This window comes from Bidens hawaiensis, unplaced genomic scaffold (assembly GCF_021521415.1).
Source record: "Bidens hawaiensis isolate Kalapana, Puna unplaced genomic scaffold, B.hawaiensis_p1.1 tig00002273_1, whole genome shotgun sequence".
Classification (NCBI taxonomy): domain Eukaryota; kingdom Viridiplantae; phylum Streptophyta; class Magnoliopsida; order Asterales; family Asteraceae; genus Bidens; species Bidens hawaiensis.
Window position 1 is genome coordinate 2,747,296 of NW_027491121.1, and position 288,358 is coordinate 3,035,653.

General features: G+C 37.6%; 3 protein-coding genes and 1 pseudogene across 6 annotated transcripts; 3 read left to right on the forward strand and 1 right to left on the reverse strand.

The window, feature by feature from the left end:
* The first annotated feature begins 548 nt into the window (after positions 1–548).
* On the forward strand, positions 549–1,460 carry LOC143614565 (protein LURP-one-related 15-like). Its single transcript, XM_077087966.1, has 3 exons — positions 549–789; positions 884–1,105; positions 1,201–1,460. The coding sequence occupies exons 1-3, from the start codon at positions 556–558 to the stop codon at positions 1,399–1,401; spliced, it is 657 nt and encodes a 218-aa protein (XP_076944081.1). The 5' UTR covers positions 549–555; the 3' UTR covers positions 1,402–1,460.
* An 11,375-nt stretch (positions 1,461–12,835) lies between these two features.
* Positions 12,836–13,924, forward strand: LOC143613702 (protein LURP-one-related 15 pseudogene; annotated as a pseudogene). Its single transcript, XR_013150168.1, has 3 exons — positions 12,836–13,128; positions 13,232–13,459; positions 13,718–13,924. The product of XR_013150168.1 is annotated as a protein LURP-one-related 15 pseudogene (transcript).
* Positions 13,925–17,175: 3,251 nt separating this feature from the next.
* On the forward strand, positions 17,176–214,377 carry LOC143614040 (protein LURP-one-related 15-like). 3 transcript variants are annotated; one of them, XM_077087594.1, is made up of 3 exons: positions 17,176–17,416; positions 17,511–17,732; positions 17,828–18,084. In XM_077087594.1, the coding sequence occupies exons 1-3, from the start codon at positions 17,183–17,185 to the stop codon at positions 18,026–18,028; spliced, it is 657 nt and encodes a 218-aa protein (XP_076943709.1). In that variant the 5' UTR covers positions 17,176–17,182; the 3' UTR covers positions 18,029–18,084. The 3 variants fall into 3 exon arrangements, 1 of the variants encoding a protein (XP_076943709.1); XR_013150231.1 differs by lacking the exons at positions 17,511–17,732; positions 17,828–18,084 and adding an exon at positions 214,294–214,377 and having other exon boundaries at positions 17,291–17,416; XR_013150230.1 differs by lacking the exons at positions 17,176–17,416; positions 17,511–17,732; positions 17,828–18,084 and adding exons at positions 213,954–214,209; positions 214,294–214,377.
* Positions 214,378–230,640: 16,263 nt separating this feature from the next.
* Positions 230,641–233,731, reverse strand: LOC143614572 (hydroxymethylglutaryl-CoA lyase, mitochondrial-like). Its single transcript, XM_077087973.1, has 9 exons — positions 233,577–233,731; positions 233,088–233,261; positions 232,819–232,981; positions 232,512–232,691; positions 232,285–232,365; positions 232,029–232,192; positions 231,816–231,952; positions 231,120–231,235; positions 230,641–231,034 (listed from the first exon to the last, which is right to left on the reverse strand). Exons 2-9 carry the CDS (start codon positions 233,252–233,254, stop codon positions 230,810–230,812), a joined length of 1,233 nt encoding a protein of 410 aa, XP_076944088.1. The 5' UTR covers positions 233,255–233,261; positions 233,577–233,731; the 3' UTR covers positions 230,641–230,809.
* Positions 233,732–288,358: the final 54,627 nt, after the last annotated feature.

The following is a 288,358-nucleotide window of genomic DNA, read 5'->3' on the forward strand; positions in this document are numbered from 1 at the left end:
CATCAATTATACTCTTCTCCCGCTAACGCCCACCAATTCAAGAGCATCTTGCTCCTTTAGTGCCCAATTCCCTCCTCCACACCTCGTGTAATGGTGTTTAACACCGGTTTTGGTGATGAGGAAATGTGTTAATTAACGTCCATGACATATTATCTTATGGGAATTGTTTGTTACAAGGGCATTCATATTTAATTTAATGACATCCAAATATGAGAATCCATTTATCAGCTTACTACTAGGCCCAGCACATGATCTATTGGGAATTGTTTATTACAAGAGCATTCATATTTAATTTGATGAGAGAATGTCAAAATTTGAGAATCCATTTATCAATTTACTACTAGGCCCACCAAAAACATATACATGAATACAGCTAAAGATCTTGCGTCAAGTTGAAGATAAGAATTGGCGACCACTCAATATCTAAATGTGAACGTTGCTTCCTCAAACCCGACTCTACTCTTGGTCCAAGTCAACTAGCTAATTGGTCAACGAAACTCTCATATTCATATGCCCTTATAGAACTACAGTCTTAACTATTGTTAGTTTGTGATAATGGCACAACCTAGTGATGCCCCTGTTTTCCCTCCATTTCCCGTTGTCGGTCCTCAGTTCATTGTACCAAAACCACTTGAAATCATAGTCCATAAATATCCTGGCAGAAACCTTGTGATTACTGACATTAATCATACAATCTTGCTAAAAGTAAAACCACATGACTCAGCACTCCATTATCAGCTCTTGCTACTTGATGCTAACGACACACCCACTGCGATGCTCCGGCAAAAGGTAACTTTAAGTTTCTACTTCTTGAATATACCCAAGACGTTTTTCTGTGGTTTGCTTTTTAGTGTTGCTGCTAATATATAGTATTAATTTCCAGGCATTGAGTATGCATGGTACATGGAATGTATTTAAGGGTGAAAGTAAAAATGATTCTGACATGATATTTACAACAAAATCTGAACACCTGATTCAGTTTAAGCTCAATGTTAGTGTGACGTTGGCAAATAACACTAGCTCATGTTATATGAGGATCAAAGGGAACTGGGCCAAGGGAAACATCACTATTTATATGGGAGATTCTTCAACCGCAATAGCCCAGGCAGTTTTCGTACATTTAATATTGTTTGTTAGTAATTTTGGCAACATTAATGTATATATTTCGCTTATTAATGTGACTATTTAATGATCTTGTAGATGCAAAAACCGGAAAATGTGAAGTACGTTAAGGACAAGTTCACAGTGACAATTCAAGCTAAAATGGACTATGCAGGTGTGGTTGCACTTTTTGCGATTTTTGATGCTATGGTACATCCTATGGAGGTTAAAAAAGGTTCTGGTACTGCAGCTGGGGCTGCAATTGACGTTCTTAATGTTGTTGGTTCACTCGGGATTTAGTTCCATTTTAATTTTCAATCATAGGCTCATGTATGTGTTGTTGTCAACTATTTTGTTGTCTCGCAGTTAATAAATTATGCTGTCCAAAGAAATCACTCGTTTGTATTCTATTGAACTTAATACCGCCACTAGCCTTGTTTACATATAGTTAATTACAGAGAACATATACGCTGATCATGATGAACGTATAAGTTGGGGTATAAGTGTGATCAGCGTATCTAGAGGTGGCAAATGGGTTGGGTTGGGTCGAACGAGTCATGGGTTGAAATGAGTCATGGGTCAAAACGAGTATGGGTCAAAATGAGTTTGGGTCAAAACGGGTCAATTAAAAAAAGGGTTGTTTTGGTTTGGGTCGAAATAGGTTAATGTCGATCCAGGTTTTTTTTTTTTTTTTTTTTTTTTTTTTTTTTTTTTTTGTGAACGAGAATAATGGCGGAAACATTTTTGTTTTTTAGATTTTTCGTTTTTTATTTATATTTTAAGTTATGATTTTTTTTATTATTTTTTTCTAATTTTTTTGAGGGGTTTTCTATTAAGATCAAAAACCCTAAAAAAATATTCTAAAATAATAATAAAAAAATTATAACTCAAAATATAAATCATAAACAAAAAAAATAAAAACACTAAAATATTTCCTACATTGTCCTCGTTTCATAAAAAAAAACTCACTTATAATCGAACCGAAACCAAAAGAATCGACGAAAATGAAACAAAAAGCCAAAACTAGACCACATCAATCGAAAAAATCAATCAAAACGAAACTAAAAGAATTCAAACCGTACAAAAACAAAACTGAAAAAACGAACAAAAACAAGTCCGAATACGACCAGAAAGAAACAAAATAAATGAAAACCCAACACATCATGGGTGAAAACTTGTGTTGGATGGAAACCTGAACCGAACCCGTTCCAATCTGAAACCCGTTTCGTGCCGAAACCTGTCTTGTACGAAAACTTGTTCCGATCCAAAACCTGTCACATTTCCTTAGGACACTAACCCACATCGACCCATTTCTTTGAACTTGTCGACCCATTTTGACCCGAAAATAAAAGGATAGAATTTCAAATGACTCATTTTGACCCATTTAGTTAAAAACTTTTACCCAAACCAACTCATTTAACTTTTAAAACAACTCAAATTGACTCATTTGAAAGGGTTTGGGTCAAGATTTCCACCCCTACATATAACATATACCTGTCGGAAAAACGAAGATCACCGGAAAATATTGTTGCAGTGGCTGCCAGAGAAAACTAATCTGATCGGAATCCACGATTCCGATGGTGAAAGATGATGAAAACGAAATCTGAACTGACAGAAACCCGCGAAGATTGTATAAATGATGACGTACATATACGCTCGCCGGCTTCCGGAAAAACGTAATCACCGGATAAGATTGTTAGAATCGCCGGAATTGCTGTTATGGCAGGAATCAACTAAGGTTCACTCAAGAAAGCTAGATCACCTCTCGGTCTCACTAACAAACCCTAACCTACACTTAGTTGATTTTAAGAACTAACCGGGTAACGAATTGTTAAAGTGCTCTAATGTCGACTCTCCTCTCGGTCTCACCGACACACTACCCTAATGGAGACGAATACTACGCAACCAAGGATAGAGGAACAATTTAGTTTAACTTAAACTAGGTCAACTAGTCGCTCACAAACCCAAACCCGACAAGAACCGAACCCGCTCTCGCGTGATCCTAATCCTAAAAAGTAAAAGATATGAGACGACCCTACTTCCTATCACCTCTCGGTCTCTAAGAATGTGTCTACCCGCTGATTTTAACTAATTAATATACCCAACTAAACCCTATGGTTGTACACCCTGCAAACAATCTCTAAACACAAAGTAAAGAGTTCAAACAAGCTAAAATTAACCAAAACCGATTCAATCAATCAAAGCAAGAGGTAATTGAGTATAATTAATCAAAACACAGCCACTAAACACAACCTAATTCAATATTAAACCAAACTTTACATTAACAATTCAAGTCATGATCATCAACAATCCAATCTACTTACTAAAACCTAGCAATAATCATCTACCCTAGGTAGAACTAACTAGTTTAGCCTGACATGATTTTTGGACAACAGCTATACATCAATGTAAACATCAAATAACTCAACCAACACATAATTAAACTCATTCAAGAATCAATCTCAATCAAGCACAAGTCAATCTTCAAGTTACTTGCAAAACAATTCAAAGTAAAAGATCAATTCAACTAGCTAAGTATCTTGAACAAGAGCATAAAGTTTATGGATGAATACTTTAGATATATGGCTGAGTTTATTGATGTTGATGACCCGTAGCTGCTGTACCAAGTCTCCCTTAACTTAATCCTTCTTTTCCTTGCTGCCAACTAGCTTAAAAAAATTATTTGACTTCTTGGTTGCTGCCTGCCTGTTCCGATCGATGCTTAGGGAGGATGTTAGATTTGGAATTTAATTTGTGTTGTTGCTGGTCGTGGGATTAATTGCCAGCCACACAAACAACAAATGAACCCTTGTCTCCTCACAACAAAATTAAAAGCTGGCCACACAAACAATAACCTAAATTTCTTTCTTTCTTTCTTTCTTGCTGTGACTTCCGATCGGCAGATTAGAGGGTGTTAGGTTTTTATTTTTTTTTATCATATATTATATACTAATAATACATGAAAGGTTTGGTTCTTGTGGGCTTGGGTCGAGCCTTGACTTGTAGTATTCAATCTTGAACAAATAAGCCCCTAAAGTCTTCAAACTTAACTCTTTTTTCCATTAAAGCTCAAAACCTACAAGTAATCAATCATCTTTGTAAAATCAAGCATAAACAAGCCATTAATCTTAATAATTAAACTAATAAAGTACTCAAAACATGATACAATGATAAGGAAAGTAAGTGTGTTTTACAACACATCAATTAGCATAAATAGCTAGTAACAACTTTGCAAAATAGAGCAAAATTAATAAGTTAATCGTCAAAAGTAATAATAACTAATTAAATAAATAGATAGAGGGAATTTTGAATAGAAATACTTAGGATGACAATAAAATTCACGAATAAGTATTCACATAGACATGTTCACATAACAAACAAATCACATGACTTACGAATATCATAATAGTTGAGAGTTGAAACCAAGATTATAAAATCGATGAGATGATGTAAGAGTATCGTGAGATTGTGGTGAGTTTGGAGGGTTTGGGTAGCCATGTATTAAAATATTGAAATAAAATTTATACATGAGACTCCTATTAGATAACTATGTACACATGTTCATAGTCCCAATTTCCAGAACATTTGTAGGAAATCGGTCATAGGCAGTTTATGATACAAATACGGTACTATTAGATAACTATGCACATCACCATGCACATAGTCCCGGTAAATAACCGGTCATAGACCACTTAAATCATGATAATAAATTGTGTAACAATATATAGTGCAATAAACAACAAAATAGGAATAAATGAGGGATTGAATACCATTATAAATAACCATAATTCTTATTCATAACAAAACTGGGTATTTAAGGAAGTCAATACATTAGATTTTAAATGAAAAGAACTAAATGAAAGAAACGTCTTTCGCGTAGCATGTCTTCATAAAGGGTTAGGCTTAGACTTGGGAACCGTTGATGTAACACACTTTTCCTGGAGCACCTTGAGTGGCTTGGTTAACTTGAGGTTGGTTGATTGGGATTTGGTTGACTTGAATTGATTGAATGGGTTGGTCTTGAATTGCTTGGATGGGTTGAGCTTGGATTGGTTGAAGTTTTTTACTAGGGCTTGGTAAGCTTGATATTGAGTGGTTTGAGTTAGGTAGGATTGAATTTGGTTCATGTGTGCGAGTCTTGGGCATGCGTTGCGAATATGGCTAGGGTCTCCACAATTGTAACAAGCTCTAATAGTTGAGGGTGCTTGAGTAAACGGTTGATCATAAGGTAAAGTTTGGGGTTGGGTAAGAGGCGAGGTAAATGGTTTCATCATGAGTTGGTTGCGTTCAAGACATGTGGTAAAGAGGTGACCAAATCGATTGCAGTGGGTGCATTGTCGACACTTGAGGTTAGGCGAATGGTGAAAGTTACACGTATCACATAATGAGTGGGGTCCTGTGTAGGGCTTCTTGGTGGGTTGGGTTTGCGATTGGGCCAAGACATAGTTTTAGGAATTGGACTTTCTTTTATTTTTGCGGTAGTGGGGAGTGTTTTTGTTGTTGTGCTTGAAAGATTCGGGCTTAGAAGACTCGGGTTTGGGATATTCGGGCTTAGGTTATTTAGTGGGCTCGGATGCAGGCTTATCATTGGGCTTCTTGGAATTTTTCCGCGTCAAGGTCCTGGCCTTAACGTGGTTTTCGGTGAGGGTATTGGCTAAGGTGATGGCATCATGGAGGGATTGAGGGTCACGACTTAGGACGGAATCTTGGATTTGCATAGGCAAACCTGAGATGTACTTGTCGATTGAACGTTCAAGGGGAGTGACCATGTGAAGGATGAGAAGGCTCAGTTCATGGAACCGATCGTTGTAGATGGCGTCATTTCCACTTTCTTGTTTCAAATTCCAAAACTCCTCTTCCAACTTCCGAAGCTCATGTTTCGGGCAAAACTTCTTGAGCATGAGTTTCTTGAGGTTATCCCATGGCAAGGCCATGGCAACCTCAGCGCCAAGCGTGCGCTTCTCACCGTTCCACCGATTGATGGCATTCTTCTTGAGCATGCTCGAGGCGTAAGTGGTTTTCTTGTCCTCAGGACATTCACAATGGAGGAATATGCTCTCCATTTCTTCGAACCATTGGAGGAGAATGGTAGCACCATCGATACTGAAGTATTCGGGCGGGTTAAGTGTACGAGGTTAAGTGTCAGAGAATGTTTCTGACATTCTCTGACCTAACCCTAATTCGTTAGCGGAGAAATGATGAACTAGCAGTAATTCGTTGGGGGGGAATAACGAACTAGCAGTAATTCGTCATGCCCATTCGTTAAGGGAAATAACGAATTAGCAGCAGTTTGTTAAGACCAATTTGTTATGAAGGCCAGTTCATTATAAAGACCAATTCGCTATATGGATCAATTCGCTATAAAGGCCAATTCGTTAAGAGATAACGAAGGAGCCACCTTCGTTAACGAACTGGATAACGAACTAAAGTTTGAAAGAATGAAAGAAAAGGTCACTGGACTTAGGATGAAATTGAATAATTACAAAGAAGCCCTCGAACTATATGAATTAGCAAATAAAATAATAAATTAGAATTCTAATGAAAAATGTGTTAAGACTGTTAATGGGAATAAAATTTTTCCAAGCTGACCTGGCAGCTCGACCCCAGCCAGGGGCTGCCGCCCCTAGACCCCGCTGCCAGGGGCGCTGCCCCTCGGACCCCGTTCGTTAGGGGTGAGCACGGTTCGGTTCGGTTATTGGGTAAAACCCAAACCTAAACCTAAGCTATCGGTTATTTTAGAATACCAACCAATCAGTTTTCGGTTATTCGATTATTTGGTTATTCGGTTTTAGGTTATTTTCGGTTTCGGTTTAGGTTATTTTTGGTTTTTTTATTGTGAGTAGACATTACAAAAAAAAAAAAGAATTCAAAAAAAAAATAGAGTACCTCATACGTATTGAATTCAAAATACAAAAATAGGCACGTGTTATGTGGAACCAAACAAATACAAAGTTGTTTGAGTAGTAGAGTTTAAAATTCAACAACGTTCTTAATAAAAAAAACTAAAGGTTTCCCGAATCTTCATTCATTGTCTTATTTATCTTCAAAGTTTAGACTCAATCTTGACCATCTTCATCACCGTCAATGGTAGATTCTTTTATTGTTATGTTTCTGGTCATAACATCTTAAAAAAAACACGTAGAAAACATAGGTTCGATTAATCAGTTCGGTTCGATTTTTTCGGTTTTTTTAAAATGGATAACCTAACCTAAACCCAAAAAGCGGTTTTTCGAAAACTAAAAATTTAACCGCCGGTTAATGCTTCGGTTCGGTTTTTTTCGATTCGGTTTTTTCGGTTATACGGTTTCGGTTCGGTTAATTCGATTTTATGCTCACCCCTACCGTTCGTTGAGGGTTATAATTAAACTAGAAACACGATATGGGTAGTGATAGCTAATTGATACGTGTAATTGTAATACAGTTAGTCGCGTATAACTAAAGAAAGGAATAACCATTAACGGTGAACGTAACCGAGTTCATGTGAGTTTCTAGCCCCACTTCCTTTTTATGTTTTCGGGGATGTGTGCATACTCAATGTGAAACGTTAATACGCTTACCTTAATTGGTAAGCGTATGCTATAATGATTGATGTGATAGTATGTATGAATGTTATGAATGAATGCTTGTGGGTGCGTGAACGATCTTCGGATATTGCACGCATCGACAGGAAAGGTGATATGTAGTATGCCTAGTATGAAATATGTATGTATGAAAGCACGTAATAAAATGAGTATGTACGAAATGACGATTATATAAAGAAAGGTATGTATGGTTATATGACAAACGAAAGGTATGGTTAGAAAGAAAACCGACCCTAATAATATTGGCGAATGTAGGGAACCAACTCTAATAATGTGATGTAGGGAACCGACCCTAATAATATCGGAAAATGTAGGGAACCGACCCTAATAATATCGGCGAATGTAGGGAACCGACCCTAATAATATCGACGAATGTAGGGAACCGACCCTAATAATATCGGCGAATGTAGGGACCAACCCTAATAATATCGACGAATGTAGGGAACGACCCTACTAATATTGGCGAATTTATAGGACGGAATGCTCTTTAAAACGTATGTGTATGAATGAAAGTATGTATGTAAGTAAGAATGAAAGAATGAAAGTACGTGTGTATGTAAGTATATAAGTAAATATGAAGGTATGTACCTTCGGGTGCATATGTAAGTATGTGAATGTATTGTATGTCGTCTGATTAACTAGAACTCACTTAGCATAGCTGACTTTTAGTATGCACACTGGTTAATTGACTGAGACAGCTGGCTTGAGGGAGACACATGGCAGGATCCGAAGAGGCTGACATCTGAAGATTTGTCATTATGTTTTGATATTATCATTTATGTTATGTTTTAAAAGACATGCTACGAATGTTTGTAATGAATGGCTGACTATTATTATTATTCCGCGAAAGTTTTAATTAACTCTGATTTGTAGAACTGCGTTTATGAGTAAATTCAACGTCCAATGTGAGACACCGGTAACGGGGCCTTACACAAGAAAGCAAACTTGATGTGGAAATAATCTACCATTGTGGTGTCAAGTCCATGAACTAAAGTCAATGGCTACAAATATGCTGCAAACTTGCACAGTGGTCCCTCCCCTCTTATACACACATACTATATATATATATATATATATATATATACATATTTAATATTTTAAATAAGGTTTGTGGATGTTTGTTGTTGTGTAAGAAAGTTAAGGCTTTTAAAATAAGTTTGGAATCTGATGTGACGATAATATGTCGGTTTGTATGAATTTGTTGTTGTGGATACTCTAATATCATATTTTTCTCCCAAAACATTTGTGAACACTTTCTTTTTTTCAGAAAAAAATGGAATTTTAATACTCACACCGTGGCTTATTGGCCAGTAATAACTAATACTTACAATTGAACCAATAATAATACTAACTTTAATTCATTTCAGTAACTAATACTTACAATTGGACCAATAATAATACTAACTTTAATTCATTTCAGTTGCCAGGGGCAATACCGTTAGCATAATTATCATATAGATGTTACACCAAAATTACATTTAATTAATTATACTCATTTTCGCTATTACGTTTCTTCATTTCCTTCATAATAATTATTATGAAAAAAATCGAATGAAATGCCAAACCTAAACCCAGCCAACTAAAAATGAATCTTCCTACCATATGGACTGTTTTTCCTGGGTCCGACGACTTGAATATTTCACTTAATGACAGAGGCATCACTTTCCTTACATGCAATAATTAGCGCTCACGAAATACATATACAATACGATATAGCTCATTATATATCTAGTACATATATCAAGTTGAAGATAACAATTGGCGTACGTACATGTGGATGTAATTTCTTCGCACATGCACCTGAGTCTACTCTAAGTCCAAGTCAACTAATTCGTCAACGAAGTTATCATGTTATAAGCCTTCCCACACCTCATGCTCGATCCCATCCCATAGAAACTACAAGAATATTCATTCTTGGTGTACATAATTCATAATAAGTTAGTTTGTGACGATGGCTGCATTCCCTCCATTTTCTTTGGTTGGTCTTGAGTTCATTGTACCAAAACAACCACTTGAAATTATAGTGCTTAAGTATCCTGGCAGAAACTTTGTGATCACTGACACTAATCATACAATCTTGCTAAAAGAAAAACCACATGACACAACATTCCATTGTCAGCTCATTCTAGGGGCGGCAGCCCCTAGCGGGGTCCAAGGGGCAGAGCCCCTGGCTGGGGTTAAGCTGCCAGGTCAGCTTGGAAAATTTTTATTTTCAATAAGGTGTTGTTTGTTTTTGAAGACAAAAATTATCTGCAATCTGATTTCATCTGATTTAATGTCTGCAACTGAAGATGTGGTCTGAAGGTCTGCAATCTGAAAATATAATACTGTTTGTTTTATAAACTGGATATCGTCTGCATAAGCTGAAAATTAGTTAACTATCATATATATTAAAGTAGATAAAAGTCATTTAACGTTTGTAGACTGCTAAAATAATTGGTAGTGGTGTATGAACTATAGAAGTGAGTGGTGGTAGACGATTGTGGTAGGCGGTGAACGGTGAATGGTGGTGATGGACGGTTGTGGTGGTGGGTGGTGGACCGTGATGGTGGCCGACAATGGGTGGTGGACTATGGTGGTGGTGGTGAACGGTGGTTGTGGCGGACGGTGGGTGATGGCGGTGTCGGTTGGTGGCGGATGGTGGTGGTTGTGGCCGACGGGGGTGGTGGATGGTGGTGGTAGTGGACGGTGGTTGTGGCCGACGGGGGTGGTGGTGATGATGGACGGTGGTGGTGGTGATGGACGGTGGTGGTGGGTGGTTGACGGTGGTGGCGGAGAACGGTGGATGGTGGTGGTGGTGGACGGTGGTGGCGGCGGACGGTGGATGGTGGTGGCGGTGGAGGATGGTGGGTGGTGGTGGTGTTGGACATTGGGTGTTGGTACTTGGTATGATGTTAAGAATTGTGAAGATGTGTGAAGATGGTGAAAAAAGCTTATTTTTTAAGACCATAAAAGCAATTTTCATATTTAAAAAAAAAAAAAACAAAACAAACAAACAGTCTTCAAGAGCTTATGTCTGCGCGCCCGCAGACATTGGCTTCTTGCAGACCTTATAAGCAAAAACAAACACAACCTAACTGTCTTAACGAATTATCCATTAGGATTTTAAGTTATTATTTTATTCACATACTCATTCGTTAGCCCGATTCGTGGTCTAGTACTGGATTACCTTTACTTAGCATTTTAAGCGAACTTATCATTAAGCGAACTTAACATTAAGCGAACTTATCAATGGCGAACTTGAATGTAGCGAAGTTATCCACAGGCAAACTTGCTGTAGCGAACTTGTTTGGCGAACTTTGTGTTCAGCGAACTTGCCTAGCAGCGAACTTATACACGATGCGAACTTATCAGGCGAAGTTATCATTAACAGCTACGTGTTTGATTTTTAACCTAAAACATTTCTGTTTCAACATGTATACCCCAGGTATGTTGTTAACCGGTCCCATAATCATTCCTATAGTCATTTTTGGATAAGACTCGGCCCGAAAACGTATAAAGTTTGGACCTTTAAGCTCAAAACGTTCAATACTAGATCTAAGGTTTTGTTTGAACGAACCGTACATGTTTATGGGTTTATTAGGTTCGCTCTAACATCAAGTTCGTTACTTTACGTTTCGTTTAGACCCGATTTACTCCCGTTCTAAGTTTCAAGACTAAATGTCTATAAAAACTTAAACTTTAAAGGTAAAAAGGCTTACCTTTATGTGTCCTTCAGCCTTGTTTAGCTTGTTTTTGGACTCTAAATCTTGTATGGCTCGTATAGCAAAGATCTACCAACACCAAAGTTCGCTCGATCTTGTTTCTCCTCTTTCTCGCTCGCGGCCTGATGTGGTGTAGGTGTATGTGTGTGTTTTTGAGTGTGTAAAGATTATGGAAATATGGAAATGAGGATTAGGGTTTTAGGATGGTTTAAGGGTGTATTTATATCCCTTAAAGTCCATGAACCTAAGGCCCATTACCCTTTAATTTATCTTAATTAATTAAAGTCCATGACATTTTCTTTATTTAATATCAACTCAATACTAACACACGATGATTGAACATGACTTCTTTATTCAACATTAAAATATTTAGGATGTTACATCTGTGGGGGAATAATTCCGGTGTAGAGTGAAGAGCTATGTGAAGAAGATGGGTTGATAAGGATATTCTGGTAAATAAGCTTTATTCGTACTAAAAAGCCTATTATTGTAATTTTCTTGTCAAATAAATATTGATAATTTAGATTAGTGCTTTCTTGTCAACTTTATGTATACAATAAAAAATATCCACGTGTTTTAATTTATTTACTATTTTACTTTATTTGTTTTTTTTTACTTTACATTAGTAAAAAAAGTATTGTTATTTTGCTACATTGTTATTTTTTGCATTTTTAAAAGCCTTGTAATTATATTGTACGTGATCTTAAACAAAATATATGCTAAGACCCTTCGCTCAAAAGTTTCTATTTTCATCATTAATTATGTATTTTTAATGATGTTTCTGACGTACTTTTGGTAATTATACAAAATTTAATTTGATTATATATTTTTTGTATGATCTGACCGAACCCAATTGAAAAAGTTTTTTAGTATGACTCGACCAAACAAACCCTAAAAATTTGCGCTTCCATTGAAAAATTTTGAATCTGCCACTATCTAAACTATCACTATTAAGTAACAATGGGAGTCATAACGTGCTCATGTCCTAAAACCACAAAAAAGACGTAAATAGAAATTCTCTCTGTTAATAATAACTTTCATGACAGTTTCTCCCAAATTTGGGTGTTTATCAACTAAACCTATGTATCACTTTCTTTCCTTTTTTTTTCCTCCCATATATGCATGTTAAAAATGAACAAACCGGAGGTGGAATCCCTAATCTATTTACCCATGCAACTAAAACCCAAAAACCGATTAGGTATTGGATTAATTCCAAAACGAATCTTCCTACTGGCTAGGCTAGCTGTGCCAAAGGTCGACTATTCTTAATTCCTGGGTCCGGCGGATTAAATACATTTCAAATGCAATACCTTTCCTTACATGCAAGTAGGACGCCAACAGTATCAATTAAGTTGAAGATAACAATTGACGTACGTACATGTGGATGTAATTTCTTCGCACCTGAGTTGCTTAGTCCAAGTCAACTAATTCGTCAACGAAGTTATCATGTTATAAGCCTTCCCACACCTCATGCTCGATCCATCAATCCCATAGAACTACATTAATATTAATATTAGTTTGTGATGATGTCTTTCGCTCCATTATCTATGGTTGGTCCTGAGTTCATTGTACCAAAACAACCACTTGAAATTATAGTCCTTAAGTATCCTGGCAGAAACCTTGTGATCACTGACACTAATCATACAATCTTGCTAAAAGTAAAACCACATGACACAACATTCCATCATCAGCTCGAGCTACTTGACGCTGATGGCAACCCCATTGCGATGCTCCGGGAAAAGGTAACTTTACGATTCTACCTCTTGAATCCTAGTTGTATATATGTTTCTGTGGTTTGTTTTTTAGTCTTGCTGCTAATTATATATAGTATTAATTAATTTCCAGAAATTGAGTATGCATAGTACATGGAATGTATTTAAGGGTGAAAGTAAAAAGGATTCAGACATGATTTTTAGCACAAAATCTGAACACCTGATACAGTTTAAGCTCAATGTTAGCGTGACGTTGGCAAACACAAGAAGCAATGGTTCATGTGATATGAGGATCAAAGGGAAGTGGGCCAAAGGAAGCATCACTATTTATATGGGAGATTCTTCAACTGCAATAGCCCAGGTAGTTTTTCGTACTTCTAACATTGTTTGATAGTAACTTTGGCAACATCTATGTATATATTTGCTAATCAGTGTGACCATTTATTGCATTGCTAACTTTGGCAACTTTGGCAAAATCTTTGGCAAAGTTTGGCAAAATCTTTGCTAACTTTGGCAAAATCTTACCCTCCTCAGACCCTACCATAGCATTGCTATTGGTGGGATATACTGAGTACGATGATGATGATGATGATGATGTGACCATTTATTTATCTTGTAGATGCATAAACCGCAAAAAGTGAAGTCCGTTAAGGACAAGTTCACAGTGACAATTCAACCGAACATGGACTATGCAGGTGTGGTTGCACTTTTTGCGATTGTTGATGCTATGGAACATCCTGATGAGGCTAAAAATAATTCCGCTTTGGAAGCAGCAGGAGCTACGGCTAAAGTTCTTAATGCCATTGGTTCACTCGGGATTGCATAATTAGTTCCATTTAATTAGTTTCAATCATAAGTTCGTGCATGTGTTTTAGTCAACTATATTCTGTTATCTCACAGCTAAATATTCATGTTGTTGATCCCATGAAATCGATCATTTGTAAAAAGTTAAGAAACTTGCTATAATTACTACACAACTGGCCGGAAACTCACACAAATGAGAATTTTGGACTTAATTTGAGATTGTTTTACAACCGTAATCGCAAAGTCGAAACATTAGCAACAGTCACCAATCCGGTTGTAGGACAGGCACAAGGTTGCAATTGATGAAATTTGGGTGCAAAATTTAAAAGAAAGAATATATTAGCCACCGTTACCTTTGGTTAGTGGCTAAACGGTCACATACAATAAAAGATAAATAGTCAAAGTCTACAAGAGTTATTGGACTCCCATGGGCCATGGCTGAGTTTGTAAAAATCTCCAACTAGACTCCAAAAATCTCGAAGAATCTCTTATATGATGATGGTCTTACTTAGCCATCTTCTTCTATAACTATATAATCAAGAGGACTGTTTTTTTAGAGAGAGAGAGAAAGCAAATAATATATTCTACCATTTTTTAATAACTTTTAGAAACGTATTGCAGATTTTTACAACTTAATTTGTTTTTTCTATTTTTAGTCTTTTTCTTTAAATTTTCATCTTTTTTTTGGGTTAAGTCTCTTTCATTATATAGAAACTAGATATTACATCAACATAGCAGGTAGGCGGGCAACAAGCTGCGCCGCCCCCCCTTTTGAATTGCAAACCCTAACCTGCTAAAGACATACCCCCGCCCCTTTGGAGTCGACACATTACTATGCACAATCCGTTGGACCCTGGCTCTTTGGAGTCGACACATTGCTAAGGCCCTTTGGAGTCGACCCTGGCCCTGCTAAAGACACATTGCTAAAGACATTGGAGTCGACACATTGCTAAAGACATACCCCTGCCCCTTTGAAGTCGACACATTACATCAACTTTTTCTTCATTTTTTAAATAATCTTTTGCAATTTTTCACAAATAAATTTTTTTCCCCACAAAATTTTCAAGTTTTTTGCAACTTTTAAACCTTTTTTTCAAATTTAATAATTATTTTTAATGTCAGAATATTAAAAAAAATCAATAAAAAGCCAAATGGGATGTATAACCTGTTATTCATGTAAAATATATAGGATTATAACATTAAATAAGGGGAAGTTTCATGTACATTTTATTCTTAACATGAGAACGTAGAAAATAATACCAATTTATAAAAAAATGAGAACGTAACAAACAATACCAACTACAATACCAATCTATATAAACAATGATTTATAATAACAAAGAAAAGAATCTAAAAACTACAACAAAAGAATCAAAATAAAGAACAAAATAATAACAACAAATACCAACAAATACTTGTAATAGCAAAAGAAAACATTTAATAATAACAACAAATTATAAATTAACAAATACATATAACGTCTCATAATCGAAAATTAGCAAATACGAAAAAAAACTAACAACAAACACCTATAAAAATAAACCTAATAATAACAGCAAATTGGTTCTCACCGTTTACATGTTAAGAGTAAAATGTATTTGATCATGTTTCCATTAAATAAAACTTTTTGTCCTGATTATATAATAACTTTTTTTTTAAAAGTAACCTATAATTATAACAATTCTAAAACTTAATTATACAAAGTTATCCTACCGGCCATGCTATAATTATAACAATTCTAAAACTTAATTATACAAAGTTATCCTACCGGCCATGCTTTCAATTCACTACCCACTTCTTCAATCATTTTAAAAACAATATTTTAAGACAAATAATTTTTTTTTATATTCTAATACAAAATACTATTATTCTTTATTTTCATAGAAGTATTACTATTTCAAAATTATTTTTCTCTTTAGTACGATTTAAGAATTTATACTACGAATAAAATTGAACATATCCGATGACTTGAACAAATTTGAACAACCCTCTATTGTTTTTATTTACTTCGAGAGATGGAGTCGGTGCTGATTATATGATTTTAGTGTTGCGGGATCAAGGAAAACACTTTAAACTATGATTAGGTCGATCACGGGGTCTAATTGTTATTTTAATTATTGTACCTGTAATTTTATATTGCTTATTGAAATTTAATTTTAAAAAACGCTTTAAGAGGTAGAAGGAGCCATATATTATATGAGTAGTCAATAATAGCGATAGCCCGATTGTTAAAACAACCTAACGGGGTTAATAACAAAATAACTATATAAAAGGCCCAAAAATGGCTTGTTTATTTTATATATAATATTCTATTTTTATAGTATTCAATTCGTTCGGGGCATCTAAATGACTAATATGATTAGGGTAGTTAAAATGTTATTTTAGTTAATTACATTCCAAACGATGTGATGTTTTAACAATTAATTATCACACTGGTTTAACATGTATAAATATCTTGCATTTTTATCTTTATTGTTTCATAAGTAAATCTGTATAATTGCAATGAATTATATTTATAAACAACACTGTGATTGTGTATACGACCGCGTGTAGTGAAGGGGTTAAGTATAAAAAAGTATAATCACGTTAGTGCTACGTAAGCGGAGGATATTCACTAACTAAAATATCAAATGTATGTAATGGTTTAAATAAGTTATTTAATCTCTTTTTTTTTTAAATTAAAATATGAATAATTGAGTGTGATTTGTTAAAAAAAAGTTATGCTCATCAATTATACTCTTCTCCCGCTAACGCCCACCAATTCAAGAGCATCTTGCTCCTTTAGTGCCCAATTCCCTCCTCCACACCTCGTGTAATGGTGTTTAACACCGGTTTTGGTGATGAGGAAATGTGTTAATTAACGTCCATGACATATTATCTTATGGGAATTGTTTGTTACAAGGGCATTCATATTTAATTTAATGACATCCAAATATGAGAATCCATTTATCAGCTTACTACTAGGCCCAGCACATGATCTATTGGGAATTGTTTATTACAAGAGCATTCATATTTAATTTGATGAGAGAATGTCAAAATTTGAGAATCCATTTATCAATTTACTACTAGGCCCACCAAAAACATATACATGAATACAGCTAAAGATCTTGCGTCAAGTTGAAGATAAGAATTGGCGACCACTCAATATCTAAATGTGAACGTTGCTTCCTCAAACCCGACTCTACTCTTGGTCCAAGTCAACTAGCTAATTGGTCAACGAAACTCTCATATTCATATGCCCTTATAGAACTACAGTCTTAACTATTGTTAGTTTGTGATAATGGCACAACCTAGTGATGCCCCTGTTTTCCCTCCATTTCCCGTTGTCGGTCCTCAGTTCATTGTACCAAAACCACTTGAAATCATAGTCCATAAATATCCTGGCAGAAACCTTGTGATTACTGACATTAATCATACAATCTTGCTAAAAGTAAAACCACATGACTCAGCACTCCATTATCAGCTCTTGCTACTTGATGCTAACGACACACCCACTGCGATGCTCCGGCAAAAGGTAACTTTAAGTTTCTACTTCTTGAATATACCCAAGACGTTTTTCTGTGGTTTGCTTTTTAGTGTTGCTGCTAATATATAGTATTAATTTCCAGGCATTGAGTATGCATGGTACATGGAATGTATTTAAGGGTGAAAGTAAAAATGATTCTGACATGATATTTACAACAAAATCTGAACACCTGATTCAGTTTAAGCTCAATGTTAGTGTGACGTTGGCAAATAACACTAGCTCATGTTATATGAGGATCAAAGGGAACTGGGCCAAGGGAAACATCACTATTTATATGGGAGATTCTTCAACCGCAATAGCCCAGGCAGTTTTCGTACATTTAATATTGTTTGTTAGTAATTTTGGCAACATTAATGTATATATTTCGCTTATTAATGTGACTATTTAATGATCTTGTAGATGCAAAAACCGGAAAATGTGAAGTACGTTAAGGACAAGTTCACAGTGACAATTCAAGCTAACATGGACTATGCAGGTGTGGTTGCACTTTTTGCGATTTTTGATGCTATGGTACATCCTATGGAGGTTAAAAAAGGTTCTGGTACTGCAGCTGGGGCTGCAATTGACGTTCTTAATGTTGTTGGTTCACTCGGGATTTAGTTCCATTTTAATTTTCAATCATAGGCTCATGTATGTGTTGTTGTCAACTATTTTGTTGTCTCGCAGTTAATAAATTATGCTGTCCAAAGAAATCACTCGTTTGTATTCTATTGAACTTAATACCGCCACTAGCCTTGTTTACATATAGTTAATTACAGAGAACATATACGCTGATCATGATGAACGTATAAGTTGGGGTATAAGTGTGATCAGCGTATCTAGAGGTGGCAAATGGGTTGGGTTGGGTCGAACGAGTCATGGGTTGAAATGAGTCATGGGTCAAAACGAGTATGGGTCAAAATGAGTTTGGGTCAAAACGGGTCAATTAAAAAAAGGGTTGTTTTGGTTTGGGTCGAAATAGGTTAATGTCGATCCAGGTTTTTTTTTTTTTTTTTTTTTTTTTTTTTTTTTTTGTGAACGAGAATAATGGCGGAAACATTTTTGTTTTTTAGATTTTTCGTTTTTTATTTATATTTTAAGTTATGATTTTTTTATTATTTTTTTCTAATTTTTTTGAGGGGTTTTCTATTAAGATCAAAAACCCTAAAAAAATATTCAAAAATAATAATAAAAAAATTATAACTCAAAATATAAATCATAAACAAAAAAAATAAAAACACTAAAATATTTCCTACATTGTCCTCGTTTCATAAAAAAAAACTCACTTATAATCGAACCGAAACCAAAAGAATCGACGAAAATGAAACAAAAAGCCAAAACTAGACCACATCAATCGAAAAAATCAATCAAAACGAAAATAAAAGAATTCAAACCGTACAAAAACAAAACTGAAAAAACGAACAAAAACAAGTCCGAATACGACCAGAAAGAAACAAAATAAATGAAAACCCAACACATCATGGGTGAAAACTTGTGTTGGATGGAAACCTGAACCGAACCCGTTCCAATCTGAAACCCGTTTCGTGCCGAAACCTGTCTTGTACGAAAACTTGTTCCGATCCAAAACCTGTCACATTTCCTTAGGACACTAACCCACATCGACCCATTTCTTTGAACTTGTCGACCCATTTTGACCCGAAAATAAAAGGATAGAATTTCAAATGACTCATTTTGACCCATTTAGTTAAAAACTTTTACCCAAACCAACTCATTTAACTTTTAAAACAACTCAAATTGACTCATTTGAAAGGGTTTGGGTCAAGATTTCCACCCCTACATATAACATATACCTGTCGGAAAAACGAAGATCACCGGAAAATATTGTTGCAGTGGCTGCCAGAGAAAACTAATCTGATCGGAATCCACGATTCCGATGGTGAAAGATGATGAAAACGAAATCTGAACTGACAGAAACCCGCGAAGATTGTATAAATGATGACGTACATATACGCTCGCCGGCTTCCGGAAAAACGTAATCACCGGATAAGATTGTTAGAATCGCCGGAATTGCTGTTATGGCAGGAATCAACTAAGGTTCACTCAAGAAAGCTAGATCACCTCTCGGTCTCACTAACAAACCCTAACCTACACTTAGTTGATTTTAAGAACTAACCGGGTAACGAATTGTTAAAGTGCTCTAATGTCGACTCTCCTCTCGGTCTCACCGACACACTACCCTAATGGAGACGAATACTACGCAACCAAGGATAGAGGAACAATTTAGTTTAACTTAAACTAGGTCAACTAGTCGCTCACAAACCCAAACCCGACAAGAACCGAACCCGCTCTCGCGTGATCCTAATCCTAAAAAGTAAAAGATATGAGACGACCCTACTTCCTATCACCTCTCGGTCTCTAAGAATGTGTCTACCCGCTGATTTTAACTAATTAATATACCCAACTAAACCCTATGGTTGTACACCCTGCAAACAATCTCTAAACACAAAGTAAAGAGTTCAAACAAGCTAAAATTAACCAAAACCGATTCAATCAATCAAAGCAAGAGGTAATTGAGTATAATTAATCAAAACACAGCCACTAAACACAACCTAATTCAATATTAAACCAAACTTTACATTAACAATTCAAGTCATGATCATCAACAATCCAATCTACTTACTAAAACCTAGCAATAATCATCTACCCTAGGTAGAACTAACTAGTTTAGCCTGACATGATTTTTGGACAACAGCTATACATCAATGTAAACATCAAATAACTCAACCAACACATAATTAAACTCATTCAAGAATCAATCTCAATCAAGCACAAGTCAATCTTCAAGTTACTTGCAAAACAATTCAAAGTAAAAGATCAATTCAACTAGCTAAGTATCTTGAACAAGAGCATAAAGTTTATGGATGAATACTTTAGATATATGGCTGAGTTTATTGATGTTGATGACCCGTAGCTGCTGTACCAAGTCTCCCTTAACTTAATCCTTCTTTTCCTTGCTGCCAACTAGCTTAAAAAAATTATTTGACTTCTTGGTTGCTGCCTGCCTGTTCCGATCGATGCTTAGGGAGGATGTTAGATTTGGAATTTAATTTGTGTTGTTGCTGGTCGTGGGATTAATTGCCAGCCACACAAACAACAAATGAACCCTTGTCTCCTCACAACAAAATTAAAAGCTGGCCACACAAACAATAACCTAAATTTCTTTCTTTCTTTCTTTCTTGCTGTGACTTCCGATCGGCAGATTAGAGGGTGTTAGGTTTTTATTTTTTTTTATCATATATTATATACTAATAATACATGAAAGGTTTGGTTCTTGTGGGCTTGGGTCGAGCCTTGACTTGTAGTATTCAATCTTGAACAAATAAGCCCCTAAAGTCTTCAAACTTAACTCTTTTTTCCATTAAAGCTCAAAACCTACAAGTAATCAATCATCTTTGTAAAATCAAGCATAAACAAGCCATTAATCTTAATAATTAAACTAATAAAGTACTCAAAACATGATAAAATGATAAGGAAAGTAAGTGTGTTTTACAACACATCAATTAGCATAAATAGCTAGTAACAACTTTGCAAAATAGAGCAAAATTAATAAGTTAATCGTCAAAAGTAATAATAACTAATTAAATAAATAGATAGAGGGAATTTTGAATAGAAATACTTAGGATGACAATAAAATTCACGAATAAGTATTCACATAGACAGGTTCACATAACAAACAAATCACATGACTTACGAATATCATAATAGTTGAGAGTTGAAACCAAGATTATAAAATCAATGAGATGATGTAAGAGTATCGTGAGATTGTGGTGAGTTTGGAGGGTTTGGGTAGCCATGTATTAAAATATTGAAATAAAATTTATACATGAGACTCCTATTAGATAACTATGTACACATGTTCATAGTCCCAATTTCCAGAACATTTGTAGGAAATCGGTCATAGGCAGTTTATGATACAAATACGGTACTATTAGATAACTATGCACATCACCATGCACATAGTCCCGGTAAATAACCGGTCATAGACCACTTAAATCGTGATAATAAATTGTGTAACAATATATAGTGCAATAAACAACAAAATAGGAATAAATGAGGGATTGAATACCATTATAAATAACCATAATTCTTATTCATAACAAAACTGGGTATTTAAGGAAGTCAATACATTAGATTTTAAATGAAAAGAACTAAATGAAAGAAACGTCTTTCGCGTAGCATGTCTTCATAAAGGGTTAGGCTTAGACTTGGGAACCGTTGATGTAACACACTTTTCCTGGAGCACCTTGAGTGGCTTGGTTAACTTGAGGTTGGTTGATTGGGATTTGGTTGACTTGAATTGATTGAATGGGTTGGTCTTGAATTGCTTGGATGGGTTGAGCTTGGATTGGTTGAAGTTTTTTACTAGGGCTTGGTAAGCTTGATATTGAGTGGTTTGAGTTAGGTAGGATTGAATTTGGTTCATGTGTGCGAGTCTTGGGCATGCGTTGCGAATATGGCTAGGGTCTCCACAATTGTAACAAGCTCTAATAGTTGAGGGTGCTTGAGTAAACGGTTGATCATAAGGTAAAGTTTGGGGTTGGGTAAGAGGCGAGGTAAATGGTTTCATCATGAGTTGGTTGCGTTCAAGACATGTGGTAAAGAGGTGACCAAATCGATTGCAGTGGGTGCATTGTCGACACTTGAGGGTAGGCGAATGGTGAAAGTTACACGTATCACATAATGAGTGGGGTCCTGTGTAGGGCTTCTTGGTGGGTTGGGTTTGCGATTGGGCCAAGACATAGTTTTAGGAATTGGACTTTCTTTTATTTTTGCGGTAGTGGGGAGTGTTTTTGTTGTTGTGCTTGAAAGATTCGGGCTTAGAAGACTCGGGTTTGGGATATTCGGGCTTAGGTTATTTAGTGGGCTCGGATGCAGGCTTATCATTGGGCTTCTTGGAATTTTTCCGCGTCAAGGTCCTGGCCTTAACGTGGTTTTCGGTGAGGGTATTGGCTAAGGTGATGGCATCATGGAGGGATTGAGGGTCACGACTTAGGACGGAATCTTGGATTTGCATAGGCAAACCTGAGATGTACTTGTCGATTGAACGTTCAAGGGGAGTGACCATGTGAAGGATGAGAAGGCTCAGTTCATGGAACCGATCGTTGTAGATGGCGTCATTTCCACTTTCTTGTTTCAAATTCCAAAACTCCTCTTCCAACTTCCGAAGCTCATGTTTCGGGCAAAACTTCTTGAGCATGAGTTTCTTGAGGTTATCCCATGGCAAGGCCATGGCAACCTCAGCGCCAAGCGTGCGCTTCTCACCGTTCCACCGATTGATGGCATTCTTCTTGAGCATGCTCGAGGCGTAAGTGGTTTTCTTGTCCTCAGGACATTCACAATGGAGGAATATGCTCTCCATTTCTTCGAACCATTGGAGGAGAATGGTAGCACCATCGATACTGAAGTATTCGGGCGGGTTAGCACTCTTGAATTGTTTGAGGGGTAAGCAATTGGGTTCGGAGTTGTGGATAATGAAGAAGCATTCACAGTTTGCAGTTGAGAGATAATCGTTGGGAGGCCATGGCAACCTCAGCGCCAAGCGTGCGCTTCTCACCGTTCCACCGATTGATGGCATTCTTCTTGAGCATGCTCGAGGCGTAAGTGGTTTTCTTGTCCTCAGGACATTCACAATGGAGGAATATGCTCTCCATTTCTTCGAACCATTGGAGGAGAATGGTAGCACCATCGATACTGAAGTATTCGGGCGGGTTAGCACTCTTGAATTGTTTGAGGGGTAAGCAATTGGGTTCGGAGTTGTGGATAATGAAGAAGCATTCACAGTTTGCAGTTGAGAGATAATCGTTGGGAGGGCTTCCACGATGCCTTTAGCAATGCAGGACGACATGCTGCGGCCAGAGTTGCCGGTGCGACAGTTACGGTTGATAATGCGGGAAGAAGATATGCTACAATGACGACACGTGAAAAATTTATTATGTTTTTGTAAAAAGAAAAATTGTATAACTATGTGAAATTTCGAGTTTTGTGAAAATTCATGAGAATAAAAAAATGTAACATCACGTAAATTTCGAGTTAAAAATGTCAAGTTTCCAAAGCCAATGGACCAATCTTGCCAAATTCCAAACTCCAAGGTTTAAAAATAAAAATTATGTTTTCTTGTCCTATCGCGATAAGCGACGGGACAAATGACAAACCCATCGCGTACCGCGAAGGGCTTGGTCAAAAGATTCTAGAAAGAGTCAACAACGATATGCGATCGCTGTTGAACCAACGTCATCGCGTATCGCTATGACGTGGTCTGACACATCGTGACACGTGTGCCACGTGGCAGACGGTGGCACAAGGTGTCGCTACGTGTCACCACGTGGCAACGCATCTGCCACGTGTCTCCACGCGGCACAACGCCTGCCACGTGTCGCCACGTGGCAGGTTTACGTGGTGACTCAGGCAGCCTACGTCGCGATACGCGACTGCCTTGCCAAGGAGGCCGTCACGTACCGCGATGGGCTCCAAAATTTGCCTATAAATAGTGGGCTACGGGTTCTTCACAACTCACACCAAAATCATACACATAATCATCTCTCTAAACTCCAAGAAACCAACCCTCGATTCGCCTCGATAAACATGTTCTCGACCCCGGGTTTTCCGTGCCATACCTCGATTGTTGTACTATATCCCGACGATATTCCAAACAAGAAAGTGGTTCCATTCCGAAGTCCTGACGTTCCTTTTTAAGAAGTGTTGGTGCCTCGAAGTACGCGTCAAGATAAATAGAAGCGTTGGTGTCTCGTTTTGCGTGCAAAGAAAAGGGTATATGAGTTGAACAAGGTGATAAGGAACTTGAAGCGACATCGAAGTGCTGCTCAATTGTGTAGGGTTTAATAAGCCAAGGAAAGGTAGGAATAATACCCGAATAAAATAATAATAAAATATTGAAAAGGCTTAAAACCTAGGGTCAAGTAAATACTCGATACCTCGATAAATAAAAGAATAAATAACAAAGAAAAGAAAGAAATATAAATGTATATTTAAATTCATGTGTGGATATATATATATATATATATGAATCTTTGTTATAAATGTTATTTAAGTATAATGAGTATTCTTAAATAATAAAGAAAGAAAGATATACGTTTCTTAAACAAAAAGAAATGTAGGGTTTTATAAATAAGATATCTATAGGTTATCTTATAAAGAAAGATATTTTTAAACTAAAGGTTTAAAATAAAGAAAAGATGTTTTGAACTACAGGTTCATAAAGAAATTAAAATCGAGGTAAAAATTTTACAAAAGAGACTAGAGGTCTTAAGCCGGATTGTATATCCGACTAACAAAAAGTTATACTTGTACTATAGGCCGGTGCGAGATAAGAAAGAAGAGGGAAAGACCCTCGGACAGTGTATTGAAGATGATCCAAAAGAAAAGGCTATACTCATACTATAGGTGCGAGGTAGTAACGGGAAAGACCCTTGGACGGTGTATTGAAGCCGATGCAAATCAAAAAGGCGAATACGCCACAAATTTTACAAACTTGTTTTCAAACGAGTCAACGTGTTATGTGAAAAGATTTACATGAGACTACGTGTCTCTAAAACATTTATAAACAAGGGTAAAAACCAAGCCTTCAGGCTATAGTATACTTTTGTCTGGATCCTTACATATGTGGTAAAAATACGGTGGGAACATCGCACCACGCTTGGTCACGACCTCCAGCCACAATGGGCCGAACCTAAGTACGTTCGAGTGAGACTGACCATGTGTATGTCTATGGTACCTAAGTAATGTCGAACGCTGCGGTGTTTGCTGAGGTGCTATGGGTAGACACTTGAGTTTATAAATTGTATTTTTTTATAGCTTGGTTATTACTAAGCCACAATGGGCCGGACCTAAGTTATGTCTCAAGGGGTAATCAAGTAAAAGAAAGTATTTTTGCGTCATCATATTCACCAGCATTCGTTGCTGACGTATTTTCTAACTTTTTGAAGGTAATCAAGAATAGGGCTTGAAGAACAAAGTGCTTATGAATCTGATGGCTCGGTTATTTTGTTAACTTAAATATTAATGAATGGTGGTTTTGTAAACTTATAAACAAGTAAACTTAAATGAGACTTTTGTCTCATCTTTTATAATGTAAATAGTTACAACTTAAATCCACATGTTTTATAAAGTCTTCGGCTTAAACCCGTAACTCTGATCTATTTAAAAATGTGGTACCAACTATTGGTCGCACTCCTAGGCCTTAGATGGGGGTGTGACAGGTTGGTATCAGAGCCATCGATCTTAGCGAATTGGGTATCAAAAAGATAATACCCAAGCTTCGATTCAAGCATAGGAAAATATTTTACTTGTTTATTTGAATAGGGATAAGATTGGCTGGTAACCCTTTCTTTCTCTCTCCTCAATCTAAACCACCTAATTTAGATGTCTTTCGAGAAATTAATGGAGTATTATGATCATGAAGCAAAAAGAGCAAGAGAATACTACAAATTCCCAAAAGACGTCATGAGTGAAGATTATTATGAGGCTTTCTTCAACCAAGGCCAATACATTGAGCGACCCAAGCCAATATACATCCCTGGAACCGAACATTGTCCAATTAACTTACCTAATAGTCCACCCATACGAAGAAGAGATCTCCCGAGACACTCAAGTTACCACTCATCAACAATACCCATGTACCACCCATCTGAAGTTCCCACCTACCAACCAGTGGAGATCCCACCGTATTACCCATCTGGAGGTTCGACATACCTACCGCCGAATCCTCACCTTTCATACGCCTTCCTCTCTAACCGAACAATCAAAGAGGAACCAAGATCTCCTTCATCCGGCTGGATGCAATGCCACTCAGATCAGCGAAGGTGACGTACCGGAACTTCTACCATGGATGCTGTCGATTCCCACCTCAACAAGGAAGGACCCTCTCGCAAGCCTAAAATGAGGGTGATGATGCCGTACGAGAACTTTCGCATTCCTGCGATGTCAAAAGAGACTGTCCATATAAAAGAAGAGGACACAGAAGAAGATCCAGAGGAGGAATACCCCGATAATCCGAATGAAGTCACAACGCCGGTGGAAGAGCCATTCTCTCACCCAAGTTGTGGTTCATTTGATCCCTACATGCAATTTCTCCAAGAACTTAAAGGCAAAGCATCGTCAAGCTTCCCACCGTACGAAGGAGAAATACCATCAATTGAAGACCAAGCGAATGAGATTCGGGAGCAGAACGGGGCTGCCGAGGCTTTCTTTAACTACCAATCCGATGTGACTGCAACACCATACCCGGATCCGAAGAACCATTTCGATATTGTTATGATGGGGTACCGTGATCCACCACCTCGCTACGGTTATCCCAATGACATCCCTCAGTCACAAGAGGAGCATCTCGATCACGCTCTACATGAGACAGATGATTTGAGGAAAAAGATAGCCGTTTGTGGGAAGAAAACGAAGAAAATAGGTGAGACGCTTCTTCGCAAGTGCAACAAGTTGACAAAGGTTGTGAAGAAATTCATGAAGGATTGAGATGATGGGGATGATGGTGTGTTTTCAAGAAATGAAGTTTATGTGTTAAGATAGTTTGTATGTTTTGTGTAACATATGTTATAACAAAGAAATAAATAAGGATAGGTAAATATATATATATATATCGAATGAATGATATATATAAATGTGTTGTAAAAATAATATATATATATATATATATATCAATTTATGATATATATATATATATATATATATATATATATGTATAATAAATAAAAAAATGTATATTTAAGAAAAGAAATTTGTTAAATTTTAGATATAAAAGACATATTGAAAAGAAAAAGAATAATGTCTGAAAAAAGTAATAACAATGAGAATGCTCGAAAAGAAGCTGAAATAAGAAAAGAAAAGGGGAAAGACCCCGTGAATAAACAAGATGAACCAATTCACAAAAAATATATGAGTCAAATCCAAAGAATGATAAAAGATGCAGTTAGAGAAGTATCTATGGCTAGGTCCCAATCGAAACACTCAAAACATTCTCATTCCGTTGAACTTTCTCGAAAATCCTTTAAGTCCCGACCAAGATCATCCCATATCGAGGAAAGTGTGCATGAGTCAAATGCCGATAGTGGAATCTGTCGAGAATTTAAGAAATTGAAATTGGAGGATGTTTGTTTAAAGACTTCAAATACTATGGACCGAAAGAATTCCATTGTGACAAAGGAGCCATCACAACCGTGAGGTGGCTTGAAGAAATGGAGACAATCGTTATAACGAGCAACTGTTCCAATCAAGAGAAGATTCAATATTCTGCCCTCATGTTCAAAGGGGAAGCGCTCGAGTGGTGGAATACAATGATTATGAGTAAAGGAAGGGAGGTGATGTATAATCTATCTTGGAATTAGTTTAAGGAAATATTAATGGCAAAGTTTTGTCCAATGCACGAGACAGACCAAATCCAAACCAAATTCTAGAATCACAAGGTCATTGGAACATACCTTCGTGAGTACAACACAAAATTTCACGAATACTGTCGATTGGTTCCCCAGCTGGTTATCCCTGAATCCAGCAAAGTGACACGTTATATTTGGGGACTACCACGAGATATTCGTGACATGGTGAGATCTCACTTGCCACAGACTGCCGACTCCGCAATGGAGTTAGCTGGTTATCTAATGGGCGGCATGATCCGTAATAAAGAAGAACACAAGAAGATTGTAACAACTTATCACGAAAAGAAAGGAGGAAATGCTCACTTCAAAGGCAAGGGTATTGATCAACTCAAGTCTAGTCCCAACTTTCCACAATACAAGATTTGTAGAAAATTTCATAGGGGGCGATGCCACTTCACTCCATCTTCTACGGAAAATGTCTGTGAATCGTGTCATAGATCCGACCACGCTACGGTCGATTGCTGGAAGAAGAAGATGACCTGTTACAATTGCAAAGAAATGGGTCATCTAAGCTTTGAATGTCCCAAAAACAAACCCGTGATTGGTGGTACGGGTGGAAGTGGTCAGAAGAACGAACCCAAGAAAAATAACGCAAGAGTCTTCGTGCTCGACACAAAACAAGCCTCTGACATGCTGGAAACCATTACCGGTATGTTCCTAGTCAATGAAGCTTATGCTAGAATTTCGTTTGATTCAGATGCCAATTAAGTTTTATAAATTATGACTTTTGTAATCTATTAAACAAACCTTTAACAAAACTAAATAAAACTCTAAGCGTCGAGACCACTAGTGGCAAAATTGTTAAAATCTCCGAAGCTCTAGAAAACGGAAAAATCTTATTAGCCGATTACGTTTTGCCTATCAAATTGCTACCTATGACTCTTGCGGGTTTTTATATTATATTGGGTATGGATTAGTTATCCAATAAACATGCTCGTATCCTTTGCAATAGCAAGACCGTTGAACTTCGAGCCTCTGATAATTGAACCCTTCGAATTGAAGGGGATAAAGACGCTGGCCAAGTTAGTCTAATCTTCATGATAAAGGCTAACAAATGTTTAAATCAAGGATGCTTAGCATTCGTGGCCTATGTCACCGAAGAATCTAAACCCAAAGAAATAAAAGACGTTCCTGTTTCCAATTTTGCTGATGTCTTTCCCGACGAACTTCCTGGAATCCCTCTCGATTGTGAAGTAAATTTTAATATCTATCTTATTCACGGTACTGCTCCAATCGCCAAAGCTCCGTATCGCTTAGCGTTGACTGAAATGAAGGAACCAAAGAAACAACTCGACGAGCTTCTTGAGAAAGGCTTCATCCGACCGAGTTCGTCACCATGGGGAACACTAATTCTATTCGTTAAAAAGAAGGATGGATCTATGCGTATGTATCGATTATCGTGCGTCAAACAAAATCACAGTCAAGAATCTTTATCCACTCCCTCGAATCAATGATCTTTTGATAAAAATTCAAAGCACAAGTTTCTCTTTTAAAATTGGTCTTCGTTCTGACTTCCATCAATTCAAAGTTCAAACCTAAAATGACTTAAGACGACACGTAATCGCCAAAAGAATTACACCGATGTCCGTCGTAAGCCGTTAGAATTCAATGTTGGTGACAAAGTGTTATTAAAAGTCTCGCCATGGAGAGGCGTTGTTCACTTCGTAAAAGAAATGAAAGCTAAAGTCCTTGATTCGTTGGACCCTTTGAGGTACTCGAACGAATAAGTGTCGTCGCATATCGTCTACGACTACCCGAGGAAATGCAAGGGATACACGATGTATTCCATGTATCAAATATGTGAAAATGTCTAGCCGAGGAATCTCTTTCGATGCCATTAAAAGATGTAGAAATTAACGAGAATTTAAAATTCAATGAAAAACAAATACAAATAGAAAATCCGAAACTAAAGAAACTAAAAGACAAACATTGAAAATTGTGAAAGTTAAATGGGACTCACGAAGAGGACCCGAGTATACATAGAAACTCGAATCGGAAATGAGAAAGAAATACCGTCACCGATTTTGAACAAAGCAATCTCGAGGACGAGATTTATTTCAAGCTGGGGAGGATGTAACATCACGTAAATTTCGAGTTAAAAATGTCAAGTTTCCAAAGTCAAGGGACAAATCTTGCCAAATTCCAAACTCCAAGGTTTAAAAATAAAAATTATGTTTTCTTGTCCTATCGCGATAAGCGACGGGACAAATGACAAACCCATCGCGTACCACAAAGGGCTTGGTCAAAATATTCTAGAAGGAGTCAACAGCGATACGCGATCGCTGTTGAACCAACGTCATCGCATATCGCGATGACGTGGTCTGACACATCGTGACACGTGTGCCACGTGGCAGACGGTGGCACAAGGTGTCATAACGTGGAAACGCATCTGCCACGTGTCGCCACGCGGCACAACGCCTGCCACGTGTCGCCACGTGGCAGGTATACGTGGTGACTCAGGCAGCCTACGTCGCGATACGCGACGGGCTTGCCAAGGAGCCCGTCGCGTACCGCGAAGGGCTCCAAAATTTGCCTATAAATAGTGGGCTACGGGTTCTTCACAACTCACACCAAAATCACACAGATAATCATCTCTCTAACATCTCTCTAAACTCCAAGAAACCAACCCTCGATTCACCTTGATAAACGTGTTCTCGATCCCTCTTTTTCCATGCCATACCTTGATTTCCGTGCCATATCCTGACGATATTCATGATGTGTTGCAAAACACATAACGTTTTATCCCGTTTTTGTGTCGTTTTGTGCGTAAACCGTTAACGAATATAACTTGTGCATGAAATTAAATTTTTGTGTATATGATATGTCCCATGTTGAAGAGAGAGAAAAAACAAGTTTAATGAAGAAAGAATCAACTCAAACGGGATTCGGATGAAGCCGGTATGCGCGTTTGAAGATAAACGAGTCAGAAAACGAAGAAACGAGCACCCAGGACCTGGCCGCGCTATGAGACCAGGTGAGGCATCCATGCCCATGATATGAGACGCCTCACATGTCCCAAAGGCTTCCAAGAATGTTCAGGAATCGATTACCCCATTTATTTTGTCTTCTAGTGGGCATTGTGGGCTTGTTTTAACCTATTTTATATTAGGAAAGAAGTATTTAAACACATATATAAAGGGTTTATACCCTATGAACGATTTGGAACATATTTTCCAGCCACCACACCTGCTCTAGAGGAGAAACCAAGGAGGACAAGCTTACAGTTCTATCTTTTATCCTCCGGTTGTCGGTTTTGCTTGTTTTAACGTTTGTGAGTTCGTTTTTGAGTTTTAGACTTTGAAACAAGTTCCCATCAGTTTTTAATGGATACTTTGAGCTTAATTATGATTATTATCTGCTGTCCAAAAGTTATGAATAGCTAATCTTGTTAGTTCTACCTAGGTTTGATGATTATTGTTCGGTTTTAATGAGTTTATTGGATTGTTTGATCAATATGACTTGAATTGCTATTGAAAGTTTGGTTTAACATTGAATTAGGTTGTGTTTAGTGGCTGTGTTTTGATTAATAATACTCAATTACCTCTTTCTTTGATTGATTGAATCGGTTTTAGTTGATTTTAGCTTGTTTAAACTCTTTACTTTGTGTTTAGAGATTGTTTGCGGGGTGTACAACCATAGGGTTTATTTGGCTATATTAATTAGTTAAAATCAGCAGGTAGGCACCTTCTTAGAGACCGAGAGGTGATAGGAAGTAGGGTCGTCTCATAGCTTTTACCTGTTAAGATTAGGATCGCGCGAGAGCGGGTTCGGTTCTTGTCGGGTTTGGGTTTGTGAGCGACTAGTTGACCTAGTTTAAGTTAAACTAAATTGTTCATCTATCCTTGGTTGCGTAGTATTCGTCTCCATTAGGGTAGTGTGTCGGTGAGACCGAGAGGAGAGTCGGCATTAGATCACTTTAACAATTCGTTACCCGGTTAGTTTTTAACTCAACTAAGTGTAGGTTAAGGTTTGTTAGTGAGACCGAGAGGTGATCTAGCTTTCTTGAGTGAATCTTAGTTGTGTCATCCTTAGGAACCGGTGTCTTGAGATTCTACAATCCATTAGTTTATTAACCTTCAATAGGATTCTTACCTAGGTAGACGTTTTCCCCATTAATAAGTTTTATTCTCACAGTTTCGTCTAGTTTTCTTAAGTTAAGTCTTTTAAGTTAATTAAAGTAAGTTAGGTTAAGTAGTTAATATTTAAAAAATCATTTAAATTATATTATTCTTTGGTGAGTCTTGATTAGGGTTAAGTATTAAGTACGTTTTCTCGTGTCCTTGTGTTCGATACTCGGACTTCCTTAGGTCTATACTATTAGTTATCGGTACACTTGCCGGTTGTGTGTGGATTCGTTAGGATTTTCGTTTATAAATTTAAAGCTTAGTTGTGAGTTATTTAAAAAGGGCATTCATTAAACACACATCAAGTTTTTGGCGCCGTTGCCCGGGACACGGTTTGAGGCGTATTGAGAACGACTCGAGTTAGGACCTACCTTGTTAGATTAGTTATTTTAATTAGTTTAGTTTTTTTTAGTTTAGTGTAGTTTAAGTTTAGTTTTATTTTTTTATTATTGTTATTCTTAATTATTTTATCTATTTTTATCTGGTGCCCGTGATCCATTTCTTTTGAGTGTTCTTTACAGAAAAATGTTCAGATTACAAGTTGGAACGCCATGGTGCAAAATGTGTGGCGGAGATCACTGGGTACATGATGCTTATGAGCGAAGGAGGATAGAAACTGAGGCACGGAAAGCACCATGGGAATCACTTATGGCAAAGCCTCCTCCATACCAATTTGAGAAACTTCTTAGGGTATAAAGACTTATCTGGAAATATATTAGAGCCAACCCAAGAATTGGAATCAATAATGGACGATGTATTGTTCGCCATTAGAAAGGATTTGGAATATATTCCACCTTTGAATCCACCTTTCTTTGAAACCCCGAGTGAGATTGAAGATACCGGAATGGAGGAGCAGAGAGTAGAGGAGTATGTTCCCTATTGGGAGGAAGAATTTAAGGATGAGTTTGGTGAAGAGTTGATGGATTTCACCATGACAGATGAAGGAGAGTTTGACCCGCTTGGCGATTTGAAGTTGCTTGAGGATCTATTGTATAACGAGCTAAGTGCGGGGATCAAGAATGAGCCTTGCGAGGAGAGCCATGAGGTGGTTGGTGAATCAGTCTTTCCACTATTGCACTTTGAATGTGAAAAACCAAAACATGAACCGTACTCGATCTCCATTCGGGACGTTGAGGTTTAAAAAGTTGGCTAAAAGAATAAGGAGGATATCTAGGCTTAGAGATCATGGTGTGTAGAAGAGTTCGTTACTCCCGTTTCACTTTAGGGGATCATTTTTTTGGGAGTCTAAGAGTTGGTGGGCCGAGTTTAATTCATATGGTCGGGCCCATGAGAGTTGTGCAATTGGTTTCTTCCCGACCAATTGTAAAAGGAGAGTGTTGAGGAGCATCGATGGGAAGAGGATAAAGGAGAAGCCTCCTGATTGAGGTTTCGGGAGCGAGTCCGGCTGAAGAGTATTCAATAAACTTAGCGCTTCCCGGGAGGCAACCCGGTAATATCTTTCCTTATTATTTTATTTTCATTTTTATTTTTATTTTGAGTTTTGCTAGGCGTTTCTTCTCTTACTTGCAGGTTATTCTTTGGTTGGTTGATGACGGTTGATGAGCTGGAGTTTTAAACAAGTGTGGGGATGCAATTTTCTTAAGGATTGCCGCTTTCGTTCGTTAGTGATAGCTTGATAGAGAGCACTGGAGTTTTAAGCTTGCGTTCGAATTGGAGGGCGAAGAACATGATTCACCGCACACTTGCATGATTACATATACCAGGGGAGTCTGTTCCACTTTATTTTTCTTTATGTTTAGTTTTGTCTTTTCCTTGTCGCACATTGAGGACAATGTGAAATTTAAGTGTGGGGATGGGAAATTGATGTTACTGGCAAAAATAAAAAATTTTAAAAAAATAAATTAATTGAAAACTTAAAAGAAAAATGTTCCAAAAATTTAATGAATATTTTTGCAAATAATGGAAGATGATAGTAAAATCGGAAAATGGTTTTTCAAATTACTAATAATATGAGATAAATAAAAGACAACACACTTAACTTGGGATGTGTCGGTAGGCTCGGCTTGAAAATGAAAGGGCCAATTTGATAAAATGGTTAAAACGGAAATCTTTTGTGGGTAAAGCGTTTTGTCCGTGGAAGATAAGTAATGAAAGGTCGGGCCGTACTCAAGCCTCAAATTTTGGTATGAAAAATGGAAATATCATGAGTTTTAAAAATTTGAATACGTTATCATATGATGTTTGGGTAGGTTTAACGTTAGAGTATGCCGTGTAGCCTGTGATATAAATCTTAAACTGCTAGTTTAGTGTTTTACAGCTCATTGCGTATGGTTTTATAACCTTAAATCTTGTATTGATGGAATGCTTCGGGTCCGGAGACCATGGGTCTGTATGCAATCTATTCATTTGGGTATTCACAATTCCTAAGTGGGGTTGTGGATATTTAAAATAAAGCCAAAAAGAGCAAACCCTTATAAGTCTTTAAACATGATCACAAAAGTACAAAAGTACAAATACACTACAGACTTGATCATCCACGCTGTTAGCCATGTGGGGTCCCCTTGCTCGCGTCTCATTACCATTAAAAAACGGACCACAAGGGATACGCTACATGTAAGCCATACAGATGAAATTTTGCATACTCACCTATGGTGATGGTTTCGGGGTATTGCTTGATAATAGGGGTATGTCATGTTGTGGGGAACACTAGCTATTAATTAATTGAACCTTAATCGTATCTAATTGCTGCTTGGTAGACTTTGATGCTTAAGCTTAGGTGGATAAACAATACCCTTGATCGTCTTAACTATTCATGAAAAAAATAGAGCAACAAAAGTTTTAATTCTGCTAATTTTGAGGTTTAAGTCAATTTGGGGTGGTCTGGTCTGGTAAAAGCTGATAAAATGCGGGTCTTAATTGTGTATACCACTGAGTAATATAAATTGTTGGATCTTATTTGTCCCGGTAAAGATCAATGCATGAGTTTAAGTGGACAACAATATCGGCAATTGCGGTTTTTGCGTTTCTCTGAACTTTAAAATAATCTATATGTTTTTAAGATCAGTTTTCTGATTATGATTCCATTGCATAAATCTTTTTCAGGGACGAAAAAGGTTCAAGTGTGGGGACATTTGATGTGTTGCAAAACACATAGCGTTTTATCCCGTTTTTGTGTCATTTTGTGCGTAAACTGTTAACGAATATAACTTTTTCTTGCATGAAATTAAATGTTTGTGTATATGATAGGTCCCATGTTTAAGAGAGAGAAAAAACGAGTTTAATGAAGAAAGAATCAGCTCAAACGGGATTCGGATGAAGCCGGTATGCTCGTTTGAAGATAAACGAGTCAGAAAACGAAGAAACGAGCACCCAGGACCTGGCCGCGCTATGAGACTAGGTGAGGCATCCATGCCCATGATATGGGAAGCCTCACATGTCCCAAAGGCTTCCAAGAATGTTCAGGAATCGATTACCCCATTTATTTTGTCTTCTAGTGGGCGTTGTGGACTTGTTTTAACCTATTTTATATTAGGAAAGAGGTATTTAAACACATATATAAAGGGTTTATACCCTATGAACGATTTGGAACATATTTTCCAGCCACCACACCTGCTCTAGAGGAGAAACCAAGGAGGAAAAGCTTACGGTTCTATCTTTTATCCTCCGGTTGTCGGTTTTGCTTGTTTTAACGTTTGTGAGTTCGTTTTTGAGTTTTAGACTTTGAAACAAGTTCCCATCAGTTTTTAATGGATACTTTGAGCTTAATTATGATTATTATGTGCTGCAAAAGTTATGAATAGCTAATCTTGTTAGTTCTACCTAGGTTTGATGATTATTGTTTGGTTTTAATGAGTTTATTGGATTGTTTGATCAATATGACTTGAATTGCTATTGAAAGTTTGGTTTAACATTGAATTAGGTTGTGTTTAATGGCTGTGTTCTGATTAATAATACTCATAGCTTTTACTTGTTAGGATTAGGATCGCGCGAGAGCGGGTTCGGTTCTTATCGGGTTTGGGTTTGTGAGCGACTAGTTGACCTAGTTTATGTTAAACTAAATTGTTCCTCTATCCTTGGTTGCGTAGTATTCGTCTCCATTAGGGTAGTGTGTCGGTGAGAACGAGAGGAGAGTCGACATTAGAGCACTTTAACAATTCGTTACCCGGTTAGGTTTTAAAATCAACTAAGTGTAGGTTAGGGTTTGTTAGTGAGACCGAGAGGTGATCTAGCTTTCTTGAGTGAACCTTAGTTGTGTCATCCTTAGGAACCGGTGTCTTGAGATTCTACAATTCCATTAGCTTATTATACCTTCAATAGGATTCTTACCCAGGTAGACGTTTTCCTCATTACTAAGTTTTATTCTCACAGTTTCGTGTAGTTTTCTTAAGTTAAGTCTTTTAAGTTAATTAAAGTAAGTTAGGTTAAGTAGTTAATAATTAAAAAATCATTTAAATTATATTATTCTTAGGTGAGTCTTGGTTAAGGTTAAGTATTAAGTACGTTGTCTCGTGCCCTTGTGTTCGATACTCGAACTTCCTTAGGTCTATACTATTAGTGATCGGTACACTTGCCGGTTGTGTGTGGATTCGTTAGGATTTTCGTTTATAAATTTAAAGCTTAGTTGTGAGTTATTTAAAAAGGGAATTCATTAAACACACATCAATTCCAAACAAGAAAGTGGTGCCATTCTGACGTCCCGGCGTTCCTTTTTAAGAAGTGTTAGTGCCTCGAAGTACGCGTCAAGATAAAGAGAAGCGTTGGTGTCTCGTTTTGCGTGCAAAGGAAAGGGTATAGGAGTTGAACAAGGTGATAAGGAACTTGAAGCGGCATCGAAGTGCTGCTCAATTGTAGCCAAGGAAAGGTAGGCATAATGCCCGAATAAAATAATAATAAAATATTGAAAAGGCTTAAAACCTAAGGTCGAGTAAATACTCGATACCTCGATAAATAAAAGAATAAATAACAAAGAAAAGAAAGAAATATAAATGTATATTTAAATTCATGTGTGGATATATATATGAATCTTTGTTATAAATGTTATTTAAGTATAATGAGTATTCTTAAATAATAAAGAAAGAAAGATATATGTTTCTTAAAGAAAAAGAAATGTAGGGTTTTATAAATAAGATATCTATAGGTTATCTTATAAAGAAAGAAAATTTTAAACTAAAGGTTTAAAATAAAGAAAAGATGTTTTGAACTAAAGGTTAATAAAGAAATTAAAATCGAGGTAAAGATTTTACAAAAGAGACTAGCGGTCTTAAGCCGGATTGTATATCCGACTAACAAAAAGTTATACTCGTACTATAGGTGCGAGATAAGAAAGAAGAGGGAAAGACCCTTGGACTTTGTATTGAAGCTGATCCAAAAGAAAAGGCTATACTCGTACTATAGGTGCAAGGTAGTAACGGGAAAGACCCTCGGACAGTGTATTGAAGCCGATCCAAATCGAAAAGGTGAATACGCCCCAACTTTTACAAACTTGTTTTCAAACGAGTCAACGTGTTATGTGAATAGATTTACATGAGACTACGTGTCTCTTAAACATTTATAAACAAGGGTAAAAACCAAGCCTTCAGGCTATGGTATACGTTTGTCTGGATCCTTACATATGTGGTAAAAATGCGGTGGGCACATCGCACCACGCTTGGTCACGACCTCCAGCCACGATGGGCTGGACCTAAGTAAGTTTGAGTGAGACTGACCATGTGTATGTCTATGGTACCTAAGTAATGTCGAACGCTGCGGTGTTTGCTGAGGTGCTATGAGTAGAGACTTGAGTTTATAAATTGTATTGTTTTATAGCTTGGTTATTCCTAAGCCACGATGGGCCGGACCTAAGTTATGTCTCGAGGGGTAATCAAGTAAATGAAAGTATTTTTGTGTCATCATATTCACCATCATTCGTTGCTGACGTATTTTCTAACATTTTGCAGGTAATCAAGAATAGGGCTTGAAGAACGAAGTACTTATGAATCCGATGACTCGGATATTTTGTTAACTTAAATATTAATGAATGGTGGTTTTGTAAACTTATAAACAAGTAAACTTAAATGAGACTTTTGTCTCATCTTTTGTAATGTAAATAGTTACAACTTAAATCCACATGTTTTATAAAGTCTTCCACTTAAACCCGTAACTCTGATCTACTTACAAATGTGGTACCAACTGTTGGTCGCACTCCTAGGCCTTAGATGTGGGTGTGATAAAAATAAAATTTTAATAACCTTAACTTAGAGTATTGATGAAATTGATAATTTGAAAAAAAAAAATCATTCTTAAAAGAATAAAAAGAAAATATAAACAAAAATCTCATCGTTGATTTAAGAGTGTGATCGTCACATGACCACGTTTGATACAATGAGGGTAGAAGATTCGGTTTCGTTTGGTGTGATATGCTTTGGCCTAATAAGTTCCACACCCTTAACGAACACTCCAGGAAGGCAACCAGGTCTCGCGGTTGGTTGAGATTTATGCGCATTGCACTTCCTTAGGGTCGCAAGCCTTTGTGTCAAGGGTTCGGTAAACAAGTGTGTCCCTCTTACAGTTACTACATATCCGTCACACGAATCTTCCTCGAGGAGAAGGGAGTGAAAAGGCGGGATTTCTTAAAAAAATTCCCATTTTTAAAAAAAAAAAATCTTCCTAAAGTTTTGAAAACAATTTTGATAATGAGGCATAGCCTCGGATTAAGTGTGTGCTTTTGTGTACAAGAATAATATTAAATCATTAAATAGTATTTAAGCTACTGCAATCAATAATATAATTCAGGGTGTAAACACGTAAAGGCATATCACGTATAGGGACCCTAAGCATGCTACTAGGCCGTTATATCTAACCACCTATCTTATAGCCTTCGGCTCTGATACCAATCTGTCACACCCCGACCAAAGGCAGAACATGCCGGGGCGTAACGTATTGATTGGAGAGTAGCTCAATAGACACTAATTAGAGTGACAATAATTATTTAATTCATTAATATCAAAACAAGTACACAATTATAATAATCAAAACAATTACATCATATTTATTGTTTGGATAAATATCCTAAGGTAAAAACTAATATATTCAATCTTGATCAATGTAAATTACTTGTATCTGTAGCATGTATAAAAATAGATTTTGTCAACTCGAATATTGGTGAGAATACATAAGCTTTATTTGAGTTACATATATAGATAAAAACCACAATTCATATGTTAATGTTGAGCATCATAATTCCTACGAAAATGTAAACAACTAAATAGATGTGGACCCGTTCCTATTGATACGAAATCAGTACTTGGGTAAGTGTATGATCATACTAGATGAGTATAGATGAGGATGAGATACCAACCACCAAACATAAAATAAACAATTAAGCACATAGAACATTGTCATAGAGCATGCAATAATCAAACATAAACATATATTGAATTGTGCTATGAATAGATAAATAAATAAAAATGAGTAATTTAAATAGGGTATACATTCCACCCCCAAAAGTTTAAAAGATGAAAAAGGGGGATATGTAAACTCACCTTAACGAGTGGATTAACGGGAACGAGATGGCGATAAAAGGAAATTTAAGATAAAAGCGGCGAGCTCCTCGGGTTACGTCAACAAAAGTTCCGTAAATTATGATGTATATAGGGTGAACGGCGAATAGGGTTTGCGGTTCAATGTTGGTGACGAATCTGGATCTTAACGACAATGTACGGGTTATTTGACTTAGGGCTTTGTGTCGACTGGTGGTATAGGTGATGTGTGTTAGCTTAATTGAAATATTAGCGAGTTTATATAGTGTTTTAGAGTCAATGGCAGCTGCGGTTCGTTTTACTCGCGATTACAAATCAATTAGTGTGTCTTATATAACTAATTACCATGTATAGGACGTGTCTTAGGTTGTCAACGATTTGATTCAATCAATTTGCCCGAAAATTGAGGAACAAGCAAGGGGGGGTGTCTTAGGCCGTCGGTGGGAAGAGGGAGAAGAAAAGGGAAAATATTTTGAATATTATTTGCACTTTGGTCCCTGCTTAATAGGTGTGGATACAAAAGTGGCAATAAGTTAGTTAGGGGGTATTATAGTATATTGTTTTTAGTTAATATTTATAAATAAACGAAATATATATCCTTAAACGAGGGCGGGAATTTATTTAGTAACGTCCGTTCGAATAATAAATGAGGCAAAAGAAAATAAACGGGTCGGGTTTCGGATTTGAAAAGTAACGAATGTTACAAGTTTGTGGCTAAACGACCACATACAACTAAATCTTTTTTTCTTTTTCATCTGTATAGAGGAATCCAATTAATCCATAAAAATTTTTAGACCTAAAATAAATATAAGGCCCTATTTTGTATATTAGTCTTTCGTATTTGTTTATTCTATTCACGACTTAATTTATTAGCTTGTTGGTTGTCTTTTATGTCTGTTTGGGCTCAAGGCCATGTATGTTGAGCCCAATGGGCCGTGAATAATATATGTGGACATGGCATTGTTTCACCTATATAAGGTGAAGAATGCACATGCCAATCTAACCTTTTAAGAAATACTTAACCTTATCATTTTACCAACTCTCTCCTAGTCTCTTCTTTCTTACCATTTCGGGTAATAACCAACACAAACAAGATCCGAGAACTCGATTGGCTACAAGTGATTTGCGCTAGCTTGTAGTTAGAGATTGATTCAAGAACTTATAGGTGTCTAATCCGTTCATAGAACCTACAATTGGTATCAGAGCTTTCGGCCCTACTAGTTGTAGTTCTTAGGTCACAACCTTGGATTTTGGTTTTGTTTGTGTGTTGAAGACTTGTGTTCAAGTGTTAAAGTGGGTCTACGAGTTCACTTTTGTTATAGTTGTGTTTGCAAGCATGAAATAAGTATTTAAAAGGTCTTCGGGTTTTTAAAGATGTGTGTTCTTGGGTTCTTAATGGTGTTTGGATTCAAGAAGATTATGTGTTTGTGCTATAAAGTTTGTGTTGCAAGATCTATAAAGTGTTCTTCGGGTTTTGTGGCTGATCAATCGAGTTTCCATAAATAGCTAAAAATGTACTTGTTTGAAAAGGCGTGCAAAAAGTGAAAATTGTACTTGCTAATCAAACATTCGAATCGAATCCTCAAACCATTCAAATCGAATTCGCAAACCATTCGAACCGAGCTTAGAAACCAATTGAATCGAAATTCAAAACCAATCGAATCGAGTTTTTATTCGATTCGATTCGATTGCCTTTTCAATTCGATTCGATTCAATTTTCTATTTCAATTCGAAAACGAAAGTGGGTTGGGTATTGGTTTCTCGAAACCGGTTTTCCAAGGCCGACTTGTAGTTCTCTCCCACTTCTAGTTACTACTGGACTTTCCACACAACCTAGCCTAAGGTGAAAGAGTAAAAATAACACTAAGGATTTCTTAAGGAATTTTCCAAAAATAAAAGGCAATCTACTTGATTAAAATATCTAAGAAAAATTATCTTTAAAGTTGAGGCATAGCCTCGGAGTTGTATGTGTGCATGACAATATAATAATAAACAATAATTAAATAATTATCTAAGAAAACTGCAAACAAATAATTTGAACAGATAAGACAAACAGATAAGCACGTATGGGGCTCCTAAGCACGTTATTAAGGCACCACTAACGACCTATCTTAAACCTTTAGCTCTGATACCAATCTGTCACACCCCAACCTAATGTGGAAATGCCGGGCGTGAGTTGGTTGCTAACAGCTCTCAATGTAATATCATGCAATTATAAAAAGGTGGCAATATCTATTTAATTATATTGAAATTCAAACAACCAAGTACATAATCCATAAACAACACAAATTTATATTTCAGATGATCTTAATTAAAATTCTTCTAACTTAAATTATTCACTAAGTCTTCACCAACTTGCATTAAATTCATACGATAACCTGCATATGCATATAAAATAAAAATAATCTTGTCAACATATGGTTGAGTGAGTAAAACACCAGTTAATTTGAGATACAATATAATATATAAAAGCCGACGGTTTGGTTTTATCCTTTTGTAAAACCAAAGTAACGGTTCGGTTTTGGTTTTTAAAGTAATAAAAACCGAACCGATTTGCTGAATTTTTCTTTGCTTGTTATTTATTTTAAGAACTTATAAAGAATTTAATAAATATGTAACTCAAATACTTTTGGTCAAACATTTAATAGTGTATTAGTTAACAATTAACAAAAGTACTTATACCTAAATTCATTAATTTCAGCTTACTTTCTTTTCTACCTAAACTATTCAAGCTCAAACGGGCAAATAGCAAAAACCGAAACCGAACGGTTTCAAAATCTAAAAACAAGTGTTGGTCTTTGGTTTGGTTTTAGCATAATACGGAACCAAACCGCACCATACACACCCATATTTTCTTTGTTTTGGGTAATATATTAGGGTAATATATTAGGGTTCTTGTGATTGAGGATTTAACTTACTAGAGTTGTTGGCAACTGTCTCTATTGCAGATAGTTGGCGGCCAATTTTGAGAAATCTCTGATTTTCTTTGTTTTGTTCTTTTTTTTTTTTTTTACTTTTTTTTGCAATGATCAGAGCTATTTTATGGTTGGAAAACCATTTGAATTAGCATGGGTTAAGGTAATTATGTGTTTGTGTGTAGGCCTGCAAACGGACCGAACGTTCAGTGAACTGTTCGTGAACCGTTCGGCAGGAAGTTCGTTTATGTTCGTTTATTTATTAAACGAATGAACACGAACAAAACATTTGTGTTCGTTTAACTAAACGAACAAACATGAACGCATGTTCCGTTTGTTCATTTATGTTCACGAACGTTCGTTTATTTATGTTTGTTTATGTCTGTTCGTTATGTATTAATAGAAGATAATTAATTATTATCTGGACGAGTCATCTAATTAAATGTCTTATATTTTTTAATTTGTGTTCATTTAAGTGTTTTCATTTATGTTTGTTGTGTTCACTTACATTTGTTCATCTATGTTCATTTATGTTCGTTTATCATTGTTCAGTTATGTTCCCTTAGATTATAAACAAACGAATATAAACGAACACAAATGTTCTTTTTTTTAAATAAACAAAAAGGAACTTAAATATTTGTTCGATTAAGTGTTCGTATTTGTTTGAAGTTAAATGAGCGAACATGAATATGCCCTTGTTTGTGTTTGTTCGATTCTTTTACATGCTTTCATTATTCACATTGATGAATATGTCGGTCTCAATCTCTAGGCTTTGTTGATTTCATTTGTGTTCGTCGTTCATGAACACCTTCATTTCCTAAATGAACGAACACGAACATAAAAATCTCGTTCGATAAGTGTTCGTGAACCGTTCGTTAACACATTATTTCCTTAACGAACGAACACAAACAAGGCCTTGTTCGTGTTCATTTGGTTCGTTTACAGCCCTATTTATGTGCATTTGATGTTTGGATTTTCAACTTTAACGTAATCTAAATTTAATTTATGGGTGGTTTTGCAGTTTGAAACTTAGGTTTTGTGGAAGAAGAATATTTAATCTGCAAATAAGTACGAGGGCAGTATCAAGAATTCTGGTTATCTAGATAACGACAAGGTGACATTAGAACATCATGTTTTCTTATATCTATTGTTTTATGTATGTGCTTGCAAATTCATTGTTGGTTAATTTTAGTTAGTTGATGTTTAATATGAGATATTCCAAAGAAACGAGGGCAAGATTTGGTGGGACATAGTTTAGTGGCCATTAGATAGCATGTAAATATATATATATATATATATATATATATATATATATATATATATATATATATATATATATATATATGCATTAGCTAACTGGATATTTGTTAATTTGTATATATGTAACTATTTACGCTTCTTTTTATTTGCTATAAAGTTTTAGATACCGAGCATTCAATTTATGTTTTTCCTTTTTTGGGAGAAATTCAAGCCAAATATCTTATCCACCTATAAATTTTTTTTTGTCATACCACCTTTGCAACTTTTATCTGTATCTATATATATATTTATATATATGAAGGATTTTAGTTTAAAGTGAAGTCGTATTCACAAACATAAGCTTCTGGTTTTATTTGGCAATTGTGTGTCCTTGGAGATGCTTTAATTAGGAAAGAAGTAATGATAATTCTATCTCCAATGACGTGGTGGATAAGGTATGGATGCTTTCTTATACATGTATTTTTTTTTCAGTTGTTAAATTTGATGGCTTCTCAACATTGCTGCATTTGTTGTTCAATTTTAGTTCCAATTAATTCAAATGGTTTGAGAGAGAACCTAATCGTAGGAAATTGAAACCCATAGTTTCAAAGCAACTCAATTTTTGATTTGTTTCTTTTGAGTTGTTCGTGTTATGCCGGTCCTAGCTCGAATCTAAACTACCCATTGAACCCGTAGTGCTATTTTAAGTTGACTAAGTTGTTTAATGTTTAAATGTAACTATTTGTTTTATATATTCTTGTAAATATTTATTTTGATACTTGTTATTTGTTTTTTGAAATGCATCTTTGGTTATAGTGGTGGATCCAGAAAATTTAGCCAGTGGGTGCAAAAAAAAGTTCAACCTAAAAATCGTCAATTCAAACTAAAACAAGAAAAACCAAAATGGGTCGGGTCAAACCGAAACGGGTTAAGTAAAAAAATTTAACAGACTAGGTATAGAAATGCAAACAATAAATTTCATTAAAGATAAACAAAATACAAATTACAAGATTAAATTGTGGCTTAAAAATTTTAGCTTAAAACTTAAAAAGTTTTGGGGCACTAAAAAAATTATGAGTGAGTCACTAAATTTTTTTTGGAAGAGTCACTTGGGTCTTTGGACCTAATATATTATAAATTTATAAACAAAACTATTGACTTGAATGGGTGCAGACACTTCCCCTGGCCGAACACTGGATCCGCCCCTGTTTGATTATAATTAGTGCAACACAAAGAAATGACCAAAATAATATATATGACCAAAATTGATTTGTTAAATAATATGCAGTTGCAGGATAAATTGACATTCAATTTATGGATGTTGGTTTCTTTTGAAGATTAGAGGGTTCTGCTTAAAAGAATAAAGTAATTGAGGAATATGATATTAACTTTGATATGTAGTTCATTAGAGGCTTTGAACTGGTCATTACATCATGTTAGTTTTTTTTTTTTTACTTTTATGTGAACTTGATGATGTTTATTAACTAAATCAGTTCATCACCACTTCACTTTAAATTTCTTTAGTTTCATGAGAACTTCATGCTTTACATTGACCATTGATCATCGTTTATATTTATTTTTTGTTTTCTTTTTCTTCTAAAGAGAGTTATGAGAGTTGTTCGTTTACGCATGCTCGTATATGTTTGTTCAATAAAGTTATTCTATGTTTGTGAGCTATTCGTTTAGATTTTGAATGAGCCAACATAAACATAAATGAACATGGACATTTTATAAATAAACAAACATGAGCACATATATTTGTTTGATTAAGTGTTTATTCAGTATGTTTAATAAAGGTCTAATTAAAATTGTATCCCAATTTTTAATATGATACCTAAGCTTGTATTGTCGCTGCTACTTGTGTACTTGTGTCTATTTTTCACGCTACGTATACAAAAGAACCAAATTGCCATTGACCGTAAAACAAGTATCGTGTTTTAAATTATTGTTGCCATTAGGGAAGAGCACGGTACCGGTACCGAAAATCCCGATCCCGAATTTGGCTAATTCTTGGTACCGGTACCGAAATATTCGGTTCGGTACCGGGATTATACCGGTACCGAAGGTAAAAAATCGGAAATACCCGTACCAGTACCGTACCGATCCTGAAACTTAAAACTTTGGTACCGATTCGGTACCGACGGTACCAAATCAGTACCGATTTCGGTACTGGTACCAGTCGGTACCGGTAGTGTCGATTTTGCTCATCCCTAGCTGCCACTGCCGCGTCACGCGGGTTTTTATTAGTATATATTAGGTTATCTAACTAAGAAATAAATTAATGTGCACAAATATATGTTTTGTTGACTCTATATTTATTTTCAAATGTCCTATTAAAGTTTGGTAAAATAATGGGTTGTGAAAGAGAGTTAATAAAGCCTTATTACATCCTTAAAATGTTAAATTAGGTCTCTTCTTTCTTTTCTTCTTTAACTGCAACATGAGAATACTTATTTGAGCAGGTTTCCGAAAAATATGGTTGGTTTACTTAGGGCCGGCCCATAGGGGTGGCGGGGTGGTCGACGGCCTCAGGCCCGACACCTCGTTAGGCCCGATTTTTTTTTAATTATATTTATTTTTATTAAAAACAATATGTATATTTAATGTTTAAACTTAATTACATAACAACTAGCTTGGTCAAGTGACAAAGGTGTATTACTTTCAAACAAAATGTTATGGGTTCAAATCTCATTTGAAACATGTTTAATCATATTTTTATATAAAAATTATTTATACAACTCAAATTATAAATAAGTAAACCTATATAAAAATTTAATTGTCTAAACCAACAAAATACTCCTTTTTAATTAAGGTCCAAAAAAAGATTTTGCTTTCGGCCCAAATTTTTTTTTGCTTTCTCGGAGCCGGGCCTGGGTTTACTCTAATCTTTTCATCTCAAGTTCTCTCAGTTAATGGTCGTTCTCAAATCCACAGTGATCGATGTCAAAATTTTATAGGGGTCGGTCGGAATTTTAACATATATACAACTAAAAAAATTTTCTCACACGGTCAGCCCCATTTAGGTAGGTACGCCGCTGGTCCTAGGTGAAGTTACAGTAATATGCCTTTTCGGTACTAGAAACAACTCATTTCTATAGGAAATTTTTATACAAAATTCGTCATTTATTTCCAACAATTTTCAGATGAATTTCCAATAAAAAAAACCTTGATTTTGCTACGGTGTTGCAACAAAAGGGTAACGGTACGACTTTTTGTTAAAAAGTTGTTGCTTCTCCAACAAAATTGCAACGAAAGATACATCAATTTCATATGTGTTTATTATTTTTGTTGGGAAACTTGTGGAAAACAGTTATAAGTTTAATTATTCTTTTTATTATAATATTTTATTTTTGTTAATAGTTGTAGCAATTTGGAATAATAAATCAATTGTTCGTAAATTATAGAAACTTTGCAAACAACATATTTTAGTAACAATTTTGTAGGAAAGTTGTTGGCAACAATTTTTTCAACATTTGTTTTCCCGCATAGCATTACGTTAGAAAATCGTTGAAAAATGTATCTTCTAATAAATTTCAAACAAAACCCATGGTAGGAAAAAACTCATTTTCTAGTTTCTAGTAGTGTGACAAATATTGGTTTTAGGTAAATTAATTCATAGGAAAAGTGAACAAATAGGTATTCATATGCATTACCATCTTGGCAAAGTTATTGCTGCGGCAAAAAATAAATACATTGATTCCGGTTTGTTGTAGGTTGGCAAATTTCATGTTTCCAGGAAAAAACTACCATCGAGTTTAGTTTCCAATTAACCACCCTATAATATTTAAAAATAAAATAAAAAACAACTCAAATGAAACAAAATCGTCTAGGACAACACGGAGAACCCAAAATAATGCAATAACTACAAACAAAAAAAATAATGCTGAAGAAACACTAAGTGAACCCACGGGCAGATTATAGATAATCTGGGGGTTAAGTAATGTTTCCCACGAGGATGAGGTCCAGGAGAGAAGGTTGTTCTTCTGGAGACCTGCAAAACAGACACCGTAAGCTCGTCACTGAGAAGGGGGGGGGGGGTTCCTCCTTGTGACCACCCTCCGGCGTGAGAATCAGACTAGATTGCTCTGAATATAAGTGTATATTAAGAGATTGCTAGATAAGATTGAGATATCAGATGATGTCCTTTCCATTCCAAGGTGTTGGAGTATTTATAGCCGAAAGTAGGTTTCCTAGAAGGTACAGCCGGCTGAATAGTATTCCTGTTCCACCAACAGTGGACTACGCACAGGCCATGCTGGTTGGTGGATAGGCTACGGCCAACAGTAAAGGTCGGCTGTATACTGTTCCTTTACTGCCGGCTACGCACTGTTCCACCAACTGTAGGCTGCGCACGTCCCATCGTTAGGGTTGGTGAGTAGGCAGCGGCTAATAGTGACAAACAGTACTAGAGGGTGCTCTTCCTCGTATTGTTGTCGGTGAGTTGTCACCCTGTGATTGGTTCATGGGCTGCTCTGGTCAAATTGTCTGTTCCGCCCATACCTTAGTAGGTATAGTACGAAAGACCTTCCAGAAGCATACGGACTGGCTCATTTAGGCGGGAGTATTCCCGCCTTGCTCATTCCTTCATGTGACTACTGAAGTGGCTAATGCCTTGTGCGTGTAGCCTTGCTGTTAGTGCGGGTAGCCTTCCCTGATGGCTTGTATCCGCAGCTGCGGGAACAGGCGGGGTACTTCACCATTGGGAGGCTTTCCCTGCGGGTACAGCTGGCGTACTGCGCGTAAGGTTCTTTGAGCATGGTGGGTCCTGCTGGAGCAGTTGGTCATTGCGCAGACGTCCCTGTTCAAGGTGAGTCTTGCGGGTCCAACTGGGCTCTGCTGGGACCTACCTCTTCAAGTCCCCCCAGTCCAATGTTCTTCTCATGAATTATTAATAAGTGAGGTGAACTTTTGGACTTAGCAAGGGGTTTTGAAAAGGGTTTAGTTTTTAGGTTTTCCGTGGTGATTCTTCCCGCGGTTTTCCTGATGTCACGCAGAAATTCCCGACTTTTCTGCTTGATCTTTGGGTGTGAAGCGGGTAGGTTTGTAACCTCCTCGCACGTCAGGAGCGTTGAGTCCCACTTGTGTGGATTCTCCATGGGGTCTTGGTAGTTTTCAACATAGTGATCAATTATGCTAAAACCACCAATTCCATCTTGGAGTTTCAAACAATATAGTTCTCGACGTTCCCGTCGTGCGGGGATGTTATTCCCGTTTCCGCAAGCATGGCCCAGAAGATCCTTCTTGGTTTGAATTCCCTGCAGAGTGCTAAGTATGTGAAGGGTTTTGCCTTGACACTGTACTCGCACTCGTCTTACGGTTACTTTACTTCCAAGGTATTCCTGGCGTCAATTCCCTGCGGGTGCTAAGTATGTGAAGGGTTTTGCCTTGACACTGTACCCGCATCCGTCTGACGGTTACTTGGTTGCCAAGTTATTCTTGGCTTCAATTCCCTGCGGGTGCTAGGTATGTGAAGGGTTTTGCCTTAACACTGTACCCGCATCCGTCTTACGGTTACTTGGTTGCCAAGGTAAGGGGTATTTTCCCGCTTACTTTTGAATCTTTTTGAATTTTGAATTTTGAAATTCGAAGAGTTGGTGAAAGGATAAGAACAGTCCAAACCTCTGAAACGTCGTGCGACGGTTTCTTCTGACTGTGTCAGGACGTGCAGGAAGTTATGGTGACGTGACAGTACATGGTCATTCCAGACGCTTTTTCAGGCGCGTGGGCGCGATTTTTCGGGCGCGTGGCCGCGAAATTAATGGTATGCGTCCTGTCAACAGCTGTTGCCAGCTTGCTTTTTGCCACGTGTCATAGTTTCATTGCACCTTCGTTTTCTCTCTCTTCCGCATTAATTTCATCGCATTAATTGCGATTAGTATATAAAGGGGGAGAGGGTTCTTTGTAATCCACACTTTCACTCTTCTCTTCATCTTCTTTGCGATTTCCGGCGAATACTAACCTTTTCAGGTAAGCATTCTCCCGAAATCGTTTTCTTCTTCTTTTACAAGATGTCTCGTGATCTCGAATCTACGGCTGATGACAAGAGTACTGCTGGCGAGTGCCAGTGTGCTCCGCCTGGCGATCTGTATCGGTACGTCGTCAGGAAGTTCATGCTCGAGTCTCTCGAGCCTGAGTTTCCTGAACCCCATCAGACGGTGTACGATGCCCCCAGAGGCAAGGTCGGGGTTTATGCTGCATTCTTTGTTTATGGGAATCTTAGGTTCCCATTGACAAAGTTTGTTTACCGTGTCCTTGAGAGGCACGGTGTTCATTTGACCGAGTTGCACCCCATGGCGATCGCCAAGATTCGCCACTTCGAGTGGGTGTGCCGGATTTTGGGCATTGAGCCCTATGTTGACCGCCTGATGACCTTCTACACTTGGAGGTGCATCCAGGGGTGGTACATGTGACGTCTGCCCCATCCGACCCGACCCAGGTACCCGTTTCCCTTATCCGATCTCTTTCTTTTATGATTTAATATTTATTTATACTTATATTTTACTTTTAATAATAATAATATATTTTCCTTCCCGCCTCTCTCTCTCTTGTCGTCGTCCCGCCCTTAAGCCTTGAACCCCTGTCCTTTGTTCCTTCCCGCCTAAGGTTGTCTGCGCAGCTCCACGCGCCAGACTCCTTACAAGGAAGCCTGCGTGAAGACCATCTGTTACTGCGATACGCGAGACGAACTGTCCCCGCAGCGCGCTAAGGATTTTAGTTCTTCCCGCAGCGCGCTATGGATACCGTTCTTCCCGCGACGCGCTAAGGAATATAGTTCTCGCGACGCGCTTAGAATTGAAGTTCTTCCCGCGGCGCGCTTAGAAATGTAGTTCTTCCCGAGACGCGCTAAGGTTGGTTCTGTCTGCCTTCGCGCTCGCGCACTCTTGACCTTCTGTGTCTGCCGTCGCGCTCCAGCCTTCTCGCGCTAACCCTTTGAGTCTTTTCTTCTGTTTTGTCCAGCCGTTTGCTTTTGTGATATCTTATCTTTTGAGCCGTTGACCTAATCTGCTTTATGTCTGAAAAGTTACTTTCGGCGCAGCATGCGCACCAACCCCATTGGTTGACAGAAAAAGTGACTGACATTATCTTTTGGAGATCTGCTTTTCCATGCTTTGACCAGTACCTTTATCTGACCCGCCCATGCTTTTACTGTTACCTGTCAGCTTTTCTCTTGTCCCCTGCAGCTGCCATATCTTTCCATATCTTTTGCTTTTGGATTCTTATGCTTTTTGATATCTTTTGCTTGATCCTGTTAAAGATCTTTTCCTCTTTTCTAGGGATTGTGTTCCCTAGGGTTTCTCTATAAATAATAATACAATTTTTCCTAACACATCACACACAAACACTTGATTTAACCTCCTCCTTGCTCTCCCTGCCGCCTTCCTCTCTGCCTCCGTCTTCCTCCCTGTTCTGCCCTGCTTTTCCGGTAATATATATTATGTATAATAATTTACTTACTAATTATGCTAACTTATAATCTAGACTTAAAACAAATCATTAAAACAATAATCTTTAATTATAGGTTAACTTGTGCTTGTTTAAAGTTGGTTCTTGCTTTATCTTTCACCGCACCGTTTATCAAGTGAGTAATCTCGTACCTAATCCCTTTTTATCTTTAATGTTTTGGGATGTTCATGTGTTCATACAAACTTAGAGTCTTAAACTTGTTTATGAACTTTAGTCGCGCAGTATCCCATGTGTTGAGGACGTTTACTTGGCTGTTTATTTGTATGTGTGTATCATTAACCGCTTTGTTCGGCCTATTCCGAAGTTTTCATGGATTCCATTAGATGAACACGGGAGACCTATCGTTTACGGTTTTCTTTGTTTACACTTGCACAGATGTTTTCTTGTTTTTTGTGCTCATTTGGGAGCACGGATTGAACTATGAACTATGATCTATTTAGGCTTGATCACAATCTGATTACACCCTTGTTAAACACCAGACATACACGTGTTGCGCGCAGTGATTATTGTTATCTATTATCTATTAAACATGATTTCTCACCAACACGCAAGTGTTTGACGTTTATTTTAACACATGTTCAGGTTTGCAGTAGCTGTTTTGGAGCTCGAGGACACGTAGGAAGTTTTCTTTATTTTGGACCTAGATTAAAATGTATCAAGACAAGTTATTGCTGTTCGAATATTATGATTTATAATATATTGATTTATGTTGGTTTATTTATATCTTGTGTTTACGTTGCGCGTGCGTGAATGAATGTATTTATTAAATATTGACACCCAATAGTGTCACGAGTAATGGAACAATATGTGGCGCCCCGATGTATAATCCGCCTTTGGTCGGGGTGTTACAGATTGGTATCAGAGCTCGTTGACTTTAGGATAGGTGGTTAGACGTAACGGCCTAGAATACCTAAGAGTCCCTTCTCGCGCATGAGAGAAATCTCATGTTTGTGCGCTTATTGTTAATTACTCGTTATTTATAAATATGCTTGCGCAGACGCAGTATATGATTTTATGTTCTATTTCGCGATATTTCGATTTTTGCTGAATTTCGATTTTTATTGATTTTACTTACATATTCGTTTGTTGGGATTGAAAATCCGAAAAGTCATGGTGATACATGAATAGTTGATTTTCAAATTCCATTTACGATTATGTTCTGAGGTTGGAGACTTGAAAAGTCATGGTGATACATGAATTGTCAACCTCCAATACTCATTTTCTTATATATTTTATATTGAGGATTGAAAAGTCATGGTGATACATGAATCGTCAATCTCCAATACTCGTTTACTAGTCATTTTAAATTGAGAATTCGGAAAGTCATGGTGATACATGAATTGTCGATTCTCGATTCGAATTTGTTATCTGTATTAAGTTTGCATTCAAATTCATGTTTTACTTTAACTATTGATGGTATCTAACCCCGCGAAACCAAGCTTTATAAGATTATACTTTGCGCTAAGATATTAACAAAACTAAAACTTTTATAGAATGCCTCCGCTATCTCGCCGCCATCTGAGGAGAGAAGCCTCGCGCAGGCGATCGCAGCAACGTTCCCAGGTAATGGCCGCCGCAATAGCCCAAGCTTTGAGCCAAAACAATACCAACACCTCCGGTTACAACATCAAATCCTTCAATGCGGGTAAACCTCCGAAATTCACAGGACTTGAAGGAGCCACCGTGATGCTCCAATGACTCGAGAAGATTGAAAACACCTTCCTCCATACCCAATGCCCTCCTGACAGACGAACCCTTTATGCTTCCAGTGTCCTGGAATCTAGAGCGCTTACATGGTGGAATGGAGTAGCTCATGCGCGTGGCGCAGAAGCTGCTACCAGCATGCTCTGGGAGGAATTTAAGGATCTCTTGACGCGAGAATTCTGCCCTCCCAACGAAGTTAAGCGCCTGGAGGAAGAATTTTGGAACTTGAAGCAATACAGTGGTGAAGCGCGCGAGTACGTGACGCGCTTCCATGAACTAAGCCTGCTTGTCCCTCACCTTGTTACCCCTTCCCGCCGAGCCATAGAGAAATTCCTTGGGGGTCTCCCCATGGAAATTCAAGATTCTGTATGGGCCAGAAACCCAGTAACCCTCTCTGACACCATCGAATTGGCCGCTGTGCTCAGCGACAACCATGTCAGAGCAGGAACCCTGTTCCTGCGGGGAACTGAGAAGACCAAACCCACCAAGACTACCCCTGAACCAACAGAAACCAAACCAGAACCCTCAAACCGTAACAACCTCAAGCGCAGGCGCAAAGCCTATGCGCTTACCAACCCACCCATTGTCCAGCAACCCACCTACCAACCTCTAGTACACGCTCCTACCCCACTGTCAGCCTACCCAACTCCCCCTATAGTCCACAACTATGCCTTAACCAATCCAGCACTTCCTGCCCCGCCAACTAAGAAACCTTACACAGGAACCCAACCCTTCTGCCCAACCTGTAGATTTCACCACCCACCTCAAGTCCCCTGTCGACAATGTAACCGATGTGGCCGCGTTGGTCACTCTGCCGAGTTCTGTAGAGTCCCTCTCACCAATCCAATTGCGCCAACACCACCAGTCTACCCGCAGAACCCACAACCAACCTACCAAAACCCACGACCCAGGTCGTGCTTTAACTGCGGTGATCCCAGTCATTTCCGGAACGCGTGCCCAAGGCTACAAGTGCAAATCACACAAGCAAATCCGGTGAACCAAATTTCCAACCAAGCAACGCGTGGACGAGCTTTTAACATAACCGCGCACCAAGCGCTAGCGAATAATGACGTAGTTAATGGTACATTTTTGCTTAACGGATTTTATGCTTCTGTACTTTTTGATACTGGCGCCCATCGAAGTTTTATTTCTCGCGCCTTTGAGCAGAAGCTTGCGCGACCGCGCGATAACTTAAAAGAAGATTTTTCAGTTGAATTGGCTAATGGTGAAACTGTTTTAATTAACTCCGTGATTAAGGATTGCACACTTAACCTTAACGAAAACGATTTTCTAATCGACCTCATCCCCATGCCTCTTGGAAGTTTCGATGTTATCATTGGTATGGACTGGCTTTCGAATAATCGTGCCGAAGTTATTTGCGCCAAGAAGTTGATTCGCATTCCTCGAGAAAATGGTGATCTTCACATCTACGGCGAAAAACCCTCCAGTGGTCTTAAACTTATGTCTTGCGCCGAAGCCCAAAGGCTTATGCGGAAGAAGTGTATTGCATTTTTAGCCCATGTGGTTAAACCTGCTGAAGAAAAGAAGCTTCGCGATATCCCTGTTGTGCGTGATTTCCCTGAAGTTTTTCCTGATGATCTTCCTGGTATTCCTCCCGCTCGTGAAGTCGAGTTTCGTGTTGATCTTGTCCCTGGTGCTTCCCCCGTAGCCAAATCTCCTTATCGTCTTGCACCCGCTGAAATGCAAGAATTGGCAAGTCAACTTCAAGAGTTGACCGCTAAAGGATTCATCCGCCCTAGCTCTTCGCCCTGGGGTGCTCCGGTGTTGTTCGTTAAAAAGAAAGATGGTACGTTTCGCATGTGTATCGATTACCGCGAGTTGAACAAACTCACCATTAAGAACCGGTATCCCTTACCGCGTATTGACGACCTCTTTGATCAACTCCAAGGTGCCTCTTGTTTCTCCAAGATTGATCTCCGCTCTGGCTATCACCAGTTGCGCATCCGCGATGAAGATGTTCCGAAGACTGCTTTTCGAACTCGTTATGGCCACTTTGAATTCTTGGTCATGTCCTTCGGTTTAACCAACGCACCCGCCGTTTTCATGGATCTAATGAATCGGGTGTGTAGGCCTTTCTTGGATAAATTCGTGATTGTGTTTATCGATGATGTTCTGATTTATTCTAAGACCAAGGCCGAGCATGAGCAACATCTTCGATTGGTATTGCAAAAGCTTAGAGCCGAGCAGCTCTTTGCCAAGCTCTCCAAGTGTGAATTCTGGTCTGATGAAGTACAGTTTCTTGGCCATGTTGTGAACAAGATGGGTATTCATGTCGACCCATCCAAAATTGAAGCAATCAAGAACTGGATTACGCCATCCACTCCTACCGAAATCCGTTCCTTTTTGGGCTTAGCTGGTTACTACCGGCGATTTATTTCGAACTTCTCAAAGATCGCATTGCCTCTAACAGCTCTGACGCACAAAGGTAAACCGTATATTTGGGGCTCGAAGCAAGAAGAAGCCTTTCTAACGCTCAAGAGTTTGTTGTGTGAAGCTCCTGTCCTTGCGCTACCTGAGGGTAATGAAGATTTTGTCGTGTATTGCGATGCATCCAACCAAGGTCTCGGTTGTGTTCTTATGCAACGAGGCAAGGTTATCGCTTACGCATCAAGGCAACTCAAGGTTCATGAAAAGAATTATACAACTCACGACCTCGAACTTGGTGCAGTCGTATTTGCCTTGAAGATCTGGAGACACTACCTTTATGGTACTAAGTGTATCCTCTACACTGACCATAAAAGCCTTCAGCATATCTTTGATCAAAAGGAACTTAACATGAGACAACGCCGATGGAACGAACTCATCAGCGATTACGATTGTGAGATCCGGTATCATCCTGGTAAGGCTAATGTGGTAGCCGATGCGCTCAGCCGAAAACCCTGCCAGCTTAACTGTATCTTGCCTCGCACCCAGCTTCACTTTGCGCCGATTCAGAGCAATCTTGAAACACGCATTCGTGACGCGCAGCGCGCATCCATCAGTAATGGTAACCTTCGCGCCGAGTTAGCTTGTGGCGCGGAAGCGCACTTTGTCCCTAATCTGAGTGGGATTCTCTGCTATCTCAATCGCATCTGGATTCCCTTTGATGAGAATCTTTGCGCTGATATCCTGAATGAAGCGCATAAATCTCGGTATTCTATTCATCCCGGCGCTGATAAAATGTACAAGGATTTGCGCATTACTTATTGGTGGCCCGGTATGAAAAAGGATATTGCTGTGTTCATAGCTAAATGCCTGACTTGTTCTAAGGTAAAAGCTGAACATCAACGCCCATCTGGTTTGCTCGAACAACCTGAAATTCCTACGTGGAAATGGGAATGTATAGCGATGGACTTTATTACCAAGTTACCTTTGACAGCAAGCAAACATGATAGCATTTGGGTAATAGTGGATCGTTTGACTAAGTCTGCTCACTTCCTGCCCATTCGTGAAAGCTACCGTGTTGAGCAACTCGTGCAGCTTTATGTCAAGGAAATTGTCTGCCGCCATGGTACTCCTTTGAGCATCATATCCGATCGCGATGGCCGTTTTATATCTCGCTTTTGGAAATCTCACCAATCTGCGCTAGGAACTCGCTTGGACATGAGTACTGCATATCATCCTCAGACTGACGGACAGTCTGAGCGAACTATTCAAACTCTTGAGGATATGCTCCGATCTTGTGTTCTTGATTTTGGAGGTAATTGGGATTCACACCTACCTCTGGTCGAGTTCTCTTATAATAACAGCTATCATTCCAGTATTGGTATGGCCCCATTTGAAGCACTTTACGGTCGTAAGTGCCGCTCCCCGATCTGTTGGAGCGAAGTGGGTGAAGTTCAAATCACAGGACCCGAACTTGTTCAAGAGACAACCGATAAAATCGCCAAGATCCGTGATCATCTGCTGACTGCCAGAAGCCGACAGAAGAGTTACGCAGATCGCAGGCGCAAGCCTCTCGAATTTCAAGTTGGTGATCTTGTTCTCCTCAAAGTGTCGCCTTGGAAAGGTGTTGTCCGCTTTGGGAAGAAAGGTAAGCTTGCTCCTCGTTATGTTGGTCCATTCAAGATTCTCGCGCGTGTGGGAAAAGTTTCCTACAGACTTGACCTGCCGCCCGCGCTCAGTAATGTGCATCCAACGTTCCATGTATCCAATCTCAAGAAGTGTTTAGCTGACGAGAACCTTCACATTCCACTTGATGAAGTTCAAGTTGATGAATCTATGCATTTCGTTGAGAAGCCTGTTGAGATTTTGGATCGCGAGGTTAAGCAAACCAAGCGCAGTCGTATCCCTATTGTTAAAATTCGCTGGGAGTCCAAGCGCGGAGCCGAGTTTACATGGGAAAGGGAAGATCAAATGAAGATCAAGTACCCGCACCTGTTCTCTGCGCAACCTACTTCGAGATAAATTTCGGGACGAAATTTCTTAAAGTAGGGGAGACTGTGACGTCTGCCCCATCCGACCCGACCCAGGTACCCGTTTCCCTTATCCGATCTCTTTCTTTTATGATTTAATATTTATTTATACTTATATTTTACTTTTAATAATAATAATATATTTTCCTTCCCGCCTCTCTCTCTCTTGTCGTCGTCCCGCCCTTAAGCCTTGAACCCCTGTCCTTTGTTCCTTCCCGCCTAAGGTTGTCTGCGCAGCTCCACGCGCCAGACTCCTTACAAGGAAGCCTGCGTGAAGACCATCTGTTACTGCGATACGCGAGACGAACTGTCCCCGCAGCGCGCTATGGATACCGTTCTTCCCGCGACGCGCTAAGGAATATAGTTCTCGCGACGCGCTTAGAATTGAAGTTCTTCCCGCGACGCGCTTAGAAATGTAGTTCTTCCCGCGACGCGCTAAGGTTGGTTCTGTCTGCCTTCGCGCTCGCGCACTCTTGACCTTCTGTGTCTGCCGTCGCGCTCCAGCCTTCTCGCGCTAACCCTTTGAGTCTTTTCTTCTGTTTTGTCCAGCCGTTTGCTTTTGTGATATCTTATCTTTTGAGCCGTTAACCTAATCTGCTTTATGTCTGAAAAGTTACTTTCGGCGCAGCATGCTCACCAACCCCGTTGGTTGACAGAAAAAGTGACTGACATTATCTTTTGGAGATCTGCTTTTCCATGCTTTGACCAGTACCTTTATCTGACCCGCCCATGCTTTTACTGTTACCTGTCAGCTTTTCTCTTGTCCCCTGCAGCTGCCATATCTTTCCATATCTTTTGCTTTTGGATTCTTATGCTTTTTGATATCTTTTGCTTGATCCTGTTAAAGATCTTTTCCTCTTTTCTAGGGATTGTGTTCCCTAGGGTTTCTCTATAAATAATAATACTATTTTTCCTAACACATCACACACAAACACTTGATTTAACCTCCTCCTTGCTCTCTATGCCGCCTTCCTCTCTGCCTCCGTCTTCCTCCTTGTTCTGCCCTGCTTTTCCGGTAATATATATTATGTATAATAATTTACTTACTAATTATGCTAACTTATAATCGAGACTTAAAACAAATCATTAAAACAATAATCTTTAATTATAGGTTAACTTGTGCTTGTTTAAAGTTGGTTCTTGCTTTATCTTTCACCGCACCGTTTATCAAGTGAGTAATCTCGTACCTAATCCCTTTTTATCTTTAATGTTTTGGGATGTTCATGTGTTCATACAAACTTAGAGTCTTAAACTTGTTTATGAACTTTAGTCGCGCAGTATCCCATGTGTTGAGGACGTTTACTTGGCTGTTTATTTGTATGTGTGTATCATTAACCGCTTTGTTCGGCCTATTCCGAAGTTTTCATGGATTCCATTAGATGAACACGGGAGACCTATCGTTTACGGTTTTCTTTGTTTACACTTGCACAGATGTTTTCTTGTTTTTTGTGCTCATTTGGGAGCACGGATTGAACTATGAACTATGATCTATTTAGGCTTGATCACAATCTGATTACACCCTTGTTAAACACCAGACATACACGTGTTGCGCGCAGTGATTATTGTTATCTATTATCTATTAAACATGATTTCTCACCAACACGCAAGTGTTTGACGTTTATTTTAACACATGTTCAGGTTTGCAGTAGCTGTTTTGGAGCTCGAGGACACGTAGGAAGTTTTCTTTATTTTGGACCTAGATTAAAATGTATCAAGACAAGTTATTGCTGTTCGAATATTATGATTTATAATATATTGATTTATGTTGGTTTATTTATATCTTGTGTTTACGTTGCGCGTGCGTGAATGAATGTATTTATTAAATATTGACACCCAATAGTGTCACGAGTAATGGAACAATATGTGGCACCCCGATGTATAATCCGCCTTTGGTCGGGGTGTTACATTACACGTTGATAACCCGGATAAAGGGTTTGAAGATTTGCGCAACCGAGCGCAGTCTTCACGCGTGGAAGCGGGAGTTCTTCTACATCTCCGCTCGCGCCATCCCCCTTGCCATGAAATTCAAGAACGGGCAAGCCCTTCCTAGCCTTCACGCCTCCAACTACGAGGAGGCGGAATGGTTTTCGAAGATTTCTCGGGTCCAATCTCCGGTTTACCGGTTTGCGGAGTCCGGGATGGTGATGCTGGGGATGAGCCGGGTGTGGAAGGAGGCTGATGCGCGCAAGATTCCGATCGTCCTCGAATACGGTTCGAACTCTGTTCCTTACGGTATGCTTTGTTTCCTTTTGTTGATTTTGAATTTCTTCTAACTTCTTTCCTGTTTATTTCAGAGGGGAACGACTTGCAGTCGCTCCTGAACCCGCGGGAGGCTGACGGTCCCACACGGATGGGTACTCGCGCTCTAGATGAGAATGAGTTGCCCATCCTAGAACAAACGGCGGATCGGTTCGTGGAGGTCTATCCGCTAGGCCATGAGATCCTTAGCGCCCGTCGGCCAGGTAAGGCGCTATTCGACCCTCGACCCCTCAATGTTGAAACCTCTGCTGGAATTCCTTTAATCGTATGCTCTGATGAGGAATCCGCAGATGGTCCTCCGTTGGTGCGGAAGAAGAAGGCTGCCGGCGGGAAGGGGAAGGAGAAGGCCTCCACTGCCGATCCAGCGCCTCGGTCTGATTCGGAGACCGAGAGCGAAGAGGTGGCGGGGAATCCCGGTGGTGATAAGACCACCGCTCCGGAGGTTGCGACTGTCACCTCCGGAGAGCCAAAGAAGACGACGGTGACCGGCGCAAAGAGGCCGGCTCCATCGGGTTCGTCCCCGCCTCTCCGTACCTTTAGGCTCAAGAAAACCCGTAAGTACAAACTTCCTGTCTTTTTACTTCATAGCTTAATATCATTAACACTTTTCTTCTTTACGCAGGCGTGGATGTTGACGCATTCCAGGGTGGAGCGCAGAGGAGTACCTCTCCGCCAATGACGGTAGGCTTGGTCAGCCTACCTGAGGCGTCGACCCAGGCGCCTGCGCCTGCTTCCGCTGGTTTAGTTGCTCACTCCTTTGAGCCGACTGTTCCAGCTGAGATGACGTCACCGCCGGCTGTGAGTGCTATTTTTACAGCATCCTTCACCGAGCCGGCGGTTACTATTGCTGCGGCGACCGCGGCGGCTGCTACCATGCCCCCGCCATCGGCAACGACGGCCGATCCATCAGGTACGCGTGGGGCTTCTCGCCAATCTCTGCCACCTTCCCATCTGCCTGACCTCTTGGATGGATTTCCGTTGGGTTCAGGTGATGGGTTCGGCGGCTATCGGCCTGTTATTGACCCTACAGGTGCGTAGGGTTCTTTTGGCCTATTTTATATATATTTTTTCTTTATCATTTTTTCCTAACTGCTTTGTGTTTTTTGCAGTGTCGGATTCCAATGAAGTGTATGTTCCACGATGGAACATTCGCCGAGGAACAACCCTTCGCACCCCTGTGGAGTGCGTGGAGTGGGCTCGTCACGCTGCTCCTAGTGGTGCGTTGGGGGAAGCCATGGCTAGCTACCAGGAGGGTAGGCTAAGCAATGAGCTTCGGGTTCTCCTGGCCCGGATGCAGCCGCGCGTCGAGCTGTTTTGTCGTGAAAACGACAAGTTGAAAGCAGCTCGCGTTAAAGAAGTAGCTCAGGCGCGGGCTGTTCGGGAGGAGAACCAAAAACTTACCGCAGTGGCTGCGGAGAAGGAGAAGGCCTTCAAGGCCCTCGAGGTTGAAGTTCAGGCCCGGCTCGAGGCCCGTTCCAAGGCTGCCCAAGCTGTTAATGAACAGCTTCGGCTGGCTAAGGAAACTGCAAGGAACGCAACCGAGAGGGCCACCAAGGCTGAAGCTGTTGCTGAGCCTCTACGCGTGGAGAATGAGGAGCTTAAAGCCAAATTAGAGGCTCTCCAGCAGGCTCATGATGCCTTGGCGATGGAAGACGCCAAAAAGCTCCAAGAAATCCTGGACCAGAGGGGGGTGCTTGACCATGCTGAGTGTAAGCTGAAGGGCGTCGAAGAGGCTGCGGCTAAAGAAGTGTTGCTTGCCAACCTCAACAAGAGTGAAGCCGATCGCGCCCGTAACGAAGCTCAAGCTGCCCTCCAAGAAGCCCTGGTTGCCAAGGAATGGCTTCTTCGAGAAGCGTTGTCTCAGGTAAGCTTTTCTTGTCTTTACGCTTTTCTTTGTAAATAGAAAAGGTTTTGACACTTGTATATTTTCTTTTGTAGGTTGTGCATCGGGTCTTTGCTGAGACCTCTTATGATGATGCTATGAGCGCAGCCCTCAACGCTTCTCACGAGGATGGGGAAAAGGTCGGCTTCCTGCTTGGTCTAGGGTTCGTTGAGAAAGGCATCCCGCCTTCCAACTTCCCTTTGTACAATGTTGATACTGAAGCTGTTTATGACCAAGCAGTGAACCAGTATGCCGCCTTCCCGCATCCTGTGGTGGAGAAGGTGAACGAAGTCGCTGCTGCTGATGATGGGCTAGCTATTCTTAAAGCCTTCCTTGAACCACCACGCTCTACTGATGGAGCGGGTCCAAGTGGAAGTGGTCCTGAAGCCTGATTCTGAAGATCCCTTTCCACCATTAGCGTAGATTTTTGCTTTTGTATAGCTATCTTTGTAATATTTGAATTTGATGAAATAAAGATTGTGTTTGTTCTTTGCCTTGTCTATTTTACGCATGTTTTGATCTAACTTAGTAATTTCTTTAGTACTTAGATAAGTTAACTTTTTAACGTGGTAAATTATAAGTTTGTTTCGCTTCCTCTTTCATGATTGTGCGGGTATGACCGTCACTTACACTTAGTAGGATGGCTTAACTTTACTTATATCTGACCTGCGTGGAAGTTTTCCTCATCTTTTCCTTTGAAATTTTCTAATTGTTCAGAATAAGTTAACCTTTGAACGTGGTAGATGATAGGTTGAAGTTTTGCTTCCTTGTTCGTGATTGTGCGGGTAAGACCGCCACTTGCACTTACAATGATGGCTAAACTTTGCTTACATCTGACCTGCGTGTAGGTTTTCCTTATTTTTAGCGTTGTGTTTATGCGGGTTTTGCCGCCTTCCACACGTAACGACTTACTTCTTCCCCCATTTATGCGGTGAATACCGGCACCAGTGTGGGAAGTTCATAAGTATAAAGGTAAGGCTATCAACACATTGTGAAAGGAGAATCATTTCCATTAGAAGTGGCTCTAGGCCTTTTCTTTATAAGTTTGGAATTGATCTACATATAACATTTGCGTAATTGAGCTCCATTCCATGTTCTTGGGAAGGGAGTGCCATCGAGCCTTTCGAGCCGGTATGCGCCCTTTCCCAGGACTTCTTTGATAATGTATGGCCCTTCCCAGACCGGGGCCAGCTTTCCTGGGCGTTCTTGGTTCGAAGCCTCGTTGTTACGCAGTATGTAGTCTCCTACATTGAAGTTGCAGAGTTTTACCCGTGTGTTGTAGTACTTTTGCATTTGTCGGTTGTAGTTCTCTTCACGCACTGCGGCTAAGTCTCTGCGTTCCTCGGTTAGCATAAGATCCAACCGTCTTTCCGCATCATTGTCTTCTGGCTGAATCAAGACCCTTGGTGAGGGTAAACCAATTTCGACCGGGACCATGGCTTCCGTGCCATAAGTGAGGCTGAACGGGGTTTCTCTCGTACTGGCCTTCTTCTGCGTTCTGTTTGCCCAAAGGACGTGCGGAAGCTCGTCCACCCAGCCGGATCTGTGTTCCAAGAGTCTTTTCTTGATGCCTTCGACAATGCTCTTATTTGCTCTTTCCACCTCACCATTACCTTGCGGGTGTGCCACTGAGGTAAAGGTGTGGGTGATTTGAAGTTCTTTCAGCCACTGTTGTAGCTTCTTGTCAGCAAAGTTGGTGCCGTTATCGCTCACCAAATTCTGTGGAAGTCCAAAACGACATATAATAAATTCCCAAATAAATTTTTTGATATGTTTTGCGGTTGTTTGGGCTAAGGGTTTTGCTTCTATCCACTTGGTGAAGTAGTCGATGGCTACCACTAGGAACTGAACATTTCCTGCTGCTGTAGGAAATGGGCCTGTCACGTCGATGGCCCACTTCTGAAATGGCCATGAAGAAGTGACTGGAACAAGTTCATTCTTCGGGCGGTGCGTGTTGGGTGCGTAAAGCTGGCAAGACCTGCATTTTCTGATGTATGCCAGTGCATCCGTATGCATCCCCGGCCAAAAGTATCCCGCGTTGTTTAGCTTAGCTACAACAGCGCGGGGACCTGCGTGTACTCCGCAGATGCCTTCGTGTACTTCCCTTAGGAGGTAGTCAGCATCTTGGTTGTCCACGCATCTTAAGAGTGGGCCAAGAAAGTTACGTCTGTAAAGGATGTCATCGATGAGTTGATAATTCAGTGCTTTACAGCGTAGTTTTCTTGCCTGTGTTTTGGATTCTGGTAGTGTACCTGCCGCAAGGTATTTTATTATTGGTGTCATCCACGTTTCCGTGACGGTTTGGATGACACAAATTTCCTTGTGCGGGACCGAAGGTGTCTCGAGGAGTTCAATACGGATATCCTTTCCTAAGTGGGTGAAGGCTAATGATGCAAGCTTGCTTAACGCATACGCAGATTTGTTTTCACTTCGCTTGACGTGTATGACTTTGCAGTCATTGAAATCGCGCATAAGGGATTTTGCTTGTGCGAGGTACAGGGCCATTGTGTCGTTCACGGCCGTGTACGTCCCGTTGATTTGATTGGCTACTAGCATGGAATCCACGTGGGCTTCCAAGTTTTTCACTCCCATCATACGCGCAATTCTCAGCCCAGCCAAGAATGCCTCATACTCGGCTTCGTTATTCGTACTTGGAAAATCCAGTCGAATAGCGTAAGTGTATTCTTGGCCCGCTGGGTTGGTTAGTTTCAGCCCTGCGCCTGAACCCTCGTTATTGGCTGCCCCATCAGTGTAGAGTCGCCAGACATCATTGATGTCTTGTGCTGGAGAGGGTTGAGCCTCTTCCTGGCACTCTTTTTCCCGCAATGCAGGCACTTCTGCAATAAAGTCGGCCAGAACCTAGCCTTTTATGGCTGGTCTTGGCTTATACTTTATCGCGTATTCTCCCAACTCAATTGCCCATTTGGCTAGGCGTCCCGATAACTCGGGTTTGCCTAGAACGTTTGCAAGTTTGAAATTGGAGAGAATGGTGATTGGGTGACCTTGGAAATATCGTCTTAACCTGCGTGAAGCGTGTATAAGTGCTAAGACTAATTTTTCGAGGGTAGAGTACCGGGTTTCTACGTCTGTTAGGATACGGCTGACATAATAGATCGGCATCTAGATGCCTTTTCGCTCTACTAGCAGGACTGCCCCGGTTGCTCTATCTGTTGCGGAAAGGTATAGGATTAACTCCTCTCCCGCTTCTGGTGCTGTGAGTGTTGGGAGTTCGATCAAGCGTGACCGAATCTCCTGAAAAGCTGCTTCCGCTTCTGGTGTCCAGCGGAAGTGCGTTTTCTTTAAACAGTTTCTCAACGTTGACACGAAGGGAAACGACTTATCCGCGTGGTTTGCCAGAAAGCGATTAAGTGCCACTAGTCGTCCATTCAGTGTCTGAGCCTGTTTGATGGTAGTAGGTGATTCCATTTTGATAATGGCTTCGACCTTTTCAGGGTTTGCTCTGAAGCCATCTTTAGTGACGATGACCCCCAAGAACTTCCCTTCTTCCATTCCAAAGGCACATTTGCTCGGGTTGAGCTTCATGTTTATCTTCCTGAGCGTGTTGAAAGTCTCTTCGATGTCTTTCAACATTGCTTCTGGGTCAGGGCTTTTGATGACCAAGTCATCCATGTAGACTTCCAAGTTCCTCCCAATTTGGGCACGAAACTGGTTGTCCATCAGGCGTTGGTATGTGGACCCGGCATTCTTAAGTCCGAATGGCATCATTTGGTAACAAAATGTGCCATCGGGCGTCCGAAAAGCGGTTTTGTCCTGATCATCAACGGCCATGTGTATTTGATGGTACCCCTTATACGCGTCCAGGAAGCATTTAAGGCGGAACGGTGCCAACGAGTCCACCTTAAGATCAATTTCAGGTAACGGATAACAATCTTTGGGGCATGCTTTGTTCAAGTCTTTGAAATCTATGCACATGCGCCATTGTTTGTTATTCTTCGGTACCATAACGGGATTTGCAACCCAAGTTTGATATCTACTAACGCGTACGATGCCTGCGTCAAGGAGTTCCTTGACTTGGGTTCTACACGCGTTAGTTTGTTCTGGCCCCATTACTCTGCGCTTTTGTACGATCGGCGTAACAGCCGGATCGCATTTGAGCTTATGCTCTGCCTTACTTCGGGGTACACCAGTCATGTCAGCTGGTGTCCACGCGAAGATGTCAGCGTTTTTTTGTAATAAGCGCTTGAGTAAGGTGCGTGTAGGATCAACAATTGTTGGGCCAATGGAGACGGCCTGGTCAGGGTACTTGCCGTTGAAGGCCCATCTTTCTGGTTCGGTGATGGTTGGTTTAGCCATCTTTGGTTTGGGTTTGGATGAGACAGATGCGATGCATACCTGGGGAATGCCGGTGATCATCGCTACACCCTCAGCTGTTGGCCATCCCATCATGCCGTGGACTGAGGATACCACGGCGTTGAATCTTGCCATCCCGTCTCTCCCGAAGAGAATGTCGTATGTGTGGTGTGGCTTCCTCATCACGACAAAGTCCACATCTTCTGTGCGGGAGTGTTTCCCATCTGTAAGAGTGACGGGGAAAGATAGGATACCCAGGGGGGTGTTTGTGCTGCCATCAAACCCTTCCATCGAGGCGCAGATCGTTTCCAGGCGTTCCTTGTCTTCGTCATCTAGCTTGTCGAAGAACTGCCTGTACATCACCGTTGACGAGGCGCCGTTGTCAGCGAGAGTGCGAGAAGTGATGTAGTGCCCCAGCTGGCTTTTGATGACGATAGGGCCTTCTTTGCTGGGTCCTCCTGGCACTCGCGGGAAGCGCACCTCAGCTTCCTTCCACGCACATGGTTCTGGCGTTCGCCTTTTTCTTCCTCTGATGTTACCATGAACCATGTTGATGCTGATGTCCACGGGCTTTCGTCCGTTGCCTCGGTACCGGTTCTCGTTCCTTCCTCCCTTCTTGATTGATGCCACCAGGTGTGCCAGTCTTCCATCCTTGACGAATGCTTCAACAATATCCTTCAAGGATGTACACTCTTCTGTACCATGACCTTTTGTCCCGTGGAAGTCACAGGATTTGCTCTGATCCGCATTAGGTCGCTGTCGGATCATTGGAGGTTTTGGCCATGGTAGCTTTTCAGTGGCAAATATCTCCGTGACGCTTTTGGTGAGTGGCGTCCACCGGTGCTTTTGGCTTGAAGGGTGTGTGTGATTTCTTCCGCCAACAAGAGGGTGAGAGCTGGATGAGGTGTCAAAGTTTACCCTTGACTGCCAGATACTTAGCTTCCTCTTTTTGTTCTGCCGGGCGATCCGAACATTGTTCTCTCTTGTCCTCTGCGTGTAGAGGTGTGTACTCTGGGGAAGATCCTTTCCCAGTTGCTTCTCCGTCTCGGCAAAGCGCTTGGCCGCCGTCATGATGGCATCCCATGTTGATGGCAAGTTACGTTCTTCATATGTCAATGTTGGAATTAAATGATCAAATCAAGATAAATCTAATATTTAATTCATTATGAGATGAGTTTGTTCTGAGTTCCGTGGTTGATGTTTTGAGCGATTTAATTTAGGGTTTGAAATAAACTGAAAAAACCACCTGCAACCGAAAAAGCAAACTGAAATGACCAAACCGATTTATAGTTCAAAAGAATATTAATTCCCAAGAATTTATTTGAAGACAATATACTTCTGATTAATTTTCAGCTTTCAAAACTGCTAAACCGTAAAGAAAGTTGAAAAGAAAGCATATGGTCACTATTAAATTAAAATGCCATCGATCTGAAGTTTCTTCCTTATGACATGCGTCTTAAATTACTATCTTTTCATGTGATTAGCCATTTAATTACCCTTAGTTTAAGAATCTTTTGACGTAAATTTGTTAGAAATAGTGAGGATAGATATAAGGGACTTGGTTGCAAATTGATAAAGGTAAGGAGCGTAGAGTCGTAAGCTACCATACGGACTGAAAGGAGCTCGTAAGCCAAGTGATCCCCAACTTACTAGCTAGTGGAGCATAAGACCATAGCTTGTAGGCATTGCCTACGACTGTACGTATGTGTAAGGCCTATTTTGTTATTAGTCTTTTGTATGAACTCGTACTTTAACGTTTATGTTAGCAGGGGCGGACATAGTAACAAGTCGGGGGTGTCCCCCGTCCCTTGTGAAAAATTTTTTTTAGTGTTAATATACCGAAAAATTCCCGACCGACCACTGTAAAATTTTGATCCCGACCCCTGTGAAATTTTGAAGCCGAACCCTATATAATTTCAAGACGACCCCCATGAGATTTTGAGATTAACCGTATTAAAAAATACAATGAAAATTTTATAAATATAATTATATAAACGTTATACAAACAATTTTTCCTATTAATATCAATAAGCCCATTAGTCTAATATCCAATCCAATTTTAAGCCCAAGACCCAACTCAAACCCTACTCAATTTTTAGCCCAATAACCATTCCCATTCTAAACTAATATTTTCTTTTACCACCTAATTAGTTTACCGCCTCTCAGGCTCTCACCATCCGAATATCTAATCGGCCAAACAAGAACAAACATAATCAGTCACACCCTCTTATCGGCCTCTCTCTGCCTCCCTCCCTGGCCCGTTCGTCTTTACTCAACTCACCGCCTCTGACCCTCTGCTTGCGGCTCTGCCTCCTCTGACTCAATTTCCAACATCCATCCTTGTGATAAGGTATAACATAAATACATAATACATTTAATTTATGTCTAATTTAGTTAGGCTTTAAGATTTTTAGGTTAATGATGTTTAGATTATGTTAAAAAAATGGGGGAATTTTGTGATTTTAGGTTAATAGTTTGATTATTTGCTAAGTTTGTTGTATTTCTGATCTTATAGGAAGAAAAAATAATGAATCCGATAATGGAGAGATTTCTTAAACAAAAAGGAAATCAAGGATCGTCTTCTAAGACTCCCGAGTTTGTTGAATTGGATGATCTTCCTTCGGATCCCGCCGATAGAAAACCGATCTCTAGTTATAACGTGAATCAACGAGATGCAATAAGAAGAACATATCTACTAAGAGGACCATGTCAACCAAGCGGTGTGGCATTTCCATATAGAATGATCGGTAATGATTCAAGACGTTTTCCGGTTAGTTGGTATACTAATTTTAAAGGGTGGTTAGAGTATAGTATAAAAAACGATCTTGTTTATTGCTTACATTGCTACTTGTTCAAGGATCAAGTTAAAAATCTCCAAGAAGCTTTCATTAGTGAGGGGTTTAAAGGTTGGACTAGACAAGATAAAGTTCATCGTCATCAAGGGGAGTTTAATAGTTTGCATAATAAAGCCTTTAAAATGGGTGAAGATTTGCTTAACCAAGATCAATCGATACAAACTTTTGTTGATAAAAAGAGTGAGAAGGAAAAGTTGAATTATCGACTTAGATTAGGTGCTTCTTGTAGTCTTTCAAAAAGACTAGTGAAGTTAGGGGCACTATTTCGTGGTCATGATGAATCAAAAGATTCATTAAATAAAGGGCTTTTCTTGAAAATTTTAGAATTAATGGGAGAACTAAACGAAGAGCTTGGCAAGGTTAGTTTAGGTAATGCACCCGGGAATAACCAAATGACAAGTCCAACAATTCAGCAAGATCTTAAACATTGCTTTGCTCATGAGGTATTAAAACAAATTTTTGAAGATCTTGGTGAAGATTATTTCTCTTTATTAGTTGATGAATCATGTGATGTATCCAACAAGGAACAAATGTCCGTGGTTATTCGATACGTGGATAAATATGGGGTGGTTAAGGAAAGGTTTATTGGGCTTGTTCATGTTTTGGAGACGGGCGTTAACTTTAAAATTCGCTATTGATGATTTATTTAGCCGACATGGACTTAGTTTGGGCAAGATTAGAGGCCAAGGTTATGATAGCGCAAGTAATATGTCGGGTGAGTTCAACGGGTTAAGGGATTTAATTTTAAAAGAAAATATTTTGGCTTTTTATATACATTGTTTTGCTCACCAACTTCAACTTGTTGTTGTGGGTGTTGCGAACAAACATAAGCCTATTTGGAGATTTTTTGAAATGGTTGCATCTATAGCAAATGTCATTTGCGCATCTAGCAAACGACAAGATAAGCTTCGAGAAAGTAAAAAAAAACACTTGAGAGGTGTCTTTGTTACCGGAAGTAGGTTGAATCAAGAGCTATCTCTTACAAGTCCCGGAGATACACGTTGGAATTCCCACTATAAAACACTTGATTGTTTGGTTACTTTATATCCAATGATCATGGATGTGCTTAAATATGTTGAAGAAACGGGCAAGACGAAAGATATCATGAGCCAAGCGCAAGGACTTCAATTGGAAATGAAAAAAATACGACTTTGTATTTTACTTGCACTTGATGTTGCATATTCTAGACGTCACAAACTCATTGTCTCAATGTCTTCAAAGGAAAGAACAATATTTGGTGAACGCTAGTTCATTGGTTTCTTCAACCAAGCGGTAACTTGAAGATTTTAGGGTGGAGGAGTATAACAAGTTTGTGGAGAAGGTTAGCTCTTTTTGTGAAAAACATGATATTCTAGAGGTAAAGATGGATGATGACTACATTAACATGCTAACGCCAAGAAAAAAGACAAACATGAAAAATCGCCACTATTATGAGTTTGATTGCTTCAATGCGATTCTAGATTTGCAAATCCAAGAGTCTGGGGACCGTTTTAACGAGGTAACATCCGACTTACTTGTTTCTTTGATTTGTTTAACTCCTTGTGATAATTTTCGGGCATTTTCTATCCCAAAAATATTACGATTAGTCGAGTTGTACCCATATGATTTTGATGAAAGTGATAAAAGAAGACTCCCGGTTGAACTCGCGACATACATCGATAATTCGAAAAGAGATAAACGATTTAAAAACTTGAATGGTTTAGCAAGTCTTGTTCAATTGATGGTTCAAACAAAGAAACACCATTCCTTTGCATTGGTTTATCGTTTATTAAAGTTAGCTCTCGTATTACCTGTCGCAACCGCAACCGTTGAAAGAACCTTTTCGGCAATGAAGTATATGAAGTCTGATTTGCGTAATCGAATGGGTGATGAAAATTTAAGCGACAGTTGTATTTGTTACATTGAGAAAGACTTTTTTATCAATGTTAAAGTAGATGATGTAATTGTTAGATTTCAAAAAATGAAAACTCGCAGAGAACAACTTTAATGTATTTGTTATCTAATATTTTGTTTGGTAATCCTTTTTTTATATATATGACCCGACTCGACCCGATTCGACGACCCGACAGTTGTATTAGTACCGACCATAAAAATTCCCGACCCATGTGAGAAAATTTCCTGGATCCGTCACTGTATGTTAGTTAGCTAGTCGGTTTGCTCTCTTTGTATGTTTGGGCCCGATGCCATGTAATATGAAGCCCATTGGGCCGTTTATAATGTAACATAGCATGGCATAGCTTCAGCTATAAAAGGTGAAGCATGCACATGCTAACAAAATCTTTTGCAAGTTGTCTTAACCTTATCTATTTACAAAATCTTTTTCCTTTTTCTCTTCTTCCCTTCGATGAATACAAAACCAAACAAGATCCGAGATCTCGGTTCCTCACTAGTGATTTCCACTAGCTAGGGTTGAGATTGATCCAAGTAGACTAATTGTTGTGTTTGATCCATTCTAGGGACCTACAATTGGTATCAGACCTTTCGGGCTCTACTAATTGTGGATCTTGGGTCACAACCTTGGATTTTGGTCTTGTTTGTGTTTTCAAGTGTTCTTGTGGGTTACGGGTTCCTAAAGTGAAGATAGAGTGTTTAAAAGCTCAAAAAGTACAAGTGTTCAAGTTTGAGTTTTGAATTTGTGTGTTAGTTTGTGTGATTTTTGTGTTAAAGTGGTCAAAAGTACAAGATTTTGGTGTTAAAGTGTGCAAAATGGATGTTTCTTAGATCCATAAAGTGTTGAAGAGATTGATGTGACTTTCCTTAAAATGAAAAGGGTGAAAAGAAGACCATAAAGTACAATCCATACTTTCAATTTAAGTAATATAATCGAGTCTGAAGTTTCCTTATTGAATTGGAAGTAATCGAATCTATTCGCAAGTAATCTAATCGAATTCGGTAATCAATTCTAATCGAATCACAATATAATCGAATCGAATCACCATTCGATTAGATTAGATCATTTGATTAGACTAGGATCTTATTCGATTAGGTTGATCCATTCGATTAGATTACCTTGTCATTCGATTAAATATCATTCGATTACTTTCAAACAATTTTTCCTCAGAAGCTACTTGGTTATTCGATTACTTGGTCATTCGATTACTTAGCATTCAATCACTTTGGACTTGTGCATTTTGAACAGAATCTGTTTAAATCTGGTTTTGATCTTGGAATTTGTTTAAGCAATGGCACATGCTAATGATGAAGTTAAAAATGAGGCAGTAAGGAGTTACATGATCTTTGAGAATGAAGCTGGAACTACAATTAAACAGTTCAAGCTACTTAGATGGGACAATGATTACCACTGCTGGAGTTCAAATGGCGTTTTAAAAACTATATTAGAATTCTTGATTATGAACTTCTTAGACCCATTGAGCAAGGTTCACATGTTCCCATGACTACCACTACTGACGGCCAAACCTAAGCCCGTCACTGCTTATGATGATGATGATGATATAAAGATGTTCAGTGATGATCACAAAGCTTATGTTGTTATGAGTGTTTGCCTCTCAAATGAAATTGCCCAAACTTTAAGAGATAACCCCACGGCTAAAGGCCTTTGGGATGCCTTGGTTAGCAAATTTGAGGGAAACACTGAGATGAGAAACAGCAGAAAGGGCATGCTAAAGGGTGAATTCAACATGTTCAATTATGTGCAAGGGGAGTCAATCACAAGCCTCATACTTAGATTTGAAACATTGATCACAAAGATTAAGAGTGCAGGAATCAATTATGACCAGATTGAGATCAATGACAAGTTGTAAAATTCCCTACCGTATTCTTAGAACAACATCGTGATCACAATCAAGAGAACAACTAACCTCCATATTACTAATCTTGCTGACTTGACATCCATCACTAAGTCTTTTGAGATGGATGACAAGCTCAAAATGGGTAATCACATCAGTTCTCTCAATCGTGCTGGGATATCCACCGGTTCTGCAGGAAGACAACCTTTCTAAGCCATGCACACCCCACTGTTCATGGTGTTAGTGGAGTGAACAAGTTTACAAGTTAACCAGCTCAGAATTCAGCCTTCAAGACCACTGCAACTCCTTAAGCTCCTTCAGGTTAAGGCTTGTTCGAAGACGCAGTTGACAAAGCTTTTGAACAAGCTTTGAAAGCCCATGGGATCAAGAAACCCACAAGCAGCCAATCCTACTCTGCTCCTCATGCTCATCATGCTGATGACTCCAACGTTGCACTGTTTCATGCCTTTATGGAAAGCCATGAAGAGTTGTTGCAAGGAAAGTTGCTTGCTCCTTCATTTCAGCAAGGAGACATTCCTAAAATTAACAAAAAAGATCTCAAGAAAACGGACATCAAGTACCTATGACCATGGCTGTTCATAGAGCATCTAATTTCATGAAGAAATACGGAAAGAACAGTTTCAAAGACTCTGACGGGAATGAGATTGGGTTCGATAAAGACAAAATCCGGTGCTACAACTGCAACGAAACCATACACTTTGCTAGGTAATGTTTAAATCCACCGAAAGCAGCAAACGACATCAAGATTGTAGAGATGTCTGATAATGAGGGTATGAGGAAGACTGATAAAAGACCCTTTCAGAGCTCCTCATCAAAATCTAGAGGTCCAAGAATCAACCAAGGAAGCACATCAAAAGTGAACTCTGAGTCGAGATCTAAAGCCATGATCACTATGACAGCTGAAGGACCAACACCAAATTGGAAAGACGACCAATTTGAGGAGTTGATCAACCCTCTGACATTTTCTGGAATGGCTTTTGTGGATGAGAACCATCTTCATCAAACACTTCTACTGAGGTACTCCAGGCTGTCTCAAACATTCCCGAGGTACATAAACTCTGTACTCAAGCTTGCATTGATGAATTAAAAACTATATAACTCACAATCTTGCATTAATTGATGAAAATCTTGCCCTTAGATGCCAAAACGATGATTATAAGAAAGCTAAAAAGATATTTTCCACAAGGATTAAGACTCATAAAAATGTTATGGCTAAACTTAACAAAAAAATTATTTCAGTCTAATAAACTAGCTGAGTACCACGAAAGACGTGTTATAGAATTAAATGCTAAAATCGAGAAGCTAGAATTAGACTTATTTATCAGAGAAATAGCTGTAGAAAGGTTTGAGTTACCATCAGATAAATTAAATAGAATCATTGGGGGCACTAATCGGGGTGAAACAAAAGACATGCGTAGGCTATGATAATACAGCTATTCCACTTCCTTTCAATGGATGGTCTATGGTATTGGTCACGTGCCAAAACCAAAGACATTTGTTTCCCCTGTTTTCAAAATTTTTGATCTCGTTATATCATCAGTTAGTCCTAAAGGTAGTTCATCTTCTTCGGCAGGTTGTGTAGAAGGAAGTAGTTGTGAGGAAACGAGTATGAGTTATGAAGGAAAAATTATTTTAAATTCACTTTTTGAGTCAGATGTGATTTCAAAACAATTATTTGATAACTCGGTCTATAATAATATTTCTGTTAAAAACAATTTGAACAATTATGTAACTTGTGAGCGTGTTAATCTTGGCACGTCTCAAAATGATTTGAATGAAACCAATGTTTTTGTTTCTATTTCCGATAGTGATTGTGAAACTGTGTATGATGAATCTGTCACTAGAATATATGCACAAGAAAATGTGGTTGATGAAACAAGTGTACCTAGTTGTTCATCTAAAGATTGTAAAATTGAAGAAAATTTAAATAAAAGAAATAGTTTTGAAAGTAAAGAGGCTAGCACATCTAGTAAATATATACCACCCCACAAGAACTCTTTATTTCAATCAACTAATTATTATAACCATCCTCAATTATACAATTAATTTGATAACAACTACTACAATTGTTATCAGCAAGATTATGTATATTCATTATATTCAAATGTTTTTGATGATCGAGGTTATAGATCTGATAACTTGTATGTTCCTTTCCAAGCTTCACCCTTCTCACAAAAACATGTATATCACGATTCTGATGAGTTCAATAGGGATTCTGGAAGAAAATGTTGTTTTGTTTGTGGCAATTCCTCTCACCTTGCAAGACATTGCAATAACTGGCACAGAAAGCAAAAGGAAATGAACAGTCACTTTGGTCATTTCTGTTCTAAGACTACACCAAGTCCAAGAACAAGAACAGATCAATCTGATAGCTCAACTAGTGAAATGGACGTCAGATGCAAAACCAGAAAAAGTAGTTCTAAGACTGAAAAGTCAAAGGACTCACCAAAAAGATACAGGAAAAGAAATCCAAAGATTGAGAAATCTAAGGATTTTGTTTTGAAACCAAGAAGGAGACAGTCTAGAAAATCTTCCAAAACCAGGAAACCTGCACGTGCATGGGTTCCTAAGGACTGTTCTTCTGATTCTGACACGTCCCAAAACTTCATAATTAGTGACAAGAAAACAAAACTTGACAACTAAGTCTCGAGAACCCATGTTTAATTAAACTGTTAATGTGTATAGGGTCAGTCAAGACGACATGTCAATAGTATTTGGTACCTGGACAGTGGCTGCACCCGACACATGACGGAAGACGAGTCCTTGGTATTTGACGTTCAACCGTTCGATGGTGGACACGTTTCCTTTGCCGGTGACATGGGTGGAAACATTACAAAGAGGGGATGATTGTCAAATGGGATTCTGACATTCGATGACGTCAATCTGGTAGAGTAATTGACTCACAATCTGCTTAGCGTCTTACAAATCTGCGATCGACAGTACTCCACGTTATTCACAGAAAATGAATGCTTGATTCTAAAACCATGTTTTAAAGTTCCCTAAGGATGGATCTTGATGCGGACTCCGAGGCACAATGATGCTTATATATTAGACATAAATAGCTCTTACAAACGTAGGACTGCTTCATGTTTACTGTCTAAGGCCGCGGAGAACGACTCGTCTCTATGGCATAGACGTCTTGGCCACGTAAATTTCAAAATCTTAAAAAAATTGGTCAAAGGTGAGAATGTGAGGGGATTGCCTGCTAAAACTTTCCATTGCATTGAAAAATGTATTCGTGCTCTAAATGCAAGAAACACAAGCTCCCTCACAAGCCCATGACGATCAACTCCATAGATTCCATTCTTCAGCTGTTACATATGGATTTATTCGGTCCTATCCATCCATTGGCAATCGGCCAAAAAGCCTATTGTCTTGTGATTACTTATGATTTCTCTTGTTTTCGCTGGACTTTCTTTTTAGGGCACAAGGATGAAAATGCTCAGTTTTTAATCAAGTTCATTACACTTGTGGAGAGGCAGACGGATAAGAAGGTAAAATGTATCAGAAGCGACAACGAGACAGAGTTTTGTAACAAGACGGTGGATGATTTTTGCAGTTCAAATGGAATAGACCACCACTTCAGTGCACCTTATACTCCTCAACAAAATAGAGTTGTTGAACGTCGTAACCGAACACTGATTGAAGCTTCTAGAACAATGTTGTCAAACTCCAAACTTCCATTATTTTTTTGGGGTGAAGCCATCAATTCTTCTTACTTCATTCAAAACCGTGTGCTCATTAACAAGCGCTTGAAGAGGACTCAATTTGAAGTTTAATACAAGACAAAGTCGCAAGTCAACTACTTCAAGACATTTGGATGTCCATATACCTTGCTACATACAGGTGCTCAGCTTGATCCCAAGCTTGCTGAAAAGGCCGATGAGTGTTATTTTGTTGGGTATGCTGCAAACAAAACCGCTCATCGTGTCTACAATAATAAGACCAATCTGATACTGGAATCCTTCAATGTTGACTAGCAGGAGCTTAATGATACTGATGCTCGCATGGGACTTGATTGGTTGTTTGACTATGATTACTTATTCAACCAGTTTCGGGGCATGTCTATCCCATTACCCCCTGCTAACACTCAAGTTCCATTTTCTCTACCTGAACATTTGTTGATGCAATCCATGATTAACAGTTTGTCTGAAGTGAATTTATCTGCTGGACCATCCAACCGACATGTACCACCAGCAGTTCCTCCTCATCCAGGAAATAATAATCAAGTTGATAACAATCCTGCTCCTCAATCTGCTGATTCAACTGATTTGTGTAAGGCCCCGGTCCCGGTGCCCTACTTTAGAGTTGGATTTACTCATAAACACAGTTCTAAATATCAGAGTTATTTTAAACTTTCGCGGAATAAGTCAACCATTTATTACAAACATCCGTAACTTGTCTTCTAAAAGCATAACATAAAACATAGTAATCAAAACATCACGACAAATCTTCATATGCCAGCCTCTTCGGACCTTGCCATGTGTCCCCTTCAAGCAAGCTGTCTCAGTCGATTAACCTGCGTGCATACTAAAATTCAGCTACGGTGAGTGAGTTCTAGTTAATCAGACGACATACGATACATTCACATACTTACATATGCAACCGAAGGTACATACCTTCATATTTACTTACATACTTACATACCCACATACTTTCATTCTTTCATTCATACACATACGTTTTAAAGAGCATTTCGCCCTATAACCTTCGTCGGTATTATTAGGGTCGGTTCCCTACATTCGCTGATATTATTAGGGTCGGTCCCTACATTCGTCGGTATTATTAGCGTCGATTCCTTACATTCGCCGATATTATTAGAGTCGGTTCCCTACATTTGCCGATATTATTAGGGTCGGTTCCCTACATTCGCAGACATTATTACGGTCGGTTCCCTTTCTAACCATACCTTTCGTTTGTTATATAACCATACATACCCTTCTTTATATAATCGTCCTTTCTTACATACTCATTTCATTACGTACTTTCATACATACACATTTCATACCAGGCTTTCTACATATTACTTTCCGTGCCAATACGTGCAATATCCGAAGATCGTTCACGCACCGACAAGCATTCATTCATAACATTCATTCATAACATTCATACATAATATCACATCAATCATTATGGCATACACTTACCATTCAAGGTAAGTGTATTAACGTTCACATTGAGTAAGCACACAGCCCCGAAAACATAACAAGGAAGTGGGGCTAGAAACTCACCTGAATGCGGTTACGTTCATCATTTATGGTTGTTCCTTTCTTTTAGCTGTGCGCGACTTACTGTATAACAGTTACACGTATCAATTATCTATCGCTACCCATATCGCGTTTCTAGTTTAATTATAACTATCAACGAACTGGGTACGGGGGCAGCGCCCCTGGCAGCGGGGTCTAGGGGCGGCAGCCCCTAGCAGGTTTCAAGGGGCAGAGCCCCTGGCTGGGGTCGAGCTGCTAGGTCAGCTTGGAAAAATTTTATTTCCATTAACTGTCTTTCCTATCTAGAATCCTCTTTATCCGGGTTTCACTCAATTTTTCCATTAACTGTCTTTCCAAACGTAACCGGGGTTTCACTCGATTTTCTCTTTCCAATCCAGAATCCTTTTTATCTCCATCTGCCAAATGGTGTAACCTTTTTGTTCTTTGAATCCATTCCCGAAAGTCTCCATTACTACACACTTAAACGGAAACGGATCACGGGCACCAGATAGTAGTAAATTAATTAGAAATAAAATTAAACTAAAACTAAACTATTTAAAAGAAAACTAAACAAAACTATATTAATCTATTTATATATATATATATATATATATAACTACAAAGGAAAGTCCCAATACTTGGGTCTTTCTCTAATCACCTCAAACCATGTCCCCGGCAACGGCGCCAAAAACTTGATGTGCGAAAAAATATATATAATAATCACGAATCGCAACTAAGCTTTAAAAACCAAACAATCTATCATAGTTCACACAAACGACAAGTGTACCGATCGCGTATAGCAAAGAAAAGGAAAGTCTGGATATCAAACTCAAAGACACGTGAGAACGGCTCAGATTATAGACCCTAATCCAAGTCCTACCTAATAATATTTAACTGATTTTATTTTATTTTATCTTATTTAAATTAATTTAAAATTAACTTAACTTAACGAAACTAACCGGAAAGCTTAACGGCACTAACAGAGCTCTTAACGAATATGGAGAAACGATTACCTAGGCAAGAATCCTATTGACAGTTCAACAACTAATGGAATTAATTAATCACATGACACCAGGATCTTAAAATAATCAACAAAGGCTCATTAAAGTTTTCTAGATCACCTCTCGGTCTCACCAACTAACCCTCACAAATCTAAGAAGATTGAATAAATGCACCAGGAAAAAGATTACTAAGGTACCCTAATGATGCATCTCCTCTCGGACTCAACGACACAAAATCCGCTTAAAATTGGTACTAGCAATCCTAGGGATAAAGGGGTAACAAAATCTAATATGATCTAAGACACTTATTTGCACGCAAAACCAAACCGGACAAGACCAAAACTCGCTCTCGCGCAATTCTAACCTAACCGAATAAAGACGCTAGACAAACCGACTCCCTATTACCTCTCGGTCGCAAAGAAGGTGAACCTATTGAATTTTAATAATTAGTCACACTCAAGATTCCTATGGTCGCGCTAACCACAAACAGATCAAAAACACCAAGTATTTGACCTATCCGAATAACCCTAACAAGACGATACAAAATCAATCAATCAAGACAATAAGGAGAATCACATGCAAAAATTATATAAAAACAATAACTAACACATCATAGATCAAAATAAATAAAGCTTTTCAAAAGTAATTCGTCGTGTAATTTATAAAAACCAAATAAACTGTCAAGCAAAATCAATATTCATCAAAACCTAGGTAGTTTTAGTTATTTAGCTACTCATACTCAGAAACAAAACAAAATAATCTTGTTCAATAGGTGAGTTCATAATAAAAAGTAATAAGATAGAACCCAAAAAATAATGCTTGCTTCCCTTTCTAACTTGCTTCTGCCCTCCTTGCGGATGCTGTCCGTCAACTTGCTGGCCGCTCCCCACTATCTCCCTTCTCGTCTATATGATATATTAAACTATTTAATGTTCATCATTGGAAGTGAATGAGGCCTAATAATCGATTTATGGGAGCCTTAGTGTGTTTTTCTTTAATCAACAATAGCCCACCACTACATGGACTAAGACTCCCTTTCAGCCCAGTCCACGTATATGTTGAATTCTTGAGGTTGACTATGTCCATCTCCATATTTGGAATTTAGAGAGCTCGTGGCCTACATAAAATGTTACACCAACATTAATGAGCATTCAAACTCAATTATTGTCCCATTGAAATGTTAAATGTGAATTACATTAGAAAATCGATTTCTTTATGTGTATAATTAATACTGATTTAGTCTAAAAAAATATTTCATTTAGATCATTGACACTTAAAAGCATTTAATGTCTAAATATAAACCAATTACAAGTGATATTTTAATAACAACTGACCCAAAACAATTTAAAAGTGAATGGAATATTTATATAACTTATGTATAATTTAAACCACATCAAATATTCCCACACTTAAATCTTTTGCGTCCCTGAAAAAGTATTTTGCAATGGAATCAGAATTCAAAACTGATTTTTAAAACATATAGGTTATCTTTTAAGCACAGATTTACGCAAAAACTGTGATTGCTGATATTGTTGTCCACTTAAACCCAACCACCAGCCTATAAAGCCCCCAATTGCATTAAGCATTTTAAGTTCAAAAACCACGGCTACACCTACCCCATCTCAGACAAAGAGAGCTAGAAAAACTAGAGTCAAAGCACACTTGTTTGACAAATCACCATAAGCCAATGACTCGTTAATGGTACTAAGTATATGCACTCGGTGAAATTTGACGGATGAATGGTCATGTGGAAGTCGTACGAGCTATTCCTAAATATTATTGAACTTTTCCTATAATTTCCTAATTTGATATTTATTGACTAAAAACCTTCGAGCCCCAATAGTGTATCCTCAGAGTCACTATCCCCTTGGTAACACGTAACTCTAAGTCTCGTCTAGTATGTGCATCTTTGGCCTCTTTTACTAATTTTGAGAATGCTTCTTTGGCATTTTACTTTTCCTATAATTTCCTAATTTGATATTTATTGACTAAAAACCTTCGAGCCCCAATAGTGTATCCTTAGAGTCACTATCCCCTTGGTAACACATAACTCTAAGTCTCGTCTAGTATGTGCATCTTTGGCCTCTTTTACTAACTTTGAGAATGCTTATTTGGCATTTTACAATACATAACTTTCTCACAACCATTTGATTTTTGGAACAACTTTTCGGAATACTCTTAACTTTCATAACATACTTTTTTTTTATATATATCACCCTAAAGTATATAACTATTTCTAAGCTCGTAAAAAATATGGACATGAGGTGGAGTGCTGGTTTTGAGTGCATCTAAGTCTTACCATCTCAAAGTTTTTAGATTATGGTAATCCTCCCTAAGCATCGAAATTCGGTTTCACCGTTTTTTCAAATTAATATATATATAAAAAATCTGCTAAAGAGGACTATCAAAGCTAGTTGGGCCTACCGACAGATCCCAAGTCTAGTGCGTTATCTTTATTTAATCTCTTATATAATAGTAGTTAAAAAAACAATCTCAAATTTTTCTATCATTTTCCATTATCTGCAAAAATTTCAATAAAATTTGAGACATTTTTCTTTAAAACTTTTTATTTTTTATATTATTTTTTCAAATTCAGTCGCCCCAGTCACTTTTAGTTTTTGGGTCAATGGCTATCCCGTATGTCTACAGGTAGATAACAGGACCAAACACATACAAGTATATGTCCCTCAAACTTGAGTAACCGAAATAATTTTCAGCTAAAGAATATTTTTTTTAGTTACCAACTCCCAAGATTTTCAATATCCTTTTATTTTTTTTAAAAGAAAAACGCCAGTTCCCCATCCCCACACTTAAATTTCACATTGTCCTCAATGTGAGACAAGGAAAAGACAAAAATAAACATAAAGAAAAATAAAGTGGAACAGACTCCCCTGGTATATGTGATCATGCAAGTGTGCGGTGAATCATGTTCCTCGCCCTCCTATTCGAACGTAAGCTTAAAACTCTGGTGCTCTCTATCAAGCTATCACTAACGAACAAAAGCGGCAATCCTTAAGCACATTGCATCCTCACACTTGTTTAAAACTCCAGCTCATCAACCGTCATCAACCAACCAAGGAATAACCTGCAAGTAAGAGAAGAAACAGTCCGGCAAAACTCGGAAATAAAAATAAAAATGAATATAAAATAATAAGGAAAGATATTACCGGGTTGCCTCCCTGGAAGCGCAAATTTTATTGAATAGTGTTCAGCCGGACTCGCTCCCGAAACCCTAATCAGGAGGCTTCTCCTTTATCCTCTTCCCATTAATGCTCCTTAACACTCTCCTTTTACAATTGGTCAGGAAGGAACCTATTGCACAACTCTCATAGGCCCGATCATATGAATTAAACTCGGCCCACCAACTCTTGAATTCCCCCAAAAATGGTTCAATGAAGTGAAACGGGGAAGTCAATCTCTTCATCACACTACGATTTCTTCGCCCAGAAATCCTCCTTCTAATTCTTTTAGCCAAAATTTTAAACCTTAACACGTCCCGAATGGAGATTGAGTACCGTTCGTGTTTTGGTTTTTCACAATCGAGGTGAAGTGTCGAATGGACCGAATCACTAACTACCTCATGGCTCTCCTTACAAAGTTCCTTCTCGATCCCCACACTTGGCTTGTTATATATTAAATCTTCAAGCAACTTCAAATCACCAAGTGGGTCAAACTCTCCATCATCTATCACTGTAAAATCCACCAACTCTTCACCAAAGTCACATCTAAACTCGTCTTCCCACGAGAGAACACATTCCTCTGACTTCTTTTCCATCCCCGCATCTTCAAATTCAATAATCGGCTCATTTATTTGTGACTAACTCATTAAACCAAGCCGAATTCCATCTAAAGTTTGTTGGGTCGGTAATGGGGCATTTGAATTTGTATCATGGTGGATACGTAACCAATCAAACAGTACCTCATCCGGATCTGGTATTTGTTCAACGAATTCACTGGATGAGTTTTCATACCCTAGAAGATTCCCCCTTAAATCAAACATCAAACGTAACAGGGGTCTCACTCGATTTTTCTCTTTCCAATCCAGAATCCTCTTTATCTCCATCTGCCAAATGGGGTAACATTTTTGTTCTTCGAATCCATTCCCGAAAGTCTCCATTACTGCTCACTTAAACGAAAACGCACGGGCACCAGATAGTAGTAAATTAATTAGAAATAAAATTAAACAAAAACAAAACTATTTAAAAGAAAATAAACAAAACTATATTAATCTATATATATATATATATATATATATATATATATATATATATATATATATATATATAAAACTACAAAAGGCAAGCCCCCCAAACTTAGGTCATTCTCTAATCGCCTTAAATCATATCCCCGGCAACGGCGAGAAAAAACTTGATGTGCGAAAATATATATAATAATCACGAATCGCAACTAAGCTTTAAAGACCAAAAAATCTATCCTAGTTTAGACAAATGGAAAGTGTACCTGTCGCGTATAGCAAAGAAAAGGAAAGTCCGGATATCGAACTCGAAGACACGTGAGAACGGCTCAGATTATAGACCCTAATTCAAGTCCTACCTAATAATATTTAACTGATTTTATTTTAATTAATTTAAAACTAACTTAATTTAACGAAACTAACTGGAAAACTTAACGGCACTAACGGAGCTCTTAACGAACATGGAGAAACGACTACCTAGGCAAGAATCCTATTGACAGTTCAACGACAAATGGAATTAACTAATCACACGACACCGGGATCTTAAAATAATCAACTAAGGCTCATTAAAGTTCGCTAGATCACCTCTCGGTCTCACCAACTAACCCTCACAAATCTAAGAAGATTGAATAAATGCACCGGGAAAAAGAATACTAAGGTACCCTAATGACGCATCTCCTCTCGGACTCAACGACACAAAACCCGCTTCAAATTGGTACTAGCAATCCTAGGGATAAAGGGGTAACAAAATCTAATATGATCTAAGACACTTATTTGCATGCAAAACCAAATCGGACAAGACCAAAACTCGCTATCGCGCAATTCTAACCTAACCGAATAAAGATGCGAGACAAACCGACTCCCTATTACCTCTCGGTCGCAAGGAAGATGAACCTATTGAATTTTAACAATTAATAACACTCAAGATTCCTATGGTCGCGCAAACCACAAAAAGATCAAAAACACCTAGTCTATGACCTATCCGAATAACCCTAACTAGACGATACAAAATCAATCAGTAAGGCAATAAGGAGAATCACATGCAAAAATTATATAAAAACAATAACTAACACATCAAAGATCAAAATAAATAAATCTTTTCAATTCGTCGTGTAATTTATAAAAACCAAATAAACCGTCAAGCAAAATCAATATTCATCAAAACCTAGGTGCTTCTAGTTATTTAGCTACTCATACTCAGAAACAAAACAAGATAATTTTGTTCAACAGGTGAGTTCATAATAAAAAATAATAAGATAGAACCCAAAAAAAAATAATGCTTGCTTCCCTTTCTGACTTGCTTCTGCCCTCCTTACGGATGCTGTCCGTCAACTTGCTAGCCGCTCTCCACTATCTCCCTTCTCGTCTATATGATATCTTAACCTATTTAATATTCATCATTGGAAGTGAATGAGGCCCAATATTCTATTTATGGAAGCCTTAGTATGTTTTTCTTTAATCAACAATAGCCCACCACTACATGGACTAAGACTCCCTTTCAGCCCAGTCGACGTATATGTTATATTCTTGAGGTTGACTGTGTCCATCTCCATATTTGGAATTTAAAGAGCTCGTGGCCTACATAAAATGTTACTCAAACATTAATAAGCATTCAAACTCAATTATTGTCTCAATGAAATGTTGAATGTGAATTACATTAGAAAATCGATTTCCTAATGTATATAATTAATATTGATTTGGTCTAAAAAATATTTCATTTAGCTCGTTGACACTTAAAAGCATTTATTTTCTACATATAAACCAATTACAAGTAATATTTTAATACCAATTGACCAAAAACCACTTGAAAGTGCATGGAATATTTATATAACTTATGTATAATTTAAACCATAACACTGTCATTCTTTCAAACTTAATTCGTTATCCAGTTCATTAACGGATGAGGTTCATTCGTTACTCCTTAACTTATAACGAATTGTCCCTCATAACGAATTGGTCCTTATAACGAACTGGTCTTTATAACGAACTGGACTTTATAACGAACTGACCCTTATAACGAACTGGCCCTTATAATGAATGAACCTTCTAACGAATGAGGGTTCATTCGTTATCTCTCTTTAGCGAAGGACCTAACGAACTGCTGCTAATTCGTTACATCCTTAACAAATGGGCATAAAGAACTGATGCTAATTCGTTATCCTTCCGTTAAAGAATTAAAGTTAGGTCAGAGAATGTCAGAAACATTCTCTGACATCCTTAAAATCCGCGCCGCCTTTCCGGCGCCGCCGTGCCGGAAAACCGGGCGGTGGCTGGAAAAACGTATTTTGCACCGTTTTTCACCATTTTTCGCCCCGTTCGATCCAGATCCGAGCTAGGGTGACACCTAAGCTCGTCTTTTGATCAGTTTATACCCGATTACATCCGAATCTCGTGACTATAACAGTTTAGGGTGTCGGCTCGTCGTTTCGTGACTAGATCTAGCGGGTTTGGATCCATAAGATATCAAAACATATTACCTCGGATCGATGCTTGGTTTTCTTGATTATTTAGGCTAGAGAGAAGAGAAATATGAGAGAGAGCTTAAGTGTGTGTTTTGGATGGTGATATGGAATGGGTGAAATGGATGGATTAATGATTAATTTATGTTTATATATTATGGGTCATGGGCTTAAGCCCATGGTCTTTTCTTACTTCCTTTTTAATCCAAATCCATAACCCATATCTATTAACCCAATGCTAGCCCGACTCATAATAACTCATATTTTATTTTATTAATAGAAACGAGAAAACGGGATGTTACAATCTGGTTTTTGTTGAAGACGTGTCTGATACTGATTTTGATATTCTTATATTTCTGCCGACAATGTGGAACATGTTCAGGCCGAATCTGCACCAGATGTTCAAGTAGCTCGTTGCGTGGTAGAATCTGTTGCCACACATGCCTCTTCTGATGAAATTGGTCTAGCTGTTGTTGCTACTGAACCCACTGTTGGTGAATCTGATTACACTGCATCAACTCTGGTTAATACAGTTGTTGTTCCTTACGGTGAACATATCTGGGATGAACCATTTCCACAAGAACATCTAGTTGATCAACCTGACTCCATTCAACCAGCCAATAATGTTCTTATCAATGCCCCTTGCATATTTCATCTTGTTGAGAAACTATCGGTTAATCTTCAAGTAGAGCTTGTCACCGTTATTGACGATATACCCCAACTGCCCATCCATCGAAGTCATCCCACATAATTCATCATTGGTTCTCCGTCCGCTGGCATTCAAATAAGGAGCAAATCTGGTACAATTAACATATGTCTTTTTGCTTGTTTCATTTCACGGGTTGAACCGAAGGACAATAGACTAGCCCTGAAAAAAAGCTCATGGATTGAAGCTATGCAAGATGAGCTGTTGTAATTCAAGAAGCTTCATGTGTGGAGGCTAATCAAGAAACCAGAGAACAAGAAAGATATTGGGATGAGATGGGTATTCTATAAAAAAGAAAGATGATAAATGGGTGATCACAATAAATAAGGCAAGATTGGTTGTTCAAGGTTTATCTCAGCGTGAAGGACTTTATTACGATGAAACTTATGCTTCTGTAGCTAGGCTTGAGGAAATTCGTCTCTTTTTGGCCTATGCTTCAAACATGGATTTCGAAGTATATTAGATGGATGTGAAGACTGCCTTCTTGTATGGGAAAGTAATAGAAGAGATCTATGTCAAGAAACCACCAGGTTTTAAAGATCCTGGTCTTCCTAATCATGTTTATCAACTTGATAAAGCTCTCTATGGCCTTCACCAGGCACCTCGTGCTTGGTATGCTACATTAGCAGAACATCTATTGAAGAATGGATACAGAAGAGGTGTTATCGATCAAACACTCTTTATCAATAAGGTGAAGGATGATCAGATTTTAGTCCAAGTTTATGTTGACGACATTATCTTTGGATCACATCTGATAAACTGTGTAGAGAGTTTGCTGAGGTCATGCAAAGCCGGTTTGAGATTAGCTCATTGGGGGAGATGACTTTCTTTCTAGGAATTCAAGTTGAACAAAAAGCGGATGAAATATTAATACATTAAAAGAAATACGTTCGTGACATTGCCCAAAAATTTGGATTCAATGACTAAACTCTTTTCCTCACTCCGATTGTTACCATACCTGTGCTAGCTCCAGTTCCATTGTGAAAGCCAGTTGATCAACATCTCTATCTATCAATGATTGGCTCCTTAATGTATCTCATTGCCAGCAGACCAGACATCTTGTTCCATGTTTGTTAGTGTGCCAGATATCAGTGTGATCCAAAAGAATCCCACTTAACTGTTGTAAAGCGTATATTCCGGTATCTAAAGGGAAAGCCTTGCTTAGGTCTTTGGTATCCCAAAGATTCCCCTGTAGGACTGCATTCTTACACTTATAGTGATTATGGGGGATGCAACCTTGATCGAAAGTCAACCTCGGGTGGATGTAAGTTCCTGGGAGATAGGTTGATCTCTTGGCAATGCAAGAAGCAAGTCATCGTATCCACCTCCACCGCTGAAGCAGAATACACTGTCGCCTCTGGTTAATGTTCACAAGTGATCTAGATCCAGCATTAGCTGCTGGATTACGATTTGAATTTTTTTAACACCCCTATCAAGTGTGATAATGAGGCAGCAGTTTGTATTGTTGAAAACCTAGTCCAACACTCAAAGAAAAAATACACTGACATCCGAATACATTTCATTCGTGATTATTATGACCGCAAACTTGTCACCATTGAAAGGGTCCACACTAATTACAACTTTGCCTACCTGTTTACAAAAGCTTTTGATCGTGCCCGATTTTTATATCTTGTTGAGTCTTTGGCATGATCTCCTTTGTTCAAAATTGATTTTAATCTTTATCTTTTTGTATATAAATTTGTAGATATTTTTCAAATATGTCACAATTTCGAGAGAGAAAATAAGTTAAGTTTAACTCACCAAAAAGATTTTCAGCTTCTTTAAGAAAAACTAAAATGAGTCACTTGACTCGTCAAAAATATCTTAGTATTATTTTACCTTATATTTTATAAAGAAAATCAAAAAAAGATTCTAAAAAGATATTCTCTCATTTAGAGGAAGCTCCTACTTAGAGGGGTCGGATATTAAAAAAATTATAAAACTTTGAGAAATTGATCCGACCATTAAAATAATTAGAAATCGTCTCTACTGATTCTAGCACATGAACAGAGTAGATAAAAATCCAATAAGATCATCGCTTGATGTGTAGATTGGCTTGACAAATGAGTATGTGTCGAAGAGATATAAACTTGAATTCCTGCCTTTACTAGTGGTTACACTAATATGTAGCAGTTGCCGACTCCAAATAAAGTCATATTAATGAAGGCAGAAACGTAAATAACATGTTATACCCAAGCCTCTCTTTACCTGATCACAGTTGAATTATGTAATATGTGTCAGTTTTATATAAATTAAGGTAAAAAAAGAGTCAAGAAAATAAAAGAAAAGGAAAAAAGAGTCAGAAAAGTAAAGTAAAAGAAAATTCAAAACAAGTCTGTCTTAGGATTTTTGTCTTCTAATTTATTTCTTCTTTAATATTGATTCAAACCTTGGACTTTCTATGTTTGTAGTCATACAAGATCTGATTGTTAAGGCCCTGAATCTTCTGGTTTGTTTTAGTTTCTTTCTTTTTGTTCAAGCCTTGGAATTTCTTTGTTTGTAGTCATACAAGACCTGATTGTTAAGGCCATGAACTTCTGCTTTATTTTAATATTTCTAGATAGAGTCATATGTTCAAAATAAAATGTTAACGTGTCAATATGCATATTGTGATCAAATAAGAAAGGTTTAAGTCAAGTTGAGGTGATATGTGAAAGCAAACTAAGCCCGAGGTATGATGGAGTTTGTAATTTGTCGGATTAAATGGGGACCACATAAGTGTTGTGCCTAATACATACCTTAACATATCACATTGACATCAAAATACTTGTTAAGTTTAAGTGGATAAATTATATCTACAATCGACTTTAGGTTCTTGGCATAATAATATCCAAATTGAAGTGCGATCTAGGATTTTAACCAATGATGTGATTCCATGTCGAGATCTTTCTCACAAAAAATATGTAAAGTATTTAAACTTTAAATTAATATAACTAATATAATATTAATTTAATCTATACTTCAAATTTATTTTATTTTAATTTTCTTTTGTTTTTTTTTTGTTTTGTTTACAACTTAAATGTAATTAAGTATGTATTAACTTTTAATTTTTTAATTTTATTTTCATCTTTATTTTTATTTTTATTTTTATTTTTAATTTTATTTTATCTTTAAAAAAATTGATTTTACTTTTGGTTTCAAAAGGAAAATGGTTTTTAAGTCAAGGTCCTTATGCAAAGATTGTTAAGTGTCGGACCAACAAAATTATCTTGTACATATTTAAAGTGTCAGATTTGGTGGGTAAATATTTTATGGGTTTAACTTTGTAAATATTTTCAGAGTTCGGGGGTTGAGTGTGTAAAATCGTTTAAACTCGAGATGTTTTACCCTATCGCGAGATAGGCTGGCCCTATAAATAGGGTCATCCAAAATATCTTTCACTTTTTCATTTCCATCTTATCCATTCAGTCTCACTCACTCTCTCTCTCTCTCTATACCTTTTTCTTATTCACCACCTTCTTCAAACTCAAGAAACCCTAGATCTTAAACTCAAACTAAATATCTGCTCCTCTAATCATACTTTAATATCATCAAGATGAACCCTCCACATGTGTTATAACATTCATTTATCATATTCATATTGTTCTTGTTCTTGGTTCCCTAATGGTTCCTAACTGAACGGTTCAGATTTGTAAATATTTTCAGAGTTCTGATGTGTTGTAAAACACACTTACTTTCCATAGAGTTTTATCATGATTTAAGTACTTAATTAGTTTAATTATTAATTTTTATGTCTTGTTTATGCTTATTTTTACAAAGATTGAATGTTTACTTGTAGGTTATGAAAGTTGGTGGAAAAAGAGTGATATTTGAAGACTTTAGGGGCTTAATTGGTCAAGTTTTAAATCTACAAGTCAAGGCCCGACCCAAGCCCACAAGTTCAAGCCTTACATGCCATATTATATTTATTAAAAATAATAACAAAACCCTAACTCATACCCTAATTATGATCGACAACAAGGAGAAGGAAGAAAGTAAAAAAGGTGGCGGCTGCTCTTGGTGGTTGTGGCGTCTGGAAGAGAAGAAGAACATCAAGGAGAGTTGTGTGCAGCTGCTAGGCATCATCTAAACTCATAATCTCAGCCATAAACCTTAAGTAATTCATTCATAAACTTTGTCTCTTGTTCAAGAACCCTAACTTGTTAAGTTTAAGCTTTTTGTTGGATTGTCTTGCAAGTAATTTGAAGTTTGACTTGTGTTTGATAGTTCTTGATCATTGAATGAGTTTATTTATGTTTATATTGATGTTTATGATGTTTAATTTGAATATTAGCTGTGGTACAAACTCAATGATAGGCTAAAGTAGTTAGTTCTACCTAGGTTTGATTAAAATTGTTAGGTTTTAGTAAGTAATATGGATTGTTTGATCATCATGACTTGAATTGTTGATGAAAGTTTGGCTTAATATTGAATTATGTTGTGTTTAGTGGCTATGATTTATTTAATTATACTCATATACCTCTTGCTTTGATTGATTGAATCAATTTTGATTGATTTTAGCTTCTTTGAACTCTTTACTTTGTGTTTTGAGATTGTTTGCGGGAAGTACAACCGTAGGGTTTAGTTGGGTAAGTTAATTGATTAGATTCATCGGTTATACACCTTCTTAGAGACCGAGAGGTGATAGGAAGTAGGGTCGTCTCATAGCTTTTACTTGTTAGGATTAGGATCACGCGAGAGCGTGTTCAGTTCTTGTCGGGTTTGGGTTTTGAGCGATTAGTTGATCTAGTTTAAGTTAAACTAAATTGTTCCTCTATCCTTGGTTGCATAGTATTCGTCTCCATTAGGGTAGTGTGTCGGTGAGACCGAGAGGAGATTCGACATTAGAGCACTTTAACAATTCGTCACCCGATTAGTTCTTAAAATCAACTAAGTGTAGGTTAGGGTTTGTTAGTGATACCGAGAGGTGATCTAGCTTTATTAAGTGAACCTTAGTTGTGTCATCCTTATGAACTGGTGTCGTGAGATTCTACAATCCATTAGCTTATTATACCTTCAATAGGATTCTTACCTTGGTAGACGTTTTCCCCATTGATCAATCTTATTTTCAAAGTTTCGTCTAGTTTTTTTAATTTAAGTCTTTTAAGTTAATTTATGTTAGGTTAAGTAGTTAATAATTAAAAATCATTTAAAATATATTATTCTTAGGTGAGTCTTATTTAGGGTTATGTAATAAGTATGTTTTCACGTGTCCTTGTGTTCGATACTCGGACTTCCTTAGTGCAATACTATTAGTGATCGGTACACTTGCCGGTTTTGTGTGGATTCGTTAGGATTTTTGTTTAATAAATTTAAAGACTAGTTGTGAGAGCATCATAATACACACATAAAGTTTTTGGCGCCGTTGCCGGGGACACGGTTAGAGGCGTATTGAGAATGACCCGAGTTAGGATTTACCTATTGTATTTTCGTATATTTAGATTAGATTAGTTATTTTACTTAGTTTAGTTTTAGTTTAATTTTATTTTAAGTATTTTATTCTATTTTTATCTGGTGCCCGTGATCCTTTTCTCTTGAGTGTTCTTCAAAGGAAATATGTTCGGACGACACGTTGGAACACCATGGTGCAAAGTGTGTGGCGGAGATCACTGGGTACATGATGCTTATGAGCGAAGGAGGATAGAAACCGTGGCACGAAAGGCTGACTTCGAATCACTTTGGGTAGAACCTCCATACCGTTTCGCATATGATCTGATGGGGAACTTCTTAGGGTATAAAGATTCATTGGGAAATATATTAGAGCCCACCCCAGAATTGGAGGCAATAATGGACGATGTACTGCATGCTATTGTGAATGACTCGGTATATGTTCCACCTTCGAGTCAAACACTTATCGAACCCCTAAGTGAGATTGAGGATTCAAGAGTAGGGGATGAGATAGAGGAGGAGAATTTGTCCTCATTGGATGAATAAGGTGAGGATCCATCTAGCAATGAAACAGATGCATCACACTTGTCTTGTGAGAATGATATGATTCAGGATTTAGAAGGAGAACATTAGAAGTCTGAATTGATTAAAAAGGCGAATGTGGTTGTCTTGGATATTGAGGGTTGTCATGAAGAGCTTGTGTAGGGTATCTCTATGGAAGTAGATGATATGCAATTTGACCCGGGTGGTGACATTGAAGGAATAGAGAGCTTAATTCTCAGAGAGACACCACAGAAGAGGGCACATGTATACTTGGATCAAACGAACTTGAAGGTGAGGATACGACATACGAAACAACATAAAAATTTGACACACAGCAAAGATGACATCCTCCTTCATTACACGACTCGTATACAGTTTGGTCCGGGTAAGTATAAATCTTGGTGGTCCGACCCGTTTCAGTTTTTCAAAATCTCTTTAAATTTTTCTGGTGAGTTTTTCCCAACTAATAGTAAACGAATAAAACGAAACGGGTCGAGTGGGAAACGGATAAAGGAGAAGCCACCTGATTAAAATTGAGATTTGGGGTCAGGCTAAGGACCCGTTAAACTAAGCGCACTCGGGAAACAGCCCGAGTTGTAGAGTGTATATTATGATTTTCTTTATTATCTGTTTTATTTATTTTATTTTTGTTAGTTAAAAAAATCAAATTAAAAAAATTAAAAAAAAATAAAAAAAATCAAAAAAAAAAATAAAAAAAAATAAAAAAATCAAAAAAAAATTAAAAAATAAAAAAAACACAAAAATATGTTTATTTCTTATGTTTTTGTTTTCTGTTTTGTACACCGCTACATGCGAGCGAGTTTGAGAGATTAGAGGTATTATTATGCGTATGGTAGCTCTGATGGCGTTCTGGAACTGGTTCACCCGAGGTTGCGGCCGCGAATGATATGCTATACGGTCGTTCGATTCATACACCGCTAATGAAGAATCTGCATCTAAACCAGGGGAGTAACCCGTTCTTTATTTTATTTTCTGCTATTTTAAGTTTTACTTTTTTGCTTTAAGTTTTAATTTTATTTTTCAGTTTTTATTTTATTTTATTTTATTTCTTTTCCTTGTTCTCATCGAGGACGATTTCGTTCTAAGTGTGGGGATGGGAATTTATTTTACTTAGTTGTAGGAAAAATTTAAAAAAAATAGAATTTAAAAAAAAAGTTTTTTTTTTTTAAAAAAATGTCCCTTGAAAGTTGTTTTTATTCTACGTTAAGCAGGAAATGATATTATTACCAATGTGCTAACGAACTCTCGGATACTTTTGAAATAAATAATAATAATAATAAAAGGGATGGTTTGCATATCTGATTTGGGATGTGGCGGTAGGCCCAACTAGCTTTGATAGTCCTCTTTAACGTCTTTTTATATATATAATAATTTAAAAACGGTGAAACCGAATTTCGATGCTTAGGGAGGATTACCATAATCTGAAAACTTTGAGATGGTAAGAATTAAATGCACTCAAAATAGCACACACCACATGTCCATCTTTTACGAGCTTAGAAATATTTATATATTTTAGGGTGATATAAAAGATTGAAAAAAAAGAAAAAAAGAAAAAGAGAGAAAAAAGAAAAGTATGTTTTGAAAGTTTGTTATGTATGGTATTATCCAAAGTTGTTCAAGACAAGCAAAATGCTTATGAAAAAAGTTATGTATTGTAAAATGCCAAATGAGCATTGTTTAAAGTTAGAAAAAGAGGCCAATGATGAACATACTAGACATGACTTAGAGTTTATGTGTTACCTTGGGGATGGTGACTCTGAGGATACACTATTGGGGCTCGAAGGTTCTTCGTCAATAAATATGAAATTAGGAGTTTATAGGACAAAGTCCAATAATATTTAGGAATAGCTCGTACGACCTCCACATGACCATTCATCCATCCAAATTTCACCGAGTGCATCTAATTAGTACTATCAACGAGTCCTTGGCTTATGGCGATTTGTCGAACCAGTTTGCTTGTAACATCCCGAAATTTCTAAGAATATTATAATTAAATAAATTAATATCAGTGGGAAAGTTTACTCGGGTTAGCCGGGAAATAATTAATAGAGTAGAAGCTAGTATGGGTCGGGCTAGTGTTGGGTAATGGATATGGGTTATGGACTTGGGAAGGAAGGAAGAGGCCATGGGCTTAAGCCCATGATCCATAATTATATAAACCTTAATCCCCATTTTCCATTCATTTCAAACATAATCCATAAACCACCAAAACACACACTTAGCTCTCTCTCATCCTACTCTCTCTCTAGCCGAAATCAAGAGGAAGAAGAAGGATAATCGATTTCCGACCCGAGGTAATGATAGTTTAATATTGTACGAGCCTAAAACGTTAGTAATAGTCGCGTAACGACGAGCCGACACCGTTAAACCGTTTAAATCACAAGATCTGTGTGGAATCGGGTATAAACCGGACCAAAAATGAGTTTAGGGATCACCCTAGCTCAAATCTGGATCAAACGGGATGTAAAACGATGAAAACGGTGGAAGAACGAGTGAGATTTCGTTTTTCCGGCGAAAACGCGGTTTTCCGGCGATGACGACGCCGGAAAGGCGGCGCCGGAAAAGATAAAGGTGTCAGGGAATTTTCCCTGACCTAACCCTAGTTCGCTAAGGAAACTTAGAGAACTAGAGGGTGATTCGTTAGCTAGTTCGCTAAGGAAACTTAGAGAACTAGAGGGTGATTCGTTAGCTAGTTCGCTAAGGAAACTTAGAGAACTAGAGGGTGATTCTTTAGCTAGTTCGCTAAGGAAACTTAGAGAACTAGAGGGTGATTCGTTAGCTAGTTCGCTAAGGAAACTTAGAGAACTAGAGGGTGATTCTTTAGCTAGTTCGCTAAGGAAACTTAGAGAACTAGAGGGTGATTCGTTAGCTAGTTCGCTAAGGAAACTTAGAGAACTAGAGGGTGATTCTTTAGCTAATTCGCTAAGGAAACTTAGAGAACTAGAGGGTGATTTGTTAGCTAGTTCGCTAAGAAAACTTAGAGAACCAGAGGGTGATTCTTTAGCTGATTCGCATAAGGAAGCCTAACGAACTAGGCTTGATTCTTTATCCGATTCGTTAAGGAATAGGGTAACGAATTACCCTTGATTCTTTAAGACCATTCGTTAACAAAGATAACGAATTAGAAGGCCTAATTCGCTAAGACCAAAGTAACGAACTAGCGGTTTGGCATAATGACAGAATGGTCCTTGTACTTCGAAAGGAATGAGATAATTACATAGTAGCCCTTGGACTTTGATAATTTATGAAAGATGCCCTTAAAGGATTAACGAGTAACGATTAACTAACCGGGTAATGATTCAATGAAGTAAAATCGGCTTAGACACGTAAGACTAATTAAGTAGTAATGGGGATGGCTAGAGTAGTATTTGATATTCAATTATTAAACAGTTAGACGCGCACAACTCGAGAAGGAATAATCTGTAGCCGAAGAAGTAACCGAGTTCAGGTGAGTTTCTAGCCCCATTCCTCGATATGTTTCGTGGCTGTGTGCATACTCGATGTGTTTGTTAATACATTTATCCTAAGTGATAAGTGTATTCCATATGTGATATATGTGATAGATATAAATAATTGCTTGTCGGTATGCGAACGATCTTCGGATATTACGCGTACTGTCAGGTTATAAATAAAGATATAAATATTATATATGGATGATGTATGATTGTTATGAATGAATGCTTGTCGGGGCGTGAACGATCTTCGGATATTGCACGTGCCGACAAGGAGTATGATTGTTAATAGAATGATGTGAAGAACGCCTAGAGTGTTCTTATGCTATAAACTGTATATGTGAAGAATGTGTATGCAGGTACAGGAACAGTATGGTAGTTCTACGTCCGACGTAACGAGTTAGGATGGCAAATCCCTCTAACGCCCGTTAGACATGGACTTGGCAGGTGATGGCGTAGTTAAGGACTGTGGGCCTTATACGTGATATAAATGATAGATGTAAACGTAGATAGGGACAGTGGGCCTTATACGTGTTATAGGTATAGACGTCAACGTAGATAAGGACTGCGGACCTTATACGTACTGTAGATAGGCGTCAGCACAGGAAAGGACTGTGGACCTTATACATGCTATATTTGTGTTGTGGTTGCATAGGAAAGGACCGTGGACCTTACACGTGCTGTATTTGTGTTGTGGTAGCATAGGGGAGGACTGCGGACTTCGTACGTGCTATGGTTAGGTTGCAACATAGGGAAGGACTGAGGACCTTGTACGTGTTGTTAATATAGGATGGTATAGGGAAGGACTGCGGACCTTTCACGTACCATAATTGGTGAACGTAGGTAAGGACTGCGGACCTTTTACATGTTCACGACCTTTAGTACATGTATAGACGGCGGACTATGAACGTACTCTCGGTAGACTGGGGTTAGTGATTGTAGATATGTATGGTAGTAAGTATGTATGTAGAACAGAAGGGTAACTAGTTAAGTATGAGTATGTATCTTCGGATACGTAAGTATGTATGATATGTGTATGTAATGTATGATTACCTGATTAACTAGAACTCACTCAGCGTAGCTGACTTTTAGTATGCACGCAGGTGATCAGACTGAAGAGTTAGCATGAGGATGGCACGTGGCATGGACTGAACGACTGGCATCTGAAGATGAAAGAGATGATGTTTTAAAAGTAATGTTTTAAGTTGGTTTTAAGGAAAATATTAAATTTTTTGTAATAAACGGTTAAGTTTTATATTCCGCGAAAGTTTTAATTAACTCTGATTTGTAAGAACTGTGTTTATGAGTAAATCCGACGCTAAAGTAGGGCTACCAGGAACGGGGCCTTACAAGTTGGTATCAGAGCAAAGTTCGAGAGATTTAAGCATCCTACATGCTTAGACTCGAACATAAAATGGGATTTTAGTAATAAAAGAAAAGAAGATGCTAGTTCAAGATAGCCATGTGTCACTCAAGCAAGCTCAGTAATGGTAAGGTATATAGTTAATGAACGATAATGTTAGGGATAGGATTAATTGATTGATTGTTTGATGGATTAACTGTTTAAAAGTAGAAACTAGCACAAGTGAAATCATAAAGGGAAGTATGTAGAACCTGAGGATTATGCAAATAGTTAATTACACTTGATCAATGTCATTAGCTACTTACCTTACAAATCATGTGCTAAATAATTCCTAGAGTGATGACGTTTGTGTTTTCCCTTTTAGAATACTAATGGCTGGAACTGGAGAAATTGTTGGAACTGGAGGTTGCACTGGACATCGTGGCTGGCCTCGTCTTGTCCGGCAACCCTCGGTAGAAGAAGCTTCCAACACCGGAGACGAAGGAGGCGCAACTGGAGGAAACCCGAGCAACAACGAAGGACATCAACTTGACCCTGCTGTTCTAGCTGCCATTGCCCAAGCTGTGGCAACTGCCATGAAGACTGGGAATCCCGAAGGATCTGCTGGAAGAACTGCTGAAGGATCAGGAGAGAATGGTAGGAAGGATGGTGAGGGAGGGAAGGGTGACTCGAGTGAAGCTGGATCTGTCAAGGTTGGTGATGGAAATAGAGGTCGAGGTGGGTGTAACTACAAGTCCTTCAAAGGATGCGACCCGCCGATGCTGACTGGTTTGGGAGACGCAATCGCTACTCTCCAATGGATAACCACTATGGACAAGATTATCCGTATTAGCGAATGCCGTCCCGACCAAGCTGTGGGTTATGCTACTCAGTCATTTGAAGAAGAAGCTATGTATTGGTGGGAAAGTGTGGAGCAGAGAAAGACTAGGGATGAGATCAAGGCGTTGATATGAGATGATCTGAAAGAGTTGGTGAGGAAGAAGTTTTGTGCAGATGCCGAGGTTGAAAGAACGGAGATGAAGTTCCTGAATTTAAAGGCCAGTATGATGACGCATCGTGAGTATACTACTGAATTCAACCGACTATCTAGGTTGGTGCCTGATATGGTTGACACTGAGGTCAAGAGAATCAAATTTTATGTGAGGGGATTGCCACAAAAGGTTCGCATGTTAGTCAGGGCAAATAAACCTGCTACTTTTGACTCTGCTGTTGAGCTTGCAGAAGTGGTTTATGCTGACCTGGCTGAGGACGATTTGGTGGTGGAGGAAAACAAGGAGAAGAAATGGGCTACCTCTGCTAAGCGGTCTGGCGAGATGGTGACAACAACTGATGAGAGGAAGGCCAAGGTTGGGAACAAGGATGCATGTAAGACTTGTGGGCAAGTGCACCATGGAGAATGCAAGACCGGGACAGACAGGTGCTATCGGTGTGGAAAGAGTGGGCATTACTCTCGAGAATGCCCTGATCGTCCAAAGTGCTTCAAATGCAGAAAAGCTGACCACATGGCTAGGGATTGCAAGGAAGCAGGGGCGGAAGGTGCGAAAGGATAAAGACTTGGGGAAACTGCAGAGAGGAACACTTGATGAAGGAATAATTGCTCATGCAATGGTTTTATTTGTTTAAATTACATTTGCTTAAGAACTTGTTTTGTGTTAAGGTTTAAAACTTATGTTTATCAGTGACGTGTAACATATTGAGTTTGGTTATGAATGATTATTATGTTATGATAAAATGTCGTTTTAGACAATAGTGTTAAAAGTACTAAACGAAGCCCTTGGAAGGATGAGATGAGTCTTGGTACATCGAGGGTCTCATGGACAAGCTACCTTAACAGCTAAACACATGATCACCGCTCAATGACTGCAAGTCGGGAGTAAGAAGGATAACCCATAAAGCGGGGGCGAATCAATAAAGTGTGCGAATATATGAAGTGTTCCTTTCACGAGGAATAAGTTAGGTTTCGAGGACGAAACCACTTTAAGAGGGGAAGACTTGTAACATCCCGAAATTTCTAAGAATATTATAATTAAATAAATTAATATCAGTGGGAAAGTTTGCTCGGGTTAGTCGGGAAATAATTAATAGAGTAGAAGCTAGTATGGGTCGGGCTAGTGTTGGGTAATGGATATGGGTTATGGACTTGGGAAGGAAGGAAGAGGCCATGGGCTTAAGCCCATGATCCATAATTATATAAACCTTAATCCCCATTTTCCATTCATTTCACACATAATCCATACACCACCAAAACACACACTTAGCTCTCTCTCATCCTACTCTCTCTAGCCGAAATCAAGAGGAAGAAGAAGGATAATCGATTTCCGACCCGAGGTAATGATAGTTTAATATTGTACGAGCCTAAAACGTTAGTTATAGTCGCGTAACGACGAGCCGACACCGTTAAACCGTTTAAATCACAAGATCTGGGTGGAATCGGGTATAAACCGGACCAAAAATGAGTTTAGGGATCACCCTAGCTCAAATCTGGATCAAACGGGATGTAAAACGATGAAAACGGTGGAAGAACGAGTGAGATTTCGTTTTTCCGGCGAAAACGCGGTTTTCCGGCGATGACGACGCCGGAAAGGCGGCGCCGGAAAAGATAAAGGTGTCAGGGAATTTTCCCTGACCTAACCCTAGTTCGCTAAGGAAACTTAGAGAACTAGAGGGTGATTCGTTAGCTAGTTCGCTAAGGAAACTTAGAGAACTAGAGGGTGATTCGTTAGCTAGTTCGCTAAGGAAACTTAGAGAACTAGAGGGTGATTCTTTAGCTAGTTCGCTAAGGAAACTTAGAGAACTAGAGGGTGATTCGTTAGCTAGTTCGCTAAGGAAACTTAGAGAACTAGAGGGTGATTCTTTAGCTAGTTCGCTAAGGAAACTTAGAGAACTAGAGGGTGATTCGTTAGCTAGTTCGCTAAGGAAACTTAGAGAACTAGAGGGTGATTCTTTAGCTAATTCGCTAAGGAAACTTAGAGAACTAGAGGGTGATTTGTTAGCTAGTTCGCTAAGAAAACTTAGAGAACCAGAGGGTGATTCTTTAGCTGATTCGCATAAGGAAGCCTAACGAACTAGGCTTGATTCTTTATCCGATTCGTTAAGGAATAGGGTAACGAATTACCCTTGATTCTTTAAGACCATTCGTTAACAAAGATAACGAATTAGAAGGCCTAATTCGCTAAGACCAAAGTAACGAACTAGCGGTTTGGCATAATGACAGAATGGTCCTTGTACTTCGAAAGGAATGAGATAATTACATAGTAGCCCTTGGACTTTGATAATTTATGAAAGATGCCCTTAAAGGATTAACGAGTAACGATTAACTAACCGGGTAATGATTCAATGAAGTAAAATCGGCTTAGACACGTAAGACTAATTAAGTAGTAATGGGGATGGCTAGAGTAGTATTTGATATTCAATTATTAAACAGTTAGACGCGCACAACTCGAGAAGGAATAATCTGTAGCCGAAGAAGTAACCGAGTTCAGGTGAGTTTCTAGCCCCATTCCTCGATATGTTTCGTGGCTGTGTGCATACTCGATGTGTTTGTTAATACATTTATCCTAAGTGATAAGTGTATTCCATATGTGATATATGTGATAGATATAAATAATTGCTTGTCGGTATGCGAACGATCTTCGGATATTACGCGTACTGTCAGGTTATAAATAAAGATATAAATATTATATATGGATGATGTATGATTGTTATGAATGAATGCTTGTCGGGGCGTGAACGATCTTCGGATATTGCACGTGCCGACAAGGAGTATGATTGTTAATAGAATGATGTGAAGAACGCCTAGAGTGTTCTTATGCTATAAACTGTATATGTGAAGAATGTGTATGCAGGTACAGGAACAGTATGGTAGTTCTACGTCCGACGTAACGAGTTAGGATGGCAAATCCCTCTAACGCCCGTTAGACATGGACTTGGCAGGTGATGGCGTAGTTAAGGACTGTGGGCCTTATACGTGATATAAATGATAGATGTAAACGTAGATAGGGACAGTGGGCCTTATACGTGTTATAGGTATAGACGTCAACGTAGATAAGGACTGCGGACCTTATACGTACTGTAGATAGGCGTCAGCACAGGAAAGGACTGTGGACCTTATACATGCTATATTTGTGTTGTGGTTGCATAGGAAAGGACGGTGGATCTTACACGTGCTGTATTTGTGTTGTGGTAGAATAGGGGAGGACTGCGGACTTCGTACGTGCTATGGTTAGGTTGCAACATAGGGAAGGACTGAGGACCTTGTACGTGTTGTTAATATAGGATGGTATAGGGAAGGACTGCGGACCTTGCACGTACCATAATCGGTGAACATAGGTTAGGACTGCGGACCTTTTACATGTTCACGACCTTTAGTACAGGTATAGACGGCGGACTATGAACGTACTCTCGGTAGACTGGGGTTAGTGATTGTAGATATGTATGGTAGTAAGTATGTATGTAGAACAGAAGGGTAACTAGTTAAGTATGAGTATGTATCTTCGGATACGTAAGTATGTATGATATGTGTATGTAATGTATGATTACCTGATTAACTAGAACTCACTCAGCGTAGCTGACTTTTAGTATGCACGCATGTGATCAGACTGAAGAGTTAGCATGAGGATGGCACGTGGCATGGACTGAACGACTGGCATTTGAAGATGAAAGAGATGATGTTTTAAAAGTAATGTTTTAAGTTGGTTTTGAGGAAGAGATTAAATGTTTTGTAATAAACGGCTAAGTTTTATATTCTGCGAAAGTTTTAATTAACTCTGATTTGTAAGAACTGTGTTTATGAGTAAATCCGACGCTAAAGTCGGGCTACCGGGAACAGGGCCTTACATTGATTCGACTCTAGTTTTTCTAGCTCTCTTTGTCTGAGATGGGGTAGGTGTAGCCATAATTTTTGAACTTAAAATGTTTAATGCAAAAGGGGGGCTTGATTGGCTGGTGGCTGGGTTTAAGTTGACAACAATATCGGCAATCGCGGTCAATATGTCAGGATGTTTCTTATGCTTTGAAAATGATAATAATCTGATAGTTTGTTGTTTTTCACTTGGTTATGATCCTGTGTAGATAACTTTTTCAGGGACGAAAAAGACTTAAGTGTGGGGATGTTTGATGTGTTGTAAAACACACTTACTTTCCATAGATTTTTATCATGATTTAAGTACTTAATTAGTTTAATTATTAATTTTTATGGCTTGTTTATGCTTAATTTTACAAAGATTGAATGTTTACTTGTAGGTTATGAAAGTTGGTGGAAAAAGAGTGATATTTGAAGACTTTAGGGGCTTAATTGGTTAAGTTTTAAATCTACAAGTCAAGGCCCGACCCAAGCCCACAAGTTCAAGCCTTACATGCCATATTATATTAATTAAAATAAATAACAAAACCCTAACTCATACCCTAATTCCGATCGGCAGCAAGGAGAAGGAAGAAAGAAAAAAAGGTGGCGGCTGCTCTTGGTGGTTGTGGCGGCTGGAAGAGAAGAAGAACATCAAGGAGAGTTGTGTGCAGCTGCTAGGCATCATCTAAACTTATAATCTCAGCCATAAACCTTAAGTAATTCATTTATAAACTTTGTCTCTTGTTCAAGAACCCTAACTTGTTAAGTTTAAACTTTTTGTTGGATTGTCTTGCAAGTAATTTGAAGTTTGACTTGTGTTTGATAGTTCTTGATCATTGAATGAGTTTATTTATGTTTATATTGATGTTTATGATGTTTAATTTGAATATTAGCTGCTGTCCAAAATCAATGATAGGCTAAAGTAGTTAGTTCTACCTAGGTTTGATGAAAATTGTTAGGTTTTAGTAAGTAATATGGATTGTTTGATCATCATGACTTGAATTGTTGATGAAAGTTTGGCTTAATATTGAATTAGGTTGTGTTTAGTGGCTGTGATTTATTTAATTATACTCATATATCTCTTGCTTTGATTGATTGAATCAGCTTTGATTGATTTTAGCTTGTTTGAACTCTTTACTTTGTGTTTAGAGATTGTTTGCGGGAAGTACAACTGTAAGGTTTAGTTGGGTATGTTAATTGATTAGATTTAGCGGTTAGACACCTTCTTAGAGACCGAGAGGTGATAGGAAGTAGGGTTGTCTCATAGCTTTTACTTGTTAGGATTAGGATCGCGCGAGACGGGTTCGGTTCTTGTCGGGTTTGGGTTTTGAGCGATTAGTTGATCTAGTTTAAGTTAAACTAAATTGTTTCTCTATCCTTGGTTGCGTAGTATTCATCTCCATTAGGGTAGTGTGTCGGTGAGACCGAGAGGAGGGTCGACATTAGAGCACTTTAACAATTCGTCACCCGGTTAGTTTTTAAAATCAACTAAGTGTAGGTTAGGGTTTGTTAGTGAGATCGAGAGGTGATCTAGCTTTCTTGAGTGAACCTTAGTTGTGTCATCCTTAGGAACTGGTGTCGTGAGATTCAACAATCCATTAGCTTGTTATACCTTCAATATGATTCTTACCTAGGTAGACGTTTTCCCCATTGATCAATCTTATTTTCAAAGTTTCGTCTAGTTTTCTTAATTTAAGTCTTTTAAGTTAATTTAAGTTAGGTTAAGTAGTTAATAATTAAAAATCATTTAAAATATATTATTCTTAGGTGAGTCTTATTTAGGGTTAAGTAATAAGTACATTTTCACGTGTCCTTGTGTTCGATACTCGGACTTCCTTAGTGCTATACTATTAGTGATCGGTACACTTGCCGATTTTGTGTGGATTCGTTAGGATTTTCGTTTAATAAAAGCTTAGTTGTGAGAGCATCATTATACACACATCAAGTTCGGAGGTCGAGAATGAAAAATCGTTTAAAACTTGAGATGTTTTGACCCTATCGCGAGATAGGCTGCCCTATAAATAGGGCCATCCCATAATATCTTTCACTTTTTCACTTCCATCTTATCCATTCACTCCCACACTCTCTCTGTACATTTTTTCCTTATCCATCACCTTCTTCAAACTCTAGAAACCCTAGATCTTAAATTCAAACTACATATCTGTTCCTCTAATCATACTTGAATATCATCAAGATGAATCCTCCACATGTGGTATAACATTCATTAATCATATTCATCTTGTTCTAGTTCTTGGTTCCCTAACGGTTCCTAACGGAACTGTTCAGATCCAATAGGGTTCCTTTATGATATTCTTTGTTTGATTTGATGTTTTAATCTTGTTAGCGATATCGTTACAAGTTTTTGTGTTGATTTGATTGAATTTTTGTTATAGTTTGTACAGTTTTTGAGTTTTTAGGGTTTATCGGAGTGTTTGGATCTAATTGACCCAGAAAAGGTGTTTGGATAGGGTTCTGTTTACCCAGAAACTCATATTGAGGGTGTATGAACCTAGAAAGGATGAAATTGAGAAGATATATGCATTCCTGAAAATTATGAGATTTTAATCGAATCTGGGTTGTATTCGATTAAAGTATGATGGGTGAAAAATGATTCTTAAGGAATTAGTAATCGAAGACAAAAAAATGGTTTTAGTCAGAGAATATGTCAAGGGCAAAGTCATCGAATGCCCATTCGACAAGAGAAGGACTTAGTCTAAAAACATATCATGAAAAATGTAATCAAATCACCACTCGACAAGAAAATATTTTGTTGAAAATTTTCTAAAGGACCAAGTAATCAAATAGCCATTTGATTAGAATGGATATGGGACATATAAAATTTACAAGGATAGAGTAATCGAGTTAAGACTAAAGAATTCTAATCGAATTTGAATTCTAATCGAATCGAATTCAAAATCTATTCTAATCGAATCTCCATTCGATTAGATTAGACTCTAATTCGATTTGGTTGAATCCTAAATTCGATTAGATTAGATGAGACTTGTAAAATTTTTAATATTTCATGGTTTCTAACCTAATATTATCACATATCATTCTAATCGAATAGAAATTTGATTCGATTGATCCATGATTCGATCAGCTTGAACTCTCATTCGATTAGATATGTTGAGACTTAACAATTTTGAAAACAACATATTCCATTATATCTAATCTAACTTATCATTCGATTCAATTGCTTGAGACTTGAACTTTTTCTATATTGTTATAATAAAGATTTTGGGCATTCGATTAATTACATTGGACTTGGATAGTTTTCATAATTCATCTTCAAACATGTTTATACAAATTTTGTAAAGTTTTAATTTATAATTATAATTTTAATGTTATTTTTACTTTTATTTTATTTCACTTTAAAAATTTTCTTATCTCTTGTTTGTTTATAACTAATGAATAATATAGTAAATAATCTTACACCTTAAAACTCAATTATCAATACCTATGTTCTTTTGTTTCTTATTGTAGCATCATAACAACACTTGTCCCTTAGAGCTTCCAAGGAAAAGGAAATACAAGGTATTCACCTCGATGATCAAGGGACTACAATCATGCCTACTATATTATGCTATATCTGCTGACCCAGAGGTTCATGATTCTTGGGTTGAGAAATTTTGGGCCAATACAGAAACATAAAAAAAGGAACTGCTATTATATCAACGGTGGCATATCAAAGTATTATTGTGGATGAGGAGGTTATAAGGCGAGCCTTAAAGATCAAGGATGGTGCTGGTGATTTGTTCAAATCATTCACAAAAGCAGAGATTGCGGGATATCTTCGAGAGATAGGTTATGATATTGAGTGGAGCACATGTGAGAAAAGTCATATACCGTCGTATTGGAGGCTCCTTTTCCACATTGTTTCCAATTGTCTATTTTCACGGAAGAGAGGATTTGATAATCTCAGTGTTGACTGGGTTGGGGTGATGCTTTGCTTGACTAACAATAAGAAGTACAACTACTCCAAGTTGTTCTTCAAGAACATGCAACTTAATGTGCTAGAAAAGAAGTGAAGAATGATCTATCCCAGATTCGAGCGACTGATTCTGGATGATCTGCTACCCAAAACTCCAATACCCGTATATCCAGAAAAAGTTGATGATGAAGGTGAGGTTGTTGAGCCATCTGAGCCACATCATGTGAGGATGGTTCGACAACCTGTATTCAAGGCTATGGTTGAGCCTACTAAGATGAGTGTGTATAAGTATAAGGTTGATGAGCCTGGGTTCAAGTTTGGTCAGTTTGTTGAGACCAAACCTAACAGTGATGAGACCAAAGTTGAGGAGGAAAGGGATAGTGGAGATGATGATGGCGATGATGGTGATGATATTGAAGAAGAAGAAGAAGAGCAGGATGAGCTTGAACCTGAACCTGAAACTACTGAGGCTGAGCAAGAAACTGATGTGGAGGGTGAGCACCAGTCAAAGAAAAAACATGATAAAGGTAATAGGAAGACAGGTGAAGCATCGAAGAAATCTGTTGCTGTTGAAGAGGAGGAGCTCGAGCGCCCCTTCAAATGTTTGAAACGGATGAAGGACTCCAAGAAGTCCACTTCTGCAAAGGTTCCTATACTTAAGGTAATATTTCCTTCGACTTCCGTTATGATTACCGAATCCTTAGCAGCCACACAATCACCACCTACCACACTACATAACACTCCTCCAACCACCACATTAGCCGACCCTCATGTAGCATTACCCACCACCTTAGCCAAAACCATAGAAAAACTTAAGGCCAAACAAGTCAAAATAACCAAAGCCTAATCCAAAACCTCATCAAAATCTCAACCCAAAACCCAACCAAAACCAAAGCACAAATCCAAATCAAAATCCCCTACTCTTAGAGATGAACCCAATACACCTCCCGAAACATCACCATCCAGACTAGATGAACCTTCACATTCAATCCTAGAAAACCTACCATTAACCACCCAAGCCAAGACCGAACCTATAATCCAAGCCCTATCACCACCTAGGATCACCTCACCCGTTACCTCACCTACATATCAGTTCACTTCACCAATTAGAGGCACATCAATTTGGACCTCTACATTTACATTATCCATACACTTACAAACCACCACACAAACCTTTGCAACCATAACCGAACCATAAGCCTACCTTTTGCCATCCCAACATCCTTCCCAACCCAAACCATAACCATACCTATACAAACCACACCACAATCAACCATCTCAACCGCACCCCTATCGACACTGAAAAGCCTAATCATAGCAGCTTCCCCAATCTCTAGCGGCAAAATCGAAGAAGTTCCCTGTGTTTCGAGATCCAATCCTCTATTGGATTAAGGCACTTGAGGAAGCAAACGAGAACAGGGAAAAGCGAGAGCTTTGATCAAGTTCGTCAAAGATCAACAAGCTGTCAATGAGCAGGTAACAAGGAACCGGGATGCTCTTGCTAACAGGGTAGATCGTTTGGAGAAAGACTAAGAACTGAATAAAGCTCTGATTGTGAGCCAACGAGAATGGATTGAGACATTGCCGAGAATAGTCACAAGGCAACAAGAACTTATCAATCAAAACTCGATGAGGAATGCTGAGTAACACGATGAGATTGAGCGGCTCCAGTCAAGGGTTACTCATCTAGAAACCTATCTTCCTTCCTCCTCCAACTTTTCAAATAATCTGAGGAGGGAGTTAGACACTACTCTTGACCATGCTAGAATGGAATTTGAACGTCTTGGTTCAAGAGTCATTTTGTTGGAGAGTGGGTCCAGTTCTTCTAGGTACACAAACAGGTTAATGGGTAAAAGTGTTAGGTTTGAGAACGAGGATTGAGATGTTGGAAGGAGAAATTGAAGATCAACAAGACTTCATTGATGGTCAAAAAATGGTGAATGAGTCTCTCGTCAACCATTACCTTGCTGTTCTGGAGGTAATTTGTATGACTGATCAAGATGTGGAGAATCTGAGGACTCACATTGATGAACAGCTATAGGGGTTTCTTGGAAAGCAATGACCACACGAGCTGCGCCAAATAACAAAAGAAGTTATGCTCTTGCTAGACTCCTTGCTGATGCCGAGAAAATCAAAACTCAAAGCAGAATTCATGGAGTCTTTCCCAGTGCTCCAACTAAAGAAGCTGGTGGAAGCGGTGTTGGTGTGAGTACCAGTGTTAACGAGCCGGTGATGGTTGTTGGAACCATCGTGAGCACTGAAATTGTTGCTAATACTGCCATTTATAATGGGCAAGTCAGTACAATGACTTCCGTTCTTGTTGTAACTACATCAGTTGCACAAGTAAGTGCTCCTGCGGCTTTTGAAGTTACTCCTGCTGCCACTGTGGTTGCTCATGTTGCTACCATTGTTTCTCTTGCTGTTCCACAGCCTACGGCTCAGGGAGGTAGTGGAGACAACGGTGATGATGAGGATGATGATGAGTCCGAAAATGATGACTTGGATGGTGATGATGATGAGGGTGGGAACGAAGATGATGATAATGAGGATGAAGATACATTTGATAGTTTTGATGAAACACAAAATGTAAGTGGTGATGATGATGATGATGACAGTGGAAGCAATGAAGCCACTGGTGGAAATAAGGCGGGTCAACAAGAATCACCAAGTGAAGCTCAATGAACAAGGGATGCTGACGCTGCAGTTGAGGCTGAAATAGCTTCAATTTTTAATGGGTGTTCTTTTGCAGATTCCATCTCCATAGTTCAAGAAGCCGTGGAAGACAAGATAGAAGAAAGTGATGACGGAATAAACTACTCTCCAAATCCGGATACTCCGAAAAGGGAGGTTGAAGAACCAGTTCATGATCCTGTTGTCACTCCTCCTGCCAAGACTGCTCAAAAGAATAGAAGGAAATGCATCAAGTATTATAGTGTAAGCAGAATGGCAAGCTTGAGATGGAGGTCTAAGCCATATCATGATGACTCTCCAATCCTTTACGCACAATGGCACAAAGATAGCAAAAGTTGGGCTATCCGACGTGCCAATGGCGACCTGACCTATCTTAATTATGGAGATATGCAAACCCTGTCCATTTTCGACATGAACTACTTTAGGAGGACCGTGGGTAGAGGTGAAGAAGAATGTTACTCCCCGACTTATGGCCTAGGCGTGTAACCAATAGTTGGTACATGTTTTGTAAATGTATCAGAGTTGTGGATTATTTAGCGGAAGTCTTTATTTATGAAAACATATTTAATTTATTATATATCCGAGTGTTTGATTTATACATCTCATTTAAATATTTTTTTGCAATATTTTAATAATTTAAAAACTAAGCCATCTCTACCTTACGAGCATATAACTCCATGAATGGCTATAATTCCTTGCTACATGTGCTAACTTTATTTCCTGAAATGTTGGGGGAAAATACGTCAGCGATATGCCGGTAAATCGTTGACTCTAAAAACATTTAATAAATCTTTATTTGACTGACAAGATAGTTTTCTTGAAAAATCTCAGCATAATCGTCTCTTATTTCGGAGATTTGTACCACTTTCCATACACACACAATTACGGTTCTCCAGGAGCTGATGCCCACTGGAGAACTTTATTATGATTACAAGTCTGTGGCCACGTAGCCTTGATTGATAGACTAGACAAAATTATGCTTGGATCTAGACAGATGTGTACTCGTCTGAGCTGCTTTTATTTTCTATCTTGTATTTTTATAAGGATCACGTTATCCCTTAAATCTTTATTTGACTGACTTTGTCAAGATAAACAACCCGTTTATCTTAATGACTTATTGTAAAAAGGTTTAACATATTCACCTGTGATTGTCTGTTCTAAATGATGTTGTGATATCGTTTGAAAACCTTTGTGAATGAAGTATGATTAACCTATAATAAAATAAGGGGTTGTATAAATATCCGAACCGTCTCTTGATCCGGCTACAGACCTTTAGTCTGGTTTTGATTGCTTTAAACCTTGATTGATTATTTGTTTGAATAAAATCTTTAGATATGAAATATTTCTCTTTATTTACTAATCATGTAATGAGTTTCTTCTTTATGAAGAAACGTCATTGTCTATAACCTTTATATATATAAAATCTTATGTTTCTTAATCATGAAGAAACACTATCTTGACAATACTCTTTGTAGGTAAAAGTTTATCTTTCTTAATGAAGAAATAGTATTTTAACTATATCCTCATGTAAATATAAAATATTATATTTCTTATCTATAAAGAAACATTTTTTTAACTTAAGCTTTGTATTTATAAATCTTGATCAAGGTCTATGAAATAACCCCCGACTAGGGTCTAAGCCATGATAATAATAACAAAATAATAATTTACGCAGAAAGCCTACCTTATGTGGGTATACGAACTTTATACGCCTAAACTTGTACGAGCAGCACTTCTGTTTTATGACGCGTACTAGAGTCTATACCGTCAGAAATTCGGGGCTTGGCACGCACTACGAAGTTTGAAACACAAAACAATGTTCGACAAGCAAAACAATGCGCACCGGGCATCGGGAATTGTCGGCACGTACTTCGAGGTGAGTCGGTTATCGAAGATAAAATTATCGGGTTGAGAGCACAGAAACCGAGGTAGAGAGAAAAAATATTTAGTGAGAGAGAGATTTGGTGTGAGGGGAATGTGTCGTGACCCCTCTATATATAAGCTGAAATTGCATCCCATCGCATATCGCGATGACCTTCTTAAAAGGGTCATCGCGATAACTCATTATATTCAGAGTCTGCCACGTGTCGCCACGTGGTCTGAAACATCTGCCACGTGGTGGACACGCGTCAACGGTCAATTAAATATACGCTAAGTCCTAAGGTTTAGGGTCGTCGCTTATCGCGACACCTCCCTTTCTGGGATTTGGTGATATATCCATCGCGCATCGCGATGGCTCCTTGGTTATGCCCGTGCGCGTGCGCCATAAAAGTGCCACATTACGCCAAACGCCCGTGCACGTGAGCGTGCGCGTCGGGTTCTTCGCACCCTCTACTAGGACCACTGGGTGTATGCTAGGCATAAAAGTATATTACTATGGAAACTTATATCTTTCTAAAGAGCTTCCAAATCTTTTCCAGTTTCCATGTGGGACGAATTTTATCTTCCTTATTTATACCCAAGTGGAATGCTTTCATTTTCTTCCATCCTTCCGTGTGGGATGGATTTTTCTTTTCCATTTCCTTAATGTGGGATTATCTTCCTTATGAAATATTTTTATTTTTCTTATATTCTTAACATGAAATAATTTTATTTTCTTATATAAAATTTCTCATTACTTGTTTTTGATATTATTTTTGATCTTTCAACTTTACTTAGTTGTCAAATTTGGATTAAAATTTTGGTAATATGATATCCTCCCCACCTTGGAAAGAATCATATCCTCGAGATTCGTTGTGAGTGATTTCTTTCTTACCGATTTACGATCATATTCTATCTAATCTGTTCCTCGAGTTTAACTCGAACTGTTTGAATGATTGAAATTCTTGATTTGTTGTTAACTCACATCTTTGGATGATGTATTCAGTCAATAGTTCAGAATGTCATAAGTAATTGTATATTGCTAAGCACAGTGGCCAATTGTGTTTAAATATTTACCTTACCTTTTGTATTTCAAACATTTACTGATGTTAAACTAGATTGCATATTGGATTCTGTCAATCGAAACCTTTTAATTTATTCATCTTGAATATTTTCAATATATCCATACTTGAGTCATGTAATCATTTACTTCATGATCTTAACGGATTCCTTCAGTTTATATCCATCAATTATACCTTTGAACTTTCAAAGTTTGGATAGCTGATTTTATTTGAGTAGACATGCTCTTATTGATATGTTGTAAAACACACTTATTTTCCGTACCTTTTTATCATATTTTAATTGCTTAATTATATAATAAATAATGTTTTTAACTCGTTTTAACTTGATCTTACAAAGTTTATTATTTTGTGTAGGTTACGAGTTTTAAAAGAGAAAAGGTTCGAGTTTTGGAAGACATAAGAGGCTTTTATGATCAAGTTTGAAGACAAAACTCAAGGCCCGACCTAAGCCCGCTAGAGAAAAGCCTTTCATGTTATTATATTATAACACAAATAAGAAAAACCCTACAATATATATAAAATATATAATAATAATAATAATAATAATAATAATAATAATAGTGGTCAGCAGGAGGTGTGGAGCATCAAAAGAAAAAAAAAAGAAAACTTAACTCTCCCTAAGAATTCTGATCGGAATTGGAAGCAAGAAAAAGAAGCAAATAAATTAAGTTGATTGCTTTAAGTGTGGACGGCTAGAATATTGTTTGTTGTCTCCTTAAAGGAGACAACAAACAATTGTGTTCCTTGGCAAAAACTCACGTGGGCAGCAAAACAACAATATATATAATATATAAACTAAACCAACACAAGAGCAGCCCCCATTCTGTCAATCGCAACCTGCTGCAGCCAAGAAGGAAGAAAAAATCTTTTGTGGAAGGTGTGCGGCGGCCAGGAGAAGAAGAATAAAATCAAGGAAGACTTGGTACAGCAGCTAGCATCATTCCTCATCGTTTATTTCAGCCATAATTGGTAGTAAAACCTCATAAACTTTGTGTTCTTGTTCAAGGTTCATAACTTGTTGTTTTGATCATTAAACTTGAATTGTTTTGCATTTGAATTGAAGATTGAGTTATGCTTGATTAATATGAATATTGAATGAGTTTGATTATGAATTGGTTGAGTTTTATGATGTTTACATTGATGTATACCTGTTGTCCAAAAGTTATGTTAGGCTAAACTTGTTAGTTCTACCTAGGTTTGATGAATATTGTCAGGTTTTAGTGACTTTTATGGGTTGTTTGATCATCATGACTTGATTTGTTAATGAAAGTTTGGTTTGATATTGAATTAGGTTGTGTTTAGTGGCTGTGATTTTATTAATTATACTCATAAACCCCTTGCTTCGATTGGTGAATTAGTTTTGATTGATTGTTGCTTGTTTGATTCTTTACTTTGTGTTTAGACATTGTTTGCGGGGTGTACAACCGTAGGGTTTAGTTGGGTGTGTTAATTGATTGAATTCAGCGGGTAGGCACCTTCTTAGAGACTGAGAGGTTATAGGAAGTAAAGTCGTTTCATAGCTTTTACTTGTTAGGATTAGGATCGCGCGAGAGCGGGTTCGTTCTTGTCAGGTTTGGGATTGTGAGCGATTAGTTGATCTAGTTTGAGTTAAACCAAATTGTTCCTCTATCCTTGATTGCGTAGTATTAATTTCCATTAGGGTCGTGTGTCGGTGAGTCCGAGAGGAGAGTCGACATTAGAACAACTTAGCAATTCATTTCCTGGTTTGTTCTTAAAATCAATTAAGTGTAAGTTAGGGTTTGTTAGTGAGACCGAGAGGTGATCTAGCTTTCTTGAGAGAACCTTGGTTGTGACATCCTTAGATACCGGTGTCGTGAGATTATTTAATCCATTAGCTTGTTAGACCTTCAATATGATTCTTACATAGGTAGACGTTATCTCCATTGTCAGTCTCATTCTAAAAGTTTCGTTGAGTCTTGTTAAGTCTTTTAATTTAGTTAAAGTAAGTTATGTTAAGTAGTTTAATTATTATAAATCATTTAAAAAATTATTTTTAGGAAGGTCTTTTCTAGGGTTAGTGATCATAAACGTATTCACGTGTCCTCGTGTTCTATACTCGGACTTCCTTAGTTCTATATTACTTATGATCGGTACACTTGCCGGTTGTGTGTAGTTTTGTTAGGAAAATCCGTTTATAAATTTAAGCTTAGTTGTGAGTTCCGTAGAAAGAAACACCATTTATACACACATCACTTACGTCTTAGTTTAATTCATCATTCTCTTTATTTCATCTTTCTATAGATGATGATTATTAAATAATATAGTCTCTGGTATTTCGAAAGTTTTCGAAATTTAACTATCCTTTTTCTTTTTAGTTTAAGCATTCTTGTGTAAGGACACGATCTGTATTCTAATATGTTTCTTTGTATACATTAGGGATTTTAATACCCTTATACGATTACAAAATTTCTCATTTAAAACGAGATTCCAAACAGTTTACAAGAGTTGACTAAACTATTAGTTATTTCTAATGCCTTTGGAGCTTGAACATTCATTTGGCATACTCTTGTTTGATTCTATTATGGATTGTTAGATGCATCTAGTATGTTTAACATATTTATATTTCCTTTCTTAGCACCGCTTCCACTGGCGTTGCTTGTCTTTTTTGGACATTCTGAGCTGAAGTGTCTGTTTTCTCCACAACTAAAACATACAACTTTTTTCCTTTTGCAATCATATTCCGAGTGACCAATTTTCTTGCAGAAGTTACATGTGATCAATGGAATATTTTTGGGAAGATTGGTAGGTATTAAACATTTCCCGTGATGTCTTCTTCCACAACTCTGGCAGATTGGTCTTGTGAATTTAAATGACCTTTCTTCCTTTTCTTTGTTTTTCTTTGTTTTATTTCCCTCGGGTTCTTCTTTATCTCCTTTCCATTCTTATCTTCCCCTTGGTTTCTGATAAGACCATTCATGAGATAACCTTCTAATTCCATGGTTGAATCAACGGTTTGAGGCAAATGAGATCTTACCATGTCTGTAATTTCCCGAAGTAAACCCTAGATGTAGCGGGTTACATTGTTGAATTCGGGTGTTACTAAGTGTGGTACCAATCTACAATACTCATGAAACTTAGTATTGTATTCCTTGAGATTAGTGTCTTCCACATTGTGGTTCAAAAACTTAGTTTGAATAAGAACGGTTTCATGCATGGGACAAAACTTAGTTCACAAACTTAGTTTGAACAAGTTCTTTGAATGCTTCCCATTTCAATTGGTACAAATTTTCTCTACCCTTGGACATGATAAGGGCATTCCACCATTCCAAAGCTTCGCCTTTAGAGTGTTGAGAGGATTACTGAATCTTTTGAATCTCAGTACATTGGCTGATGATAACAATGGACTCGATTTCTTCAAGACATCGTAAAGCTGATATGACACCTTTATCGCCATAGAATTCTTTTGGTCCATAGGCTTTGAAGTTCTTGAAACTGCAGCCTCCTTGGATTACTAATTGTTTCTTGAATTTACGATTGAATTTTCTCTCAGCGTTGGAGCTATGAACACTTTCTTCATGATGAAAAGGATTTCGATATGGATGAGTTCCAGCAGATTTATTTGAATGATGAGTTTTATATTTGTGTGACCCTTCTTTCATTTCATCAATGAGAGGAGTCATTTCATTATCAATCATTTCTTGTATTTTAACCAAATACTGCTCATGAATCTCATGAATCTCCTGTGCAGCATCTGACATATCCTTGTTGCTTCCTTGAATTGAAGCTTTGTCCTTATTTTCTTAATTGTTTGGGTTAGACATTCTGTAAATAGAATTTAATATAGTATGAAAGAAATTGTAATTTATTATATACTAATGATAAAATACTTGCATGACACTCGAAACAAATGATACAAATACAAGAGATCGATTTGACTATGAAACGTTTAACGATTTTGTCGTAATTTGAGATGATTTAATTATGATCTTTCTTTTTCTTTTCTTGGACCTCAGCTAAATTTTTCTTGAGGTTATTTATCTCATGCAGGGCATAACTTAATTTGAGAGGATTCAATACTTTCCTTTTGTTGTATAACTTGTACATCTCTTATGTACAAGTAGACCATAAGAATTTCACTAATTCTCTTTCTAAGGTATATTTCTTTGTTTCCTTTATTTTGTCTGGCGTTGACTTGAAGTTGATCATTTTCTTTGGATTTTGTCCACATGGACCTTTCCTTAATATTCTAGAACATATTCTCTCACTTCCTTACATACTGGAAGGATTACTCTAAGAGATCATATGATCTTTTCTTGATATAAATCTCAAAATGATACATTAATAATTTCGAAGAAATTTAAAAATATATCAATTATTTATACACATTTTTATTACAATTATACTCTTTTATAATTGTTACAATATTATTGTCTCCTTTTTCCATCAAATACTAAATTTCTTGATCTTTTTGTCCTTATTGGTGTTTTCAATTTTTTCTTTTTCTTTTTCTTGTTGCTTTTCTTTAGTATCCATTTCCTTCTTGAGCATTACTTTAGCTAGTTTAGTGACATTGATTTCATAATGAGTTGAGTCATCTTCAATGCCATATATTTCATTATAATTCACGTTCAGACATTCACCTTGAGTGTTAGAAAAGTAAGGATCTTGGATTGTTGAAAAATATTCCTGTCACTGGGGATATTCTTCTGGATACGCTGTTATTTCCTTTCCCTTTGACATTATTGGTTTCTTTGATCTACTTGATCCTGCTCCATACGTATTCTGACTTGGATAAATTTGAGCTAGTGGAATTTTAGAATCATATGAATCTAAATCTTCCTCTATTGTTGTCTGATATGAATCTTCATCATTAGATATAAGAATTAGGAGTAGAGAGGTTCCCATATATCCTATTCCTTTACCAGATTGAGGCATAAATGATCCTTGGCTAGGTTTACGATCGGACATATGTACTTGTTATATCTTATCCGTAAACAATTTTATCGATTATTTCTTTTATATCCTCAATTGAATACTAATGACTATTATAAACTTGATTCTGATCAACGCCTATGTATAATTAAATACCTAATTTACTAAGATCTATGGCTCTGATACCAACCTGTCACACCCCGACTTAGGGCTTAGGCGTATGACCAATAATTGGTACTTTTTTTGTAAATGTATTAGAGTTGTGGGTTATTTAGCGGAAGTCTATATTTATAAAAACATATATTAATTTATTTGAAAAGCTTCTCGGATATTATATATCCGAGTGTTTGATTTATACATCTCATTTTATACATGGATGGAAATCAATCAACAATTAAATGGAAAACTCAGAACAAAAAATATGAAGCTGTCAAGTACTGTAGATTTTTTGGAGCCGTTACTATCCGGAGTGTGGTGTAGTTGTGTTGATGTTTGGTCAACATTGTTCTCTACAGTCTTCATTGGTAATATAAAATAAATTGGAATTGTTAGACTTATTAGGTTATAACATATGAAAACTGAAATTGCCAAATACTTACTGATGTCACTCTCTGGGGATCGACTACCGTTTGGTCAACATTTTTGTCCACGGACTTGGCCTGTAATTCGGTATTATAAAATGAGCACACTCACATTAGAAAAGAATTATAAAAAGTACCGAAATTGTCAAATAATTACCAATGTCGCGCTCTGGGGAGTGAGTGCCGTTTGGACAACTATTTTATCCACAGACATGGCCTACAATTAACTTACGCAAAATCAGCATACTCACATGGAAAGTTAATTATTAAAAAAATGAATCAAACTGTCGAATGCTTACCTGAGGAGCAGATTCTTATCCTCACCTAAGGTAAGGATGTTTCCAACAGAACTGGCCTGAAAATCAATTTATCAGGTTATGGAAAATGAAAAATCACATGGAAAGTTGTTATAAACAAAGAAAAACTGTCAAATATTTACTTGTCAACATTTGCGGCAACAAACAGTGCCAATTATGTATGTTGAATGCATTAATTAATGTGTTTATATGTAATATACGTCAATTACTTGACTTGTCGGCATTTGCGGAAACATTCCTTCGAGATGTCTAAACCTGGCCTCAAATGCTAATAGGTCCTTATCACGGCTTGCTAGTATAGCATTCGTGGATTCAGGTAGAGCCGTCAACTTGTGCAATCTGCTCCTTAAATGAGCCTTTTACCCGACTCACACCCCAATATTTACCTGTTGTCAATCCATACCAAATCCTTTTTTAAAACCCACATTTCTCTTTGCCAAGTACAAAGGTAATGGCATCTGTGCATGGTTCAAGTGTCAGGGCTCCGGAGACGATCTTCTCTTCATGCTGAACCTGCAAGAAAACAAATGTGAATGTGTCGATTCCTTACAAGCATAAAACATCAGATTTCATGAACTGTTGTTGAAGCTGTTAACCAGCAGTTCTTAAAAAACAACCGTTCTGTGCATTTTTTTATGTTAGTGAAATGATACTAGTACTTGTTAAACTAAATAAACCAATCACACCCAGTAAAAAATATCCGTCCAATATCCCTAGTATTTAATAAACTACTGTAAGTAAATAAACAACTACTAGTTTGGTAGTATTGTTGTTGACCATCCTAACCAGTAGTTGTATCCACGTCAAGTGTTGATACAAGTTAGACAGACTCAAGTTTGTTTGACGACAATATAAGGGTGTGTGTGTGGAAATGAATTAACTTTAACAGGATTTAAAAACTTTAATACTAAAACATACTAATTTGGTTGCCAGGTCTTCGACAACAGAATTCTTGTATGCACCATTTTTGTCCTCCCTTGATTTCATCCACATTAATGCATTGTTGGGCATCTCATCCGGTGAAATTTCCTTATTATTAACCTTGTAAAATATTCAAGAGAAAGCAGCTGATGGTCATGCATTAAAAACATAACCAACAAATCATTGAACTAGTGAGTGAGGTGATTACCAGTTTCTCTCGAAGGTAGGAATAACCCCCTCGTCCCATGTGATGATCGAAAACATTGTTTTCTCGAGCTCCCTTTGTTGAAGTCGAGCGTTTCTTCAACCACGCATTATAATCATTTCATTCTATTTAAAAAAACATAAACCTTATTCGATCAATCTACGTTTGCAGAGTAAAGGATTTATACCTGAAACTGCTCTGATTGTGTGTACTCAACGAAGAGATCCCAGTCTTCTTGCTTGATCATCGACATGTGTCCCTTGGGTATCGCATTCAGCTTCAAAGGTTTACCGTTGTTCGGCATAATGTATTTGGCATACATTTTTCTTCGGAACTTCCGAAGAAGGTGATCAAGCCGATTCATCACAGAAGGCCGGTGACACGCCTCAATCTAAAAATATTTTGGCATAATATAATACAGTAAAGGTAAATTACTTCTAAAAATTAGTGGCCTAGCCCATGAAACATAAATTACTTCTCAAAATATTTCTGCATAGATGTTTGGAAAACCACTTTTACCAAACATAAATGATTTTTAGAAGTTAAAAAAGTATTGGGAAAATGAGTCCTTTTCATAAAATCCTTTTAACTTTGGGCAAAAAGTTAAAAGGAGGCTACAAAAATGAATCATCAAACAACATAAAATGCACAAATAAATATAAAGAATAACCGTTATTTGTTCCCACAGCTTATCTCTAAGCTCATTTGTGACCTTCCTCCAACTTAAATGTCTCAACCCAACCATTTCCCTTACAACATCCCCTAAAAAACTTGGAAATTTTGATCTGGTTTGGCCAGTGAACCTACCCAGAATATCAAACTCCACTACCAGTTTGACACCACCAGAGTTTGCATAATTGGTACGTAGCTTAGCTAACCTAGTCAACCCCCTTGTAGATTTTTTTCATAGTAGCTAAACTGTTGATGGGTTCGATAGCCTCCGTCGATATATCGTCGTCTCCTTGAGCGTTGTCGATGTTGGGTTTCTCGCTGGAGTAGCCTCCAGTGTCGTCTGATTGAGCGTCCTCATCAGAGTATTCTGATGTTCTTCACCGATTGTTTCATCAATAAGCTTCATATTCGATTGTTTCTTCTGTAAGGATTTGATTTGTGTAGTGGAAAAGATTTTAATAATTTGGAGTGTAATTTGATTTTGAGTGTTAATGCGAAAATTAATTCTACGGCCAAATATTTTGGTGTTTTTGAATATTTTGCCTTCCTTTTTATCCTCAATAAGTTATAAAAACATAAAATAACCAATGGACTTGTTATAAAAACTTTATAGTAAACCTTAATTAGAAATAAATAAAAATATAACATGAACCACATTGCCAACCCTAGAAAAAACAATACCTAAATTTAACGTATATATAATATTATACACAAAGTTACATAAAAACGTTACATAATATAGTTTGTAACACATGGCCATGGGTTAAAATGTCCTATAGCACCCATGGACCATAAGACATGTAAGCTAGGTTTATAGATGTCGAGATCGCACTATTTGTCAGTTTATTGGATGTGACCGATGGGTGACATGTTTTATATATGGTATATTCTAGATGGCTAAAAGCATTATCGTATTGTCATCCCGATATATATGGGCTATAATAATCATCATCATCATCTTAGTTATCGGAATCATCATCATCGTCGTCGTCATTATCATCTTCTAGGTTATCATCATCACCATATGTGTTATGCTGATGATCAACATCGTAAAGTTATCAGCATTATCATGTGTTATAGTGGTTATCATCATCATAATCATCGATCACCGTCGCCATGAAACGCCATCATCATCAGTCATGCGGGTAATCAACGTGGTCATTGTATAACCTATCGTAGTCGGGATCGATCATACGGGTAATATATATCTCGTTATCAGTGTCATGATCATCGTCATCAGCATCATCAATACCAACATATATATGGCATATAGCCATGTACATGATGTAGTGAGCATTGTATGGGTTATCTTGTAGACAAAACGCCCAATATTGGCAATCACTGTCGGGAACATCTTACGAATTGTTGTTGTCATCAAACGACATCATCAGTTGTAAGGGCTACCATCAGTATGATCATCGTATACGTTATCATGTTCGTCTTCGATCATACGGGTTATATATCATTAAACTATACCATATAGGTTAGCAGCATCATTAAGATACTCACCACGAACACGGGTTGTCATATCCATATATTTATGTGAATATCATTATATTAGCATCGTCGTCATCATAATTGGGCCAATCATCATGGTCATCATATGGGATAGCACTGTCATCATCTCATGGGTTACATATCCTCAATCATACTACACACCACCCACTGCCACCATCCACCGCCCACATTCGCCACAACCATTGGTACCAACCACCACCACCTCCAGCACCAACCACAAAGACCTCCATCACCAACCATTACCACACACCACAACCACCCACCACCACTTACATAACCATTAACACCCACCACCACCACCCACCACCATCATGACCGGCTAAACCCATCACCACCACCAACGTAAGCATTAACACAACCCACCACAACCTACCACACCTCCGCCACCATCACCTACCACCACCGCGACCCACTACCCACCTTTGCTACCACCACCAACCACACCTCCGCCACAACCACCCACCACCACCACCACCACCACCCAACTCCGCCAGCACCACCCACCACACCTCCACTTCCATCACCACTCACTCACCACCGCCGCCGCCACCACCCACTACCCACCACCACCACCACCCACCACACCTCCGCCACAACCACCACCACCATCACCACCGACCTTCGCCACCACGAACCACCAAATCCTTCGCCACCGTCCACCACCATCATGACCACCTAAACCCACCACCACCCACTAATATATATATATATTTATATATATAAACTGCCTCGGTTTTGTAAAAAACTAAAAACTCCATTTTCACCCCCATAAACACTAAAATAAAAGACGACTTAATTCAACCACTTGTAGAAGAAATCGATCTCCATGGAATCGATCTCAACATCTAGTAACAGGAGCAATCGATCTCAGTTTTATTGTTTTTGTGGTCAAGAAGCCATTCTAAGAACATCAAGGACCACCAAAAATCCAGGTCGGAGGTTCTACAATTGTGCATCTCAAGTTAGTGAAATTGAAAATAAAGTTGGAATTCATCCCATCTTTATGTTGATTGTTGACCTTAAACTCTATATTTTTTAACTTAGGGCAAAAAATGTGATTTCTTTATATGGTCTGATTGTGATTCATCCACAAGATCTAATGTGTGTACAAGATGTACATACATAATTCTTATCTTGATAAGGGCAAATAACTCACTAGATTATCAACTTGCAAGGAGTGTAGCTTCACGGATTGAATCAGAAAAAAAAAGTGAAGAAATTGTATTTTATTTGCTTCTTGTTGTTTTTAGGGCTTTTAATTAGTTTTGTAATCTGAGTAAAAATCTAAGAAACTATATTTTTTTTGTGCTCGTTGTTTTTGGGGCTTTTAATTAGTTCTGTAATCAGAGAAAAGTTAACAAATTGTATTTCCATCAGTTTTGTTACTTAATTTTAGGGCTTTGATGTAGCTGCAAAAAGGTTAATATAAAAATTTAATAAAAATATGTTCCTAAGTTTCGAACCCACGACAATTGCAATCTATGTTTAATCACAAGCGCATCAACTGTTTGAGCTACACAATGAGAACATAATAGAATCTCTTCTAATATTTTTATAATCACAAGCGCCTCAACCGTTATGAGAACATATTTGAACTCTCATCAATTAATTGAACTCTGACGAAATAAAATCTCACAATCTCACCAAACCCTAATAAATCTGTTGTTGGCTACTCAATCCTACCAAAAAGCTTCATTAATCTCAGGTGCAGTTAAAAAAATTTGGAAGATCGATGATATGGACTAAATTATATATAAACAATATAAGTATTTCTTACACCATAGAGTTATTTTGAGTTGGTTTTTATTTAATATTACTCCAAAGTGGCTCATATTAATATTTTAATAGTTTCAAGCAAAAATGAGCTAACACGGAGTATATACTTTAAACTTGAAACCGACGAATTAATTTTAATACCTTTCTTCAAAATCGTCATCGATCTCTTTTAAAATTGTTTATTAATAAATTTTGTTTGGCCAAATTTTAATTAAAACAAATAAAGTTTCAACATAAAAAGGTATAATAAAAGAAAGTGATTCAATGAATTTACGTTTAAACAAAAAGATTGTTATTATGTTTGCATTTAAAAGAAAAAAGAAAATGTAAATCCATTATGCCAATGAAACCGGGCTCAACATTTAACATAACTAAATTGTTTGTGATGATTGAATTAATGTAGCAGGCCCACAGAGTACTTGAGGAGGAGGTCACGTGAAAGAGGGGGCCGGCCCTGTTTAGGCTAATTTCAAATTCGAAAGAAGTGTGGTGTATATAATACATGTTAAAAAAACCCTACCAAGGAGGATACGTAGCCGGTGGGTGGACGACTTATTAGGGGGGCTACCCCTTTTGTGCGTTTGTAATAAAGCAACCAAGCAGATCAAAAAGTCAAGGCCAAGTCTTCAAAAAGTGAATTAATTTAACCCGGCAGGCACATAACTCAATAATTTAAGCTCACAGGTTAGTAGCTCAACTATTATTATTATTTTCGATGAACTGTAATACTTGTTTAATCTTTGTTTCATCGAATCTTATGAGTAGCTAAACTTTTATACTGCCTGGTTTGGATGATCACTTTTTAGACTTGTTTTATTTTTGGTTTTGGATTATTTACTAAATGGTTCATGTTTTGGTAAAGTTTTTATTTTATTTGGTTGTGATGCATATGCATATTTGGTATTAATTTATATTCAATTTATTGTTCCATATGCGTCTTTGTTAATGTCTTTCATGTATGGATGCATATTAGGTTGTTTACTGTGTGTTTACAACTAGTTTATGGTTTATAGTTAACGTATTTCACAGGAACGATAATTGAGAGTTTAAAGATACCTTATATTCTGTCACTTGAGAGACCGGGAGGTAATTAAGTGTCGCCTGTTTTGGTCTTTTGTGGGTTTGGGTAGTGATTGCACGGGAGTGAGTTACCTTAGATTCCATTAGATTCTTACATATCCGAATTATAACCGAATTTAATAAGAATACCCCTTTACGCCTTAGGGTATATTGTGATTAGAGAGATCGGGAGGTAATTTAATCTTTGGGTACCTTAGCATAGTTAGGTAATGTGAGACCGGGAGGTGATCCGAACCATTAAACCGTTGAGCTTACATGATATTTAGGGTTCTTAGGTATTGTTGGTGAGACCGGGAGGTGATCTAGCATACTTTAGTTATTCCCCAAGTTTCATATTTTTAGAATACGGTACCAATCATAAATCCAATTCCGAGAGTTTACGAGTTGACTAGTGGGATTCCTTGCCTAGGTAGTTGTTTCCCCTATTTGAGTTCTAAACCGATTTGTTCGTGTAAGTTTTAGTTTAAATATTATTTATTTTATATTATTTAATATTTAATAATATGTAAGGCGCCGTTACCGGTGCCCTACTTTGGACGTTGTATTTACTCATAAACACGGTTCTAAATATCAGAGTTAATAAAAACTTTCGCGGAGTAATATAAAAGTCGACCATTCATTACAAACATCCATAACTTGTCTTTCAAAAACATAACATAAAACATAGTATTTCAAACAACACGACAAATCTCCAGATGCCAGCCTCTTCGGATCCTGCCATGTGTCTTCCTCAAGCCAACTGCCTCAGTCGATTAGCCTGGGTGCATACTAAAAGTCAGCTACGCTGAGTGAGTTCTAGTTAATCATACATCATTCAATACATTCATAACTACGTACTTCATACTTTCATAATTCGTTCATAATATAAATATTTACCTTCATACTTTATCCTAAAGTATTATTAGGGTAGCTGGTCCCTTTTTCTATTCTGCCTCGGATATTATTAGGGTCTGGTCCCTTTTTCTGCCTTGAGTATTATTAGGGCTCAGTCCCTTTCTACCTCGAGATTTATAAAGGGCTCGGTCCCTTTTCTACCTTGAGTATTATTAGGGCTCAGTCCCTTTCTTCTGTACCTGGCTATCTCTTACATTCCTTCATAACATATATACGTACCATTAGTACATTATACATAACATTATAACTTGACAGTACGTGCAATATCTGAAGATCATTCGCGTACCAACAAGCAATCATTCATACTTTATATACGTATCGTTCATATCTCCAAACTATCACCTGACGGTACATGCAATATCCGAAGATCGTTCACGCACCACCAAGCATTCATCATATGTAATTCATATAAGGCATACACTTACCACTTAAGGTATGTGTATTAACTATCACATCGAGTATGCACACAGCCCCGAAAACATGACAAGGAAATGGGGCTAGAAACTCACCTGAACTCGGTTACGTTCACCGTTAATCGTTATTCCCTTCTTGAGCTGTGCACGACTAACTGTATAACAATTATACGTATCAATAAACTATCACTACACATATCGTCTTTCTAGTTTAATTATTACCCTCAACGAACAGGGGTCCGGGGGGCAGCGCCCCTGGAAGCGGGGTCTAGGGGCGGCAGCCCCTAGCAGGGTCCAGGTCAGCTTGGAAAAATTTTATTTTCATTAACTGTCTTATCACATTTTCCATTAGAATTTTAAATTATTATCTAATTCGCTAACTCATTTGCCCTAACGAATTAAGCCTGATTCGTTAACTAATTCGTTATCTTTCATGGTCTAGATCGTTAGCTGATTCGTTATTCTGGTTTGTTATCTCAACATGGTCTGGTTCGTTACTTGGTTCTTAACGAATTAGGCTCATAACGAACTGGTCCTTATAACGAATTGAACCCTATAACGAATGACCCTTTGTAACGAATTGAACCTTCTACTTCGTTATCTCCTTTAACGAATGACTATAACGAATTGGGGCTAGGTCGTTATCTTTTCCTTAATGAATCTGGATACGAACTAAGGCTAGTTCGTTAGGCTTCTTTTAACCAATCATCTGACGAATTACCTCTAATTCGTTAACTTCCCCACTAAGGAATTACCTCTAATTCGTTAACTTCCCGTTAACGAATTAGGGTTAGGTCAGAGAATGTCAGAACATTCTCTGACATCCTTAACCTCGTATAACCTTTTCCGGCGCCGCCGCCAGAAAACCTCGGATTCGCCGGAAAAACGAGTTTAACTCGTTTTTCACCGTTTTTCGCCCCGTTCGATCCAGGACTGAGCTAGGGCGATCCCTAAGCTCATCTTAGGCTCGGTTTATACCTGATTCCACCCAGATCTTGTGACTTAAACGGTTTAACGGTGACGGCTCTCCATTTCATAATTATATCTAACGGTTTTAAGCATAAACAACATCATACTATCTTTACCTCGGGTTGGTGCTCGGATCCTTGGTGATTTTGGCTAGAGAGAGAGAGAGAGAGAGATTAAGTGTGTGTTTTGAGGGTGTATGGAATATGTGTGAAATGAAATTAAATGGGTGATTAAAGATTTTATATATTTATGGATCATGGGCTTAAGCCCACGGTCTTTTTCCTTCTTTCATAACCCAAGTCCATAACATATATCCATTTAACCCAACACTAGCCCGACTTAAAATAACTCATATTTTATTTATTAACCGAAACTAGAAAACAGGATGTTACATAATAAAAAAAGAAAAAAAATCAATAAAATCAATTTATTTAAGTTATTAGTCAGAGACTAGTTTAGGTGACGCTAGTGTCCTGTGGGTTCGATATCCATACTTCATTAGGCTTTAATACAGTTGATAGGTACATTTGCCTGTCTAGTGGTCTAGCATTAGGAGAGTCTAGGTTTATAAATTTAAAACTAGAGTGTCTAGGTTAAGTTATATTTTTATAGACCGCGTTTTTCACATCAATGGATAAGTCTTGGATGTTAGTAGGCGACAGGTGCAATAAAGCATATAAAGATTGTGTTAAGGAATTTCTTGATTATGCAGTTTGTAATTGCAAGGAAACATCACCACCAATTTCTATTTCATGTTCATGTGATCGGTGTGTGAATAACGTATCTCTTAGTGTAGACGATGTAGAACATGACTTGTACAGGTTTGGAATTGATAAGAATTATACTACTCTGATAAAACATGAAGAAGCCGACACCAACATTCCAACTAATGTTAATAATACTGGGTTTGCCTACACCAACATTCCAACTATTGATAATAATACTGGATTTGTTTACACCAACAATCCAACTAATGTGACTGATAATAATACTGGGTTTGTTGACACCAACATTCCAACAGATGCCTGTGAAACTGTAGAAATGGTAAATTCTACAAAAGACAATTTCAAATGCGACAAGAAGCATCAACAGGTTCTACAACTACTTGTTGACGCTGATAAGCCCTTGTATAAAGGATGTCCTGACTTCACCAAGTTATCTGCATTAGTAAAACTACTCAACTTGAAGAGCAAGCACGAGGTATCTCATAAGTTCTTTGATGAACTTCTGAAATTTTTGAAAAAGATGCTACCTGTAGATAACGAAATGGTAAATAATATGTATGAGGGCAAAAGGATGATGAAGGAAATGGGCTTATGATAAGAAAAGATACATGTGTTTATCAGTGACTGCATTATTTACTATAAGAATTTCAAGGATTTGGAAGCATGTTTGTGACAAGTCAAGGTGGAAGGTGGATGAGAAGACTAACAAAACTTACATAAACACGCCCGCTAAGGTACTGTGGTACTTTCCCATTATTCCACGATTCAAGAGCATCCTTCAATCAAAGACCATAGCAGAGAATTTAACATGGCACGCCACGAGTACCAATAAACCCGGTGTTTTACACCACCCATCAGATTCACCAACATGGAAAGCCATAAATGACAGGTACTCCGATACCATTGGAAGCGATCCAAGAAATCTTCGTCTAGGGATTTGCACTGATGGGGTCGACGTACATAGAGGCAACAGAAACCACAGTGTCTGACCTGTTTTAGCAGTCATTTAAACCTTCCACCTTGGATGTGTATGAAAAGAAAGTTCATCATGTTTCCTTGTTAATATCCGGAGTGCCAGGAAACAATATTGATGTGTTTTTACAGCCTTTAATTGACGATCTAGCATATTTATTTGAGGTCAGGGAGACAACATATGATGCATATAAACAAGAAATGTTTACACTACATGCAGTTGTGTTATCGACGATTAATGATTACCCTGCTCTTGGTATACTATGTGGTTGCCCTTACAATGGATTCAAAGGTTGTGTAGTGTGTCGGGGCAACACTCAGTGTGTTCGACTTTATCACACAAAAGGTATCTATCACATGACCACCCTTTCAGAATACAAACAAAGACATTCGATGGAAAAGAAGAGATGAGAACCACTAAAGAGCCTATGACATGGGAAGAGATATATGACGAGGTCAAAAACATTAAGAATGAATGAGGAAAGGGATCAGAATCTTAAAGTGGGAGTCCGAGAAAAAGGGATAACACAGCGCCGCAGCCATATTGGAAGAAGTTCAACATATGGTACCAACGGCTCAACTATTGGAAGCATTTACATGTCTAGCATTCTATTGATTTGATGCATGTTGAAAAGAATGTGGCAGAGAGTATTGTCGGGATGTTGCTGAGCATTCCCGGTAGGTCAAAAGACCTATTGGCGGCTAGAAAGGATTTGGAGTTTTTAGGGATTAAAAAAGAGTTCCAACCGAAAGCAAAAGGCAACAATACAGAACTGCCTGCAGCATGCTTCACATTATCAGCACAAGAAAAAGACATGTTTCTTGAAACATTGTATAAACTGAAGGCTCCACTAGAGTATTGTTCCAACTTCTATAGTTTGGTGAATATTAAAGAAAGGAAGCTACAAGGCCATAAATCACATGATTATCACATGCTTATGCAACAGTTTCTGCCCCTTTCAATACGGTCCATCATGCCAGAACCAATAAGAAATGCTATAATCGGGCTTTGTTTTTTTTAAGTCAATTTTTAGCAAAGAAATCATTGTAGAATAGCTAGATAAGATGCAAGAAGAGCAAATAGTTACACTGTGCCTGCTGGAGAAGTACTTACCTCCATATTTTTTTAATGTCAGGGCCACCATGCTTTCGTTGGACGAATCCCTTTGAAAGGTGTATGAAGGTTATCAAAGGCATGTGCGAAAAAAAAAATTATCTAGAAGGGTGCATTGCTGAAGAGAACATTGCCGAAGAAACAATCGAGTTTCTCAGTGAATACCAAAAAAACATCAAGAGTACTATTGGTATTCCACATGATAAGCATGATGATAATGGGGAGACATTTCCTGCTACAGGCGCTAAATCAATTAAAGTTTCTCTTGATCTCTTCAAGAGAGCACATTTCTTTGTGCTGCAGAATAAGCCCGAAATAGCATTGTATATCGAGTAAGTATTACTAACATATATATTCTAAATTATATATATATATATATATATATATATATATATATATATATTAATTCACAATATATTATACTCCTACTTCCAGACAACACAAGACCTCTTTGAAAAACCAAATGCCTGGTAAACGACAAGCATTGCTAGCGAAGGAGCATACCTTAAAGTTTGGTGACTTGTTACACGACAAGGTAGATCAATTTATTAAGTCTTCTATAATTTTTATAAAAATTTTTTATAGTTTCTACAATGTAGGTGAATCTTATCCTTGTAATGAAATTCAGGTTGAAATAGAGCTAGTGGTCTCCCTAGGTTCTATATCGGAAACCGTAAAGTGGATTGCACACGGAGCACCCCACAACGTATACAAATACGACTCATACGACATCAACGGTTTTGCATTTCATACAAAATCTCACGATGGCAGAGTTTACCAGAACAATGGGGTTGGTGTAGAGGCGGATGACAAGCACATCAAAAAAGACGTTGTGACCAATGGACAAAACTTTTATTTTGGGGTTTTGCAAGAGATATGGGTCCTAGATTACCATACTAAAAGAATTCTGGTCTTCATGTGCCGATGGGTTGACCGTAAACATGTCAAACATGATATTCTTGGTTACACGTCGGTCGAACTTAACAAATTTGGCCACAAGGATGATCTGTTCATATTGGCCTCGCAAGCATGCCAGGTGTTTTATGTTCAAGACCAGATGAATAGAAAAAAGCATGTTGTCCTCATGGCTCCACCCAATAAATATAGACATTCGTATGGTGAGGTCGATGAGGAATTTAGTACGGTAACTTTCCCTCATGAGGGTAATAGATTGCCACGTGTACAACCAAATCAACTATTCATAATGAGTCCCCGGATGATTACTGGAGGCCCGGGAAAAAGCCTACAAATATTCATAATGGAGATTGAACCCTGCATAGAATTGCTGATTCAAAACCAGCAGTTCTGTCTATTGTTACATAACTGCATGTGAGGTCGTTGATCATCAGAGAGCACCCGCAAAGAACTGCTGGTTACAATAATTGAGGGTTCCCGAAGATATATTATGGCGATGGACACTGATGTCGGGGTTGTTGACCAGCATTTTATTTTCAAACCCAGCAATTGTGTAAATTAGATACAGTAGTTTGTTTGCCTAGTTTGATGCCAATAATGTTTAAATTTAGTTGTGATACATGATATCACCAGTCTTTACTTTGTACTTATTAATTCAAAGTAAAGAAACATTGGTTGATTTTAATACTATTACTACTTATACAGGCCAGTTTGTTGAATTCATTAAATCTTTTGGCTATTTTGGGCAGTTGGTGTCAAGTTCAAATACAAGTGCAGGTCTATTTTATTTGGTTATGTTCAAACAGACATTAACTAAATACACACATTCAAACATCAAGTGTAATTCTGAAACCAAATAAGCAACAAATATAAAATACAACATCATGTTGTCACAGTTATTCCACTTTATTTCCATGCAGTGATAGTCATCATCAACATAAATTTTAATAGAATAACCAAAATATATTAATTATTTTTATAGTTAATAATTAATTTACATTATATTATAAAAAAACTAATTACAAATTACTAGCTAAGTCCTACCATCAGATTCCATATCTATCATCTTATTCTCTTCTGGAGTCTGAGAGGGCATGATCCTCTCCCACATGCCGTCCGAGGTATAGGTGGAGTCTTTAAGCCTTTGTAGGTGAGGGTTCACCTCAGTATGGAATGCCCCATAAAAGGACCCAGCCTTGAAGTCCTCTATGGAGTTCAACCCAATACTTGCAACCTCGATGCCCAGGGCTTCCATCACAATGCTGAAATAGTCAGCAATGGTGTACCCAAGAAACCTAACCATTTGGTTAAGTTGTTTGTACATGAAGGTTTGAGGGTGGACATAGTTCACATACCTCACACTTTGATTCTTCCGGACGCCGGAATCAAAGTGGAAAACGATGGTGAAGAAGTTGCGGTCGTAGCAGATGGGTGCAGCCTGACGTTGTTCTCGTACAATCCAACTTGCAGCCATTTTCGAAAATCAGAAATCGGAAAATGGATTGTGGATTGTGATTTTCTGGATTGTAGGCGATGGGGGAAATCGGAAACCGTGAGTGGTATTTAAATACCATCAGAAACCGGTACATCTCCCTGACAATTTGAAATTGGCGGCACAAGGAACTAGAAAGACAATGATTACCCGGCCACTCATCAATTCACCGTGTGGCCATTAATTACGTTTGGACACACTTAAAAATACTTAACTATAACCATTTATCACTTATAGCCACACATAAGTGTATCCATGACAATAAAAAACATAGGAAAAATAAATTAAACTACTCTTTGGTCACACAACCTCGTATAAGTGGCCATATGTTTTAAGGTTTTAGCCACGTTACTAATAAATACAATGGTTGTTCGTTATTTTCACCACATTATTAAAAACGTGGCTAAAAAATGTGACATTAGGTCACACAACGTAATATAAGTGGCTTTATCTTTTACCTTTTAGACACATCTCTTATCAATACAATAGTCGTTCGTCACATTTGGCCACATTATTAAAACATGTGGCTAGTTAAATGTCACAGTTTTCCCTTAGAGTGTGGCTAATACTTGTGTTTTTGGTCACATGTATCAAAGATCAAACAAACTATGACTGTAGATCACATTTCACCACACAATTTTATAATGTGGCTAGCTTATGTCACAGTTTTTTTTCAAAGTGTGGCGAAAAGTACCTGAGTCGGTATAGAATGGTCACATGAAGAAAACATGTGCGGCCAAAACTAGTCTGGAAGGTTTTCAAACGTGGTCAAAGACCTTTTAGCCACACATTTAAGCCATAGTATGGCAAATTTCCCAGGCCACATGTGTGGCTAAAATTCGTTTTTCACGTAGTGGTATCATTCACTCTCAAGGTTGGTTCAGTAGATTTGACTGAACCATGAACAGTTTTGCCATTTGCAGTCGGCTTGCCGTACTGCATGAACAGTTCCCTTGCTTCCTCTTCTTTAGAAAGAGGAACCCAGTGTAATTGTCATTGTATGGAAGAGGAACCACATAGTACCCTATACCCTCACCCTTGTTCTCTTTCCATTTTAATTGTTTCTTAATCATAGATTCAACGACAGCACTAGAGACATCGAATTTCTTAAATTGAAATAAGTGTTTTCAAATTTATTAGTTAATTTCGCAATCTCCAACTTAGAAGCGTCTAACTTGGAGTTTAGCTCGGTAATTTTCTATTTAGCATCTAAGTGGTGAAAGCATTTTACGCTAAAATTAGTTTGTAGTTTTGAGAAATCCTTTTGTTGTGCTTCTAGTTTATATTTTAAAGCTTTTTGAAGTTTCTTGAGGGTGAAATTTTCATGTTTTATGCCCTCTATTTCTCTAATCAGTTTACTGTTGTGAGCTCTATATAAACCTACCTTATTAATACAAGATTGAGAGCATAATTCAGAACTTACTTAAGATGAGCTGGAAGAAATTAGCAGCCTGATTGTTGATGTTGAGTGCTGCCATCTGGTTATTCCAATCAACTTGCTGAGCCACCAATCCCTGCTCATTCTCTCTAGCACCAGCTGCATTTTTTCCTCTAACCCCACTTACCGGAACCAATGCCCTTTCCCTGTTCACCTCCTTGGAGGGTGTAACATTCGTTTTTTTTAACCCGAAACTCGACCCGATTTGAACTTTCAATGCAACTCGATAAAATGAAAACCCGTGAATTTAGACCAGTTGCAAATATGATTTTAATTACCTTGATTTTATCTTTTTTTTGGAAATGCATATGTTGGAAATTAAAAATAAATTAAGGAAACAAAATTTCCAAATTCCAACTACTATCTCAACATCTTCACGACCAAAACTTCGGCCACCGGTCCGTGTTTTCCGGCCGTCTTCAAGCATCAGATTAAGGACTAAATCGACGAATTGATTACGCCCTTTTGACTGGAGATCTTCCACCAACCATTTCGCCACCATTATTTGGATCCTCCAAGTAATCGAGCGAAGATCTCGGTTTACCAAAAATAGCAAAGCGTTTTTAACTCCTATAAATTAAAATGATTTCCGCCTATATCGGATGCACCCCACTGACGGCTCTCTGTCCGCCACTCGCAATCTACTGGTGTTTAATCCCATTCTTCGTCGCGTTTGAACTTCGGCCAGTTTCACTATCGTCAACACGAGCCCAATCCTAGGTAATTAATATATCATTCTGCTCGCTTTTACACACCAATCAAAAGTCGTAATGTATCGACTAGAAGTTGTTTTTATCAAACGCGACTTTCGCCTTTGAATTGAAGGACGGTTTTCTAGGGATTAAACAACGAAGACACCTGTGTTTTAATGTATTACTTATTTATAATATATATATATATATATATATATATATATATATATTGTTTTCCTGATTTGTTCTCCAGAGAACTCGTTCACTTATAGAAAATAAATGTTTATCTACAACTGAATTCGTAGGAAATTTGTTGGAAAATCCAGTTTCTAACAATTTTCCAACATAAAGTTACGTTGGAAAAACACATGCTTGAAAATCGTTTTCAACCATTTTCCAACAATTTTTCTTACAAAATTGCTACAAAAACATGTGGTTGTAAACTTCCTACAAATTTCCAACAAAAATTAGTTTGACTTAACATAATGTTTATTTGATAATGTTGTAGCAAAGTTGGAGCTTATCTTTTTTGTTAAAAATCTATTGGAACTACTTGTCGTAGGAAATTTGTAAGAAACTTTTGTGGGAAAATGACTTGTTTTCTAGTAGTGATTATTATATATATATATATATATATATATATATATATATATATATATATATATATATATTAAAAAAAAAAGGTTAGATTATAACATTTTATCTGTTTACGTTTATTACATGATTGACCAAACTAAACACTTCAATATTATTTGTTTTAAGTAATAAATAAAAAACTACAACTATCTATGAAGAAGATGGACATCATGTCATGGGTGTTTTAAACTGGGTTCCTTTCTAGTGGTTCATTTTATTTATTTATATATTTTCTAAAAATGAAATTATCACTTAACTCAAATGTACTTATAATTTTAAATAATATATGAGTTCGTTAAAAACGTGCCAAATCAAGTTCATTAAATATAAGATATAATTTATTTACAATATTATATTATATATGAACAAGCATGGCAGTAAAAGAGTATTTTATATTTTAATTGTATACAACATCGGAAATATTTGTTTTAATTTAAAATAATGTTAGTCATTATATGAATGGTTTATTAAATATCAAATGTTACGAATCGAGAGCGGACACCAAGTTGCTTTAGTTTCGATTTCGTTTTCATTAGTGATTTATTTTAGTCTATATATATTTGTTTAGGAAGATTGGTTTGAGAATCACCTAACAGTTCACCTGACTCGTGTGTCGTTTATCCTTGTTTTCGAGGTGACTTTACATACCCCTTTTTTTCGTCTCTCATATTTTTGGGGTAGCATGAATACCTTATTCATTTTTATTCATTGTTTTATTTCTACATCTATTTCAAACACAACTCGTTATATGTTTATGTGTGATGATTGCAATATATTTAACTATGTTCTATGTGTTTAAGTGTTTATTTTATGTTTGGTGGTTGTTATCTCATCCTCATCTATTCTCATCTAGTATGATCATATATTTACCCAAGTACACTGATTTTATATCAATAGGAACGGGTCCACATCTATTTAGTTGTTTACATTTTCATAGGAATTGTAATGCTCAACATTAACATATGAATTGTGGGCTTTTTTAATCTATTTATATCTCGACTAAATCTTATGTATTCTCACCAACATTCGTGTTGAAAAACTCTATTTTATACATCCTACATGTACAAGTAATTTACATTGTTCAAGATTGAAGAAATTAGTTTTAAGTTAGGATATTATTCAACATACAAAAATATGATGTAATTGTTATAATTATTGAATTTGTGTACGTGTTTAATGTTAATGACATTAAATATTTATTTTCGCTTTAATTAGTGTCTTTTGAGCTACTGTCCAATCAATACGTTACGCCCCGACATGTTCCGCCGTCTTTGGTAGGAGTGTGACATATTGGTATCAAAGCCAAGTTGCTATAAGATAGGTGGTTAGATATAACGGCCTAGTAGCATGATTAGGGTCGCTATACGTGATATGTCACACCCCAATTGCCCAAAACACTAGACACTATTAAAGTGACAATATTTAATCAACTCATTTATTTCATAAATCAATAAACAACACATCTTGTTCATACAAACAAACTGAATACAAGTAAACAAATACATTGTTCGTTTTACTAATATCCTAATAGTCTTGATAAAGTTTTCGTCGAGTTTTCGAGTCAACCAAAGTCAAACCTGTAACATTTCATAAAATAAAGTTTATCAACACAAAGGTTGGTGAGCAATTCATAAGTTTGAGCATATAGTATACAAAAAGGAATAGCCACAAAACTCTTTTACGAAACAATAAATAAAAGCAATAACTTGGATAAAAGATAAATCGCTAATAGAATTACGTTAGCAACACCTATCTATAAGGGGATGCCAGATAGTCTAGGATTTTATTGTTATCGTTAATTGCATTACGTTAACGATACCTTGCTACAAGGCGATGCCAAGTAGTCTAGGATTTATAGATCAACCAACCAAAAGCGATAAACACATAGGCATATAATCATAGAACACCAAATCAAGCAATTATTCAAGTAAGTATACAATAACGTTTGTGGTTTAAGATTCAAGTATAAAACATTTAGTTGAATAAGTATGAAATGTCACCCCCAAAATAAAAGATAGAAAACGAGGTATGAAAGTAATCACATTCAAGTTATAAACTTGATCGGTAAAATAACGAGTAACCGGAAGGATGAGGTTTAACGGGCAAGTTTTAGGTGAAAGGAAATCTTGTATTTGAAACGTTGTCTTGAAAGTCTTTAAATAAAATAAATGTTGAGAAATGTAAACAATTAAAGTTCAAGGTTTAAAAAGTAACCATTTAAGAATTTATAGTAATAACCCTTTATAATGTAAGTTTGCTCGAAACCGAGTTAAAGTATCTAGCCTTAATATTTACTTAACCTATGTTAAGTAATAAGGTGGGTAAAATACAAGAATGCAAGTCCTTTGGGAATAAATATACTAAAACTGTAACATCCCGAAATTTCTAAAAATAATATTAATTATTATTGGTGAGAAAGTTTACTCGGGTTAGTGGAGAAATAATAAATAAAGTAGGAGTTAGTATGGGTCGGGCTAGTGTTGGGTAATGGATATGGGTTATGGACTTGGGTTAATAAGGAAGGAAGATGGACCATGGGCTCAAGCCTATGCTCTATAATATTTAAGCCTTAAATCACCCTTTAATCCTTTCATTTCGCATATTCCATACACCACCAAAACACACCCTTAGCTCTCTCTCTCATCCTACTATCTCTCTCTCTAACCGAAACCAAGAAGAAGAAGAAGGAGAATCGGTTTTCAACCCGAGGTAAGATTAGTATGATGTTGTATAAACCCAAACCCGTTAGATTTAGTCACGAAACGATAAGCTGACACCGTTAAATCGTTGAAGTCACGAGATCCGGGTTGAATCGGGTATAAACCGAACCTAAGAGGAGCTTAGGGGTCACCCTAGCTCAGATCTGGATCGAACGGGACGAAAAACGGTGAAAACGGTGGTGAAACAAGCGAGATCTCGCTTTTCTGGCGAGATCCCGTTATTCCGGTAATGGCGGCGCCGGAGTTGTGGGAACGATAATGTCAGAGAATGTTCTGACACTCTGACCTAACCCTAATTCGCTATGTGGAATTAACGAATTAAAGGTAATTCGTTAACGGAGGTTTGACGAACTAGCCTTAATTCGTGAACCTATTCAGTAATGAAGGAAAGACGAACTAGCTTTGATTAGTTAAGGAATTTATAACGATTTAAACCCAATTTGTTAAGTAGTTCGTTAAGGGAGAACTGGCGAATGCACCCCTAGTTGGTTAAGGTTCAATTCACTACAGAAGGGCCAGTTCGTGATGAGGACCAGTTCGTTAAAGGTCCAATTCGTTATAGGGTTCAGTTCGCTATGAAGGTCGATTCGTTATAAAGTAACGAACTAGCCAATTCATCATAGAAGACTGAAGTAACGAATGAACCCCCAGACCGTTAAGGACTGGATGACGAACTAGAAGTTTGGCAGAATTACAGAATGGTCCCTGGACTTGTGATAGAATGAGATAATTACATAGTAGCCCTTGGACTTTGATAATTAATGAAAGACACCTTTAAAGATTAACGTGTAATGATTAACTAACCGGTAAAGATTCAATGAGGTAAAACCGGCTTAGACGCGTAAGGATAATTAAGTAACAATGAGAATGACTATAGTGGTACTTAATATTGTAATTATTAAACAGTTAGACGCGCACAGCTCGAGAAGGAATAACCATTAGCGGAAGAAGTAACCAAGTTCAGGTGAGTTTCTAGCCCCATTTACTTGTTATGTTTTCGGAGATGTGTGCATACTCGATGTGAAGTGTGAATACACTTACCTTAAGTGGTAAGTGTATTCTATAGATGATATACGAAGTAACTATTATATGATGCTTGTCGGTGCGTGAACGATCTTCAGATATTGCACGTATCGTCAAGGACGGTGATTGTCTAGTGGTTATTAGTGGGTATAAATGCTATGATGTGACTTGCTAATTATGTAAATAATGAACTGATAGGAAGTGGGTTATAGACAAATAGAAGTAGAATGTGATAGAAGTGGATAGGGGTCTAGTAAGAGTGTTAGTGGCATAACGTGAGTACGTGGTAGAGTAAGTCTATGCGTGCCTTCGTTATTAAAGTGGCATAAAGTGGCATAAGGTGATTCATTATTAAACTGGCATAAAGTGACATAACGCGAGTGCGTGATAGAGTAAGTCTATGTGTGCCATCGTAATTAAGTGGCTAAGCTATAGGGGTAATTAAGTGGTTAAGCAATAACAGGTTAGACAGCGGAATATGTACCTTCGGACACGTATATAATGTCTGTAGTGGTTGTGTGACAAGTTGCTTGATTAACTAGAACTCACTTAGCGTAGTTGACTTTTAGTATGCACACATGTGGTCAGACTAAAGAGCTAGCATGTGGATGGCACATGGCATAGATTGAACGGCTGCCATTTGAAGATGGAAGAAATGATGTTCTAAATAAGATGTTTTATGTTATGGTTTCCAAGAAAAGGTTAAATGTTTTGTAATGAATAATTTAAGTTAACGCTTCCGCGAAAGTTTTAATGAACTCTGATTTGTAAGAACTGTGTTTATGACTAAATCCGACGTTAAAGTAGGGCTACCGGGTTCCAGGCCTTACAAAAACGGGTTTTAACGAGTGTTTCGGGTTGTTGGTTCGGGTCTTGATAATTGGTCAAACCCAAAGTCAACTTTCCAAGATAATGAATGTTATGAGATAACTCAATAAAAATTAATAAGACTTAACCAAGTATGTAGTTCTATTGTTTTAGAACTGACAACGCACCGCTAAGCGAGTGTTCTGTTTTGTCGGTCCAAACTTTGTTATGAGATCAACTTGGATCCAACAGTTTCAAGTACTTAAGAAAATAATAAAAATCAGTTTGTAAACTATTTTTAAAGAAATATACAAGTCTTGATAGCTAAAAACACACTTGTGTGTCTTAAGCAAGTGAAAATCGGCTTAGTTTGGTTTGGTTCGGTTTCCATCTCACAATAAGTCCACAGATGGTTTCCACATGCCCAAATAACATATAACTTGTATAATAATTTATAAATGATGAAACTTAAGTTTTACAACCCAAAAGTTAACAATAAAGTCTTTAAACGAAGGTTCGATTTGGTTCGGTTTCCATCTCACAATAGGTTCATAGACGGTTTCCACATGCCCAAATGTCCATGAACTTGTATAATAATGTACAAATGAAAATACTTAAGTTTTACAACCGAAAAGTTAAGAATAAAGTCTTTAAACAAAAGTTTGGTTTTCAGTTCGGATCTAGTTTTGGGTTAAGACCGAGGTTAGTATCTACAAACCCATAACCATAGAACTCATAAAAATGATTTTATAAACTGAGATCTATCATTAAACATGTTTAAACAAGTATTTAACATCAACTAGTAAGCAAAGTTCGGTTTACGGTCTGGAGCTATTTACGGTTAAAACGAGGCATAGACTCTTCAAACCCATAACAATGGAACTTGTAAATATGACAAATAAACTAAAATGAGCAGAAGTTAAACATGGTTAGTATGTATAAACAAGTTATATAAGTATATGTATGTGTGTGTGTATATATATATATATATATATATCAAGGACACGAAGTCCTCCATGAAGCCTTGCCTTACGAGGTCCGAAACTTAACCAACCGGGGCCGGATAAGTAACTACAAAGGTAACAATGGGTGTATATTATATATATGTTGTACCACCATAATCAAGTGTTAGTAAAGTTAGATGAACAAGTTAGAATGAAAGACTATGGTTAGTTTGACTTGGGAAGTCAAACTACTAGTAATATGAAGAACAACCTTTGAATCTTAAGAATTGAAAGAGAATTTGGAGTAAGGATGAAGTGAGAGCATGGATGAATGAAGGAAAGGGTCTTGATAATAGAGGATACGGTTGAGAGGATAAGCAAGAGGTATAATGGGTAGAAAATTCGGATTGGGTAAAGTGATATAAACCACAAACCACAACAAACAAATATATGTTGCAGACATGGGGCCGCGCAACGCGACCAGCCTAGCCTCCCTGTCTGCGCGGCGCGGCATGCTAGGGGGGTTGGGTTGGTCAGATCGTCTTGCGTTGTTCGTTTTGCGTCCCGGAAGTTCGTTTTCGATGTAATTTGATCATTTTAAAGGCGTTTTCGAATCCGTAAAAGGGGTTTTTCAAATTGAAAAAGTGGGGATGATTTAGTAACATAAAATCCAATATTTTATATATGTGAAATTTTCGGGATATAAATCGGGTCGGTTTAATAAACGAATACACCAACGAATACAAATAGAACCCGAAATTGACGAATGTCACATGATATGCCTTTACGTGTTTGCACCCTGAATTATATTATTGATTGCCGTAGCCTAAATATTATTTAATGATTTAATATTATCTTTGTACATAAAAGCACGCTCTTATTCCGAGGTTAAGCCTCACTATCAAAATTATTTTTTTTAAAACCCTAGGACGATTTTTAATCTGGAAATTCCATAAGAAATCCCACCATTTTACTACCCTCTCCTTGAGGAGGATCCGTGTGATGGATATGTAGTAAACTGTAAGAGGGACACACTTGTTTACTGAACACTTGACACCAAGGCTTGCGAGCCTAAGGAAGTGCAATGCGCATAAATCTCAATCAACCGCGAGACCCGGTTGCCTTTCTGGAGTGTTTGGTAAGGGTGTGGAACTTATTAAGCCAAAGCATATCACACCAAATGAAACTGAATCTACTACCCTCATTGTATCAAATGTGGTCATGTGACGATCACACTCTTAAATTATATTCCGAATTCACGGTGATACGTGTTTAAACTCGGTTTTTTCCGTATTATGTTTTGTTGAAATTGATGGGTGAAGTATGTAAATACGAGGTGATTCCCAAATTACTTCAACCGTCTACGTCAACACCCCCTCAATTCGATTTTAAATTATTTTATTTGAGTTATCAATGTTTTTCATTTTGTTGGGAGGACCCATGGTGATTTATGAAGCCCTAACCAACAAATGAACCCATTTACATTTTAAGATATGTTTTCATAATATTAAAAAAATGGCAAGACTTGTATAATAAAAACTTTCCTTAAGTAATGAAATTCTCAACCTCAAACACAATCCTAACCTCAATTCAGGATTATTATATTACGTCAATTCCTATACTTGCGACACTTACCCGAGTATTACGAAGTTTACACCTTTTTCCCCTGGAGTATGTCTTCTCGCCTCCTCAACGGAAACCATCACGTCGGAAGCTCAAGCCATGGCATGTCGGCCCGCATTGCTAAGGGCATTGTGGAAGCCCTCCCAACGATCATCTCTCAATTGAAAACTGTGAATGCTTCTGCATCATCCACAACTCCGAGCCCAACTGCTTGCTCCATCAAGCAATTCAAGAGTGCTAACCCACCCAAATACTTCGGTATCGACGGTGCTACCATTCTCCCCCAATGGTTCGAAGAAATGGAGAGCGTGTTCCTCCATTGTGAATGTCCCGAGGACAAGAAAACCACTTACGCCTCGAGCGTACTCAGGAAGAATGCCCTCAATTGGTGGAACAGTGAGAAGCGCACACTTGGAGCTAAGGTTGCCATGGCCTTGCCATGGGATGGCCTCAAGAAACTCATGCTCAAGAAGTTTTGCCCAAAACATGAGCTTCAGAAGTTGGAAGAGGAGTTTTGGAATTTGAAAGAAGATGGTAATGACACCATCTACAATGATCGTTTCCATGAACTGAGCCTTCTCATCCCCCACATGGTCACTCCCCTTAAACGTTCAATCGACAAGTACATCTCGGGTTTGCCTATGCAAATCCAAGATTCCGTCCTAAGTAGTGACCCTCAAACCCTCCATGATTCAATCACCTTAGCCGACACCCTCACCGAGAACCACATCAAGGTTGGGACCTTGACGCGGAAGAGTTCTAGGAAGCCCACATCCAAGCCCACCAAAGAACCGAAGCCCGAATCTTCCAAACCCGAGTCTTCTAAGCCTGAATCCTTCAAGCACAACAACAAAAACAATAACAACTCTCCCCACTACCGCAACAATATAAGAAAGTCTAATTCCAAAAACTATGTCTTGCCCCAATCGCAAACCCAACCCACCAAGAAGCCCTACACAGGACCCCACCCATTATGTGATACGTGTAAATTTCACCATTCGCCTAACCTCAAGTGTCTCCAATGCACCCATTGCGATCGATTTGGTCACCTCTTTACCACATGCCGTGAACGCCACCAACTCAAGATGCAACCATTTACCTCACCTCTTACCCAACCCCAAACTTTACCTTATGATCAACCATTTACTTAATCACCCTCAACTATTAGAGCTTGTTACAATTGTGGAGACCCTAGAAATTATCGCAATGCATGCCCAAGACTCGCACACATCAACCAAATTCAATCCTACCCAAATCAACCACTCAATACCAAGCTTACCAAGCCCAAGTAAATCAACTTCAACCAATCCAAGCTCAACCCATCCAAGCAATTCAAGAACAACCAATTCCAGTCAACCAAATCCCAATCAACCAACCTCAAGTTAACTAAGCTACTCAAGGTGCTCAAGGACATGTGTGTTACATCGACGGTTCCCAAGTCTAAGCCTAACCCTTTATGGAGACATGCTACGCAAAAGACGTTTCTTTTATTTAGTTCTTTTCATTCAAATCTAATGTACTGACTTCATTAAATCTCCAGTTTTGTTATGAATGTGAATTATGGTTATTTATAACGGTATTCAATCTCCCAATTATTCCTATTAGGTCGTGACTGCACTTTATTGTTACACCGTATATTATCATGATTTCAGTGGTCTGTGACCGGTTAGTTACCGGGACTATGTGTATGCTGATGTGCATAGTTATCTAATCGTACCATATTTGTATCATAAACTACCTATGACCAATTTCCTACAAACGTTTTGGTTAGGAAATTAGGACTATGAACATGTGTTGTACATAGTTATCTAATAGGAATCACATGTACAAAATTTTATTTCGATATTTTAATATATGACTACCCTAATGTCCAAAAACTCACCTCACGCTCATAATACTCTTACCTCATCTAATCGATTTTATAATCTTGGTTTTAAACCTCATCTATTATTATATTCATAAGTTATGTGATTCGTTTGTTGTGTGAACCTATTGATTATTCCATGAATTTTTTCGTCATCTCAAGTATTTTCTCTATATCTTATGTCTAAGTTACTTATATAATTTCAAAATTTTCCTCAATCTATTTATTTCATTTTGTTGTTATTACTTTCGATGGTTAACTTCAACTATTTCGTTAATTTGTTTTCAAAGATTATTTACTAGTTATTTATGGTCATTAAATTTCTCGTATTTATATATTTTTATTGCTCTTTTCAATTAATCTCATTTAAATATTGATTTAAAAAAGGGCTTTCTTTTACCTTATTTTTGAACCCGCACAACGGGATGAATTATGCGTGTCATGCGAAGATCTAAATAATTATGAGTGCACACATAATTATTAAAGTCCTCGCATGGAACTCATGGTGAATACGATTGTGTGTCATAACTCGGAACCTAGGGTGATTTTTGGTAACGATACAAATAGCGATGTGATAAGGGTATGTTGAGTCAAGATTTGACCCAAAACTGATTAGATTGAAGATTGGAATCTTCTCAACCTCCTCAGAAATAACTAAGTATGGAATCGGGCACACCTTAGACTTCCGAGCAAGCTTTTACTTAGCCGGGTATGATATTTTGTCTATCGGGTAAGGTTATCTTCTTGAAGTCTTCTTTAGTGGATATCCGGGCAGGGTTTGCAAATTAGTGTATTACCGGGAAAGGTTCACTAGTTTAAGCAAGTCCGGGCAATGATCACTTTATCAAGCAAGTCTGTTCTTCATAGCCAATTAAGGTTCACTCTCGAGTAAGCTTTTGGCTAACTAAGCTCATGAAGCCAAGTGATTGGAAGACCGAGCAAGGTATTCTTTAATAATACAGTGGTCCAAGTAGGCTTGATGTTTTAATGGAATATCTCTAAGTAACATCGGGCAAGGTTTAACTTAAGCAAGGAACAGTGCTACAAGCACACTTTGCTAATAACCTATTCACTAGCAAAGAGTTGAAGGGACCATTGAAGAACAAGGTTGCTCGTAAGGGTTTGTTGGGCAAAGTCAGGCAAAGTCAAGAAGATTGAAGTCTACCCGGTGAGTATTTTACTTGGTAAAATACTCTCCAAGAAAAGTATACCCGGAAAATGATCCCGAGCACACTTCTATGTTACCAAGTTCTGAAGGATGGCAGAGCACACAGTCTACTCGGAAAATGAATATTGTTGCAGAGCCTACCCGGAAGACTTGTTTTACACTTAGGATTATTTCTGAATATGTAATTTGAATATGTTTTAGCATTTAGGGTTTCTAGAAGGAATGACAGCTGTCCTGAGGTGTCAGACCTATAAAAGGAGTAATTAGGTCACACCTTAAGGACACGGAAAACACAGCAGACACAAAAAGATAGACGGCTAAATAGAATTGTACGGAAATAGCTTTCCCTTCAAGAAACCCTAAATCGATTAACGCTTGTATGATGAACATTATATGAATGGAAATCTTTTGAGTGAATCTTGATTGTGTTAGTTACCTTTTGATTTATTGTTCAGCAACTACCCTGTTTGTTATTGATTCCGCCTTTAACAAACTTTTATCTTTCTAAAAATAGCAACCCATCATTAAATCCCTTGTCGACACATTTATCTGTGTGAGTTATTACTTGATTTTGTAAAGATGTACCTTAAATCGGGGACCTGACAAGTGGTATCAGAGCTTGGTCACTGCTATTTTAGTAAGAATTCGTTGCTGATTGAAGATTTGAAGAACAATGACGTCAGCAGAACACTGTTTCATTAAAGAGTGACGTCAGCTGCTCTGTTCTTCATTTCTTTATAGTTCTACATCTTACCGGTGTTTTCTCTTCCTTATTTCAATTAAAGTTTAAACCATTACATCTTATTCTTGTTCTGTTCGCACCAGATTCACCAGATATGAACAATCGGTTTTCAGATCTGAGTATTTTCTTTTAACTTTACCTTTTTACAAATCTACTGATTTTGTTTTTCAAAATGTCTGGTTACGAAGAACAAGAGGTTTCTACAAATAAGATTCCTAGACTCTATGGACAGGAAAATTTCACAAAATGGAAGGTCTTATTTGAGGCAGCAGTCTGCTATAATGATGTGGATATGTGGAGTTCAATCAAGAATGGACCACGGGACAACAATGAAGGTGCAAATGCAAATGCAACTGTTGCTGTGCATGAAAGATTGAGAAAGATAGATGACAGGGCCTTAGCTATGATTAAGCTAGGACTGTCTTGAGATATTTTAACCCATGTGGCACATCATACAACTGCCAAGGCAATGTATGATGCCATTCTCGATATGTATGAAGAGAATACTGAGTTGAAGAACATAAAGAAACAAAGATTGAAGCAACAGTTGGAGAGGTTCAAATACAAGGATAGAGAGAGATTGAAGTCAATCCTTGAAATATTCTTAGCTATTGTGAATGAGCTAAGAACAACTGATTATGTCATGACTGACTTTGACCTGAATACCATGCTTCTCAACTCAATGCCTAAGGAATGGTACACTGCCTGCAAATTCATCCTTCAAAAGCCCAATTTCAATGATTTGAAAGTGGATGATGTGGTATGCTCCCTTCAGGCTGTAGAGATAGAAATGATTGAAAATGAAATGATCAAAGAAGAGAAGCCATGTTTTCAAGTAACCAATGCTCTCATTGCACCTATGGGGAACTTGTAAACCAAAAATCAACAACGAATTCCAATCATTTAATAACCAAATGAGCATGGTGTTGATACACCTAAGGCTTTAGTTGGTGGTAGTTCAAGCAACTCACAAAACTAGCAGAGGTTTAATGTCCAACTCTTGGAAGAGAATGATCCAGCCTCAATGGCTGGTGGACATGGACCCTATGTTGGTGGTAATGGAAGTCATGGATCAGATTATCATGGTTTGCTCTCAATATTCACTGAGTCTTATAATGCTTTAGTTGCAAAGAACATGGTTCATAAAAGCATTGTACAAGATGATTTAGAGCAGATAGATGCTGATGATTTGGAGGACATGGATTTGAAATGGCAAGCTTCCATGTTGGCACTCAAAAGCAAGAGGCTGTATAATAGAACTGGTAGATCACTTCTATCAGGGACAAATGAAAGGATTGGGTTTGACAAGTCAATGGCCATTTGTTACAACAGCCAACAGCCAGGTCATTTTTCTAGAGAATGCAACATGCCAAGGAACTATCAAGTGAACCAATTTCAAAACCAACCAAGAAACCAACAGCATCATCAACAGTTTCAACAGACCCAGTCAAGGAACAACTTCAATAACAACAACTCCAAAAATTATAACCCCAACTTCAACAACTTCCAACAGCCTCCAATGAACAATAATCAACAAGTTGTGCCTCAGAATCAAAACTTTCAAAGAAACAACATTCAAAACCTACAAACTATGCCAAACAACTTTGTCCCTATCAATCAAAATCAACCCAGAAATCAAGGAAATGTGGTTGTCACCTCACAACATGAGGGTGGTTTTGATTGGAGCAATCATGAAGAAGACATTGCAGATGACATCAAGAGGGCAAATGTGGCATTTATGGCATTAATTGAGAAAGAAGTTGGATCATCATCTCAGGAACAGTCCAATCCACTGAATGACATATGGTACATGGATAGTGGATGTTCTAGGCACATGACTTGTGACAGGAGGTCACTGGTTAATTATGAAGAAAAGTTTGAAGGTCCCGTGGCATTTGGAAGTGATGAGAATGGAGGAAAGATTGTTGGTAAAGGAATTTGACAAATGGTAAGGTTTCATTTGACAATGTGTTTAATGTTGAAGGTTTACAATACAATTTGCTAAGCATATCAAAAATGTGTGATTAGGGATACAAAGTTGGTTTTGATGACTCACACTGTTTCATCTTAAAACCTGAATTTGTAATCCCACCTGAAATGATTATGATGATGGCACCTAGAAATGGCACCCTATTTGAGCTCAACATGAAGGAAGCTGTTTCAAGAGGTGGTACATATTTTGTTTCCAAAGCCACTGAAAATGAGTCAAAATTGTGGCACGGGAAATTATGTCATGTGAATCTGAAGAATATGAACAAACTTGTTAAAGGTGAGCAATGTCATTGGCTTACCTACAAGAGAGTTCAAACTGGAAGAACATTGCAATTCATGTCAAAAAGGCAAACAGCACAAGTCAACTCATAAGTCAAAGCTCATCAGTTCAATTGATCAAGTACTTGAACTACTACACATGGATCTTTTTGGTCCTATGAGTGTGCCAAGTATAGGAAAGAAAGGATATTGTCTTGTGATCATTGATGACTACTCAAGATATACTTGGGTTTACTTCCTGAGTACAAAGGATGAGACTGCAGAATTGATAAAGGGCTGTGTGACAATGATTGAGAACAAACTGAATAAGAAAGTTAAAACAATGAGAAGTGACAATGGTACAGAGTTCAAAAATGGAGTCATGGAAGAATTTTACACAGAAAAGGAAATATTTCAACAATTCTCAGCTCCTAGAACTCCTGAACAAAATGGTGTTGCAGAAAGAAGAAACATAATTCTTATTGAAGCTGCAAGAACCATGATAGCTGATGCAAATCTATCAGTTACATTCTGGGCTGAAGCCATCAATACTGCATGCTATGTTCAGAACAGGGTACTTGTTAACAAAAGGCATAACAAGACACCATATGAAATTTTCAACAACAGAAATCCTTATATCAAGTTTCTCAAGCCCTTTGGATGCAAATGTTTTCTTCTGGACACCAGGGATTACTTGAACAAGTTTCAAACTAAATCCTTGGATTGCTTCTTGGTTGGTTATTCTACACACTCAAAAGCTTACAAAGTATATGTGAAAGACCATATGAGTGTTATTGAATCAGCTGACATCATCTTTAATGAGAATCAGTTCAATACAGTTGATGGAGCAGCATGGCTGTTTGATCATGAAAAATTGACAAGGTCTTTCAAGACTTATCCTGAAGACTTTGATGACTCATTCTACAAGACCAGTGTATTTGAAGAGAAAAAGAAGAAAACATTGGACTTAGAAGGGTTATGGAAGAAGGTTGCTAGCAAAGAAAAGGAGTATACTTTTATCAAGGGTATCTCAAGTGACATTGTTGACCAAGAACAAGATCAGGCAGATCTCAATCAAGACAATCAAGAAGTAGAGATTTATCAAGTTCAGACTGAGGAGAACCCAAGAAACCAAACAACTGAAGAAGCTACAACTACTGCAAGATTTCAAAATTTGTTTGAAAGAATGAATTTAGGAAACAATGGTGCATCTACCTTAAGACAATACAATGAAGAAGCACCAGAGTTTCATGATGCTGAAACAGAATTGATCATTGAAGAACCAGATCTCAATGAATCAAATCTTGACACAAATATGTCTGCAGATATGATAGTTCAAACCCCTTATGTTGAAAAGAATCATCCCTCTGAAAACATCACTGGGGATATAAATGAAAGAGTTACAAGAAGCCACTCTGAAATTGCAAACATCTGTTTATACTCCTGTTTTCTATCCCAAATAGAACCAAAGAACATTGTTCAAGCACTAAAGGACAACAGTTGGGTGGAAGCAATGCAGGAGGAACTGGCACAGTTCAGAGATCTCCATGTTTAGGATCTGGTTGATAGACCAAGGAACAGGTCTGCCATTGGCACAAAATGGGTTTTCAAAAACAAAAGGGATGAGAGGGGTGTGGTGATTAAGAACAAAGCTAGACTTGTGGCATTGGGATGCCTTCAAGAAGAAGGAATAGACTTAGAGGAAGTCTTTGCACCAGTTGCAAGACTTGAGGCTATCAGGATTTTCCTTGCATATGCTGCCTCAAAGAACATTAGGATGTTCTAGCTTGATGTTAAGTCTGCATTCCTAAATGGAAAGATTGATGAAGAGGTGTATGTTGCTCAACCTCCAGGTTTTGAGGATCCAATGTATCCAAACATGGTGTATAAGTTAAATAAAGCCCTTTATGGATTGCATCAGGCTCCTAGAGCATGGTATGATGAGCTGTCAAATCATCTTCTTGAAAATGGTTTTCAAAGAGGAGCCATTGACAAGACTCTCTTATACAAAAGAAAGGGATCAGATTTGCTATTGTTACAAGTCTATGTGGATGATATCATCTTTGGTTCAATAAATGAACAAATGTGTATGGAGTTTGAAGAGGTAATGAAGTCCAAGTACAGCATGAGCTCTCTGGGAGAAATGAACTTCTTTCTGGGACTGCAAGTTCAACAAAAGGCTTATGGGATCCTCATTCACCAAACTAAATATGTGCAGGACATTTTGAACAAGTTCAAATTTCATGAATACAAAACAACTTCAACTCCAATGGACACCAAAGAAAAGATGATTGCTGATAAAAGGGGGAGCCTGTGGATGAACATGAATATAGAGCCAAAATTGGATCCCTACATTATGTATGATGTGTGTGTCTGTGCAAGACCTGACATTATGTATGATGTGTGTGTCTATGCAAGATTCCAAGCAAGTCCTAAAGTCTCCCACATGAATGTTGTTAAAAGAATTTTTAGATATTTGAAGGGAAGACCAGACTTAGGAATTTGGTATCCAAAGAATCAGTCTTTTGACCTTATTGCCTACACAGATAGTGATTATGATGGATGCAACATGAGCAGGAAGTCAACCTCAGGTGGATGTCAATTTTTGGGAGAAAGGCTAGTGTCATGGCAATGCAAGAAGCAAACATTTGTTTCAATCTCAACTGCAGAAGCTGAATATGTTGCTGCATCTGCTTGTTGTGCTCAAGTTCTCTAGATTCAGAACCAAATGCTAGATTATGGTTTGAATTTTCTGAGCACTCCTATTTTCATTGATAATACTGCTGCATACTTTACTGTTAAGAATCCAGTCCAACATTCAAAGACTAAGCATATTGAAATCAGACATCACTTCATTAGAGATTGTAATGAAAAAGGTTTAATTGAAATGAAGAGAGTTGATACAAGTTACAACTTGGCTGACCTATTCACCAAGCCACTTGACAGAACCAGATTCAACTTTCTTTTGAAAGCCCTGGGAATGATCAACTCATATGAGGTCTGATTGAGGATGTGTTCTTAGTGTGTGTCTCTATGTGCTAATTGACTATTCTTGATTGAGGTCACATACATTGAATGTTGAATGAATATGTATTGAATATGTTACTTGGTTGATGTTACTGTTTTGTGCTTAAGTGATTATCTGTGCAATTTATGTGTCATTGATGCAAATGATTGACTATCAGTTAACTGTTTTGATATTATGATAAGTAGTATGGATTGATTAAACTGATTAAATGCTTATCTGATGTCATGAGTAATCACTTGATTATGATTGCTTGAATATGTGTGTTATCTGATCATCTTGATGTTATTAGGATATGTTAGACTATGAATGTTAAGAATGTCTACTTGTTTTGATGATGTTAAGAATGATTAAGATTTGAATATGTTACAACTGTTTATGTCAAAATATGTCTATATGTCAAAATTAAAGCTTTCAAATGAACTTTCAAATGATTTTTTTCATAATCACAAATTTTGATTAAAACATGAGCAAGTTGTTAATGGTTAAGAGATATGATAATACTATTCAATTCAAGCTTTAAAGAAGCTTAAAAGGATTTTCAATTAAAAGTCTCAAAAGTTACTTTTGCTGAAAATTATGTCATTTGCTCAAGTTGAAAAGGCATATACTTGTATATGTTGGTCCTGTCATCAGTTTCAGACAGATAGGATAGCCATTAACCTGGAAAACTGAAGGCATTTGGGGCAATCTGTAACTTGTTTTCTATTCATTCACTTAGAACTATGTCAATAATTCTGATTTTAAAGGACATATACTCACATATGTTTGGTCCTGCTGACCACTTGTGGTCAAACAGAACAGCCATTTAACAGTCAAACAGAAGATATTGGGGTGTATGAATTTACAACTGTTTAAAATGGGAAATGATAGTACATTGACTACTTAGCCAATCATAAGCATTTATTAGGCTAAAAGGACTCTTAGTATAGTCATTAACATGTATGGTTGCTTTCTCATGATATGTAAAATCTAAGGTGATATAAACATAAAGGAAATGCTAAGATTTATGTGGAGTTACATTGTTGTCTATGCATGTTCCTAGATAAATCTTTTCAAATGATAGGCAGAAAAGTGATTATCCAGTCATACACAAGCCTGTTGGTCTTTGGTTACAAAGTATGAAACATCTTTTAAAAGAATGACAAAGAACAGCTGTGAACTACATTAATCTCAAATATTTAGTCAACCAAAAGTTAATACATGTTCACAAATTTTTTATTGAGAAAATGCAAACATGAGGGTTAATTCCAGAACTACAAGGGTGGAGGCAATAATATAAGTCTTTTAAACATCCTGAATGAAAGGCCTGTAAGTCCGATTTGTGTGGCATGTAAGTCCAATGTTCAACCTCACATATGTTTGTAGATTTGAAAGTTATAAATTTTCAAAAATATGTTCTGTCATTAAAAGTTTTAACCAAAACCAGGGGGTCAAAGTCAAATTGGGGTGATCTGGAGAAAGCCAAATAAGCCTTGAGTATAGATAAGGAGCATCAGAACACAACATGTGTTATTCATTAAATTTTCTACAACTTAATTGAAACTTAATTATATCACCAAAGAAATGAAAATCATGTTAAGTCTAGACCTGCTGTTGACCTGTCTTTGTAGTCATAATAATGCTGAGAATGAAGTATTGTGAAAGCTACTTAGTCAATATGATCCCATTCCTGAGATCTTTTCAGTTTATAAAAGAAATTGTTTTGAAGAGAAACATAACTGAAATTTGATCTCTAAATGCACCATTTTCTCTTAAACTATGATCTGAAATGATACATAACTTAGAAATATCTTTGCAAAGTGGTTTAAGTCAAACAGTGTTGCATTTTGCTTAAAATAGGTTGAATATGTATGTTAGGGCAAGGTTTGATGTTTTCTAACCTTCCCGGGATGGTTGAATATGTATTTTCGGGTAAGGATTAATGTTTTATAACCTTTCCGAGTACACTTAGATACTTTTGTCTAAGTTTACTATTTTCGGGCATGCTTTTAAGTATTTGATATTTTTCGGGTAGAGTTTACTTAGATTAGTCACTTTTCGGGCAAGCTTGACTGTTTATGATTGAATATGTTTTACGGGTAAGGTTTTATGCTTTCTAACCTATCCGGGCACACTTAGATGTTTTTATCTAAGTTTGTCATTTTCGGGTATGATTTGATGATTTGAAGTTTCTCGGGTAGACTACACTGTTTAGTTTAGTTCCCAAACATACCTGATGTTTGAATATGATTATCCTAGCAAGCTTTGATATTTTAGGCACACTTAGGTATTTTATGTTTAATCTATTTCCAGGCATGCTATGTATTGTTTGTGATTATAATTTCTTTGAAATTACAAGTGTTTTCGGGTAGACTTTGTTTTCCGGGCACACTTTATATTCCGGGTACACTATTGTTCCCTCAATATACTTGGTAATGTCAAAAATTTGACTTTCCGGGTACACTGTCTGCTTGATATCTTTTCGGGCACACCTTTTACTCTAGAAAGGTTATTCGGGTATACTTTGCTTAAGAAGGTTGTTCGGGCATACTATACACTAAGAAGGTTGCTCGGGCACACTGTGCATCAAAGAATGCTTGATTGAATATGTTTCTTATACTGATAGGGTTTATGCAATGTTAGGAATTTTAATTTAAAATTAAGAAATTTATATGGGTATCTTAATTGATTCCTAGCAAGATTTCTTATTTGATGAATTTATACTTGATTGTCTATCTTGTGATTTGGTTCTCAAGAAATCTGGTATTTCGAGTAAGCTTTCTTCATTCTATCTTGACTTTAAATTACTTAATCTGACCAAGCAAGGTTTGTAAGTGGAAGATACCGGGCAAACTTTATCAATTTAACTAATGAAAATTTTACCAAGTAAAGTTTGACATTTTGATTTTATCGGGTAAGGTTTAGCTGTTACTATTTTTAAATGGATAACATTATTATGTTTGATAGCTAATAACACACTACGCGACAAATGCATTTAAAACCCACTTTCAAAAGGTATATAGGAGGAAGTTAGGAATATTTTCAACATTATTTTCCCCCTCTCTCTCTCTCTCTTTCCACTGCAACTGCTTACTCTCAAAGAAACCCAAACCGACTTATCATATTCGTTTCTAATACAAACCCTAATTTTAATCAGCCCCCTAATTCCGACTCGGTAAGCAATAATAATGTGTTTTCCGATAACGATTAGACTATAATGGGCTTTGATTATGTATTTATATGCTAACACTCTGTTTTTGTGTTTAGGTTATTAATTTATCGAAGATCAGGTTCTTAATAAAATTTCTCTCTTTCTTCTTCAAATTTATAACTTGAAATTGCTTAAAGTAATGAACTTTTATGCTAATTTCGCTTTGATTGTGATGATTATGATGTTCAGATATGGCAGAAGAAAAAGAAGTTCAACCTAAATATGCCTTTGAACCAAAGCACAATGTGTGCGCACTGTTACAAGTCACTCCTAACAATGAGCCCGTTGCGAGAATGATTACTTGGATGAAGATCCAATGTGAGTTTTGCTTTCACAGAATGCCCAATCATCTACAGAAATCATTCCCTAGATTTCTGGCGATCTGCAAGACTTGTTGATGACATAAATGGGAAAAGAATAGAAGCAACTGTTGCAAGCCATGAAATACATGTGACGGAAAGGATGATAAGAAGATGTTTGCAGTTACATGATGATGACCATAACCCTATAAACATCAATACTGATCATTTGATGAGGATCTTTGAGCAGACGATGGGGTATCAGGGAACTGTCCATGATGGACAATTTCAAAAGAGGATGTTCCCTATGTTGTATAGATTCTTAATTCACCATGTGATACATGGGTTTGCTCCAAGAAAAGGATCATGGACTCTGATGAGTCGTGATTTAGCAAATGCCACTGTTGGTATTATATATTATCTGCCTTTCAATTTTTCAAAGATGATATTTGATGGCATGGTTGGAAACTTGAAGAAGGCCGAAGTTGATAGATTTCTTCAATATCCCAGATTCTTACAGATAATCTTTAACAGGGAATTACAAGACTTACCTACTATTGGCACTACACATTTGTTGCAAAATCCCAACACATATAAAAGAATTGCAAATCCAGGAAGTGCAAACAGATTCAATCCCAACATTCCATTTGAAATTTTGCCATGGTTATTGAACCATGATTTGGATATTATGTCGGTGCCTGGGTTGAGCTCAGAGGAGGAAGAAGAGGATGATGATGTTGAGGGTGATGATGATTATTTTGATGATGGAGATAATGATGATGATGGAAATGATGAAGGGGCTGGAGTAGCCATGGATGTTGATGTAGTTGATCAGGGGGAGAATCAACCTGTACAAATTGACCAACCAATACAATCACCACCACAAACTCCACCACACCAACCATTACCAACTGACCTACCTATTAAAACACCACCTAAATCACCACAACCTCAAGAACAAACCACTCAATCACCTACCCAATCCTTGACCTTGAGCCATCCTGAAACATCAACTCATACATCTCCAACACCACAAACACCACCAACCGATAGTCCAATTCAAACAGATTCATTCTTTCCAAGCCCACCCCATACACAATCACCACCCCAAATACAACTACCACCACAACCCACTATCCAAACTCAAACCATAAACCAAGAACAACCTGAATATGAACATTTCTCTACATCACCATTTACAACCCCACATACTGAAACAGACCTATTCCAAAGAAATTTGGACTTGATGATAGAAAATGCAACATTGAAGAAAAGAAATGAAGAAGTAAAACAGGAAAATGTAATGTTGCTAGATCATTTGGTGCGTGCAAAAATGAGAATTCAAACCCTGGAGCATGAGGTTGAGAAGACCTCAGCTGCCCCAAAACAGGGGGAAAATGTAAATTTGCCAACTGATGCTATTGTGAGTGTTGAAACTGGAAAGGATACAGGTGTGGAGACTGTAAATGGTTTGACATGCATCCTGAATGCCTATGAGGATGAGGAGGAAAGTGATGAAAGAAGGATGGAGGATGCTGATTATGAAGGAGATAAATCTGATGTAGGAGAGGAAAACTATGATGTCAATAATGAAATAATAAATGTGAAATGGAGGAGGATGAAGAAATGAGAAATGAAGAAGAGACTGAGAATGATATTGAAAAGTTAAATGATGAAGATACTGATGTCTTGACTGATGTGGCAAGTGATAATTTAACTGACATTCAAACTGATGTGATAAATGAAGAAGATTCTGTTACTGAGAAACTTATACTCACTGAATCTGAACAATCTGAAAGTTCCAAAAGGGTAGAGCATGACTCAGAATTAGAAGCCCTTGAGAAAGAAATTGATGATTATCAGCAAACTGATGAAGAGGAAGAAGTGCAAAAAAGAATAGATAAAGGCAAGGCAAAGGTCACTGAAGAAGAGCCTGTTGAGGAAAATCCTATGAAAGACATCATGTTTAGAGATGATGAAGAAGCCTCTGCTGCTTCCAGAAGAGAACAGGAAAATAGTTTGAAAGAAACAAGGGAGAGGGAAATTTTGGCCCAAACCTTGACTCCAGAGGAGCTAGCAGAACAGGAAGCACTGATCACTCAGGCTAATATTGCCAAAATGATAAATGAATATGAGGCTGATCAAGATGTGATTGACTTTGATTAACTTGAAAAGAGATGAGGAAGCAGACAATTCTCTAGCTATGGTGGTTAGTATGTTTCAACCCCAAAGCCAACCTGAAAAGAAGTCAAATGAAACTGCTGAACCTACCAATTTGAATACTGAAATGATGACTGAAGAGGAGATTGGTGAGTCCATTACCTCTATGGCTGCCAAGAAATGGGCTCAACAGATTGAAGATGACATTAGACATAACCTAGATGAATGGGAGTGTGTGGATCATCCCAAGTATGGAAAGAAATACTCAAGAAAAAGGGATAAACCAGAATCATTTATACCAGCTGAAGGAAATGAGTCTGCAAAGAAAGGAAGATGGGATGATCAAAATAAATACTTTGTAGAGACTCCTGATAATGAGGCAAGTCCAATCAGGGGAATAACTTTGCAAACATTAAGGCCTGAAGAACATATGCAAGGAGTGCCAAATGTGTCAATCCCTGAAAATCCAACTCCTGATGAACCCAAGAGAGATGCAGTAAATGACTCAACTGAGGAGGAGGATGAGTCTGATGAATCTGATGATCAAAATGGCAATGATGGAAAAGGTGTAGAAGCTGCCAGTGTTGTGTCTCCTCAAGTCACAATGACTGAGGAACAAAGGGCAAACATTGAGCTGAGTTTGATGGAAGCCAAAAGGAAACATCCATTGGTTGTGAAATTGAGAAGCTTTGGTATAAGCTTTGAGACTTTGGCTGCTATGAGTGATGATGAATTGAAGCAGAGATTATAAAAGGAAAATAACACTATTAAAAGGATCATGCAACAAAAGAATAGAGATGCTCAGAAACCCAGAGATTATCTAAGGAAGCATGGATATTCTGAAAAAGATTTGAGTCACTTCAATCATGACAAGCTTCAAGATCTCTACAATAGTGAAAGAGAGAAAGTGAAAGAAAAATTTATCAAAGAAAATGAAGAAATTGAAAAGATTGAGGACTTGAAAAAGAAGTTTGGAGGTATGTGTGTATACCTATTAGAAAGGGGGTTAAAGCCTGAGGTAGTAGAAAAGTTATCAAAATAATCAGTGTTGGATCAATACAACAAATTGAAAAGAAAAGAAAAACTGAAAAGGGTCCAACCTGAACCCCCTACTGAGCAATCAGAAAGTGAACAAGAACCTCCCAAAAGAAAGAGAAAATTAATGACTGTAGGGGAGAAATAAAAGCTTCAAACTGAAATAGAAAAATCAAAAGAAGCACCTGATGTTGAAACCCCAATTCTAGAGGAATCAAATTCTGAAACAACTGATGAACCTATAATTCCTTAGGAGAATGAAGAGATGATTAAGATATTGAGGGGCATAATGATAAACCAGAGGGGAATGGATGAAGCCTCTTTTGATGCCTTAGAAAAGGAAGATTTGAAAAATCTTTTCTACATTCGAAAGGCTGATTGGGAAAAAGATCTGAGGGAAGGTGAGAACCCTAGAAGCTTTGTGGATGGAAAGTTTGTGCCTGCAAGATTGTCAAACAATCATGGGATAAATAAGATGATGCTTATTCTCAAAGAACAAGCATGACATGATCTTGTTGAACTTGCCAACCTTCCACCTGAAATGGTAGAGTCAATCTACATCAATACTTTCAAGTTGAGGCCTAGAAAACCCATGAAGTCTATTCCATTCAGGCCTCCACTTTCAAGAAGATATCCACAAGCAGGAAGAGGTGGAAGAGGTGAATCCAGTAGGGGTGGATCCCAGAGAACAGAAAGACCACAATCAGATGTGGATCTTCCAAGAGAACTCTACTATGATTCTGTGTTTGAAACTCTTAAAGTGATTATGGAAAGTAGGCAACTGAGAGACATTGTTGTGAGAAGTGATTTTTATGAGTACACTTAAAAACAACTGGAAAGAATGGCCACACTCAATTTGTATGATTATCGAAACAGATATAAGATGGATGGAAGACAAATGAATGATCTCTCTAAGTTTTTAGAAGGTGAAGCTGACAAAGGATTCAAATTCCTAAAAGAAAAAAGAAGCTGGAAAACTATCCAATTTCACAGATCTAAGAGGACTGGAAAGTTGAAGAAAATGGACATTGCTGAAACGAACTACAAGATGAATGTTAGAGATAGGAATCCTTTGTCAAACATGAATACGTGCATCAGTATTCAAAGAAGAATGACACGCCCCAACTACACAGTTCAAAAGAATGGCATCATTACTGAGATTGAATATAAAGAAGATGTTGACCATTATGTGCTAAGAAACTCTGATGGAAAGGTACTGGGGATAATCAAAAGAGATGAAGACTTGACTTATTTGCATGATGAAGATCTGATGGATATAAGGGATTTGGTCATTCTAGAAAGTCACACTCACTACCAAATCCTTGATATTTTTAAGCTAAGAGCTGCATCAGTAATAGTTGACAGAAGACAAGCTGCTTACAATTAAAGGAAGAGACAAGACTCATAGTGTAGGCTTTATTTTGTAATGTCTTCGGACAGCTTTTGAATATGTAACTGTTTATGTTATCTGAATATGTAATTTGACTTTAATTTGATGTGTATTTTGACTAAGTGTAAGTAACCATAGATATGTTTTGGGACAGCTGAGGTGTTCCAACCTATGGGGAGATTGTTGAGTCAAGATTTGTCCCAAAAATGATCAGATTGAAGATTGGAATCTTCTCAACTTTCTCATAAATGACTAAGTATGGAACCAGGCACACCTTAGACTTCCGAGCAAGCTTTTACTTAGCCGGGTACGATATTTTGTCTATCGGGCAAGGTTATCTTCTTGAAGTCTACTTTAGTGGATATCCGGGCAGGATTTGCAAATTAGTGTATTACCGGGCAAGGCCACTAGTTTATGCAAGTCCGTGCAAGGATCACTTTATCAAGCAAGTCTGTTCCTCATAGCCAAGTAAGGTTCACTCCCGAGTAAGCTTTTGGGTAACCAAGCTCATGAAGCAAAATAATTGGAAGACCGGGCAAGGTATTCTTTAATAATACAGTGGTCCAAGTAGGCTTGATGTTTTAATGGAATATCTCTAAGTAACATCGGGCAAGGTTTAACTTAATCAAGGAACAATGCTACAAGCACACTTTGCTAATAAGCTATTCACTAGCAAAGAGTTGAAGGGACCATTGAAGAACAAGGTTGCTCGTAAGGGTTTGTCGGGAAAAGTCAGGCAAAGTCAAGAAGATTGAAGTATACCCGGTGAGTATTTTACTTGGTAAAATACTCTCCAAGAAAAGTATACCCGGAAACTGATCCCGAGCACACTTCTATGTTATCAAGTTCTGAAGGATGGTAGAGCACACAGTCTACTCGGAAAATGAATATTGTTGCAGAGCCTACCCGGAAGACTTGTTTTACACTTAGGATTACTTTTGAATATGTAATTTGAATATGTTTTAGCATTTAGGGTTTCTAGAAGGAATGACAGTTGTCCTGAGGTGTCAGGCCTATAAAAGGAATAATTAGGTCACACCTTAAGGATACGGAAAACACCGCAGACACAAAAAGATAGACGGCTGAATAGAATTGTACGGAAATAGCTTTCCCTTCAAGAAACCCTAAATCGATTAACGTTTGTATGATGAACATTATATGAATGGAAATATTTTGAGTGAATCTTGATTGTGTTAATTACCTTTTAATTTATTATTCAGCAACTACCCTGTTTGTTATTGATTCCGCCTTTAACAAACTTCTATCTTTCTAAAAATAGCAACCCGTCATTAACTCCCTTGTCGACACATTTATCTGTGTGAGTTATGACTTGATTTTGTAAAGATCTACCTTAAATCGGGGACCTGACAGGGCATGGTGGGTACGCCGCTGGTACATCCTATATATAAGTGTTCTTATCATATTTTCCGTTTGTAGCGTTATTCGGGTTACTCGAATTCTTTGTTATTTTTTTATTAAAAAAAAATTCTTTACACGTACTTTTTTTCCTTTATGTTATGATATTTTTTTAATTTCGGGACGAAATTTTCAAAAAGTTGTAAATATTGTAACAATCTTTTTTTAACCCAAAAACTCGACCCGCTTTGAACTTTCGGTGCAACTCGATAAAATAAAAACCCGTGAATTTAGAACAATTGCAAATATGATTTTAAATTACCATGATTTTTATTTATTTTTACATTTAATTGTGAGTAAACTATAGACATTTTTTTTTTATTTTTAAATTAATAGTGATCATATTTTTTTTTTGAAAAGTTAAAGGGTTATTTATGCAAATGTTGGAAATTAAAAATAAATTAAGGAAACAAAATTTCAAAATTCCAACCATCAACGTATTCACGACCAAAACTTCGGCCACCGGTCCTTGTTTTCCGGCCGTCTTCAAGCATCAGATTAAGGACTAAATCAACGAATTGATTACGCCCTTTTGACTCGAGATCTTCCACCGACCATTCGCCACCATTATTGGGATCTAATTCATATGTTTTTAGCCTCCAAGTAATCGAGCGAAGATCTCGGTTTACCAAAAATTGCAAAGCGTTTTTAACCCCTATAAATTAAAATGATTTCCGCCTATATTGGGCGTACCCCAGTGACGGCTCTCTGTCCGCCACTCGCAATCTGCTGGTGTTTAATCCCATTCGCCGCCGCGTTTGAACTTCGGCCAGTTTCACTATCGTCAACACGAGCCCAATCCAAGTTAATTAATATATCATTCTGCTCTCTTTTACACGCCAGTCAAAAGTCATAATGTATCGACTAGAAGTTGTTTTATCAAACGCGACTTTCGGCTTTGAATTGAGGGACGGTTTTCTGGGGTTTAAACAACGAAGACACCTTTGTTTTAATGTTTTACTTATTTATTATATATATTTATATATTGTTTTTCTGATTTGTTCTCCCGAGAACTCGTTATTATATATATATATATATATATATATATATATATATATATTTAAAAAAAATGTTAGATTATAACATTTTATCTGTTTACGTTTATTACATGATTTACCAAACTAAACACTTCAATATTATTTGTTTAAGTAATAAATAGAAAACTACAACTATCTATGAAGAAGATGGCCATCATGTCATGGGTGTTTAAACTAGGTTCCTTTCTAGTGGTTCATTTTATTTATTTATTAATTTATTTCTTTGTTTTCTAAAAATGAAATTATCACTTAACTCAGATGTACTTATAATTTTAAATAATATACGAGTTAGTTAAAAACGTGCCAAATCAAGTTCATTAAATATAAGATATAACTGATTTACAATATTATACTAGTAGTATACCCGCGCGATGCTGCGGTGATAACAATATGTTTAAATAGATTTTTAGTAACATCCTTTTAAACATATGGCACGATACAGTTTTATTCAAAAAATGAATGTTGTTTTTTGTACGTTACAATTTCTATACAATCATAAAAACCAAGTTTTCTACGATCGAAACTCATTTTACTGAGCATTTTGACCTAAACCAAATCTATTATAGTAGTCACGGTTATTTAGAGAGTCTTTTGAAACTTTCATGCATGACCAAAGATTTAATGTTCACCCATAGGAAAAATTGTTATTTTCTTTAAATGATCAAAATTCGTTTTGCATATAATTATTATGACGCAAACCAAAACCTTTTTATTTTTAAAATGAGTCGAACTCATTATGCTTATAACATGCTTTAACCAGAAAGTTGGCAGTTTATTTTTAATGTCTCAAACTCATTTTACTTATTACTCATCTTAATCTGAACAAAACTTTATTTTTTTTATAATTACCTAAACCCATTTGGCTTACATCCCATTATAACTCGTACACATTTTAACATATCAAAGTCCTCGATCGTTAACCCGAAAAAATAAAAGTATTTAAAAATGATCGAAACTCATTTTGCTGGACATTTTGACCTGAACCAAATCTACTATGTTAGTCGCGGTTATTCAGGAGTCTTTTGAAACCTTCATAAACGACCAAAGATTTAATGTCCACCGAGAGCCAATATCAATATTTTTTTTAAATGACCTGGATTCATTTTGCATATAATTGTTTTGACGCAAATCAAAACCATTTTTTTAAAATGTCTCGAATTCATTATGCTTATAACATGTTTTAACCAAAACCAAAATTGACAAAAAACATTTCTTAAATGACTCAAACTCATTTTACTTATTGTATGTTTTGGCCTAAACAATATTTTAAACTTTTTTTTATATAATGACTTAAACTTATTTGGCTTACATCCAGTTATAACTCGAAGGCGTTCTGACCTGTCAAATTCCTCAATCATTGACCCGAAACAATAAAAGTATTTTATAGAAAATGATTAAAACTCATTTTGATGGCATTTTGACTTGAAACAAACTTAATATATTTTTTTAAATGAAACGAAATCATTTTGGATATAGGTTTATAACATGCGCACCAATATAACACTTTGGAACGTAGACAAGATAAACACGTTGTAATTGTATGTTCGAAATCTATTAGAACATATTATATTCAAAGATATAAATGAAAAACAAAGAAAAAATATATATATAATTATATGGGTAAACTTAAGGAGATGGAAGAGTAATTATTAATTAAATTTACAAAAGTTAAACATAGTTGAAGGTTTAAATTTGTAATTATATTTTAGGTAAATAACTGCATATTTGATTTGTACTCTTATGCTTAATTGACTTGTACATTATAATCAACATCTCAGAATAAAACAAAATTTACATTGATACGTCAACAAAAATAAGAATATTGCAATGGTTGGTTCGTTTTTGTTTAAAACACAATATATTAAAAGATATTGAAGAAATAAAGTTTTTTAATGAATTTGTCAATTAAATGGGTAAAGATAGAGGGTTTATATGTAACTACTTTAGAAATTTACAAAGTTGTATTAAAGTTGAGGGATTATTTTTGTAACTATTTTCTAAAGTAGACATTGTTAACCGTACATGATGTCAAAAATACAATATTGCCCTCAAATTTTAAAAATTGTATGCATTAGGTATTGTATTTTATGCATGAGTGATTGTACCTCTTAAAATTTAAGAGGTCCTTCACTCATGCTTTATATATAGTATAGATTATATATGAACAAGCATGGCAATAAAGGAATATTTTATATTTTAACTGTATATAACATTGGAAATACTTTTTTTAATTTAAAATAATGTTAGTCATTATATGAATGGTTTATTAAATATAAAATGTTAGGAATCGAGAGCGGATACTAAGTTGCTATAGTTTCGAATTCGTTTTCGTTAGTGATTTATTTTAGTCTATATATTTGTTTAGGAAGATTGGTTAGAGAATCACCTAACCGTTCGCACGAATCGTGTGTCGATTATACTTGTTTTCGAGGTGAGTTTACATACCCCTTTTTTTCATCTCTCATATTTTGGGGGTAGCATTTACACCTTATTCAATTTTATTCATAGTTTTATATCTACATCTATTTCAAACACAATTCGTTATATGTTTATGTGTGATGATTGCAATATCTTTGACCATGCTCTATGTGATTAAGTGTTTATTTTATGTTTGGTGGTTTTTATCTCATCCTCATATATTCTCATCTAGTATGATTATACATTTACCCAAGTACATTGATTTTATATCAATAGGAACGGGTCCACATCTATTTAGTTGTTTACATTTTCATAGGAATTGTAATGCTCAACATTAACATATGAATTGCTGGTTTATATATATATATATATATATCGACTAAATATTATGTATTCTCACAAACATTCGTGTTGACAAACACTATTTTTATACATGCTACAGGTACAAGTAAGTTGTTCAAGATGAAGAAATTAGTTTTACCTTAGGATATTATTCAACATACAAAAATAAGATGTAATTGTTATAATTATTGAATTTGTGTACGTGTTTAACGTTAATGAAATACAATATTTATTGTCGATTTAATTATTGTCTTTTGAGCTACTGTCCAATCAATACGTTACGTCCCGGCATGTTCCGCCGCCTTTGGTCGGGGTGTGACAGCGGGATTCGTGCATTCACGAGCCAAGTGACCTGGCTCGTGATAGTTATAGCAGCTCAGAGCGTCTTTATTGAAATCCACCTTCTTGTTAGCTGCCAAATTCCATTTATTTCTGGTTGTTCTCTTGGTAAACTTCTTAGCTCTAAACGCTGCCATGGCTATTTGCCAAGAGATATACATTTCCTCCACATCATCAGGATGGATTTGATGCAACTCAGCAACTACAACTGGCTGAACCAAATCTCCAGCAAGAAAAGCATTGTAGCAGTTCATGAAACATGTCATTAAGGCAATGTTTTAGTGAGTCTCATTTGAAATAGCATGAACTTGAGTAGGAGACTGATTGGAGACCCATTAGTTGATTGAGGCTTTTTTGCGGGAGCAGGTTGTTGAAAGAACATAGGAGTAGGCTGTGGTGGTGGCTGAGTGAATTGTCCTTGAGAGGACCTAAACATTGAGAAACTATTCTGAGCTTGTTGTGGCTGAGCATATTGACCCTGAGAGGATTTGAACATGGAGAAAATTACTTGTGATATGAGAGCATTATTAGAAGCAACATTGTAGTCAGCCGCATTGTAGAAGTTAGCATGATTTATGGCACGTTGCTTATCATCCATGTCACATGACTTAATGATTGCCATCACCTCTAAAAAATGTTAATCTGGCTAAATCATTTGTCTTCTTGATCACTACATCATTCACTGCAACATTTATGTCCCAGCTTTGTGGCAGCGAGTTAACCACTTTACTGTTTGTTTCAATAGAAGTCAGGTTGATGTTTGTAGATCTCATTTCAGTCACCAACGTAACAAATCTTTGAAGCTGTGTCTCCAAAGACTCTCCCATAACATGATAAAACATATTGAATTTTTTTCGTAACTGGCCCTCTCGACTCCTTCTCATATCCTCATTTCCCTCATACACCTCAATAAGGGCTTCCCATAATGCTTTAGCCGACTGTAGCTCTCTGAATACTTGAGCAATTTTAGGTGAAAGTGCCATTGTTAAAGTTGCAAGAGCCTTCTCATCTTCTTCAATCTTTTCAAAATCCGCATCGCAGCACAGTTCGACGAGCTTTACAACTAATTCATCACTATTCTCTCTTTGATAAGTGATTGGTCGAGGATCGCTGACAATGCTTCTCCAAATCTTAGAATCTTTCATCTTCACATACTTCTCGAACCTGAACTTCCACTCAGCAAACCCCTCATGAGACAGTATACGGGGTACACGAGTAGCGGTTCTCATGACGGAATCCAACTCTTGATGCAAAGCAGCATTTTATGATGTGTTACTGATGTGTGTCTAATGAATGTTTTTTTATGGAACTCACAACTAAGGTTTAAATTTAAAACGAAACTCCTAATGAATCCACACACAACTGGCAAGTGTACCGATCATAAGTAGTATAGACTTAAGAAGCCCGAGTATCGAACACAAGGACACGTGAAAACGCATATGATCACTAAACCCTAGACAAGACCTTCCTAAGAATAATATTTTTTAAATGATTTTTAAATAATTAAACTACTTGACCTAAATTATTTTAACTAAATTAATTAATTTAACTTAACGAAAACACTTAACAAAACTTAACATTTGTGACAAACAATGGAGAAAACGTCTACCTAGGTAAGAATCATATTGAAGTTCAAACAAGCTAATGGATTGAATAATCTCACGACACCGGTATATAAGGATGACACAACTAAGGTTCGCTCAAGAAAGCTAGATCACCTCTCGGTCTCACTAACAAACCCTAACTTACACTTAATTGATTTTAAGAACAAACTGGAAACGAATGCTAAGGTGTGCTAATGTCGACTCTCCTCTCGGTCTCACAGACACACGACCCTAATGGAAACGAATACTACACAACCAAGGATAGAGGAACAATTTGGTTTAACCTAAACTAGACCAACTAATCACTCACAAACCCAACCAGCCAAGAACTGAACCGCTCTCGCGCGATCCTAATCCTAACAAGTAAAAGCTATGAGACGACTTAACTTCCTATCACCTCTCTGTCTCTAATAAGGTGTTTACCCGCTGAATTCAATCAAGTAACAATCTCAACAAAACCCTATGGTTGAACCTACCGCAATAAAACTCTAAACACAAAGTAAAGAATTGAACATACAACTATCAGTCAGAACCAATTCAATTAATCGAAGTATGAGATTATGAGATAAAATCAAAAATATCACAGCCACTAAACTCAACCTAATTCATCATTAAAACAAACTTTCAATAGCAATTCAAGTCATATTGATCAAACAATCCATTTAACTCATTAAAACCGAACAATAATCATCTAACCTAGGTAAAACAAAAAGGTTTAGCCAATCATAATCAAAGAACAGTAGATAAAATAGATATAAATGATAAACATGTTCATATAAATCTGATAACAAAAGGTTTGAATGATTAAAAACTAAAAACGAACTCACAAACGTTAAAATAGTCAAAACCGACAACCAAAGGATAAAAGATAGAACCGTAAGCTTGTCCTCCTTGGTTTCTCCTATATAGGAGGTGTGGTGGCTGGAAAAATCATCTTCAAATCGTTCATAGGGTATTAGCCCTTTTATATATATGTTTAAACACCTCCTTCCAAATATAAAATAGGTTAAAACAAGCCCACAAAGCCCATTAGAAGACAAAATATATGGGGTAGCTGATTCATGAACATTCGTGGCAGCTTTTGGGACATGTGGGACGTCGCATAGAGCGGGCATGGATGCCTCACCAGGTCGCATAGCGCTGCCAGGTCCTGGGTGCTCGCTTCTACGTTTCCAGACTCGTTTATCTTCAAACGCGCATACCGGCTTCATCATAATCCCGTTTGAGCTGATTCTTTCTTCATTAAACTCGTTTTTTCTCTCTCTTCAACATGGGACCTATCATTGCAAGAACAAGTTATATTCGTTAACGGTTTATTCACAAAACAACACAAAAACGGGATAAAACGCTATGTGTTTTGCAACACATCAAATATCCCCGCACTTGAACCTTTTTCATCCCTGAAAAAGATTTATGAAATGGAATCATAATTGGAAAACCGATATTAAAAAAATATAGATTATTTTAAAGTTCAGAGAAACGCAAAAACCGCAATTGCCGATATTGTTGTCCACTTAAACCCATGCCTTGATCTTTACCGGGACAAATAAGATCCAATAATTTATTTTACTCAGTGGTTTACACAATTATTACCCACTTATTTTTAGCGTTTACCGGACCAGACCACCCCAACTTGACTTAAAACTCAAATCAGCAGATTTAAAATTTTTGTTGCTCTCTTTTACTTTTTAATGAATAGTTAAGGCGATCAAGGGTATTGTTTATCAACCTAAGCTTAAGCATCAAAGTCTACCAAGCAGCCATTAGATACGATTAACGTATAATTAATTAATTAGCTAGTGTTCCCCACAATATGACATACCCCCGATATCAAACAATACCCCGAACCATCACCATAGGTAAGCATGCAAAATTTCATCTATAGGGTTTACATGTAGCGTGTCCCTTGTGGTCTGTTTCTTAATGGTAATGAGACGCGAGCAAGGGGACCCCACATGGCTAACAGCATGGATGATCAAGTCAGTAGTGTATTTAAACTTTTAGTACGTAGTGATCATGTTTATTGACTTATGTGGCAGAAAACTTGTGAAACCCGTTACGGATCTAGCCGCTATACAAGATCCAAAAGTTAAATTATTAGTTTATTGATAAATATGTAGAGAATACATTATGGTGGATGGAAATAACTTATGGAGAGTATTAACTTAGATCTAGATCTCTCTCTAAATATGTACATCTACAAATGAGCATGGATATGCCTATTTATAGGCCAAAGCACCAATTCGTTAAGTTAACTCTAATTCGTATGCCTCCATAACGAATTAGACTCCATTCGTCAACATTCCATGACGAATGGTAATAACTTAACGAATGAGCTTATAATCTTAACGAACTAGCCTAGATTACTAACGAATGGACCTAATTCGCTATACAAACCATAGCGAATGGGCCATTTACAATAAATAAACAATCTAGACTATGTATACATTATTCGAATGCTATGGACAACAATTTCGTGCACTAACAGACACCCCCTTTTCCGTAGCTATCGAATAATTTAATCTTGAATACTATAACTTCAAATCACCAGTCACAAAACGTGCACTAACAGACACCCCCTTGACTGATGATTTTCGGGCTTGCGTAGACGGACAATCTTTAAATCTTTTCAGCAAACCAACAACTTGTAGCCTCTCATATCAGATCACCCCCTCAATGTGAGCAACTCTTGGAGATCATCCCGATCATCCATTGGCGTATGATATGGTTCAATCTTTCAACAATCAGCAACAAGTAATCAGTTATCCGTCAGCACCGGTAAAGAAAAACGTATCTTTACGTTTAACCTCGTTACACATCTTCATGAACAACTCGATCATTCAACATCTTTCACTTCGGTTTTCCCTCTCTTGATAACGTTTATCCCAAATAACTCTTTGAAGCTCTTCCACATCTCATTCGCAAAGATGCACTAATGTTTGGGCATCATAAGATTCAGAGTTCCAACCTCCATTAATAAACCCCAAATGATCAAATTCTTCAATCTAATGACAAGACTCGTATATTCTTCAATAAGATCAACACGTTTGAGAATCGTCCCCCTCAACAAAAGTAATCCGCCGTATACTCGTAGCCAACATAGTCAGGATCAAAGTCCCTCAGAAAGAAGTAAATGAACAGACACTCGTATCCCACATAGTCAGGTTTCCATCTTTGAACAATTCAATCACCAATCGAAGAACACTTGCAGTCTTGAACTCAGTCAAATGTAGCTTTGTAAGCATGAATTACCACCCGAATTGCAGTAATTTTTCAAAACCTTGCAAATGTAGGAAGATACAAGCCAAATAATCTCAAACGAAAGTTTTATCTCCCCTTTTTCTTGACAAATTCGGCAAGGTCTTAAATAATTTTCAAGGTTCACAAACAAACACACTCCTCCTTAAATTACACGAGATCTCCCCCTCGGCCAGTCGAAACGCATAAACAGTCAGCCGAAAAATATATTACCAAAATTTGAGAGAATAGTACCCAATACATTAGGAACATCCCAGAAAATTTTCGATTAAGAAAATTTTTCCCGATTTTCCCGCCAAAAATTCACTGAAAATTTTTGAAAAATAAATTTTAACGCCAAAATTTTCAAGAATGAAAACTCACTTACGAGGAGTATTCAGGAAAAAATTCACTCAAGAAAATTTTTCCCGCCATTTTACTCATTTTTTTAACGAATTGCCTCTCTAATTCGTTATAAATATACACCCCATTCGTTAACTTAGATTGTGCTCTCCAATTCGTTAACTTAATCACCATTCGTTATACACTAACGAATCAACTCAATTCGTTATAAATTACCAACTCCAATTCTTTATAACAGTTACACGAATGGCCTCCCATTCGTTAAGATTTCACTTCGTTATAACAGTTAACGAATCACCTTAATTCGTTACCAATACCTTAACGAATCACCTTCACGAAATAACTTAACGAATTGCCTTAATTCGTTACCTTTAACTTAACGAATTAACTTAACGAATCTTCTTGATTCGTTACATTTAACTTAACGAATCAGCTTCACGAATTACCTTAATTCGTTATGTTTACCTTAACGAATTAACTCTTAATTCGTTAAATATGCCTTAACGAAAAATAAAATGGAACATACTCCCCAGGTATATGTGATCATGCAAGTGTGCGGTGAATCATGTTCCTCGCCCTTCTATTCGAACGCAAGCTTAAAACTCCAGTGCTCTCTATCAAGCTATCACTAACGAACGAAAGCGGCAATCCTTAAGCAAATTGCATCCCCATACTTGTTTAAAACTCCAACTCATCAACCGTCATCAACCAACCAAGGGATATCCTGCAAGTAAGAGAAGAAACAACTCGGCAAAACTCGGAAATAAAAATAAAAATGAAGATAAAATAAAAAGGATATTACCGGGTTGCCTCCCGGGAAGCGCTAAGTTTATTGAATAGTCTTCAGCCGGACTAGCTCCTGAAAGCTCAATCAAGAGGCTTCTCCTTTATCCTCTTCCCATCGATGGTCCTCAACACTCTCCTTTTACAGTTGGTCAGGAAATAACCAACTGCAAAACTCATGTGGTCCTGAAAATCCGAATTCAGCTAGAACCACCAATTCTTGAATTCCCCAGAAAATGATTCAGTAAAATTAGGTGGGGAAGTCAAGCTCGTCATCAAACCATGATCCTTGAGCCATATATCCTCCTTCTAATTCCTTTAAATCTCTACACGTCCCGAATGGAGATTGAGTATGGTTCATGTTTTGGCTTTTCACATTCAAAGTGCAATGGTGGAAAGACTGATTCACCAGCCACCTCATGGCTCTCCTCACGAGGCTCATTCTTGGTCCCCACACTTGGCTCGTTATACAATAGATCCTCAAGCAACTTTAAATCTCTAAGTGGGTCAAACTCTCCTTCATCTATCATGGTAAAATCCATCAACTCTTCACCAAACTCACCCCTAAACTCATCCTCCCAAGAGGGAAGATACTCCTCTACTCTCTGCTCCTCCATTCCGGTATCTTCAATCTCACTCAGGGTTTCAAACAAAGGTGGATTCAAAGGTGGAATATATTCCAAATCATTTCTAATATTGAACAATACATCATCCATTACTGCCTCCGATTCTGGGGTGGGCTCTAATATATTCCCTGACAAATCTTTATACCCTAAGAAGCTCCCCATTTGATCATATGCAAATCGGTATGGAGGAGGCTTTGCCAAAAGTGATTCCCATGGAGCTTTTTGTGCCTCGATTTCTATCTTCCTTCTCTCATAAGCATCATGTACCCAGTGGTTTCCGCCACATACTTTGCACCATGGTTCTCCAACTTGTAGTCTGAACATCTTTGCTGTAATGAACACTCAAAAGAAAAGGATCACGGGCACCCAATAAATATAGATAAAACTAATTGAGAATAACAATAATAATAAAAATAAAACTAAACTTAAACTACACTAAATTAAACTGAACTAAACTAATTAAAATACTTAATCTAATCCAAATCTAAAAACGAAATACAATAGCCAAGTCCCCAACTCAAGTCGTTCACAATACGCCTCAAAGCGTGTCCCCGGCAACGACGCCAAAAACTTGATGTGTGTCTAATGAATGTTTTTTATGGAACTCACAACTAAGCTTTAAATTTAAAACGAAACTCCTAATGAATCCACACACAACCGGCAATTGTTCCCATCACAAGAAGTATAGACCTAAGAAGTCCGAGTATCGAACACAAGGACACGTGAAAACACATATTATCACTAAACCCTAGACAAGACCTTCCTAAGAATAATATTTTTTAAATAATTAAACTACTTGACCTAAATTACTTTAACTAAATTAGTTAATTTAACTTAACGAAAACACTTAACGAAACTTAACGTATGTAACAAACAATGGAGAAAATGTCTGCCAAGGTAAGAATCATATTGAAGGTCTAACAAGCTAATGTGTTGAATAATCTAACGACATTGGTATATAAGGATGACACAACTAAGGTTCGCTCAAGAAAGCTAGTTCACCTCTTGGTCTCACTAACAAACCCTAACTTACACTTAATTGATTTTAAGAACAAATCGGGAAACGAATGCTAAGGTTTTCTAATGTCGACTCTTCTCTCGGTCTCACCTACACACGACCCTAATGGAAACGAATACTATGCAACCAAGGATAGAGGAACAATTTGGTTTAACTTAAACTGGACGAACTAATCGCTCACAAACCCAACCCGACAAGAACCGAACCCGCTCTCGCGCGATCCTAATCCTAACAAGTAAAAGCTATGAGACGACTTTACTTGCTATCATCTCTCGGTCTCTAAGAGTGTTTACCCGTTGAATTCAATCAATTAACAATCTCAACAAAACCCTACAGTTGATCATACCGCAATCGAACTCTAAACACAAAGTAAAGAATTGAACATACAACTATCAATCAAAACCAATTCAATTAATCGATGTATGAGATTATGAGATAAAATCAAAAATATCACAGCCACTAAACACAACCTAATTCATCATTTAACCAAACTTTCAATAGCAATTTAAGTCATATTGATCAAATAATCCATTTAACTCATTAAAACCTAACAATAATCATCTAACCTAGGTAGAACAAAAAGATTTAGCCAATCGTAATCAATGAACAGTAGATATAATAGATATAAATGATAAACATGTTCATATAAATCTGATTACAAAAGGTTTGAATGATTAAAAACTAAAAACGAACTCACAAACGTTAAAATAGTCAAAACCGACAACCGAAGGATAAAAGATAGAACCGTAAGCTTGTCCTCCTTGGTTTCTCCTCTAGAGCAGGTGTGGTGTGACACTCGTCAATTTCAGGTTAACTCCATTAATTTAAACTCCGTCAATTCAAACTTAAGATCACTGGATCTATAACGCACATCTCATTACATTTAAACTAGGGTTTTAAATGACGCTTGACAATCACTACACATGTAGTCTTTCGGGATTGCACCAAACCATTGGTGAACAAACGACAAACATCAAAACAATAATTATTTGATAATTATGTGTTAGGTTTATGTGTTATTTGATAGTTATATGTAGATTCTTAACTCAAGAAGCAAGAACTAATTGTTTATACTAGAAAAGTAATAACTAGAAGTAGATGGGCTATTGTGTAACATATTATTATTAAATAATAACAAAAACCATAACCCCCTCCCTCCCTCCCCAAACCTGATCGGCCCCCTCCCTCACACCTCTTGCGACGGCAGCCACCACCACCACCATATCACTTCCGTTTGACCTTGTTTTTCATAATCGGAGCATCCCGCACTTGTTTCTAGTCATCCCTCACCTTCCTCTTGGTTGTTTCTGTGTTTTTAAGGTATAAACATAAACCCTAATTTTCAAATATCATGTGTTAAGTGCTCATATGCTTTGTTTTGATTAGATGATGCTTGATTATGCTTCGGTTATTGATTTAAATGATCATGTGTGATTTTGAACGGTGAAAAATTGTTAGATCATTGATTGTTCGTAAATCCTAGAGGGTTTACTACTGATTTTTATGGATAATTATGTTTATTGCATGTTTGGGGATATGTCATATGCTTAGGATGCATGCTAGACAAATTGTGTGTGCTTGCTGATTTTTGACAGCAGAGATAGTTAAACTTGAACAAGGTGTAACTTGTTAAATATGAAACCAAACTGGACTATTTATGAGTCTAAAAAGTAGTACTCTGAGTCTAGTTTTCAGAAAACCCAACCACGCCTGATTTGGAGGTGTTTTGGTTGCTCAAACGATTTAAATGTGATCAAAGGTCAAAACTGGTACTGGACAGATTGTTAAGTTTATGTTTAGACGACTGTAACTGAATGTTAATGTGGTAATTGGTCGAAATTATTAACACTACAGTGTACTAGGTTGAGTTTGTAATTTTTGGACGTGTAAAAGTTAACTTTTATTATTTTACAAAACTGAAGTGCAAGTTTGAATTGTGAGGTCTGCTGTTAGGATGTTTTGTAATTATCATATCTCATAAACTACAAGATCAAATGGGTTGGTTCCACTTCTGTAAGTTAACATGTTGAGTTAAGAACCTAACCCAATTGGTTTTGCATTAATTGGAATTACCATTTAACGGGAATAACAAATGTCATTCTGTTGCACATGATTTTGACTGCTGTGAGTTTACTGTAATGTTTTGGTCTTTGTGAGAAAACTATATGGAATAAAAATACAATAAAAATATTTCTGGAAACTTAACTCATGTGTGCTTTTGTGACGATTTTTGGTGAATTAATTGATATGTTATGATCTGTTGAATAGAGTAATCTTTCAAGTAGAAATCTGTCTTGATAAAACTAACTGCTGAACTATGTAAAAATACATGAAACATGCTTGTTGTTAGATAATTGCTATGTTTTTTACTAAATTGCCCTTGTGGGGAATAATTGCTAGTAATGTACAATATTAATACTTGACACATAAGTAGTTGTTCACACATGTAACGTATCACCAATGTGTTTGTTGAGTCACACACAATTCACAAACGAAACACGAATCGTATCTCATGCATAGGCATTATGTGCCGAGTCTAGAGACTCAATAATACTTCCAACACTTAGAAAAATCTCATTCTTGTTTTAGAGCGCTAGTGAGGATTTTCTGTGACGCGCATCTCTCGATTGACTTGTTTTTGAATTCTTCGAAAACAGTGAGTTTCACGTTCCCCTTTTAACTCTTTTAAACGCTTTTTATTTGGGGGAGATAACATACTCCAAAACACTTTAGATGTTGTTATTAATTATATATCACTTGTAAGGCTAAGTGGCAAACGAACCAACTAAAGTCCTTCATAACATCGAACCGGTTAATATTTGTATAATAGCGAGTCACTGTTGAGTAGTACTACTGGGTTTGACAAACCCCACCCAACTCTAAACTCGACTGGGGGTCGAGTGGGTGTAATCTTGGCTAACACATTTCCATGTTCGTGGTAGACATGGTGGCAAGGCAATTGATAAACAGTCAGCTTCGGTGTCGAACACTTATTAATACTTGTTTTATAGGCTAGCTACCTATCGATATATAATTGACATAACATTATCTGGTAACGCAAACGCAAATGCAAAACGTAAACGCAAACGCTCTATTTATATAAACTTGTGAACTCACCAACCCTGTGTTGACACTTTTAGTATGTTATTCTCAGGTAGCCGAGGCGGGCGCGCGATATAGGAACATGTATTACATTGAACTCTATCGTTTTTGCAAACTTGTTTTTAAACTGTTATTAATTGGGTTTTAAGTCGTCCTGCGTGACGCAACACTTGGTTTATGAATTTACGCATCCGCACTTATTTAAACTTAAATGTTTCGTGGTTTGAAAACTTTACTTATGGTGTTTGATTATAACTAATGAGTCCGATCCTGTTAGTTCACACCCTCTGGCGGTAAAACTCCGTTAGTGGATTTTGAGGGTGTGACATGTGGTGGCTGAAAATGTTTCTTCAAATCGCTCATAGGGTATTAGCCCTTTTATATATATGTTTAAACACTTCCTTCCTAATATAAAATAGGTTAAAACAAGCCCACTAGAAGACAAAATAGATGGGGTAGCTGATTCATGAACATTCGTAACAGCCTTTGGGACATGTGGGATGTCGCATAGAGCAGGCATGGATGCCTCACCTGGTCGCGTAGCGCTTCCAGGTCCTGGGTGCTCGCTTCTTCGTTTCCTGACTCGTTTATCTTCAAACGTGCATACCGGCTTCATCCGAATCCCGTTTGAGCTGATTCTTTCTTCAGTAAACTCGTTTTTTTGCTCTCTTCAACAGGGATCTATCATATACACAAACATTTAATTTCATGCAAGAACAAGTTATATTCGTTAACAGTTTATTCACAAAACAACACAAAAACGGGATAAAACGCTATGTGTTTTGCAACACATCAGTTACTTAATTGGTCCATTCTAAACTATAGTTCAAATAAATAGTCCAATAACAGTCTAATAACTAATTAGGCCCAAAGACACATGGCCCAATTCTAGCTAAGTCCCGAAAACCAGTAATCGAGAACCCAACTGTTGAGCCTGAGAACCCTGAAGTTGTGCTGAGAACCCTGTAATTTGACCGAGAACACTTGAACAGAGAACACACTGTGGGCGAGAACACGCCAATAAACCCAAGAACGATGTATCTTGGCCGAAACCGAATTATAATTGTCGAGAACCATTGTAATGATGCCCGGGAATGATCAAAGACTGCCGAGAACACTGGAATATGGCCGAGAACGATCAGTTGATGTCGAGAACACTAGAATATGGCCGAGAACGATCAAACCTTTGACTTGGTAAACTTGATAATTAAATCAAATCCCAAAAATTCATGGATTTGAATTTAAGCCAAAAATCAAGTCAAATATATCCCAAACTAGCTCAACTAATCCCGATGAACACGTAGAACACACTGAGCTTTATTTCCAAAAACCATTAACCAAGAACACACTTTTGAATCAATGACATCACCAACACCAAGCCTAGAATAGGTCTATAGACTCTAACACCAATTGTAAGTCCCAATGAAGGATATTTTAATGTGAACTCACGTAAACTCAATGTTAGGCGAATTCTAACGAGTTAGTCCAATATAATATGAGCAAACACAATAAACACACATGAATGGCTTCAAAACACATGTTATATTCAACGTCGAGTGCTTAAGCCCTCAACAGTGATTACAATATGAATGACAAAGAACTCTCTCGTCTCGCACTGTTCTACCAACGACCGACACCTATAAATAACTAGAAACAAAGTATATATAATGTACCAACAACCCTAAGCCCAAAACCACACAAAAGATTAAGTGTAAACCATTAAGTGTAGCCCAACAATTCTGCTTCTTTCATACATACATACATTCATACTTCTATATTTTCTAACTTGCATTTTTTACATTCATACTTTATACATTCATACTTACATTCTTTTATACTTTCATACTTTCGTTCTTTCATACTTTCATATTTTCTTAATTTAATATTTACTTACACATACATAACTATCTCCACGTTATAAAGAGCATTTCGCCCTACTTCCTCGAGTATTGTTAAGCCCTGGTTCCCTTTCTACTTCAGATATTATTAGGGTTCGGGTCCCTTCTGCCTAGTATTATTAGGGTTCGGCTCCCTTCTGCCTCAGATATTATTAGGGCCCGGCTCCCTTCTGCCTCGAATATTATTAGGGCCCGACTCTCTTCTGCCTCGGATTTTATTAGGGTTCGGTTCCCTTCTGCCTCGGATAACCATACAACCATACCATAGACATATATGTGTTCATATACGTTTACTTGTATACTTCTAATTCATTCTACATTCAATAGCATTCATATATTATAATAAGACATACAAATGGTATACACTTACCACTTAAAGTTGTTAGTGCACGGTTTTGTCGTCTCGAGTCTTTGTAACTTATGGTTTGTAGTTTATTAATATTTTAATGCTAAGGGTATTTATGGAAATTAAGTTAGTTCATTAATGTAAAGGCTAATTCATTAAGGATGTTTAACGAATTAGCCAGTTCGTCATACGTAAGGTCCATTCGTTAAGGATGTTTAATGAATGGACTGTAGTTCGTTATCTTTATTCCCATTCATCATGGAATTTTGACGAATGGGGACATAACAAATCAAGTGATTCGTTATGTTTTCCCATTTTCTCTTTAAAGTTAACGAACTGGAGCCAATTCGTTACGGGATGTGTAATGAATTGGTCTCCATCGTCTATTTATAGGGTGTTCATACCCTCATAATTTAAGTTTTGAGTTTAATATATCGAACCTCTGCCATAATACTCTCTCGCTCAATTCTTCCTTAATCTATTACTAATATACATACTACAATTACTAATACATATATATATACAAATTTAATAGCATATCATAAACTAGATCCTAATGTATTATATCTAATCCAATAATCAATATTGATTAGATCTAACGTATTTACAAGTGGTATCAGAGCATATAGGTGTTAGATTGCTCTTAATTAAATATTATTGGATACGTAATTGAAGGTTATTTGATTACATTTTGGTTTCATTAAGTGTTAGTTGAATTTGGTTGAATTAACAGTCGATACTGTTAATTATGGACTTATTTTGGTTCGGATTGTGTTTGGTAAGGTTTGAGGGAATTGTGTATGAATTGGATTGGATATTGCGGTTGATTGAGATGTTTTGGTTTGAATCTGAAAATGTACGGAACAGAGTGTGTTCGGATCGGATATTGATAATCTTTTGTGCGATTTAAGGTATACGGGATAGTCAAATAGTGTTTGCGAGTAAATTTCGAACATAACGAGTTTTGATTTGGTGTTAATTTGAGGTTGTATTACACTAATTTAGTTTGGGTGTTAGTATAGTTGAATCTGGAAAATTTCCAGATTTCTGGAAATTTAACTTTGAAGATTTGAAGATATGAAGATTGCCTTACTTCATTATGAATAATTCGTTATACGCGTCTCCTAATTCGTTATCAGTTTCTAACTTATTCGTGCCACATGGAGTGTTTGTTACAACTGACTAACAACCTTGTTCGTTATCAACTGTAGTTAACTCGTTATCAACTGTAGCTGATTCGTGCTTTCTGTTCCCAATTCGTTTCACTAATTCGCTACATTTTCATCACTGATTCTTTATCAATTCACCTTTTGATACATTTAAGTGATTCGTTACTTATTCACTTTTGATTCGTTATATTGATTCGTCATCTCAATTCGTTCAACAATCGTTATTAAGTTGTTATATTGATTCGTCAGTGATTCGTTGGTGACGTGTCTTTGATTCGTTACTAAGTTGGTATAATCTGATTCATTACTGTTCCTAATTCGTTACTGTTCCTGATTCGTTATAGAATTTTTACTTTTAACCCTCAAGTTTGGATTTTTGTTAATTTTGAACTTTTTAATTACAATGGCAGGTTTTTAATTGTGTTGGCATCCCATATCTTACTTATGCAACAGATGTTACACCTTGATGCTGAAATTGGATCCCATTCAAAATGCCCACGACTGATGAAATTCAGTGATTTTGCAAAGTGGGAACCACGGTTTCGAGCACATCTTGGATCTGTGCATCCCGATTGCTCAAGATGTCTTGATGATGTCTACACTGTACCAATGCTTGGTGATGAGACTACCGGGTTTTCTCCTAAAGCTTTTTCTCAGTACTCGCAAGAAGAGAAGAAGGCTTTAGAGATCAAGACGAGAGAATATTCAACTCTTACTATGGCTTTACCCAATAACATTTTCCATCAAGTTGGGAGTAGCAAGATTTGTGTTTCATTGTTTCAGCACATTAAGATGAAAAGCATGGGTAACACTGAGGAGAGTCAGAAAGTAATGTTAAAGTTCCAACTCCAAAACTTTAATTTACTAAAAGGAGAAACTGTGAGAAAATTCTTACTCATTTCAATCACTTGATAGCTGAGATGGATAAGTTAAAGATGGAACCTTCTGAATCTAACAAGATGGATACTATTAAAAATGCTTTACCAAGTTCATACTCAACAAATCTGATGGTGTTGAAGGAGAATAATTATTTCAAAAACGAAGATTTGACTGCTGCAGAGTTTATGCAAAAGATTGAAGCTAGGGAATATAATTTGAAGTGTCAAAAGTCATCAAAAAAAGTTCAAGATCCATCTTTTTATTGTGGTTGTATGCCTTTAAGCAGCACAACATCTCCAATTACAACATTTCTCACACATAATGTAAATGAATGGTCAACAACAACATATAGTGATCCAAATGTATGATTTCTGGCATCTAGATTCACTGATAACTCTGGAACTTCTGCTACAGCAAGTCAAATTTCTGCACCACCTAACGTGAGCATGAAAGAGGCTGAACAAAAATTTTCTTTTCTGTGTGCTTTCATGACTTAGTATGAGAACTTAGTTGGTAGAAAAATTGCCACAAGTGAGTTAACCGATGAAGATTATGACCAAATCGACCCTGATGATTTGGAACTTATGGATCTCAAGTGGAATATGGCAATGATAGTGAGGAAAGTGAAAATTTTCATGCAAAGAACTGGGAAAGATCTACCATCGTTGAACAAGAGGGTTGGGTTTGATAAGCTAAAATTCAAGTGCTATAAGTGTCAAGAGTTTGGCCACTTTGCCAAAGAGTGTGACAAACCAAAGAAAGAGAACAATGGACCTAGATGTCAAGATAGGAATTCTATGAAAAAGGGTAATGATGCTGATAAACCTTTTGGCAGTAAACCTTCTGCTTCGGATTCACAAGCCTTGCTTTCTGCTGCTAATGGAACTGACTGGACCCAAAGGTTATTGTGCAACGAAAATCAGGCGAACTTGGCTATGTTCAAGATGAATGAGAGCTTTCAAAATGCAAGTGGGAATGAGTTATCATCTGACAATGATACTGAATCTGATTCTAACGATTCATGTCAAATGCAGCCAACCACGTTTGCTTGTATGGCCAAGATCGAGGAGTATAGTTCTTCTGTTTCTGATTCTATTAATTTATCTGCAATATGCCTTGTGTTGACTGTGAGACTATTAAACCTAAGTTAGAATCATATAACATAATGACCGTTTGGTGAAAGAGATTGCTTCTCTCAATGACACTTATAGACAATATTTAGAATCTCAAATGAGATCTAGGGAGAAAATTAAAGCGTTGTCTATTAGTAACCATGACCTAAAAGCTGAATTGTCAGTTAAAATGACAATTAATGATCAGAAATTTCAAGAAACATTGATCTAAGATAACAGAACTTGAGAATGAAGTTCTTGAGTTGAAAAACAAATTGGGCAAATTTAGAAATTCATCGTTTTTTTCAAAATGAGATTATCGAAGTGACTGGTAAGAAAAAAGATTCTAAAAAGGGTGTAGGTTTTGTTGAAGTACCTCCACCGTTTCATAACGATTATACTTCAAACCTTTTTGCTGGAAAAGAGGAAACTGTTCTTAATGAACCTGTTGTTCAAGAAAAATCTAAATCGGTAAAAACTAATACTGTTAATGCCCAATCGTCAACTCAAAAACATCATGTTGAAAGTAACAAAGTTTTTGTTGAGAATGTTGAAAAAGTTATCATTGAGGATGTGTTTGAAGCCGAAGTGATACGCAAAGACCAGAAAATTCCAAGTTCAAATCACATTCTATGTTAACCTCATGATTGAGGAGCAGTGTATGGTTTAACCACATCTCAGGTGAGAAAGGAGAAAATTGTTAAACCAGTGAAGGCTAAGAAATCAGAAAAGCCTAAAGTTTCTGATGACGATTTGATGCGTTTTATCAATCTTATTGCCTCTAAGCCATCAACTGGTCGTGTATTCAAGTTGAAAGAGATTAGCTAGGTATTCACTGAGAAGGACATTCCACTTAATTTAATCAAGCCCGAATTTATTGAAAGTGTCTTTCACAATGAAACTTCTAAGTTACAAGACCTTGAAAACAAGTTTTCAAATTCCAGGACGTCAAATGTGATAAATCCTTTGATAAAAGTTAAAATTTGTTAAAATATGCTAAGAAAATCCAGTTTGTTAAATCAAATGGAACTGACACCTTATAGAGCTTTTCAAACTGTACTCAAACCTTGATTTCTTCATGAAGAGGAAATCCGTGACATTTGATGACTTGGACAAAGGTCCCATTCCTGGTGTTTATCATCAACCTTCGGTTGCACATGTTTCTGCTAAACCGTCACGTGAACATGTTTACATGAGGACATGTTTTCTCTATGGTGAACAAGGTCACGTAGTCAGAAACTGTGGTCTGAAGAAATCCCAAAATCTTCATCAATTTATCAAGGAACAATCCAAACCCGACCCTGTGATTAAGGAGATTTTAAGGAGACCAATGTCTTTCGATGATGAAATCCATATTATGTTTTCTGATGTGAATCCTCGAAAGGTGGTTCATGTTAATGAGAATATAAGTAACTTAAAGCCAAATTCGTTCCTACGGAACCAACTTGCAAAAATGTGAATACAAATATAGTTCAAGCTGCATAAAACGAAAGTCAAAACGACCTGTGACTTATTCACAAGCAGCTAAACCACATTTGGATTCACTAAATTTTAAGACATCAAGGTAAACTAAAGAGGTTCCCAAGACTGAGGCGTGGGCTGCCTTTTTGAATTGATCATTTTTCTTTCCTGTGGAGAGTTCATCCAAGACTGTTTCTGGTGAAAACTGAAAACTGGATAATGGATAGTGGATGCTCTCGTCATATTACCGGCAACATCAACCTCTTAAAAAATGTCAAAAATATACAAGGGGGGGGGTTGTAGCGTTTGCGAGTACGGGTGGTATGATCACTAAGGAAGGTGATGAGTCAAATGGAAGCATCACATTTGAAAAAGTCAATTATTGTAACAAAGTTGACCATAACTTATTTAGTGTGTCACAAATCTATGATAAGAAATACACAACGGTATTTAATAATAAGGAGTGCATAATACTGAAACCGGGATACATCATTCCCGAGGAGATGGTAGTTATGCGATCTCCTCGATCAAATGATATTTATGTATTGAACATGACTTCTAAAGTATCAATTTCTGTATAAACGTGTTTTGTTTCTAAGGCAACTGAAAAAGACACGATTCTATGGCACAGAAGAATGGGTCATATTCATGTCAGGAAATGAATTATTTAATGACAAATGACTTGGTTGATGGTGTTTCTTTAAAACATTTTAAGTTATCTGATCATTGTGTTGCTTGTAAAAAGGGCTAACAGAAAAAGAAGTCTCACCCTTCTAAGTTAATTAATACCATTGATACTCCACTAGAATGACTTCATGTGGATTTGTTTGGTCCTGTGAATCGTGCAAGTATTGCTGGTGATTGGTATTGTCTAGTTGTCACTGATGACTATTCAAGATATTCATGGGTGTTATTTATGAGTTCAAAAGATCAAACACCCATTCTTATACAAAATCTAATCACTAAGATCGAATCACTGTACAAATTTAAAGTGAGACGTATTCGAAGTGATAATGGTACGGATTTTAAAACAATGTATTGGATTTCTTTTGCATTCAAAAAGGAATTCATCGAGAATACAGTGCTCCTTACGTACCACAACAGAATGGGATGGCTGAAAGGAAGAACAAAACAATGATTGAAGCTGCAAGAACGATGCTCGCAGATTCTGAGCTTCATGTTCAATTCTGGAACGAGGCTGTGAATACTGCTGGCTACACGCTCAATCGTGTTTTGACTGTGAAGAAGCTTCAAAAAATGAGTTATGAGCTTCTGAACAAGCGTAAACCTAACTTAAAGTATTTGGAACCTTTTGGGTGTCCTTGTACTATGTTGAAGAAAGATGCGGGAAAATTTGAAGAAAAATCGATTGAAGGCTATTTCATAGGTTACGCATCACTTAAGAGACGAGTATTAAACTTTACATCGGGATATGTAGAGGAGTGGTACCATGTTGATTGCCAAAGATATACCACACCTCCTCAAGGTAAAGGACCTGATTGGATGTTTGACTATGAGAGTTTATTTAATTCATTCACTCAAATAGTTGACCAAACAGATGAAGACTTGGTGCGTGCGTATATAAAAGATCAATTCTTACCGCCAAGACCTTATGCTTCTAATTATGATGAAGCTCTATAAGACGATCTCCCTGATACATCCGATGTGATTTCTATCTCTTCGGATGTGGTCATTTTGTTGATTCCTCCTCGGCTCCATTTCCTGAAACACATGAGATCGATGAATCGTCTCATGATGTTGAGGAGAATCCTACTAATTTAACAGACAATGTTGTTGTGACTGAGAATCATACTCTTTGGATTCATACTTATCATCCACAGGACAACATCGTTGGTGATCTTGATGTAGGTGTGCAGACACGTCATCAAAATGCTACGTCAAATGACTCTAACATATTGTGTGCTTATGCGGAAATGCATTTCTCGGGAATCATGAATCTCGCGAAATACACTTGCTTTCTATCTCAAGTGGAACCAATGAATACTCGTATGGCACTTGAAGATCAATGTTGGGTAGAATCAATGCAAGAAGAGTTGCAACAATTTAACCGACTGGGTGTATGGGATCTCATTGATAAACCCGTTAGAGTTAAGAAGCCTATTCCTACGAAGTGGGTATTTAAGTGTAAGAAAGACGATCGTGGTGCGATCGTAAGAAACAAAGCAATATTAGTGGTTCAAGGCTTCCACCAGCAAGAAGCATAGATTACACGGAAGTATATGCTCCAGTTGCTCGAATGGAAGCTATACGAATATTTATGGCTTATGTGGATTACAAGAATATTAAGGTTTATCAGATGGATGTGTGTGACACTTGTCAATTTCAGGTTAACTCCGTTAATCCAAACTCCGTTAATTCAAACTTAAGATCACTTGATCTATAACGCACATCTCATTACATTTAAACTAGGGTTTTAAATGACGCTTGACAATCACTACATATGTAGTCTTTCGGGATTGCACCGAAACGCAAACGAGTTGACGCAAACCATTGGTGAAAAAACGAAGAACATCCAAACAATAATTATTTGATAATTATGTGTTAGGCTTACGTGCTATTTGATAATATTGTATAAAACATTAACTCAAGATGCAAACAAGTTACTTATGCTAGAAAAGTAATAATTAGAAGTTGAGGGGCCTTGGTGTAACAAATTATTATTAATAATAATACAAAACCCTAACCTCTTCCCTCTCCCTCACAACCGATCGGCCCCCCTCCCCTTGCTCCCTTGGCTGCCGTCAACATAAACACACATACACACAAGGAATTTTCAAGTTTGTTGAAGAATTAAGGTGCTTGGAAGGTATAAACAACTATTCTATGCATTCTATATGGTTAATTTTGATTTTGAATGGGTTAATCCAAAACCCTAAGTCACGAAATTGATGAGTAAGATAAACTAGGGTTTGATTTTATGCTTGATGATGATTGCTAATGAAATTGATAACTAGTTGTGTTATTGTTGTTTGATAATCACTTGTTCTTTGATTCAAAATTTCAAGAAAAACCCTAACTATGTATTTAATGTGAGATTGATATGCATGATTGGTAAATATGGTGTCTAGAGTGTTGTATGTATGGATTATGGTTCATAGATTGTTATTATGTTGAGTTTTGATGTAAACTGGTACTGGACAGATTGTTAAGTTTATGTTTAGACAACTGTAACTGAATGTTAATTTGGTAATTGGTCGAGATTGTTAACACTACAGTGTGCTAAATTGAGTCTACTTTCTATAAAGTCCAAGTTTGTAATTTTTGGACGAGTAAAGGTTAACTTTTATTATTTTACAAAACTAAAGTGCAAACCTGAATTGTGAGACCTGCTGTTAGGTTGTTTTAATTATCATATCTCATGAACTACAAGACCAAATGGGTTGGTTCCACTTCTAGAAGTTAACATGTTGAGTTAAGAACCTAACCCAATTGGTCTTGCATTAATTGGATTTTTCATTTAACGGGAATAACAAATAACATTCTGTTGCGCATGATTTTGACTGCTGTGAGTTTACTATAATATTTTGATCATTGTGAGTAAACTATGTGGAATAAAAATACAATAAAAATAGTTCTGGAAACCTAACTCATGTATTCTTTTGTGACGATTTTTGGTGAATTATTTTATATGTTGTGATCTATTGAATATAGTAATCTTTCAAGTAGAATTCTGTCTTGATAAAACTAGCTGCTGAACTATGTGAAAATACATGAAACGTGCTTGTTGCTAGACAATTGCTATGTTTTTGACTAAATTGCCCTTGTGGGGAATAATTGCTAGTAATGAACACTATTAATACTTGACACGTAAGTAGTTGTTCACACATGTAACGTAACTAATGTGTTTGTTGAGACACACACAATTCACAAACGAAACACGAAACGTATCTTATGCATAGGTGTTATGTGCCGAGTCTATAGACTCGATAATAGTTCCAACACTTAGAAAATCTCATTTGTTGTTTTAGAATGCTAGTGAGGATTTTCTGTGACGCGCATCACTTGGGTGACTTGTTTTATTGAATTCTTCGCAAACAGTGAGTTTCACGTTCCCCTTTTAACTCTTTTAAACGCTTTTCACTTGGGCGAGAATACATACTCTAAAACGCTTTAGATTTTGTTATTTAGTTATATATCACTTGTAAAGGCTAAGTGGCAAACGAAACAACTAAAGTCCTTCATAACATCGAACCGTTTAGTATTGGATAATAGCGAGTCACTGTTGAGTAGTACTACTGGGTTTGACACACCCCACCCAACGCTAAACTCGACTGGAGGTCGAGTGGGTGTAATTTTGGCTAACACATTACCATGGTCGGGATAGACCTGGTGGCAAGGCAAATGATAAACAGTCAGCTTCGGTGTCGAACACTTAGTAATACTTGCTTTATAGGCTAGCTACCTATAGATATATAATTGATTTAACATTATCTGGTAACGCAAACGCAAAACGCAAAACGCAAACGCTTTATTTATATAAACTTGTGAACTCACCAACCCCGTGTTGACACTTTTAGTATGTTATTCTCAGGTAGCCGAGGCGGGCGCGCGGTATAGGAACTTGCATCATTGAACTCTATTGTTTTTGCAAATTGGTTTTTAATTTGTTATAAATTGGGTTTTAAGTCGTCCTGCGTGACGCAACACTTGGTTTATGAATTTACGCTTCCGCACTTATTTACACTTAAATGTTTTCGTGGTTTGAAAACTTTACTTATGGTTTGATTATAACTAATGATTCCGGTCCTGTTAGTTCACACCCTCTGACGGTATAACTCCGTTAGTGGATTTTGAGGGTGTGACAATGTGAAAAGTGCATTTCTCAATGGAGAATTACATGAGGAAGTGTTTATTTTGCAGCCTCCTGGTTTTGAAGATCCAGATTATCCGGACTGAGTTTACCGATTGAACAAGGCCCTGTATGGCTTACACCAAGCCCCGAGAACTTGGTACGGCACACTTGCTGACCATCTTACTGATAATGGCTTCAAGCGAGGATTTGTGGACTGCACTTTATTTTATAAGAATATTGGTGATGATCTGCTCCTTGTCCAGATATATGTTGATGATATTATATATGGCTCAACAAATGACAAGTTATGTAAGGAATTCAAGAAGTCAATGGAAACAAAGTTTGAAATGAACTCTATGGTGGAGATGAACTTCTTTTTGGGTTGCAGGTTCATCAGTCTGACAAAGGAATCTTCATTCATCAGACGAAGTATGTGAACGATGTCTTGAGCCGATTCAAGATAACTGCCAGAAAAATCCCTTCAACACCTCTTCCCGTGGGTCACAATTTGTCACCAGACGAATTGGAGGATATTGTAGATCCTACCCTTTTACCGAGCGATGATAGGTTCTTTAATGTATTTAAATGCTTCTCGGCCTGACATAATATTTGCAATTTGTTTATGTGCTAGGTACCAATCATGTTCCTAAGTGAATCACCTGGCAGCGGTTAAACGTGTACTTCACTATCTGAGGGGTAATCCTGACACTGGGTTATGGTATCCCAAGGATGATAGTTTTGAATTCACTGCATTTTCCGATTCGGATTATGGAGGATGTAAGATCAAATTTAAATAGACCACAGCGGGTTGTCAATTCCTAGGAAGCCGGCTTGTTTCCTGGCAGTGTAAGAAGCAGAAAACGGTCTCCACTTCAACCACCGATGGCAGCCTCGAGTTGCTGTTCACAGGTTCTATGGATCCAGCAACACTTGCGGGATTACGGTTTGAAATTTCTTACTACTCCCATCTATATTGATAACTCTGCTTCTATAAGTATCACCAAGAATCCCGTGCAACACTCAAAAACTAAACATATCTGTAGGTTCCCAGCCGGATCTACACAGGAGTATCTCGTAACACGATGGTGCGGAATCCCCTACGTATACGATACGAGTGTTTACACGAGTAATACGGAAATAACACAAGAACACGTAAACACAAATGAACACTTGTTATATTACGATGTCAAGAACCAAAAACACCAAACAAGTATTACACCTTGTAGCCAAACCAAAATGTCAAAAAGTCTTCTCGTAAAATCGCCGAAGTTAGGTATATATATAGTGACAACTTCGCCTAACATCCAAGGCGAAGTTGTCCCTAACTTCGCTACTATACAAGTTCGCCTAAGCCATAAACCAAACCAACACGTTCAACAAAATAAGAACAATGTAACGATTACAGACACAATAGACATGAGATAAATGAACTATTGGCATCATGCACCAACAGACTCCCCCTTGGCAGTAGCTTCATATCTCTAACACCTTTGTCGTGTCTTGTAATCCAAAAAGCACGTACCCTCCGTCTCAAGCATGAACGCCCTGTCTCACACAAACTGAGAGCACCCTCTGGTATTTCTTCGCTTCGTCTTTCCAAGCAGTTATATAAAAAATCTTCTTATCGTTGAGTACCTGCAAATCAGCTTGAGACAAGTTAACCAAGTGCATTGTATCATACACTCTCAAGATCTCTTGTTCGTCTTGATCTTCCATCACGGCTTCGGTAGTCTGGCAGTCAACATACCACCACTTAAGATCCCTCAACGCATCATAAGGCATAACCTTCATTGGAACCTCTTTCAAACAACGAATCAGCTTGTACTTCATCACCATCCAGGGCTTGCCATCAGCCCGCATTCCCCATTCCTTATCTTCGATCAACCTCCCCTTTTGAGGCTTCAGCAACTCAAACTTTTTCTCCTTAACACTTTCTTTCCACACAATCTTTCCAACCCATCTCGCAAAATCATCATCACTTCTATTAATCAACCTTAACTTAGCCAAATCCTTCACTTCACACTCAGGCAACGTGTTGAGAGACTTCAATCTCTTAGCAAAGTACTGGATCCCATCATATCTTTTCACCACAAACAACTTTAACTGATCATCATATAGCCAACAAATAATTCCTTTCTTCGATTTAGCATAACCTTTGATATTATAACTTTTCTTGAACACCGCAGGTGCCACTGGCTTCTTTGTCTTGAAAAACCACTAAGCACATCCTTCTTTCCATCTTGGCTGTTCCTCCCATTCAGAATCACCCGACACATTATCACCTTAGACCAAACTTTCTTGACCAGCACTAGGAATATCATGCTCAACATCATCATCAGCTATCTCACCCTCCTCTAAACCACTATCGATATCAATTTGTTCACCAATTTTCTCAATCTCACTAAAGGACATCACATCATCACCTATATCATCTTCATCTACCACCACAGTCTCACCAGCACTACCCGTAGGAGCAGTAGACTCCACTTGAGATGTGGAAGCCCCAAGAGTTTGTTCAGTTCTTGGCAGCTCACCACCTGCATCTTTCGATGCATTGGGATCATCGTCTCTGTCTTGTCTCTTCTTTGTTCTCAACTCGTCACCTTTACAACTCGACTCCCCCTGAGATGCTAAGAATTGTTTCAGTTTATCAAACAACTTACCATGCTCAACAAGAAGTGCAGTCTGAAGTTGATTCTCAGCCACCAGACGATTAATAGCTTGATTTTGAATAACATTCACCCTCGACTGCTCCGCAACCACCCTTTCAAGGGTTGCAATCCTCTCAGAATCCGACAGAGTAGAATCAAAATCAAAAGACATGTGAGAAGTATCCTGAGTATATGGCGGTGGGATGCCCAAGTTTACTGGAATATCGGAAGTAGACGGAGTAGTAACTGTGGGTGAAATAAACACAGAAAACCCGACAGTTGCTACCAGTGTGGACTCAACAATCCTGGCAACCACCTTTGATGGAGTAATAGAAGGAGGTGGTAAGGAAACAATCTCTGGTGTTGACATCTGTACTGTAGATGGAGCAATAGATGGTTCTGACAAAGCCACCATTGGTACACTCGAGGTCACTGGAAACGGATCAGACAATGATGGAAGTAACATAGACATACCAGATAAAGTTGGTGGAGCAAAAATAACGACACTCGAACCTTCACCAACTTTAGCTTTCTTAGATCTGCGTACCAAGGTATACAACTCCTCCTCATAATCGGACTCACTATCATCTGAATCCTTCTTTCATTTTCCCTGGATCCTTTCTTGTGTAGCAAGAACTCTTTGTGCTTTAACAGTGTCATCAGTGGAAGAATCAGATAAAGTTTTCTCAGAATCCTCCACTGAGGCAATTGACGGACCCACAGATGTATCAATCAAAGAAGCATGCACACTAGAAACTTCAACAACTGAGGCTTGAACTTCAGCAGGATCAACCCTATACATATCAAAGAAACCTTTCCCTCTAAAGGAAAACTCAAGATCAACTTGTTCTGCAGGAGCTGCAACTGGGTTAACAATAGGAATTTCTTGAACCACTGGTGGTGGTTGAACCACAGGAGGTGGTTGAGGAATATCAACCTGTTGCGGAGCCGAATCATTGAACTCATCCTTTGGTGGAGCAACGTAATCAGGGTTCACAAGATACCCGAACAAAGTAGTGTGCCTCGGACGAAGTTCAGGCTTGCTTCATGCACTAGATGACCTACATTGTGCAAATATTCTCTTCCTGAAGCTTTCCAAATAAGAGATAGGGCGACGTTGTGGCAGATTATGAGCAACATGATTAAGAATCATCTGTAAAAATCTGGGATACATTAAGAACCGTTCCCGTGCCACGGCCCGCCTCTGACAATAAATCTCATAGAATATCATCTGACTGAAACTATACGGCTTGTTACAAGTCAACGCGATCATTGCCGATTGCATAGTCGCACCCATACCATCAGATCCAGCCTTGCGACCAGACATGCACACAATCAACACATGCATTAAGAAGCGCCACTGGTACATCAGAAATCCCTTTCTCCGTTGTGAATCCCCCAACGGACCCGAATATCCCATATGAAGAAAAGCTCCGTTTCTGAAAGTAGCTGAAAACTCAGCAGGATCCTAAGTGGTTTCAACCCTGAACTGTAGAGCTTCCCTGATCTGATTAGCTGAGAACTGTACCACCTGATTGTTTACCGTAGCACGCATAACTGGAGGTTCAACACGACAGTCATATTCCACCGTCCTCCAAAAGTCTTCAATGTTTGGAAGAGATATTGGTAGAGTAGTGGTGATAGCATGAAAAATGCGTGAACAAATGAGAAACGAGATGATCTCAGTAAAGCCTTCAGCTCCACGACTATCCGGATCCAAGGTAACATACATGTTGTGACCCGGAAAGAATTCTCTCTTATCACCATCTCCCTCATCACCACCTGTACCACCAACACCAGCCATAACAGCCATATCTACAACAAACGAGCTAAGTTAGACAAGTGCGGAATACAGCTTATAAGTTGCTCCCGACCTTCAAACATGGTTTTTGGAGGGATATACCCATCTTGAATACATACCCACATCTTGGCATCTTGATATTTAACATACTGCTCAAATCTGTCTTTCCATGCAACAAAATCAGTGCCTTTAAGTAACTTTGGAGCTTTAGTCGCTGAGCCAGCTTCAACTTCCATCTTTACCAGTTCAGTGATGTTTATCGAAGTCATACTTAGCCAAAACGAGATCTGAAATTAAATCGAAAAGTATTATGTGAACAGTATATGGCGAGGTTAAGCAAACTTCGCTGACTTTGCTAACTGCGCTGACTTTGCTAACTTCGCTGACTTGCTAACTTCGCCTGATGTTATATCTTGGCTGAAACCCTAGTTCCTTATGACGGCAACTTCGCTGGGTGATCGGCTTTGATTTGCAACTCTGATTCTTTGATTTCGAAGGTTGTGGGAGTACCAGGGAAGTGCGATTTGGAGTGTATTGTTGAAAAACGAACAAAAGAGTGGTATTTTAACGTGAAGCAATTCCATCAAAGTCTTACGGAACAACTATAACACTCGAGTGATAGTCCCAAACCACACAATCATGAGGAAAAGCTCTTATAACAATTGTAGGTTCCCAGCCGGATCTACACAGGAATATCTCGTAACACAAGGGTGCGAAATCCCCTACGTATACGATACGAGTGTTTACACGAGTAATACGGAAATAACACAAGAACACGTAAACACAAATGAACACTTGTTATATTACGATGTCAAGAACCAAAAACACTAAACAAGTATTACACCTTGTAGCCAAACCAAACTGTCAAAAAGTCTTCTAGTAAAATAGCCGAAGTTAGGTATATATGTAGTGACAACTTCGCCTAACATCCTAGGAGAAGTTGTCCCTAACTTCGCTACTATACAAGTTCGCCTAAGCAATAAACCAAACCAACACGTTAAACAAAATAAGAACAATGTAACGAATACAGACATAATAGACACGAGATAAATGAACTACTGGCATCATGCACCAACAATATCGAAATTCGATATCATTTTATACGGGATTGCTTTGAAAAGAAATTAATCGATATTGATAAAGTGCACACTGATTTTCAAAAAGCTGATCTGTTTACCAAGGCATTTGATGAAAAACGTTTTAACTTTCTGCATGGTCTAAATGGATTAAAAACTCTTGCTGAATTCCTTAAATAAGGATAACTATCTTTATTTCATTTTTGTTTATTTTTATTTCATTTATTTTTATGTTTTAGGTTTTGGGGTGAAAATGAAAATACAAAAATATTATGATTTCTGTATGTATAGAGAAAATCCAAAAACATAGAAAAATCTGAAAAATACAAAAATATTGTGATTTCTGTTAAAATATTTTGAAAAATTCAAAAACTTTGAAAATTTTGAAAAATCAAAAAGATTATGGTTTTTGTTTGCATAGAAAAATCTGAAAAGAAAAAAGGAATGTGTTTTATGTATGTACAGAGAAAAACCAAAAAGATTTTTACGTACTTTCGCTTAAAATTTTGTCATTTACTCATATTTGAAGTACATATACTTGTATATGTTTGGTCGTGATGTTTATTCGTGAATGTTCGGGATAGCCATTTACCTGATAATGGAAAGTAGTTGGGGCGATTGTTGTTTGTTTTATTTAATTCTTTAACTGAAAGTTATGTCGGATATTTAAGTTTGTGGAACATGCTTGCATGTTTTGGTCATGTTATCTACTTGTGGATTGATAGGATAGCCATTAATCTATAGACTAAAAGTAACTGGGGTGATTGAGTTTATTTTTATGCTCCTCAAAAATTTTGAGTTTTGAAGCAAAAAGAGAAAATGATAGTACATTGATCATATGGTCCCATATCCAAAAAGAAATAAGCTTAAAAGACTGAGTGCTTAATTGCATTGGTGCATTGATAGGTCTTAAACCAGCCGTTAGATTAAAGTATGTGATATAAAAATAAAGATACGCCAAATTGAAAGAGGTGTTAGTCTCTAACAAAAATCTCGGTAATGATGGCAGAAATGTCATACTCAAGCCTTATGTTTGTCTGATCACCAAAAACTCATAAGATTGAATAACAAGCATTCGGGTTCCTAACACCGTGATTCTTTATGCACCTTAATAATCCGGGTATTCATATGCATGAATATTTCAAATGCTTTTAGAGCAACCCCAAAGTCATTAAACCTTGATCACTGTTGTACATCGTACAAATGAATTACTGACTTGATCAAAATCCGTTGTTAGTCATACATTGTTCCTCCCTTGCGTGCGTCTTAATACAAACAAGAAACGGACCCCAGGGGACACAATGTATGTAAGCCTACAGATGAACTCATGCATAATCACTTACGGTAAAGGAATCTTGGTGCATCAATCAAAATTATCTATAAAATTCCAAATTTTGATCGACAACATAATGGTTTAAGTCAAGTTGGGGTGATAGGTAAAAATCAAATTAAGCTTGAACCGAGATTAGAGGCTGATAGTTTCTAATATTTTATGCTTTAATTGAACATTTAATCATATCACAAAAGTACTTGAAAGTTTGTTATAAGATTTAAGTGGACAACAATATCAATTACCGACTTAATGCCAGTCATAATATCGCTGAAATATAAAACTGCGTTGAAAGGGCAATTTGGTCAATATGATTTTCTGCTTAAACTCACCAAAAATACAAAAATATGTATTGCTTTTGAAAACATACAAAAATATTTTTTCTTCTACTTTATATTTGATTTTAGGATTTAAATGTAAATATTTTGAAAAAAAAATATCAAAAAGATTTTCATTTTTTTTCCTTTTAAATATTACTTAATTCGTGGTAAGATATGTGTTTTTAAGCTTAAAACACGTTAAGGTATTACATCTTACCACGTCGGGTAAGATCCGTAAGGAAAGAGGTCATCGAGATACGGGTTTCGTTGATTTATCTATTCATTTATTTAATTTTTCATATATTTAATTCTTTAATTATTTAATTCTTTCAAATTAAATTTTTAATTACTAAATTGAAAAGGTTTTAATGGTCAAGTCGTTATCTGTGGATAACGAATGGGGTTATTCTGATAACGAATTACTTCAATTCGTTATCCTTAATTCGCTTTCGCCACTCTGTAACCAATGACCCAATTCGCTATCTAACATTTACCGAATTAAGCAAGAATTACTCCTAGTTCGTTATTACTTCGTGATAAGGTTTAACGAATTACTCATTCGTTACCACGTATTACAAATGAAATAGCGAATTGGCTAATTCATTAATTTTGAATTAACGAATCAGCTGATTCGTTGTCTTGGGAAGTGTGCCAATTCGTCTTATATAATGAACAGTTGAGAACGATTCAACTCATTCATTTAAAACCTTTCCTTCTTCCTTAAGCGAAGCTCTACAAATTTTTTTCCAAAAAATGCGATCATCTCTAAACCCTATTTTTATTTTTATTTAAGAATCATAAGGTAACGAGGATCAAAACGTAATCCTTTTCATCAGATTTCATAACCAGATTATGGACCTTTAGATTGATTTTTATGTCGGTTTTTAATTAATAACAGAAACCTTAATTAACCTAACTTATACTGAGATTTTGTCAAAATGGGCAACATATATCAGTTATCAATGTGTTTCCGAGATGATTAGTGTAATGTGTAGATCATTACATCGTGTTAGATGGTGTAATTGATTCCGGGTTGCATGTTTAACCTGCAGTGATCATATCAATTTTGACTTTGACTCTTATTAGTCAAAATTGTTCATTATTGGTGACCATTAATTATGTGTCAACGAATTGACCCTCATTCGTGTTCAATTCGTTACAGATGCCATAACGAATCAACTCTTTCCTGATTTTGATAATGAATTACACCTCATTTGTTCTTTAATTAGTTATTCCTTTGTTATTGATTTGTTATGCCTAATCCGTGGTCTTGCTTTGATAACGAATTAAGCAATTCATTATAACGAAGTACCTAAAATTTTTAACGAATCACACTTACAATTATTTTGAAAATTTAAGATTAAAGTTTATAAAAATATTTATATTATTTGATTTTCAATTTTACTAAATCTCGGGTTTTATGTATTTTTAGTTATGGCTGAGGAAGTTATTCCAGACGTTCGCGCTGTTGAGCAACAACCAGTGCAACAACAATAGGAGTAGGAACCCCCGTTGTTGTCGTTTGACAAAAAGCATAATATATGTGCTTTTGTTAGGACAAAATTTACTAACGAAGACTTGTTTTACGATATGGTAGCTTTTATTCGCTGATATTGTATAAGCTATGCCGTTACAGCAAACTCGGAGATTCGCTTCAACATTATACGACCATTTTGGAATTCAGCTCGCTACATTGAGTCTGAAAACCATATTGTTGCCGAGGTGAACAAGAAGCCGATCGTAATTTCAACAGAAGTGATACGAAGGGACTTGCGGTTTGATGATAACATGGACAACCGTGTCAGTTTGATAAGGGGCTGATCGGAGGCTTGTTTCGTCGTGTGTTCTATGCCAGTGAACTTGACCGTTCTATGTACAACAACGCTTACTTGTGCCCCACGTACAAGTATTTATTACACATGCTTATACACAGCCTTGGAGGTCGTAAAGGTGGATATGACGAGTTTCGTACCATGTTACAACCGGCATTCGTCGCATTGATTTTGAACAAACCGTTGAATTTCTTAGAGATGATTTTCTATCATCTCAAAGAAAATAGTTTGGTTAAACACCGACACAATAAATTCCTTATGTATCCACGGTTTATTTAGTTGATCATTCAGGATGCTATTCCTGATTTGGAGATTGATTCGACGCTTCGCAACGACATGCTGAAGCTGGAGCATATGACTGCTGATACATTAAAGAGGATCAAGCAATATCATCAAAAGACGCCGAGGACCAAACGTTTGATTGGTCATATCTCGAATCCGGCGTCTGTATGTCCTTCTGATGATCGTTGGATCCACGATGATTCGGATTCCGAACGTGAAGAGGGTCCAGGTGGGAATGAAGGTGGTGATGATGGAGATGATGGAGCTGATGGTGGTCAGGGAGGTAACCAACGACGTGTTGATGTTGTGGCTGCAAGTTTGTCTGCTGCACAACGTAAACGTAAGGGCAAGGAACTAGCGTCTGTTCAACTGCCCAAGCGTCGTGTGGTTCATGGATCTGGGGTGGAAATAGGTCCACGTGAGCCTGGGTCGTTCGATCCTCGAAGCCCGGCGGTGCCGCTTACTACTAGCACCCCGGAACTTACATTGATGACTACGCTTACGTCAGACCCTATGGTTGGTATGATTCCTCAATCTGTTTTATCTTCGATACCAAGGCCTACTTCTGCTACTTCGGTGGTTCCTCCAACACCGACCATGATGCCAACTCTTCCCATGGACGTCTCATTTATGAGAATTAGTCATCCTCAAGGTCCCGTGCAGCCGGTACCTCAGTAATTTTATGCTTTGCCCCCGAAAAATCAAATGAGCATGCTCTTGAGTTTGATTCATTTATATGATAATCAAATGGCGGTCGATCGTCAAGCTCAAGAGCATATGTTAATTAATCAAAGGCGTATGATGGGGTTTGTCTCTTATTGCCAAAAGGAGACAAAGGAGCTTCTTGAGATTGTCACGGCCCAGGGGGGCGAAGATCAAAGAACAGGAGGATCTCATTCTTCAGCTTACGTGCAAAGATGACCAATTAAAGAAGCTGAAGAACGACGATGATGATCTTGACGCTTCAGGTGTTGGAGGTAGTGAGCCGAAACAAGCTTACGGCTCATCCTTTGGTGCTGGTATGAGCGGCGGTGACGGCGGTGATAGACAAATGGTGGACTATCATGACTCGATTAATGTTCAACCAATCGAGTCGGTCAAAGCCAACACCATCCTGTTCATGGATTACAAGAAGGGAATCGTGATAAGTTCTGCCAACCTTTATGGTATAGAAGAAGGTCAGTTCATCGATCAGTCTCTAACACGTGAACATATTTCACTATTATTGGGTCTGAACGATGAAGAACTCAATGCTCTGGAAGCCGAGGATGATGTGGAAGTGAGGAACGATGAGAAAGTCTTACAGGATACGACGTTTACTCATATGAATCCGTCGTTTATTTATAAAGATGAGGAGATCGAGATTGAAGATGTGACAGCAGAGGAATACCCCGATCTTTATCAATGATCCAATGTTGATCAGGGTATTCCTACCTTTATTGAAGAAAATGTCAAAGCTGCTGAAGATCATTTAGAGAAGGTGTCAAAGAATAAAGCCAAGATGTCGGAACGTTATGTTGATCCGACTGAGGCTGACATTCTTGGTTGGTTCAATTATCGGTGCAAACGGGCACGTAAGATTATCGAGGCGTACATGTATGTGAAGGAAGAACAGAAGCTGGATGGTATCGCACGTGCTAAAGCTAATCAGAAGACAACATTCAAAGCCATGTCGACTGTTAAAGGTGATATCGTCTCCTGGCTTTATGATTCTGAGTTAAAGGTCTGTATCGTCAAATGGGAGAACGGTGTTCAGTATTATCAGAACATCACTAAAATTGTCTCATTACTGTGTTGGGATGTTCGTACCCTCGCGAGCCGACCTTTAATTAATCGTGGTGGCAATCGTCAAGCAGAATGGCTTCACCAACATTTGCTTTTCGAAGTAAACCGCGGATTTAAATTCTTTAAGCCACTGATTCCTATCCGTAAACGTATTGACGAGATTGATCCTCGTACTGGATGGAGGAAGCTCGTGCTTAAGGTAAAAAAACCGAAGACGATGAAGTACGTACCAGTGAAGACATTCCTACAGGGTCTTCATCTAACGTTTAATCGTTGGTACTACGGAAATCGAATCGGTGAGGCCGTCATTGTACTGGGGAAAGGCTTGAAGACCAGTTTTATTAGAGTTATCGACCCGATGTGGCTCATTAACTTATCTAAAACAGACAATGACGTGCTGTTCGTGAACAAGATTTTGATTGAGCGCCAGGAAGACTTCAACCGAGCTATGCAGTTCCAGCGTGTCGTACGTGTATGTCACGATTTCGGGATTCATAGATGTCGCGATTGACAGACAAAGCGCTTCAAGTAATTTAAAGACAAAGAGCTCAAGAAGAGGGGGTGTTGTTTAGTGCACGGTTTTGTCGTCTCGAGTCTTTTAACTTATCGTTTGTAATTATTAATATTTTAATGTTAAGGGTATTTATGGAAATTAAGTTAGTTCGTTAATGTAAAGGCTAATTCGTTAAGGATGTTTAACGAATTAGCCAGTTCGTCATATGTAAGGTCCATTCGTTAAGGATGTTTAACGAATGGACTGTAGCTTGTTATGTTTATTCCCATTCGTCATGGAATGTTAAAGAATGGGAACATAACGAATCAAGTGATTCGTTATGTTTTCCTTTTTTGTCTTGTAAGTTAACGAACTGGAGCCAATTCATTATGGGATGTGTAACGAATTGGCCTCCATCGTCTATATATAGGTTGTTCATACCCTCTTAATTTAAGTTTTGAGTTTAATATATCGAACCTCTGCCGGAATACTCTCTCGCTAAATTCTTCCTTAATCTATTACTAATATACGACTACAATTACTAATACATATATATATATACATAATAAATAGCATATCATTAACTAGATCCTAAGGTATTAGATCTAATATGATAATAAATATTGATTGGATCTAACGTATTTAAAAAAGTAAGTGTATTAACAAATCACATTGATTATGCACACATCCCCGAAAACATAACAAGAAAATGGGGCTAGAAACTCACATGTGTCCTGCTTCTTTTGGAATTGATGGTAACACCTCTCTTCAACTGAGCACGGCTAACTGTGTAGAAGGCACATAAGTTTAACTACTGCTCTCGTGCTCTTACGTATTTATTCTAACCTCGGTCTTTCTTTCTAGGTTTTTATCATTTTTAAACATTACCTTTAGTTATTTATTAATTACTTATTCTTGTCCTACATGCCGCATAAGTTCATATATATCGCATACATACTTATACGCCGTATATCCTACTTTTACTGAAAATGTCATTTCTGCCCGTATATGTCATCCAGCGTATAAGTACACACCCGCCAGATACATATGCTCCCGTATATGCCTCACATATCCGTTGTATAAGTCAAACCTACATATCCGCTGTATGAGTTGAGCTTCACATATCCGCCGTATAAGTTGAGCTTCACATATCCGTCGTATAAGTGTTGCACATATATGGCGTATATTTGTACACATATAAGCCGTATAAGTGTACACATATACGCCGTATAAGTGTTATCCGCTCCTCACTTATCCGTTGGGCACATATCCACCGGATATTTGTAGGTCTGCTCCTTTTTAAAGCGTTTCTAGGGTTTTTCAGCGATTCCAACACCGTCATCCTCCGTTAACCACAACGGTTGGCCGGATTTGATTGTCTATGCCCCAGGTAGCTTCGGGTGGTCCAGATCCAAGCTAAGGTGACCCTTAAGCTCGTTTTCGATTGATTAAACACCCGATTAAAGCTAGATCTAGATTTAAACGGCTCATTCGGCATCTCGAGGCTGCGGTGTTGGGTTCTATAATGTTGGGTCATCTGAGATAAATGATTTCTACCAAGTTTCATGCAAACCGACTTCGTTTACTCGTCCTTTTCAAGAACCAAATACTACTCGTTTTACCCGAAAAAAAACCAACTAACCCATTAACTAGTAAGTTCATTACTTTATCAATAATCGTGACCCGTTCTCTCATCCTACAAATTTTCATGCAAATCCGTACACGAAAAGTAAACTTTTTTAACAAAAACCTACCTTTGAGGCTTATGTTCGAAATCACTCGAATAGACCAAAACCATATCAAACGAAATCAGAAATGAGTGATTCAAGTGATCACAGAACCGTCTCACCCTAATCTACAAATCCATAATTTCATCGTCGCCAGAATCCATCGCTATAGTTTCCGGACAACCAAAGTACTTGCCGGAAATCTTCATTTATAGCTGTTACGGTTTTGTTGGTAAAAACTGGACTTTCCGAACCGACGGTTAAAATTCGATACCGAACCGACGGTTAGATCTCTGGGAATCGTCGGGAATTTTGGTTTCTAAAAAACGGGAATTTTGGTAAAGAAGGAGTTTGGAGGCTAGGTTCGCTATGAATGAGATGGTGGCTATATTTATAGGAAGAGGGTAGGTACTCATTTTTAAACTTTCATCTAATGACAATTAATACCCTCATACTTTAAATAATTACATTTATATTTTATACTTCATTTAAACTGATTCATTAAAAATATCAAACAAAATTTGGGATGTTACAATTATGGTAACCAACGCCCGATTCGCATGGCAACTAAAGTTTAGCCCGCTCATCATTACTTGTTTACAATGTTACATGTTATGGTTTGATTGTATATACTCACATATAACAGTTTTGCCCTTTATTTATATATCATTATATTATAATAAAAACTGGTGATTTTCTCACTCAATCTCGTGTTGACAAATATATCTATTTTGTACGTATTTGTAGATTATCAGGGTGGAATGTTTAGCAAGATGAAGATCATGTAGAGATGCATTTTAGGACTTAAAAAACTTATTCAAGATTATTATATTTGTTTAGTTATTCCTTTATACTTGATGTACTTAAATGTAAATTGCATGATAGTACCTTTTGAATTATAAACAATCAGTTCGCGTCCCTGGAATTTCCGCCTTAGGTTAGGGTGTGACCGATTGGTATCAGAGCCGAAGGTTTAACATAGGTCATTAGTGGTGCCCTAGAAACATGCTTAGGTCGTTAGTGGTGCCCTAGAACCGATTCATTAAATAAACATTTAAAATACCCTCATACATACTTATTTGTTTACCTTATGTGTTATATTTATTTGTTTATAGCTTAGTAGTTACTTGCTAGATTAAGTGTTTATTTAATTTCTTAGTTATATGTTTTTTTTTATTGTCATGCACACACAACTCTGAAGCTATGTTTCACCTTTAAAGTATTTTTATAACTCCGAGACTATGTCTCACTCTCAAAATATTTTTATAACTCCTCTCAAAATATTTTCATTTATTGTTAGTTGATTGCTTTCATTATTGAGAGATTCCTTGAGAATTCCCTAACTTTGTTTTTGCTCTTTTTCACATAAAGCTAGGGAGTATGACAAGATTCCCCGCCAAAGTGGAAATTGTCATACGACTGATACTTTATGCGTTTTACATAATCGACTAAACGGTTACCTTCTTTATTGTGTTTTATTGCTTTTAAAATGTCTAGTCAGGTGGAAAACCCATGGGATGCTATGGACACGCCAACTGTTCATTTGCATAATTCGTCTGATATTGAAGATATTTTGTTGGAGCATTATCATCTGTGGTGATACATGGGATGCTTCAACTACTCATGTTTACATACATTTATTCGTTATTTAGTTTGGTCGGTAAAACATCATGTAAGGCCCGCGGGACGACAAACTCAATTGTATTGTTGATATGTTATTTAGATGGGAGAATAAAATACCATGGACAAGCTCATGGAAATCCCAACTTACACATTCGTCTTGTTTTGGTATGCTAACAAGTTGGGAGAATAAAATGCCATGGAAATCTCATGGGAAACCCAACACATCGAAGACCATTCGTTATTTGGTTATTTGTTTGTATATTTGATTTCATTTGAAACAATCTATGATTTGATTTGATTTACTTACTCAATTACTCAATCGCATTTTAATCAAGATTTATTGGTTCGATCTATTCGCATACTCAAAAACATTTTTTTTATCCTCATGATTGGACACAAATCATTCACTTATCAAGACTCAATTATCACGAGTCGATTAAAACTATTTATATTCTGTCATTGGATTGGTCTTTCCTCATATTCATCTTATCACATTCACAAGTTATCAAGAAACAACAAACATATTATTTTGATTTGTCTCATACACCTCTCATCCTATTATTAAACTAATAAATAATTTCAATATCATTATTACACAGTTTATTAAACAAATGGTTTTCTCATACTTATGATATCACATATTCAACTATCAAACCTATTTCAAATAATTAATCAAATTCATAAAACTATTAAACATATTTCAAGTTATCATCTTCAAGCTTAGTTGTTAACATCTCAACTTGATATGTTTTGATAAAACTCATTTACTCATATCATTGATCAATTCATATTAATTCTAACATACCCTTAAGTTATGAATATACACTAGCATAACAATTTAAATTTCATTTTACTCAATAAATCATATAAATCTACACGATCTATCAATCCTCTCATGAAATAAACTTATTTAACGATAGAATGTTTTCCCAACATAAAACAACATCAATCATTTATTTTCTATAACCGCCTTATGGACACATGTATAGTCAAGGAGATAGCTTCTGCAATCTTTAAAATGTAAACTCAATTTCCAAAACATAAATACAATCAATTCAATATTGTTCATCAAATTCTTTTGTTGGAAGTTTCAATTCATCTACCCCTACTCATTCTAATAGCAACAACAATAACAAAGCGTAAGTCAAAGCATTAAACTATGCTATTAATCAAATCAATCAATCAAACTCAACAAAATCATAGCGTCTTCAACAAGAAATCTTACATTGGTATTCACCTATTTTGCTCTACTAGTAACAAACATAATCGAACTCAATACTCGTGTCGTTTGCACCCAATTTAACCACAATGGTATGTGTCGTCTGTTTCTACAACCCATGCTATGACGTCTACTCAATGTTATACCCCAACTAGACTTTGTTTTTACAACCCGTTCAAATAAACCTAGTCAATAAATCTGAATCCGTTAACCTCAAATACTCAAGTTTTTATAAGTTCACTTAATCAAGGTGTTTTAAATCAATCAACTCAACCATAACTAAGTTCCTCAAGAAAGATTTCAACTACTTTCGTCATTCATATTGAAACCTATTTTATAACAACTCTTTATTCGATTTTGGATTTTAACAATTACAATTTGGATAACCCCTCAATATTAAACTTATATTTCCAAAGACGACTATTTATGATACCGTACTTATTCCGTTGTTCTCGTCCATCCCAATATCAAGGAATCCTTTCTTTTTCAACTTCCAAGATTTATATCTTTTTATCAAAAGACGTCTTAGAATCTTTAATATTTTATCAAATCAACTTAATAGTTAAATTCATTTTTTACAATATTTTATTTAAATATGATCTTCTGATTTACAATCAAAATGTATTAAAACTTTCTCACAATGTTATGTCTTTCAAATATTTTATAACCCACACGATGGGACGAGTTATATTGACCATCCGACGATCTAAGTAATTATGGATGCATACGTAATTATCAAAGTTCTCGCATGGAACTCATAGTACGTACAATCGTGTGTCATAATCTAGAACTGAAAGTAGTTTTGGAGTAATGACACGAATTTTAAGATGATAAGGACATGGTGGATACGTCGCTGGTACATCCTATATATAAGTGCCCTTATCAGATCATTTGTAACGTTGCATCGACTACTCGAAGTTCCACGTTATGATATATTTTAAATTGTATCTACAATTTTTATGTCACACCCCAACCTAGGGCAGAAATGTCGGGTCGCGAACTGATTGCTCACAACTTTTCAAAGGTTACTATCATGCAACATTATTTAAATGACAATATCTATTAATTAAATTAAGTTTTCAAATAAATCAAATACAAACAAATACATAATTCATAATCATACAAAAATACAATTTATATCACAAATGATCTTGATTAATTATTTTCTAACTTAAATTCTTCACTAAGTCTTCACCAACCTGCATTAAATTTCTACGATAACCTGCATATGTGTATAAAATATAATTTTGTCAACAACACATGTTGAGTGAGCAACACACCAGTTTAAATGTACATATAGTATATATAAAAATAAGTAATGGCAACAAGCACTACTAGAAAATAGTCCTTTAATGACGCGTCATGCGTGTCATTAAAGGGGTAGATGACACAATATCTCGTGTCAAGGAAGGTCATGTCATAAAGAAAAATGACGCAAATTTGTGTCATATTTTTATGACATGCATTAATGACAAGCATTATTGACCGTTTTTTTTGACACACGTTTGCGTGTCATGGTTTTAAGTATTATAAAAAAGAATTTTTTTGACAATTTTATAATTTCAACATTAAATAATGACAATTAGCGTCTCATAATAAAACTAAAATTCATATATAGCAAAATAATCCATTTCATATAATATTTCAACACACTAATAAACATTCAAAAGTCGACCATTCTTCACAATATTTCAAAGTTTAACATTTCATTAACATCGATACGAACATTCACTGGTAAATAAAGGATGCCACAAAAGTCGACCATTCTTCACGAATTCCATCAATATCAGCATCTGTGTATTCATTATTCCCTCCCCCAATCTGAGAAAAAATTTAGATTAGTTAAACCTAAAGTTCAAATGATTTGTCAAAAAAAGTGGTCAATCAGATATTCCACTAAGCAACTTGATAACCCGATCTAGCATATACAATACGACAACTTTACAAGATCAACAGCATAAGCGAATTGAGTCTAATTACAGCAGAAATACTAACTTTTATTAATCACATAACATAATAACTTCATATCCTAAGTTCCTAACCGGTTATGGAGACTTATTTATCTAGGTTTAGGGAAAAAAGTTCCTAACTAACTGTCACATTTTGATCAGCATTAATCATCATCTTGACTATAAAAAGTCAACCTTAACACTATAACTTAAACCTACTGTCATAAATTTACTAAACTGATACAATAATGAAAATATAAAAAGCTGCTCTACTTACATTGTCATTGACCAGTATTTCGTTTTCAAACTCTTCTTCATGCCCCCCCATTTGGCAATTTGCGGCTTCAGAAACACTATGTGTACCTTTTTCAAGTTTCTCTAGCTCATATTCAAGTTTGTTAAACCGTTCATTGGTCTTATTTTGCTCACTGTCCATGTACTGCTTAACAGTCTTGGATATAAAAAAATATCGGTCTTAAATATCACTTGTAAACAAGAACAAAGCTACCTGCATGGCCATGGGAAAATCATCTGCAAAGTCAGGAGGGAAAAAGAGATCCGCATGTTTCTTAGTGAATGAGGGTTTCCCTGCACATTCAATTGCAATTGAGAAAAGAAAAGATGAGAAGTCAAAAGTGTACTGAATGAAAAGACAAGTACAGAGAATAGAACCTGGTTGGGCGCCAAGCTCAATAACATGCAGCTTTGAAGTACTTGTCCAGCGTTGGAGCTTTTCGTTGCAAAAGAAATGAGAATCGAAGGATTCTCATTGACCGGAAGCTGTGCATGACACAATAATATGTGATATATATTGATGACGCTATACTTATATGGGGTTTCAAAATGTTATATAATAAAAGAAATTATCTTTACTTTCATGCTGGCAAATGATGCTGCATGTGCTTCAAGAGCTTGACTTCGCTGCTGATCAACAGAACATAGTTGCATATTTCCTTTGACTAACTGAGGTCTCTGTTAACATTATATGTTGAAGCTCTATGATCCAGGCTACTTAACACAACACCTGTTAGATCATCAATGTCTTACATTGATGGTGATGAAGGGATCTTAAGATATAAAGGCTACACTTTCTGTATTCTATCATGATGCAAACCTTGCTTTTAGAGTAAGTAATTTCACTTTTAAACATTATCAACTCGATATGCTAATTCACATATTTTTCTTTACACTTTGAATATATTCTCAAGCTTTACTTGTTTAAATTAGGGTCAAGATCTATACAAGCCGAAACCGAAACTTATTACACGGATCTGATCTCGGTTATGGATATTAACTATTTTTCGGTTTCGGGTCGGGTCGGTTAACACTCGGTTCGGTCCGGTCTTATCAGTTTTCTCACCCCTATTAGAAACATTAGAACGAACATGTCTTCATATTAAACCTAACAATTCTGCATCTCCAAATAACTGAATAGTGAACCTATTAAAGTTTAACCATAATTTATGCACTAGTTTAAGTTTAACATTGAAGGCGGAAATTGATCTGAAATGCAGTTAAATCCAGACATGAGTAAGAATGTTTTTCCATTCCATAAACAACGTAGTTAACAACAAATTCAATTCAAAAAAACACACATTAACTATTTATGAGTTAATTAAGTACATAGAAAATAAGCATGATTATTATGAAGGTAAAATAGGTTCACTATTCAGATTATTATAATATAGAAGATGTACACTTAACACCTATATAATTTATGCACCAGTTTAAGTTTAACCAATTTATGCATCATCAGATCCGTAAAACCACTTTATGACCCAGTTTAACACAAAAAGTAAGAGATTATACCGTAAACAATGAGTAATTAGAGCCGTAATCGTGAATTTGATGCATCAAATCCTTAAATCCAGAGTCGTAATTGTAAAGCCAAGCCGTAATTGAGTGATCGATGATGAGAGAGATGGAATTAGGTTACTGCCATGAGAGATCGATGATGAGAGATATGGAATTAGTTTACTGTCATGGGAGATAGATGTGGATTAACCAAAATTGTAAAGTGAGATTGAGCCCTAGGAATGAGAGGTCGATGAGATTAAAGAGGGTTTTTGTACTTTGTCTTTTTTAAACCAAAATTAAAAAAGTGACACTTAAAAATGACACACACTTAAAGTGTAGCCTGTGTGTTTTTAAAAAAAAAAAAAAAAAAAAAAAAACTTTTATGACACTAAAACATTGACAAAAAAATGTGTGTCTTCGTTACTTCAAATTTCTATAAAAGATGACAATATTTAGTGACACACGGTTTTTACACGTCATAAAATTACTATGTGTCATGATTGGCATGTCATTAATAGTATATTTTCTACTGGTGAAGTCATGTGAGAATAACAAATTAACCAAATGAGCATGTATAACTGAGATGTCGAGAAGCACAAAGGCTATAACGACTGGCGTATGATCATACTATTCTAAGATTATGTTGGACCTCTCCGAATGCGGAAGCATATAAAGCAAATAAGCACATAAACAAGTAAGGTATAAGTTGTTAACACATAAGACAATAGTTGCAGTTTTGAGTATAAGTATATATAAGAAATATAATTTACGCATATGTCCCAAAAACGTGGAAAAAGAAGTAAAATAGGGGAGTGTGGTACTCACCTCAAAGACGAACAAAAGTGAATAGATAACAATAAGAATGACGAAAGCGGATCACGCGTGTTGACGATAAAGCCTAATAAGGAAAATAGAATGTGGATACGCTAAGTTAATGAACTAGAGCGGATAAGCGAGTTCGATAATTATAAAGCTATTAAGTCATATTATATTCTTTTTATTCGTAACTAATATAATATTTTATTTTATATAAAGATTTTATATGAAAAAATAGTAGTTTGTTAAATTATAAACAAAGTATAGTAAAACACATCCTTAAAATATTATTAGTTTTTTAATCCGTTTAAAAGTATATTATAACATTAAAATATTTGTGTAAAAGTAAGACACATATTTTATAATTAATTAGTTTACCAAATATATAGGTATAGATAAAACACATCTTAACAATATTATTATTAGTTTTACAAATATATTCATTTATAGTTTACTTGTTATATATTTATATATCAAAATATTAGTTTTTATGTTAATACATATACATACACGAAGGAAAACAAGAGAAAATAAGTATTATAAAGTCGGTTTTCACTAAAACAGTTTTTAATTAATTATTATTATTATTATTAACAATATGTTTATTAAATGGTTTAAAGAGAAAATAATCAAAAGAACTAAAAATCCGGGGTGCAGGGGGTCGAACATGCGACCTCCCCCGTAACTCTTGTGACTAAACTACTGGGCTAACCAGCATCTTACATCAAAAACTAGTTTCCATTTTTAATAGACACAAACAGATCAAAACATAAACTGATCAAGAACCCTAGCTTTTGATTTGATCAATCCGTATATAATTAATCAACACAACGTTAGGGCTTTTGATCAGTGCTCATTCGCGATTAAAACCACATGTTTAATTACCTCTAAGGATGATCGGAAGAGAAGTAAATGGCACTACAGTGGCTGGCGGCGAGGTGATTATAAACGAACCAGTAAGGGATTAAAGTAATACGATTAAACACAGGGTTATTGTCGGCTATGGTCAAATGATTATGCTTACGAGTTTAATTGATTTATTATGAAGAATTTCTTGTAGAACAAGTTCATTGAGTTTTCTGTCAATATAATAAGGAAGAACAGATCGTTTAGATTGAGTTAACAAAATTAACTTGTCGGTTAGGCCGCAGATGTTAATACTAATACAATCGATGATCAAATTAGGAGCGAGAATTAAGATCCAAGTCGCGAATTTGTATAAACAGGTATCACAAACGGGTCACGGGTTTGGATTAGGTGAAAAGGATCTGGGTATGAGTTATGGTTAAAGGGTTATGATCTCAATTTGCATTTTAGTCCCTATAAATTGAGGGTGGAAACATAATAAGTAAGAGTTTGGTTTGGGGTTAAAATTGTCATACTTTGAAAGTTATAAACATATATTATATAAATATTTAAACAATAATATTATAATAATAAATTACACTTGATAAACGCGATAAAACTTCCCAAACATCGAAATGGGTCGGGTATTTAATAAAAATATTGATTCGGAAAACCCGAGGTGTTACATTTTACATTCTCAAAATTTAATAGTTATAAATAATAAATTTGTTTTAGTTTTCTCAAATTTCGTGACGAAATTCCCAAAAGTAGGGATACTGTAATAACTCACGTTTTCCGTTTAATTTATCAAATACCAATACCCCACCCGTTTTTCATGGTCGGGTAATTTTATCAATAAAACATCGTATTTATCGTTTTTATCGAGTTATTATTATTTTTATTATATTTAATTAATTATCCATAATAACTATGTGTTATATACATTTTTTGCCCCTAGGTTCAAGTTCTAACTCTATATGCATCCATCCATAAAGTTCAAGGACTAAATAAAAATCTAATTTAAATAATATATATTATATTTTAACTCATTTACCCAAACCCAACCCGTAACCCGTTAATCCATTTTGATTTCTTGAACCTTAATTCACGTCTTATTGTTGGAATTGATCACACTAGATCGTTCATTATGCCTAATGCGACTCCAACGACGTGTTTAATTTGGAAAACAAGATTTATTTGATTCGTATTGATTTATTAACAAACCCATCTTTATCATATTTAATATTATACGAATACAGATCATAATAACGTAATTAAACCCTAGTACACCTTCTTCTACACGTCAGTCAAACCCCCACAATTAATTGTATTATACGAGCCTGTTTATATCGATTTTGATTCACGTCTTGGCCCTCGGCTGTGTGGCTTCGTTTGCCTTCAATTCGTAAACATATGAGGTAATTTTTATATGTATCATGTTTGCTCTTAATCATAAGTCATTAACCCTAACGTTAACTAAACCAAAAACAACGGATTGATGAATTTCAAAATTCTAGGGTTTTTAGGATTTGGGGGAACTCCGGTGTTTAGTATTTCATAAGTTGTTTGCGTTTGGTTAACAACAGACACCCCAGCACAGCTGGTCGGGGTGGGTGAGGTAATACTTGGAACTGTCTGAGGCGCATATTCGAGCTTCAGCCATCCCGTTTTTGTTATTTATTTTTTAAAAAAGTGTTTTAGTGGTTTAAATGGGATTATAAATTGATTTATAATTAATATTATATATAAAATAAATATTATTTTATTAAAACGACACCATAGGGTTTACGTTTCTTGTCAATTAATCTTGTTACATGTTTTCGTATATGTATGTATATATATATATGTACTATAAGTATATATTAATAATAAACCTTGTTTTTTATAATTACACATTTTTAATTCACGTTTCCTCGTCATAGAACGTCTTTACAAACTCGTCATATATATATATATTAATTATTTTTAAACGAAAATATAACAAACACATTTAAAACGCGCGATATATATTTTTATCATTAAACTTCATTAACGATTCAAGACGCATATTTATTTGGATATTATTGTTATAATTATTTATTTAAAAATGTTTGTGTTATAATTATTTATTAAAAGTGTTTATATATTTATATCATATTTACTAAAATATTATATCTCAATTTACATTTAATCAAATCATTTTATTTAATTTGTATATTTAATTATTGTCTAAATATTATTATTATAAGTATATTTTATATTAAATCTATTTATTTTAAATTATTTCATTTATAGATATTGATTTTGTATTATATCAAGTATAAAGGTGATTCTATAAATAAATAAAAATAATTATCATATAAATAAATGATAAACGATAATATTGTTTTTGCAATAACAATAACTATAGAAATCAATCATCCAATCAATAACATCTTAATCCTAAATATAACTCAAATCACATCAAAACTCTAATTCATTATATGCGTTATATCATTTGTAATTTAACCTATAATATTAAATTATGTAACTAGGAAATCCTTGACAGTAAATCCCGAAGGGTTAGCATTCTCACATTCTCTCTTGACTTTTAATAATCTAATCAGGTGAGTAATCACTCCCCTATTTTACTTATTTTCAATGTTTTGGGAACTTATGCGCACCTTCTATCAATCTTCAATTTTTACATTATACTATCAAATGCAAGCTCTTAATATTTGTGTTTTGTATCATTGAATTACTACTTGATACTTGTTATTTTCTTTTGTGTTTATTTATCGCATTCGGAGAGGTCCATCATTATAATCACATCATGCTGTAGTGGCCGACGTCCGATCGCATGACAATGGTTTCACCGATAACTCAGTTATGGTAACCAACGCTCGATTCGCATGGCAACGATTTAGCCCGCTCATCATTACTTATTTACAATGTTACATGCTATGGTTTGATTGTATATACTCACATATAACAGTTTTTCTCTTTATCTATATATTATTATATTGTAATAAAAACTGGTGATTTTCTCACTCAACCTCGTGTTGACAAAAATATCTACTTTATACGCATTTGTAGGTTTTCAGGTTGGATTGTTTAGCAAGATGAAGATCACGTAGAGATTCCTTTATGACTTAAAAACTTATTCAAGATTATTTGATTTGTTTTATAATTCATTTATACTTGATGTACTTAAATGTAAATTGTTTTATTTAAAATAATTAATTAGATATTGTCACTTTACAATTGCATGATAATACCCTGTGAGCTGTGAACAATTAGTTTGCGCTCCGGCATTTTCGTCATAGGTTGGGGTGTGACATACCGGCTACAAACTGTTCTAATATCTTCTAGGATATACACCGGTCTGGAAACCGTTTTAATTATATTTTGCAATGCTTCGTTTATAACGGTTTTGAAACCGTTGTGTTTACGTTATTTAACCGTTTTAAAATGGTCATTTTTTGTACTAGTGACAAAACGTTTTCCAGAAGTAAATACAAGTCTTCAACTGGTTTTAATTCTTCAAGCCATTTCAAATCCTAGCATACTTGACTCGTATCACCAGAGTCTACATACCATGCAAGCATGTCATCCTGTACATAAAAGGATTATGAAATAAACAGAAATAGACGATAGAAAATTCTTAACCGAATTATATTTAGAAACCATTGTACATTTTCCATCCAATAACAAACCAGATGATTGAGTTTTGTTTATTTCACACTGCAAACGATTTTCTTAACATCTATACTTCTAGTGGATTGATTATTACCCGGGCCATGGCCCATAAACAATAACATCCCGTTTTTTGAGTTTCGAATAATAAATGAAATACGAGTTATTATGAGTCAGGCTAGAGTTGGGTTAAATGGATATGGGTTATGGACTTGGGTTATGAAGGAAGGAAGGAAAGACCATGGGCTTAAGCCCATGATCCATAATTATATAAGTCATAATTACCCATTTAATTTCATTTCACACATACTCCATACACCATAAAAACACACACTTAAAAATGACCAAATGTAGGGCACCGGTAACGAGGCCTTACATAAACCCCATGTGTGTACCACCTGAACAAACATCATCATCATCATCATCATCATCATCATCATCATCATCATCATCATCACCACCACCACCACCATCATCATCATCATCATCACCATCGTCACCATCGTCATCATCATTATCATCGTACTCAGTAAATCCCATCAATAGCAAAGCTATGATAGGGTCTAAGGAGGGTAAAATATAGTCAACCTTACCTCTACCCCATAGGAATAGAGAGGTTGCTTCAAGTGAGACCCCCCGCTCTACAGTTGTTTTGCATCAAGCCTTGGACATAAGGTACATAAAAATCAACCATTAGGACCCCGATCGATTGGTGCACGTGCCCTTGTTTTGTAGCTATCAACGCCACCACATGATGTCTGATTAACATTCCGTCACTTTTAACGCTATTTTCATGAAATTAATAAAATAACATAAAAATTTGGTGCAATTTCACTTTTGCCCACCAAGGGCCCACGCATATATACATTATATGCATGCACCGAAAGCAGGGTGAAACCTGAACAAACAGCATCAATAATAATTTAATTTGTTCATTTTTCAAAGGAAAAACTTCATTGAATAGTAACAAACTTTTTCTATTTTACCAATTTTGTTACTCTAACTTTTTTTTTATCTCAATTAGGTTATTCACAAACTTTTTGTGTATCAATTATCTTACTCATTAAGTCTTTTTTTTATGATTATAATGAATTATGTTTTTTTGGTTTATTTTATAATTTAACTAAATTAATATTAGATGACTTTAATACTTTTTTTAGAATTTTAGCTATGCGCCTATACCTTAAAACTTATATGATAAAAAGTTAATAATTATATGAAATTTCAAATTGAAAATAGATTTTTTTTAATAAAAAAAATTAAATATTGATGCTTTTCGAGAAATAAAACTTATTATTTTGAAATTTTACTAATTAAAAAAATGTTTTTTTGAATTTATTTATTAACAAATTCAATGTCACTAATTTTAATTTCCTATCATCAGTCCACGTCATCATTAACAATTTCTGTTAAAATGAAAATATTCTATTCGGTCATAATAACCTATCAAAATGGTAAAAAAAAATAAAAATAAAAAAAAATAAACCTTGCATTAGTAGATAAATGAAACTTGAGTGCTATAAATGATATAAAAAAAATTGTGAGTAACCTAACTGAGACAAAAAAAGTTTGAGTAAACAAATTGGTTAATGATGAAAGTTTGTTACTATTCTATTCAAATTATAAAATAAACTTTGTTTCTTTGAATCAAATCCAATTTTGTGTTTTGCTAACTAACAGAATCAATTACAAAACTCATAGGTTTTATCATATTTAAAGTACAATTAGTAAACGTGCCTTGTGAAGCATTCGGGTCGCATTAACTTGTTTCCATCCAAGTAATTCAACCTTAGTTTTTACGACCTACGTAGTCACAAATGCCCATTATCGTATACTAGTGATCGTAGGTTGATTTTGGTTTCGTTTTTGAAGTGTTTCCAAATGCATAAAACTCTTAAAAAGGTTAAAGTTGGTTATTAGTTTAGTTTGCATGGATATAACTTTTCAGGAAAAAAAATCGAATAACTCATTGTATAATAGTCAACTATGGCCTTAAGAAATCCTTTTACGAGCCAAATTGTTAACTCAGAAGCTTCAGGTGACATTATGATGGTGGCGGTGATGGTGGGTTGATTCTGATTGAGTCTCCATTTATGTTCTCTTGATTTGAAGCAGAGGAATTGAGCAAAAGCGAGGGTTTATGATGGGTGTTTGGTGACGGGAGAAATCTTAGGGACCAAGTGTTGAGTAGGTGAGCAATTAAAAGTATCTTTGTACAAATGAGCAATCAGATAGTATAGAGACGAAACGTTGGGCCGGCTCCGAGAAGGCGAAAAATTATTTGGGCTAAAGGCGAAACTTTTTTTGACCCTTAAGTAAAAGAAACATTTTGTTGGATTTAAACACTTTAATTTTAAATTGACTTATTTGATTATGATTTAAGTTGTGTAAAAAACTTTTGTATAAAAATAATCTTAAAATTGTCTTAAATAAGACTAGAATTCACAACCTTTTGGTTAGATGTCATAACCCTTTACCACTAGACCAAGCTAGTAGTTATATAATTGTGTTGAAACAATGATTATACATATTTTTTTTATAAAAATACATATAATTTCTTTTGAAAAAAAAATTCGGGCCTAGCAGGGTGTCGGGCCTGTGGCCGTCGACTACCCTGCCATGCCTTAAAGACGGCCCTGACGAAACGTTGATCTTGCCTTCGAAACTAACACCGTTAAGTAACAAAGGGACTCATATTTACGCCCTTTTAAACCACACGGACGCAATCGGGTCATTTTGACTTTTAGGGCCACAACGTGCTCTGTCCTAAAACCACAAAGACGCAAATAGGAATTATCTCTTAATAATAATAACTTTCATGATAGTTTCTCCCAATGGGTGTTAATCAACTAGAACTATGTAACAGTTTCTTTCTTTCATTCATGTTAAAATTGAACAAACCGTAAGTGAAAACCCAAATCTATTTACCCATTCAACTAAATCCCAAAAACCGATTAGGTATTGGATTAATTCCAAAATGAATCTTCCTACTTGCTAGGCTAGCTGTGCCAAAGGTCGACTATTCTTAATTCCTGGGTCCGGCGGCTTAAATACATTACAACTGTTTATTATTAAAGAATTCATATTTCACTTGATGACAAATGCATCACTTTCCTTACATTTACATTTACATTTACATTACATGCATGCAAGTAGGACGCCAACCAAATATATATACCATAAATATAGCTAGCTCAATATATATCTAGCATCAAGTTTGAAGATAACAATTGGCGTACGTACATGTGGATGTAATTTCTTCGCACCTGAGTTGCTTAGTCCAAGTCAACTAATTCGTCAACGAAGTTATCATGTTCAAAGCCTTCCCACACCTCATGCTCGATCCATCAATCCCATAGAGCTACTACAATAATATTATTGGTGTTCATAATAATTTAGTTAGTTTGTGATGATGGCTGCATTCCCTCCATATTCTTTGGTTGGTCCTGAGTTCATTGTACCAACTCCACTTGAAATTGTAGTCCATAAGTATCCTTGTGATCACTGACATTAATCATGCAATCTTGCTAAAAGTAAAACCGCATGACACAACATTCCATCATCAGCTCGAGCTACTTGACACTGACGACAACCCCATTGCGATGCTCCGGGAAAAGGTAACTTTACGATTCTACCTCTTGAATCCTTCTGTGGTTTGTTTTTTAGTCTTGCTGCTAATTTTACACAGTATTAATTTCCAGACTATGAGTGCGCATAGTACATGGAATGTATTTAAGGGTGAAAGTAAAAATGAATCGGACATGATATTTAGCACAAGAACCGACCACGCGTTGTTCAATTATAAGCTCAATCTTAACATGACGTTGGCAAACAAAACGAGAAGCAATGGTTCATGTGATATGAGGATCAAAGGGGACTGGGCCATGGGAAACATAACCATTTATATGGGAATTCATCAACCGCGATAGCCCAGGTAATTTCCGTACTTTTAACGTTGTTGGATAGTAGTTTTGGCGTATAGTTAATGTGACTTTTTATTGATCTTGTAGATGCATAAACCGCAAAATGTGAAGTACGTTAAGGACAAGTTCACGGTAACAATTCAACCTAACATGGACTATGCAGGTGTGGTTGCACTTTTTGTTATTGTTGATGCTTTCGAACATCGTGATGAGGTTAAACTAGGTTCTGGCCGTAGTGGGGCTGCGTTTAATGTTATTACTACTGTTAGCTCACTCGGGAATAGTTAGTTCCATGTTAATTTCCAATCATAAGTTCATGTATTTGTTGTTGTCATCAACTATGTTGTTCTCTCACAGTTAAAGATTCATGTTGTCCCATGTAATCGATCAATTGTTTGTATTATATTGAACTTAATTAATACCACCACTAGCCTTGTCCTTAGTGAACTAGTCATGCGTTACATAAAGTTAATTGCCCCAATGTAGAGTACTTATAATGAGGTGTTATTACAATCAACTTGAATATATACTTGATCGGGGTTTGATAAATCGCATTTGTCAAAACATTAGTATTGTTAACTATACTAATGTGGTATTGTTAACGATACTTTCACACCCTGTACCGGTAGTGGTAGTTCGAAGACAAGACCGGGGGTATAACTATTCTCATTCTCGTTAACCATTCATATTCTTGCAATATAATGGATCACAACGGTGTCCCGAACATGTATGGGTGTACCAGCTAATATTGAGTGCTTATACATGTTTATACTTGTATGTAGTGTCTAAGATTGGGTTATATATATGGTTGTAGTGTGACATACCATGTACCCAAATGGGTCATATTTGGTTGTAACGGGTGTTAATGGACCACATTTGAGTATAATGGCTTATACTGAGGTATATGTTCATATAGCGGTTGACAAATAATAAGAATACACATTGGTGCAGTGCCTTGTATTGTTTTATACATGGTAGAAATGCGTCTTAATTAGTATGTACGTCTTAACGGGTCATGATCATACTTTGTTATAACTTATAACAGGTCTGAAGAAACACGGATCCGTTCCCCGGGTATGGGTCCTGGATCCAATGAGTCTACGAAGTAAAGTACGATAATTATAACTAAGATATGAGTATAGCTTCCCAAAGTCCAATGACCGGAATCTGCAAAACAAACACCGTGAGTCTCGTTACAGGAAGGACAAGAGGGGGGTCTTCCTGTAACCACCCTCCGGCGTGAGAATAAGTATCGTTCGTAAGGGAGAAAGTACTGAAGTAAATAGATTAAGTGTAGTCAGAATGCAGATGAGTGAATGAATACCTCATACCGTTTGACAAGGTATTTTTTAGCCGAATGGTGTAGGAAGATGATTGGGTCAGCTGTCTTCTTCTAGAAGATCTTTGATAACTGCTTGGACACGTGTCTTCTTGCGATAGGTTGAGCTATACGTCCCATGTGCATGGGTGTAACAACCTGGACACGCGTCGTCTAATGATAGGATGGATTGCACGCTGGCCATGTGCACGGTTATAACAAACTGGCCAGGTGTTCTTTATTTATTTGCTGTTCAGTCACGTATTCCCCAAGTAAGAATCATGAACCTTCTTCTAGAGAGTATTTGAGTGATGACAGCTGTCCCGCTGGCATTGTCTTCCGGATGTTTAGGCGGACAGACGTCCCGTCCTGCGGACGACTTTTGAGGATGCCAGGATGTTTCCCCGCATGTTGTGAGGACTTTCCTCCTCATTAGTGATATGCGGGTGGTCCATGTGCCCCGCGGGTGGTTTATAAGAGGATTCTTTGTGGCCCGCGGGTGGTACTTAAGGGTATTTGGGTCTTTTTGGTACCCTACCTCTACAAGTCCCCCAAGTCTAGTGTTTTATTCCGTGTGAAATCTTTATGCGGGTGAAATTCTGGACATAATGTGATTTGGGGATTTTTATTTTTTAAAAATTAGGTAGAAAATATCTTCGGATGGTATGGATAATCATGAAAAAGGACAAGTTGACCACTCGCAGGCACGTGAACAGGTGATGGGACGTTTTTTACGGCTGTCACTGTACCCGACTGTACAACTTTTTCTCTTTTTCGAAATTCTCGCGTGACGTGGCAGTCACTGGTTGGGTGATGTTTTTCTCTCTCTACTGTTCATATCCCATAGCATTAATTACGATGGGTATAAATAAGGAGAGACTCCTTTCCTTAGAAGTTTTATCGTTCTTTTTCTCTGATTTCTTCTTATTTTCTCTCTGATAAAGCATCGAATTCTTTCTTATATGTCCTCCTTAAATCTTCCTAAAATGTCGAATGTTCAGACTGAAGTTGATGAGATAGAGATTGCATGGGACTACTCAGAATATGAAAAGTTACTGGAGACGTATGGTATTCCACCCGAGTGGGAACCAGAGTTTCCTTCTATCGGTTCTATAGCCAGTTTCCCACCACCTAGGAAATTGGCTTTGTATGCCGATTATTTTGTTCATGGGAACTTCTGTTTACCCATAACGAGATTTCTCTAGAAGGTGTTAACTGCCTACAGAATCCATTTATCTCAATTGCATCCTCGTGCTATGATGCGAATTCGTCATTATGAATTCGTATGCATAGCACGTGACATGGTGCCACATATTGATCGATTTCTAGTTTTTTACCATCTTGCCATTCGTGATGGTTGATATACGTGTCAGGGGTTTTCTGACCGGAGCATCGGATATGAGGTTGAAAAGGTATCTAAAGACTGGCGGAATAAGTTCTTTTGGATTTCTGAGGACGTGGTGCCGTTAAACATGGTTCGCCGTCCGGTGGATTCTGCCCTTCCGGACCTTGTTACTGCTAATCATGAAGGTCAAGAATGGTATCGTGTACTTACAATGGAACCATCACCAATGCGAGCATTTCCAGAAGAAGCCCTGGTGTGGGCAGGCATGAGTCGCTTATGGGCCTCAGATTTTATGGAGCCCATTTTTGTTGACTTATATGAACGTAAGTTATTCTTACTGTTTTTTTCTTCTTTTTGCGATGTATTCTATAATTTTTACTTTTTTTATTCTCCTCAGGTCGGGGTTCGATGTTCAATGCCCTTTTTGAGGACAGGGGTTGTGTCCTACATGGCATCCGGGATGCCAGTGGCATGCCTATTCTCGAGAAAACCAAGTTCCGCTTCCTTTTTCCAAAGAAGGTGCGGGCTGAGCCGACTGTCTCAAATGCCACCTTTGAAACAGGTGCATATGTTTTGAACCTTCATCCGCTTTTTGCTATTACTTCTGACGGGACGGACGCCACTTTATTGTCGAGTGATGATGACGGCGATAGTTCTGATTTCTCGATTTCCCAAAGAGAGAGGGAATCTAATGACGATACATCTGAACCTTCATCTGTCTCCCATTTGTTGGTAGAATTGGAGAAAAAGAGAGCTTTTTTGGCTTTCCAAGCAGGACAAGCGGGTGGCAAGACTGCGGATGCTGAGGCGGGACCTTCAAATAAGAAACGAAAAACCCATCGTCCTAAGAAGCCACAGTACAGTCTTGCCGATCGTATTGACATGGTGGAAGGTATATATTAATCCTTTTAAGTGTTATACTTCATAAAATGTGTATCTAAAAATAGCTTTTGTTTTTGTAGATCCGCTGATCTTTGGGGAAGAAGTCTCTGAGAAGTTGCTTACACCTACCCCTCAAACTGAACAGCGACCATCCCCTTCTCCATGGAAGAATGTGGAGGATAAGCCTTCGACTCCTAGCAATATTAACACAGAGGATCAACCATCCTCACCTTTGGTAGAGGAGAGAGTGCCAACCCCTCCGATTGATACTGCCACTATAGAGGGGGCTAACGTCCAGTCTGAGACTGATGATCGTTTCAACTATCTTTTTGAGGCTGGGGGTGGTACTGGTGGTCGGTAGGACAATCCTGCTGTTAATGAGGAGGGTTACAGGACTGAGGAGTCTCCTCTTCGGCCTCCTCCTCAACAACTTTTTTCAACCCCAACTCGCCTTAAACCTTCCGGTTCTCGTTACTATGGGGTTACAGGCCTGGGTGATACACACGAATTGTTTGTCCCTCCGTGGGGAATTACTAACGGGTCACGGTTCTCCCATCCTAGAACTTGTATGGATTTCGTTGAACATTGTACGCCACCCGCTGAGATGGCAGTTCAACGAGACATTTCCCGCCATGACCTGCATACCAACGTGGCTTACCACCTGGCTAATGCTTTAGCCGGTAGCCAAGAAGTCCTAAGTGAATGGTGTACTTTAGGCGGGAAAGTGGGAGAAGCCCGGCGGGCCACTGAGGCTGCCAAGAAAGAAGCTGAGGAGCATCGCATTGCTGCCCAAACTGCTAAGTGGAAGCAGATCGATGCGGAGAATGCCCTTAAAAGCGAACAAGATCGTAATGCTGCCGCTACTCGCCGATGGAAGGAAGCTTGTGAGAAACAAAATTCCCTTCTTGAAGCTGCTCGGGCGAAGACCCAAAAGGAAAAAGATGACCTAGCCCGCGCTCAAGAAGCTAATTCTTCCTTGGAAGATCAAGTGGCTGTTCAAGGTGCACGTATCCATGATCTCGAGGCGGAGCTAAAGTTGCAGAAGGAACGAGCCGAACTTAAAGACCAGAGCGCTGCTGAAATTCAGGCTGCTTATGACTCCCTCCTCAAAGCTCATGAGGAAGCTATCGCGGAATCGGAGGAATTCCGAGCGCCAGGACCGTCAGTGGTTCCTTACTCGGGGAGTTGATGCTGTAAGTTAATCTTTATCGTTTATTATATCACTCTTATTCTTTGATATTGGGAACTTATGTTTTTGTCTCAACAGGTCGTCCGCCATATTAAAGGAAGTAAGGAGCTGAATGATAGCTTTGCTAATGTGATGGATGCCTCTTCTTCACTTGGGCGTGTGGCGGGCTTCCATGAAGGAGTGAGTTATACTCGAAGCAACAGCACATTTCAGGACCATCCGCTGTACGGTGTAAACATCAAACAAAATCGTGCGGACCGGGTCAAGGAGCATGACACTTTAGTGTTTCCTCTACAAGATGCGCTTCCGGAGTTTGCTTCTGTATATGACGGCGTACAACTTTTGAAGAGTTACCTTGGGGGGAATCTGAGGATGATTCCTCAGAAGATACTTCACAGAAGGCTCCGGAAGATCCATCAGGCTCAAACCCTTAGGATATTCTTAGATTTTTATCACTTGTAATTTTTCTTTCTCGTTTTGTAATTATCTTTTGAATAATTAATGAGAAAACTTCTTTGAATTTTGTGGACATTCAACTGTTTGAAGAAAATATCTCTAAAAGATATTTTTGAATTTTACAGCATTTTTTTGAAATGTTTAAATGTTTGGATAACTATGATGACGTGGCGGAGAGAGAGACCCCTTGAGGACAACTGACAAGACGTGTCTGGCGTCTTTTGACAGCCTATTTCCATTATCTTGAATTTCCCGCCTGACGTGTCAACCATCTAGCGGTCCGCCGTCTCTCTCTCTTTTGTCACTTTATGGATCGCATTAACTGCAATGGGTATAAATATAACCCTTGCAGTTTCCATTTGATCTTTACCACTTTCAAATTTCTCTCCAACGCTTTAGACTTTCTAACTTTCTCTGAGATCTTTTCCTCTTTCTGAGATTTCTTCATCTTTCTGCTGTGAAAATGGTGAAAGAAAAGAAAAACACCCCCAAAATTAGTGAGGTCGTTGTCTGTCTTAAAGAAGAAAATTATAACGACGTTGTTAACGTATATGGATTGACGACGGAGTGGGAGCCAGAACGTCCTGCTAGTGGTTCTATTGCCACTAGCCCTCCTCCGAATAAAATGGCTGTCTACGTGGACCATTTTACGACAAGGAATTTCCGGATTCCAGTGACCAAGTTTGTCGAATCGATCCTGACTACTTATGGAATTCATCTGTCCCAGATCCATCCCGTTGGGATGTTGAGAATTCGACATTTCGAATTTTGTTACCAAACTCGTAACCTAGAACCGACTGTTGGCATGTTTTCCGTTTTTTATAAGATGACCTTTTGCGATGGATGGTACATTTTTGCCTCCATCGAGAAGAGGATTATAGGCACGGAATGGCTCCGTAGCCTTCACGGCTGGAAGCCAAAATTTTTCTGGATTCATGAGGACGTCATTTCGTTCAAGATGACGAAACGTAAGGTGGATTCTCCCAAGCATGTAGTTCTTGCCAGCGCTCACGAGGATCAGGCGTGGTATAAAACGCTGATCACCACGCCAACTCCTCTACGCCCAATTCATGAAGGGGCGATGGTGTGTGCAAAAATGAGCCGTCTGTGGCCGTTTCCAAGTCTGGAACCGTACTACGAGGAGACTAACAAGAGTAAGTTTGTTGTTATCTTTGTTTTGTCATTGAGTATTTTCTAACTTTGTTTTCTTGCTTTGTGTAGGTGAAGGCTCCGCCTTTAGCACTTTGTTGGATCGCGAGGGGGGAATGATGGTGCGCCGCCCAATCGATAAGAGGGATGCGCCTTTTCTTGAGCGCACCCGTCATAATTTTGTATTCCCCACAGCTTTCCACCCAGAACTTAAAGTTTCCGAGGCGATGTATGCCAAAGGTGAGGCATATGTTAACGATTGTATCCAGAAAGGTGAGGGCATTTTGAAACCCAGACCTATGACTGCTATTACTTCCAGTGGAGTGATTGTGCTCTTCTCATCTAGTGAGGAGTCATCACTTTGTGAAGAAGCTTGTCCAACTGATGTTAATAGAGCTGTGGGCTCATCTACAGGTCTCACTCGCCAGAGGGCTGCGTCTAGCCAAACAACGGATCAAGATGACGCTACAACTGAAGTGGAAGGCAAGAGGCCTGCGTCTGATGATGTCACTGCTGAGGGTGATCCTCAAGCGAGTGAGGCGGGCGTCTCCAAAGCGGCTGGAAAACGCAAGGTTAATCTAGTCAAGATTGTATTAAAGAAGAAGAAATCTAAAAAGACAAATCCTGCTGCTTTAGAAGCTCGTTTGGATCAACTCGACGCTAACGATCCTTCGTTGGGTAAGCTAAATCTTTTCACTTGTTAATTGTTGTGGATTAGAATGTTTCTAACTCATTTGCTGATGTTTTTCAGTGAACCTGCATAACCTCTCTGAAGGTATTTCCAGTTTGAAGGATTCTTCTGTTCATCCGCCACCACCGCGCCCTAACACTGCTCAAGATCCAGTTATTGTGGCGGACGACTCCCCACTGAAGAAGGATGAGGCCGACACCACTGTTCACGCTAAGGTGTCGTCTTCTCAAAATGTACACCACTTTAGAGATCAAGGGGGTGTGAGCACGTTTCCATATGCTTCCCCCACTTCTCCTCCTCCTGGGGGGGAAGACCCCAGCCCACATCTACCTAACTGGTTCTTTTGTCGGGATTCAACATTCCATGACGTGGACACATGTTTTTCTTTCATGAAGGAATGTCTTCCGCCTGGTGAGAGGGAGAGGCGTCGCCTTAGTGTTCGCCAAGAGTTGCTAAACTCCCATTCTTATTATTTGGCGAACTCTCTTTCCACTACCCATGAAACAACCAGGGATTGGTTGAAAATGAATGAACAATGGGACGAGCTGACGGCCTCTGCTTCTGATGCTAAAGAAGAAGCCCTTAGGGCTATAAACGAAGCTAGGGAAACCGGCCAAGCCCTGGAAGCGGAGAAGGTTGCTCGCTCCGCAGCCGAGGAAGCTAAGGTTGTCCTCCAGGGGCAACTGGAAGAATAGGCCAAAGCAATGGCTGAACAGGCCAAGTTGATTGAGGCTCTGCAGGCTGAATCAGGGGCCAAAGACAAGCGTCTTTTTGATCTTAATGCCAAAAATCGTGACCAAGCTTTGGAGTGCGCTGGTCATAAGATGGAGCTTGTCCGGGCCAAGGCTGATCAAAAATGGCTATTAGCAGAAGCTATTCCCAAGGTATGTCTTTTGTTTATCACCATAAATGTTCTAAGTATCGAAGATCAATTAAACATAGTTTTTTTAATAGGTCATCTCCGATGTTCGGGCTAGCGATGAGCTTGGGAATTGCGTCGCTATCCTTCTAAAAGTTTCTAAACAAGCTGGTCGCCAACTGGGTTTCCAAGAAGGTTACCAATTTGGCTCAACTTCTAAGCTTCCTGAAGAGTACATCCTAGCTGGTCAGGATACTGTTGGCATCCTTAAGCAGAAGTCAAAGGATTTCGATTCATTGAAGTTTTCTTTGATGGATCAGATATCCGATCTTGCTGATAAGGAGGATAGCATCCAGTAACTAAGGACTCTTCTTGAACTAGATGAAGAGGAAGAAGATGACTATCATGCTGATGATGCGGGAGGCGAGGGTGTGTAGCATAATGATGTTGCACCATGAATAAATTTTTCGGTTCTTTTTTTTAGATAAGCTCCTCCATCTCTTTTGTAATCCATTTTTGTATGAATAAAGAAAGCTTTTTATTGCATCCGTCACACTTTTTTTATGTATACATCTTTTTTTTTATATAATATAAGTGTTTTCGGCGGATCTTCTTTGTGTACGAATAAAGGATTATGCAATAATACAAGTCTCAAATGACTGAAATGAAAACTTTCATAACTAAGGCATAAGCCGAATTACAAGAAACGAAATTACAAATGTTCTTAACATCTAGTTAGGCACGCAGGCCAAAAGAAAAACCAACTAGATGTAACATTTTCTTAGTTGGGCCCCGTTCCAGGTTCTAGGGATCTCTGTCCCGTCCAACCTTTCAAGTTTATAGGCACCTTTGAATAAAATTTTCTGGACTTTATAAGGTCCTTCCCAGGTAGGAGCCAACTTGCCCGAAGGCTCTTGCCCGGAGGCTTCATTGTTGCGGAAGACAAAGTCTCCCGCATCGAATTCACATCTTTGGATCCGAGAGTTATAATATTTTTGCAACTGGCGTTTATAATTATGCTCTCGGATTGATGCCAATTCCCTCATTTCCTCAAGGAGGTTAAGGGTCATCCGGAGTTCATGATCATTATCTTCGATCATGAGAACTCTGGCGGATGGGATTCCGATTTCAGCCAGAATCATGGCCTCTGTGCCATAGGTTAGACTAAAGGGGGTTTCGGAGTTGCTGGAATTTTTCTGAGTGCGGAAAGCCCATAGTACATGGGGTAATTCATCCACCCAACCCGTTCTTTTAGTTCCTAGTCTGGCCTTGATTCCTTATTTGATGGTCCGATTAGTTCGTTCAACTTGACCATTCGCTTCCGGGTGAGCTATAGAGGTGAAGGTTTGAGAAATTTGTAATTCTTTTAGCCATTCTTGTAACCCACTGTCCGCGAATTGTGTTCCGTTGTCACTAACGAGCTCTAGGGGGAGGCCGAAACGACATATGATGAATTCCCACAAGAATTTTTTAACACTCGCTGCTGTTATAGAAGTAAATGGTTTGGCCTCCACCCATTTTGTAAAGTAGTCAATGGCTACTATTAAGAATTTAACCCGTCCAGGGGCTTCAGGGAAAGGTCCCATGATATCAATAGCCCATTTTTGGAGCGGCCAGGCTGAAGTGACTGGAACTAACTCGTTCTTTGGTCGTAGCGTGTTAGGGGCATGCCTTTGGCAAGAATCACACTTCCTGATTTCATTTACAGCATCCAAGTGCATCCCCGGCCAATAGTATCCGGCATTCATTAACTTCGCCACGACCATTCACGGGCCAGCGTGAAGACCACAAATGCCTTCATGAACTTCTCTGATTAGGTAATTCGCGTCCTCAGCATCCACACATCGTAGTAGTGGTCCGAGGAAGGAACGTCGATACAAGACACCGTCAAGTATTTGATAGTTCAAGGTTTTGTGCTTTATCTTCCGGGCCACTGTTTTTCCTTCCGGAAGTGCTCCGGACGACAGGTATGCTGTAATCAGTGTCATCTAGGATTCTACTCCCGTTTGGATCACTAAGACCTGATGTTGCGGGACAGACGGGCGGTCTAATATTTCGATGCGGATGTCTTTGGCAAAGTGTTCGAAGTTTGTTGAGGCCAATTTACTGAGGGCATCCGCTGATCTGTTCTCACTTCTCTTTATATGAATGACTTTGCAAGAAGAGAATTGGAGCATCAGATCTTTCGCCTGTGACACATACGAAGCCATGATATCATTTTTCGCTTTGTATGTGCCGTTGATCTGTCCCGCAATCAACATGGAATCCACTCGGGCTTCCAAATGCTTAACCCCAAGCTTTTTAGCTATCCTCAAGCCTGCCAAGAAAGCTTCATATTCCGACTCGTTGTTGGTACTTTTGAAGTCCAACTTTATGGCATATGTAAACTCATGGCCTTCGGGATTGACTAGCCAGAGGCCTGCGCCACATCCCTCACTGCTTGAATCTCCATCCGTAAATAAGGACCAAATCTGTCCTGATTCCGGGGGTGCTTGGGGTTGTTGCTCAATCAAACATTCTTTTTCTTTGTGATGCGGGACCTCTGTCACGAAGTCCGCCAATACCTGCCCTTTGATTGCTGGCCTAGGTTTGTACTCTATTGCGTGTTCACCTAGCTCGATGGCCCACTTGGCCAGTCGTCCAGACAATTCAGGCTTGCTAAGAACGTTTTTGAGCTTGTATCCAGTCAAGACATTGATGGGGTGTCCTTGAAAGTATCTGCGGAGGCGTCGAGCAGCATAAACTAGTGCCAAAACAAGTTTTTCTAGCATGGAATATCTTGTTTCTGGGTCCGATAGTGTTCTGCTGACGTAGTAGATCGGTGTTTGAACATTCTTGCGATCGGTCAGAAGGACGGCCCCAATGAAAATGTCTGAAGCTGACAGGTATAACGTTAAAGGTTCTCCCGCGTGGGGTGCTGTTAACGTGGGAAGTTCCATCAAACATTTTTTAACCTCCAAAAAAGCTTCTTTGGCCTCTGCGGTCCACTTAAATTGTGCTTTTTGAGACAATTTCTTAAAGTTGAAATGAAAGGATGGGACTTAGCTGCATGATTTGCCAAAAAACGATTCAAAGCAACCAGTCGACCATTTAATGTCTGAACTTCTTTGAGGGAAGATGGAGAAGGCATGCGGGCTATAGCTTGAACTTTATCTGGATTAGATTTGAAGCCCGCATCAGTGACAATTACTCCCAGAAACTTTCCCTCTTCCATTCCAAATGAACACTTGGCCGGATTCAAATTCATATTGATGCTCCTCAGAGTTTCGAAAGTTTCTTCGATATCCCTCAACATCTGGTCTTCCTCAACATTTTTTATTATGAGATCATCCATATACACTTCTAAATTTCGACCAATTTGATCTTTGAACGCTATGTCCATTAATCATTGATATGTGGCTCCCGCATTCTTTAGTCCGAAAGGCATTATTTTGTAGCAAAAGGTGCCATGATTAGTGCGAAATGTTGTTTTGTCCTCATCGCCCGCTGCCATGCGGATCTGATGGTAGCCCTTGTAGGCGTCCAGGAAGCATTTGAATATGAATGGTGCCACCGCATCAACCTTGAGATCTATTTCGGGTAAGGGATAACAATCTTTAGGACATGCTTTATTTAGATCTTTGAAATCGATACACATCCACCATGACCCATTGCTTTTAGGGACAATAACTGGATTGGTAACCCAGGTCTGATAACGAATTGGGCGGATGATTCCAGCTTGTAAGAGGTCCTGGACTTGCTCATTCATTGCTTTTGTTTGTTCCGGACCCATCTTACGTTGTTTCTGAACAACTGGCGTAAACAACGAGTTTACTCTTAACTTGTGTTCCGCAATATTCCTCGGGATACCGGTCATATCCGCGGGTTGCCATGCGAAAACATCAACATTCGTTGACAATAACTGTTTCAAGAAAGTCCGTACTATCTCGGAAATAGCAGGTCCTATTGTTGCTGTTTTATCAGGAAATTTTTTGTTCAAAACCCATTTCTCTGGTTCAGTCCTCATATTTTGTTTTGGAATCTTGCTAGGTTTTGAGCTCTCTGTTGCAAAGCAGTGTCGATTAACATAAATTATTGCTATGCCGGTGTGAGTTGGGACTCCTACTGCACCGTGTGCTGTGGACGGGTGAGCATTGAAGTCACCAATCGCTTCTCGTCCAAGAACAATGTCATGCTTTGATGTTGCTGGTAAAACCAGAAATTCGACCTCTTCTGTCCTAGAATGAATTCCATCACTTAAGGTGACTGGGAATGAGATTACCCCTCGCGGATGCATTATTTCCCCTCTGAATCCCGATACTGGAGCGTGGATGGGTTTTAATCTTTCCTTATCGTCCTCGTCAAGCTGTTCAAAACATTGTTCATACATAATGTCCGAAGTACTACCGGTGTCGAAGAAGACGTATTGGGAACGGTAATGTCCGAATTGAGCAGTGATGATCAAGGGGTTTTTGTTATTCAGGACCCCTTTGATTCGAGGAAAAATCACTAGCTCATTCTTCCATTCCTCATCATCAGACTCCTTCCTCTTTTTTCTTGTATCATACCCGCCTTGTATCATATGGACGTTTAAATCTCTGACTTGCTTTTTACTCAGACCCTGGATATCCCGTGCGGGAGCTTTACCATTGTCAGGTTTTCCAACTTTTACCAAGTGTCCAAGTTTTCCAGACTTTACAGCTGCTTCAATTTCATTTTTTAATGTTCTGCATTCATTCGTATTATGACCAATGTCATCATGATACAAACAACGCTTTTTCGGGTCAAGGAATGATCTTCTCGTCAGTGGCTGCGGCTTTTTAAAATTCACATTCTCCGTGGTGAGAATTTCGGCGGGAGTCTTTGAAAGAGGAGTCCAATTATTGGGGTCTCGGTTCGAGGGTCCCGTTTTGTTTTTATTGCCTATGAGGGATCGTGCATCAAATGGTTTTGGTGCTTCCGTACTTGGCTGAAGTCTTGACCAGATAGGGCCTTTCGCCTGTCTATTTGGTCTCGGGGTTTGAAACTCGACTTAAAATTTTTGCTTTGAGTTACCACTTCTTAACGTTTTTTCGGTGTTCGCATACACTTTTGCTGCAGTCATGAGATCGTCCCACTGTTTTGGCATTCCATCTCTTCCCGTAAGTGTGCGGACTAAATCATCACATCTGACGTTTTTGCGGAAGGCACCCCGAAGCATGTCTTTGCTTATACCACCGATGTTCAGGCTCTCATCATTGAACCTGGTGATAAAATCTTCTATAGACTCGTTATCGCGACGAACGACGTCTAAAATTTCTGATTGGTCTCGAGTATGTTTCTTCTGTTGACTAAACTGTTGAGAAAATTTCTTCACCAAATCGTCTCAGCTAGAAATTTCACCGTCAGGTAACTTTTCGGACCATTCTCTTGATACCCCTGTTAGTGTCGACGCGAACATGTGACACCAATAGGGAAGCGTCCAAACACTAACACCGCCTACCGCCACAAAGTTCTGGAGATGATCACTTGGATCAGTCATACCATTGTACTTACCTACCGATGTAGGTATCTTAGCATTAACAGGAAAGGGTGTTGTGGCAATGCTTTCTATGAATTTTGATTTTTCGGCGAAAGCCGCGGGGCGGTATGGTTTAGTGAAGTCTCGTTCAGCATTGCTGTGGTATTTGGTGTGGCGGACTACGTCATGCGGACGACTACTCCTTGGTCTGGAGCTCATCCCACTATCTCCGGTATACGTACTGTATTCACCCAGTTGATAAGTTGAATCATAGCTATCAAATTCCTCCAAGTAGGATGGCATTCGCATGTCTATGCGAGGACGAGGGCGTAATCTCGGTATTTCACCAAACTCTGGCTCCGCTTGCTGACTGTAACAGATCTGACTTCCTCTCACTGTTGGTGGAGGAGAAAGAGATCTATGGGGAGATTCCTCATAATCCAGAGTACGAATGTGAAACCTTTCGTTACGTTTTCTGCGTTCATACTCAACCACCAAACTTTTTTGTTGCGCGTGGAGCCACTCTTCAGGAGTTAACGTTCCTCCAGATCTATAGTTACGTTGTTGAGATCTCGCCCTATCGGAGTCGCCCGAGTTGTTTTCCGGATCAAATATCGACCGGTTTCGGAGGGTCTCTTCTGCAATTTGTTTGAGATTACCCAAATTGGAACCTTCGGTGCCAAGGCACGTCCCATGTCTGTGGGAGTGAAGTCGGTCGGTGCTGTAACATTTTATAGAGTAAATTCCCCAGGTGTTACATTGGTGATTCGTGACCCCGGTGCTGTGACACGTTCAAGAGTTCGGCCACTTGGAGTCGTAATCCGTGCAAAAACACTGAGACCCGGAGGTGCTTCTATGTTAGTTACACGTGAATCTGGTGCAGGGGTTCCCATCGGCCCTTCAGGAAGGTTACTCATATCTAACGAACCAAAAAACCAACTGAAATTGTTGCTGTTCTAACACCAAAAACGGATGGCGCCAATGAAGAAACACGGATCCGTTCCCCGGGTATGGGTCCTGGATCCAATGAGTCTACGAAGTAAAGTACGATAATTATAACTAAGATATGAGTATAGCTTCCCAAAGTCCAATGACCGGAACCTGCAAAACAAACACCGTGAGTCTCGTTACAGGAAGGACAAGAGGGAGGTCTTCCTGTAACCACCCTCCGGCGTGAGAATAAGTATCGTTCGTAAGGGAGAAAGTACTGAAGTAAATAGATTAAGTGTAGTCAGAATGCAGATGAGTGAATGAATACCTCATACCATTTGACAAGGTATTTATAGCCGAAGGGTGTAGGAAGATGATTGGGCCAGCTGTCTTCTTCTAGAAGATCTTTGATAACTGCCTGGACACGTGTCTTCTTGCGATAGATTGAGCTATACGTCCCATGTGCATGGGTGTAACAACCTGGACACGCGTCGTCTAATGATAGGATGGATTGCACCCTGGCCATGTGCACGGTTATAACAAACTGGCCAGGTTTCCTTTATTTATTGGCTGTTCAGTCACGTATTCCCCAAGTAAGAATCATGAACCTTCTTCTAGAGAATATTTGAGTGATGACAGCTGTCCCGCTGGTATTGTCTTCTGGATGTTTAGGCGGACAGACGCCCCGTCCTGCGGACGACTTTTGAGGATGCCAGGATGTTTCCGCGCATGTTGTGAGGACGTTCCTCCTCATTCGTGATATACGGGTGGTCCATGTGCCCCGCGGGTGGTTTATAAGAGGATTCTCTGTGGCCCGCAGGTGGTACTTAAGGGTATTTTGGTCTTTTTGGTACCCTACCTCTACAAGGTCATAATTGAGTGTAGTGGTTTAAGTAAAACATATATGGCTAGTCAACTTTGGCCTTAAGAAACCATTTTACGGGTCAAAATTGTATAATCAGAAGCTTCATTTGAGCTCCTTCAATTGGCATTATCTGAAGTCAATCTTTCCAAAGTTTTTAGCTCACATTTTTACCATATGCTCCACCAATAGTTCCACCTATCGAAAAAGCGCCACGTGTCATATTGTGTGCTAGGTACAAAGCGTGCAACCCTTTGTACCTACGCGTCATTTTCTTGATTAACTTGATCAAATAAGTTCCACCATTTTTTCCTCAAATGCTCCAACTAACCGAAACACAAGTGTCGTGGAAATGACGCGTAGGTACAAAGGGTTGCACGCTTTGTACCTAGCACACAAGATGACACGTGGCGCTTTTTCGTTAGGTCCGTTTGAAAAAAACTCGACGGCCGTCATCATATCTTTGTTGGCCCATTGGGCTACCTTGGTGATTTTCCTTTTAAATCTCGTTGTCTTTCAAAAAACAACGAACTTGGGCCGTTTGAAATTCAAAGTTTGACCAATATATTGACTTGCTACATACTTGAAGTGATTACTTCTCAATACAAAGTGGAATTAACCAAATAATTCAATTGATAACACTCAAATCAATTAATCATTCAATTGCAATTAGAAAATTACAAGAAGCAAGATCCAATAGAAAGAAGATGAGAATACAGAGAGAAAGGAGATGGGAGACTAGAACCAATTCACCATAAGTTCATTCATAACCTTGACTCCTTTGTGACTTTGCTTATAACTTGAAGCGTTTAACTTGTTTGGGCCATCTGATTTGGGCTGCGTGTACGGGCTGCTGGGATTGGACCCATAACATTCATAACAATACTAATCCTAATGCACCAGATAAGCGTCTTATTTGATTACTTGCACAAATTAAACCTACTCTCAGATCATAAAAACAAGGATTAAGAAACATGAAATAACATTATTTGTTTGGTAGAACCAAATACATTGATACAATAAGCCAAAAGCAATGGCATACACATAACACATGAGTTTCTTATCATAATATCTTGTTTGTAACAGATTACCACTTACAACACCACATATGTGGGATACAACAACACAGCTCTCTTAAACTTTGCACGCGACAGCAACCTTTGATCCCGATTGGCGACCCAAATGCTTGCAAATGAAGTCACCCGTTTTCAAAACCTTACCCAAATCAACATTTGTTTTAATACCGAGCCCGTTAAGCATGTACACCACATCTTCAGTGGCAACATTTCCCGATGCCCCCTTAGCATACGGGCACCCACCTAAACCCGCTACAGAAGAGTCCACCACACTTATTCCCATCTGTCATTAAAAATAATGATTAAAAACTAATTATTCTGATCATTTAATAATACGGTCACGGTTTTTTAGTAAGTAGTAAGCTTACTTGAAGGGAAACTAATATGTTTGGAAGAGATTGACCATAGGTGTCGTGAAAGTGAACCGCAAGCTTTTCAACTGGCACAACTTCCATGACAGCTTCAAGCATTGGAATAACGGTTCCTTTCAAATATGATTACAGAAATTATACTTTTAGTTAGTTTCCCTTTTAGCTAAAATATAATTTGAATTAACCCATACATAGACGCAAATAAATAATAAAGACGTTCAAAATTATTAGTAAGGAGTTGATTCAAGAGTTAGCGGACTCTTAAATGGACCAACTTGAAGAGGATAACATGGCAAAAAGAGCCCAAACATAAAAAGGATATAACTTGGGCTACGAGTGGAATTTCAGGCCCCATTACCCGTCACCGGAAAAGTCCCGACAAGCCGGACCATGTGGTAAGCAACCATGGGCGGTTTGAGCTAGTTGTCAGACCCCAAATTCCAGTATTTGGGGCTCCGATTTCACCTATAAAAACCTTTTGACCAATTTTCGCAATCCTCAAACCTTTACTTATTTACCGTCATGCATTTTTTCACAGAGTTGCGTAATTTACATTCTTGTTTTTAGTCTTAATTTCAAAATTTTGGCAAACCTTTGTAATCTTTTCATGCATTCAGAATTATATTAGTTATACTTTGAGAGTTATTCTCTGCATGTTTTTATCATTATTTGCTTCCGCCCTGCGTTAATTACCTGGTGTACCAATCCCTACTGTATCACCAAGTGAGATTTCCATACAACCCATATCATGAAGTTGTTTCGCCACATATGCAACTTTTGATGGACTAATTGCACCTTCAGTTGGGCACCCAATCACACATGATACATACCTGTAAGAATCAATTTAATCTCCATTTATTTCAAGTATTGTAATCTTTTCATTATTTAAAAGGAATTTATACGTACCCACGAACAGGAATATCTAGCTTCTTTGAAGTATTAATTATATCACGGTAACGAACAAGGCTTTCTTCAATAGTACAGTTAATATTAGCTTTTGAAAAGGACTTAGAAGCCGAAGCAAAGACCGCTATTTCCTTAGCTCCAGCTGCAACAGCAGCTTGAAAACCCTGCTCAAAACCAACAACAAAATTATAAAAATTACATATTCACACATGTGAAGAATATCAAATCTGTTTTGGTCTACATGAACATTACACACTTTTAAATTTGGTGTCAACACAGGCAACCTTGCACCTTCCAAGTTTTTAACGGCTTCAACAACATCCTTTGCATCCGCCAGCTGCATAATCCCATAAATGTAATTAGGAACAAATAGTAATACTCTTTCTAGCATATATACATACATCTACAACTATGGTGTGTATCTATGTGTAATACATCTATTTTTATACACAAAATATATACAACTTTTGAAAGTGAAGCTACCTGAGGTACCCATTTGGGGGAAACAAAACTTGTGGCCTCAACAACAGATAATCCAGATGCAATAAGCCTATGAATTAACTCTATCTTCACAGACGTAGGAACCATATTCTTCTCATTTTGTAACCCGTCTCTTGGACCAACTTCCACTATCTTCACATAACTTGGCATTCCTTTAAAAATCTGTTTTTAAGATATATAAAAGATTAGTGGGATAGAACCTCAACCTTGACTTACATAAAGGTCCCACCTTTAGGTAAAAATGATATCTTTTGACAGTTAAAAGTCAAAATTTGAACATTTTAATCACCTTATTAGTTATGTCCCTTGGGCCCGTATCATTGCAGTGTGAGGTGTGTTGAAGGTTCGTTGCATGTTTTGACGGATATCGATTATCAGAATCATTGTGGGAGATCTCTCTTTTATGGTTTCTCCATATGAAAGCTTCTCTCCTGTATTCTTTCAAATCGTCCCTGTAATTTTTTGGGACGAACGTCAATAATTTCGCTAAATCATCATCATATATCAAGAAACTAACAAAATGCATAATAAGATTTTAGCAAAAACAGTCTAACACACTTATAGCTATTGAACGATCCGCACGTCTTCCCTTCAATCCAGCAATACCCCAACCCATTTTCTTCCCCACTCGTGCTGCACCGGTTGGATGAGAATCTCCTAGACAGATCAATGGTGCTCAAGCTTGGCAATTTGTCCAAACCGATCGGCTCCTCCAAACTCGACATTTCAAAACTACAAATTCACCATTAACCAATCAATTATGTAACATAACAACATCCAAGCAGTTGAACTAAACTTTAAAAATTACAAACTAATATTATAAATAAAATTGGGGGTATTATAGAATTCAACTTCAATTGGAATAAAAATTGAAACCTTATGGTTTATAACTTTATATCAACTACAAATCAAGATTTATCAAGAACTCATCCACTGACCTAGTCAAACAAACAAACTTATTATTATTAGCCTCAATAACAAACACCCACAATCTAATTTCATCAATTACTTCAGAAAGAATCAAAGAAGAAACAACACAACACATACCTGAAGATTGTAAGTTAAAAATAAATTGGTAGAAAAAATCGATAATTCAGAGAAGATGGTTTGGTGGGTACAAATGGAAGGTAGTTTTCGGTTGGAAGATGGTCAATTACTTCATTGCTCAACTACCCTTTTATATTATTATATATATTATTATTTGCCGCGTTTGGGTTCAGAAGATTCGGTGAACAAATTCTTGTGGTGACGAAATATAAAATATATAAAGGTTTAAGATTGTTTTTGTTATTATTCTGGTAGATATTCATTCGTCTAGAAGGATTTGTTTAGTTATTACAAATATATATTCTTTTAATTAATTGTGTAGAATAAATATAATATAATAGTTTGTGTTTTATGTTTTAACTAAAAAGATTATTGATGGTTTGATACTGTATTTAAAGTTCGTATAATTAAATTTATTAACTTGTTATTTAAGACTTGTGAAACATTACACAAAGTCATAATAGAAAATGATAATAACAATAATAATAATAATAATAATAATAATAACGAAAAAGACAACCCACCAAGCTAGATTTGACTCAAGTTGAATACGCGCATTACTTTTGCTCGGATTGAAATGTTTACTTGGGTCAGCTTAATTTTCATGTTATTGACTTGAGTTTTGAGTTTGAGTTGAAGTTAGCTTAACTCGAGCATGCTTAATGAATAGCCCTATGGCTAAACGTACAATGTGTGTACATATAACTTATATGTATAGTTATAGTGTATATATATATATATTTGCCAGACAGTATTTATATGGTGAAAGTTTTATGATTTGTTTTTGTAATTCATCATTGCATATATATTGGTTTTATATTACTATTTTTCATTTTCCTTTTCGTTCCTTTTTTATGAAAAAACAACTAGCATTTTGAGCCGATTGTATTCTATCTTTTTGTGTTAAAAATCTATAAATGATGACAAATCAAAGAAGATTCTATGGACACATTGGGGCCTCAAACCAATGAGGTGATGTGTGGGAAGTAAATTCCGACCACATAGGGGAAAAACAAACTGAAATCAAAATCATGTGGCTATTAAAATAATTGATCATTCCAGAACCTACCTGTCCACGTCAACAACATGTGGAAACAAATTTGATACCTAATTGCCACAAACAAGCCTATCTCATGATCTCGTCTATGTGTTAGTTTTGGAATTATGTTTTATTCTGTTGCCTCAAGACATAATAAAACATGCTTTTGGTTTTCTAATATAAATGAAATGTGTAAACGTGTCAAACCCATTTTTTTTTAAATAAACTTGAACAAGCTAAATTTATATTTGAACTCAATCTCGATTCATCCGCACCCTCAGCGTTGACCAAAAAAATAACATCGTGGTGATGAGAAAAAAGAAGTTAGGTCATCTAGCCATTTGACTTTCAAAGAATTTTGTTATGTAGTTTACATGATCTATTTGACAACAAGAGAATTGTATTTCAACAGAGATTTGATACAAGAACGTGAATTTCATATATATATATATATATATATATATATATATATATATATATATATGTGTGTGTGTGTGTGTTCAAAGTAGGGTTACAATCTATTTATACTTCAATGTAGGGTTCTACACCAAGATACACTAACGTGTTTTGCGCTTAGTTGGTTGTGGAGCTAATGAAAACTCTATAATTAAGCATGCTAAGGTGAGAGTAGTAACATGTAACGTGACATTCATGAGTTTCTAGCGAGGTAATCCATCAAAGGCAAACCAGACAGTATTGATCTTAGAAGAGGTAAAATATTACAAATGATATCAGAGTCAGTCCTAAGCCATTCGGGATTGTGGGGGCAAACCTCACCAAGGATGACGAGTACACTTTCATCAATGATTCCTCTAATCCTATAAAGGCTTAGAAGGGAGCTGAATATCTCTATGAAATTATGGACTATAAAGTGGCCTCACTTCGCTCGCCTCCCTTCCGGTCGCCTCAGCTTCTGAATCCAATCTTGAACGTTCAGTTAGGCATTCACAAATTCACTTCTCTTTCAAGTTCCAATAAGATTGTTATGCTCGTGGTGACTTCTCAGTTAGGAATTATCATTGCCCCTTCTAAATGGTTACAGGACTAGGGCCTTACTAGCCTCATCGGCCGATGTCTGCCGTCTCGCGATTCTTGCGTTTATCGGGAGTGTCTATAAGATAACCTTAGGCAAATCCCGCATCCATGGATTGGGATGACGGGGCAAACTTTATCGAGGAACATGAGTCCATAAAAGGCGTCTGGGTGGGGGAGGGGGGGGGGTTGATTATAACATCCTAGGCAATTTTCAATGGTCATTGCCAAAAGAGATTCATCATTAATTCATAAGCAATGCTGATGCTCAAATATCAACAACACATTTTGGGCTTGGTTGATTGTTAAGCAGATGAAAATTTCATAGTTAAGTGTGCTTAGGTGGGAGTAGCACCAGAATAGGTAATCTCATGGGAAGTTTCCACCGGGATAATCAAAAAAAAATTCGTGAGTTCTGGTTGGGCAATCCATTGAGAACAAAGCTAAGGATGTTGTCCTAACAACAGGTGGATGCTAGAGAGTATTTTCTTCCTTGAACTTCATTTTACTAAAGTGTGTAGAAAGCCATAAGTTTCCTAATTAGACCATGTGTAGTCATAATGTCTCACCCTGGGCATTATGCGTCATGTGACGTCCAGTCAAAGTTATGGTTTATTGCAAAAAGATGGTGTAATCATAACTCTCCGCCCTTGGGTATTTTGCGCCACGTGGAGCCTAGTCACTTTTACACATGGGCACTTTGTATTAAATGTTCCTTCACCAAGTTTCACCTTCTTCCTCTTTTCGGCGACCAAAAAGCTTCAACTTTCCGGCGACCCCAACTTTCACTATTTCCGGCGACCAAAAGGCTCCAATCAACCAACAAATGCAAAAGATCCGACGGAAACCCATGCAACAATACATGCAAAAGATCCAACTTTCCGGCAACCACAAATCTCACAACTCCAATTCAACAATACTTTCCCGCGACCGCAAAAACTATTTCATCATCATCATCTCCGGCGACTACAAATCTCACTATTTCCACCTGCATCATCATCATTATTAGGGCACTGATAATATATGCTTGGGATAGGTTATCGTTGAGACGCGTCTGAGTTAATTATCCTTGATAGAGTTTCCAGAGTTGAGCCAGGATCAAGGATCCTCAGTATTTGTTGTTACTAATGATTGTTTCTCATGTGTAGGTTTATATTTCACAGATATAAAGGCTGGAAGACCTAGTCTACCTATTACTTCGCTACTGGACTCATTCAGCACGTGGTCAAAGAGTTGGAAACGGCTAGTGGGAGAAGTGGCGCATAATAAGATTAGTTGTTATTGTTTATTTTTGTATTTAATTGAGCTTATGATCAATTAGGTTATACACAACAAGTTCATTAGCATTCACAGAGAAAAATAGCAGCTACCACACACACTTAGCAATCTTGTATTCATTGATCATAATCTCCAACATTGTAACCCGATTTTTTATTAATAAAGTGGTGATAGAACATTTGTCATCACCCATGGTTTTTGTGCCGGCGATCCGACCAAGATCAAGGGCTTTTCCTCGCAACAAATCATTGTGTTCTTATATATTTTGTTTGCATATTCACCATTATCATTCAAGCACTAAACCTCACCTTACAAATTTGGTTACATTATCCTTAGTTGATTTTTGACCAAAACAATTTGGCGCCCACCGTGGGGCAATTGGTTCTATAATCCAGATTATTTCCTATCAGTTTTCAACCTTTTCTACCATATCACTCTCAACGGCCTCTAAACAAACCTCTGCTTCAACCACCATGCCATCTTCGGTTTCTCTCTCATCAAGAGCTTCATTGTCGATGCATCCTCCACTTGCAGGAGCACCAAGGACTACTACTGCTAGAAACAAGACACAAACTCCAGTCTTCCAGAGCTCAAAAACCATTTCTGCCACTTCGGTGGTTAACTCTAACAATGATGTTTATGCTAGGTTTTCGCAGGTTAAAGCATACATGGAGCAACAGAACAGGACTAACTAGAAGATCCTACGTGAGATAGAGGATCTCAAGAAGACTAAGAGGCCATCGAAGGATCAGACTCCCCTGATGCCTAGGATGCTAAATTTCGCTACTCCAGGATCCTTGGCTCAATTGCTCAGGGATCATCTATCCTTCAACCGAGGTCCATGGGTCAGCAAGCTCAGGGATCCTCAATTTTCCAGCAAGGATCATCTATCCATCATCTAGGATCCATGGGTCAGCAAACTCAAGGATCCTCTTTCCTCCGGCAAGGATCATCCATCCATCAGTTAGGATCCTCTGGGTTTTATCATCAAGGATCCTTCAACTTCCAGCCCCAAGGATCCTTCTTCTAGAATCAAGGATCCTAGGGACTTCAGCATCAAAGATCCTCGGAGGTCCATGAAGAAGACATCATCCCCATGCAGACCATAGCCTCTAGTGGACCAACTATTGTGGCAGATGCTTCTTACCATGGATACTCTTCTGGGATGCCGACATTCAATCAACCAAGAGGTAACACATATAATCACATATCCTTAGACACTAATCTTGGTTCCATGCAGGATGCAGGTATCAATCAGGCTATGGCTAAGGAACTTCCGAAACTAAAGGTTATGATATCCAGCGTGCCAGGAGTGGTCCGACCAATTCCTGAGATACCAAAATGGAGCCACAAGCTGTCCAGATTTGCTTCACCAATATGTGATGTTGAGATCCCAAAACGCTTTCAAACCCCTAATATGAAGGTGTATGATGGAACAACTGATCCAGAAGAGCTTGTGGCTTAGTATAGGGAGAGGATTTAGATTAACCTCATCCCTAAAAGGCTTAAAGAAGCTTGCCTATGCAAGGGCTTAGGATCCACAATGACAAGATCTGCACTTAAATGGTTGCTAAGTCTCCAACCCTACTCTGTTACTTTTTTTTCTCATTTAGTTAATTTGTTCAACAGCCAATTTTCTTGTCGTATAAAATATGAAAAGTTAACTAGTGATTTATATAGAGTTATCCAACTTCGTGATGAATCCCTAAGGAATTTTGTTACAAAGTTTGGCAGGGAATCCCTAGAGATCCCTAATCGTGATATGGCTACGGCTATTGAGGCATTCAAGACGGGGTTACATAAGGGCTCCCCATTTTATGACGATCTTGTGATGACCCCATGCAGGACTTTAGATGAAGTCAAAAATAGGTCACTCAGGTTTATAAGGCTAGAGGATGATAAGAAGATCCAAGAACGATTAGGAACTCCAACAAAACAACAGTTACCTGACAAGAAACAAGGATCCTCATTCAAGAACAACAACTCGATGCCTTATTCAAAATTCAACAATCAAAAAGTCCGAGCAGTTGAAGAAGGAGACGATGACAATGAGGATTATCCAAGTATTTTCGAGTATTGCTTCTCTGTTGACACTCACGGCTTAATTTGTGGCATGAAGGATCTTGGAGAGAAAGCAAGGTGGTCTCGGAAAAATTAGAAGTCAACGTCCTTCAAAGATAAATCCAAGTGTTGTGCATTCCATGAAGATTTTGGCCATTTGACTGATGGCTGCATTGGTCTAAGAAGAGAAATTGGTTATCTTCTAAGCAAAGACCACTACAAGGAGCTCCTAGGAAGAAAAAAGTCAAGGATCTAGGATCCTGAGGATGTCCCACATAAAGCAGCTCCGCCCCCACCTGATGCACAAGTCATCATTTTCATCTCTAGTGGCTCGGACATATGTGGAACTCCCTTCTCCTCGGCCAAGAGACATGCTAAAGAAACAAAGTTGTAGAACTGAGAGTGACTTGTCATATCCACTACCTTAACAACTGATAAGAGAATCCTCTTTGATGAAGAGGATAAAACGAGCATCCAGGATCCTCATCACGATGGTTTGATTATAACTCTATTTATTGCTAATCGTTATGTGCGTAGGATCCTAGTTGACGGAGGAAGTTTGGTCAACGTCATTCAATATGATGTGCTCAAGAAGATGAATATCCCAGATTCAGAAATCGTTCCCCGATCATCCGTACTCATTGGTTTCAGTGGCGAGACTAAGAAGACAAAGGGGGGACATTAAGCTTCCTATATACATTGAGGGAGTAAATTCTTATAAAAAATTCTTTAAGGCCGGTATGATCAGAGAGGTTAAGTATCCTTGATGGTTGGCTAATGTTGTGGTTGTTTCAAAAAAGAACGGAAAGTGGAGGGTATGTGTCGATTTCACCGATTTAATCAAGGCATGTCCCAAGGATCCTTTCCCATTACCACATATAGACTCCATGGTGGATGCAACAACAGGACATGAGATGCTTACTTTTATGGATGCTTCCTCTAGATTTCAACAAATTCAGATGGAACCATCTGATCAGGAAGACACAGCATTCATGACTCCTACTAGAATATATTGCTATATTGTCATGCCTTTTGGACTAAGAAATGCATGTGCGACTTATCAACGCTTAGTCAACATGATGTTTAAAGACCAGCTAGGGAAGACCATGGAAGTCTATATAGACGACATGGTGGTCAAATCCAAGAAGGCTAAAGATTATCTTAAAGACTTGGAAGAAGCCTTCAATATCCTTAACCAATATAACATGAAAGTCAATCCATCTAAATGCCATTTTGGTGTTAAGGCGGGAAAGTTCCTTGGTTATATGGTCACTAAGAGGGGTATAGAGGCTAGCCCAAAACAAATAAAGACCATCATCAACCTGAAGTACCCCGTGAATTAAGGATGTACAAAGTTTGACTGGAAGAATTGCAGCCTTGAATAGGTTCATCTCCCGATCTTCGGAGAAATGTAAGGATTTATATGATATCCTTAGAAAGAATAAAAAGTTCGAGTGGACAGAGAAGCATGAGGCTGGACTCAAAGTCTTGAAGGATTACTTATCCTCAGCGCAACATTAATGAAGCCAACAAATGGGAAACCCCTATCCTTATACTTAGCTTTGTCGGGTAATGCAGTAAGTGTTGTTCTTGTAAAGGATCATGAATGTGAACAGCATCCCGTTTATTATGTAAGTAAAAGTCTTCAAGATGCTGAAGCCATGTATTCTCATTTAGAAAAATTAATTCTTGCACTTATTATGTCTTCTACTAAGTTAAGGCATTACTTTGAAACTCATACTATAATTGTGAAAACTAACTATCCTATCAAGAATGTTCTTAGAAAACCAGAGATGTCAGGTAGGATGGCTAAGTGGGTTGTAAAGCTAAGTGCATACGATATCCAATATGTAACACCTCGACTAAAGCGGAATACGCCCGAGTGTGACGTACAGATTGCCCAAAACACATGTGACACTATTAAGTGTTGGTGCATGCTTTGTAACAGATGATCTTTTGTGTTTGTTAGAATTAAGAGCAACGGTCAAAGGGGAGTCTGTTGGTGCATTTTGTGACCGTCGCTATGCAACTCTGACCAGCGGAGACTGTTGGTACATGATGTCAGTAGTTCAGTGTCAAGTGTCTGTAATCGAGTTAGTGGGATTTGTATTTGGATGTAAGCGAAGTTCTCACAAGTTCGCTGATATAGGCGAACTTGTGGAACAAGCGAAGTTAGGGACAACTTCGCCTAAACATGCTAGGCGAAGTTGTCGTGCTTTATAAGCAACTAGGTTACGGCAGTTGTAGATAGTTAACGAGTTATCATTAGAGTCCAGAGTTTGTGTAATCAGTGATTGATATCACGTGTTTCCAGTTGCAATACAACGTGTCTTTGTTTATTGTAACGTGTGTTTGATCGTGTTAACGTGTATCGTCTTCTACGCTCGTATCGTCTTACGTAGGGATTCCGCACCTACGTAGAACGAGATATTCCGTGTAGATCCGGCTGGGAACCTACATTTGGTATAAGAGCATTTGCTCGTGATTGTGTGGTTCGGGATTATCACGCGGGTGTAGAAATCATTCCGTTCGACTATTCGCGGGACGAGTTTACCGAGTTTTTGTGTCCTACTCACCTCCCACCATCAAAAACAACCCATTACACCTTCGCATACCTCGCAAAACGTCAAAATCAAACCTGAAAAATCATCGTGTTCATCAGGCGAAGTTGTCGCTACTGTTTGTAGGGTTTAGGCGAAGATATAAGGTTAAGCGAAGTTATCCACAACTTCGCCTACCTCACAAGTTCGCTTATCTTAAGTGAAGTTATCCACAACTTCGCCAAATCAGGCGAATTTAAAAAGGAGAGCGAAGTTAAGAATTCAAGCGAAGTTAAGACTTAAGCGAAGTTATCCACAACTTCGCCTACAGTACTGTTCAGAATAAAATTTTTATTTTTCCGGTTTCTGTGTGTCTTCATTTCGTAAAAGATGACTTCAATAAATATTACGGAACTGGTGAAAATGGAAGTGGAAGCGGGTTCAGCTACTAAGGCACCGAAGATGCTTAAGGGAACCGATTTCGTGGCGTGGAAAGATCGGTTTGAGCAGTATGTTAAATATCAAGATGCTAAGCTGTGGGTGTGCATTCAAGATGGATACATTCCACCAACTGCTTTGTATGAGGGTCGTGAACAGATTAAGAAATACAATAAGATGGAAGAGGAAGAAAAGAAAATGTATGAGGCTGAAAGCAAAGCTCATGCAGCGATAACAATGGCTCTTCCACAAGAGATTCTTCACACCTTCAGGAAGTATAAAACCGCCAGAGAGCTATGGGAAGCACTTGAAAACCGATTTGAAGGTAATGTGGGGATACGTGCATCTAAGATTAAACTACTCAAAACCCAATTCTCGGTGTTCAAGTACTTGGAGAATGAATCACTTGATGATTTCATCACAAGATATTATCACCTAATGACCGAACTTAACAATTATTCCATTGCTTACAAAGAAGATGAGATCGTGGAAAAACTCCTTGATGCTCTCCCACCGAAATGGGAGATGTACACTGTCTTGATGAGAGAAGATAAAGAGTTTGCCGACTATGACTTGGAAACAGCAGTCAACAAACTACGAACTTTTGAACTTAACATGGTTCGAAAAGAGACACCAACTGATCAGGTTCAGGATCCGGGAATGTATGGGGCGAAAGTTAACTCAAGTTCAAGTTCGAAGCCAGAATCGTCTGCTTACTACTCAAAGGGAGACTCAGGCGCTAACTCAACACATGAAGGTCATGTATCTCTCAACATGGATGGTGATGTGTGTTTCATATCTGGTGGAACAAATGCTTCTAAACCTCAAGCAACCAAGGGTAGTTTCTCTTCAAGTGTTCCTAACAACAACTCTTCTAAGATGCCCTTGAGTGTTAAATCTGCTAAACAGCAGTTTGCTCTCTATGCATCTTTCATTGCTTCGTACGAAAATTACATTAAAGGTAAGATTGTTGATCCTGCAACTTTAGACGAAGACTATGATCAGATCGATGCTGATGATCTGGAAGAGATGGATCTGCAGTGGCAGATGCGATGATTGTAAGAAGGGTTAAAAGGTTTATGAAGAAGACTGGTAGAAAGTTTGTTGGTGAAAGACCAGGTTTTGATAAGTAAAAGGTGCGGTGTTACAACTGTCAACAGAATGGCCACTTTGCTAATGAATGCACAAATGACAGAGATATTATCTGTTCACGACCAGATTAAGAATGCACATTCCACCAACTGCTTTGTATGAGGGTCGTGAACAGATTAAGAATCCACTTTGCTAATGCTTGAGGTTTAGAAGCATTCTTTTCTTCCTCTTCCATCTTATTGTATTTCTTAATCTGTTCACGACCCTCATACAAAGCAGTTGGTGGAATGTATCCATCTTGAATGCACACCCACAGCTTAGCATCTTGATATTTAACATACTACTCAAAACCCAATTCTCGGTGTTCAAGTACTTGAAGAATGAATCACTTGATGATTTCATCACGAGATATTATCACCTAATGACCGAACTTAGCAATTATTCCATTGCTTACAAAGAAGATGAGATCGTGGAAAAACTCCTTGATGCTCTCCCACCGAAATGGGAGATGTACACTGTCTTGATGAGAGAAGATAAAGAGTTTGCCGACTATGACTTGGAAACAGCAGTCAACAAACTACGAACTTTTGAACTTAACATGGTTCGAAAAGAGACACCAACTAATCAGGTTCAGGATCCGGGAATGTATGGGGCGAAAGTTAACTCAAGTTCAAGTTCGAAGCCAGAATCGTCTGCTTACTACTCAAAGGGAGACTCAGGCGCTAACTCAACACATGAAGGTCATGTATCTCTCAACATGGATGGTGATGTGTGTTTCATATCTGGTGGAACAAATGCTTCTAAACCTCAAGCAACCAAGGGTAGTTTCTCTTCAAGTGTTCCTAACAACAACTCTTCTAAGATGCCCTTGAGTGTTAAATCTGCTGAACAGCAGTTTGCTCTCTATGCATCTTTCATTGCTTCGTACGAAAATTACATTAAAGGTAAGATTGTTGATCCTGCAACTTTAGACGAAGACTATGATCAGATCGATGCTGATGATCTGGAAGAGATGGATCTGCAGTGGCAGATGCGATGATTGTAAGAAGGGTTAAAAGGTTTATGAAGAAGACTGGTAGAAAGTTTGTTGGTGAAAGACCAGGTTTTGATAAGTAAAAGGTGCGGTGTTACAACTGTCAACAGAATGGCCACTTTGCTAATGAATGCACAAATGACAGAGTTGAACGCACTCAGAACAGGTCTACACAACAGAGTGGTGGAAGTATTGAGAATAGGGCGATGATATCCATACAGAACGGGGAGTACAACTGGAATCTGCATGTTGAGGAAGTGTTCGAACAGGCCAATTTGGTGACCATCGAAACTGCAGGAAGTGAGAAAGTGACTGGAGAAAATCAAGCTTACATGGCAGAAGTGACAGATCAGCTCTCCGAGGTAAGTACTAAACTCCCTTGTACGAAATGTGAAAATCTGTCTGAACAATTGAAAACAATAACTGATCAGTTTGTTAGTTTGGATGCTCAATTTAAAACATTAAAAGAAGATCATCATTATACTAAAGCTAGAGAAAACAGTTACAAGGTAAAAATAAAAGCTGGTGAGAAAGATATTAGAAGTCTTAAAGCCAGTCTAGCTGAGAAAATACAAGTAATTGATCTTAGCTATGAGGTGTTAGAAGAGAAAACCAAACTAATAGCTGAAAGGGATAAACAGATAGCTGATCACCAGGTGAAAGTGGTGGAACTAAACAGAAAACTTGAGCAATTTAGAAATTCCTCCGCTATACTTGATCACCTCGTAAGTGATCAAAGTTCCCCAGTTAAAAGGGGAGGAATTGGATATCATGAAGTTCCACCACCTTATAATCATAACTATACTTATGATCCTAGTAATCAGAAATCTGTTGATGTTGAAATTGGTCAGACAGTTCCTGTTAAGGTTACGATTAAAGATCCAGAAGTTAGTAAAGGCGAAACGAGTAAGCCTATTTCTAATGTTAAGATTTCTGTTCCTAGTCCTGTCTCATCAAATTCGGACAAGGCATCCAAGTCTAGTGAGACAAAAGAAGAGGCTGTGTTACTAAAATGTGGAGAGAAACATAAACCAACTGAAAAGAAATCTCCACTAAACCCGTATGTCCCACCATATGTTAGACAAACGGGCAGTATTGTAGCCTCAACATCTAAAACAACTATTGAGACGAAAGTTGAACACAGGAGTTGTTTCAGATGCAATCAAATAGGACACCTGATCGCTAATTGCCCTCTGAAGCAGAGATTCAGAGGTATGAGGCCTTCGAAAACTGAGAATAAAACTAACAGTAATTACTATAATGGTAAAAATGAGAACTCATCAAAGTTCAGAGATTGGACTAATCCAGGTTTTCAAAGAAATCGATCTCAGTTTTTCCCTGTTAACAACCAAATCATTAGTAATAATTCTTTTAATTCACGATGGTTTGGATGGCCTCATAGTCAATCTACAAGAAGGTATCCTTTTAGGACTTAAAGAAATCATTCTAATACTAACTTTGGACAGCCAAAGTACGGGATGTATCGACCCAAGACCAGGTCTTGGGTCCCCAAATTTTAATCCTTTGCTTTAATCGTGCAGGAACAGTTGAACAGGGCTGCAAACAATCTATGGGTTGTGGATAGCGGCTGTTCCCGGCACATGACGGGTAACAAGAATTTGTTACACGAATGCAAACCTGTTCAGGGTGGAAGAGTAAGTTTTGCTGGAGAGAGTGGTGGAAGGATTACTGGAATTGGGACGGTGACTAATGATAAAATGAAGTTAGAGAAGGTGAATTTCGTTGAAGAACTGAAGCATAATCTGCTGAGTGTATCGCAGATCTGTGACAAAGATTACACTGTGCACTTTACCAAGAATGAAGCGATCGTACTGTATCCTGGTTTCAAGATACTAGAGGATTGGATAGTAATAAAGGCTCCAAGAGAAAAGAATACGTATGTTATGGACATGAGGTCGACTGAGATAGCAACAGAAGAATCTTGCCTTCTGTCAAAAGCAACTGAATCGGAGTCCGAGTTATGGCATCGAAGAATGGGGCATATTCATCTTCGGAAAATGAATTACATTGTCAAGAATGGGCTAGTGCTTGGTGTTCCCTTGAAAAATTTCAACTTTGAAGACCAATGCTTATCGTGCAAAAAGGGAAAGCAACACAAGAAAGCTCATCACACCAAGAAGGTTAATTCAATAGTCAGTACCCTAGACCTACTTCACATGGATCTCTTCGGTCCCGTGAATGTAAAAAGCCTAGGAGGAACATCATACTGCTTGGTGATAACTGATGATTTCTCTCGATATTCTTGGGTATATTTCCTGAAGTCAAAGGATGAAACGGTTCAGATGGTAATAAATTTGATTACCAAGGTTGAGAATATTATGGGGAAAAGGGTTAAATACATCAGGAGTGACAATGGGACAGAGTTCAAAAACTATCAGATGGAGATCTTCTGCTTACAGAAAGGGATAGACCACCAGTACAGTGCTCCGTATACTCCGCAACAAAATGGGGTGGCTGAGAGGAAGAACAGAACGCTAATTGAGGGAGCCAGAACCATGCTGGCTGATTCGAAACTTCCTGTGGTGTTCTGGGCTGAAGCTGTTGCTACAGCCTGTTATATCCTTAATAGAGTTTTCACTGTTAAAAGATTGAATAAAACATGCTATGAACTTATGCATGGGAGAAAGCCTAACTTGAGTGGTCTTGAACCATTCGGGTCCCCATGTTCGATATTAAAGACGAACTCAAAATTCGGTGAAATAGCCGACGAATGTATTTTAGTCGGATATGTTGTTGGGACACCCAACAGACGAGTCTTTAATCTATCGACCAGCAAGGTTGAGGTGGTGTGTAACACTGACATCACAAGTTACAAATCACCAATACCAAGCACGGGACCCCCTGGGGCTTTCGACTATGATAGGCTTTTTAAATCTTTTAATTTGCCTTACCTGGATTGTGCAGAAGTTGATGAGAGAATAGCTACGAAGATGCTTTATGATGAGGAAGAAACTCTTGTGCAACGACCGCAGTACGATGAATGTCAACCTTCCTCGTCAAATGCTGTCGATACCCCTGTTGCCTCTACAGAAGAGGAATTCTTCAATCCGTTTCACTCTCAACAACAATCACCCATTGATGAGCTACCTTCGAACCTGGAAGACAATCTGCAAGTCAGTTCGGTTCCGACTACGAGAGTTCACAAAAATCACCCTTTGGAGAACGTGATAGGTGATCTGTCCGACGGTGTATAAACAAGACAAAGCTTGAATGAGCACACCTGTGTTTACACAAGCATTAAAGATACATGCATCATTAACGAATGCTTGTACACCTGCTTCATCAGCCAGATTGAACCAAAGAACTATCAAATGGCTCTTAAGGACAGCTCGTGGGTCGAAGCCATGCAAGAAGAGTTAGCCCAGTTCAAGAAGATGGAGGTATGGAATTTGGTTGCAAAACCGAAAAATGTGCATGCGATTGGCACAAAATGGGTTTTCAAATGCAAGAGAGATGAAAAAGGGATAATTATCAGGAACAAGGCGAGGCTGGTTGTAAAAGGTTTTAATCAGCAAGAGGGGATCGACTACAATGAAGTGTTTGCTCTTGTGGCGAGATTGGAACCGATTCGATTGTTTTTGGCATTTGCTGCACACAAGGAGATGAAGGTGTTCCAGTTAGACGTGAAAAGTGCGTTTCTTAACGGTAAAGTCGATGAGGTTGTGTACGTTGAGCAACCTCCGGGTTTTCCTGACCCAGACTTTCCTGATCACGTGTACAAGCTAAGTAAAGCGCTATATGGGCTACATCAGGCCCCTCGTGCCTGGTTGATCAGAAGAAAGATGGGATGTTCATTCATCAGACTAAATATGTCCAAGACGTTCTCAAACGCTTCAAGATGGAGGACATCACTCCATTTGATACTCCAGTTTGCGTCAACCATAAACTGGGTGCTGATTCAGACAGTGATACAGACGTGGACCCCACCTAATATCGGGCAATCATAGGTTCTTTAATGTACTTAACTGCATCTAGACCTGATATTATGTTTGCAGTTTGTCTTTGTGCTCGCTTTCAGGCAAACCCAAAGGAATCCCACATGAAGGGTGTGAAGAGGATATTGTGATATCTCAAAGGCAAGCCTAAGCTGGGGTTGTGGTACACGAGAGGAGGAGACTTGGAGTTAGTCGCCTACACGGATTCTGATTATGGAGGATGCAATCAGAATCGGAAGTCAACAACAGGTGGATGTCAGTTTCTTGGAGGCAGATTAGTGTCATGGCAGTGCAAGAAGCAGACCTCAGTCGCCATTTCTACCTGTGAAGCAGAATACATGGCAGCATCGAACTGCTGCTCATAGGTTCTTTGGATATAACAGCAATTGCGCGATTATGGTCTGAATTTCACTCATACTCCTATTTGCATTGATAACACTGCTGCTATCTCAGTAACTAACAATCCCGTAAAGCATAGCAAAACTAAACACACTGACATCCGTCATCATTTTATACGGGATTGTGCTGAGAAGAAATTGATTGTGCTCGAAAAGGTTGATAACTTTGATAATTTCGCTGATTTGTTTACTAAAGCGTTTGACAAAACTCGTTTTCAAAACCTTGTTGAGCTGAATGGGATGATCAATCCCGAGTAACCGTGTTTTTCTTTTTTGTTTAAAAAAAAAAAACGTCACTATCGCTTAGAATTATGTCGGTTGCCTCAGTTTAAAGGACATATCTTCGGATATGTTTGGTCCTCATTTCTACTTGTAGAATATGAGGATAGCCATTAACCAAATGACTGAAAGTGACCGGGGCGGTTTATGATGTGTTTTTATTCTTTCGCTGAAAATTAGTCGATCATACTTAGTTAGAAGGACACATACTTGTATGTGGTCGGTCCAGCTGATCCATTGGATCTTCAGGATAGCCGTTTACCTGAAGACTTCGACTTGATCGGGGCGATAGATGTTAAAAATTTTTTTTGGAAGATGAAATAATTTTTCAAGTCTACTACTTCGTAAGAAGTTCCTTTACTATGTTTAACAGAAAATTGATCCAACATTGGAAAGTGATAGATATACTGATTCTGTGTGCTTAACTAGTGAAGTTATTAGGCCTAAAAGACTTTAGAACAGTCATTGTATGTCATGGTAGCTTTTTATGGTGCGTAAAAGTAGAAGTGATACAAACTAAATCTCCTCCATTTTACGTGGAAACTCCTTAAGAGTTGTGCATGTCTCCATATATATCTTTCCGAATGATAGGCAGAAAAGTGATTACCCAGTCATACACGAGCCCGTGAGTGTTCTGATTCCCGTGAAGATAGCGTGTCAAGAAACTGCAGTGATCCAGATTAGGAACTTGCAGTTGTTTACTACTCTGAAGATGTGTAAATATTTAAAAAAAAACAAAACAAAAAAAAATGTGTGTTATTGAGACATTCTAAAGTTCATAATGTTAATACTTCTCAATCAAGATGTAAGAAAGAGAACGGGAAGAAGAGTCTAAAGATCGAAGAGTACTTACTATTTAATCAGACACTACGGGTCGAGGTCAACTCGGGGTGACTTGGGGAAAGCCAGAAAAGCTTTGAGAATAGATAGGAGGCATCATAATCTCTGAGATGTTGCCCATTTAAGTTTTGAGCTTAATTGAACCTAACCTGTATCACAGAAGCGATGAAAACCATTCTAAGTTATTTACCTGCTTACAACCTGTTTCTTTATGTCATAATACAGCTGAACATGGATCTGTGACAGTCACTTATTAGTATGATTCCTGTTCGGATCTTTTCTAAAACATGGTAGTCCCTGTCGAGACTAAAATTTGATCCCGTGTACTTTATTTCTAAGTTTTATTCTACTTATGTAGTTGTATGATTTTATACCTGGTAACTTGGTCTTGATCGTATCATTTAACGCTTTAAAGGATGTTTTAAAACTTAATTGCAAATTGTTCAAATTATAGGGGTTTAGTGTGTAAATTTTCATATCAGCGAAGTTATCCATAACTTCGCCTGCAATAGGCGAAGTTATCCATAACTTCGCCTGTATAACCTTACCCCTATATAAAGATATTTTTCTGGTCAAACTGTTTATTATTTTCATAAACCAGTGAACTTATTTCCGTAACCCTAAGCGAACTTATCTTTCGAATCAAATCTGTGTTGATTTTCTCGATTACTATTCCGATTAAAGGTGTGTAGGGTTGTAGTATCATATAATCACTATCATTGATGTTAATCAAAGGTCGTTTCGACCCGATTCGCGACCCCGTGTAGTCGAAACTTCAATACCCGATTTTCAAACCTGTTATTACGTGGTCGTAATCAATTTGATCGTCTAGATCGTCTTAAAAACATGTTTTACGAGATCCTCAACCTCCAAATTCACCAACTACACATCGATTGACAGCCTAACTATTGCCGATTCATATTCAGGCGAACTTGCAGTTTAGGCGAAGTTATTCTTAACTTCGCCTGATAATTAATTATGTAACAGTATATGAGGCGAAGTTGTGGTTAGGCGAAGTTATCATTAACTTCGCCTGGCCCTTTTAATTTTTTATTAACTGTTAACAGGCGAAGTTCAAGATGAGGCGAAGTTGTTCCCAACTTCGCCCCACCTCTAACTTCGCCTATACAGAATAAATCATAGCTTCGCTCATGGTGACAGGCGAACTTGTGATTTGCCTCGACGTTTCTCTAAGTTAGACTGTTTGTGTTGCAGAAATGGCAGCTGTAGCTGGAGCAGGTGATGCAGGTGGTGATGAAGGTGGAGACAACAACCGACAGTTTTTCCCGGGGCATAACATGTACATCACATTGGACCCGGATGCGAGTGGTGTTGATGATTTCCGCGAGATCATCACGTTTCTACTCCGCTCGCGTATATTCCACGCGATTACCACAACACTGCCGATATCTTTGCCAAACATTGAAGATTTCTGGCAGACAGTGGAATATGACTGTCGAGTCGAGCCCCCGGTTATGCGTGCAACGGTTAATAATCAGATTGTTCAGTTCTCGTCTGAACAGATCAGGGCGGCTTTGCGATTTGGAGATGAAACGAGAGACGATCCTACCGATTTTGTGGCTCCATTCCGAGATGGAGCGTTTCTGAGAATGGGATACTCTGGTCCCTTGGGGGATACTCAGAGACGCAAAGGGTTCTTGCTAGACCAGTGGCACTTTCTCATGCACGTGATGATCGTGTGTATGTCGGGGTGAAAGGCTGGTACAGACGGGATGGGTGCGACCATGCAGTCGGCGATGACTGCACTGACTTACAATAAGCGTTACAGCTTTAGTCAGATGGTATTCTATGAGATAGATCGACAAAGACGAGCGGTGGCGCGTGAGAGATTTCTGATGTATCCAAGATTCCTTCAATTGATCTTGAATCATGTTGCTCCCACGTTACCTCAGCGCCGCCCAATTAGATATGTGGAAAGCGTAAGCAAGAGGATTTTTGCCCAGTGCAGATCATCCAGTGCGAGGAGTAAACCTGAGCTCCGTCCTCGACATACTCCATTATTTGGGTACTTGATCAACCCAGAGTATGTTCCAGCTCGTGGGGACGAGTTTCGGGATCCGGCACCACAACAGGCTGGAGCACCTCAAGCTATACCTGCTGCTCCTGTTGTGTCACCGGAGGAAAATGTAGACCTTGATGCAGAGTTTGGCGGTCAAGGATTTTTTTGATATGGAGAGGGTTGATCCTGAGGAAAATGTGCAAGTCTCGGTTGCACAGGTTTCTAGTGTGAATGTTACTAGGGCAGCTACGACGGTGGCTGATTCAGATTCTTCAGAAGATGATGTGGCTGAAGCGAGACGAATTTTGGTAACACAAGAAAGGATTCATGGGAAAAGGAAGAGAGACGATGATGATAGTGAGTCGGACTTTGAGGAAGAAGTACATCAGTTGGTCCGCAGATCGAGAAGGGAACGGACAGGTGCAGGTTCGGGAGTTGGTGAGAGCTCAAGGGTGGTACGTTTCACTCCACCCGCACTGTCCGGTATGACAATAGTCCCTACATCATTGCCTGTTACAAGGCCAAGCGCCACGGACTTTCCCGTGGTGGCTACCTCATCCTCATTCGGCCTCCCACCCACTACATTCCAGCTATTGGCTCCGGAGATTGTATCGTTGCCACCTCCAACTCTTACTCCAACGGAGGTCGTGGCAAGATTTATTGAGTCGACAGTTGTAGCTACTGCAGGGTTGTCGGTTACGTTTACGCCTACTTCTGAGGTCCCAGTTACATTGGAAATCCCTCCTCAGTACACTCAAGATATATCACATCTGAGGTTTGATTTCGATGCAACCATATCCGACACTGAACGAATAGCAGCGCTTGAAAGGGTCGTGGCAGAACAATCAAGGGTAAATCTTATCCAGACCCATGCTATTCAGCGCCTCGTTGCAGAAAATCAGATACAATCGTCCCTGCTGATCGAACATGGCAAAATAATTGATGCTTTGAAACTGTTCTTGGCATCTCAGGGGGAGACGAGCTGTAAAGGTGATGAGCTGAGGACAAAGAAGCGTAATGATCGAGACGATGATCCCAATGCATCGAAAGGTGCAGGTGGAGAGTTGCCAAGAACTGAACAAGCTCTTGGGACTTCCACATCTCAGGGGGAGTCATCGAGTGCAGCTGGCGGTTCAGGTGATGATGTGATGGTAGTGGATGCGGAGATGATGGATAATGATATTATAGGTGATGACGATGTATTACCTTTGGAGGAGATAGAGAAGATTGGGGCTGAGATTGTTATAGATAGTGAGATTGAAGAGGGAGAGATTGTAGAGGAGAACATTGAGCACGAGATTCCGGATGTTGATAAGGCAGATATGAGTCAAGATATGGGAAGCGATGAGACGGAATGGGAAGAGCAGCCAAGATGGAAAGAAGGCTATGCTCAGTGGTTCGTAAAGAGTAAGAAACCGGCGGTCCCTACTGTGTTCAAGAAAAGTTACAACATCACGGGTTATGCTGAATCGAAGAAGGGGATTATATGCTGGTTATATGATGAGCAGTTGAGGCTCTTTGTGATTAAAAGGTATGATGGTGTTCAGTACTTCAAGAGGCTGTTGAGATCGTTGAATACATTGCCTGAGTGTGAAGTGAAGGACTTAGCCAGATTGGGGTTGATAAACAGGAGTGATGATAACATGGCTAGGGTTATTGGGAAGATTGTCTGGAAGGAAAGTATAAAAGAGAAAACGTTCGAGTTATTAAAGCCGCAGAAAGGGAAGCTTATTGAAGACAAAGATATAGGATTGAGAGCAGATGGCAAGCCTTGGATGATCATGAAGTATAAGCCGATCCGGTGTCTAAAAGAAGTGCCGATGAAACAAATGCCCAAGGATGTGCTCAAAGATCTGAAGTGGTAGTATGTTGATTGTGAAACAGCTGAAGCAGTAATGGAGGATGAAGATGAACAAGAGCTGCTGAGAGTGTATGATCCAATGCACTTGGTGAAATTGTCTCAAGCTGATCTGCAGGTGCTGAACGAGAAAAAGATATTCTATATTCCTGCTTGGAAAGAAGAAGCAAAGAAGTATCAAAGAGTTGTTTCGGTTTGTGTACGAAAAGGAGTTCATGCTTGAAGATGAAAGATACAAGATTGTTGAAGATTACAAGACACGTGTTTGAAGATAGAGATATGAAGCTACTGCCAAGGGGGAGTCTGTTGGTACATGATGTCAGTAGTTCAGTGTCAAGTGTCTGTAATCGAGTTAGTGGGATTTGTATTTGGATGTAAGCGAAGTTCTCACAAGTTCGCTGATATAGGCGAACTTGTGGAACAAGCGAAGTTAGGGACAACTTCGCCTAAACATGCTAGGCGAAGTTGTCGTGCTTTATAAGCAACTAGGTTACGGCAGTTGTAGATAGTTAACGAGTTATCATTAGAGTCCAGAGTTTGTGTAATCGGTGACTGATATCACGTGTTTCCAGTTGCAATACAACGTGTCTTTGTTTATTGTAACGTGTGTTTGATCGTGTTAACGTGTATCGTCTTCTACGCTCGTATCGTCTTACGTAGGGATTCCGCACCTACGTAGAATGAGATATTCCGTGTAGATCCGGCTGGGAACCTACAGAGACGCCATAGGCGAAGTTAGAACAACTTCAGCTACAGGCCCAAGCCCAAGCCCGCGAAGTTGGTTATCTATATATATGTGTGTCTTGTTTAGGGTTTAGTATCCAGAAAGTTAGAATTTTGTGTGTTTAGTTCAATTGTCTAGAGAGAAACAGAGAGGGAGAATCGTGTGGGACGACCCGAGGTAGAGCTCACCTCGGGTCGGCCGTGTCTTTTGTTTTGTTCGGTTTGTAACGTAGTTTGGCTATTATATAAAAGATCTGCAGATTCGTGTGTTTGTTCGTGTGTTTGTTTATGTGTATTCGTGTTCTTCGTTTACTACACCATTAAACGAGTCTAGGAGGATTCCGCACTCCTAGACCTCGTGCGGATCTCGTATCGATCAGCGACGCCCCGGGGGGGACTTACAAGTGGTATCAGAGCCTTAGGCTCTTATGCTATGGCTCGAGATTTGTGTTTTGGTGTTTCTGGCACGTTTCTGACGAGTTTTTTGGCCGAACAGCATTCGTAGGCGAAGTTATTGGGTTCAGGCGAAGTTGTCGCTAAAATTTTAGGGTTTTGGCGAAGTTGACTTTTTAGGCGAAGTTATAGCCAGGCGAAGTTAATGAGGGGCGAAGTTGACTTTTAGGCGAAGTTGACTTTTGGGTGAAGTTGACTTTAGGCGAAGTTGACTTTAGGCGAAGTTGACTTTTGGGCGAAGTTAAAAAAAAATTATTAAAAAAAAATTGTTGTTTGGAGTTTTCGTCTGTATGGCCAGGTGTACACGATTATTGTGAGACCGAAAGTGTTGTTCCGACAACGAGTGAAACTTGGTATCTCTTGGTCTTACGTGAGAACAAATACGGGTCAACTCTGGATATGGAGTTGAAGTTGTGAATGAGATATTGATTGAAACTGGATATTGACACATATTTGGGTGTTTGTGGGCAAAGAAATTGTTGTTGTTCGAGGTTGACCAACTGAAGAAAGTCAAATCGAACTGAAGGTTTTCGTCATTACTGGATTGCGGTCAGAGCATATTATTTATGTTATTTTCAAGGCGTTCGAGAATTGGACCCTGTTACGATTTTGGAACAAGTTAAATTTAATCGGGAATTAATTTGTTTATGTTCTTGATCGTTATCCATGGTGATTGAAGATGCTTCGGATTAATTAATGGTCATGTGTGTTAGATTCTGTCAAGGTGGTTTTGTGATGAAATTGAACACTTGATGTTGAGTAGTTGAAGATTGAACCTTATCTTACTATACAATTCCGACGTGTTGGTAAAGTTGTGGAGGGAGCCCAACTTCACGTGTTGGTGAAGTTAGAAGTACTTCACGTGATTGGTTGAGATGATCAATTAGGCACGGGGATGCATGCATGTCAAAGACCTCAATCGATATAGTCGGAGAAGCTTACACTGAAGGGGAGATCTGATATAGAAGATGCCGGGTGATTGGTAGATTTGTGGAGTTACAAGACAGTTTCAGACACGGCTGGTTGAAGACAGGATGGATGTTGCATGTATATGCGAAGTTCAAGTCTGAAGATCACAGTGCAATCGAGTCCTACAAGAAGGAGCAAACAGAAGATCAACAGTTAAGAGGGAGTCTGTTGGTGCATGCTTTGTAACAGATGATCTTTTTTGTTTGTTAGAATTGAGAGCAACGGTCAAAGGGGAGTCTGTTGGTGCATTTTGTGACCGTCGCTATGCAATTCTGACCAGCGGAGACGCCATAGGCGAAGTTAGAACAACTTCGCCATAGGCGAAGTTAGAAAAACTTCGCCTACAGGCCCAAGCCCAAGCCCGCGAAGTTGGTTATCTATATATATGTGTGTCTTGTTTAGGGTTTAGTATCCAGAAAGTTAGAATTTTGTGTGTTCAGTTCAATTGTCTAGAGAGAAACAGAGAGGGAGAATCGTGTGGGACGACCCGAGGCGAGTTCAATTGTCTAGAGAGAAACAGAGAGGGAGAATCGTGTGGGACGACCCGAGGTAGAGCTCACCTCGGGTCGGCCGTGTCTTTTGTTTTGTTCGGTTTGTAACGTAGTTTGGCTATTATATAAAAGATCTGCAGATTCGGTTATTCCATTCGTGTGTTTGTTCGTGTGTTTGTTTATGTGTAATCGTGTTTTTCCTCTTCTACAACATTAAACGAGTCTAGGAGGATTCCGAACTCCTAGACCTCGTGCGGATCTCGTATCGATCAGCGATATCCCGGGGGGACTTACATTAAGTGACAATATTATCATTAATTAATTCAAATATCAAGTACACAAGTTTGTAACAAGAAATACAAGGAAATACAAGAACAATTAACATCTTGACCATTTATTAATATAACCTAAGTACTAATGTCTTTGTCATGGAAACATCTTCTAAATAAAGTACCTGTAGCATATATATAAAATAAATGTCAACTATATGAATAGTTGGTGAGTTCACACAAGTTTTATATAAGTATATAAAAATCTACAATTCCATGAACAAGTGTAAATGAGCAAGTAATGTCCTTTCCAACTGGGGTTGTGCACCAGCGTACTCAGATAAGCGCAAGTAAGGTCCTTTCCAGTTGGGATTGTGCACCAACGTACTCGGATAATGAGGCCCTTTTCCACTCATAACAACAAATGTATTGAGCGCAAAGGGAAGCGTATGATCATACTATCTTGAAGTAATGCATGAGCAAGTAATTTGTAGCAAGTAACAAGTAAACACACAAGTCCATGTAGCGAATTGTAGTTTGTAAATAATGAATAAACGAAATTTAATTATTGATAAGATATATATGCTACCCCCAAAATAGTTAAAAAGGGTAAAAAGGGGGTGTGAGAAACTCACCTTTGAATTTGGATGACAAACTCGAAAATGAAACGAAAGCATGTTATATGAAACCAAACAATCGAATCTCACGAGCTAGGAATATTAAAAACACAAGAATTACTAAATAATTTTATGGAAAATAAAGGGTGGGTTTTAAGGTACACGCATTATTATTTATATAAACTTTTACCCATTTTAAAGTATTTTTAATAATTAATTCTAATGGATTTTAATAAGTTATAATATTACTTACAAGGTGAATATTGATTATAATAATATTTACGGAAATTTAGCGTTCCCGGTATTGTTTTGTTAGTATAAGCGTTTGTCGGTTTAGGATTTATTATATATATTATTTATATAATTATTCTACGAGTTTTAACGAGTATTGCCGGGTTTGTAAAAGTTGATTCTTGAACGAAATTGCTAACGGAAGTTAAAACATCTTTTGTTTAACTATAAAAATAATTTTATTTTTTTTTGTATGATTTATAAATATGTATTTGACTTAATATAACTAAAAAAATAGTTTTTAAAAATTGTAAACTGGATCTGCTGTGAACCGGATTCGAACCCGGGTCTCCATGACCACACAAAACATACCCAACCAATGGACCAAACAATTATTAATGTTAACAGATGAAAAAATAATAATTATAAACAACAAACCCAACTTCATCTTCTTCACATAAACCCTAGATTCTCAATTCTCTAGTTTTGTTGTTTGTTTGATGAATTGATGTTAGGGGTTTCGTTATTCGGTTAAAAACATGTGGAAAACATAAAAGTTTACCTCAAACTGTGCCGGAACGATGGTGAACGAAGCCTCGCCGGAAAACAAACTTTGAAGATCAAAGAGGGATTAAAGAGAGTATTTTAGTTGGTTTTGAAGATTGGTACGAGTTTAGTTGAAGGTTTAGTACCTATTTATTCTACTAATTGGAGCGTTTGAAGTTTAATTCGAGTTATTAGAATTTTAATATAATCCGACGGTTACTGTTAGGCCATGAATTTTATACTGAGGATCCTTTATCCTTAACTGTCTTATGGATAGGTTATCCTTGAAATATGTATCAGGATATAAAGGACCGACGATCCTCGGTATTATTTGTTTACTAATGATTGCGTTTAGTATGGTGATGTGTTAGACAGGTTTGTATCAACTATCTTCATATAGCAACTTCTAGCTAGAACATGGATCCAGGATCCTACTTCAACACAGCTGATTATGGACGAATTCTCTAGAAGATTGATGTTTAATAACAACAACGGTATTTAGACTTGGTCTACCGCTTAAATCGTTGCGGGATGACTATTGGCACGTGGTCAAAGATCGTGGAGCGGCTAAGTGGAGGACTTCCAGTTAATTAGGAGATATTGTTAATGTTATTATCTTATTTAAACGAGCTATGATCGAGTAGAAATGACACATGTAATATTGCACACACTAGAGCTGAAACAAGCATTCTCTCTACACTAGCATACTTTGTAATCTCAATCATACACTCCACCACATTTGTAACCACCTTTTGTTTATTAATATAATCGACGGTGATAGTTTTCACCGTCCGGGGTTTTTTTTTGCCGGAGATCACGATAATCACATACTCCTCGACCAAAGGTTACCTTGTTGATCATTGACTAAAGTAATTCGACCAAAGATTATCTCATTAATCCTTGACCGAAGCTATTTTACCAAAGATTGCCTTGATAAGTTTTGACCGAAGTAAGACTATATTGATTAAGGGCTTTTTCCCTCGTGATCAAACCTCTGTGTTCACCAATATTATTACTCATTTGCCATTATCAAATTAGCACCTTACCTCACTTAACAGATTTGGATACTTGATCCTTAACAGATTTTTATCCAAAACAATTTGGCGCCCACCGTGGGGCAATTGGTGCTGTAATCCATCTTATTTTTATCATTCTCAACTTTTTCATACCCATATCACTATCATTGGCCTCTCAATCAAGCTCTGCTTCATCAACCATGCCGGCCACGGCTCCTTTCTCATCGAGGACTTTGCCACCGATTCCTCCGCCAATCACGGGAACGTAACGGCCTGCTGCTGGGAGCAAGATGCAACTACCAGTCTTCCAGAGCTCACGGGAACTTATTGAGAGTGTTTTTGTCAATGAAACTTCAAACATTCAAGAACTTGAACGTGTGTATACTCAAACAAAAACATCAGTTCAATCTGACCCATTGACTAAGGCAAAACAACTTTTAAAACAAGCAAAGAAAATTAACTTTGTGAAGTCAAATGGGATAGATACACTAAAAAGTTTTTCGAACTGTTCTAATTTAGATTTTTATTTAAAGAAGAAATCTGAATTATCTGATGAGTTTGCTAAAATTATGACCAAAAATAGTGAGTCATCATCAACTGTCTGCATCATTCATTCCAAATACCTCGCAACAACATAGTGTAAACATGCGAAGTTGTTTCTTATGCGGTCAACAGTGTCATGTTGTGAGGAATTGTAGTCAGCAGAACTATCAGAATCTTCATCCTTTTATCAAGGACAAATCTAAGGCAATTCCATTGGTCAAGGAGATCCTGAAACGACTTGTGTCGTATGCTGATGATACTCATATTTTGTTCTCTAATGTGAATCCTCGGAAGGTTCTTCATGTCAATGAGACACATGGTCAAGTGAAACCAAAATTCGTTCCAACTGAATCCATATGTCAGAACAAGAATTCAAACATTGTTCAGGCAGCTTACTTAAGACGAAAGTCTAGGAAGCCGGTAACTTATTCACAAGTGGCTGAACAACAGTTGAAATATGTTCAAGTTATTGATCAAAGAGAAAACCAAAAGGTGCCCATGACCGAGGCCTGGGCTGCCTTTTTGAACTAATCACTTTTGTTTGTGTGTAGGGTTCATCCAAGACCATCTCTGGTGAAAACTGGATCATGGATAGCGGATGTTCTCGTCATATCACTAGGAATCTTGACCTATTAACCAACGTAAGAAATATTCAAGGGGCTTATGTAGCGTTTGCTGGGAATTTTGGGGGCATGATTACACAAGAGGGTGAAGTTTCAAATGGTCACATTACGTTTGAGAAAGTGAATTATTGCGACAAAGTTGATCATAACTTATTGAGTGTATCGCAGATTTGTGATAAAAAGTACACTACGATATTTACTGACAAAGAACGTCTTATCTTGAAACCGGGTTATGTTATTCCCGAGGACATGGTTGTCATGCGATCACCACGATCAAATGATATTTATGTCTTAAATATGAGTTCTAAGGTATCCACATCGATCGAAACATGTTTTGTCTCGAAAGAAACCGAGAAAGACTCGATTATATGGCATCGTAGAATGGGTCACATACATGTCAGAAAGATGAATTATTTAATGGCAAATGACTTAGTTGAGGGTGTCTCGTTAAAGAATTTTAAGTTATCCGATCACTGTGTTGCATGCAAAAAAGGCAAGCAGAAGAAGAAGACACATTCCTCTAAGTTATTGAATTCCATTGATACTCCTCTTGAACGACTTCATATGGATTTGTTTGGTCCTGTGAATCATGCGAGTATTTCTGGGGATTGGTATTGTCTTGTAGTGACTGATGATTATTCAAGATACTCTTGGGTGTTATTTATGAGTTCGAAGGATCAAACACCGGTTTTGGTACAAAACCTTATTACTGAGATCGAATCATTGTATAAACAAAAGGTGAGGAGAATCCGAAGTGATAATGGTACTGAATTCAAAAACACTATATTGAATTTCTTTTGTATTCAAAAGGGAATTCACCGAGAATATAGTGCACCTTATGTACCTCAACAAAACGGTGTTGCTGAACGGAAACATAGAACTCTGATTGAAGCTGCACACACAATGCTCGCTGATTCTAAGCTTCCTGTCCAATTCTGGAATGAGGCAGTGAATACAGCTTGTTATATGCTTAATCGAGTTCTAACTGTGAAACGACTCAAGAAGACAAGCTACGAGCTCTTAAATAATAGAAAACCTAATTTAAAGTACCTGGAACCATTTGGGTGTCTGTGTACAATGTTGAAGAAGGATTCGGGTAAATTTGAAGAAAAAGCTATCGAAGGGTATTTTTTGGGATATGCATCTCCAATGAAAAGGGTTTTTAATTTCACATCTGGTTGTGTTGAAGAATGGTACAATGTGGACTGTCAAAAGTACACAACTCCTTCTCAAGGGAAAGGTCCAGACTGGATGTTTGACTACGATAGTTTATTTAATTCATTTACTCCTTCGACTGAACACATTGACGAAGATCTGGTTCGAGCATACTTTGAAGATCATTTGACCATTCCAAGATTTTCAAGTTCTAATGATGTTGAAGCTCAACCAGATGCTCCAACTGAAGAACCTCAAGTTGTTTCTCCAGTTGCTATTGATAATGTTTCTACTTCTTCTGATGATGACCAAGCTTAAGATCAAGTTATTGATCTTGACAGTGATAATGTTTCATCCCCCAAGTTAGGTGAACATTATACTAACTTATTTGATAATGTTATTGTTCCTGAGAATCCCACTCTTCGGATTCATGGATATCATCCACAAGAAAATATCATTGGAGAAATTGATGTGGGCATTCGTACACGTCATCAAGTTGCTTCGTCAAGTGATAATAACATATTATGTGCTTACACTAACTTACATTCTTCGGGAATTGTAAATCTTGCTAAATTCTCTTGCTTTCTATCTCAAGTTGAGCCAACGACAGCTCGTAAGGCACTTGAAGATCCTTCTTGGGTAGAAGCTATGCAAGAAGAATTACAGCAATTTGCACGTTTGGGTGTTTGGGACTTAATAGACAAACCTGCTAGAGTCAAGAAAGCCATTCCGACTAAGTGGGTATATAATTGTAAGAAGGATGATCGTGGGGTAATTGTGAGAAACAAGGCACGTTTAGTGGTGCAAGGTTCTTTTCAGCAAGAGGGTATTGATTACACAGAGGTATATGCTCCAGTTGCAAGATTAGAGTCGATTCTAATCTTCCTGGCATATGCAGCTTATAAGAATATCAAGGTCTATCAAATGGATGTTAAAAGTGTTTTTCTCAAAGGTGAATTACACGAGGAAGTGTTTGCTTTACAGCCTCCTGGTTTTGAAGATCCTGATTATCCGGACCGTGTTTACCGATTAAACAAGGCCCTGTATGGTCTACATCAAGCCCCGAGAGCTTGGTATGGCACGCTCGCCGACCATCTAACTGATAATGGCTTCAAACGAGGGACTGTCGGCTGCACTTTATTTCATAAAACTGTTGGTGACGATCTTCTCCTAGTCCAGATTTATGTCGACGATATTATTTTTGGGTCCACAAACGACACAGTGTGTAAGGAGTTCGAGAAGTCCAAGCAAACAAAGTTCGAGATGAGCTCGATGGGAGAGATGAATTTTTTTAGGGTTGCAAGTTCACCAGTCTGCTCATGGAATTTTTATTCACCAGACTAAGTATGTGAACGACGTCTTGAGCCGATTCAAGATTTCTGCCGGAAAAATCCCTTCTACTCCTCTTCCAGTATGGCACAATTTATCACCGGATGAATTGGAGGATTCCGTTGATCCTACCCTCTATCGTGCCATGATCGGTTCTTTAATGTATTTAACAGCTTCTCGCCCTAATATTATGTTTGCTGTTTGTCTTTGTGCTAGGTATCAAGCAAGTCCACGAGTGACTCACCTAGCTGCAGTCAAGAGAATTCTTCAGTATTTGAGGGGAAATCCAGACATCGGGTTGTGGTACCCCAAGGATGATACTTTCGATCTTACTGCCTACTCAGACTCAGATTATAGTGGATGCAAGATCAATTTCAAGTCTACTACAGCGGGATGTCAATTTTTAGGAAACCGGCTTGTTTCCTCGCAGTGTAAGAAGCAGACAACGGTCTCCACTTCAACCGCCGAAGCTGAGTATGTTGCAGTCTCGAGTTGCTGTTCCCATGTTTTGTGGATACAACAACATCTTCGTGACCACGGTTTGAAGTTTCTTACTACTCCTATTTTGATTGATAATTCTGCTGCAATTTCTATCACAAAGAATCCCGTACAACATTCGAAAACAAAACATATCGAAATTCGATATCACTTTATACGGGATTGCTTTGAGAAGAAGTTGATTGACCTTGAGAAAATACATACTACTTTCAGAAAGCCGATCTGTTTACTAAAGCTTTTGACAAAACGCGTTTTAAATTTTTGCTTGATTTAAACGGATTGAAGACCCTTGCTGATATCCTTAAACAAGGATGACTATCTTTATTTTCTGTCATATTTTTCTTTTAAATTTTATTTTGGTTTTAGAGGGTGAAAATCTAGAAAATACAAAAAGAGTGTGTTTTTTTGTTTGTATAGATAAAATCCAAAAACATTAAAAAAAATTTTCAAAATTCAAAAATATTGTGATTTATGTTCTTTAATGTTTTTCTTTTAAATATTTAGAAAAACCATTTTAAAATTTTGAAAAACCAAAAAGAATGTGATTTATTTTTTGTACAGAAAAATCCGAAAATACAAAAAGATTGTGAAGTTTATTTTGTTTATAAGAAAATTGAAAACGACAAAAATATTGTGTTTTTAAATTTTGTATATAGAAAAACCAAAATGATTTTTGCAGGCGTTTTTAGATTATTTTCTCGCTGAAAACTATGTCGGTTATTTAAGTTTGTGAAGCATGCTTGCATGTCTTGGTCCTATTATTCACTTGTGAATTGATGGTTAGCCATTTATTTATAAACTTAAGTTAACTGGGGCGATTAAATTTATCTTTTCTTTATTTTATGCTCCTCAAAATTTTGAGTTTTTGAAGCAAAAAGAGAACATGATAGTACAATGATTATCTTGACCCCAAATCCAGCAAAAAGTAAGCTTAAAAGACTGTGTGCTTAATTGCATTGGTGCATTGGTAGGTCTTAAAACAACCCAGTAGAGTAAAGTATGTGATATAAACATAAATAAACGCCAAATTGAAAGAGGTGTTAGTCTCTAGCAAAAGTCTCGATGAGGATGGCAGAAATGTAATAACCAGTCATACTCAAGCCTTATATTTGTTGATCACCCAAAAATATAATAAAGCAAATAACAAGCGTTAGGATTCTGGACACTGTGAGTCTTTATGCGGCTTAATCATCTGGGTATTCCTATGCATGAATATTTCACTCGCTTTTAGAGCAAACCCAAAGTCATTAAACTTGATCACTGCTGTACTTCGTACAATTTAAATTACTGACTTGATCAAAATTCGTTGTTAGTCATACAACTGTTTTTCCCTTGCGCGCGTCTTAATACCAATAAGAAACGGACCCCAGGGGATACAATGTATGTAAGCTGACAGATGGACTCGTGCATACTCACTCACAGTAAAGGAAACTTGATGCATTGCTCAAAATTTCAAAATTGGTATCAAAAATTTTGATCAACAATATAATGGTTTAAGTCAAGTTGGGGTGATTTGGCAAAAATCAAATTAAGCTTGAACCGAGATTAGAGGCTGATAGTTTCTGATATTCTGTGCTTTAATTGAACAAATTAATCATATTACAAAAATACTTAAATGTGTGTTATTAGATTTATGTGGATAACAATACTAATGACCGACTTATCGCCAGTCATAATATCGATGAAATATAAAACTGTGATGGAAGGGCAATTTGGTCAATATGATTCTCTGCTAAAACTCGACAAAAATACAAAAATATATTTCGTTTGATAAATCATTGAAAAACACAAAAATATTGTCTATTTTTATGATTCGGATATTCTTTTGTAAATACATTCTTTATTCTTTATTTTTTACAAAATTCCAAAAAGATTTTTCTCTTTATTTTTTCAAAATATTTTAAGTTATGTTTCGGAAAACTGAAATGTTTTTAAGGTATTTGGTTGTCGAGATAAAAAGATTCTTGATAACCTAATTTATTTATTTTATTTAATTATTTAATTCATTTAATTATTAAATTTAAAATTAAATAAAAGATTTTTAAATTAGAATCTAATTCGTTATTTATGGATAACGAACTAGGTGATTCTTTAGCGAACTAGCTTCTGGTTCGCTAACCTAATTCGCTTCCGCACTCTGTAACGAATCATCCCTTCGTTATTCATATTTAACGAATCATGACACGAATCATGTCTTGATTCGCTACCTTTAATTTAACGAATCAAGTAGCGATTCGCCAAAATAAGGTAACGAATTGAGTTAGCGAATGGGCTAATTCGTTAACTTTCATTTAAACGAATCGTCTGATTCATACAAGCTGTACCTCGGGTTGTGTGCAAGGTTATATAAGACAAGAAAACGAACAGTTCTTCACTGTTCGCCTTCTTCCTTCACCTTAAAGTAACCTTATTCAAAATTTTTTTTGAAATTTCAATCGTCACGTTTTGATATTTCTAATGTATAGTCGATCATGGCGATCTAATTTTCGTCAAAAATGGCTAAGATTTAATAGTTAAATTATGAACTGTTAAGGGTTTAAGGGTTTCCGAGTTTATAAACCCCATTTCGGTATAATTTGTGTTGACATACTTTAATTTAGATATCATTGTGATCGGAATGTCATTCCGATACCCTTGGTGGACTCTAATCAACATTTGATTATTGTTTGCTGGGTTAATTATGTGTTCATGGTCTCGGTGTTTATGTTTAGAGAATTACACTTAGGTATTTAGAGATGTTGAGCCTCAATCTCATCGAACTTAGCTTATGAGCGTAATTCCGAGTACAACGAGATCATTATCTCGATGGTTCAACGATAGTTATGGCCTAATTGAATCTGGGTTTATAATGTTGACTGTTGTTGTTCTTCCTGATTTTGACCTTGACTATGCGAGTCAAAGATAAAGTCTTAATTTTTGACCATTCGTTAAACTTAGCGAATTGGGACTGTTTTGTGTCCAATTCGTTAAGATCTTACACGAACTAGCTAAGCGAATAAGATGTTACACGAATCAGATATGGATTCGGTTAAGATATAACGAACTAGAGTTTAGTTCGTCAAAATTAAATAGTAATTCGCTATGTTCAGTTCGTTAAAGTATTTACTTGATAGCGAATCGCCTGATTCGTTATCTTATTGTAACTAATCAGTGTGATTCCCAACGAATGACATTTATTAATTAAATTAATTTGAATATTCATTTAATTTAATTAAAGGATTTAAATCGTCTAATACGCGTAAATAGATTAATTACACATATCTTTTAATTATATATATATATACATCATCTATAAATATATTGATATATTTTGATATCTCTTCTCATATTAGATTTTATTTATACAGTAAAACGTGGCTGATCAAGAACAACAAAATCAACCACCACTAGAACAACCTCCACAAGGACAACCACCACAACAAGATCAACAAGATGAAGTGATCTTATTGCCGTTTGATAAGAAGCACAACATTTGTGCTTATGCTGATCAAGATGTATCTGATTTGGAAACATTTGGAGATTTGTTGACTTTCTTACGACGATCAAAGATACACTATGCTATAACTGCTAGACCAAAGGTGTATCTAAGTATAATCAGGCAATTTTGGAACACGGCGGAATATGTTGAGGCAGATAAATTGGTTCGAGCTACAATCAATCAGATTCCAATTATGATTGATGTTGAGGTCATTCGTCGGGTACTTCAATTTGACGATAATGATGATAACCCGAGTGAATTTGACAGGACATTGGTTAGAGGTTTATTCACACGCTTGAACTATGGTGGTGATATTCGTAAATCTATGCTGAACAAGAACGGGTTGTGTCCACCATACAAGTATCTGTTGCATGTTCTACTTCATTGTATGAGTGGACGTCGCGGTGGTTTTGATGAGTGTAGACTGAGTTTGCAGTCGGCCTTTGTTGCCTTGATTCTGAACCAGCCGTATAATTATTCAGAGTTAGTATTTGATCATTTGAAGGAACAGGTTCAGCAAACTCTTCAGTCGAAGAAATTCTTGATGTACCCTCGTTTCCTACAGCTTATTATTCAAGAATTGATTCTGAATTTGGATATCGATCATACAAGAGTGAATGATGTACTTCATCAAGAACACATGACTGTTGATACCGTTCATCGTATGTTAATTTATTGAAAGGAGAAACCACATGATAAACGGATGATTGGTTATATAATCAATCCAAATTATGTATGTCCTCCTAATGAGCGCTGGATCCACGATGATTCGGATTCTGAGCGTGAAGGGGGAGAAGGTGGGAACAATGATGGTGGAGATGATGATGGTGATAGTGATGGGAATGATGGTGCTGGTGGAGCTGGTGAAACAGCTCTTAAAGAACAACAAGATGTAGTTGATGCGGCTCTAGCTGCCACCATTAATGCTCAACTAGAAAGAAAACGAAAAGGGAAAGCGGTGGCAACTGATAAGCCATCGAAAAAGAGACGTGTTTCTGAAGGAGCTGGGGTGGTTATTGGAGTACCACCACCACGTCAATCAACTCCTCAAAGCTCGGCGGTGCCGCTAACTACTAGCACTACGATGCTTACTTTGACGACGTTGGTGTCACACGAGAGGCTCGGTCTTATTCCTCAAATGGCGTTAACCGAGATACCGAGACCTCCTGCTGCATTGTCTACAGTATCTCCTACTACATCAATGAGACCTCCTCATCCGCCAACAACTACTTCTCCTCCTCCTCCACCACCTCCGCCTAGTGATGTCTCATTTATGAGAATCACTCGGCCTCAAGGACCTGTTCAACCTGTTCACCCTTCCGTATACAACTTGCCACCAGGTCGTCAAACTGAAATGCTGCTAAATCTGCTACAACTATATGAAAATCAAATGGCAGCTGACCGTCAGAACCAAGAACGACTCATGGAAAATCAGAAGCGATTGATGAGTTACGTTACATTTTGTCAAAAGGAGACGAAATCGTTGCGTACGCTTGTTGAGTCTCAGGGAGTGAAATTAAAGGAACAAGAAGAGTTGATTTTACAATTAACTTGTAAAGAAGATGCCCTCAAGAAACTCAAGAATGACGATTGATCCTGACGAATCTGGTGCAGGAGGTGAGCCTAAGCAATCGCATGGTTCATCCTCTGGTTCTAGTGTTAGTGGCGGTGATGATTCGAGCAAGAAGATAATTATTTATCAAGATCCAACAACTGCCAAGCCAATTGAAAAGATTGCAGCTAACACAGTGATATTAGTGGATGGATCAGGGGTGGTTCGTAGTGTGGTAAACAGAGATGAGATAGAGGTTGGTGAGTTTGTGGTTAGATCCTTGACACGGGAGCATATTTCGATTCTGCTTGGGCTCAAGGACGATCAGTTGACTGCTTTAGAGTCTGAGCTCGGTGTCGAAGTGATAACTGAGGAGGATTTGGAAGTTGATCCGTTGTTTATGAATACGGATTTTATTTATGAGAACGAGGATGTAGAGATGGAGGATGTGACTGCTGAAGAGTACCCGAACTTGTATCAACACGCAAACGTTGATCAAGGTGCTCCGGTATTTCATGAAGAAGTAATTAAAGAGACTGAGGATGAATTGGAAAAGGTTGTGCAGCGAACAGTACCCTCACTCAAAGAAGTGACTGATGAGGACGTAGAAAGATGGTTCAAACGTCATAAAGTGGGTAAAATTATCAGTGCTTATCGTTATGTATATCAAGAAAGAAAAGATACTGCTGCTGCTTGGGTTAAGGCTAATCAGGTGACTACCTTCAAGACCGTTTCTAAGGTACATGGTGATATTGTCTCCTGGCTCTATGATTCTGAAATTAAAGTATGTATAGTCAAGTGGGAAAAGGGTGTCCAGTATTACGAGAAGATAATGGATGTTTTGACATTACCGCGGTGGGATATTCGTACCCTCGCGAGACGTCCATTTATCAATCGTAGGGGTTACCGAACAGCTGAGTGGTTTCACCAACACTTACTGTTCGAGGTCAATCATGGCTTTAAATTCTTCAAGCCCCAGGTCCCACGACGTAAGCGCATTGACGAGAATGATCCAAGGACCGGCTGGAAGAAATTTGTCTTGAAAGTGAAGCCGCCAAAGACGATGAAAAAGGTTCCTATGAAGACGATGCCTCAACATATGCATCTCTCTTTCAACCGCTGGTACTATGACAATCGTACTGGCGAGGCCGTTATTGTTCTTGGAAGTGGACTGAAGACTGAACTCATTATGATAATCGACCCGATGTGGTTGGTTAATTTATCAAAGACAGACAATGATGTGCTACACAGGAAGCAGATTTTGATCGAGCGCCGAGAAGATTACGACCTGGCTATGCAATTCCAACGAGTCGTCCGTGTGTGTCATGAACATGGAATTCATAGTTGCAGAGACTTGCAGTCAAAGCGCTACAAATAAGTTAAAGACAAAGAGCTCAAGACGAGGGGGTGTCTGTTAGTGCACGGTTTTGCGTCTAGAGTCTTTGTATTTATCGTTAACGTTTTTGTTTATTAATTAATGTAATAATTAGTTTATTTAATAGCCAATTCGCTAAGTTAAAGGCTAGTTCGCTAGGGGATGTTAGCGAACTAGCCAAGTAATGTATTCCCTCCTGATTCGTTAGGGGATGTTAACGAATAAGGGGGTGTTTCGCTAAGCTTATGTATGTAACGAAGCTAGGGGATGTTAGCGAACCAGATCACCTTCTATATATAGTGAACTACTGTTCACTTTTAATGTAAGTTTTTGGAAGAGTAGTTTTGAGCTAATTAACGAATTGCTGTCCAAACTCTCTCTCAAGCTTCACTTAATATTTACTACTAATCTATTGATAATATATACACATACATAACACTGAATCAAGGTTAATTATGAGCTAGATCCTTAATCGTATTAATCGTATATACACAGATCTGAGATCTGTTCGTTGTTAATTGTTATTGATACGAGCTCCAACATGTTTAACACTCAGTTTTCCTGTAGTCGGAAATTTAAAAGGTTAACCAGTGATTTAAATCGTGTTGTCTAACCTAGTGATGAATCCCTTAGGGATTTCGTCACCAGATTCGGAAAGGAAGCTCTAGAAATCCCAAATCTTGACATGACTACTGCTGTTGAAGCATTCAAGATGGGAATTCAGAAGAGCTCCCCCTTTTATGATGATGTAGTGATGACTCCATGCAGGACATTAGACGAAGTCAGAAATAGGGCATTAAGATACATCTTATTAGAAGAAGATAAAAGGGTCCAGGATCGTCTTGGAGGAAAAACGAAACAAGAAACTCCCGAGAAGAATAAAGGATCCTGGAATAGAAACAACAATTCAAAGACGTTCGCCAAGCCCAATAATCACAACGTGCGGGCAGTTGAAGAAGGAGATGACGATGAAGACTATCCTTGCATCTCCGATTATTTTTTCTCTGTGGTTACTCATGGCTTGATCTGTGCCATGAAGGATCTGGGAGAAAAAGCAAGGTGGCCCAGAAAAAATGAGAGGGTTGTCGGCTTCAAGGACAAGTCTAAGTGGTGCGCTTTCCACGAAGATTTTGGCCACGCAACAGACGAATGCATCGGCTTAAGGAGGGAAATTGGTTACCTCCTGAGCAAGGGTCAATTTAAAGAACTCTTGGGAAGGAAGAAATCCAAGATCCAAGATCCTGAAGACCTTCCACAGAAAGCAACACCGCCACCACCAGATGCTCATGTGATCAATTTTGTCTCCAGAGACTACGAATTATTTCAAGATTCTTGTGCCATAAGAGAAGATCCCGTAGTGGAATTCGAACTGGACGACGAGAGAAGACCGCTCATCCCCACTACTCGAGTGACTGATCAGAGAATCTTCTTCAATTCAAGGATCCAGGATCCTCACCAGGACAAGCTGGATGTGCGAATGATCAATTTCATTTCCGGAGGTTCAGACATATGTGGAACTTCTTTCTCTGCAGCAAAAAGACTCGCTAAAGAGATAAAGATGGATAACGGAGATCAACCAATAGTGTCAACCGCCCTAACAACAGACAAGAGAATCTTCTTGGATGAGAAAGACAAAATGAACATTCAGGATCCTCATCATGACGGTTTGATTATTACTTTATTTATCTCTAACAATTATGTACGTAGGATCCTAGTAGACGGTGGCAGCTCGGTCAACATTATCCAACATGATGTCCTTAAGAAAATGAATATCCTGGATTCGGAAATCATCCCTAGAACATCGGTGCTAGTTGGTTTCAGTAGCGAAACCAAGAAGACACTGGGGGACATCAACCTTCCAATTTATATCGAAGGGTTAAATTCATACCAAAAGTTTTGTGTTATAGATAACCTTTCCTGTTGCAATGTTATTTTAGGTAGGCCGTGGCTCCATGGAATGAAGGCTGTAGCCTCAACTTACCACCAGTGCATCAAGTTACCTACTCCATGGGGAGTTGTAAAGATAGTAGATGACCAAGCGGAGTCCAAGAATTATTATTCATCATCAATGAAGCCAACAGCCAAGTCGACCATAGCATAGCAACTACAGCAACATCCTAGGGACGTGATGGAAGCTCGGGAGAAAGACCTTAAAGAAGTATCATTGGACCCCGAGGATCCTGAAATAAAGGTGTTCCTAGGATTCAGTATCCCAAGTTAGATTGAGGAGGATATAATATCCTTCTTAGGGCAAAGAAGATCTACCTTTGCCTTCAAGCACTCGGACATGACAGGTATTTCAAAAGAGGAAATCACTCATAAACTCGGCCTTGATTTATCTGTTAAACCCGTCCATCAAAAGCGAAGGAAATTCGCTCCTGAGAGGAACAAGATCATACAAGAAGTAGTTGAAAAAATTCTTAAGGCCGGTATGATCAGAGAGGTTCAGTATCCTCGATGGCTAGCTAATGTGGTCGTTGTTTCAAAAAAGAATGGAAAGTGGAGGGTGTGTGTCGATTTTACTGATTTAAACAAGGCATGCCCCAAGGATCCTTTCCCATGACCACATATAGATTCCATGGTGGATGCAACGGCAGGACATGAAATGCTTACCTTTATGGATGCTTCCTCTGGATTTCAACAAATTCAGATGGAACCATCTGATCAAGAGGATACAGCATTCATGACTCCTACCGGCATATACTGTTATACTGCCATGCCGTTTGGACTAAGAAATGCAGGGGCAACATACCAAAGATTAGTCAACATAATGTTCAAGGATCAGTTGGGTAAGACTATGGAGGTCTACATAGATGATATGGTGGTAAAATCAAAGAAAGCTGAGGATAACCTTAGAGACCTCGAGGAAGCATTCAACATCCTCGACCAATATAACATGAAGCTGAATCCGTCAAAATGCCACTTTGGTGTTAAGGCTGGAAAATTTCTGGGATATATGGTGACTAAGAGAGGAATTGAAGCAAGCCCCGAGCAAATTGAAGCCATCCTCAATTTGTAATCTCCTGCAAATACAAAGGATGTCCAAAGGCTCATAGGAAGAATAGCCGCTCTCAACCGATTCATCTCAAGATCCTCCGAGAAATGTAAAGACTTCTACGATATTCTTAGAAAGAATAAGAAGTTTGAATGGACAGAAAAACATGAGGCAACACTCAAGTCATTGAAGGACTACTTATCCTCAGCACCATCCTTAATGAAGCCTATGGATGGAGAATCCGTGTATTTATACTTAGCAGTTTCAGGTAATACAGTAAGTGTTGTTCTCGTTAAGGATCATGAAGGTGAACAACACCCCGTATATTAATTCTTTCTTTAATTATGGCTTCTACTAAATTGAGAAATTATTTTGAAACTCATCCTATTATTTTGAAAACTAATTATCCTGTGAAGAATGTTCTTAGAAAACCAGAGTTATCAGGAAGAATGGCCAAATGGGCAGTGAAGTTAAGTGCATATGATATCCAGTACGAGCCGAGAACAGCAATCAAGTCTCAAGCACTGGCGGACTTTGTGGCTGATTTAACTAGTGATCTACAAAAAGAAGCTGACTTGGAGGTCCAACAACTGGAAAAGATCAAGGATCCTTGGATCCTCTTCACAGATGGATCATCCTACGTAAGAGGAACGGGATTGGGCAAACTACTGAAATCGCCACAGGGGGACATAATATCCCAGTCCATTTCATGTGCATTCCAAGCTACCAACAATGAAGCAGAATACGAAGCACTTATAGCAGGTTTACTCTTAGCCAAAAATATGAGGATCAGGTATCTTCAAGTTTATATGGATTCTTTACTCATTACTAACCACTTTAACGGTTCTTATACCGTAAAAGGTGAAAATATGATCAAATATTTAGAAATTGTGAAGGAATTAGCAAAATCCTTCGAGGTATTTAGTATAGTACAGGTACCAAGAGAAGAAAATGCCGGGGCAGACGCTTTGGAAAATTTAGCCTCATCCCTAAAAATACCAGAAAATACGAAGATCCCAAGTATTCACATACTCTCGCCAGCAATAGGAGAGCAAGAAATTGGGGAAATAACAAATGATAAGCAGATTGTGCTTTGGGATCCATTATCCTCGGACAATCAAGGATCCTGGATCCTCCCGATCAAAAAGTACATACAAACAGGAGAAATTCCAACAACAGAGAATCCCAGATCCTTCAAACTCAAGGTATCACAGTACATTTTATTAGATGATAAGCTATATAGAAAATCACTTGCAGGTCCATACTTGAGGTGCATCGAGGATCCTAAGATCAAAGAAGTACTCAAGGATTTTCATGAAGGAGACTGCAGCAACCACACAGGTGGAAGAACACTATTTTCTAGGATACTTAGAACTGGATACTTCTGGCCAACAATGAAGAAGGATGCAGTGGAGTATTCAAGGAAATGTGATGCTTGTCAAAGACATGCAAACATCCTTCATCATACAGCGGAGCCTTTATATCCTATATCCTCCTCATGGCCTTTCATGAAATGGGGTATGGATATTGTAGGCAAGCTACCAAAAGCACCCGGTGGAAAAGTCTTTATGCTTGCTATGACTGACTACTTCTCCAAATGGATTGAGGCAGAAGCATTTGTACAAGTCCGAGAAAGGGAAGTAATATCTTTTATTAAACGAAATATTATAACTAGATTTGGTATTCCTACTGAAATTTTTTGTGACAATGGTTCCCAGTTTATCGGGAATAGAACCACTAACTTTTGTGACAGTTGGGGCATCAAAATGATTACTTCCACTCCGGTTCATCCTTAAGCCAATGGTCAAGCAGAGTCTAGCAACAAAATCATCGTCAACAATCTGAAGAAGAAGCTAGGATCCAAGAAGGGAAAATGGGCTGAAGAACTTCCTTATGTTCTTTGGGCAAACAGAACAACTCCAAAGAATGCAACAGGTCAAACACCCTTTTCATTGGTGTTTGGATCCGAAGCAGTAATTCCCACGGAAATGGTGGTTCCTACTGCGAGAACGAGCATCCGTGATCCTCAAGCCAATGAGGAAATCCTTCTTGAAGACTTGGATACTATAGAAGAACTCAGAGACCTAGCGAAGATCAGAATGGCAGCTTATCAACAAAGGGTAGCTGGGGCATACATCAAAAATATCAGAATCAGAAGATTTTGAGAATAAGATTTGGTGTTAAGGAAAGCCTTCCAAAACACAACAAATCCAGCTGATAGGAAGCTAGCGCCCAAATGGGAAGGACCTTATCAGATTGAGTCAGAAGCAGGAAAGGGGGCATATCATTTGCTCACAATGGAAGGCAATAGACTACCAAGAGCATGGAATGCTATCCACCTAAAGAAGTACTTTTTCTAATCAGCCAGTATCCTGAAAGGATATATTATCCTTAAAGGATCAAGGATCCTAAAATCGGTAATATCTATCTGATTACTTATCTATTTTTTATTCTTGTTATTCTAAGGATAATATATTCTTAACATTTATCTTTTCTAAGTTTTTAAGTAACAGTGCAGATTTCAATAAGAGGTTCAAAGTCTAAGAGGTTGGCTACCTCTCCTTTATATATAAGGTACTTTACTATTTCCCTAGGCCTTGCCCACGATTGGATATGGCCCCCGATGGTCATATCCCCTAAGGTTTAAAGGTTTTCATCTTTCTCACAATCGCCAGTTGCGCACGCTATTCGACGTATAGTTCGGGGCAGCGGGACCAGTACACGCTTAGTGGCTGACAATTTCGTTGTCTCCGGCTATATGGAGGATCCTACGAATAATGGTAGACGTACCATTTCCTAAGGTTTAAGGGGTTTTCACCTCTTCTCAAGAGCCATGTTGCCAGTTAACATCCGTATCTTTGGGCCAGTCCCCAGTTTGGGCTTGTCCCCAGTATTTGGGCTTATCCCCAGTTTAACACCAGATTACACAGGCTTGTCCCCAGATTACACGGGCTTGTCCCCAGTTGCACGGGCTTGTCCCCAGTATATTATTTGGGCTTGTCCCCAGCTTAATGGGTTTGATCCCAGTTAATCTTATGAATTATTTGCAACAAACTAACTAAGTTCTTTGTGAAGATCAAGAATCTAAGGATCCCGGATCCTAAAGCTATTCCTTCAAGGATCCTCCGGTAACTTAGGTCTATCTAGACCCTCTGTTATGATCTCTATTAATTTATGTATCATATTTGTTGCAATAATTTTGAATATTTCAATTTAGAAGGTTATTCCCTTAAACCTGTTTTACTACTAAAGATATTTTACCCTATATTAAGGATAATATATCCTAAAAACTTTTACCTTATTTTTAAGGATACTCTATCCTAAAAACTTTTATCAACTTTTAAGGATATTCTATCCTAAGCAATCGTAATAAGGATCTTTTATCCTAAAAATCTTTTACTTAAGATTATTTTGCAAAACTATCAACAATGTTAAGATTATATCTAATAAAATTTTTGAAAATAAATAACAAGTAAAAAGTCAAAAGATTTATATATTAATTAAAATAAGCCCCTAGGACTTATCCAAAATTCCTAACCCGGACTTCACCATACGAAAAGATGGACCATCAATCCGGGTTAAGTGAAAGTTACTAATTGTTCATAAAGTGCAGGGAAATTAAAAACAGAGGCAACAAAGGCTTCATCCCCACAAACAGAGGATCCCTCCACCTTTGTCACCCTCGCCAATTGTCTTAAGGATCATAGATCCTTTATCCTAAATACTATTATTCATTACAAACCATGGAGATTGTCGTTAAAAACACCATAAAAGCAAAATAAAACAGGCTTGGGCCTTGTCTTTCGTATCCTTCATCGCCCGTTCATACAATTTTCTTCACCCCAACCGGTGCCTCGTTTCCACCTTCAGCTTCATCCAGATCCTTCACACCGCTTGTTCCTGCTTCGCCCGCTTCAACCATTATAGCTTCAGTCTCATCCTCGCCTCCATCTAAGTCAATCAAGGCTTGCTTCCATTCTTTAATTTCCCATGAAGACTTATCGAAAGGTGGATCATTGGCTTCGGTAAACATTTTGATTCTGGCCTCGAGGACCGACTTGGCTGCCCATACTTTCGCTTCTTCGGAAACCCGGTTGATTTCATCCTGCATCTAAATGGCCAAGGCAGCAACATGTGCTTCTATATCTCTTTTCTCTTTGGTCATCTTTGACAGGGCCTTTTCCTTAGCAGCAGCCGTTGATCTCAGCACAGCGAGGGTCTTTTCATGCTCTACGACAGTTTTCTCATAGTGGTGCCGGGCAGAATTAATGGCCTATGAGCGAAAGCGGAATAAGCTTAGGAAGATGCTTGGAATAATAGAAATTGACTAAGATAAAGGATCCTTACTGTAGAAAGCATGTCCAGAATCTGCTTTTCGGCATCAAAGGGGTTCTCCGTGTCTGAACTCCTCTTTCTCTTGGATCCGGACTTTGTTCGAGTTGTGATCAGGCGAGGCTCGGATGTAGGGGTTGATTTCGGAGTCTTTTTCTTGGTAAGCATGCAATCAATATCCTTGAGGGAAAACTTGGAATCAGATTTTCCTTATTTCGGAGCACCTATAAACAACAATTGACAGATAAGTTTTCAAATTATTAATATTTTTTGTATTAAGAGTTATTATTCTTACTTGACATGACTGATTCTGAGTTTGATCTTTGAAAAGATTCAACAAACTTTGCCTGAAAGGTCCTAATTGCAGGATCTAGTGACAGAAACCTCTTCACTCTATCTTCAACTCCCGGAAGATCAGCCAACAGTTCTAAATTTTCAACTGCACAAATGATAAATGTTGTTAGCAGAAGAATAGAATATCCTGTCTTGGTAACCTAAGGATCCTGGATCCTACCCTTTGGTATCCACTTTTTGGGAAGATTAGTTCCACCCGGAATAGAATCTAGTCTAACGAAGAAAAATTGGATTTTCCAAAGGGTAATATTAAGGGTGACTTTGGAAATGGAATTTTCTTGGTGAGGTTTCGATTTAAAGATAAAGCGTTGGGAACCGTGGGTAACAAGATTGTATTGATATGCTAATTCTGCTAAGCTGAATTCGACTCCTTCCTCTACGATTACCCTTTCTATGGTATGAAGGACTCTCCACAACATTGGCGTGGCCTGGATATAAAAAATTCCCGCTAAATTGAAGAACCTTTGAGTGAAACTGGGGAAAGGATACTTATAACCAATGAGAAACGGTTGGGCCGGAAAACAAACCCAGTTTTTCGAAATGCTGTCACTACGAGTTGCAGGATCGAAGGGTCGAAAAACTGTGTCGGTTGGGAAATATGATCGGATTTCATCGACATCCGAATTTGTGAATTTACAGGTTTCGGAAGAGGGTGATTGAAGGAGATTTTGTGAATAAAGGTCATCAGGATGGAAAAAAGAAGAGGAAGAAGATGTAGAACCAGTTGACATGTCGAAGGAAGATTAACAAAAATAAAGAAAGATACCTGGAAGACGCTTGGATATGTGATTATAAGAATATTATAGTTATCACATATATTGGCGGCGCATAATTATGGTTTGTGGATATTAAACCGCCTGACACACGTCTAATCACCTTCCGTTTTGCAGGATTTTGAATTTCAAATGGACAGTTGTATTCCACTGTCACCCGCCAGTTTGGGGGCAATTGTTAGGCCATGAATTTTATACTGAGGATCCTTTATCCTTAACTGTCTTATGGATAGGTTATCCTTGAAATATGTATCAGGATATAAAGGACCGACGATCCTCGATATTATTTGTTTACTAATGATTGCGTTTAGTATGGTGATGTGTTACACAGGTTTGTATCAACTATCTTCATATAGAAACTTCTAGCTGGAGCATGGATCCAGGATCCTACTTCAACACAGCTGATTATGGACGAATTCTCTAGAAGATTGATGTTTAATAACAACAACGGTATTTAGACTTGATCTACCGCTTATATCGCTGCTGGATGACTATTGGCACGTGGTCAAAGATCGTGGAGTGGCTAAGTGGAGGACTTCCGGTTAATTAGGAGATATTGTTAACGTTATTATCTTATTTAAACGAGCTATGATCGAGTAGAAATGACACATGTAATATTGCACACACTAGAGCTGAAACAAGCATTCTCTCTACACTAGCGTACTTTGTAATCTCGATCATACACTCCACCACATTTGTAACCACCTTTTGTTTACTAATATAATCGACGGTGATAGTTTTCACCGTCCGGGGTTTTTTTTTTCGGAGATCACGATAATCACATACTCCTCGACCAAAGGTTACCTTGTTGATCATTGACTAAAGTAATTCGACCAAAGATTATATCATTAATCCTTGACCGAAGCTATTTTACCAAAGATTGCCTTGATAAGTTTTGACCGAAGTAAGACTATCTTGATTAAGGGCTTTTTCCCTCGTGATCAAACCTCTGTGTTCACCAATATTACGATTACTCATTTGTCATTATCAAATTAGCACCTTACCTCACTTAACAGATTTGGATACTTGATCCTTAACAGATTTTTATCCAAAACAGTTACGTCTCTAATTAAACTCGGTTTAGTCATCGAAACAGGTTATTATTTGATGATTAGGACGTGTCGTTATGGTCTACGCATGTTATGGCTTTTAATTGGATTAAAAACGAGTTTTTATAAGAGTTTGGGGCTCGCCGAAGCCGGATTCTGATGGCCGGAACCGGCTCGCCAGAAAAACGACGGGGAAGCTGGGTGGGGGCTGGGCAAGTTTATTTTTTTTATATTATTTTGAATCAATTACACTTCTGGCCCCTCATCTTGCAATTAACCTTAAAACTGAATTTAAAATATGTTTACAATATAAACCTTTAACTTTAAAAAAATGTTTTATATATAAAAAGAAAAGTTTATTTTCTTGAACAATTTTTGAATTGCACCCAGATAGATCGGGACTCGTTTAAGTAAGGACTCAACGTTGCGTTATTGAATCACACGAAATGGAAAAAGAACGAATAGTGACTATTAAACATCGTAATTGCTATTAAATAAATGATAAATTACTATATATATATATATATATATATATATATATATATATATATATAATATACGAATGATATGAATACATCGAAACCTCAAAATGAATCGGTTGACGAACATTTAAATACATACAACGACACTTGATTTACATTTATATTAATACATATAAAAACCGAAAATTTAAAATGGGTCGGGTTTTCGGGTTTGAAAAGTAACGAATGTTACAGGACTAACAACTTTTAGAAATTTCGTCCCAAAATTAAAATAAAGTAAAATTTAAAAGAGAACCACTTATACACAGAGTTGTTAGAAGTTTTAACAATTTTATATATTAAAAAAAATAACGCCGATCTTTGAATGACCCGAAAGAACGCCACAAATAAGAAATATGACAAGGACACTTATATATAGGATGTACCAGCGGCGTATCCACCATGCCATTATCATATTGTATTTGTCCCGTTCCCCAAAATCATTCTAAGTTCCGAGTTATTTCACACAACCGGAATTATTATATTTTCCATGCGAGGACTTTGATAATTACGTGTCGACCCATAATTACCTCTATCGTCGGATGGTCCGTATAATTTGCTCTATTGTGTGGTTATAAGACATATACTTTAGGTAAATAAATAAAATTCTCATATAAAACGTTGAAAATCAATAATAATGAATTAAAATGGTAAAGACATTACAAAAAACATTGATAGACCATTTCGGCCAAGGACAAAGCGAAAACACTAAGTTAAGAAAATAAATTCATCGTGTCTAAAGCAAGTAAACGATGTTGAAAACGAAATACACGAGGTAATGAAATTAAAGAATAAAATATTTAGAATTATGAACATCGTAACATGTAATTGAAATAATGGGATCGAGAATAACGTGGCATGTAAACATAGCATTTAACCAACGAGATATGAATACATAACTTGATAACGCATTTGGTTCGAGAATAGCTTAAATGAACGAAACTTTTAAGTATCAAAATATCATGATGTTTTAAAAAAATGAAAATCTACAATGGGATATCGACGTGACCAATGGCAACGTTGAGATATATAAGCAATTATATATTACAAACATATAATCGATAATAACTTGAAATGAAATGGATAAACGAAAATTTTAAATATTAAAATATTGAAATCGATTAAGTTTGTGAAAAAAAAATTTTCCAATAGTAACTTTTTGCTTATCAAGTATATAATTAGAACTTCAAAATTGAAATAAAGTATTTGTCTTAGATTGATGAAATCAAAAACAATAAAATGGTCAAATAAAACATTGAGGTGAAGAGAAGTACAAGAATAAACAAAACAATTTGTGTAAAAATATAACATCAGATAAAATCGGCATGTACATGTGACACAGTCCCGGTTCTAAGTAAACGAATTCGTTTGGGGAGAACCGGTCACCGATAGTAAAACGTAGAAATAAAAATGAAATACAGTTTCAATTAGGTAACTATGTACACATACCTGTTCATAGTCCCAATTTCCACTTGACGATTACGTTAATGGGAAATTGGTAATGGATCACAGAATTCAAAATAACAAACGTAAACTGATTTAATAAAGCGAATAAGAATGATGTACGAATTTACGTTTCGTAAAATACAAACGAATATGGATCAAAGATAAATGAACAATCCAAATAAACTTCGTAAACAATATTCAAAAGACGTGGATGTAAAATCACTTTGGGTACGTCCGAAAAAAATATATATATATATACGTGAAGGAGGATTTAAAGAAACGAAAATGTATCTTGTGACGCTTGTCTTCTTGAAGGTCGGTTTATTTAGGGTAGGAGAGGTTGACGTGGGAGGTGGTGCCATGATTTCTTAGCCGAAACTCATTGGCCTTCATGAAGGGGAAAGAAAGGAGAACTTTAATCTACGAAAATCGGATGTAAATCGTGATGTTTTTAAATCTAATGGTGAAATAGTTATTATTTTTTTTTCTTTTTTTTAGACAAAAAGTTTTAGCTATCACAAAGACTTGCAAATTTTATGAAACTTTCACATAAAAACAAATGTTTTCTTTTGGCTCGCGGCCTAGGTAGAAAGGAAAGAAATGATTGTCAAGGTATCCGACTTGTTGAATGAAAAAAAAAAACCTTAAAGGGCTTAAGACTTGTTTGGAACAAAAAGTTTACTTTAAATATGGTTTGAATAAATAATTACATTATTATTGGTGGTGACTAATATTACTACTAATAATAAAATAGTATTAATAAATTTTATTAATAATAATATTGAAAATGTGGGTAGTAAAAATAAGAATAACGTAATGGTACTAATAATAATGGTAGTAGTAATATTAATAATGATTTCTTTAAAAAGAATTTATTAATAACTTTAATAATAATAATAATAATAATAGAGGTAATAAATTCTTTTTAAAGAAAATCCATTCGACTGAAGGTTAAAATAACTAAAGATTTGGGATTAGGCGTGAAGTGTTAGTAAAAGAAATAAAATGTACAAAAGTATGCAAAAGAAAATATAGACGAGTTTGACGAGTTTTGTAAAAATTTAAGTATTGAAAGCGAAAAATCGTATAAGGACGACAAAGGATGTGGGGTTAGGATGTTTCATGGCGGAAACAAGTTAGGCCTTCCAAAGTATGGCGGGCGTGCTAGGGTCGCCATGATGATAATAGGCTTAAAGCTTGTGGTCAAACATGTGATTGAGACAAATGGTTAGGTACAAGTCTTGTAAATGGATGAGTGGCGTTGAGTTTGGGTAGGTTTTAGCAATAAGTGGTAATTGAATCTACCGCGGATTGAAGCATATCAACATTTCGGGGAAGTAAAGTGGTGGAATTTACACATACTGTACAAAGGGTGTGTTTCAGCATGAGGCCTTTCGGTTGGGTTTAGTTTGCGTTTCCAAAAATGGTGCTGGGTTTGAATTTGAATTAACTATAGCGATGAAGGTAGGTGCGGTCAAACGTGGGGAGATCGGAATTGCGGAGGTCGTTTACTTGATAACTTGGATTGTCATTTGGCCAGTTGAGTGCGACAACTAGGAAAACGAGAAGGCATGATACGAAATGTGAAGAATTTGCGTGACTTGGGACGTAAGTATGACACGACCAACAGATTTATCGAGACCAATCATAAGAATAAGTAAATAAATGAAGTTACATGAAACAAAATTCAATCAAAATTGAAATTCCTATGAGTAGTCATAGGTTTTCATATTTCAAGAAACGAAAAATCTCATAAATTATATGGAAAAAAGTATTAAAGTTAGCAATAAATAGTGAAATCGATTTGAATATCGAGGGTTTATATACCACCGTGACTTTTTAATTTAAGACATAAGGGTAAATGAATTTGGAAATAAGGTAATCGAATTGAAATTCTACTATTCACCATGACCTTTCAAATTTTCAATTCTAAAACGCAGTAGTAAATAAATAAAATAATATAGTAATCAAATCGAAACTCAACCATTTATGTATCACCATAACTTTTCGAAATTTCTATTTTAAAATATAATAGTAAAATAACAAAGGAATCGTTTGAAATTCGGATATTACTTTGCAAACTTTTAAAAGTTTAAGCCGTAAATGAGCTTATAAATAAAGAAAATGTGTCACAAAATTTCTTTTAAAACTTATGATGTGTGAAACGGTCTATTAAAATATAACCTAACCTAGATACTCTAGTTTTAAATTTATAAATCTAGATTATCCTAATGCTAGACCACTAGACAGGCAAGTGTACCTATCAACTGTAGTAAAGCCTAATGAAGTCCGGATATCGAACCCACAGGACACTAGCGACACCTAAACTAGACTTTGACTAATAACTTAAATAAATTGATTTTTTTTTGTGTTTATTATTATTAACTATAAACTAAAAAAAATTGCTTAAACTAAAACTGACACTAAAGCTAGACACAATAAAATATGGGTGAAACTTAATTAGGGGGAACAACTACCTAGGTAAGGAATCCTACTAGTCAACTCGTAAACTCTCGGAATTGGATTTTTTTGATTGGTACCGTAAACTAAAAATATGAAACTTAAGGAATAACTAAAGTACGCTAGATCACCTCCCGGTCTCACCAACAATACCTAAGAACCATAAATATCATGTAAAGCTCAACGGTTTAATGGTTCGGATCTCCTCCCGGTCTCACCTTACCTAATTATGTTAAGGTACCCAAAGATTAAATCACCTCCCGGTCTCTCTAATCACAAAACACCCTAAGGCGTAAAGGGGTATTCTATTGAATTCGGTTATTATTCGGATCTGTAAGAATCTAAGGAATCTAGGGTAACTCACTCCCGTGCAATCACTACCCAAACCCGCAAAAGACCAAAACAGGCGACACTTAATTACCTCCCGGTCTCTCAAGTGACAATATATAAGGTATCTCTAAACTCTCAATTACCGCTCCTATGGAATATGTTAACAATATACCATAAACTAGTTACAAACACACAGTAAGCAACCTAATATGCATCCATACATGAAAGACATTCACAAAGACGCACATGGAACAAAAACTGATAATAAATTAATACCAAATACGCATATGCATCACAACCAAAGAATCTAAAAACTTTACCAAAGCATAAACCAATCAATAAATAATCCAAAACCAAAAGTAATACGAGTCTAAAAAGTATTCATCCAAACCCAGGCAGTTTAAAAAGTTTAGCCAATTATAGTTACGAACGAAACAAATATAAATATATATTATGGTTCATCGTAAAAAGAAATAAAATTAATTGAGCTATCAGCCTGTGAGCTTAAATTATTGAGTTGTGTGTCTGGTAGCTTAAATTAATTCACCTGCTTGCTAGCCTGCTTCTTTGATTTAATTTTGGCCGTGGACTAATTATTTAAGCAGCTTGCGAGCTTGCTTCTTTAATCAAATTTGATTTTTTAGCATCCACCGATGGCCACTTGTGCGTTTGACCTGCTGGGGTAGCCCCCCACTTGCGTCCCCACCCACCAACAGTAGGGAATAAAAAAAACCCATGAACCTTTTTTATGTCAATATATTATACAACGGTAGGGTTTCTCAAAACAAAACTTCTCCGTAAGAAAAAAAAAACTTAGGCTTGTGGGCTTGGCTAATTTTCTCGTAGGTTCATGATCAAATATTCATTCTGGGCTATCAAAGTGATGAGAGACTCCTAATTTGGATGGCCCACTTGATGTTCCTGTCTTTTGTTCACTGTACGAAACAAACATACAAACATTTATAATATGCATTAATAATTCATATATATTTATAGACATTTAATTATCAAAGATACATTTTATAATCCACAATATAAAATTCACGTGAAGTTTACTTAACTTTTCTTTCATTATTTCTTTATTATATATCTTTTTACTAAGTTTGTAACTTCATAATATTAAGCTTAATTATTGTCTTTTATTTGTTTGTCGTAAAAATACTTCATGTTAGCTCGTTGTCTCATGAAACTTTATAAAAATCAAATATAAGCAAAATATGAGTAATATTAAATAAAACTGGCTCAAAAATATTAAAAGTGTAGGAAATATTTATATAATAATATGTATACTTTAGACCACATCAACTTAACTATTCTCGTATAAAAATGCGTAATTAAATCGAACCGAAAGCTGGGTATTCGAGTACAGACTTCTAGTTAAAACACATTGTAAAACATAGAGTAATGCAACCATATTCTTTTCACAAAGAGAACATGGTTGCGTTTGAAAACTTAAAGTTGTGATTCATATGGCGTTGAAAGTGGTATGCTTTGGCTTAATAGAGTTCATGCTCTTTCCTAACTCTCCAGGTAAGCAACCGGATCCCGCGTCTGATTGGGATTTATACGCATTGCTTATCCTTAGGTTTCAATAACCTTGGTGTCAAGAGTTTCGAAAAACAGGCACGTCCCCCTTACAGTTACTACATACCCGCCATAAAGAACCATCTTTAAGAAGAATAAATATCGGAACACCACAATGAAAATCAATAATTGAAAAATGTTGGAAAAATCTTTATTTTTAGACATAAGCCTTGGACTTGTGTGTGCTTGTGTAATTGAAGTAATTGAATCATCAGTATAATAGTAACAACTAAGTGCTTTGAACAATCACATAAGGCCCACATAATTTCTAATTATGCAACCTAAGCAATTATGCAAATAAACTATAACTAACTAATACACTGCGTCTAATATCCTATCTTATAGTCACGGATCTGATACCAATCTGTAACACCCCGGCTAAAGCGGAATCCGCTCGAGTGTGACGTACAGATTGCCCAAAACACATGTGACACTATTAAGTGACAATATTATCTTTAATTAATTCAAATATCAAGTACACAAGTTTGTAACAAGAAATACAAGGCAATACAAGAACAATTAACATCTTGACCATTTATTAATATAACCTAAGTACTAATGACTTTGTCATGGCAACATCTTCTAAATAAGGGGGTATGAGAAACTCAACTTTGAATTTGGATGACAAGCTCGAAAATGAAACGAATGCGTGTTATATGAAACCAAACAATCGAATCTCACGAGCTAGGAATAATAAAAACACAAGAATTACTAAATAATTTTATGGAAAATAAAGGGTGGGTTTTAAGGTACACGCATTATTATTTATATACACTTTTACCCATTTTAAAGTATTTTTAATAATTAAGTCTAACGGATTTATTAAGTTATAATATTACTTACAGGTGAATATTGATTATAATAATATTTACAGAAATTTAGCGTTGCCGGTATTGTTTTGTTAGTATAAGCATTTGTCAGTTTAGGATTTATTATATATATTATTTATATAATTATTCTACGAGTTTTAACGAGTGTTGTCGGGTTTGTAAAAGTTGATTCTTGAACGAAATTGCTAACGGAAGTTAAAACATTTTTTGTTTAACTATAAAAATAATTTTATTTATTTTTGTATGATTTATAAATATGTATTTGACTTAATATAACAAAAAAAAAAGTAGTTTTTAAAAATTGTAAACTGGAGCTGTTGTGAACCGGATTCAAACCCAGGTCTCCATAACCACATAAAACATACCCAACCACTGGACCAAACAATTATTAATGTTAACAGATGAAAAAATAATAATTATAAACAACAAACCCAACTTCATCTTCTTCACCTAAACCCTAGGTTCTCAATTCTCCAGTTTTGTTGTTTGTTTGATGAATTGATGTTAGGGGTTTCGTTATTCGGTTAAAAACAAGTGGAAAACATATAAAGTTTACCTCAAACCGTGCCGGAATGATGGTGAACGAAGCCTCGCCGGAAAACAACCTTTGAAGATCAAAGAGGGATTAAAGAGAGTATTTTAGTTGGTTTTGAAGATTGGTAAGAGTTTAGTTGAAGGTTTAGTACCTATTTATACTACTAATTGGAGCGTTTGAAGTTTAATTCGAGTTATTAGAATTTTAATATAATCCAACGGTTACGTCTCTAATTAAACTCAGTTTAGTCATCGAAACAGGTTATTATTTGATGATTAGGACGTGTCGTTGTGGTCTACGCATGTTATGGCTTTTAATTGGATTAAAAACGAGTTTTTATAAGAGTTTGGGGCTCGCCGGAGCCGGATTCCGATGGCCGAAACCGGCTCGCCGGAAAAACGACGGGGAAGATGGGTGGGGGCTGGCAAAGTTTATTTTTTTATATTATTTTGAATCATTTACACTTCTGGCCCCTCATCTTTCAATTAACCTTAAAACTGAATTTAAAATATGTTTACAATATAAACCTTTAACTTTAAAAAAATGTTTTATATATTAAAAGAAAAGTTTATTTTCTTGAACAATTTTTGAATTGCACTCCGATAGATCAGGACTCGTTTAAGTAAGGACTCAACGTTTCGTTATTGAATCACACAAAATGGAAAAAGAACGAATGTTACACAATACAAGCCAAAAACAGCTATCAAATCTCAAGCAGTGGCTGACTTTGTGGCTGATTTCAGTAGTGATATGCAAAAGGAAGCCGATTTGGAGGTCCAACAGCTGGAAGAAACCAAGGATCCTTGGATCTCATTCACAGATGGAGCATCCAACCTTAGAGAAACAGGTCTAGGTGTTCTACTAAAATCGCCACAGGGAGACAAAATACCCCAGTCTATAGCCTGTGAGTTTCAAGCCACTAATAATGAAGCGGAATATGAAGCTTTAATCGCAGGTTTGCAACTAGATAAACACATGAGGATCAAGTGTCTTCAGGTGTATATGGATTTGTTATTTATAGCTAACCACTTTAATGGCTCATATGTTGTTAAAGGAGAAAAACTAATTAAATATCTAGACATTGTGAAAGAATTGCCAAAGTTCTTCGATTCAAAGAGTATTATACAGGTACCAAGGGAAGAGAATGTTGGGGCAAATGCCTTAGCAAATCTAGCTTCATCCTTGAAGGTTCCGAAAGCTACAAAAATTCCAATCATCCATATACTCTCACCAGCAATAGGTGAACAAGAAGTTGGGGAGATAACAACTAATAAAAAAATTGTGCTTTGGGATTTATTATCCTCAGATAATCAAGGATCTTGGATCCTCCCGATCAAGAAATTCATTCAAGATGGAGAGATTCCCGCTACAGAAAATCCTAAAACCTTCAAACTCAAGGTATCACAATACATCTTATTACATGATATTCTGTATAGGAAATCTCTTGTAGGTCCATACTTGAGGTGTATTGAGGAACCTGAAAACCAAGAGGTGCTCAAAGACTTTCACGAAGGTGATTGTGGTAATCACACTGGATGCAGAGCCCTATTATCTAGAATTCTAAGAGCATGATACTTCCGGCCAACCATTAATAAAGATGCCATGGTATATTCAAAGAAGTGTGATGCTTGTCAAAGACATGACAACATTTTGCACCAACCAGCGGAACCTATGTATCCTATATCCTCATCATGGCCTTTCATGAAGTGGGGCATGGATATTGTGGGTAAGCTACCTAAAGCGCCAGGAGGAAAAGTGTTAATGCTTGCCATGACTGATTACTTCTCAAAATGGATAGAAGTAGAAGCTTTTGTTCAAGTCCGCGAAAAAGAGGTGATATC

What these genes read in the sequence shown, in the direction of transcription:
- LOC143614565 (XM_077087966.1), top strand. Translation starts at nt 556, where the DNA reads ATGGCACAACCTAGTGATGCCCCTGTTTTCCCTCCATTTCCCGTTGTC. An exon ending in CTGCGATGCTCCGGCAAAAG is followed by an intron (nt 790 to 883) that starts GTAACTTTAAGT and finishes ATTAATTTCCAG; the next exon opens with GCATTGAGTATGCATGGTAC. An exon ending in CTTCAACCGCAATAGCCCAG is followed by an intron (nt 1,106 to 1,200) that starts GCAGTTTTCGTA and finishes ATGATCTTGTAG; the next exon opens with ATGCAAAAACCGGAAAATGT.
- LOC143614040 (XM_077087594.1), top strand. Translation starts at nt 17,183, where the DNA reads ATGGCACAACCTAGTGATGCCCCTGTTTTCCCTCCATTTCCCGTTGTC. An exon ending in CTGCGATGCTCCGGCAAAAG is followed by an intron (nt 17,417 to 17,510) that starts GTAACTTTAAGT and finishes ATTAATTTCCAG; the next exon opens with GCATTGAGTATGCATGGTAC. An exon ending in CTTCAACCGCAATAGCCCAG is followed by an intron (nt 17,733 to 17,827) that starts GCAGTTTTCGTA and finishes ATGATCTTGTAG; the next exon opens with ATGCAAAAACCGGAAAATGT.
- LOC143614572 (XM_077087973.1), bottom strand. Translation starts at nt 233,254, where the DNA reads ATGTCGAGTTTGGAGGAGCCGATCGGTTTGGACAAATTGCCAAGCTTG. An exon ending in GGATCGTTCAATAGCTATAA is followed by an intron (nt 232,982 to 233,087) that starts GTGTGTTAGACT and finishes AAAAAATTACAG; the next exon opens with GGACGATTTGAAAGAATACA. An exon ending in AGTAGGGATTGGTACACCAG is followed by an intron (nt 231,236 to 231,815) that starts GTAATTAACGCA and finishes CATATTTGAAAG; the next exon opens with GAACCGTTATTCCAATGCTT.